Source organism: Anomaloglossus baeobatrachus, chromosome 4 (genome assembly GCF_048569485.1).
Source record: "Anomaloglossus baeobatrachus isolate aAnoBae1 chromosome 4, aAnoBae1.hap1, whole genome shotgun sequence".
Classification (NCBI taxonomy): domain Eukaryota; kingdom Metazoa; phylum Chordata; class Amphibia; order Anura; family Aromobatidae; genus Anomaloglossus; species Anomaloglossus baeobatrachus.
The window spans coordinates 414866304-415154661 of NC_134356.1; the positions used below are offsets into that span (position 1 = coordinate 414866304).

The 288358-nt window shown below is 48.4% G+C and overlaps 2 protein-coding genes across 2 annotated transcripts in view; one reads left to right on the forward strand and one right to left on the reverse strand.

Annotated features, from left to right (window-relative positions):
• Nucleotides 1-59675: 59675 nt before the first annotated feature.
• Nucleotides 59676-227845, forward strand: COPG2 (coat protein complex I subunit gamma 2). The gene is made up of 24 exons (XM_075342611.1): nucleotides 59676-59795; nucleotides 64134-64186; nucleotides 65913-65993; nucleotides 71063-71134; nucleotides 72191-72270; nucleotides 73664-73739; nucleotides 80027-80119; nucleotides 80627-80713; nucleotides 108066-108223; nucleotides 108403-108536; nucleotides 110279-110346; nucleotides 117950-118138; nucleotides 118489-118584; nucleotides 157537-157780; nucleotides 165790-165865; nucleotides 166647-166750; nucleotides 178851-178976; nucleotides 179121-179186; nucleotides 179549-179688; nucleotides 186904-187075; nucleotides 204868-204965; nucleotides 211496-211634; nucleotides 212007-212105; nucleotides 227400-227845. The coding sequence occupies exons 1-24, from the start codon at nucleotides 59759-59761 to the stop codon at nucleotides 227528-227530; spliced, it is 2619 nt and encodes an 872-aa protein (XP_075198726.1). The 5' UTR covers nucleotides 59676-59758; the 3' UTR covers nucleotides 227531-227845.
• A 21988-nt stretch (nucleotides 227846-249833) lies between these two features.
• Nucleotides 249834-288358, reverse strand: part of MEST (mesoderm specific transcript) — a 39364-nt gene continuing 839 nt past the window's right edge. Inside the window, 10 exon segments of the mRNA XM_075343518.1 lie at nucleotides 249834-254783; nucleotides 268998-269061; nucleotides 277821-277897; nucleotides 279852-279953; nucleotides 281564-281634; nucleotides 282039-282079; nucleotides 285227-285285; nucleotides 285687-285804; nucleotides 285807-285822; nucleotides 287556-287633. Coding sequence (XP_075199633.1) covers nucleotides 254666-254783; nucleotides 268998-269061; nucleotides 277821-277897; nucleotides 279852-279953; nucleotides 281564-281634; nucleotides 282039-282079; nucleotides 285227-285285; nucleotides 285687-285804; nucleotides 285807-285822; nucleotides 287556-287633 — 744 coding nt within the window. The 3' untranslated portion in view covers nucleotides 249834-254665.

A 288358-nucleotide genomic window follows, 5' to 3' on the forward strand; every position in this document is an offset into this window, starting at 1 on the left:
TTATTATTCATTGTAAAAGGTAACTTTCCTGTTGAATTTTCATCTCTCCCCCTTTTGGACCCAGCAGGAGTTTGCCTTCCACTCAGCTGCTGATCATCGATATTCTCTTGGGGCTTAAATACTCCCTTCTTCCCTAGACTGGTGCTGGTGATATTATTCAGTTCATTTTTGCTTTGGTTGCAAGCAGGTGGCTTGCTCTCATCTGTAGTTGTCTTGCTAAATTCTCCTAAAAAGGGGCTGAAAGCCCGTACTTATGAAGCGCTCGCTGATATCCTAATCAGGAACGAATACTAAGATTTTTTATAGCAAGATATTATTTATTTTAATAGCACATGAATAATCAATGGTACATAGGCATTAGCACTACTTTATAGTCATAGAATCTTATAAAATAACAGAAATATGCATCAACATTAGTGAGAAGGACAACAACCCGGCCTCTGCATCACAGGCGCAGTGCGTCCACTTTGAGCGTCCTGGAAATATCCCTGTCTCACTAAGCGAGCCCTGTATTTTTATACCAAACGTTGTACATTGTGGTGTCGTGTGCAATGAGTATTGCAATTGGTGACCAGCATGTGATTGCTGAGTCATGGTCATGTAACCTGACCACATGTTGCTGTGGGCACCAGTAGCTTCCTGCACATGTTGCTGGCTTGACCACAGGTTTCCTGCATATGTTGCAAACTAACCACTGGTTTCCTGCATATGTTGAACTGTAAGCATTCCTTCCTCATAATAGTGGTTTGTTCAAGACCTACTTAACACGTACTCTTCATCTGGTGAAATCGGGTAAACCAGAGGACACCTCTCTGATACTAAGTTTGGATGGATCAAATAAGACATGTGATCACTATCTTTTGATTAGGATTCCTATCTAATCACACTCATTCTTCAGTCATATCACATTGGTATCACAATCGGTCCTTGATCCCAGGGCTTATTTTCCATCATCAGTATTCCACTAGAAGAAGATCACTCGGAAAACACCATACCATGACCAAGAGGCATCGCTTTTAATAGGACACTATCATTGACTTTGCCACAAATTTTGATTTCTTGGTTTGTTTGGATAAACGTTGAATCACAAATATAATCACTTTCACTACTATGTATATTAAAACTAAAAGCAATATTATCTGAAAAGCTCTCTTGAATATCATGTGTTTTGGCAAAACCTGAGCATCTAATTGATCATAAGGTAATATAAAGGTGGCTGGGGTCAAACGAGCTAAAGTACAGCTTCCCTTGACTCCTACTGGGAGCCATTTATAGGCATCATACCCACATACACAATACATTCCTCTAAGCCAGGGATGGGCAATTCATTTTCCCATGGGGCCGCATGAGAAATTGGGATTGGTTTAGAGGGCCGAACTAATATAATTAACTCAGTTCTACCCAATATACTACATCACTACACCCCCTCCCTATACTATACCTGTAATATACTACATCACTACACCCCCCATATACTACACCTGCAATATACTACATCCCTGCACCCCTATATACTACACCTGTAATAAACTACATCACTACAACCCCCATATACTACACCTGTAATATACTACATCACTACACCCCTATATACTACACCTGTAATATACTACATCACTACACCCCTATATACTACACCTGTAATATATTACATAACTACACCCCTATATACACCTGTATTATACTACACCACTATATACTACACCTGTAATATACTACATCACTACACCCCTATATACTACACCTGTAATATATTACATAACTACACCCCTATATACACCTGTATTATACTACACCACTAAATACTACACCTGTAATATACTACATCACTACACCCCTATATACTACACCTGTAATTTACTACATCATTACACCCCTATATACTACACCTGTAATATACTACATCACTACACCCCCTATATACTACACCTGTAATATACTACATTCCTACACCCCTATTTAGTACACCTGTAATATACTACATCACTACACCCCTATATACTATACCTGTAATATACTGCATCACTACACCCCTATATACTACACCTGTAATATACTACATCACTACACCCCTATATACACCTGTAATATACTACATCCCCATATACTACACCTGTAATATACTACACTCCCAAATAATACACCTGTAATATACTACACCCCCATATAATACACCTGTAATATACTACACCCCCATATAATACACCTGTAATATACTACACCCCCATATAATACACCTGTAATATACTACACCCCCATATAATACACCTATAATATACTACACCCCCATATAATACACTTGTAATATACTACACCCCCATATAATACACCTGTAATATACTACACCCCCATATAATACACCTGTAATATACTATACCCACATATAATACACCTGTAATATACTACACCCCCATATAATACACCTGTAATATACTACACCTCCATATAATACACCTGTAATATACAACACCCCCATATCATACACCTGTAATATACTACACCCCCATATAATACACCTGTAATATTCTACACCCCCATATAATACACCTGTAATATACTACACCCCCATATAATACACCTGTAATCTACTACACCCCCATATAATACACCTGTAATATACTACACCCCCATATAATACACCTGTTACATACTACACCTCCATATAATACACCTGTAATATACTACACCCCCATATAATACACCTGTAATATACTACACCCCTCATGTACTACACTTGTAATATACTACATCACTATACCCCTATTTACTATACCACTATATACAACACCCCCATATACTACACCACTTTATACTACACCTGTAATAAAACTACATCACTACACCCTATGTACTACACCACTATATACTACACCACTATATACACAACACCATATACTACACCTGTAAAACTACACCACTACACTCCCAATATTAGTCACCAGTCCCCCCCTCCCAAATTGTCCCCTCCTTAGCTTATTAGTCACTACTTACCTCTCCCTTCTTATTGTCCCTGTCCTCAGGCACCTCTGTACAGGCCCCCCGCTGAGCTGCTCCTTCTCTTGTACGGGCTCTGGCTGCGCTGATGCTGTTCTCCGAGTGGCCCCCGCCGCTGCTTCTCTCCGTGAAGGTCCCAGCTGTGCCGCTTCTTCTGCCCGGCGGGAACGTTTGAAATGACACACGCAGCGCAGTACTGACAACATCAGAGCACACGCGTGTGTCACAGAGAAAGTGTCGGCAGGGATCAGAGGAGAGATTCCTGCGTTCCGCTGCCTGCACTGTGCACAGCTGCAGCCCAGCACGCAGCAGCCCGGCACACAGCAGCCTGGCTCCACTGCACCTGCTGAACACGGGCTGGCCAGTCACAGATGGTAGGCAGGCCGGATGTGGCCCATGGGCCACCCCTTGTCCAGGTCTGCTCTAGGTAAATCCCATATAGCCAAGTGTTGCAAAACTAAACGATGAACCAAGTCAACGAAAATACTAACATTCGATAACAAACACCACCCGGGCTGTTGTTCAACTGGGCTACAGTATCCTGAATCAGGGTTATTACAGGTCGGATCATTTGCTCAATATTCAGAGGAATCATTACACATTAGATTTCCCAATATGTTACTAAAAGTTTCACTAGTCCCATTTATGAACATATTGGCATAAGGCCATAACATATCATGAATTGTCCTTTCCACTAAGCTGGGTTTAAAAGCATCTACAGTATTTATAGCTGTCCCAAAACTTATTTTTATATTCTCCATAGGGATGAATCCCAGGTTAGTCAGTCCAGTCTTATTTCTTGGTACCCAAATTCCTCCCTTAAAAACCAGATATTGTAAATTGGTGACTGTTCCACTCAAATTGCCTTGCCACCATGGAAGATTGATCCATCCCACTACGGGAATGGGTACTGTAATATTCCATAGGCGAAAATTTCGAGTGACTTTATCAGCAAGATGATCAGAACAACTTTTCCACTTTAAGATTTCCTCCATTGATACCAGGGTATCCAGATAAGGGATTCTGGTGGCTGTAACCAAAGAATGTATACAGATCCAACTATCTGTGTGTTGGCTACTGTTCAGTGCATCAGTTAAATTGTGATGGTGCATCAGAAAATTATTCGCCATAGGTTCCTCCTGATGTAGACTTGTCCATCCAACAACCAAAGAGGCAAACATCAAACACAGGAATTTCTCCATCTCATCACTATCGAGCTCTTCCCAGTAACCAATACCATGGATTCCGCTTATTTACAACACCATCTGCAAATAAAGATACACTATTATTCTCGTAAATAACATTTTTCTTGTGGAAGATATTCCCACTTCTCCACTCCTGGTCTCATTATCAGGAGAGTACGATCTTTTCCGACCACTATTACTTCTGCCTCTGAGGGGGGTCCTTGGAGGTTTTGAATCCATATTTTTGCTCCTACATTTGTAATATTAGAGGATCCAAAACCTTTAGTACCCCATATTGTTAATTCTGCCGGGGCAGTTCCTTCTCTTATCTCAGACAAGTTTATTGGAATTATCAACATCTGAGCCACCCTCTGGTGTTTCACCAAGATCAAAGGTTCATTTCCCAAATTTAGCATCAGTACCTTGATTTCTAAAGTTCTCTCAATACTCCACTGGGTTGCTGCCTTACAGGGAAAACCCACCATCAAACCTGAGTATGTGTCTACTGCAGTGCAGACATATTTACACCCTCTACTTTCTGTGTATGCGATCAACGTTTTTGCGCACAATCAGGGTCGCACATAGGTGTCACATGCAATGACGTCACTAACGATGCCGGATGTGCGTCACTTACGACGTGACCCCACTGACATCTCGTAAGATATATTGTAGCATGTAAAGCCCGCTTTAATGACATTGGCTGACATGATTGGGGTAATTGTCCTGCTGCCAAATAAATGTGGAACCAAATAGATGCCTCTCTGATAGCACTGCATGATGGATAAGTTTCTATCTCTATTTCTTAGCATTGATCATATCATTAATCTTGATCAAATCTACAACTCCACTGGAAGAAATGGCACCTCAAACTTGTAAAAAAAGCTCCACCATGCTTCATTGTTGCCTGTAAAAAGTCATTATTGTACCACTCTCTAGACCCTGAACAAACTAACATCTGTTACAGGCCAAATATTTCATATCTTGAAAGAAAAGTCCAGAGTACATGTTGCCATTTTTCTGTTCCTATGTTTTCATATATGGTTGAGACACTTGGCATTGTTTCCACATCAAAGGTATTTTTTTAGGCCGCAATTCTTCCAGATGACCATTTTTGACAAGACTTCTGTGAAAAGTAGATTGATGTAGCTGAGTCTCTCCCCAGTTGCTGCCAGTTCTGAGTTGATAGCACTGCTTGACATCTTCCGATTTAGAATGGAAGAATGTTTTGCATTTCCATATTTCATGCTGCCCTAAGTTTCCTTGGCTGACCCCTATATCTATGTTCCTCAATCTTGCTATTTCCTTGCATCCTCAATACTGGGAAATACAGGCAGATAATTCCATCAATGGTCTTCACGGCAAAATTGCAGCCAAAAACCATACCTTCAACATGGAAACAAGGCCAAGGGACTTAACTATGCACAAAAACAGGAACTGATGTGCAGAAAAATAGCAGGAGGTGCTTTGGGATAATGAGTCAAAATTTAAAATATTTGGCTGCAATAAAAGACAGTTTGTTCTCCAAAGGGTTGGAGAGTGGTACAATAATGAGTGTCCACAGGCAACAGTGAAGCACAGTGGAGGTTCTTTGCAAGTTTGGGGCTACATTTCAGAAAATCGAGTTGGAGATTTGGTCTGTCATAATAGTATCCTCAATGCTGAGAAATACCAGCAGATACTTATCCATCATGCAATATTATTAGGAAAGCATCTCATTGGCTTCAAATTTATTCTGTAGAAGAACATTGACCCTAAAACATACTGTCAATGTCATTAAGGATATGGTCCCCAGAAAGCCATGATCTCAACATTATTGAGTCTGTATGGTATTACATGAAGACACAGTGGGATTTGTGCAATCCAGAAACGTTCTGTGGTTAGTTCTCTAAGATATTTGGAACAACTTGGCTGTGTTTTCAAAAACTGCGTACAAGTGTGCCTAGAAAAAATGATGATTTGATGCTGTTTTGATGGGTAAGGTCACACCAAATATAAATTTGATTCAGATTTCTACTTTGTTCATTCACTTTGTATTTTGTTAATTGATAAAAAAATACTATACTTAACACTTTGAAATCAATCTCCTGTTGCAGCATATTTTTCCTACATCTACGTAAAACGTTTGCACAGTACAGTATACAGTGGGGAAAATATTTTGCAATTTTTTTCACCAACAAAGAATGGCGAGGTCTGTAATTTTATCATAGGTACACTTCAACTGTGACAGACAGAATAAAATAAATCCAGAAAATCATGTTGTGTGATGTTAATTAATTAATTTACATTTTATTGCAAGAAATAAGTATTTCCTCACCTACCAACCAGTAAGACTTCTGACTCTCACAGACCTTTTATTTTTTTCTGCATAATGCACCCCTTCTCTGCACTCATTATCTGTATTAATTGCACCTGTTTGAACTCAAATCCTGTATAAAAAAAACCCCACCTGTCTACACTCTCAATCACACTTCAACCTCTCCACCGTGGCTAAGACTAAAGAGTTGTCTAAGAACACCAGGGGCAAAATTATAGAACTGCACAAGGCTGGAATGCGCAACAGGACAATAGGCAAGCAGCTTGGTGAGAAGGCAACAACTGTTGGTGCAATTATTAGAAAATGGAAGACACAAGATCACTGTCAATCTTACTCATTCTGGATATCCATGCCAGATCTCACCTCGTGAAGTAAGTATGAATCCAACAAAAGTCAGGAACTAGCCCAGAACTGCACAGGAAGATCTGGTCAAAGACCTAAAAAGAGCTGGGACCACAGTCTCAAAGCTTTCTATTAGTAACATACTATGCTGTCATGGATTAAAACTCTGCAGGGTACACAAGGTCACACGTCTCCCGTCAGCACATGTCCTATTTGAAGGTGACCAGATCCAGAGAAGGTCATGTGGTCAGATGAATATTCACTGCCTTTCGACATCCTAATAGAAGACGTCCTAATAGAAAGTGTAGAAAATGTTCTTTTAGTACATGAAAAGGTAGAACAGTGAAAGCATATGGATAATATTCAGAAGACCAAAACTTTACGCATAATAATATAAATAAAAAATATTTTGAGAGAATCAAGTTTATAAGGGGACAGCCAAATAACCCTCCATACTACCATTGTATACTAAAAAAAACCTTTAAAAATGACTGGCATCTCCAAATAGAACAATACAAGTGTGAACAGGTGCGAGCTGCTATGACTACACAAAATACGACCAAAGAATACAGTAGCACTTTCTAAGAACTAAGATACAGTTGTAACCAGACGTTTACATACACTATCTAAAAAGACACTATCTGACATGAAATCAGACTAAACCTTTCCTGTTTTAGGTCAATAAGGATTACGAAAATTATTTATATTTGCAAAATGCCAGAATAATGAGAGAGAGAGAATGTGTTAGGCTATGTGCCCATGAGACTTTGTACCTGCGGGTTTCTCCGCAGGTACATCCGCAGGTTTCCCGTAGATGCTCCCCGGAATCCGTAGCTATTTATAGCTGCGGTATTCCAGCGAAATAGCTGTGGTAAACCTGCGGGCATTCATGCGACTTACCTGCGGAAGTCGTCAGCCTCTATCTCCATTGTGGAGGGCCGGGATTTCCGCAGGTATTTCCGCAGGAATAATTGACATGCAATTACGTGTGGCTGTGGGAAATCCGCAGCATGTTCCGCAGCTGTACATATCTGCAGCATGGACACCACACTCCCCATATCCCATAAGATAATATGGGGAGTGTCTGTACTTGCATAAACCTGCAGATTTATCTGGAAAACCCAGAAAATCCGCGGATTTTACGCAGATAAATCCGCAGGTATTTTCTCCCGTGGGCACATAGCCATTAGGTATTTTTATTACTTTCTGCAAAGTCGAAAATGTACATACACTAAGAATACAATGCCTTTAAACAATACGGTACAGCCATGTGATGATGTTATGGCTTTTGAAGATTTTCTATAGGTTTATTGGCAATATCTGAGTTTATTAGAAATACATGTGTGGATGTATTTTAATGCACACTTGAAACACACTGTTTCTTTGTGTAGCATCATGGGAAAGTCAAAAGAAATCAGACAAGATCTTAGGAAGAGATTTGTGGACTTGCACAAGTCTGGTTCATCCTTGGGTGCCATTTCCAGATACCTGAAGGTACCTCGTTTATCTGTACAAACAATTATATCCAAGTACAAATAAGATGGGAATGTTCAACCATCATATCGTTGAGGAAGGACATGGTATTCTGTGTATCAGAGATTAACGTGCTTTGGCCAGACATGTGCATATCAACCTAAGAACAAAAGCAAAAGACCTTGTAAAGATGTTGGCGGAAGCTGGAAAGATTGTGTCATTATCCACAGTGAAACGAGTACTTTCTCAACATGAGCTGAAAGGCCACTGTCAGGAAGAAGCCTTACTCCAAAAGAAACATAAAAAGCCAGATTAATGTTTGTAAATGCACACAGGAACAAAGACCTTAATATTTCGAGACATCTTGTGGTTTGACGAAACCATGCTTGAACTGTTTGGTCATAATGACCAGCATTACTTTTGGAAGAAAAAAAGGCTGCTTTACATGTATCAGTTTATCGTGCGTTCGTATGTGCGATCGCACCCGCCCCCATCGTTTGTGCGATACGCGCAATGTGTTGCCCGTGTCGCACAAACTCGGTAACCCCCGTCACACGTACTTACCTCCCGAACGACCTCGCTGTGGGCGGCGAACATCCTCTTCCTGAAGGGGGAGGGACGTTCGGCGTCACAGCGACGTCACACAGCGGCCAGCCACTAGAAGCGGAGGGGCGGAGATGAGCGGGACGAAAACATCCTGCCCACTTCCTTCCTTCCGTATTGCCAGCGGCCACAGGTAAGCTGCAGTTCATCGTTCCCGGGGTGTCACACGGAGCGACGTGTGCTGCCTCGGGAACAATGAACAACCGGAGCACAGAAGGACGTTCGATTATTTGAAAATGAGCGACGTGTCAATGAGCAACAATAAGGTGAGTATTTTTGCTCGTTCACAGTCATCATTTGTGTTACATGCTACGATATGTCAAATGAGGCCGGATGTGCGTCACTAATGACGTGACCCCGACGACATATCGTTAGATATATCGTAGCGTGTAAAGCGGCCTAAAGGAAGAAGATTTAATGCCTAAGAACACCATCCCAACTGTGAAACATGGGGGTAGCAGCATCATGTTGTGGGGTTTTGCTCTAGGAGGGACTGGTGCTCTTCACAAAATAGATGGCATCATGAGGAAAGAAGATTATGTGGCAATACTGAAACAACATCTCAAGACATCAGCCAGGAACTTAAAGCTTGGGCGGAAATGGGTCTTCCAAAAGGACAATGACCCGAAGAAACTGCCAATCTGGTTACAAAGTGGCTTGAGGAAAACAAAGTCAATGTTTTGTAGTGGCCATCACAAAGCCCTGATCTCAATCCTTTTGAAAAGTTACAGGCAAAGCTGAAAAGGCAAGTGCGAGCAAGGTGACCTACACACAAGGATCACAACAGTTCTGTCATGAGGAATGGGCCCAAATTCCTACCAAGTATTGTGAGAAGCTTGTGCAATGATATCCAAAACATTTGACCCAGGTCATACAGTTTAAGGGCAATGGTACAAAATATTAATTAAATGTATGTAAACGTTTTACTTTACAGAAAGTAATAAAAATGCCTTAAAACATTCTCTCTCTCTCATTATTCTGGCATTTGGCAAATATAAATAATTTTGGTTCCTACAGTCATGGCCAAAAGTTTTGAGAATGCTACAAATATTAATTTTTTACAAAGTCTACTGCTTAAGTTTTTCTAATGGCAATTTGCATATACTCCAGAATGTCATAAAGAGTGATCAGCTTAGCAGCAATTACTTGCAAAGTCAATACTGGCTAAGAAAATAAACTTTAACCCCCAAAACACATTTCAACATCATTGCTTTCCTGCCTTAAAAGGAGCAGCTAATATTGTTTTAGTGATTGTTCCATTAACACAGGTGTGGGTGTTGATGAGGACAGGGCTGGCGATCAATCAGTCATGATTAAGTAAGAATGACACCACTGGACACTTTAAAAGGAGGCTGGTGCTTGGTATCATTGTTTCTCTTCAGTTAACCATGGTTATCTCTAAAGAAACACGTGCAGCCATCATTGCTCTGCACAAAAATGGCCTAACAGGGAAGAGTATCGCAGCTACAAAGATTGCACCTCAGTCAACAATCTATCACATCATCAAGAACTTCAAGGAGAGAGCTTCCATTGTTGCCAAAAAGGCTCCAGGGCGCCCAAGAAGGACCAGCAAACGCCAGGACCGTATCTTAAAACTGTTTCAGCTGCGGGATCGGACTACCAGCAGTGCCGAGCTAGCTCAGCCACGGCAGCAGGCTTCTGCATGCACTGTGAGGCGGAGACTCTTTGAGCAAGGCCTGGTTTCAAGGAGGGCAGCAAAGAAGCCACTTCTCTCCAGAAAAAACATCAGGGACCGACTGATATTCTGCAAAAGGTACAGGGAGTGGACTGCTGAGGACTGGGGTAAAGTCATTTTCTCAGATGAATCCCCTTTTCAATTGTTTGTGACATCTGGAAAACAGCTTATTAGGAGAAGAAGAGGTGAGCGCTACCACCAGTCTTGTCTCATGCCAACTGTTAAGCATCCTGAAACGATTCATGTGTGGGGTTGCTTCTCAGCCACAGGAATCGTCTCACTTACAGACTTGCCTAAAAACACAGCCATGAATAAAGAATGGTACCAGAATGTCCTCCAAGAGCAACTTCTCCCAACTGTCCAAGAGCAGTTTGGTGCCCAACAATGCCTTTTCCAGCATGATGGAGCACCTTGCCATAAAGCAAAGGTGATCACTAAATGGCTCATGGAACAAAACATAGAGATTTTGGGTCCATGGCCTGGAAACTCCCCAGATCTTAATCCCAGTGAGAACTTGTGGGCAATCATCAAGAGATGGGTGGACAAACAAAAACCAACAAATTCTGGCAAAATGCAAGCTTTGTGTATGCAAGAATGGACAGCTATCAGTCAGGATTTGGTCCAGAAGTTGATTGAGAGCATGCCAGGGAGAATTGCAGAGGTCCTGAAGAAGAAGGGTCAAAACTGCAAATATTGACTTGCTGCATTAACTCATTCTAACTGTCACTATAACCTTTTGGTACTCATAATATGATTGCAATTATATTTCTGTATGTGATGTAAACATCAGACAAACACAATTAAAAACCAGAGGGCAACAGATCATGTGAAAATATAATTTTGGTGTCATTCTCAAAACTTTTGGCCATGACTGTATTTGACCTAAAACGGGAAAGTTTTATTCTGATTTCATAACAGATAGTGAGAAAAACATGCATATGTGACTTTTTAGATAGTGTATTTCTGGTTTCAACTGTATATGCAAACATAGAATACATGAAATTTATACTGCATTAATGCTATATGGAATATACTGAAGGTACTTAGCGCATAAATTGAACAATTCATGTGAACCCATCAACCGTGACAAGCTGACATTTCTTTTATGGGACCTTAACTTATTTCATGCGTCTCTTGGTCTTAAAGTCTAAACATTTATGGGCTGATAGGATCCAGTAATTATAATTACTATTAGCAGACAAATTTGTAGACTTTAACACTAGTAGATGCATCCATATAGCATTAATACTGTTTCAATGTCATAATCTATGATTGCATATATCTTGGTGCTTACAGAGTGGTGCTGTATTCTTTTGTTCAACACCATTGTATACTGCCAGGATATATTGATAGAACAAACATGTAACATCTCTAGCAAGTTCTGTAGGTTTTAAAACAGCACTGTGGTACGAGGGGCTGCTGATAAGTCTTCGGCTTTGTGATGTTTTTTTGTTTCTATGGTAACAAATGTTGCATCACATGAAAGCCTTATCTGTCTAATATATATTTTCAAAATGTTGTGTTTGTTGCTTATGGCAACAGTGTTCTACGCACGCGGAAAAACAAAATGGCACTGTCTAATGCGATATTCACAGCAAATGAGAGCAGAGGAGTGAAAAAATTCTTGTTTCTGCAAAGAAAGTCTGCGAAGGATATTCATGGTGATATGTCACAGACATTGGGGGACCAATGTCCTTCATATTCCACAGTTAAGAACTGGGTTGCCAAATTTAAAACAGGCCACGTCAGCACCAATGATGAGGAACGTCCTGGATCACCAAGAGTGGTTGTTGTTCCAGAGATCGTCGATGCTGTGCACAACCTCATACTGGAGAATTGACGAATTTCAGCTAAAGCAATAGCAGACATCATGGGGATTTCCCGTGAACGTGTTTGTGTCATTATCCATGAACATTTGTACATGAGGAAGCTATCTGCACATTGGATCCCCAAATGTTTGACAACAGATCAGAGAAACATGCGAGTGAAAACTTCCCGGTCCATTTGTCAGCGTTTCCGGTCGGATAAGAACTTCCTGGATCAACTGGACACTATGGATGAGACCTGGATTTATTTGTATGACCCTGAAAACAAGGAGCAGTCAAAAGAGTGGAGGCACAGTGGTTCTCCTCGTCCAAAGAAGTTCAGGTAGAAAAAAAATCAGCCATTAAGGTGATGGCATCTGTGTTCTAGGAAAAGGAGGGCGTGCTGCTAATGGACTACCTTCAAAAGGGTTCCACCATCAATGTAAGGTATTGCTTTGAACTTTTGGATCAATTGAAGGCAGCTCTGAAGGCCAAATGGCGCGGAAAGCTGTCCAAAGGAATCTTGTTCCTGCAAGACAATGCCTTCGCTCAAACTGCATAAGCAACTACGGCAAAAATGGCAGAGCTGGGCTTCCAGCTGGTTGACCATCTACCTTATTCACCAGATCTAGCTCCCTCTGACTATCATCTGTTTCCAAACCTGCAGAAACACCTCAAGGGTACCAAATTTCACACCATTTCTGATGCCATGGCTGCTACGGATGCCTGGTTTGAGGCACAACTGAAATCCTTCTTTTGCTACTCTTACAGAACTTGGAATTCTGATGTAAGAAGTGTGTTGACATCAGCAGAGAGTATGCAGAATAAATGTAAAGTTTCATCATCATCATATCTTGTTTCTTTCTGGGTAAAGCCAAAAGCATATCAGCAGCCCCTCGTAACTTGTAAATTATCTGGCCTAAGAAGAAGGCGGAGCCTGGACCAGGATGTGAGCACATGCAGGGAGACACTCTCCTGCTGACTCACCGTGATACTGTGACACCCTGGACTAGTCAGGTCGTCCCAGGTAGTTCCATGCACACACACACCCCCTCCCCTTAGAAAGGTGACAGCAGCCAAACTACAAACCTTTGTCACCACCTTCCGAGTTTGATGTCCACACCAGGGGGGTGGAGTCAGGCAGTTGGCACCGCCCACCGAGGAGTTCACAGGCCCGGAGGCGGGAAAACAGTGGAGTTGAAAGTTGAGTCTTGACAGAGAGTGAGGAGAGTCAAGTTCAAGGGCAGACCTGTGCTCAGGCCTGCCAAAGACTACACTAGGTGTCTGGGTTGGAGCCCAGGCACCTTTGGCAAAGAGACAGATGGTGGTGGCCGCCTGCAGGAACTGGGCTTTCAGCCGGTGGAACCGTAGGGACCGGGGTCGGGCGGTGGCCCGTCGGTACCAAACTGGGGAACCGATTGGAAACCAGAGCACCAGGAGGGGTACTCAGACCCAGTACGAGGCCCAGAAAGAACTAGGCTAAGTCGAATCAACTGATTGAGGACTGGACTTTAGGACCTTTCCCACACAAGACCCGACTGAAGACAACAGCCCAACCATTAGGGTAAAGCCACCGCCAAGGCATAGAAACCCAAGGGGCCAGCATCTGCGGGCAAACAGGGCTGTCCCGACACACAGCAAGCCGGGGAGCGGACTACCGTTGCTTAGGCATAGGAGTCATAACGTCTACACTAAAGAGGTGCAGGAGAAAGGCGGAAACCACCAACCTGTTAAGGGGAAGCTGCAGCTGGCTGCGGGCACCATTCATCATCCCGTTTGGTTTACCAGAGACTCCAGTGTGTTGTATCATAGTGAGTACACCAGTGCCTTCGGGCCGCGCCCCGCGCCGCACCACACTAGCACCCAGCATGCATCCATCCCCTCGCCTCAGCACCTTCCTCGGGCCCCCGGGACCATCACCCCCCTACCCACGGAGGGGGTCAACACCAAGCTGCGCAACACCGTCCCCGGGAGTCTAGTCATTGGCAGCGGTGGTGTCCATCCATTCACCACAACCCGTGGGTGGCGTCACAAACTTAAATCCCCCTGCAAACCACTGCGGCTCTGGCCGTGGATCTCCCCACAGAAGTCCCTATGTGTAGCGCCAACCCCCCTTTCAGAGCAACGTGACCCCCCGGGTCTGTGGAAGAGCTCGAGCCACCCACGGACAAGCACGGATCCGAGTGGCTCGGCAGCTGGCCGAGCTCTGGGGCAGTACAATACCGCTGTAGCTGCCGCACGGCTGACGATCATAGTGAAACCGGAGGGCAGGGGAAGGTACCGGTATCCAGCAGGAGAAGTCTCAGCTCCTGAACCGGCAGCATGTCCAGGCGGCGACAGAGGGAAGTGGGAGCAGGGAGAGGGCCTGGATCACAAGATGGCACCGAGGTCAGAGAGGAGGCGGAGAAAGCAAACACAGCCTGCCGACGTCGCATGGAAGCGGCTGCAAAGCTGGCACAGTTTGCAAGACAATCAGAGGAACCTCTGGAGGAGCCGGTAAGATGGTGGAGGAGAATGGGGAGGAGGGGAATATGGAAGAGGCTGAAGGAATAGAGGGAGAACCAGGAGAAAACAATCAGTTTCACCATATTTTTGTATGCTAGCCAGGTACAGCAGGCAGGTACGGCTGCCCCCAACCCCCAGCTGCCTATTTGTACCCGGCTGGGAACTAAAAACTCTTCCGGCTGCCCTGATGCCGGGTGGCTTGCTGGGTAATTATGAGTTAATACTAGCTTTGTTTTACTAGCTAGTATTAAGTCAGAGATTCTTAATGTCAAGCAAGTTTGACCCAGCCATTAAGAATCTCCAATAAAGGGTTAAAAAATACACACCACACAGAGAAAAAATACTTTAATAGAAATAAATACACAGACACATTAGAGACTCCATGTTTATTACTCCCTGTCAGCCCTCCACGATCCTGCTCTTCTGTCTTCTTTCTCCTTCAACCCATGCGCAGCTCTGCTACATAAGCAGCGCTGCATGGGGGAAGACGCTGCTTCCCGTGCAGTCTATATCACTCAGTGAGTGAGCAGCAGCTGCGTGCTGTAAGCGGTGATGTCACCGCTGACAGGCGTGTTGCTATAGCAACGGTGATCTCCGTTATTGACCGGCTGTGGCAGCCGGTGTATAACGGAACGGGGAAGCAGAACGGGGAGCCGACCATGTGCCAGAGCATCTCGCCGATACACGGGGATGCACAAACGAGCACCGCGTACCGGACAGATGCACTGACAGAACCTAGCAATGACGTCTAGCCATGTGACCATTCTGTAGCCAATGAGATAATAGACGCGTGACTGGTCACATGCTTTTTTGACAATACGGAAGGTCCTATCATCAGTGCTGGTTACCGGGAGGATGCAGCGATTATCGGAAGGAAAAGCGGCGGGAGACAGAGTGCAGGACGCGTCGCGGGGACAGGTAAGTGTTATGGCAATGTTTATTAACTGTATGTGTACATTTATAATGTGTTTTTATGTGTTTGTGTTTGCCAGCCATTGGATTCAATGGGGTTCTAGAGGTTCATCGAGCCATTCACCGAACCGAACTTGAACGCGGCCTCCGTTCGACGAACCGAACTCGAGCCTTTAGAGGCTCGCTCATCTCTACTCATGACCTCTGAGGAAGACCCAGCTTTCTCACACTGGGCCCTACATTATGCTGCAAAATTTGTTGGTAGTCTTCAGACTTCATAATGCCATGCACACGGTCAAGCAGTCCAGTGCCAGAGGCAGCAAAGCAACCCCAAAACATCAGGGAACCTCTGCCATGTTTGACTGTAGGGACCGTGTTCTTTTCTTTGAATGCCTCTTTTTTTTTCCTGTAAACTCTATGTTGATAGCTTTTCCCAAAAAGCTCTACTTTTGTCTTATCTGACCAGAGCGCATTCTTCCAAAACATTTTAGGCGGGCTTTGCACACTACAACATCGCAGGTGCGATGTCGGTGGGGTCAAATTGAAAGTGACGCACGTCTACTATCGCATGCGACATCGCAGTGTGTAAAGCCTAGATGATACGATTAACGAGCGCAAAAGCGTCGTAATCGTATCATCGGTGCAGCGTCGGCGTAATCCATAATTACGCTGACGCGACGGTCCGATGTTGTTCCTCGCTCCTGCGGCAGCACACATCGCTGTGTGTGAAGTCGCAGGAGCGAGGAACATCTCCTACCGGCGTCACTGCGGCTTCCGTAGGTTATGCGGAAGGAAGGAGGTGGGCGGGATGTTTACATCCTGCTCATCTCCACCCTTCCGCTCCTATTGGCCGCCTGCCGTGTGACGTCGCAATGACGCCGCACGACCCGCCCCCTTAATAAGGAGGCGGGTCGCTGGCCAGAGCGACGGTCGCAGGTCAGGTGAGTGCATGTGAAGCCGGCGTAGCGATAATTTTCGCTACGCCAGCTTTTACAAGATATTGTACCTGCGACGGGGCGGGGACTATCGCGTGCGACATCGCAGCATCGGCTTGCGATGTCGCAAAGTGCAAAGCCCGCCTTAGGCTTTCTCAGGTAAGTTTTGGCAAACTCTAACCTGGCTTTTTTATGTCTCGGGGTAAGAAGTGGGGTCTTCCTGGGTATCCTACCATACAGTCCCTTTTCATTCAGATGCCGACGGATACTATGGGTTGACACTGTTGTACCCTCGGACTGCAGGGCAGCTTGAACTTGTTTGGATGTTAGTCAAGGTTCTTTATCCACCATCCGCACAATCTTGCATTGAAATCTCTCGTCAATTTTTCTTTTCCTTCCACATCTAGGGAGGTTAGCCACAGTGCCATGGGCTTTAAACTTCTTTATGACACTGCGCACCGTAGACACAGTAACTTTCAATTCTTTGGAGATTGACTTGTAGCATTGAGATTGCTCATGCTTCCTCACAATTTGGATTCTCAAGTCCTCAGACAGTTCTTTGGTCTTCTTTCTTTTCTCCATGCTCAATGTGGTACACACAAGGACACATGTCACGCTACCCGGGTCCCCTGTCACGCTCTCCGGCTCCCCTGCCTCGCTCCCCGGCTCCCCTGCCACGCTCCCCGGCTTCCCTGCCTCACTCCCCGGCTCCTCTGTCAGGCGTCCCCCGCTCCACAGCCTCCAGGCCCCATCACCTGCGGTCCCCAGGCGGCCCGGTCCCCGCTCCCGGCGCCCGTCGGCAGCTTTGCTCCAGCCCGGCTCTCCTGCCTCCTGTTCACCGCTCCCTGCCCTGGCTTCTGGCACCCGGGCCTCGCGCATGCGCATTAGGGCGCGCGCGCGGTCATTGACCCTTTCTTAAAGGGCCAGTGTCCTCCAACAGGATATTGAAGGATCAGGTACTGGGTATATAGGGGGATCCTTTCCAAGTGGGCGGGGCCTGTTCTTCGTGTTTGCTAAGCTAGGAGTCAGGTCTCCTTGTGTCTTCTGGTATACTTACCTATCTCTCTCCTAGAGCCGCTCCTGCCTCGCCATCCGGTCCTGACGATTCCCGAACCCCGAACGGTGACTGTCCGCCATCCCGTCAGTACATACCAACTCTGATCCCTGTGGTGACCCGTCTTCTCGCTCCGTCGGTTCGGAACTCTGCCTGACAACATCTCGGCCTCCGAACCTGAGCTCCGTCACCCGGACTACCTTCAGTGACTCCGTGGTCCCAGGGACTTCTACACTCCACCCCTTTGAATGGACTGTCCTGCTACCTGTAGTGCTCCGGCTACCGGACACCTTGCCTTCGGTGAGGTGTTCAGCCCAGTGGATCCACCTCCTGGGTCTACCCGTCCACCTGGCCCTAACAACACAGAACAGAGGTTGAGTCAACTTTAATCCATGTCAACTGGCTGCAAGTGTGATTTAGTTATTGCCAACACCTGTTAGGTGCCACAGGTAAGTTACAGGTGCTGTTAATTACACAAATTAGAGAAGCATCACATGATTTTTCAAACAGTGCCAATACTTTTGCCCACCCCCTTTTTATGTTTGGTGTGGAATTATATCCAATTTGGCTTTATGACAATTTTTTTAATTTTTTTTTCATTGAAGACAAATTAAATGAAGATAATAATACCAAAGAATTTGTGATTGCAATCATTTTCAAGAAGAAATTGAGTATTATCTGACAATTGCAGGCGTGCCAATACTTTTGGCCAGCACTGTATATCACATGCGCATAAGACGAAAACACCCTCTTGTATTTTATCAGTCGATGCAGAAAAGGCCTTTGATAGAGTCAGCTGGCCTTTCCTCAAAAGTGCCCTTCACCAAATTAACTTGAACCCTGACCTAATAAGCAAAATCCTAGCATTCTATCAAAACCCCTCAGCTAAAGTGCGTTGCAACAGAAATTATTCAGACCCATTTAACATAAAGAACGGCACTAGACAGGGATGTCCGCTCTCCCTTCTACTATACGCCATCGTGATGGAACACCTTGCCATAGCGTTAAGGCAAAACCCCAATATTCATGGTATTCAGGTCGGAAATAGCATGCATAAGCTTGCACTTTATGACAACGACTTACTAATATATATCACAGATCCTGAGTCTTCTCTTCCATCCATACTTAAAGAATTTGATATGTATAGCATAGTCAGTAACTTCAAGGTAAACCTTGCAAAATATGAAATTTTGCATATCAATATTCCTGAGGAAAGGCGGCGACATGTACAAAGCTCCTTCCCGTTCAAATGGTGCCTTTCGTCACTAAAGTACTTAAGGATTAATCTTTCGGTGGATTTGACCCAGATATACTCACAAAACCATAAACCATTTTTAAATCGTATCATAGCAGATCTCAGGGTCTTCGACAGGGTCAGATTATCATGGTTCGGATGAATCAACGTCATGAAAATGGACATTTTACTAAAGCTACTTTATCTATTTCAAGCGGTGTCAGTCGTCCTTCCTAGCACATTTTTCAAACTTCTAAACAAAGCTTGTAATCGTTTTATTTGGAGAACGAGCAAACCGCGATTGGCGAACAGATTTCTTGCCAGACCCAAAAGTAGAGGAGGAACGGGGTTACCAAACTTCCACCTGTTCTATATCGCCACCGTTTTGGCTAGGGTGGTAGATTGGTTCCACAGATCAGACCAGAAGGGATGGGTGGCTGTAGAGTCCTCTTTGTCCGATCTGAGCCTATCATCTTTGCCATGGATCCCAAGAAACACGCGCCCAGCCAGAGATTCTATCTCCTTTTTGACGAGGGATCTCTTTCGGGTATGGGATAAAGCAGTAGCTAAATATAAGCTCGCGGACAAACTTGGACCGATGACACCTTTATTTGATAACCCTGCCTTTCCTCCAGCAGTGGGAGTTGATAAAATTCTCATCTGGTCCCGTACCTCCAAAACGAGACTTCAGCAGATCCTTGATGGCTCTATAGCTGTCCCCTCTTTCCAAGAGTTGAGAACGTTATGTCCGGATTGCCCTGTTCCATGGTTCTCCTACCTACAATTTAGATCCTTTCTTTTATCTTTCCTGTCGATTGCCAGAATCAGAGTTCCGCATTCTGCCTTTGAGAAACTACTGATCCAAACCTCGACTCCTAAACACACGATTTCCCAAATTTACAATTTCCTCATCCTCATAGCTATACCTGATCTTAAAGATTTGTGGTTTGTCAGGGAATGGGAAAAAGAGTTGAATGTTTCCTTTCCAGAGCACGAATGGGAGAAGGCCTTCTTATGTGCACATAAACTCACGATGGCTTGTAAACTTCAGGAAAGGAACTACAAAATTCTCACTAGGTAGTATAGGTGCCCCGCTGATCTACGGAAGTTCTATCCCACCACATCAGACAATTGTTGGAGATGTGAGACAGCCAAGGGTACTATGTTGCACATATGGTGGGTATGCCCTTCGATCCACCAACTATGGGGTAAGGTCTTCGAGATCTTTAGTCATAGCTCAGGTGAGCGACCTCCTATTTCTCCTCAAACTGCTCTTTTGTCGATGCTCCCAGGGTCCTTTAAGATTATCAAAAGGGGTCTACTTAAACATTGTCTTTCTGCCACCAAGTCTATTATCCCCAGGCGTTGGAGATTTAGGGAAGCCCCAACTATAGCGGACTGGTCTCTGGAGATAGATTATATCTGTAGTATGGAAAGATTATCAGCTCACAGTGAGTCTGAATCTGAACAGGCTTTCCACACGTGGCAGGGTTGGATTATGTTTAGAGAGTCCTCTGATTTCTCAATGGTCCTGAAGTGACATTCCATTCATGGTCAAATAATACATGGCACCATCCTCGCCCCTTCTCCCCCCCCTTTTTTTTTTGTTTTGTTTTTTTTCTCTCTTTTTTTCTTTGTCCTTCCATCTCATTTCTCTCTCCTTTCTCTATAATTCTTACTACACTATTCTGTGATTTTAGATTTACAATAAAAAACATTTCTGCATACGGTAGCAAATACTGGGATTGTTATGTTTACATTATATGAGACACTTATGTTCCTATGTTCGCTCATGAGTTTAGTTCTGCAGGATACTTAAAGACACGTGTTTTCGAACTTGGGTGGTCTATTTTGAGTGATTTACTGTCTATATTGTAATGGCGCAATTGCACTTACTTTGTATGTATCCTGTCTCGTTGAAACACTTTAATAAAAGATTAAAAATAAAGTAAGATCTTTGATATTGATATGGGTATTATGTACGCTGAGGTGGGAGAGGGAGGGGTTGTTGGGGAGGGAAAGTTTGCAGTTCTGCTCATTATTGCTAAAAATATAACACTTGGTGAAAAATAATAATTTATCTGATTAAAAAAAAAAAGAAGGTAGATCTATCTCCTCACTGTGTCAAGTCAAATTGATCTTCATGTTGTAAAGTTCTCAGCAGTCATGATAATGATGTTACACTGCAGTTGATGTGGGGTTACTAGCTTGGACCCTGTTGGATTAGGTTAAAGGGGTATTCTCAAGTTTGATAGCTATACCATATCCATGAGATAGGGGATAATTTCACGATCACTGGTGATCCGACTGCTGCAACCCCCCACTCATCACAAGAACTAGGTCTTTTTGTGGAAAGAGCAGGAGTCGATTGTGCATATTAAAACTCCATTCATTGTTTGGGAGTGCTGAAGACCAGTTATGTTGTGGTACCATTAATATGATCAGCAGTGCACGTGATTCACTACCATTCCATTTACACAGGACTCTTCTCAGAATTGCTGAGGGTCCCAGCGGTTAGACTCTTAGTCATTGGGAAGTTATCGCCTACTTCTTTGCCACATAACTTGTATACTTGAGAATATCCCTATACTCTTGATCTAAAATTGCATCTTCTTAAAGGTTCACTAAATGTGTAATCCATCGTTAGCCATATACTCTAGATATGATAAAACAGTAATAGTTACCACTTCTATAATTCGAAAAGTCAATGTTCACCTCATTCAGCAGCTTTACATTAATGTCATTGACAAATTTCAGACTAGATTTAAAAATATCTCAAGTTTCTGCCATACCTCTGACCATTAATAAGGTAGGCTTGTTGATTCATCCCTTGAGTCACTAAGGGGGGCTAAAAAGGAAAATACATGTAAATGCCATACTGTGACTATATGTACGGTACAAAGATTAAAATTAATGTGTTACGTGTCTTCAGAGTGGGAAGACAGATTCCACAGGTGAAAAAAGGAGATGACTTACCTATTTTTGCCACATATGTTTCCATGACATCAATATGTTCATAATCATGAATCTAAGACGTGATTGCAGAAGTACTATATACTACTCCAAGTAGAGCTCCAATATTTTCTAACAGGCTGGTATTACAAACAATACAATTCAGACACTCAAGAATGCACCAAACTAATATATTGCAATAATGTTATAAAAATGTGCATCAGGTTTTCCGATGCTTCAAATTTTGGAAGATTAAAGGGACGGTAATAAAATAAAGAAACAAGTGTTACCATTGAAATCCCTCTACTCCAAGACTGCAAGTGAACATGATCTATCCATCGGCCACCTTACCACTGAGCTTACTGACTGGCTGTCACCAGATTTTTTTGCCACCTAATCCATGGGGGTATAATTTGCCTGATGTTGATGACTTATTGTCAAATTAGATCACCACTATCACAAGCCTTGACAACCCCTTTAAACTGTGCAAGGGAAGCTTTACAAAAGGTAATATGTTCTGTCATAAAAGAACATTTTTTGCAGCACTTTTCTATGGTGTGTGAAAAAAACTCACAATGATTTTCAAACATTTTTGTGTCTTTTTTACTTTCATTTTGTTAAAGGGAATCGTCTTCTGAACTTCCGGTTACGTGCACACCTAATGAGGTTGGGAAATGTACACCCTGCGTCTGAGGCGCACTGTCGCAGTTGAAATAAGATGCGGATGCGCAAGATTTACAGGAGCTGGCGTTGACGATGGCTCGTGGAAATCATGATATCATGCCCACAAGGGTGTAATGACATGGAAAGAGGGCCATCTAGTCTGGGGAACTAACGCCTCTGCAACTAGTCAAGACTCTAATTAGCATAGCGACAGTGAGGTTTTAAGTCTTATTTTAAAAACATATTAGTGAATAGTATTATACAGGGCTGGTTAGGGAGGGAATTTGACTATAAAAGTTAAGGGTAATTTACACGCTGCAATCTCGCTAGCGAGACCGCTAGCAAGCGTACCCGCCCCTGTCGGTTGTGCGTCACGGGCACATCGCTGCCCGTGGCGCACAACATCGCTAGGAACAGTCATACATACTTACCTGCCTATCGACGTCGCTGTGACCGGCAAACCGCCTGCTTTCTAAGGGGGCGGTTCGTTCGGCGTCATAGCGACGTCACTAAGCGGCCGCCCAATAGAAGCGGAGGGGCGGAGATGAGCGGGACATAACACCCCGCCCACCTCCTTCCTTCCTCATTGCTGGCAGCCGCAGGTAAGGAGATGTTCCTGCGGTGTCACACATAGCGATGTGTGCTGCCGTAGGAACGAGGAACAACTTCGTTACTGCACATACAACGATTTTTGGTAAATAAATGACCTCTTCAAAACCAACAATTTTTACCTCTTTTGCGATCATTGAAGGTCGCTCGCACGTGTCACACGCTGCAATGTCGCTAATGACGCCGGATGTGCGTCACAAACACTGTGACCCCGATGATATATTTTTAGCGATGTCGCAGCGTGTAAATGGCCCTTTACACTGCTGCCAGGTTGGAGGGCACAGGTGACCTTGACAGGTTTCCTTTAAGAGAAGCCTATGAAAAGATGCATGAGAGGGCATATGAAATACTTTCTGCATTTTAGTTTATCAAATGGGTGATGTCAATAATGAAATAATAAACCAAAAACTGTTATGTGTTATGTTTCATTGTCCTGATTATTTCATTTGTTTTAAGGTGTATCCCAGCCTTTAAATATTTAAGGGAGTTTGTCACCCACAAAATGCCAATTAAAATTCATAAACATTTTTATAGCCCCTATAAATATCATACCAGGCATATACAGTGTAACATAATATTGCTGAAAATTCTACTTTTAATTAACATGCAAATGATGGTCACTTTGGAGCCCTTTGATGTATCCTATGCCTTGTGCATTGTTACGCCCTCATGTTTGTATAGTAACACCAGTCCCTTATTTTTATTGACAATGTTCCGCTGTAAAGGCCCGTTTACACACAAAGATATCGCTAACGATATGTCGTCGGGGTCACGGAATTCGTGATGCACATCCGGCGTCGTTAGCGACGTCGTTGAGTGTAACAGCTAGGAGCGAGTGTTAACGATCAAAAAAACTCACCTAATCGTTGATCGTTGACACGTCGTTCATTTTCACAATCTCATTGGTCGTTGTGGACATAGGTTGTTCGTCGTTCCTGAGGCAGCACACATCGCTACGTGTGACACCCCGGGAACGACGAACAACAGCTTACCTGCGTCCTCCAGCAACGAGGTGGGCGTGACTTTCCTGCGGCTGCTCTCCGTCCCTCCGCTTCAATTGGACGCCTGCCGTGTGACGTCGCTGTGATGCCGCACGAACCTCCCCCTTAGAAAAGAGGCTGTTCGCCGGCCATAGCGACGTCGCTTGGAAGGTAAGTCCGTATGACGGGTATTAGCAATATTGTGCACCACAGGCAGCGATTTGTCTATAACGCACAAACGACGGGGGCGGGTACGCTCACTAGCGATATCGCTAGCGATATCGTAGCATGTAAATCCCCCTTAAGGATCTGTTCACACTAGAAAAAGTATTTTTCTCAAGAAATTTCTTGAGAGCCTGGAAGATTAGCGCAATTGCGGTCAAAAAATGCACCGAAAACCGCATGCGTTTTTACCACGTTTTTGTGTGTTTTTGATGCGTTTTTGGTGCATTTTTCCACAGATTGGTCCCTGCGTTTTTTTACCATTATCTATGGCAAAAAACACAGGTACCTGCAGAAAAGAAGTGACATGCTCATTCTTTTTCTCAAGAAATTCTGCAGAAAGAATGTTCTTGAAAAAAAACCGCAGTGTGCGCACAGCTATTTATTTTTCCATAGGTCTTGCTGGAATGTCTGCAGAAAGGATACAACCAATTTCTCAAGAAATTTCTGCAACAAAAATGCAAAAAAAAAGCGGGTAAAAATGCAGTGTGTGAGCAAGGCCTAAAGGGGGCTTTACACGCTACGACATCGCTAATGCGAACTCGTTGGGGTCACGGAATTGGTGACGCACATCCGGCCGCATTAGCGATGCCGTTGCGTGTGACACCGATGAGCGATTTTGCATCGTTGCAAAAACGTGCAAAATCGCTCATCGGTGACATGGGGGTCCATTCTCAAAAATCGTTACTGCAGCAGTAACGAGGTTGTTCCTCGTTCCTGCGGCAGCACACATCGCTCCGTGTGACACCGCAGGAACGAGGAAGCTCTCCTTACCTGCCTCCCGGCCGCTATGCGGAAGGAAGGAGGTGGGCGGGATGTTACGTCCCGCTCAGCTCCGCCCCTCCGCTCCTATTGGGTGGCCGCTCAGTGACGTCGCTGTGACGCCGCACGGACAACCCCTTTAGAAAGGAGGCGGTTCGCCGGTCACAGCGACGTCGCCGGGCAGGTAAGTATGTGTGACGGGTCTGGGCGATGTTGTGCGGCACGGGCAGCGATTTGCCCGTGTCACGCAACAGATGGGGGCGGGTATCCACACTAGCGATATCGGGACCGATATCGCAGTGTGTAAAGCCCGTTTAAGTGTGAATGCTGTCTAAAATTAGTCTGCATGTCTGCTTGCACACTGACACTGGAAGAGCTCAGCAGCGTGCTTTTAATTGTCAGTGCGGGAATGTATACAATGTGGCTGCGGGCACCCGGAAATGTAGCAAACGTGTTGCAAGCGAACATCTTCAATAAGAAGTAGAGGGCGATGAAATGAGCAGACAGCATGCACACATCACAACGCCTTCTACTCCTCACTGTAACTGCTCCCTTCCTGGTGCATTAAGTGGCTGTTATAGACAGGCAGGAGCCAGGTTCGAGTGTGCACAGTCCCGCACTGACACTTGAAGCGCACCGCTGGCCTCCTCAAAAGCACAGACACGCAAACTGATTTTAGATAGTAGAGTCAATTAAAGTATGGGCTTAGAAATGTCAATAGGAGGTCATAATGGTGCACGAAGGCATAGGCCGGCCAAAGGTAGCGCTATAATTATACTTTGCAAATTCAAAGTAGATTATTCATGAAACATTAAGTTAAATTGTATAGTATACAGTATGCTAGGTATAGTTTTTATAGGTGATATCTCTGATATAAATAATTATGCAGTTTATTTGCCATTTTGGGGTTAACAAATTCACTAAATGACTAAATGAACATCAAATAGTACAGTAAATAACTTTTTATTAGCTCTAATGCACTGTCCACTGGTAACCGTCCCCGATCTTCTGTTTCTTGTTCTGTCTGGTGGGAAAAGCACTGAAATAACTGAAATAATGGCTGCTCACTGTTAATTTTCAAAAAAACAGGCAAGCCTCTATCTCTGAGGTATAAACAGAGTATGGTACCAGCTTACCGTTTAAAATACACTTTGTCATTTCCCCACAGGAGTCCACTCATGCGATTTCTGCTCCGATCACCAGGCGACGCCGTGGAAAGTGCTGGGGATGGGAGAGGAGTCGGTGGCTCTGGTGGGCGCAGGCTCCGCTCCCACTAAGCTGGGTTTCACTGGGACCTGCAGTACCACTGGCTGACTGTAGGTGGCATGTGTCTTCTAGCTGAAGTTACCATCATTAAGCTAAAGCCAATGGGCACTACACCACACCCTTCTTATTGTCCCTCCTGTCTGTTGACCACTGCCAGACATAGTTATGTATTCCTGGTTCCTGTCCCACCCTGTTCTCTTTAGTGATTCTGGTGTTCTGACTTCTGCTTGTTTCCTGACTACTCTCCTGCCTGCCATTTATATACCTCACTGCCACCTCCGGTTTTGACCTCTGCCTGATTTCCTGACTACATTCCTGCCTTCCAAGTTTGTCTCTTTTTGTGCCTCCTGGTTTAGACCCTGTCTGACGACCACTCTTTCCTGGATTGCAGCCTTCCATAGGCAGTGATCTCCTGGACCTTGTGTAATTCCAAATCACTGTATAGGGGTTAAAGGGTTTCAGGGTTCTTGAGGTCCTGCTGACTTGGTGGCTAGCCCTTGTCTGTCCCTGACAGTCATCTTAGTCTGTGGTCAAGGGCAGATGTTACACACTGTTAGACAGTCCTTTTTATTTACTCTTCCGAGAGGTGCTGTCATAGGAAGTACTTTCCGGTGTCTAACAGGGAACAAGACCAATGCATCAGGATACCTGAGATAATACGGTAGGAATAAATTAATAAGTTACTAGTAAACATTCATTTAAACATCATTTTTATATTGTTGTCGTTCAGTATGACGTTGGCAATGACGCCCTGTCAACGGAGCAGAGTCAAAGAGAAAAAGCTTCTCTATTGACGAGAGGTCAAAGGAAGCAAAACAATCACCATCTGAGCTGGGAGAGATCTTCAAAGGACAGAACAGGTAGGGAGTTAGTAGTTACCTTCCGGTAAGTTCTTAGATTCATACATCCAAATAACCAAAGTCTAAGCTAATTCCTTAAAAGACAACAAACTCAAAAAATGATGACAATAAATGAGACCTAAGGACCATCTATAACCGCCTTGTATTTGAAAAGTTTTCTACAATGTAATATTATTTAGCTGTTCAGGGTGTATAAAGCTGACTTACTGCTTTACCTAGTCAAAATGCAATAATGAAGATAATTGTTAGCTATAATTGGGTTACATTATTACCGTCTGTTATTACCTATTTATAAGCATTTTCTGATGAAAACCGATCTCAAAATCCACTTTGTCTAACACTTTATGGTTTAAAATATTCAAAGATTAAAATAAAAATGGAAACAGAAGGATTACATTAAGGAATCAGAGTGCCATCTGGTGGATAGGTCCATTCAGTAGCGTGAATTATGAATTCTACATACAGAACGTCTGCAGACTTTCCTCTAAAACCTGGACAACCCCTTTGATATGTAGGTTACTCATTGTGTGTGCATTAGGTGTTTTGTATAGTCTGTAAACCAGGAGGATGAGGCTTCCTATGATAAGGTCTTAAAAACTGAATATAAAGGTCAAAAATATTGCTATAATTATTGGAAATAAAGGAAAATGGACCGGTAGAGGTTAATTAAATAAATGTAATTAATAAAAAAACAAAACAAAAACATAGTTGTGTTATGTCCATAATCATATCGACTCAGGCAATGACAGTGACAAGTGAATGATGGAAAATAATACTGAAGGATTTACATTTATTTTCCTTGCTTTGTTTTTAAAGTAAACTATATTATGTGCGCCCCAAGAAACACAACTCAAAACATCCTATACTTTTGACACTGTTCACATCATATTTTTACTTCATTGAAAGTAGATGACATGAAAACCTCAAGACATATACATTACCAGGAGGCTGTGAGGAATGACGAACAATGACATCTGTCAACTTAGAAGGCTATAATAGCATTCGTTTATTGGATACTTCATGAGATTTTCAATAGTTTTTCATAATAAATCCATTAACACATGCCATTTTAGCTTATTTTTATTGCTAACTTAATTCCAGGGAACTGTACTACGAGAAAGATGCAAACAAGCTTTCAGTACATAAGAATAACATAATAAATAACATTAGTACAAAACCAACACAAGATAAAGAACATGCTCCAATAAACAACCCTAAGTACAGTTAGGTCCAGAAATATTTGGACCTTTAACTAGAGATGGGCGAACCCACACGTGTTTGGAATCGGTGAGTCCTGCCAGATTTAAAAAATAAATAAAGTCCGGTTCGGGACCAGACTAAGGGGTACATTGCACACTACGACATCGCAAGCCGATGCTGCGATGCCGAGTGCGATAGTCCCCGCCCCCGTCGCAGCAGCAATATCATTGTGATATCTGCCGTAGAGAACATTATCGCTACGGCAGCTTCACATGTACTCACCTGGCGTGCAATGTCGCTCTGGCCGACGAACCGCCTCGTTAAGGGGGCGGGTCGTGTGGCGCCACTGCGACGTCACGCGGCAGGCGGCGATTAGGAGCGGAGGGGCGGAGATGAGCGGGATGTAAACATCCCGCCCACCTCCTTCATTCCGCATATCTTATAGGAGCCGCGGTGACGCAGGTAGGAGATGTTCCTCGCTCCTGTGACTTCACACACAGCGATGTGTGCTGCTGCAGGAGCGAGGAACAACATCGGACAGTCGTGTCAGCGTAATTATGGAATTCGCCGACGCTACACCGATGATACGATTACGACGCTTTTGCGCTCGTTAATCGTATCATCTAGGATTTACACACTACGATATCGCCTGCGATGCTTTCAATTTGACCCCACCGACATCGCACCTGCGATGTCGTAGTGTGCAAAGTGCCCCTAAGTCTAAGGGACCAAAATTTAAATGTTATAAAATGGTGTTAGTAAGGTCTAGGGGGCTGCAAAAGCAAGCAAAATTGGAATTAAAGCAGGACAATTATACTTACCGAGTCTCCCGGGCGGCTGTCACACTGCTTCCCTCTCATTAAACCCTATGAATATACACTGCTTCACTCACCAACCCTCTCTGACAGCATCTTTGATTGGTTGTCCTCATACTAGCTGTCTGGATTCTGGAAGAAGAGTTAAAAAAATAAATAAATAATTGTAAAAAATGGCATGTTTTGTTACACAGTGTAGCTAAATCAGACAGATGGAGGCTGCATCCCCCAGCTGTGTGTGTTATCTTGGCTGTGTATCAAAATACAAGGGTCCCCATGCAGAGTTTTAATTATTTATATTATTTTTAAAATACCACGTGCGGTTGCTCCAAATTTTAATACCCAGTCAGGATGAAGCAAACAGCTGGTGGCTGGTATTCTCAGGCGGGCGAGGCACACAGCCACCCCAGCAGTGGCACATCCATTAGATGCGCCAATCCTGGCGCTTACCTGGCTCATTCCGATTGCCCTGATACGGTGGCACTTGTATTCTGTCTCTTCCTTGTAGCAATGAATCCAACCGCTCTAATTATCAGTCCCTTAGATAACTGTATGGTTTACTCACTCTACCGGCTTCCACAGATAGCTCAACTCAGCACAACGATGACTTGTAGGAAGACAAGGAGAAACGCTGTAGTTTTCTTCTAGAATCTTGTATTAAGTATAGAGTTGAGCGAGGTTCGAGGTTCGAGGTTCTCCAGTTCTAGGCTCGAGTGATTTTGGGGGCTGTTCGAGATCGAACTAGAACTCGAGCTTTTTGCAAAAGCTCGATAGTTCTACATACGTTCGAGAACGGTTCTAGCAGCAAAAAGCAGGGCTTTTTACAGCTACAGTGTGCAGGAGCCATCGCTGGCAGCCTGCCAGAAGCTGGTAACCAAGATAAACATCGGGTATCCAACCAAAGCGCTTTGGTTAGTAACCCGATGTTTATCCTAGTTACGTGCAGGAAGCCCACACTTCCCCGCTCAGCTCACTCCGCCCCCTCCTGCCCGCGGCATGTACACACGTACACACACACACACACACACACACACACACACACACATGGTCCCGCTCGGCTTACCTGCGGTCGGCCCGGGGGCAGCAGTCCTTGGCACTGGAAACTGTGGCTGCCGGCCCTTTAAGGCTCACTGTGTTCTCCTGCATTGAGCATCATCTGTGGGCGGAGCTACAGCCCGGCGTCCTGCTCGGTCGCACAGATGAAGGAGTCACAGTGCCAGCCAGCGACCCCCAGCACATCGCTTCCCTCCGGCGCTGTGTGGGCCCCATCTGCACCGTGACCTGATCAGTATGTGGGACATCACTCCCTCCCCGCCCCTCCCTGTCCCCCCGTGCGTGTGTGACCCCCGGAGCCGCGTGTGTGGGCCCCGCAGAGCAAGGTGTGTGTTTGTATGTATGCATGCAGCAGAGCAGTATGCGTGTCTGTATGTATGTATATATGTAGCAGAGCAGTATGCGTGTCTATATGTATGTATATATGCAGCAGAGCAGTATGCGTGTCTATATGTATGTATATATGTAGCAGAGTAGTATCCGTGTCTGTATGTATGTATATATGTAGCAGAGTAGTATGCGTGTCTATATGTATGTATATATGTAGCAGAGTAGTATGCGTGTCTGTATGTATGTATATATGTAGCAGAGTAGTATGCGTGTCTGTATGTATGTATGTATATATGCAGCAGAGCAGTATGCGTGTCTGTCTGTATGTATGTATGCATGCAGAGCAGTATGCGTGTCTGTCTGTATGTATGTATGCATGCAGAGCAGTATGCGTGTCTGTCTGTATGCATGTATGCAGCAGAGCAGTATGCATGTCTGTATGTATGTATGCATGCAGAGCAGTATGCGTGTCTGTATGTATGTATGCATGCAGAGCAGTATGCGTGTCTGTCTGTATGTATATATGCATGCAGAGCAGTATGCGTGTCTGTATGTATGCATGCAGAGCAGTATGCGTGTCTGTCTGTATGTATGTATGCATGCAGAGCAGTATGCGTGTCTGTCTGTATGCATGTATGCAGCAGAGCAGTATGCGTGTCTGTATGTATGTATGCATGCAGAGCAGTATGCGTGTCTGTCTGTATGTATATATGCATGCAGAGCAGTATGCGTGTCTGTCTGTATGTATGTATGCATGCAGAGCAGTATGTGTGTCTGTCTGTCTGTATGTATGTATGTATGTATGCATGCAGAGCAGTATGCTTGTCTGTCTGTATGTATATATGCAGCAGAGCAATATGCGTGTCTGTCTGTATGCATGTATATATGCAGCAGAGCAGTATGCGTGTCTGTATGTATGTATGTATGTATGCAGCAGAGCAGTATGCGTGTCTGTATGTATGTATGTATGTATGCAGCAGAGCAGTATGCGTGTCTGTATGTATGTATGTATATATGCAGCAGAGCAGTATGCGTGTCTGTATGTATGTATGTATGTATGCAGCAGAGCAGTATGCGTGTCTGTATGTATGTATGTATATATGCAGCAGAGCAGTATGCGTGTCTATATGTATGTATATATGTAGCAGAGTAGTATGCGTGTCTGTATGTATGTATGTATATATGCAGCAGAGCAGTATGCGTGTCTATATGTATGTATATATGTAGCAGAGTAGTATGCGTGTCTGTATGTATGTATGTATATATGCAGCAGAGCAGTATGCGTGTCTGTATGTATGTATATATGCAGCAGAGCAGTATGCGTGTCTGTCTGTATGTATATATGCAGCAGAGCAGTATGCGTGTCTGTATGTATGTATATATGTAGCAGAGTAGTATGCGTGTCTGTATGTATGTATATATGCAGCAGAGCAGTATGCGTGTCTGTATGTATGTATATATGTAGCAGAGTAGTATGCGTGTCTGTATGTATGTATGTATATATGCAGCAGAGCAGTATGCGTGTCTATATGTATGTATATATGTAGCAGAGTAGTATGCGTGTCTGTATGTATGTATGTATATATGCAGCAGAGCAGTATGCGTGTCTATATGTATGTATATATGCAGCAGAGCAGTATGCGTGTCTGTATGTATGTATATATGCAGCAGAGCAGTATGCGTGTCTGTATGTATGTATATATGCAGCAGAGCAGTATGCGTGTCTGTCTGTATGTATATATGCAGCAGAGCAGTATGTGTGTCTGTATGTATGTATATATGTAGCAGAGCAGTATGCGTGTCTGTATGTATGTATATATGCAGCAGAGCAGTATGCGTGTCTGTATGTATGTATATATGCAGCAGAGCAGTATGCGTGTCTGTATGTATGTATATATGTAGCAGAGTAGTATGCGTGTCTGTATGTATGTATGTATATATGCAGCAGAGCAGTATGCGTGTCTGTATGTATGTATATATGTAGCAGAGTAGTATGCGTGTCTGTATGTATGTATGTATATATGCAGCAGAGCAGTATGCGTGTCTGTATGTATGTATATATGTAGCAGAGTAGTATGCGTGTCTGTATGTATTTATGTATATATGCAGCAGAGCAGTATGCGTGTCTGTATGTATGTATATATGCAGCAGAGCAGTATGCGTGTCTGTATGTATGTATGTATATATGCAGCAGAGCAGTATGCGTGTCTGTATGTATGTATGTATATATGCAGCAGAGCAGTATGCGTGTCTGTATGTATGTATGTATGTATGCAGCAGAGCAGTATGCGTGTCTATATGTATGTATGTATGCAGCAGAGCAGTATGCGTGTCTGTATGTATGTATGAAGCAGAGCAGTATGCGTGTCTGTATGTATGCATATATGTAGCAGAGTAGTATGCGTGTCTGTATGTATGTATGTATATATGCAGCAGAGCAGTATGCGTGTCTATATGTATGTATATATGCAGCAGAGCAGTATGCGTGTCTGTATGTATGTATATATGCAGCAGAGCAGTATGCGTGTCTGTATGTATGTATATATGTAGCAGAGTAGTATGCGTGTCTGTATGTATGTATGTATGTATATATGCAGCAGAGCAGTATGCGTGTCTGTATGTATGTATGTATATATGCAGCAGAGCAGTATGCGTGTCTGTATGTATCTATATATGCAGCAGAGCAGTATGCGTGTCTGTATGTATGTATATATGCAGCAGAGCAGTATGCGTGTCTGTATGTATGTATATATGCAGCAGAGCAGTATGCGTGTCTGTCTGTATGTATGCATGTATGTATGCAGCAGAGCAGTATACGTGTCTGTATGTATGTATATATGTAGCAGAGTAGTATGTGTGTCTGTATGTATATATATATATGCAGCAGAGCAATATGCGTGTCTGTATGTATGCATGTATGTATGCAGCAGAGCAGTATGCGTGTCTGTATGTATGCATGTATGTATGCAGCAGAGCAGTATACATGTCTGTATGTATGTATATATGCAGCAGAGCAGTATGCGTGTCTGTATGTATGCATGTATGTATGCAGCAGAGCAGTATACGTGTCTGTATGTATGTATGTATATATGCAGCAGAGCAGTATGCGTGTCTGTATGTATGTATATATGCAGCAGAGCAGTATGCGTGTCTGTATGTATGTATATATGCAGCAGAGCAATATGCGTGTCTGTCTGTATGTATGCATGTATGTATGCAGCAGAGCAGTATGCGTGTCTATGTATGTATATATGTAGCAGAGTAGTATGTGTGTCTGTATGTATGTATGTATATATGCAGCAGAGCAATATGCGTGTCTGTCTGTATGTATGCATGTATGTATGCAGCAGAGCAGTATGCGTGTCTGTATGTATGCATGTATGTATGCAGCAGAGCAGTATGCGTGTCTGTATGTATGCATGTATGTATGCAGCAGAGCAGTATGCGTGTCTGTATGTATGCATGTATGTATGCAGCAGAGCAGTATGCGTGTCTGTATGTATGTATGTATATATGCAGCAGAGCAGTATGCGTGTCTGTATGTATGTATGCATGTATGTATGCAGCAGAGCAGTATGCGTGTCTGTATGTATGTATGTATATATGCAGCAGAGTAGTATGCGTGTCTGTATGTATGTATGTATATATGCAGCAGAGCAGTATGCGTGTCTGTATGTATGTATGCATGTATGTATGCAGCAGAGCAGTATGTGTGTCTGTATGTATGCATGTATGTATGCAGCAGAGCAGTATGCGTGTCTGTATGTATGTATGTATGTATATATGTAGCAGAGTAGTATGCGTGTCTGTATGTATGTATGTATATATGCAGCAGAGCAGTATGCGTGTCTGTATGTATGTATGCATGTATGTATGCAGCAGAGCAGTATGCGTGTCTGTATGTATGCATGTATGTATGCAGCAGAGCAGTATGCGTGTCTGTATGTATGCATGTATGTATGCAGCAGAGCAGTATGCGTGTCTGTATGTATGCATGTATGTATGCAGCAGAGCAGTATGCGTGTCTGTATGTATGCATGCAGAGCAGTATGCGTGTCTGTCTGTCTGTATGTATGTATGTATGTATGCAGAAGAGCAGTATGCGTGTCTGTCTGTCTGTATGTATGCATGTATGTATGCAGCAGAGCAGTATGCGTGTCTGTCTGTATGTATGTATGCAGCAGAGCAGTGTGTGTGTGTGTCTGTATGTATGCATGTATGTATGCAGCAGAGCAGTATGCGTGTCTGTCTGTATGTATGTATGCATGCAGAGCAGTATGCGTGTCTGTCTGTCTGTATGTATGCATGTATGTATGCAGCAGAGCAGTATGCGTGTCTGTCTGTATGTATGTATGCAGCAGAGCAGTGTGTGTGTGTGTCTGTATGTATGCATGTATGTATGCAGCAGAGCAGTATGCGTGTCTGTCTGTATGTATGTATGCAGCAGAGCAGTATGTGTGTCTGTATGTATGTATGCAGCAGAGCAGTATGCGTGTCTGTCTGTATGTATGTATGCAGCAGAGCAGTATGCGTGTCTGTCTGTATGTATGTATGCAGCAGAGCAGTGTGTGTGTGTGTCTGTATGTATGCATGTATGTATGCAGCAGAGCAGTATGCGTGTCTGTCTGTATGTATGTATGCATGCAGAGCAGTATGCGTGTCTGTCTGTATGTATGTATGTATGCAGAAGAGCAGTATGCGTGTCTGTCTGTATGTATGTATGCATGTATGTATGCAGCAGAGCAGTATGCGTGTCTGTCTGTATGTATGTATGCAGGAGAGCAGTATGTGTGTGTCTGTCTATATGTATGTATGTAGCAGAGCAGTGTGTGTGTGTCTGTCTATATGTATGTATGTAGCAGAGCAGTGTGTGTGTGTGTGTGTATCTGTATGTATGTATGTAGCAGAGCAGTATGTGTGTGTCTGTCTATATGTATGTATGTAGCAGAGCAGTGTGTGTGTGTCTGTCTATATGTATGTATGCATGCAGAGCAGTATGTGTGTGTCTGTATGTATGTATGTATGTATGCAGCATAGCAGTGTGTGTCTCTGTATGTATGCATGTATGATGTGTATCTATGTATGTCAGTGTATATGACTGTATAGATTTGTCTGTTTATATGTATTTTTGTGAGTTTGTCTTTAAATATGTATATGTACGTGTATGTATCTGTGTATGTGTGTGTGTCTGCGTGTTTATGGGGCCCACTGAGACTCTTCCGCCCGGGGCCCACAAAAACCTGGAGCCGGCCCTGCCTGCGGTGATGAAGTCCCGCCATCCTGACCTCAGCGCTGTCACTGTCCTCCATGGCCGCCGCTTGTCACATCACCTTCTCTCGCTTCCGACCCGAGACTGACTAGCGGTGACGTCACGGGCCTCTCGCGATACTTGGTGTGAAGGCGCCGGTCATTGAACTCAGTGACAGGGGCTGTCAGTGTGCTGGAGATCAGCGCAGGTAATGTACCTCGCTGACAGCAGCACTTGTCATGCCCTGCAGTGACCTGGGCTGACCCATTGATGTTAGCTCAGGTCACTGCACTGCTCTCCCAGCCAATGGGGAACATCCTGCTCTTCATTGACTGGGACAGTGTGGATCGTCATGGCAACCCCTTGGATTACACCAGACCTGGATTTGTTTTTCATTCTAATAAATTGGTTAAAGAGGGAATGTTTTGGGGAGTGTTTTTTCAAATAAAAATGTGTTTGTCGTCTACTTTTTTTTATTACTGACTGGGTTGGTGATGTCGGGTATCTGATAGACGCCTGACCTCACCAACCCCAGGGCTTGATGCCAGGTGACATTACACATCTGGTATTAACCCCATATATTACCCCGTTTGCCACCGCACCAGGGCGCGGGATGAGCTGGGGCGAAGCACCAGGATTGGCGCATCTAATGGATGCGCCACTTCTGGGGCGGCTGCGGCCTGCTATTTTTAGGCTGGAGAGAGTCCAATAACCATGGACCTCCCTAGTCTGAGAATATCAGGCCCCAGCTGTCTGCTTTACCTTGGCTGGTGATCCAATTTTGGGGGACCCCTACGTGTTTTTTTTTTTTAATTATTTATTTAATTTAAAATAACAGCGTGGGGTGCCCTCAGTTTTGGATTACCAGTCAAGGTGAGGTTGCCAGCTGTGGTCTGCAGGCTGCAGCCGTCTGCTTTACCCTAGCTGGCTACAAAACTAGGGGGAACCCTACGTCATTTTTTTTTTCATTTTTTTGGCTAAATACAAAGCTAAGCACCACTTAGTGCCACATGAAAGGCACCAAAGGGTGCTCCACTTTTTCTCCATTTTTTTCTCCACTTTTTCTCCACTTTTTCTCCATTTTTTTCTCCACTTTTTCTCCACTTTTTCTCCACTTATTCTCCACTTTTTCTCCACTTTTTCTCCACTTTTTCTCCACTTATTTTCCACTTTTTCTCCACTTATTCTCCACTTTTTCTCCACTTTTTCTCCACTTTTTCTCCACTTTTTCTCCACTTTTTCTCCACTTTTTCTCCACTTATTCTCCACTTATTCTCCACTTATTCTCCACTTTTTCTCCACTTTTTCTCCACTTTTTCTCCACTTTTTCTCCGTTCTTTTTCTATGGTCGGTCTACCCATTAGCTCTGCCATGCATACTGTAGCTCTACACGTACTGCACATGTTACTTTATGATTGACATCTCTTTCGTACCAGAGCTGTCTAAGCCTACTCTGACCCCATATTTGTCATTACTATATTGTCCTTGTTCTGTATTATGACATTTGTATCATGTGTTTCATTTCTTGCTGTGTTGCAATTTTTTTGCTGCATCCCAATTGTACCTCTACATTGTTCGAGTTTATGTTATTGTTCTCTCACTCTTATGTGATACTGATTATTGTCATTTTTCATGATTACATGCAGATAAGTCCAATCTGACGAAGGCTCAGGCTGAAACGTCATTTGTAACTTGTTTTGGACAAAAACATATATGCTTATGAAAATTATTTTTTTCTTAATACGGACCAATAAAGAGTGATTTTGCATTACTATCCGTTGTGACTTACTGACTTAGTCTGGGAGATTTAGAGTGCCGAGGTTACTCACTAATTTTATCTATTATTACCTCTGAGCACCTATATACCAGTGAGCAGAGCTTCCTCTACAGTAGTTCTCCTGATTAGGCATGCCCTTACCTCATGAGCAGGGCATTGCAGCTTTGGTAGCAACCATTACGACATGGACTCTGCTGCTGTGGACCCGGGGAGAGTGAGTGCAGATTCATTGCACCCACACTCCTCACATGAAGGGTCCGCACTCCTAGAAAATGGGGGATACGTTCCCTGAGTGTCTCCCCCCCATATTCTAGACGGTCCAGAGTCGTCGTGGGACCCCTTTATTTTTTTTCTTACAATAAATTGGTGAAAGAGGAAATGTTTTGGGGACTGTTTTTTCAAATAAATTTCTTTTGTCGATTTTTTGTTTTTTGTTAGTACTGACAGTTTATGATGTTGGGTATCTAATAGACGCCATGACATCACAAACTGCTGGGCTTGATCTCAGGTGACTTTACAGCTAGTATCAACCCGATTTATTACCCCGTTTGCCACTGCACCAGGGCACGGGATGAGCTGGGGTGAAGCGCCAGGATTGGCGCATCTAGTGGATGCGCCACGTTTGGGGTGCCTGCGGCCTGCCATTTTTAGGCTGTGAAGGCCCAATAACTATGGACCTTCCCACCCTGAGAATACCAGACCACAGCTGTCCGCTTTACCTTGGCTGGTGATCCAATTTGGGGGGGACCCTACTTTTATTGTGTAATTATTAATATTTATAAAATAATTATAAAAAAGAGCCTGAGGGGACCTCCACATTGGATCCCCAACCACGGTAAAGCTGCCAGCTGTGGTTTTCAGGCTACAGCCGTCTGCTTTACCCTAGCTGGCTATCAAAAATGGGGGGACCCAACGTCATTTTTTTTTTTAACCATTTTTTAAATAGAAAAAATTAATGGGCTTCCCTGTATTTTGATTGCCAACCAAGGTAACGGCAGGCAGATGGGGGTGGCAACCCATAGCTGTCTGCTTTATCTGCGCTGAGAATCAAAAATACCGCGGAGCGCTACGTCATTTTTTTAAAGATTTATTTTTACAGCACTGTGATGTCCAGCAATCAAAATACAGGGAAGCCCATTTTATTTTTAGTTATTTAAATAAATAATTAAAAAAAATATATATGGGCTCCCGCTGCATTTTTTCTATTGCTAGCTAAGGGTAATCCAAGCAGCTACTGGCTGCTAACCCCCACTGCTTGGTGTTACCTTCACTGGCAATGGAAAATCCAGGGAAGCATTTTTTATTTTTTTTGCCAAAAAACTACAAAAAAAAGAACGTGAGCTTCGCCATATTTTTATATGCTAGCCAGGTACAGCAGGCAGCCACGGGCTGCCTCCAACCCCCAGTTGCCTATTTGTACCCGGCTGGGAACCAAAAATATAGGGAAGCCCGTTTTTTTTTAATTATTTCACTTATTTCATGAAATAATTAAAAAACAAATGACGTGGGCTTCGTCCCATTTTTGTGTCCAGCCGGGTACAACTAGGCAGCTGGGGATTGGAATCCGCAGCACAGGTTAGCACGAGGTTTGTGGGCGCCTCTACTGCGGATTTCAGTCCGCAGCCGCCCCAGAAAATGGCGCTCTCATAGAAGCGCCATCATCTGGCGCTGTATCCAACTCTTCCAACAGCCCTGGAGCCGGGTGGCTTGTTGGGTAATCATGAGTTAATACTGGCTTTGTTTTACTAGCCAGTATTAAGCCAGAGATTCTTAATGTCAGGCACGTTTGACCCGGCCATTAAGAATCTCCAATAAAGGGTTAAAAAAAACACCACACAGAGAAAAAATACTTTAATAGAAATAAATACACAGACACATTAGAGACTCCATCTTTATTCCCCCCTGTCAGCCCTCCACGATCCTGCTCTTCTGTCTTCTTTCTTTCTAGTGTAGTAGTAGTGACGATTGTAGTGAGGATGAGTTTACCCAGCTCATCATTTGGGGCTGAGGAACCTCATCCTCACTACAATCCTCACTAGTGTAGTAGTAGTGACGATTGTAGTGAGGATGAGTTTACCCAGCTCATCACTTGGGGCTGGGGAACCTCCATCCTCACTACAATCCTCACTACAATCGGGAAGCAGCGTGCAGCCTTCACTCCATGAGTGATCAGTGCTGCTAGTGGTAACGCTGATAGACGCGTTACCATAGCAACGGTGCTCTCGGAGCTGCGGTTAGCGGTGACATCACCGCTAACTGCGTTGCTATGGCAACGGTGATCTCCGTTAATGACCGGCTGTGTCAGCCGGTCCCTAACGGAACGGGGAGTCGACCGTGTGCTAGAGCATGTCGCCGGTACACGGCGATACACATATGTGCACCGTGTTCCGGAGAGATGCACTCGCAGGTCCTACATGACGTGTCATAGTCATGTGACCAGTCTGTAGCCAATGAGATAATAGCCACGTGACTGGTCACATGGCTATTTTGACGTCACGATAGGTCCTGCATCTCTGCTGGCAGTGCCGGTCGCCGGGAGGATTCAGCGATCATCGGATAGAATAGCGGCAGGAGACAGAGTGCAGAAGGGATCGCGAGGACCGGTAAGTGTTATGGCAATGTTTATTAACTGTTTGTGTACATTTATCATGCATTTTTATGTGTTTGTGATTGCTTCCCATTCTAGCCTATACGTTCGAGTTCGGTTCGTCGAACCGAACTCGAACGGGACACCCGTTCGGCGAGCCGACCTCGAGCCGAACCGGGACCGGTTCGCTCATCTCTAATTAAGTACAAAGTAAATGCAGGTGAAAAGGAATAATCTGTACAGGGTTGCAGACATGTCTCTTCAGCAATGATTTCTCTAGACTAAACTGAAGGAGAAGGGAGGAGCATTCTATACAGAAGCCAACTAAGGGAGGTACATAGGGACAAACTTCATACAGTCTAATCTACCTAGTAACAATAAAGGAATTTCCTGATAGGAGGAAAAATATGCAATGCAAGAATTACATACAACAGGTTGTTCCCATTCATGGGACACAACACTCCCCGTCTGAAATCATATGATTTCACAAGTCCTTTTACGACGTAAGGAGTCGATCCTGTCCCTCTGTCAGGTTTCCGGGATTTCCAGTTCTCTTTTGAAAGAGCTTGCCCTCGGTTAACATGGAGTTTACTGTTCTGTTGCCCTACTTCCTGTCTAGCTGCTTAAAAGGCCGCCTCTAAGCCTAGTCCAGTGCCTGAGTATACTGCTTGCTGTGTGCTCCTGCTTTTCTGCTCCTATTTCCTGATTGACATTTGGATCCTCCTGAAAGACCACCGACGCCGATTCTGGACCTTACCCGGTTTCATCAAGCTGTGCCCGGACTCCGTCTGCCGTCTTTGGTCAGCACTTTTGCCCGGTTCCTTCTGGTTCGTAACCACTCTGGACTATCATCCCGTACGGACACTCCTGGACTTTATCTTTTGCCCCTTGTGTCCCGGCTGCTGCGCATTTAGGCCTTCCGGGGTGATTGCCAGACAGTCCCTGTATAGGGGTTCGCTCTTGGTGGTCTCCCTGGGGGAGTCCGGTGCGTGGCCCCGGGAATTCCCTGCGCTCCGATCCGGGAAGGTATTTCGTGTGTTATTGTTCTACTGTGTTTGTTCCGTTTGTGTACCTATCGTGGTTACATATTATAAACATCTCCGTACCAAGAACTCGTCTCTGGTTGTCATTGCCCTAACGCTATCGAGATCCTCAGAACATACAAAAGTATTACACCCTCGATGTCACGAAACCTGTAACGAGATAAGAGGCAACACAAAAAATGCAACGTAATGCACTGAATTCAAGTCCATGCTTTGTTGATGACACATTATCCTTGCGTAAAAAATGAAAAAGTAAAAAATGTTAAACATGAATTCAAGTTCAACAAACCCATCTTCAGATTGGGGAAGCCGCAAACATGCCAACTCTTCCTCCAACCCAATAATTCAACGGTAAAGTTTTAATCCAAAGGAAAAGTTCAAGGTTCAATTGGACACGGACAGTTGTGACTCCGTACAGCAGGGGTAAGGAAAGATACGCTCCCCGCCGTGGCAGTGCCCAACGACAAAGTTAGTTCATGTAACGTCCTCCTTTGGTAAAAGTAGCATGAGTTTGGTGACTGGACGAATCACACACATGTGCCAGCCGTGGCACGTTGAAGACTTGTAGTTGGTGAAACAGTGAGCGATGAGAATAAGACGAGCTACGGCTTGTACCTCAGATGACCAACTTGAGAAGCACTCGAAGCGATGAGGTCTCAACTTCTGTTCTGATGTCACTGAAGTGTAGTGAGCGGAGACGACCGGTCTAATTTCCTTGACGGATTCTGGTTCCACCAGCTCGTACATGTTGCCGGCGTAGTTATCGCAGGTCTCCTCGTATAAGATACTTGAAGGTGTCAGCCACATGTTGTCGCCGAGTTTGGATGTAGCAGTGAGTCTCGTTCCTCGGTCGGCTGGGTTTCGTTCGGTGGGAATGTGGTGCCACTGTTCAGCATGATCTTTGTTGAAGATATTTTGCGTAATCTCGACAAAGCATTTCTCCATCTCTGGTTGTCTTTCCAAAGTGCGTTTTAGAGAGGAGAACCTTGCGGTTGCTTGCTGGGAGTTGTTTGGCAAACTTGGCCTTGGAGACCGAAAGGGTAATGGGGCTACCCAACTGTTAGAGTCATTTTGAGAGAACTCTTTATCCATAATCTTTATGAATTCCTTGTCTTCTCTCGTCGGTGCCAACTTGTTGTCTTCATTTGTAGACTCAAACACTGTTGACCCGAAGTCGTCATCCCAGAGATAGTATGCGTCCGCGCAGTCGGGCGGCTGCTGTTGCCACCTGGTGTCGCTCAGCCTCTCTTTCACCCCGTAGTGATGCGGACATGGTTGAAAGTGAGTGCCGCGACCGTTTGGGAGGATGTGCGTCTTGTAGGAGGAGATCGCGTCGGGACTCTTCACTTTGCCTACGCAGACGTTTCCTATGATCACCCAGCCTAGGTCGTAGCGCTGAGCTAATGGCGCATCGTGTGGCCCGTTGATGCGTTGGCGTACTTTGTGTAGCCGGAGGATGTCCCTTCCAATCAGAATCAGGATTTTTGCACTATGATCAAGAGGTGGGATCTTGCTGGCGATAGTTCTCAGGTGAGGGTGGTGAAGAGCTGCCTCTGGTGTTGGAATCTCTTCCCGGTTAGCCGGTATCTGGTTGCACTCGACGAGTGTTGGTAGAGGTATCTCTACGGTATTTTCAAGAGATGTTACCACGAGACCACTGGCTCTTCTTCCGCAAGCTTCTGAGATGCCGCTGCAAGTACCTAGTGTATAAGGGTAGGCATTTCCTTTTAAGCCGAACAAGTCGAAGAGTTCAGACCTGGCAAGTGACCTGTTACTCTGGTCGTCCAGGATGCTGTACACCTTCACGGCCCTTTCTGGGTGACCTTTGGGATATACCCTTACTAGGCATATTTTCGCGCAAGACTTGTCCCAGAGATCTTCTCCGCAGACTGCGGTGCACGAGGAGGATACTGTGAGGTGGTTTGCAGCTTGGCCTGTACTCTCCCCGCCATGACTTGTGGTAGGAGAAGTTGTAGGTGTAGGATCAGGCTGAGATGGGTGCAGCGCTTGTACGTGATCTGTGCTGTCACACTCCATACACTTAATTGTAACATTACAGTCCTTGGCAAGGTGTTCTGTAGAGGCACAACACCTGAAACATACCCCAAACCTTTTCAAGAGTTCCTTTCGTTCTTGAAGGGGTTTTTTCCTGAAGCCAATGCACTTCTTCAGGGGGTGTGGCAGATTGTGAATTGGACACTGGCGGTTTGGATTTTCCGCCTTCCCGCCTTCATTGTCCTTGTCTGGTGCTGACGTTGGTGTAGGTGGTAGAACATCGGTCTTTTTGATTGAGACTGGGCCCCTACATTTTCTGTCATTTTGATGAGTGCTCTCATACCTGGGAGCTGGTGAAGTGGAGTCGGTGGGTTCTCCACAGGTGAAGCTGGGGTCTGCCTTACGTTCCGTGATGCCATTGATGAACTCACAGAAGTAGGAGAATGGAGGGAAGGAGACTTGGCGCTCTTTTTTATAGTTTGTTCCTACCGTAGTCAACCTTTCCTGCACGTTGTAAGGTAACTTGGCGACTATGGGTTTCACCCCACGAGCGGTGTCCAGGTAGCTGAGGCCAGGTAGGTGTGTGTCTGTTTTGGCCAGCTGGAGCTCGGACAGCAGGTCGCTGAGTTCCTGGTACTTTGAAGCATCCTTGCTAGATATTTTGGGAAGGTCGTATAGTTGTTTCAGCAATGCATCTTCAATTGCTTCAGGATTGCCGAAGCCTTTCTCTAGCCTGTCCCATGCGGTTGCGAGACCAGTTGTTGGGTCGCTGATGTAGACGGATCTGAGTCTCTTGATTCTCTCAGTAGACCGTGGCCCTAGCCACCTGATTAGCAAGTCCAGCTCTTCAGCAGCTGTAATGCCGAGGTCACGCGTTGCGGTTTTGAAGGCACACTTCCACCCTCTGTAGTTTTCAGGCTGGTCGTAATACTTTATGAGACCGGTGTTGGTGAGTTCTCGGCGGATCATGTACCTCGCAAAGTCGGACATGTCTGATCTTTCCGATAGTTGGGGCACATTTGCTGACTGCGTGATGCTGGTTGCGTGGTTCGTAGCTTCGTGGTTCGGGAACATGGGAAAGTACGGAGTGGCGTAGGCGTTTAGACCAGTGACCGCCGGTTTGGTGTGTACAGTCTCTGTTGTATGCGGGTCTGGAACTACACAGTTGTTGGGAGTGTAGCGCCTTGCCGGCATGTTAGGTTGCATGTAGATATGGGCATACGGAGGTTGCTGATGCGCAGGGTGTGGCTGTGCATTGGAATATGAAGCTGGTTCAGGCTTAAAAGTCTGAGGTGCATTGGACTGACCTGGAAGGCTGGAAGCTGTAGGTGGATCAGTGTCTTGAGGCTCTGGAGAAGTGTTAGCACTGACGGGAATGTTGATGGTAGTTGGCGGTTCGTCGGCTTGGCTCAGCACGTAATCTCTTGTACGCTTAAGTGAGTCTTCTGTGTCGAGATCACACAAACTGGCGCTGCCTTCCTGGCTCCCACCCAGAGCTTGCTCGAAGACTTTTAGCCTTGCCATGGCCGCCACATGTTCACATTCCTTCTGAAGGGCTTCAATTTCTGCTTCCTTGCGTGCAGATTCTGTTTTCATCTCTGCTTCTCTCTGGGCGAAGATGGCGTGTACTTTTGTTGTTTCTGCTTCAGCGCGCGCCTTTATGAGCTGCTCGCTGAGGGTTGAGTACCTTGGTGAGCCTGATTTGAGTGAGTGCCTTGAGCTCTTAATGGACCTGGATTTGTAAGATGCCGCTCCTGACATTTGCGCAATTTTTGCTTCAGTCTCGCTCACAATGTCGCGCACGGTGCGGTCTCGTTCAGCATTAAGCTGTTGGAAGTCCTGTAGTTCTTTTTCAGACTCAGACGTATTTGCTCTCAGCAGGGTAGAGGAATATTTTTTACAAATCTCTTTGTAGGACTGGTATGCTGAGTACAGTTGTTCCAGGGCTCCCTCTGATGGTAGCTCATGAGCACCGGGCGCAGATAAAACAGTCACTTGTTTTTGCACTCTTTGCCACAATAATGCTGTGTGGGTAAACAGTTCACTTCTGGCTGTTTCTAGGTTCTCTTTAACCTTCCATGTTGGTTTGGTCAACCGCTTAGATCTTTCACTGTAATTTAAGTGTGAGTCCCTGTCTTCCTCTTGTTGCTTTAAGGCTATGTGCGCACTTACCGGATTTTGCCGCGGATTTTTCGCGGATTTGCTGCATGTTTCGCTGCAGAAAATGTTCATAACATCTCTGCAGTGAATCACTGTAAAAACCTTAAAATTAATACATCTAGTTATCAAATATGTTATAGTAAGACATATAAGTTCACAGTCCTGTTTATGTTGGAGGGCATAGTTTATTAATTAAGTTTTTATAAGGAATAAGTATTAAAATATCCATATTGAATATATATATATTGAGCATGGAAGGATATATATAAATCCTTCCAGAAGCTTCCCGAGGCTTCCAGAAGGTTACGTAATATGGAACTATATTCAACTATGTTCCACTAGAACACCCTATATGGACTGAGCAGCTGGTATATAATACACGATGGAGGGGGCTATTGGGCTCCTCCACATTGCCTGCTGTGAGAAGACTCGAGGCTGCAGAGATGAAGACACGCTGTCCGGCCTAAGAGATGACATCCCATGCCTTGCCATTCAGGAGCCAAAGAGAGATGGGTAAAGACTTCCCATTGTTCAGTATGGACTAAATGAACTCTTTTTACATAAGCTATCAAAGTATATTATTTTTCCCTTCTGTAACTGAACCCTGGCAACCATTTTTAAATAGATAAAATACATTTATTTTTTACATCTTTGGAAGTTCTTTCTTTCATGCGGCTTTACGTATTTGAAGAAAAATATATTTAAGAGTATATTTTTTAACATTTTGGTGAGCCACCCATTCGTAATTTTTTTACGTTTTTGTTGTTCCTTCACTTTGCATAAGGGGGGTCGAAGTCCAGCATCTCCTGCAAAGGATCAGGAATCGACAATTTATAAAAAATCACGCAGAACCTAGGAAATACGTATAAGTCAAGATTGCATGAATGTTTTTTTAATGAACTTTAAAGTCTTTACAAAGTTACAGAAGTTAACTTTTGAGCAAGAAAGATAAAGTCAGTCCATAAGAAGTATTGGACGTGCTGAACAAGGTGAATCAAGTCTTACAGGATCATCCATCAGATCATCTGATCATTTCAGGTAAGAAAATGGATTTTATCTCTTCATATGTTAAGCAAAGTAAACTTCAGTTCACTTATCCAGATATTTCTAATGTAGAAGAGATTTGGTTACGCTTTTATGAGGAGTGTGAACTTGAGAATTCACGTATAGAATGTGTAAGGTCTTTTAATAGAGAGAAACAGAAAATCAGAAATGTCTGTCATTTAGTCTATGATTTTCACAGGTTAATCGTAGAAAAGTGTAAAAATGGTGGAAATAGACAACCTGAATTGTCAGGAGAGTTAGTGACAGAGAAATCCAAAGACTGCTTAGAACTTGGAATGTCAGTCAGTGATATTGTGAATTCTGACTGTAATGTTGTAAATGATCAGTCAGATGATTTAGACTGTAATTTTGTAAATCAGAATTTTGATAATGGCGACAGACACGTGTTACCTAATCAAGGTGCCTTTCAAGATACTGAGAAAGAAGCAGGAAATGACGTAGTGAAGCCAGAAGGGGGAGGAGCCAGAATGGGACACAGGCAGAAAGCTGTCAGAGAAGGACACGTGGAGAGAGAAAATGGCGACGATCAGTTTCTAAAAATAGAACAGGCTAAGTTAGGGATTACACTTAGGAAAAATTTATTGGACATATGCAAATTAATTCCCGCATATAATCCTAAAATACATGTTTGCAGAAATTCAGAGATATTTGAAAGTTCCATCGATAAGTTAAATTTAACCAATAGTGAGACGAATCAGTTATTCCGTATGTGGTTACCCCAGCATTTCTTTAGACAATTGGCATTAAAAAAGTCTTCTGACAATGAGACATTTGATTGTTCAAATGATAACGATATCATAAGGCTGAAATATCTCATCTTCTGTGCAAGGAATGAATCTGATCCAAACTATGAGATGTTGAAGGAATTACAAATTGAACAGAATGAGAGTACGTTCTCATTTATGTCCGTTTTTGAACGTTTGTATAGGGCGGTCATTCCAAATGTCAGATTGGATGGAATGATACGTTTATTCATCAAGAAATTTAATTTCCTTGATAATGCAGTCTGTGCAGTGGCATTAAATAAAAAGTCCCTATTCGAATGTACGACATTTATCAATTTTGTTAGAGGTCGCCAAAGTCAATCAAGACAGAAATTAATTAATTCTGAAAAACCAACACGGAAAAGGGAGAGTTTCCGTGAAAAACCAACAGTGTCTCCCAGATCCAGATATTTCTGTGACAGGGTATATGCAATTCGGAGGAAGATGCATACGTGTTATAAACCATACAATGCACCCCAATTTTTATCATCTAAAAGTCTTTTTTCACAGGAAAAACCCCTGTCACCAGTGAAGGGATTGGTCACTGGGATTGAAAATCCCAGACAAATGATGAGTAATAGCTTTGAAAGACAGAAACAGGTGTCTTGTGCAGACTCTTTCCTTGGGTTAGGGTTTGATAGCCCGCGACAGCTGGGTGGTTTTTCAGAGAGAGACATTCTCTCTCAAATAAGAGAAAACCTTGAATTACATAAGTTCAGGGATTCCTATAAGTTCAAAGGGAATCTAATAAATCGAATCTTTGAAGAAAAAATTAGGTATGGTCTTCAGTTAAATAAAGTGGATTTCTGGGTAAATTAATTTTATTGTTTGATAAATATGTTTATTCATATACAGTGAATCTATGCACATATATATATATATATATATATATATATATATATATATATATATATATATATTTAAGGTAGTGATAGTAAATCAAGGTCATATTTTCATTTAGTCAAATGATAGTTTAATGTTATAAATTAATAATTTGATCTCTGTATATGAATAATAATATTTAAAATAAAACAATAAGAGAAAGTAACAGATTCAAAGTGTTTCATTTTTATCATAAATATGATAATAATTTTATTCTTTTATTTCCCTCAGAATTTATCAGTAAAGCAGATTGATGAAGTATTAACTTTTTATTTATACATATGTTCTTGTCCTCAATCAGGTAACATATATTTTATTGGGTAAGATTAATCGCGAAAGCACGATTAATATTATTATTTCCTCAGGTACCAATTGCCAGAGAACTATTACTTTAATGTTTCTTTAATGAATATATATCTTCTTTAGAGTTATTAGAAATGTAATCTGAGCTTTGGAGTGGTATAAAACTGCTTGCTGTCTTGGAATGGTGTTCCTTGCACGTGACCAAAGCATGTGACTTGGTACTAAAGCTAAAATAAATGTTTGTTCCATGGTCATATGTACAGTCTGTAATTCATTGGAATTTGTTTTTTTCGAGAAGTACTTCAAATTAGTAACATAATCTTTGAAATGCGCATAGAATAATTGGGAATACAGGGATTTGTGTCCGTCAATGTTTTTATGTGAAAGTATATGTTACAGTCTTGTGTGCATAGATGTGTCTATGAATGATTGATTGTTTGAGCAGCTGCAAATGCTAAAGTCAGAGTACTTGGATCCAGGAAAAAAAAAAAAAAAAAAAAAAAAGGGAATTTTTGTTTTAACTTCGAGGTTATATTATATTATATTATATGTATGTATACTTTTAGATAATAAGTTATAGTACATAAGTATAAATGAAGGAATTTATACCGAATATATATATATATATTATTCTTAGACATATTTCTTTAGTATAGAGATATTAGGATTTTTTTATTAAGGGTTTATTCTGAAGAGTTACATTCTAGAATAAGGTTATAACGTTTTGATTTTTTTTTATGTCTTTTGTGTTAGTCACTTTTTTATTGGTACATAGATTGGAAATCATTTTTCTTTTCAAATATGGAAGTGATATTTATAAATGGTCTTGAAGATTTACAACACAAATTTGAATTTAATTTAATCTAAACATATTAATTTTTATAATATCATATTTCATGATATTGAAAGGGAGAGGTTTGGTCTCAATCACACACATTTATATTTGATAAATATATGTGTTTACAGGATACTTTAATAATTAATATTTTAAGTACAAAGGAAGAATTGGGAATAAAAAAATATATTTGAAGTATATCATAATGCATTTATATAAAGTATATCATAATGCATTTATATACTAAGAGAAGTGTATTATTTGCAAGGTTACATGACTTAATTATTTTTATTGGTTATTGATAGGTTTGGTAATTTTATTAAGGTTATCTGGTAACATTAAGGTTATGTATTATTAAAGACATAGGTGTTATATACATAGAAGGCCTTATTTTTATTTCAAGTTTTATTTTTATTCCGATTTTCATTTTTCTTTTTATTCCTATTTTTTATATTAATTATTATTTAATATTCACATTTTTAATCAAAATCTAAATTCTACAATTTTTATTTTTTCTTCAGATTTTAAATATCTCAATTGAGAAAACACTTCAATATTTAGTTCAGTAATATCTAATATAAGAATATTACTTTATTAAATATGAATCATATTAAAAGGGAAAAGTTCCACTTTTTTTTGGAAGAAAAGATACTTCCTTCATCATATATACAATTGTTTACTTTCTGGTAATACATTATTTTTATATTAGTATGTTAACACAATAAGGATGAAGTATTACTTATAGTTACACATTTCCTTATAGTAGGTTATTTAATAATAATAGACAAATCAAATAAATTAAATTAGAGTAATAAAGATGGAAGATTAAGGTACATCTAGGTTTACCTTCCTATATTTACAAATAATATATATTATATTTTTAATCAATAATAATTTGTGTTTTGATGGTATCATCCAGTCTTTTCTAAAAGGTTATTTGCTTTGGTTTATAATTTACAAATGATCTAACTAATAAGCCACATTGTTGCCTTTCATATTTATAATATGATACATGTTATAGGTACACATTATATTGTTTCATATTTTATATTATATTTTGGTTACATTCAACACATTGCCACCTATGGGTTTGGAAGGGTAATGCACCAATGACAAAAAAGGTCATTACAAGAAAATACTATTGTCTATACCATTATGCAGTATTTTATCATTCTGAGTATCAATTATATTAATACTTTTACGATAATAATAATGACATGGTATTATAGTATTAGAGTTATGATACGCTGTGACATTTATTAGTGATAGTTATTGCCATATTTGGTATTTAGGTAGGGAATGAAGTCTTCAATCAAGATTATAGAAGATAAAATGACTTTACATTTTTCCTAAAGTTAAAAGGGATTCTGCAAAAAGGTCCAAAAGGTAACGTCTCAAATAAGACTGTGTAACATGCAAAATACACTTACCGTGCTTGCATCTCAAACATAGTGCTCCTATGGTTCCAAGATGGACAATGACACATGGTCCGTGCATTAAGACCTCCCTAAAGTTACTAAGAAGAGCAATGACGTGTTAAAGTTAACCCCTGTCGTGCTGACCAAGAACGTCTTAACATCTGTTCCTGGGTTATTTGACAACAGGCAGCATGAAAGGTGACTAGTGTAAATCACACTGCACAGACATCAAAGACTTTTGGCTATTCTTCTACATTCATGAACTGTGGTTTATCAACATTGGCTATGGACTTTGCAATAAAAAAATAAAGTTTATGGACTTTGATCTAACAATGATAAACGCAATATGGGACTGTATAAATTGGTAACCATTCATTTTTATCAAAGGATTTATTTCTAAGAGACTGTGTTTATGCCGGATTACATCGGAGATAAGAAGACATCAACTCAGAGGACATCATATGGTGACCGGATTTGGTTTTTGCATTTCTTTTTAGGTCTAGCGAAGTATAGTTATATACATTTTTATATGATTGAACAGTCACAGCCTGTCATAACAGGAATCAACATTATTATATTATTGAACTTACAACATGAATAATGCAAATTAATTATTATTCATCATTATTATTGATATTAATCCATTATCGCCAAATAAGGAAAGAAGATTTGTTGTTTTAATGATGTATTAATTAATTTCGGGGTTATTCTACCCGCTTCAAGGGGGAATTGTAAAAACCTTAAAATTAATACATCTAGTTATCAAATATGTTATAGTAAGACATATAAGTTCACAGTCCTGTTTATGTTGGAGGGCATAGTTTATTAATTAAGTTTTTATAAGGAATAAGTATTAAAATATCCATATTGAATATATATATATTGAGCATGGAAGGATATATATAAATAATTCCAGAAGCTTCCCGAGGCTTCCAGAAGGTTACGTAATATGGAACTATATTCAACTATGTTCCACTAGAACACCCTATATGGACTGAGCAGCTGGTATATAATACACGATGGAGGGGGCTATTGGGCTCCTCCACATTGCCTGCTGTGAGAAGACTCGAGGCTGCAGAGATGAAGACACGCTGTCCGGCCTAAGAGATGACATCCCATGCCTTGCCATTCAGGAGCCAAAGAGAGATGGGTAAAGACTTCCCATTGTTCAGTATGGACTAAATGAACTCTTTTTACATAAGCTATCAAAGTATATTATTTTTCCCTTCTGTAACTGAACCCTGGCAACCATTTTTAAATAGATAAAATACATTTATTTTTTACATCTTTGGAAGTTCTTTCTTTCATGCGGCTTTACGTATTTGAAGAAAAATATATTTAAGAGTATATTTTTTAACAATCACCAGCAAATCCTATGGAGAAAAAAAATCCTGTGCGCACTGGGCGGAATTTGACAGCTGCATGTTTTGCTGCGGGAATCCCGCAGCAAAAACAAGTGCATGTCACTTCTTTTCCGCACATCGCTGCGGGATTTCACTCCATAGACTCCAATGTTAATCATGAAATCCCGCAGGGAATAACGCAGGTAGCAAATTCTGTGCGGTTCACTGCGTTTTCCTGCGTTATTCCCTGCGGTATTTCGCGGTTTACCTCCGGTAATGTACATCGCCTGCCTGCGGTTTTGCAGGAAAGTGATGTCATTACAGGAAGAGGAAGCCGTGCAGAGAGTAAACACACACAGATCACACACACACACATCACAGACATAGAACACAGACACAGACACATAGAACACACATAGAAAGAAAACGGAAATATAGAAAACAAAGAACGTGGGCTCCGCTGCATATTTACCTTCCAGCCGAGGTAAGCACACAGCGGCGGCCCGGTATTCTCAGGCTGGGGAGGGAGAGGGTCAGGGTTAATGTCCCCCGCCTCACTCCCCCTCCGGCAGCCGAGAATATCAGCCGCAGCTGCCCCGGGACTGTCGCATCCATTATGCGGCAGCACCGGGAGTGTCCTCGGCTCTTCCTGCCGCCGTGTAGCAGTGGCGGCAGGGTAATACAAGGGGTTAATGGTGGGGGATCACCGCCATTAACCCCAGGCTTGATCATGGCAGCGTCTATGTGACAGCTGACATGATCAACCCGTAAGTAAAGTGAAAAAAACACAGACACCGAAAAATCCTTTATTTTAAATAAAACCAACAAGCCTCGTTAACCCTTTTATGAACCCCTCCCGCACCAAAGCTCCGGCGTAATCCACAGGTCCTGCGCTGCTGATATCCAGCCACGATGTGTCACAGACACAGGCTGAATGCAGCAGACAGCAGAGGTAATTACCGGTCATTTCCCACGGCCGGTAATGTGAACTCACTGCCGACCTTGGGAAATGCAGCGATCTGTCCTCTATCTATCCCTCTATCTGTCTGTCTATCTATCTATCTATCTATCTATCTATCTATCTATTCTTCTGTCTATCTATCTACTATCTCAGAATTAAATGACTTTTTTTTTTTTCAATGTGCTTTATTGCATTGAATGCAATAAAGCACATCCCAACCCGCACGCGGCAAAACCGCGGCAATACCGCGAATAATACCGCAGCAAACCGCAGCAAACCGCGGCAAACCGCATGCGGTTTTCGGGTGCGGTTTCCCGCGGTTTTTTACCGCGGGTGCGGTAATCTTTGAGAGCATGCGGAATTTTCTCAAGAAAATTCCATTTCCCAGTGCGCACATGGCCTAAAGCAGGTAGTGAGAGAGCTCTCTTTGACTCCATCAGGAAGGGTGAATACTGCTCTGCACTGGTTGTCATGGAGATCAATACAATGTTGCAATCTCTGCAGTATGTGTTTTGCAGGAAGTATTTGCCAAGTCTCTGGCTGCAATTTACAATTAGCTTATGGGTGATTCTAGGTTTATAGCTGCACACAGTTCTGATAACAGGTTAATACTTTACAGGGCACTTTCTCTGAAGCTGCTATAAAGTTTTATGCTGTGGCTTGTTATCAGCCCCTTGGGGTAATCCTTTCTCTGGATTGTATGCAGTATAGCACTCCTGGAAACAGGTTCTTAACTGATATATGTATACTAATCCCGGTCACAGCTAATCCTTTTCACTATTCTGTCTCTTCCTTGTAGCAATGAATCCAACCGCTCTAATTATCAGTCCCTTAGATAACTGTATGGTTTACTCACTCTACCGGCTTCCACAGATAGCTCAACTCAGCACAACGATGACTTGTAGGAAGACAAGGAGAAACGCTGTAGTTTTCTTCTAGAATCTTGTATTAAGTACAAAGTAAATGCAGGTGAAAAGGAATAATCTGTACAGGGTTGCAGACATGTCTCTTCAGCAATGATTTCTCTAGACTAAACTGAAGGAGAAGGGAGGAGCATTCTATACAGAAGCCAACTAAGGGAGGTACATAGGGACAAACTTCATACAGTCTAATCTACCTAGTAACAATAAAGGAATTTCCTGATAGGAGGAAAAATATGCAATGCAAGAATTACATACAACAGGTTGTTCCCATTCATGGGACACAACAACTTGGGTAATATAAGGGGTTAATGACAGCTGCGATTTCTCAAAAAATCACAGCTGTCATCAAGCCCAAGTTAAGTAATGGCAAGGGGTCTGTGAGAGCCCCTTTACTAATCATGTTAGTAAAACACAACACACAGAGAAAAATCCTTTATTTATAAAAAAAAACAAAACACCCTCTTCCTTCAGGCTGAGCGGATCCGAATTGTAAAAATCCGGATCCACGCAGTTTCAAAGATTTTCAGGTGCTGGATCCGGATCCGTAATTCCGGGAGCACATTCCGGATCCAGCACTTGGGAAAATAATTGAAAAATAAAGAAAACCAGAAATAAAACAGCGTTCCATATTTACCAAGACTTGGTGTCATGGCGGCACACTGCTTCCGGGTCGCGTATTCACGTCCTGTACTGTGCATTGCATACACACAGCTTTCCATGTATTCCCCGCCCACCGTTCGTCCTCTCATCTGTGATTGGTTGCAGGCAGACGCACCCCCAGCCTGTGACAGTATCTGCCTGCCGTGCAGTCATCGCAGCTGACATTGTCTGCACAGCCAGCGGTCGTGCTCTATGGCCGCTGGCTATGTAGCAGAGCTGAAGTGGCGTGGGACCTTGTGTGGATTACCCCGGAGCTGCAGGGTGTTGAGGGTTAATAAATAGGTGAAGGAGGGTGAGTGTTTTGTACTTTACTCCAAATAAAGGATTTTTCTCTGTGTCTATGTTTATTTACATTCATGTACAGGTTAGTGTGATGCAGGTATCTCATAGACACCTGTGCCATTACTAACCTAGGGTTTAGTAGCATCTGTGCGCTGCTATTAACCCCTTATTACCCCCAATTACCACCGCTCCAGGGCAATCGAGAAGAGCCGGTATTGAACCGGGATTGTCACATCTAATAGATGCGGCAATACCGGGCGGCTGCAGACTAAGAATACCATCCCCCAGCCGGCATTATCATGGCTGGGGATGAAAATTAGGAGGGATGGCACATCGTTTTTTTAAAAAAATTATTTATTTAAATAATAATAATTTAAAAAAAAGCCGCATCACCGACACAGCCGCACACACTTCTGACAGGAGCGTGCATGTGTTTCTGTGTACATGCACGCTCATGCTCAGAGCGCGGCAGACCATGCCGGCCGATGTAATTTCAGACTTGTATGAGTCTGATAGCTCATCACCGCCACAGCCGCGCACTCTGACAGCAGCGTGCATGTGTTTCTAGGTACATGCACGCTCATGCTCAGAGAGCGCAGGCTGTGCCACCTGATGTTATGTTAGACTTGTACGAGTCTGACAGCTCATCACCGGCACAGCCGCACACTCTGACAGGAGCATGCATTGCACTGCTTTCCCCGCGAACCAGCTATCCTGCCGCCTGTGTGACGCTGACACTCAGGGTGGGGGCGCATCTAGCTGCAACCAATTACACGCACCGGTGGGCGGGCAAAGCAATGAATATTGAATTGTCGGCTCCGGAAGGGAAAAGCGTGACCCGGAAGGAGTTTGCTGCCATGACACAGCCTCGGGTGAGTACACCGTGCACGCTCCTACCCCCACTGTCCCCTCCACAAACGTTTTTAGTCTTCGGATTCTGGTCCCTATAGACTTATATGGGCACCGGAATCCGAAGCAGATGCAAATTTTTTGTTCAATCTGGCAGGGATCTGGCTATTTTCCGTGTCGAGACTCCTAACAGAGGCTCCACGGACCCTTTTGATTTGCATACTTCCCAGGGGACAATGCACCTAGGATTTCACTGTGTTGAGCGCCCTCGCTGGCTGCCGGCAGTGTTTTCTCTGGCTGGTCTCCCCGAGATCAGTGATTGTTTTGTCTTGCTGGTTTACTAGGCATTGCTCCCACCTAGCCAGAATCCTACTCCACACTGATGAGGGGCAATACATCTGTCTGTTGATGGATACCTGGCCTTGGTATTTCCCTTGTCATATCATTAAACTCGTCAATAGCTGGATATTGATTAAAAGGGACACTTCATATGGTGGTTATGGTGGTCTCCTAAAAAGAGCCACTCCTTGGCTACCGTATTTTTCAGACTATAAGACGCACTTTTTCCCCCCAAAATGTTGGGGGAAAGTGGGGGTGTGTCTTATAGTCTGAATGTGGCTGCGGGGAATGAGGGTGCTGCGGTGGAGCGGGTCATCGGTGGCATGAGCAGGCTGTAGCAGTGCCTGCCGTGACCATGTGCGCCCGCTCATTTCATATGCATGCCCATCCTCCCGCCCATCATCCCTTAGCGCTGAAGCCGGCGCTGACAGGTGGGCGGGAGGTTCGCACATAATTAACAGCAGGCCCGCGTGATAACCCCAGGCAACTACAGCCTGGAGTGATCATGTGCGGCTGTATTCACTTCTCCCCGAGCATCAAAATCAGCGTGGGGTGCAGTGAATCAGTATACTCACCCGTTACCGTTCCCCTGCAGCATTGCGATCTCCTCCTGTCTGCCGGCTGCAGCTGTGTGTGGAGACTAGCGGTGCGCACAGCGATGACGTCATCGCTGAGCGCACGTGTCCACACACAGCCGCGGCCGGCAGACAGGAGGATGAGCGATGCTGCAGAAAACGGTGACGGCTCCATACTCTAGCGGTGCTGCTGCCGGCACTGACAGGAGGAGGAGCGATGTTGCATGGAGCAAGGAAAGGTGAGTATAAACGTTTATTTTTTTTTTTGTGTGCCACAAGATAAAGGCCATTTAGCAGGATGGAGGTATATATCAGGGTGGATGGGGGTATATAGCAGGATGGATGTGGGTATATAGCAGGCTGGATGGGGGTATATAGCAGGATAAGGGCATATACCAGGATGGCGCTATGTAGTAGGATGGGGGCTATACCATGATGGCACAATGTAGCAGGATGGGAATATATACCACGATGGCACTATGTAGCAGGATGGGAATATATCCCATGATCGCGGTATATAGCAGGATGGGAATATATACCAGAATGGGGTGCATATATACAAGGATGGGGATAATATACAAGGCAGAAGGATCATTACCAGGATGGGGTACCTTAGTTAGAGAATTTGGGAACATTACTCCCATAACAGTGTTAGCAGCAGATCCTCACTCCATAATAGTGTGTCATGACCACATTTTTTGCTTAAAATTTTATTTTCCTATTTTCCTCCTTTAAAACCAGGGTGCGTCTTATGGTCCGGTGCGTCTTATAGTCCGAAAAATACGGTAGTTCCTTCCCGGAGGGATATCTGGCTATTTTCCGTGTCGAGACTCCTAACAACGACTCCACGGACCCTTTTGATTGACATTGGACGTACTGATACGTCCTCTATTGTGGTACTAGTACATTCTGATAATTGTTCAGGAACAGAAGCTGTGCTCGAGCAATCACCGCTGGTAACTCGGCTTACATGACAGCTGAGACCCAATTCTCACAGCCTCGGTTGGTTACCACATCGTCCCTGGCTTTTCAACCCCCTAAATATTGTGATCAATAGCAATTGCAGCATATATACAAGGGTGGAAGAGGGAGTGCACTGCTCTCCCACCTAATCGTGACCCCTGCGACCTGATTATGGGAACCCGATCATTGCCATGGCAACCCAAGGACAATTGATGATCTCCAGAGTACCTGGCTTTAGTGGGCTGTTAGACCATGTCAGAAGCATGGCCTAAAAGGCAATCTGTCAGTATCAGGGGGGACTCAAGATTACAAAGTGCTTATCACAGTGCATAATGTGCAAATGCATAACCAAAAATTATTCATTATAGTGTGAGAGCACTTTCAAAAAGTTGCAGTTTAATCAATTTATCTTAATACAAAGCACCTAGATGCCAAAGGTAGCCTTGCAACTATATGGACAAAGAGGACCCTGGGTATCAGGTGTTAATGCACAAGGACACACCATGCACATTACCAGCAGTCAGAATCAATGCCCACAAAGGGAAATAGGGTGCTCGTAGAGAAATTCACCTGATCATGTACAATGTATGAATTGCACAATATACACAAAATCAAATCACCAAGGTGATCAAAAAAGCCATATTATCAAGGTATCATAATACTTACAAGATCAAACATCAAGAATCAAGGTCTGCCCACCCCCAACACTCCAACGTGCGTTTCGTAGAAACTTCCTCAGGGCTCTCACACTATAATGACTAATTTTTGGTTATGCATTTGCACTTTATGCACTGTGATGAGCACTTTATAATCTTGAGTTCCCCCTGCTGGATGTTGGGTGTTACTGCACAGGAATCACACCTTGTATATGAATAGGAATGTAATGCACTCTGTACTTTGTTTAATTGTGCAATTCATGTTCAATAGTTCTATTATGCACTGTGCACTTTTATAACTATATTCTATTCATTGCCTTCCTAACTAGCGTTATTTATTTATTTATATTCTATTTGTCAATAATTAAGCCAATATCATTGTGATTATTATGTATTGAATCATCTCCTGCCCTCCCCCTGTATCTGGTGGTACCTCTTATACTGTAAAAAAATAAAATAAAAATATTTTATTATCAATAAAATATGTTTTAGGCCTTATACTGTTGTATTTGTTGTTTATATTCTGTTCAGTTAATGGCCCTATATACTTTCAAAAGGTGTGCTGTGTTTGCCAATTTATTTCTGTATTTTTTATGTATTTTTATACCATGATAGGAACCCGCAGACAGGGTCTGTGAGCGGAAGCAGTCAGACGCTGTCACACAGGCTGGGGGCGCGTCTGCTGTAGCCAATCACAGATGCCTGGACTGTCGGTGGGCGGGGAAAGCAGTGAATATGGATGAAGGCTAATGAGCGGCCCTGGAAGAAGAGTGAGCGGCAGCGGGAGCAGTTAGAGCAGCGCCAGAAACTCGCTAAGTATAGCGCACTTGCTCTAATTCTCCTATCCCTTCTACCATTTTTAATTGTTGGATTGTGGTCCCCATAGACTTATATGAGGAGCGGCGTCCAGCCAGATATCTGGGATCAATTCTGGGCCTACACTGATTTTTTATTATTTAAATCTAGTTAGTTTGGCTGGTCCCAGATATCTGCGAGTCCGTCCATCCTATTTTTGTAGTGCTCAGCCTATATGAAGGCAATGTTCCTGCACTTACCACACCAGACCCTCTAACAGACATAATGTGTGAGTAACTCATGCCATATTTTTGTATATTCTTTTCACATATTATAACCCCTGCCCTGCAATATCAGGACAGATGCCACTGACTGCACAGGCGCCAACAGACTCCTTTCCCAGTCACAGTCGTCGCGCAGCCGCATTCGCACCGTACTGGAGAAGTCACATGACCGCTGTGCGGTCACGTGAGGATGGGGCGTGAGTTCCGCTTGAGGTTTAGGCGCATGCTCAGTACGGTTACCCGTGTTGCGTTTTCTCACCGGTACCGGGAACTAAGACAGCACCGGAAATGATTAAGAAATTTGACAAGAAGGACGAGGAGGCGGGTGAGGCTTGTCTATGTGTATGATTCTTGGAGATATTGTGTCCACTCCGTGCAGGCCGCAACGCCGCGGTCTTTCCTGAAGCCGGAAGTCTTATGGTCTCCGTCACAGGGAATCTAATGGCTGCGTGTTATAATGTTGGAAAGTGGTAATTCCCGGAGCGGGTGGTCGCTGATGTGCAGGGGCAGAGCTGACATCCCCATTCTCCGCAGCCTCCATACTAGCACATAGGACACAGTGCACACAGCTGAGCAGGGCTGGGATGTAAGGAGCCTTCAGCCGAGACTGTCACACATGGTAATAGAGCCTGGCCTCTACATGGTAATCTGGCTGCAGAGCGGGGTAAGACATAGGGCCCAGCCATCAGGAGCGCTCCTGTATGCAGGGATCATGGTGCTGGAGTCATCAGGAGCAGAGAACACCTGTGTCTGTTAATATGGAGCGGGGTACATCTGTGTGCGCCTCTATGAATGAGGAGGAGCTGGGTACATCTGCGTGCGCCTCTATGAATGAGGAGGAGCTGGGTACAAATGTGGGCGCCTCTATGAATGAGGAGGAGCCGGGTACATCTGTGGGCGCCTCTATGAATGAGGAGGAGCTGGGTACATCTGTGTGCGCCTCTATGAATGAGGAGGAGCTGGGTACATCTGTGTGCGCCTCTATGAATGAGGAGGAGCTGGGTACATCTGTGGGCGCCTCTATGAATGAGGAGGAGCCGGGTACATCTGTGGGCGCCTCTTTATGAATGAGGAGGAGCTGGGTACATCTGTGGGCGCCTCTATGAATGTGGAGGAGCTGGGTACATCTGTGTGCGCCTCTATGAATGAGGAGGAGCTGGGTACATCTGTGGGCGCCTCTATGAATGTGGAGGAGCTGGGTACATCTGTGTGCGCCTCTATGAATGTGGAGGAGCTGGGTACATCTGTGTGCGCCTCTATGAATGAGGAGGAGCTGGGTACATCTGTGGGCGCCTCTTTATGAATGAGGAGGAGCTGGGTACATCTGTGTGCGCCTCTATGAATGAGGAGGAGCTGGGTACATCTGTGTGCGCCTCTATGAATGAGGAGGAGCTGGGTACATCTGTGTGCGCCTCTATGAATGAGGAGGAGCTGGGTACAAATGTGGGCGCCTCTATGAATGAGGAGGAGCCGGGTACATCTGTGGGCGCCTCTATGAATGAGGAGGAGCTGGGTACATCTGTGGGCGCCTCTTTATGAATGAGGAGGAGCTGGGTACATCTGTGGGCGCCTCTATGAATGTGGAGGAGCTGGGTACATCTGTGTGCGCCTCTATGAATGAGGAGGAGCTGGGTACATCTGTGGGCGCCTCTATGAATGTGGAGGAGCTGGGTACATCTGTGTGCGCCTCTATGAATGTGGAGGAGCTGGGTACATCTGTGTGCGCCTCTATGAATGAGGAGGAGCTGGGTACATCTGTGGGCGCCTCTTTATGAATGAGGAGGAGCTGGGTACATCTGTGTGCGCCTCTATGAATGAGGAGGAGCTGGGTACATCTGTGTGCGCCTCTATGAATGAGGAGGAGCTGGGTACATCTGTGTGCGCCTCTATGAATGAGGAGGAGCTGGGTACATCTGTGTGCGCCTCTATGAATGAGGAGGAGCTGGGTACATCTGTGTGCGCCTCTATGAATGAGGAGGAGCTGGGTACATCTGTGGGCGCCTCTTTATGAATGAGGAGGAGCTGGGTACATCTGTGGGCGCCTCTTTATGAATGAGGAGGAGCTGGGTACATCTGTGGGCGCCTCTTTATAAATGAGGAGGAGCTGGGTACATCTGTGTGCGCCTCTATGAATGAGGAGGAGCTGGGTACATCTGTGTGCGCCTCTATGAATGAGGAGGAGCTGGGTACATCTGCGTGCGCCTCTATGAATGAGGAGGAGCTGGGTACATCTGTGGGCGCCTCTTTATGAATGAGGAGGAGCTGGGTACATCTGTGGGCGCCTCTTTATGAATGAGGAGGAGCTGGGTACATCTGTGGGTGCCTCTTTATGAATGAGGAGGAGCTGGGTACATCTGTGGGTGCCTCTTTATGAATGAGGAGGAGCTGGGTACATCTGTGGGTGCCTCTTTATGAATGAGGAGCTGGGTACATCTGTGGGCGCCTCTATGAATGAGGAGGAGCCGGGTACATCTGTGGGCGCCTCCTATGAATGTGGAGGAGCTGGGTACATCTGTGGGCGCCTCTTTATGAATGAGGAGGAGCTGGGTACATCTGTGGGCGCCTCTTTATGACTGAGGAGGAGCCGGGTACATCTGTGGGCGCCTCTTTATGAATGAGGAGGAGCCGGGTACATCTGTGGGCGCCTCTTTATGAATGAGGAGGAGCTGGGTACATCTGTGGGCGCCTCTTTATGAATGAGGAGGAGCCGGGTACATCTGTGGGCGCCTCTTTATGAATGAGGAGGAGCCGGGTACATCTGTGGGCGCCTCTTTATGAATGAGGAGGAGCCGGGTACATCTGTGGGCGCCTCTTTATGAATGAGGAGGAGCCGGGTACATCTGTGGGCGCCTCTTTATGAATGAGGAGGAGCCGGGTACATCTGTGGGCGCCTCTTTATGAATGAGGAGGAGCCGGGTACATCTGTGGGCGCCTCTTTATGAATGCGGAGGAGCCGGGTACATCTGTGGGCGCCTCTTTATGAATGAGGAGGAGCCGGGTACATCTGTGGGCGCCTCTTTATGAATGAGGAGGAGCCGGGTACATCTGTGGGCGCCTCTTTATGAATGAGGAGGAGCCGGGTACATCTGTGGGCGCCTCTTTATGAATGAGGAGGAGCCGGGTACATCTGTGGGCGCCTCTTTATGAATGAGGAGGAGCCGGGTACATCTGTGGGCGCCTCTTTATGAATGCGGAGGAGCCGGGTACATCTGTGGGCGCCTCTTTATGAATGAGGAGGAGCCGGGTACATCTGTGGGCGCCTCTTTATGAATGAGGAGGAGCCGGGTACATCTGTGGGCGCCTCTTTATGAATGAGGAGGAGCCGGGTACATCTGTGGGCGCCTCTTTTTGAATGAGGAGGAGTTGGGTACATCTGTGGGCGCCTCTATGAATAGGGAGCATCGGAGGAGTGGGGTAAAAATCTGTGTGCTCTTCTTCACTTACTGGCATAAAAGCTTTAATGAATCAGGTCCAAAGAGTTTAGTTTTTGTTTGTTTTTTTTTGTCATTTTCGTTGCAGATATATTAGCTTGTAAAGTTGTTTTTTTTATGCTAATTTTCTAATGGATAATAGAGAAAATATTTGTATCTCTGCAGCCCCCATTCCATGATGTGGATAGTGTGACATGCTCGGACGGGTGCTCCTTTTTAAATGGGTTATTCCTATATACTGGAATGTGCAGTCACTTTCTATTTAGAAGGCTCCGACTAAAGCACATAAAGCCGTTTTCACACCAGCGCTAATACGTGCACATATTCGCATCACCGTCAAAGCTAGGGACTTGAGCTAACGTGTCTGTGTTACATTGTGAGGGCTCACGTTGCCATAGTGTTTTTTCAATAGTTGATCCAGATTATATCCCCAAGTGACGGCTCCATGGACATCTTATGACTCAAACTAAAGGCCCAGTCACACACAATGACTTACCAGCGATCCCGACAACGATACGACCTGATAAGGATCGCTGGTAAGTCACTGGGAGGTCGCTGGTGAGATGTCAGACCTTACCAACGACCCAGTAACGGTCAGTGACCTGTATAACTGTCTCGGCGGGCATTGGGACCCTGTTAGGAGGACGTTGGTAGGCGTCAAACACAGCGATGCGTTCTGCTCTGCCTTTTAAAGAAAATGGTCCGAACCATTCAGCAATGACTAGCGATCTCACAGCAGGGGTCTGATCGCTGGTAGGTGTCATACATGACAAGATCGCTGGCGAGATCATTGCTACGTCATAGAAACTGTGACTCGACAACGATCTCATTAGCGATCTCGTTGTGTGTGACAGGGCCTTAAGACCATCAGATCAGCTTGTGGTCGGCCCGATTCATCTGCTTATCATCCTTACAGGGGTTGTCTCCTGCAGACTATCTCTGCTCGTGTCCTTACAGGGGTTGTCTCCTACAGACTATCTCTGCTCGTGTCCTTACAGGGGTTGTCTCCTGCAGACTATCTCTGCTCGTGTCCTTACAGGGGTTGTCTCCTGCAGACTATCTCTGCTCGTGTCCTTACAGGGGTTGTTTTCTTCAGATGGTCTCCGATCGTGCCCTTTACTAGGCCCTATGGATAGACACTACAGTTGCTTATGTTCCTGCTTGAATATGACGGTATGAATGTCGATGTCAATCCCTGAGTCAATTATTCTTTGTGTTTTGTCTTACATTAGGAAGTGGCTCCAATCCCTTCCAGCATTTAGAGAAAAGCGCTGTTCTTCAAGAGGTGAGGCCTTCAGAATTCTCTTCTGGTATTTTACGTATGGTCACTGCCAGCTCACCCCGCTTGACACTGGTAGAGCAGAAATTCTGTATATTTCTCGTCTGCTGACTAATAAGTTACTATGCAGGACAGTCTCCTCCTGCTTTTATTCCCTATGATGTCCTGACTCCATCACTAATAGGTTTCTCCACCATTAGATAGAGAAGCTGGCCTCTGCCAGTGACAGCATGGAATTGGCATAAACATGAATATATACCTTCCATTGAAATCCATTGGCACCTCCTAATGCTATATTACCCCTGTGATGAAATGTGCACACTTGTGCAGTTATCACTAGTGTTGGCAGCTGAGTACTGGCAGTTTTAATGACGTTGTCCACTATTAGGCTATGTTCACAGTAGAAAAATGATTTTTCTTAAGAAATTTCTTAAGAGTGAAGGATTAGTGTACCTGCGTTAAAAAACGCACCAAAAACGCACCTGCGTTTTTGCCACGTTTTCGGTGCGTTTTTGGTGCGTTTTCGGTGCGTTTTTACTGCTGGTTGCTCCCTGCGTTATTGTTCCAATTATCTATGGCAAATAACGCAGTTAGCTGCAGAAAAGAAGGGACATGCTCATTCTTTTTCTTAAGAAAATCTACTGAAAGAATTTTCTTAAGAAAAAAACGCAGTGTGCGCACAGCTAATTTTTTTTGCCATAGGTTTTGCTGGGGAATGTCTGCAGAAAGGTTACAAGAATTTCTCAAGAAATTTCTGCAGCAAAAACGGACCAAAAACGCAGGTCAAAAACGCAGTGTGTGAACATAACCTTAAGGGCTTTTAACAGCAGGAGATTAATCACTAGAAGACTAGAAAACCTGCTGCCATTTAGTTGTCTATATTCATGAGCTCAACCCCACCACTGTCAACTTTCTGCCTATGCACAGTGTGTACAGGAAGCTGCCAATCAGACAGAGCTTGGCATTCAGGCAATGGGTATTATTATTTTACAATGATAGCACTTTACAGACATGATCAACACTGTCCCCATTGGGGCTCACAATCTGAATTCCCTATCAGGATGTCTGTGGAGTGTGAGAGAAACCCACGCAAACACAAATGGAACCTATAAACTTGCAGATGGTGTCCTTGGTGGGATTTGAACCTAGGACCCCAGCGCTGCAAAACTGCAGTGCTAACTGAGTCTCAAACCTGCTCATCCGCTCTCTGCGCTATTTCTCTTGCTGATCATGTGACACAACCTATGTCACATAACCACTGCAGCCAGTGAGCCGCTGCTGATCAGCTGCAGCATTCTCTATTCCGTTGGAGTGGAAGTGCGCTCTGACAGAATGATGAAGGCTGCAGCCAATAGGTCACCTTGTTTGTAACATGACTGCCAAAAGACAAAGCGCAGAGAGCGGATGAGCAATGCCTGCCCATGAGATAAGTATCCTGGGTTTTAATTTATGCAGCAGAGGGGAGCTGTTCATACGGAAATATCCAGTAGTAGACCCTTTCATTAATGGCCAAATCCCTGGTATAATTTCACTGGTGAAGCATTTTATACAATTCAATCTCACAAGGGGTCACGCTTCTGTATATTGATGTGAAGGCTCACTCATCTCTATCTTCTACAGTCCCCGAAATGTCAGCTCAGACCTGATTTCTGATAATATCCGCACAATCTAAATATTACACTGTTTTCTTCTAAACTATTGATGATTTGTATTAACCCGATTGTGACCGCAGGCTCGTTTATTCAATGAGACTCCAATAAATCCAAGACGATGCCTCCACATTCTGACCAAGATTTTGTACCTATTGAACCAGGTAAGCTAAATTGGTTTAATAGATTACGAAGAAGCACAATAATTGTATACCAATACAATGTAGTAATCAATCACCTAAGTGTATTGGGTAAGGTGCTATATACAGAAGACAGTGGGTAGCAAAAGACTAAGCTTCCCTCAAAGAAACATAAGGAAACATAGTATTTTAAGCTATTTAAAAATACAATTTTTATTGAAAAATTGAGATAAAATATAATCTGGTGACTCAGCAACAGAATTAATAAGTGGTAAAGCACACATGTAATGCAAAAAAGCTAATATACGAAACAATATCACAAAAAATTGTGCTATACCTTATTGATTATGCCTTAAAATGATCAATGGTACGCACAAAATGTATAACACAGGACATATATGATAGAAATACTGCAGATCAAATCAAGATAGGCTATTTATCTACGACAAGTAGTTGGTTAATACCTATGCAAAGGGAAGAAGTAGCATTTGAATTGTGCAGAATGCAGATTATAAAGTGCAACCATGATCGCAGATTAAAGAAGGTGCATTACCTAGTTGTGATGACTGTGAGGACACGTATGTGGCATACTCCTCTAAGAAAGGCTTGCCAAAACGCACATCGGGGAGCTGGCTGCCAATCGTCACAATGTCAGCTGTCCTGCCCGTCAGCAGAGCGTAAAAGAAGTCTCCGATCTATTGACTAACCTACTGTGTGCCAGCAAAGAACGGTGCTGGGCACAACAGGCAGGTAGATATCAACTACCCACCTGTTAGTGCTTAGGCACTTTTTTATTTTTTTTAAAGTCCCTAATATATCTTTTAACTAGTTTTATACTTGATAAATCAGATGTTTGCTGTCATAGGTATCAAATATGCTTTTTTTGTTTTATTTTATTTTAATGAGGGAAATAAAATTTATGACTCTTGGAAGCAGAGGAGAAATCAAAAGTGCTTAGTCTTTTTAAAGGGAAGCAGTCATCAGGATTTTCGTATATAAGCTAAAGCCAGTGCTATACTGGCACTATCAGGCTGATTCTCTACATACCGTGTTTTTCCAAAAATAAGACCTCCCCCAAAAATAAACCCTAGCAAGGATTTTCAGCATTTTCGGAGAAAGGCTTAAATATAAGCCCTCCCCCGAAAATAAGCCCTAGTCCCGCATCAATAATGAAGTGTCCGTGCAGCTAAAAAAGTTACAGATACTGCAGGACACTTCATTATACACAGCGGCACCCGGCAATCACACTCACCCGACACTGAGCGGCAGGACCTGCAGTGATCACACACCCTCACACAGCACACACACAGCACACACACATCTCACACACATCTCACACACATCTCACACACATCTCACACACATCTCACACACATCTCACACACATCTCACACACATCTCACACACATCTCACACACATCTCACACACATCTCACACACATCACACACACACCACACACACACCACACACACACCCACACAATCAGATCTCACACACAAACATCGGATCGCACACACAGTCAGATCGCACACACAAACATCGGATCACACGCAAACATCAAATCACACACAAACATCGGATCGCACACACATCGGATCGCATACACACTCACCTCATCCAGCGACACCGATCTCTTCTCACCGGGAGAATCCTGAGAGGCAGTGCAGCGCGACGAACAGGACCTGCGGCCGGACACGTGACTTGCTTTCATTCCCTGCTGCCATAAGTGCTGGATGTGATGTGATGTGATGTGTGTGTGTGCGCGCGTGCGTGTGCGCGCGTGCGTGCGTGTGCGCGCGTGCGTGTGTGTGTCTGTGTGTGATCGGCTGTGTGTGTCTGTGTGTGTCTGTGTGTGATCGGCTGTGTGTGTCTGCAATCGGCTGTGTGTGTCTGCAATCGGCTGTGTGTGTCTGCAATCGGCTGTGTGTGTCTGCAATCGGCTGTGTGTGTCTGCAATCGGCTGTGTGTGTCTGCAATCGGCTGTGTGTGTCTGCAATCGGCTGTGTGTGTCTGCAATCGGCTGTGTGTGTCTGCAATCGGCTGTGTGTGTCTGCAATCGGCTGTGTGTGTCTGCGATCGGCTGTGTGTGTCTGCGATCGGCTGTGTGTGTCTGCGATCGGCTGTGTGTGTCTGCGATCGGCTGTGTGTGTCTGCGATCGGCTGTGTGTGTCTGCGATCGGCTGTGTGTGATCTGCTGTGTATATCTGCGATCTGCTGTGTGTGTGTATATGTGATCGGCTGTGTGTATCTGATCAGCTGTTTGTGCCTGTGATAGGATGTGTCATGTGTATCTGTGATCTGCTGTGTATATCTGCGATCTGCTGTGTGTGTGTGCCTGTGATCGGCTGTGTGTGCCTGTGATCGGCTGTGTGTGCCTGTGATCGGCTGTGTGTGCCTGTGATCGGCTGTTTGTATCTGTGATCGGCTGTGTGTATCTGTGATCGGCTGTGTGTGATCTGCTGTGTATATGTGATCGGCTGTGTGTGCCTGTGATCGGCTGTGTGTGCCTGTGATCGGCTGTGTGTGCCTGTGATCGGCTGTGTGTGCCTGTGATCGGCTGTGTGTGCCTGTGATCGGCTGTGTGTGCCTGTGATCGGCTGTGTGTGCCTGTGATCGGCTGTGTGTGCCTGTGATCGGCTGTGTGTGCCTGTGATCGGCTGTGTGTGCCTGTGATCGGCTGTGTGTGCCTGTGATCGGCTGTGTGTGCCTGTGATCGGCTGTGTCATGTGTATCTGTGATCGGCTGTGTGTGCCTGTGATCGGCTGTGTGTGCCTGTGATCGGCTGTGTGTGCCTGTGATCGGCTGTGTGTGCCTGTGATCGGCTGTGTGTGCCTGTGATCGGCTGTGTCATGTGTATCTGTGATCGGCTGTGTGTGCCTGTGATCGGCTGTGTGTGCCTGCGATCGGCTGTGTGTGCCTGCGATCGGCTGTGTGTGCCTGCGATCGGCTGTGTGTGCCTGCGATCGGCTGTGTGTGCCTGCGATCGGCTGTGTGTGCCTGCGATCGGCTGTGTGTGCCTGCGATCGGCTGTGTGTGCCTGCGATCGGCTGTGTGTGCCTGCGATCGGCTATGTGTGATCTGCTGTGTATATCTGTGATCTGGTGTGTGTGTGTGTGTGTGTGTGTGTGTGTGTGTGTGAGACTGTGTGTGTGATCTGCTGTGTGTGTCTGGGATCTGCTGTGTGTGTCAGCTAGCAGCAGGGTAGGACGGCGTGCAGCACCGACCGGATATCACAGGAGGCCCTGGGAGCCACGCAGACGTCCTGGTCTGGTGAGTATGAGTCTCCTGGGAAGTGGGGGTGGTCTGTTTTTTTGGGGGGTAAACTTACCCCAACCGTGTTTCTCCAAAAATAAGCCCTAGTGCTTTTTTGGGGGGCAAAAAAAATATAAGACAGTGTCTTATTTTTGGAAAAACACGGTACCTGCAGTGGTCAGCTCTGATGTATAGGTTTTGAAATCCAAGAAAGTAAAGTTTATAAAATAATCAGCTTCTTGAGCGACAGCAGCTGAGGACCAGATAATATCTGGGGGGTATTCATAGTTATCGCCTCCCCCTGTTAGAATTAGCATCAGTATTATACCATCAATTTAACTTTTCACTAGCAGGACCTGTGTGAGGTCATATACATGTGACCAGAAGGTGCGGGGCCTCATCCAACAAAGCTGATACCAAGAAGCAACATTTCTGTTGGCTGAGGCCCCGCCTTTTCTGGTCACATGAGTATGACCTCACCACAGGTCCTGGAAGTGAAAAATTAAATCGATTGTATAATACTGATGCTAATTCTAACAGGGGGAGGCGATCATTATGAATACCCTGCAGAGATTATCTGCTCCTCAGCTGCTGTCACTCAAGAAGCTGGTGATTTTATAAACACTTGGATTTCAAAACCTAAACATCCGAGCTGACCACTACAGGTATGTATAGAATCAGCCTGATAACCTAAAGCCAGTGCTATACTGGCATTATCTGCGAAAATACTGGTGATTGACAACTTGTCAGCAGGATTTAGCACTATAAAGTAAAGTAAATCCATGGCCATAATAGTGTGATGCTGATTAAATGGTTCCCAATAGTAAAGAAATCCAATCTTTGCTTGTTGAATAATCTTCCTCTAAAGTTTTCATGATCATGTCATCTGTGCATTGCTTGTGCATTGGAGCAGGACTTGGGAGTAGGGTCTACTTCTCTGCTTGCCTCCTCTGTTTCTTCAAGTCACTGATTATTCAATGACCTGACTCTTTTGTAAAATTCTGCGCCGCCATGATTGCGGTGGGCAGTGCATACGCAGTATGATTCTACAGATAGTCTGCAGGTCTATAAGAAAATTGTGGCGCATGCGCAGACTGAGATTTCAGCTCATTGACTTCCTCATTAAGCTGAAATAACAATCTGTGCATGCGCAGCATTCGGTGCCATTTTTTTGAAGACTGTCTGTAGAATTGCCTTGCGTACATTCTTCAATAAAATAACACCGCTAGCAGCGCATGCGCAGATTGAGATCTCAGCTTAATGAAGAGGTCATTGAGATGAAATCTCAGTCTGCGCATGCACCGCACCTGGCATCCTTTTCTTGAAGACCTGTAGATTGAAGTAGAATTACACTGCGTACGCGCTGCATTATAAACTGCATTTTGTGTTTACTTCTGTTGTCTTTGTCTAATATTTACATTTCTTTGGGGATCTGAAACATTTAATTGTGACAAACATGCAAAAGAATAAGAAATCATGTCACGAAGGGCCACATTTCAGTTGCTAACAATAGTGATCGGAGCTCAGCACTAGCTGATCATGTTAAATGTAATCTAGCGTGCATCTGCCATGGGTAGAGGGAGCGCAGTCCCCTCCAAACACGGTAACTCCAGTGCAGACATAAGGGGTTAATACGTACGAGTGTAACCTAGAAGAGTTCATTGCTGTAATCTGATTTGATCCCATAAATATTTGAGATTAAACATGGCACAGGCTATTCTATGACTCTGCCGGAGAAAGATCCATTGTGTATAAGGATACAGGATTATGGAGGACAGAATTTCTATATAATAATCTTACAATTTTAAGATCCGTACAAATCATTGATTTTGTGTCTTAGGGTGAACATTTTGGAACAATGGAAGCCACAGAAGCTTTTTTCGCTATGACCAGGTTGTTCCAATCTAATGATGTAAGTAAAACGCTCTCCATACACGTCAGAATAATGTCATCCGCCCCTGCGGACATCAATGGTCGACAATATTAAGTGTGCGGCGCTGCAGGCAACTGTTTGTCTGGAATGATGGTGGACTGTCAATGGCCTTGTTCTTTTAGAAACGCATATAGAGGTGGTTGTCCGCTGAAGCGTCGTTCTACCAAAAGCCTTCTAATTTGTCTATTTTTTTTATTTTTGTTTTGTTCTTAAGAAATGTAAAGCCCGCTTTACACGCTGCAATGTATCTTACAATGTGTCGGCGAGGTCACGTCGTAAGTGACGCACATCCGGCATCGTAAGGTACATTGCAGTGTGTGACAAGTACGTCCGATTGAACGGTAAAACGTTCATCACATGCACGTCGTTCATTTCTCATGAATTGAACGTCCGATTGTTCATCGTACCCGGGGTAGTGCACATCGCAGTGTGTGACACCCCGAGAACGATGAACAGATCTTACCTGCGTCCTGCGGCTCCCAGCCCACAATGCGGAAGGAAGGAGGTGGGCGGGATGTTTACGTCCCGCTCAGCTCCGCCCCTCTGCATCTATTGGCCACCTGCTGCGTGACGTCGCTGTGACGCCGAACGTCCCTCCCACACCAGGAAGTGGACGTTTGCCGCCCACATCGAGGTCGTATGGACGGGTAAGTATGTGTGACGGGGGTTAATCGTTTGTGCGGCACGTTCAACAAGTTGAATGTGCCACACATACGATGGGGGCAGTTACGATCGAATACGATATTGTATGCGAAATTGCAACGTGTAAAGTAGGCTTAACGCTTTATAATTGTGTCCAAATTGCGGCTCAGTGTAAGTGTCGTATTGTAGTTGGGTTAAACTTTTCTGGATGCAACACTCTCCTCACAGCACGAGAGGTAGGACACGGCGTGTAGTGTTATTGGGCAGCTGAAAACACCATTGATTTAGAAATTAATTATTTTACTTCTTTATATAACTGCTGTTTCTGTTAATGTGAAATGATTTGTGTTTTTTTTTTTTTTTGGTTTTTTTTTTTTTTACCCCTTCCCTTAGCAAACACTGAGGAGAATGTGTTACCTCACTATTAAGGAAATGGCAAATATTTCTGAAGATGTCATTATTGTCACAAGCAGGTAAACAGTAAAGAATTGCTGGTGTATTGTTTTTTTTTTTCTATAAATGTAAGGCTTTTGGATTACTATAGAATATAAAACTATTTGTTTGAGCATTTACCTTAACCCCTTCCTGACCTATGACATAAATTTACATCATATGCCAGTTTCCTGACTTTGATGTGGACTCTGCTTGAAAGCGCACTTCTTTCCTGACAGATGATGGCTGTGGTATTCAGCCATCATCTGCCTCTAATAGCCACATGTGGAGGCTAGCTCTGCCCAAAGCTGTTAACCTGTTAAATGCTACTGTCAATCTTTTAACAGCTGTATTCAGGTCTTTTATGCGATCACAAGGCGCTGTTGGCTTGTCCTGACAGCAGGGGTCTGCTGAAACCCCCCCGTGCTTGCCATGACAGTAATCTTGTGAAAGCCAGCCCATAGCTGGCATTCATACAAGACAATGATTTTCACTGTGTATAGTACAAGTGAAACCCAATTGGTAAGTGATGTAGTTAGGAATAAAACCAAAATGCCTAAATTATTTTTTTTGGGGGGGTGTGGGGGGGCATCACAACAATGTAATAAAATGCAATAGGAGATGCAAACAAAAATCTACCCCAACATGGTATCAATAAAAACGTCAGCCCAGGGAGCAAAAAAATATCCCTCACACAGCCCCTTTGACCAAAAATTGACAACATTACGTGTCTTGAAAAAACAGTCACACAAGCAAATTATTTGCCTGTGGTTCCAAAATTGGTGGACTACTTTACAAGACAACAATTTGTTAATTGATTTGGCAATTAGGTGCTCAGTTCATTGAGGATGGTCTGGACCATTATCTCTAAATCTGGCTGCCCAGGTCCTCCCCCACCCTCATTGATGGACAGCACTTGTCCTAGGCTGAGTTTCTTGTCAGTGGAAGCTGACCTACATGGTGATGTGCTTACGTCTTAATTTAGTTTGTCTGTGCCTGCCTTTTTTAAAGTAGTGAGTAGTAAGGTTCACTTGGACTACTGGGCAATGACCAGCATGCGCAAATCAATTACATGGTATATTTCAGTAAAGCAGGCACAGATTTACAGGGCTGTGTCCCCAACATGGTGCTGTGCTTGGTTTGAGCAGTCATTTTGTGATGACAGATTCTCTTTTAAAGGATTTGCTGGTCTCAGTCAGGAGAGTTTTGTCTATTCTTTTTAAATTAAATGCCTTCCCTTGGGTCGGTTTAGCAGATATTTTCATACTGACATTTCGGTTAATCTTAATATTCTATTTTTATGTCCTCCTTTCCTAATAGATAAGAAACCTGCCGCGAGTGTTTGACATATCTAGGAATAGGATAGACCACAATGATATATATATATAGAGTCAAAGTTATTGGATTAACCTTTTATATAATTACATTTTATAGTCTGACCAAGGATATGACTGGGAAAGAAGATGTTTACCGAGGCCCTGCTATCCGAGCCCTCTGCCGGATTACTGACGTAAGTAGCCAGTAGGGCTAAGGTTACCTCCGTGGCCTTCTGATGATTGTGTTCGATCGTGTTGTCTGTAATGTTTGCAGTGCAAGGACCCGAATGTCGGTGGGTGCGATTGTGTTATTGTCAGTCCTTGTCTGAAATCCTGATGAACTCACACTTTATGTGCAGAGATCCAGACTCCTGAACATGCCAATGAGCAGTAGTGTGGGTGGAGGTTTTCGCCTGATGTCCCCATATCAGCAAGGCCATGATTTTGATGCTGGCTAGCACAACCACTTATGTGTATGAAAGAGAAACAAAAACACCAAATAATCAGTTTCCACAGACATAATTTTCTTTATCGTTCCTTTGGGAGACCCAGACCTTGGGTGTTTAGCTTCTGCCTCCGGAGGACACACAAAGTACTACACTTAAAAGTGTAGCTCCTCCCTCTGAGCTTATACACCCCCTGGTGAGCCAGTCCCAGCCAGTTTGTCGCTTTGTGTTCAGGAGGCATACATCCACACATGCATTCTCATGATTTTTTTCTTTGGAAGAGATTGAAGAAGTGCGGGTCCACGTCTGGACCCCCGGCATGTCCCTTCTCACCCCACTGTATCGGCGGTGTTGTAAGGTTGATTTCCAAGGCTGGAGCCTTACATGCCGTGCTCCTTCACCATCCCTCCTGGGCTCTGGCTTGAAGTGGGAGCCAGCACGGTCTCCATGCCTGGCAGGAGACCGGTCTCCATCCACAGTCCCTTGAGGATTCTGCTGGACCGTAGCACTCATCCCCAGGGACCTGGCCCTGCGTCTCAGCAGCTAAGTACCTGAGACGTTTATATGTTGGGGGTCCCTGTTCTTTATTGTATGGGGAGAGTATGCTGAATGTATTTATTTTGGCATTTCCGGCGGGTTCTCTAGCTTTCGCCCGAGAACCGCGCCGATGGTGCCTGCGCGTCGGCCTCGCCGCTTAACTTTAGGCCCCGGCTTTGCCGGAGGCCTAGTTTCTGTTACCGGCCCTCGCATGTCACTCATGCAGAGGGACAGGCACGGCTCCTCACGGCGGCCGTCCTGCACAGGGGAGGGACACTCCCCACTGCTGAGGCGTGTCTCCTCCCCTGCAGGTCTCTATGGCCCTCCAATTCCCGCTCTCCTACAGGAACGCCCCCAAGTCCCGCCCCCTCTCTTCGCTCCGGCGGCCATTTTCTTAGGCAGAGTTCACTCTGCGCTGGGCCTTTCTGCACTCTGCATCCCTGCTGAGGTGCTGTGCATTGGGGGTCCGGGCTTCGGGATCTGGAGGGCACACAACACCGCTTCTAGCGGTCTGGTAAGCCACAGCTGGTCTCTGGTTGTGGACATCTGTATATTCTCCCTGGGGTTCATTCTCTTGCAGAGCCCCCACTCCAGCAGCATGTCTCACACGAGGAGCAAGGCTCCAAAGCTTTATACTGTATCCGCTGCATGTAAGTTCCTGCTGCCTGAGCCGAGCACCTATCCACATTGTGATGTCTGCTCTAACTTGGCGGTGCCACAGCCTGGAGTCTCACCCCAGTGGTCTTTCCGGCTGCCTCTGCACCTGTGGCTGAACCCCCGGCCTGGGTAGAGTCCTTCTCTAGGTCTATATCCCAGTCATTTGCTGAGTCCATGGGACTTTTGTCCAGGACTTTGATGAATATGCATCAGCCCTCCTCACAGGGTGCCTCTAATGCTCTTGCTAAGGGTCCTTTAGGATCCCTATTCTCTGACCTCCGTCCATCGGAGCTCACAGAGGATTCATCATCAGGTCCCAGACCCCGTCCTCCTAAGAGAAGGCGCAGGGTTTCCTCCCCCTCCTCATCCCGCGGCTCTGATTCAAGAGCTGACTCGCAGGATGAGAAGGATGCCTTTACAGGGGGCTCGGAGGCTAACTCCATGTACCCCATCGATCTTTCCGAGGGTGACTCAGATCTTAGTGACTTAATTGCTTCTATTAATTCTGTACTGGATCTCAATCCGCCAGTATCAGAGGAGCAACCCTCTCTGGCAGAAAGGCACCAGTTTACCTCGCCTAAGAGAGTAAAGAGTGTGTTCTTTAACCACTCCAGTTTTCAGACCGCTGTGACCAAACCCAGGGCCTGTCCTGACAAGCGCTTCCCAAAGCGTGGTTCTGATGACCGTTTTCCCTTTCCACCTGAGGTGGTCAAGGAGTGGTCTCACTCCCCAAAGGTAGACCCCCCGGTGTCTAGGCTCTCAGCCCGGACTGTTGTGTCGGTGGCTGACGGCACCTCACTTAAGGATTCCATTGACCGTCAGATTGACCTTCTGGCTAAATCTGTGTATGAGGCGGCGGGGGCCGCGTTTTCCCCGACTTTTGCAGCAGTGTGGGCTCTCAAAGCCATCTCTGCTTCTCTAGAGGAGATGCATTCCCTCACCAAGGAATCTATGCCTGAGATGGTTGCCTTAACTTCTCAAGCTTCAGCTTTTTCTTCTTATGCCATGTCTGCCATGCTAGAGGCTTCTCACCGCACTGCGGTGGCTTCGGCTAATTCCCTCGTTATCCGCAGGATTTTGTGGCTTCGAGAGTGGAAGGCAGATGCTTCTTCAAAGAAGTACCTTGCTGTGCTCCCTTTTGCTGGTTCCCGGCTGTTCGGTGAACAGCTGGATGAAATTATTAAGGAAGCTACTGGCGGGAAGAGTACTTCCATGCCACAAACCAAGACCAGGAAACCCGCCCAGGGTAGGAATCCGTCGAGGTTTCGCTCCTTTCGTTCCTCCAACTGGTCGTCCTCTAAGCCCTCCGCCTCGTCCGCTAACTCAGCTAAGGACCAGAAATCCAACTGGCGCCCAAAAGCGCGTCCGCAGAAGACCGCAGGAGGTTCTGCCACTAAGGCAGCCTCCTCGTGACTCTCTGCCCGCTCCAGCAACGTCCTTAGTCGGTGGCAGGCTCTCCCACTTTGGCGACGCTTGGTTAAAACAAGTCTCCGATTAGTGGGTGAGAAATATCATATCTCACGGCTACAGGATAGAATTCTCTTCCAGCTTGCCAAACTGATTTTTTCTCTCTACTCCCCCCCTGTTCCAAGGCCGCCGCCTTCTCACAGGCCATGGCATCCTTGCAGGCAAACGGAGTAATTGTACCAGTTCCCGCTCGGGAACGGTTCAGGGGTTTTTACTCAAACCTCTTCCTAGTTCCCAAAAAGGACGGTACCTTCCGGCCCATCCTGGATCTCAAGCTTCTCAACAAGCATGTTCGAGTGCGGCATTTTCGCATGGAGTCTCTGCGATCAGTCATTGCCTCAATGACCCAAGGGGATTTCCTGGCGTCCATCGACATCAGAGATGCCTATCTGCATGTGCCAATTGCAGTTTCACACCAGCGTTGGTTACGTTTTGCAATAGGAGAGGATCATTTCCAATTCGTGGCTCTCCCCTTCGGGTTAGCCACGGCCCCTCGGGTATTCACCAAGGTCATGGCAGCAGTGATTGCGGTTCTGCACCTCCAGGGGTTGGCAGTGATTCCTTACCTGGACGACCTTCTAGCCAAGGCTCCATCCAGCGCAGACTGTCAGCGGAGTGTCTCGCTCACTCTCACCACTCTAGCCCAATTCGGGTGGCTTGTCAATCTTCCCAAATCCATTCTGACTCCGACCCAGAGTCTCACGTACCTAGGGATGCAGTTCGAGACTTTGCCGGCACTTGTGAAGTTGCCCTTAATCAAACAGCAGTCACTCCAGCTAGCGGTGCGCTCTCTGCTGAGGCCCCGCCGTTATACCCTCAGGCGTCTGATGCAGGTGCTGGGTCAAATGGTGGCATCAATGGAAGCTGTCCCCTTTGCCCAGTTCCATCTGCGCCCCCTGCAGCTGGACATTCTCCGCTGTTGGGACAAGCGGCCTTCCTCCTTACACAGGCTAGTGGCTCTGTTGCCACAGACCAGGAGCTCTCTTCAGTGGTGGCTTCGGCCCCTCTCTCTGTCCCAGGGGCGCTCCTTCCTGGCCCCGTCCTGGGTGATCCTCACCACGGATGCCAGTCTATCCGGCTGGGGAGCGATATGTCTCCACCACAGAGCGCAGGGCACTTGGACTCCGTCCGAGTCAGCCCTTTCAATCAATGTGCTGGAAACCAGAGCCGTGCTTCTAGCTCTCCTAGCATTTCACCACCTGTTGGCGGGCAGGCACATTAGAGTCCAGTCAGACAACGCGACAGCGGTTGCCTACATCAATCACCAAGGCGGGACACGCAGCCGCCTGGCAATGATGGAGGTACAACGCATCCTTCAATGGGTGGAGGACTCCAAGTCCACCATATCCGCAGTCCACATCCCAGGCGTGGAAAACTGGGAGGCAGATTATCTCAGCCGTCAATCCGTGGACGGTGGCGAGTGGTCCCTGCACCCGGCAGTGTTTCAGTCAATCTGCCGCAAATGGGGCACTCCGGTCGTGGACCTAATGGCATCCCGTCACAACAACAAAGTTCCTGTTTACGTGGCTCGCTCCCACGATCCTCAGGCCTTCGCCGCGGACGCTCTGGTTCAAGACTGGTCCCAGTTTCGTCTGTCCTACGTGTTTCCCCCTCTAGCTCTCTTGCCCAGAGTCCTGCGCAAGATCAGAATGGAGGGCCGTCGAGTCATCCTCATTGCACCGGACTGGCCCAGGCGAGCCTGGTATCCGGACCTGCTCCATCTGTCCGTAGAGATGCCGTGGCATCTCCCGGACCGTCCAGACCTACTCTCGCAAGGTCCGTTTTTCCGCCCGAATTCTGCGGCTCTCAAATTGACGGCGTGGCTCTTGAGTCCTGGATTTTTACGGCTTCTGGTATTCCTCCTGAAGTCATCTCCACTATGACTCGGGCCCGTAAGTCTTCCTCCGCTAAGATCTATCACAGAACTTGGAAAATTTTCCTGTCCTGGTGTCGCTCTACCGGCCATCCTCCTTGGCCATTCTCTTTGCCGACCCTTCTGTCTTTTCTACAGTCCGGTCTGCAGCTAGGACTGTCCCTCAACTCTCTCAAGGGACAAGTCTCAGCTCTGTCAGTTCTGTTCCAGCGGCGTCTCGCTCGGCTGGCTCAGGTCCGCACCTTCATGCAAGGCACGTCTCACATCATTCCGCCTTATCGGCGGCCCTTGGATCCCTGGGACCTTAACTTGGTCGTCACGGTATTGCAGAAACCCCCTTTTGAGCCTCTTAGGGAGGTTTCTTTGTATCGTCTTTCTCAGAAAGTGGCCTTTCTGGTTGCCATAACTTCTCTCAGGAGAGTCTCTGATTTGGCTGCGCTCTCCTCGGAGTCACCTTTTTTAGTTTTTCATCAAGACAAGGTGTTTCTCCGTCCGACTCCGGACTTTCTTCCTAAGGTGGTCTCTCCCTTCCACCTTAACCAGGACATTACCTTACCTTCCTTCTGTCCGGCCCCTGTTCATCGCTTTGAAAAAGCGCTGCATACTCTAGATCTGGTGCGTGCTCTCCGGATCTATGTGTCTCGCACCGCTGCGCTCAGGAGGTGCACCTCTCTTTTTGTGCTAACCACAGGTCGGCGCAAGGGCCTCCCTGCTTCTAAGCCGACCTTAGCCCGTTGGATTAGGTCGACCATTTCGGACGCCTACCAGAGTACTCAGGTGCCTCCCCCGCCGGAGATCAAGGCACACTCGACCAGAGCTGTCGGTGCCTCTTGGGCTTTTAGGCACCAGGCTACGGCTCAACAAGTTTGTCAGGCTGCCACTTGGACTAGCCTACATACCTTCTCGAAGCACTACCAAGTGCATGCTCATGCTTCGGCAGATGCGAGCTTGGGCAGACGCATCCTTCAGGCGGCTGTCGCCCATTTGTGGAGTTAGGTTCTGCCTACTTCTTAGTTTTTCTGTTTATTTCCCACCCAGGGACTGCTTTGGAACGTCCCAAGGTCTGGGTCTCCCAAAGGAACGATAAAGAAAAAGAGAATTTTGTTTACTTACCGTAAATTCTTTTTCTTATAGTTCCGTATTGGGAGACCCAGCACCCTCCCTGTTGCCTGTTGGCAATTTCTTGTTCCGTGTGTTACCACCGGCTGTTGTCGTGGACAGAGTCTCCGGTTGTTCCGGCTCTTGCTCTGTTCTACTTGTGGGTGGCTATTCTCCTTCAGCTTTTGCACTAAACTGGCTGGGACTGGCTCACCAGGGGGTGTATAAGCTCAGAGGGAGGAGCTACACTTTTAAGTGTAGTACTTTGTGTGTCCTCCGGAGGCAGAAGCTAAACACCCAAGGTCTGGGTCTCCCAATACGGAACTATAAGAAAAAGAATTTACGATAAGTAAACAAAATTCTCTTTATCCCTAACGAGAGATGTGGTTGCTTCTTTTCACAGGCCACCATGTTACAAGCAATTGAAAGATACATGAAGCAAGCAATTGTGGATAAGGTTCCCAGTGTCTCCAGTTCTGCATTGGTCTCTTCCTTGGTGTGTAATTTTTATCACTTTTTCAATATGGAAAGATAAAACATACAGATATGTTCTAGAGAAATGGACATACGTGTATGCTATAGTGAGTGTAATATGACAACATATGCTTCCTAAGTTTACAATTAGCAACCTACTGTATCTTTTACAGACAAGGAAGATGCACATGCATTCTTCTCATTCAGTTTGGCTATGCCCTGCACTTATTATTATATATAGAAGCATGCCAGGCATAAACCCAACAATACTATGTAAGAAACGTTCCTCTGGCTCTTATAACAGCCAAGAGAGTCAACATTGGGTAGACCTGATCTGCAGATGTCACTGTTGGTGAATACATTGACATATTTGACAGATTCCTACGCAGAAAATATGAGGGTGAACGGTCATAAGGTTTGAATACAATAAAATCTTCTTGGTTCCACACATTAGTGTCAGTGTCTAGTGGTTTTAAGTCCAAACCATGGTATATGATCATTACTGACGTACATCTTTTCTTTTTACCAGCATATGATGAAAATAAGTTATGATGTAGTGAAACGCTGGATCAATGAGGCTCAGGAGGCTGCGTCTAGTGACAACATCATGGTCCAGGTATATTTTTTTTTCCCTTAACATTTACTACATGAACTGTGGTGTTTTCATTTCTCAGATTTTCAGATTTTGCCTCCTGTCATTTTCTGATTCTGCATTTGGAGATCCAGCTAGTTGGAATCTCCTCCTCTGGCTCAATAGATCTGCCTGTCAGGAATCTGGAAAAGCTGGGTAACTTGATCATAAGTGACATTTTCAGATGCAAAAATAAGACATTTTTTAAAAAAAAAAAAAAAAAAAAAAAAAAGATATCCACACTTGACTGAACAAACTCATCAAAAGTAAATGAATGCAAGAGCTAGTACCCGCGGCTGGTCAGGACACATGGTACATCCTGGGACCAAGAATGTCAAAGGTGTGCTTCGGGTTTTTTGCTGAGCTTACAATGTTGAGTATAATCAATGGGCACCGAGCACATCTACATTTCTAAAATTTCCAGTTTCTGCTTCCTCTGTCTGAAATATTTTAGCAAGATGAGTCATCTATAGAGGATCTTTCTACTTGTGCATTTTAAAAAAAAAAAAATATATATAATCTGCCACTAGGAGGCTGACACTAGTCAAAAAAAAAGTTAGCTCCTTCTCAGTAAGATACACCCACCAACTAGAGCCAAGCTAATCAATTTTAGCTTAGTGTCCGTAACAGGCAGGCACTTAGGCATTCAGGTGACCAAGCAGACGGTCCTTGCCTTGCCTCTCCAGTCCGTTCATCCATCACAGTGAGACGGTGCCTAGAGAAAAGACGGGCCACAATCCCAGGAAGTCTCTTCCAGAGATTTTCAATGGCCGTCTACAGTGCCTGTGAAGAGGAGATGGACTTGGCACCAGGGAATAATATCTCATCTCGGCCATGGCTATCCTGATGGAAACATTCCTGGAATTGGAAGCTCTGTACCCCCAAAAAAAACATTTTCTTCGGCGCTCCATTGGGAGACCCAGACGATTGGGTGTATAGCTACTGCCTCCGGAGGCCACACAAAGCATTACACTAAAAAGTGTAAGGCCCCTCCCCTTCTGGCTATACACCCCCCGTGGGAACACGGGATGCTCAGTTTTCAAGCTTTGTGCGAAGGAGGTCAGACATCCACGCATAGCTCCACTGTTTAGTCAGCAGTAGCTGCTGACTATATCGGATGGAAGAAAAGAGGGCCCATATAGGGCCCCCAGCATGCTCCCTTCTCACCCCACTTGTGGTTTGTAAGGTTGAGGTACCCATTGCGGGTACGGAGGCTGGAGCCCACATGCTGTTTTCCTTCCCCATCCCCCTGAAGGGCTCTGTGGAAGTGGGATCTTACCGGCCCCCAAACCCTGAGGCCGGGCTCCATCCACAGACCCAGAGAACCTGCTGGAGGAGCTGAGTACCGTCAGGGACAAGGCCCTGCAACATTCAGGTACTCTGTGTCCCCGCACAGACAGGCCACGCACACTCCAGACTTGCTGGGTGTGCTAGTGCGCCGGGGACAGTAGCGCTGCGCGCTGGGGTTACAGTCACTGCAGCTTAGCTGAGTGATTTTATTGTTGGGAACTACCGCACCGGCCGCTCCGGGAGCGGCGGCGCGGCTGGGACTTGTAGTGCGCCGGGGACTCGCGCTGACCGCGCTTTTACGGCGGCAGCGCTCATAAATCTAGTCCCCGGCTTTTGCGGCCTAGCTCCGCTTCGTTCCCGCCCCCACCCTGTCAATCAGGGGAAGGGAGAGACGCTGTTCCATAGTCAGCGCTGAGGGCTGGAGTCTTATTTACATACTCCAGCCCTCTCACTGGGCACAGTGGGGCGCAGGTTTCCCGCTCTTGGTCTCAACACGCCCAGGGCCCGCCCCTCTCCACAGGACGCCGGCAGCCATTCCTGCATGCAGTCTGGCTGGAGAAAGGACACAGGCTCTGGGGGACCCAGACAAGGGACTCTGCTGACCACACACCCGCGTTTCTGCGGGCGGTAAGCTGCACATAAGTGCTGGCCCCACTAGTGCCACAGTGTTTTTTGGTGCATTTTTTCCCTGTACCATATATATTGATATTGCACTGTACGGTCGCTTCTTGGCTTATACCCTATATTGCTCTGAGGAGACAACAACATGTCATCCGCAAAACGCAAGGGTGCCAAGGCACGGGCGGTATGCACTGCTTGTGTCGCATGTGGGGCTAATCTACCGGCAGGCTCCAATGACCCCCATTGTGTGCAATGTTCAATCCCTGTGCCACTTCGGCAGCCAGAGCCTATGGTAGTAGTGGCCCAGGCAGAGACGCCTGTGAACCCTGCCCCGGTGACGGGGACAGAATTTGCAATTTTTGCTGATAAGATGTCTGTGACTATGACAAAAATCCTGGAGACCTTGCAGTCCAGGCCAGTTTCTCAGACCATGGACACTGCTGTGTCTATGCTCCCCGGTCCCCCTCAGTTGGAACTAATCCGTACTTCAAGGGGGTCCCAGGCATCACAGGCTGAAGACTCTGACTCGGATGACAGTCCCAGGCAGCCTAAGCGGGCTCGCTGGGAAAGACCCTCGACGTCATCACACTGGTCAGGGTCTCAACGAGAAGAGTCCCTGTGTGAGGAGACAGAGGTGGGTGATCAGGAGTCTAATCCTGACACCGCTCTCAATCTAGATACCCCTGATGGTGACGCAATGGTAAATGACCTTATAGCGGCCATCAATAGACTGTTGGATATTTCTCCCCCAGCCCCTTCAGCAGAGGAGGCAGCTGCACAGCAGGAGAAGTTCCATTTTCGGTATCCCAAGCGTAAATTGAGTACTTTTCTGGACCACTCTGACTTCAGAGAATCAGTCCAGAAACATCATGCTTATCCAGACAAGCGTTTTTCCAAACGTCTTAAAGATACACGTTATCCCTTTCCCCCTGACGTGGTCAAACGCTGGACCCAGTGTCCAAAGGTGGATCCCCCAATATCCAGGCTTGCGGCTAGATCCATAGTTGCAGTGGAGGATGGGGCTTCACTTAAAGATGCCAATGACAGACAGATGGACCTGTGGTTGAAATCTGTCTATGAAGCTATCGGCGCGTCGTTTGCTCCAGCATTCGCGGCCGTGTGGGCACTCCAAGCTATTTCCGCTGGTCTGGCACAGGTGGACTCTTTCATACGTCCAGCAGTGCCGCAAGTGGCGTCCTTAACTACGCAAATGTCTGCGTTTGCGACATACGCTATCAATGCGGTACTGGACTCTACGAGCCGTACCTCAATGGCGTCTGCCAACTCTGTGGTTTTGCGCAGAGCCTTGTGGTTAAAGGAATGGAGAGCAGATTCTGCTTCCAAGAAATGTTTAACCAGCTTGCCGCTATCTGGAGACAGACTGTTTGGTGAGCAATTGGCTGAAATCATTAAACAGTCCAAGGGTAAGGACTCCTCCTTACCCCAGCCCAGATCAAGCAAACCTCAGCAGAGGAAGTGGCAGTCGAGGTTTCGGTCCTTTCGAGGCTCGGGCAAGCCCCAATTCTCCTCGTCCAAAGGGACTCAGAAGGAGCAAAGGAGCTCAGATGCCTGGCGGGCTCACTCACGCCCCAAGAAAGCAACCGGAGGAGCCGCTTCCAAGCCGGCTACCTCATGACTTTCGGCCTCCTCTCTCCGCATCCTCGGTCGGTGGCAGGCTCTCCCGCTTTTGCGACATTTGGCTGCCACAGGTCAAAGACCGTTGGGTGAGAGACATTCTGTCTCACGGGTACAGGATAGAGTTCAGTTCTCGTCCTCCGCCTCGGTTCTTCAGAACTTCCCCACATCCCGACCGAGCAGATGCCCTTCTGCAGGCGGTGGGCTCTCTAAGAGCAGAAGGAGTGGTGATCCCTGTTCCTCTTCAGGAACAAGGGCAAGGTTTTTACTCCAATCTCTTTGTGGTGCCAAAAAAGGACGGCTCATTCCGTCCTGTTCTGGACCTAAAACTGCTCAACAAGCATGTGAACGCAAGGCGGTTCCGGATGGAATCCCTCCGCTCCGTCATTGCCTCAATGTCTCAAGGAGATTTCCTTGCATCAATAGACATCAAAGATGCTTATCTCCACGTGCCGATTGCTACAGAGCACCAACGCTTTCTACGTTTCGTGATAGGAGACGACCATCTACAATTCGTAGCTCTGCCATTTGGTCTGGCGACAGCCCCACGGGTTTTCACCAAGGTCATGGCGGCAGTGGTAGCAATCTTGCACTCTCAGGGACACTCGGTGATCCCTTACTTAGACGATCTGCTTGTCAAAGCACCCTCTCAAGGGGCATGCCAACTCAGCCTGAATGTTGCGCTGGAGACTCTCCAGACTTTCGGGTGGATCATCAACTTTTCAAAGTCCAATCTGTCACCGACCCAATCACTAACGTATCTTGGCATGGAGTTTCATACTCTCTCAGCGATAGTGAAGCTTCCGCTGGACAAGCAGCGGTCGCTACAGACAAGGGTGCAGTCTCTCCTTCAAGGTCAGTCGCACCCCTTGAGGCGCCTCATGCACTTCCTAGGGAAGATGGTGGCAGCAATGGAGGCAGTCCCGTTTGCGCAGTTTCATCTGCGCCCACTTCAGTGGGACATTCTCCGCCAATGGGACGGGAAGTCAACATCCCTGGACAGGGAAGTCTCCCTGTCCCAGACGACCAAGGACTCTTTGCAGTGGTGGCTTCTTCCCACCTCTTTATCACAGGGAAGATCCTTCCTACCCCCATCCTGGGCAGTAGTCACGACGGACGCGAGTCTGTCAGGGTGGGGAGCAGTTTTTCTCCACCACAGGGCTCAGGGTACGTGGACTCAGCAGGAGTCCACCCTTCAGATCAATGTTCTGGAAATCAGGGCAGTGTATCTGGCCCTACTAGCCTTCCAGCAGTGGCTGGAAGGAAAGCAGATCCGAATTCAGTCGGACAACTCCACAGCGGTGGCATACATCAACCACCAAGGAGGGACACGCAGTCGGCAAGCCTTCCAGGAAGTCCGGCGGATTCTGATGTGGGTGGAGGACAGAGCATCCACCATATCCGCGGTTCACATCCCGGGCGTGGAAAACTGGGAAGCAGACTTCCTCAGTCGCCAGGGTATGGACGCAGGGGAGTGGTCCCTTCACCCAGACGTGTTTCAGGAAATCTGTCACCGCTGGGGGGTGCCGGTTGTCGACCTAATGGCGTCTCGGCACAACAACAAGGTTCCGACCTTCATGGCGCGGTCTCGCGATCAAAGAGCTCTGGCGGTAGACGCCTTGGTGCAAGATTGGTCGCAGTTCCGGCTCCCTTATGTGTTTCCACCTCTGGCACTCTTGCCCAGAGTGCTACGCAAGATCAGATCCGATTGCAGCCGCGTCATACTCGTCGCCCCAGACTGGCCGAGGAGGTCGTGGTACCCGGATCTGTGGCATCTCACGGTCGGCCAACCGTGGGCACTACCAGACCGACCAGACTTACTGTCCCAAGGGCCGTTTTTCCATCGGAATTCTGCGGCCCTGAACCTGACTGTGTGGCCATTGAGTCCTGGATCCTAGCGTCTTCAGGATTATCCCAAGGGGTCGTTGCCACCATGAGACAGGCTAGGAAGCCCACGTCTGCTAAGATCTACCACAGAACGTGGAAGATATTCTTATCCTGGTGCTCTGCTCAGGGAGTGTCTCCCTGGCCATTTGCATTGCCTACTTTTCTTTCTTTCCTGCAATCTGGGTTAGAAAAAGGTTTGTCGCTCGGCTCCCTTAAAGGGCAAGTCTCAGCGCTATCCGTCTTTTTTCAGAAGCGTCTAGCACGACTTTCTAAGGTGCGCACGTTCCTGCAGGGGGTTTGTCATATCGTACCCCCGTACAAGCGGCCGTTAGATCCATGGGATCTGAACAGGGTACTTGTTGCCCTCCAGAAGCCGCCCTTCGAGCCTCTGAGGGATGTTTCACTTTCTCGACTATCGCAGAAAGTAGCTTTTCTGGTAGCGATCACATCTCTTCGGAGAGTGTCTGAGCTAGCAGCGCTGTCTTCCAAGGCTCCTTTCCTGGTCTTCCACCAGGACAAGGTAGTGCTGCGCCCCATTCAGGAGTTTCTCCCTAAGGTGGTATCCTCTTTTCATCTAAATCAGGATATCTCATTGCCTTCCTTTTGTCCTCATGCAGTTCATCGGTATGAGAAGGATTTACATTTGTTAGATCTGGTGAGAGCACTCAGAATCTACATTTCCCGCACGGCGCCCCTGCGCCGCTCCGATGCACTCTTTGTCCTTGTCGCTGGTAAGCGCAAAGGGTCGCAGGCTTCAAAAGCCACCCTGGCTCGATGGATCAAAGAACCAATTCTTGAAGCCTACCGTTCTGCTGGGCTTCCGGTTCCTTCAGGGCTAAAGGCCCACTCAACCAGAGCCGTGGGTGCGTCCTGGGCATTACGACACCAGGCTACGGCTCGACAGGTGTGCCAGGCAGCCACCTGGTCGAGTCTGCACACTTTCACCAAACATTATCAGGTGCATACCTATGCTTCGGCGGACGCCAGCCTAGGTAGAAGAGTCCTGCAGGCGGCGGTTGCCTCCTCGTAGGGAAGGGCTGTTTTTGCAGCTCTAACATGAGGTATTTCTTTACCCACCCAGGGACTGCTTTTGGACGTCCCAATCGTCTGGGTCTCCCAATGGAGCGCCGAAGAAGAAGGGAATTTTGTTACTTACCGTAAATTCCTTTTCTTCTAGCTCCAATTGGGAGACCCAGCACCCGCCCTGTTTCCTTCGGGATTTTTGGTTTTTTCGGGTACACATGTTGTTCATGTTGAACGGTTTTCAGTTCTCCGATGTTCTTCGGATTGAATTTGTTTAAACCAGTTATTGGCTTTCCTCCTTCTTGCTTTGGCACTAAAACTGAGCATCCCGTGTTCCCACGGGGGGTGTATAGCCAGAAGGGGAGGGGCCTTACACTTTTTAGTGTAATGCTTTGTGTGGCCTCCGGAGGCAGTAGCTATACACCCAATCGTCTGGGTCTCCCAATTGGAGCTAGAAGAAAAGGAATTTACGGTAAGTAACAAAATTCCCTTCTTCTGTGGTTCCTTTCTGGTCACCGCAACTCCCAGGCCCAGTGGCGGACACCTTTTCTTTTAAATTTAGCCCCCAGCTTCCTTGAGGACTACTTGTCAGTCAAGACCATGCCCTCAGGCACATCCTGGCTTATCAGACACGCTGGCTTATCGCCTGCCTTTTTCTCTGACGCCTCTTTGGGGGACACAGGACCATGGTGTTATGCTGCCTATCCATAGGAGGACACTTAGTAGATGCAAAAGCATAGCTCCTCCTCTGCAGTATACAACCCCTTGGCCAGGCAACCTCAGTTTTAGCTTAGTGTCTGTAGGAGGCACTTCCTTTCAAGGTTTGTTATTTTTTGAGGGCGACGGTTTCCTTTTGGGACCGATCTCCCACTACCATCAACGGGCGGGAACGTGGAGTGTCGCCTCCACGTACCCCCTCCTGCGACGCTGGATCCTGGGCTGGACGACGGGTTCCACAGACACCGATTTTTCCAAAGCCCAGGCTGGAGGCCTGTGCCCCTGTAGCCCAATTCCTCAGCCCCTCTTTGCAGGCTCTGAGTTGAATATGGCACCGGTGTGACCGGACACAGCTAGCTGACTCTGCTATTTTCACTGCCTGGACGGAAGCAGTGTTTTAAGGTGAGATCCCCCCTGACTGGTTTCCCAGACAAAGGGAGAAAAGACGCTGCAGGGAAGGCTCCCAGGACATTTACAAAAGATCCTGCACACACAGTGTTAACTTTTCTCTAGCTTGCTGGCTGGAAGAGGGGGGAAGTCACTCCTGTTTGCAGAAAGTCCTGCAGATAATTTCCCGGTGGCAGGGGGAGGGCTCAGGGTCTCATGCTGTTGATTTGCTCTAGCAGAAAAGCCGGCTGATAACCACCAGTGACAAGCTGTGTCCTGACTGGAGGGAGAGGGAGGAAAACTATCAGAAGCTCCCTTCCAGCCGTTTTTTACTACCCACTGCAGGGGGGGGCACAGTGACTTCATCTTCGCGCTCTTTTAGCGCTAAGCCCCGCCCCCCGCGGCCGCGATAAGCCCCGCCCCCCATGAAAGCGTGCGAAGATCTTCATACAGCTTAATCCGTCCTGAGGACAGGGCCATCGGCTGATTCTGGTGAGGTGCTTGCTTCACTTGTAGCTCTGCTGAGCATTGCTCCCCCTCCTGGCATACTCCTATTAGGAACATGCAGAATTCTAAGGGCACTAAGAGTGATAAGGCCCACATAGTCTATTATTCAGCCTGCACTGCCTGCTACGCTGAGCTACCACGTAAACACACCTCTTCTCTCTGTGGTTCCTGTGCCCCTATAGCCCCCCAAGACCCCCCTGCTACCACCGCCGCAACCGTCAGCCCAGAGCCTAGGGCTCCCAGCCCACCGGAATGGGTACAGTTTCTGTCCCAATCCATGGAAAAACTGTCACAGAACCTGGTGCTGGCTATGCAATGCCGTCCTCCACACCCTTCTGGGTCCCTGGACTTAACGCAGCCTGAGGATACCCCTATGGAGGATCCTTCTGAGGTAATCCGGGCATATGTTTCACCGGATGCAGGGATCAGGAAAAGAGCACACGGCCGGGTGTCTCCAGCGGGCTCTCTCTTGGGAGCACACAGGGCAGGCTCTGCCACACGCTCCACGGCTTCTGAAGAGCTGGAGGAGGGAGAATGCTGTTTATACCAAGAGGATTCCTTGTTTTCACCCTCCCCAGATGATCAAACTGCAATAGACTCCCTTATAGCAGCAATCAACCAAACTCTGCATGTGGAGGATCCCCCATCCACTACCACTGACCATGCGGTCTCCTTCAAGAGGGCAAGGAAACCCCAAAAGGTTTTCGCTGATCACCCAGAGTTTCAGGATATCCTCACAAAGCAAAGGGAGAAGCCTGACAGGCGCTTCGGTAACCGAAAACTCATGGAGTCCCGGTACCCTCTTGCCTCACCTGCCCCTAAGGGCTGGGCCGATCCGCCCTCGGTCGACTCCCCCCACCCCCCCCGGTCTCTCGCCTCACCACAAAGACGCTCCTGTCTTTACCCGATGGTTCCTCCATCAAGGACCCGACACAGACAGGTCGAGCACCTCGCCCGCTCTGCTTTTGAGGCTGCAGGTTCCTCCCTCTCGCCCTCCTTTGCCGCTGTGTGGGTCACAAAGGCGATCTCTGTCTGGGCTGAATCCCTTAACACTTCGCTTGAGGAATCCCAGTTCACTCATACCTTCACAGAGGTAACAGCTCATATTGCCGCTGCGGCGGAGTACCTCATGCAGGCCTCCATGGACGCTGCTACCTGTGCAGCGTTTGCTGCCTCAAATACCATAGCCATCCATAGAGCTCTCTGGCTCCGACAATGGCGAGCGGACTCTGCCTCCAAGAAGTCTCTCACGGGCCTTCCCTTTTTTTCCAGACCGATTGTTTGTCGAACGTCTGGACAAGCTCATTTCTGACGCCACTGGAGGAAAGAGTACCTCCCTCCCCCAGCTGAAGTCCAGGACGTCCTTCACCAGACGTCCACAGTCCTCGTTCCGCTCCTTTCGGAACTCATTTGGTTGGTCGACATCCCGTGCTGTCCACGCCACCAGCCGCGGACTACGCAGGGACCGACCTTCTCAGCTCTCCCCGAAACCCACTTCGTCATGGCAGCCTAGACCGAAACAGTCCAGGACTAGGGAGACTCGGCCACAACGTTTTCCCCCCTCATATGACTCCTTCGGCGCTCCGGAAGACACACTCATTGTAGGAGATCGACTGCGGCTCTTTCATCACATCTGGGCTGCCGCCTCAGACGACAAATGGGTGCGAGACCTTGTGTCTTCTGGTTACCACATAGAATTTCGGACCCGACCTCCGAGTCGGTTCTTTCTCTGAAATCCCCCAAAGAGTCGAAAACGACGCAAAGCTTTTTTCTCAGCAATCCACTCGCTCCAAACAGCAGAAGTGATAATACCTGTCCCAGACGACGAGAAGTTCGGGGGTTTTTATTCCAACCTCATTGTGGTACCCAAAAAGGATGGGTCAGTTCGACCCATCCTGGACCTCAAACACCTAAACAAACGTGCACGTACGGAGTTTCAGAATGGAGTCCCTAAGGTCCATTATTACATCCATGGTCGAAGGGGAATTCCTCGCCTTCATAGACATCAAGGACGCGTACCTGCACATACCCATCGCCCCAGATCACCAAAGTTCCTCCGCTTTGCAATTCAGAACTCCCACTTTCAATTCGTAGCTCTACCCTTCGGCCTTGCCACCACACCAAGGGTCTTCACCAAAGTCATGGTGGCCGCCATGAGCGTCCTTCACGCCAGGGGAGTAGTGATGAGCGAGTACTAAAAAGCTCGGGTGCTCGAGGCTCGGGCCGAGCATCCCAAGATACTCGTGTACTCGGCCCGAGCACCGAGCCCAATGTTATCCTATGGGAGACCCGAGTATTTTTATGAAATGACCCCCCGGCAGCATGTAGAAACCCTAAAAATGTCACAAAAGTCTCAGAAGAGTGCTCAAATGACATGGCAACAGCATGGGGAAGACCCCTTGAAGCATTTATCACTCAAAAGTCACAGCTGTGAACAATTTTGTCCGCGTTTTACGCTATTTTTACGGACTCAACAGAAAACCTTCAAAAATGACACCAAAATGAATTTTCATGGCGGAAATGTTAAGGGCACATACCCAATAGTGAGATAGAGCTGGTGTATGTTACTTTTGGAGATTACATGAAAGATTTTACGTGAAAACATTGTGTGGCACTCCGATGTCCCTGAGAAGAGACGTACATGAAGGCCTCTTGAGTCTAATGTGCCCATTTTGAGGAAGTGAGTCTTTGTAGTATTTTCCTTTGCCAGGGCAGTCCAAAATTGTGAGGTTCACCAATGCCCCTGCATACAGACGTGCATGAGGGCCTGTAAACCTGAAGTGCCCATTGTAAGAAGTGGGTCTATTGTAGTATAGCCCTTAGGCAGGGCAGCCAAAAATTGGGAGGCTCCACATTGTCCCTGGATAGAGACGTGCATGAGGGCCTGTAAACCTGAAGTGCCCATTGTAAGGAAGTGGGTCTATTGTAGTATAGTCCTTAGGCAGGGCAGCCAAAAATTGGGAGGCTCCACATTGTCCCTGGATAGAGACGTGCACGATGGCCTGTAAACCAGAAGTGCCCATTGTAAGGAAGTGGGTCTTTCTTTGGCGCTCCATTGGGAGACCCAGACAATTGGGTGTATAGCTACTGCCTCCGGAGGCCACACAAAGCATTACACTTAAAAGTGTAAGGCCCCTCCCCTTCTGCCTATACACCCCCCGTGGGATCACGGTTCCTCAGTTTTCAAGCTTTGTGCGAAGGAGGTCAGACATCCACGCATAGCTCCACTGTTTAGTCAGCAGCAGCTGCTGACTATGTCGGATGGAAGAAAAGAGGGCCCATACTTGGGCCCCCAGCATGCTCCCTTCTCACCCCACTTTGTGTCGGCGGTGTTTGTTAAGGTTGAGGTACCCATTGCGGGTACAGAGGCTGGAGCCCACATGCTGTATCCTTCCCCATCCCCCTTCGGGCTCTGGGTGAAGTGGGATTTTCCGGTCTCCAGGCACAGAGACCGTGCTCCGTCCACAGCCCCTGGGGAATCTGCTGGATATGGAGCGGAGTATCGTCAGGGACAGGGCCCTGCTACACCAAGGTACTCTGTGTCCCCGTACAGACCGCGCACACACTGCAGCATTGCTGGGTGTGTTAGTGCGCCGGGGACAATAGCGCTGCTGCGCTTGTGCCACACTTCCACAGCTTGCTAAGGGAGTTTATGTGTGGGGAACTGCCGTGCCGGCCCCTGCTGGCAGTTTTTACTGCGACTCGGCTGGGACTTGTGGTGCGCCGGGGACTTCCGCGCTGGCAGTGCATATTTGTCGGCCGCGCTTTTTACTAGAGTCCCCGGCTTTTGCGGCCTAGTTCCGTTTCGTTCCCGCCCCCAGGCCTGCCAGTCAGGGGAAGGGCGGGACGCTATGCAGAACGTCAGCGCTGAGGGCTGGAATCTGCTTTACATACTCCAGCCCTCACATTGAGCACAGTGGGAAGCCAGTTTCCCACACTTTGTCTGAGGCACGCCCACGGTCCGCCCCTCTTCACAGAACGCCGGCAGCCATTCCTGAGGTGCAGGCTGAGCTGGAAAGGGGAGACAAGTTCTGGGAGACCCAGGCACGGGATTCTGGCGACTACAACCCGCTTTTAGCGGGCGGTAAGCGGCACCTCCGGTGCTGACCCCACTAGTGACGAAGTGTTCAACTGTATTTTTATGCTTGCATGTTATACATTGCACTAAACGGTCGCTGGTGATTCTTGGCTATATACCCTCCTGGATTACTCTGTGGAGAATACAGCATGTCGTCCGCAAAAAACAAGGGTGCCAAGGCACAGGCTTTTTATGCTGCTTGCACCGCTTGTGAGGCTGTTCTACCGGCAGGTTCCACTGACCCCCATTGTGTGCAGTGTTCGGTCCCTGTGCTCCCTGCTCGGCCGGGGCCTCTGCTGGAGGTGTCCCAGAGAGATCCACCTGTGAATACTGTCCAGGTGACGGGGACAGAGTTTGCAATTTTTGCGGATAGATTATCTGTGACTATGTCTCAGATTCTAGAGACTTTGCAGTCTAGACCAGTAACTCAGACCATGGGCACTGTTGATTCATTGCTCCCTGGCCCCCCTCAGTTGGAACAGCTCCGGGCTCCGGGGGTGTTCCACGCATCCCAGGGTGATGGCTCTGACACGGACGACAGTCCCAGACAGCCTAAGCGAGCTCGCTATGAGCGGCCCTCTACTTCATCACACTGGTCAGGGTCCCAGCAGGAGGACTCTCTGTGTGATGAGGCGGAGGTAGCTGATCAGGATTCTGATCCTGAGACCGCTCTCAATCTGGATACTCCTGATGGTGACGCCATAGTGAATGATCTTATCGCGTCCATCAATAAAATGTTGGATATTTCTCCCCCAGCTCCTCAAGTGGAGGAGTCAGCTTCACAGCAGGAGAAATTCCATTTCAGGTATCCCAAGCGTAAATTAAGTACTTTTCTGGACCATTCTGACTTTAGAGAGTCAGTCCAGAAACACCACGCTTATCCAGATAAGCGTTTCTCCAAACGGCTTAAGGATACACATTATCCCTTTCCTCCTGACGTGGTCAAGAGCTGGACCCAGTGTCCCAAGGTGGATCCCCCTATCTCCAGACTTGCGGCTAGATCCATAGTTGCAGTGGAGGATGGGGCTGCACTTAAAGATGCCACTGACAGACAGATGGAGCTCTGGTTGAAATCCATCTATGAAGCTATCGGCGCGTCGTTTGCTCCTGCATTCGCAGCCGTATGGGCACTCCAAGCTATTTCAGCTGGTCTTGCACAGATTGACACGGTCACATGTACATCTGTTCCGCAGGTGGCATCCTTAACCTCTCAAATGTCTGCATTTGCGTCTTACGCGATTAATGCTGTCCTGGACTCTACGAGCCGTACGGCAGTGGCATCTGCCAACTCCGTGGTTTTACGCAGAGCCTTGTGGTTAAGGGAATGGAAAGCAGATTCTGCTTCCAAGAAATGTTTAACCAGTTTGCCATTTTCTGGTGACCGGCTGTTTGGTGAGCGCTTGGATGAAATCATTAAACAGTCCAAGGGTAAGGATTCATCCTTACCTCAGCCCAGACAAAACAAACCCCAACAGAGGAGGGGACAGTCGGGGTTTCGGTCCTTTCGAGGCTCGGGCAGGTCCCAATTCTCCTCGTCCAAAAGGACTCAAAAAGATCAGAGGAGTTCAGATTCTTGGCGGGCTCAGTCACGCCCAAAAAAGACAGCCGGAAGACCCGCTACCAAGGCGGCTTCCTCATGACTTCCGGCCTCCTCCCTCCGCATCCTCGGTCGGTGGCAGGCTCTCCCGCTTTGGCGACATTTGGCTGCCACAGGTCCAAGACCGTTGGGTGCGAGACATTCTGTCTCACGGGTACAGGATAGAGTTCAGTTCTTGTCCTCCAACTCGATTCTTCAGAACGTCTCCGCCTCCCGACCGAGCCGATGCTCTCCTGCAGGCGGTGTGCTCTCTAAAGGCGGAAGGAGTGGTGATCCCTGTTCCTCTTCAAGAGCAAGGTCACGGTTTTTACTCCAATTTGTTTGTGGTTCCGAAAAAGGACGGATCCTTCCGTCCCGTTCTGGACCTAAAACTTCTCAACAACCACGTGAGAACCAGACGGTTCCGGATGGAATCCCTCCGATCCGTCATCGCCGCAATGTCTCAAGGAGATTTCCTAGCATCAATAGACATCAAGGATGCTTATCTCCATGTACCGATTGCACCAGAGCATCAGCGTTTTCTACGCTTCGTTATAGGAGACGAACACCTTCAGTTCGTAGCCCTGCCCTTTGGTCTGGCGACAGCCCCACGGGTCTTCACCAAAGTCATGGCAGCTGTAGTTGCAGTCCTACACTCTCAGGGACACTCTGTGATCCCTTACTTAGACGATCTGCTGGTCAAGGCGCCTTCTCAAGAGGCATGCCAACACAGCCTGAACGTGGCGCTGGAGACCCTCCAGGGTTTCGGGTGGATCATCAACTTTTCCAAGTCAAATCTAACCCCGACCCAGTCGATAACATATCTTGGCATGGAGTTTCATACTCTCTCAGCGATAGTGAAGCTTCCGCTGGACAAACAGCGTTCACTGCAGACAGGGGGGCAATCTCTCCTTCAGGGTCAGTCGCACCCCTTGAGACGCCTCATGCACTTCCTAGGGAAGATGGTGGCAGCAATAGAGGCGGTCCCTTTCGCGCAGTTTCATCTGCGTCCACTACAATGGGACATTCTCCGCCAATGGGACGGGAGGTCGAAGTCCCTCGACAGCAACGTCTCTCTCTCTCAGGCGGCCAAGGATTCTCTTCGATGGTGGCTACTTCCCACCTCATTGTCGAAAGGGAAATCCTTCCTACCCCCATCTTGGGCGGTAGTGACGACAGATGCGAGTCTGTCAGGGTGGGGAGCAGTCTTTCTCCACCACAGGGCTCAAGGTACGTGGACTCAGCAAGAGTCCACTCTTCAGATCAACGTTCTGGAGATCAGAGCAGTGTATCTTGCCCTACAAGCCTTTCAGCAGTGGCTGGAAGGCAAACAGATCCGTATTCAGTCGGACAACTCCACAGCGGTGGCATACATCAACCACCAAGGAGGAACTCGCAGTCGGCAAGCCTTCCAGGAAGTCCGGCGGATTCTGACGTGGGTGGAAGACACGGCTTCCACCATATCCGCAGTTCACATCCCAGGCGTGGACAACTGGGAAGCAGACTTCCTCAGTCGCCAGGGTATGGACGCAGGGGAATGGTCTCTTCACCCGGACGTGTTTCAGGAGATCTGTCGCCGCTGGGGGATGCCGGACGTCGACCTAATGGCGTCTCGGCACAACAACAAGGTCCCAGTTTTCATGGCACGGTCTCACGATCACCGAGCTCTGGCGGCAGACGCCTTAGTTCAAGATTGGTCGCAGTTCCAGCTTCCTTATGTGTTTCCACCTCTGGCTCTGTTGCCCAGAGTGCTGCGCAAGATCAGGTCCGACTGCCGCCGCGCCATCCTCGTCGCTCCAGACTGGCCAAGGAGGTCGTGGTACCCGGATCTGTGGCACCTCGCGGTAGGCCAACCGTGGGCACTACCAGACCGATCAGACTTGCTGTCTCAAGGGCCGTTTTTCTATCAGAATTCTGCGGCCCTGAACCTGACTGTGTGGCCATTGAGTCCTGGATCCTAGCGGGTTCAGGATTGTCTCAAGAGGTCATTGCCACCATGAGACAGGCCAGAAAACCTACTTCCGCCAAGATATACCACAGGACGTGGAAAATATTCTTGTCTTGGTGCTCTGCTCAGGGAGTCTCTCCCTGGCCATTTAGATTGCCTACCTTTCTTTCCTTCCTGCAATCCGGGTTGGAAAAAGGTTTGGCGCTCAGCTCCCTCAAGGGGCAAGTCTCAGCGCTATCGGTATTTTTTCAGAAGCGCCTAGCACGACTTCCTCAGGTACGCACGTTCCTGCAAGGGGTCTGTCATATCGTCCCTCCTTACAAGCGGCCGTTAGAGCCCTGGGATCTGAACAGGGTTCTAATTGCTCTCCAGAAGCCGCCTTTCGAGCCTATGAGGGATGTTTCCCTTTCTCGCCTTTCACAGAAAGTGGCCTTTCTAGTAGCGGTCACGTCTCTTCGACGAGTGTCCGAGCTAGCAGCGCTGTCATGCAAATCTCCCTTCCTGGTGATTCACCAGGACAAGGTGGTTTTGCGCCCTATTCCGGAGTTTCTCCCTAAGGTGGTATCCCCGTTTCATCTCAATCAGGATATCTCCTTGCCTTCCTTGTGCCCTCGTCCAGTTCATCAATGTGAAAAGGATTTGCATTTGTTGGATCTCGTGAGAGCGCTCAGGATCTACATTTCCCGCACGGCGCCCCTGCGCCGCTCGGATGCACTCTTTGTCCTTGTCGCTGGCCAGCGTAAAGGGTCGCAGGCTTCCAAGTCAACCTTGGCTCGGTGGATCAAGGAACCAATTCTTGAAGCCTACCGTTCTGCTGGGCTTCCGGTTCCCTCAGGGCTGAAGGCCCATTCTACCAGAGCCGTGGGTGCGTCCTGGGCATTATGACACCAGGCTACGGCTCAGCAGGTGTGCCAGGCGGCTACATGGTCGAGTCTGCACACTTTTACCAAACACTATCAAGTGCATACCTACGCTTCGGCGGACGCCAGCCTAGGTAGACAAGTCCTTCAGGCGGCGACTGCCCACCTGTAGGGTAGGGCTGTTTTTACGGTCCTATCACGAGGGGTTATTATACCCACCCAGGGACTGCTTTTGGACGTCCCAATTGTCTGGGTCTCCCAATGGAGCGCCAAAGAAGAAGGGAATTTTGTTTACTTACCGTAAATTCCTTTTCTTCTAGCTACAATTGGGAGACCCAGCACCCGCCCTGTTTGCTTAGGGATTTTTGTTTTTTCGGGTACACATGTTGTTCATGTTGAATGGTTTCGGTTCTCCGATGTTCCTTCGGATTGAATTTGTTCTTAAACCAGTTATTGGCTTTCCTCCTTCTTGCTTTGGCACTAAAACTGAGGAACCGTGATCCCACGGGGGGTGTATAGGCAGAAGGGGAGGGGCCTTACACTTTTAAGTGTAATGCTTTGCGTGGCCTCCGGAGGCAGTAGCTATACACCCAATTGTCTGGGTCTCCCAATTGGAGCTAGAAGAAAAGGAATTTACGGTAAGTAAACAAAATTCCCTTCATTGTAGTATAGCCCTTTGGTAGGGCAGCCAAAAATTGGGAGGCTCCACATTGTCCCTGAATAGAGATGTGCATGAGGGCCTCAAAACATTGTTCCCATTGCAAAGGGCCGGGTCTCCTGTAGTTGTAATGTCCATTCTGAAAGAATGGGCGAAAAAATTTACCACTGGGGGTATACCTGAAACAACGGCCTAACTATTGTAACGGTCATCATGGTGGCGCATGAGGAGAAGGAGGAGCAGTCCAGCGATTATCCAAAGTCCAGAAGTGTGTACCCATGGGTGAGTGGAGGTACATGGCAAATTCCCGTTACAAACTTTAAATTCCGCTCTCATTTGCTGGTGGTGTGGTGAAGTCTGGCCCAATCCAACCCTTGTTCATCTTGATCAGAGTCAGCCTGTCAGCATTTTCAGTTGACAGGCGGGTGCGTTTATCTGTAATGATTCCACCTGCGGCACTAAAAACACGCTCTGACAAAACGCTAGCGGCAGGGCAGGCCAGGACTTCCAAGGCGTAGAGAGCCAATTCATGCCACGTGTCCAGCTTGGATACCCAATAATTGTAAGGCACAGAGGAATGTCGGAGTACAGTTGTTCGATCTGCAAGGTACTCCTTGAGCATCTGGGCAAACTTAGGATTTCTTGTGGCACTACCCCACACCTCAGGGGCTGTGGTACGAGAGGGGCTGAGAAAACTGTCCCACATCTTAAAGACTGTTCCCCTACCTCTGGCGGATTGGACTTGTGCCCCTCTCGGCTGTACGCCTTGGTTGTCCACTGATTCCTGACCTATGCCGCTAGCGTTTTGTGAGGGGAATGCTTTGCCTACTTCCGTGACTGGCCTTCCGGAACTGCTGCATTTTGGCTGACCTCTCAGCCTCAGGAATAAGAGACATGAAGTTCTCCTTGTAGCGTGGGTCTAACAGTGTTACCAACCAGTAATGATTGTCGGCCAAGATGTTCTTAACGCGAGGGTCACGAGACAGGCAGCTTACCATGAAGTCAGCTATGTGCGCCAGACTCTTAACAGCCAGTACTTCAGTATCCTGACCAACACGATGACTGAACATGCTGTCCTCCTCCTCCTCCTCATCTACCCTGTCCTCTGGCCAGCCACGCTGAACCGAGGATATGACTGGTGTGCATGTCATATCCTCAATTTGGCCGGAGAGTTGCTCCATGTCTTCATCCTCCTCCTTGTCATAGTCCTCCACTGCACGTTGTGATGAGACGAGGCTGGGCTGTGTGTTATCACCCACACCCACTACTGTTTCTTGCTCCAACTCATCGCGCTCCGCCTGCAATGCATCATGTTTGTTTTTGAGCAGAGACCGTTTTAGAAGGCAGAGAAGCGGTATGGTGACGCTAATAATGGCGTCATCCCCACTCACCATCTTGGTGGAGTCCTCAAAGTTTTGGCGGATGGTACATAGGTCGGACATCCATCTCCACTCCTCAGGTGTTATGTGTGGAGTTTGACCCATTTCCCGACGGCTTAGGTGATGCAGGTACTCAACAACTGCCCTCTTCTGCTCACATATCCTCACCAACATGTGCAGAGTTGAATTCCAATGCGTGGGGACATCACACACCAGTCTGTGAGCCGGAAGATGCAAACGGCGCTGAAAGCCGGCAAGGCCGGCTGAAGCAGTAGGTGACTTTCGAAAATGTGCAGACAGGCGGCGAACTTTTACCAGCAGATCAGACAGCTCTGGGTATGACTTTAGAAACCGCTCAACCACGAGGTTGAGCACATGGGCCACGCATGGAACATGTGTCAGCTGGCCTCGCCTCAAAGCCGCCACCAGGTTCCGGCCATTGTCACACACGACCTTTCCTGGCTTTAGGTTCAGAGGTGTGAGACAGTGATCTGCCTGCTGTTTCAGAGCTGTCCACACCTCTTCTGCATTGTGGGGTTTGTCACCTATGCAGATTAGCTTCAGCACAGCCTGTTGCCGCTTCGCCGAGGCAGTGCTGCAGTGCTTCCAGCTTGGGACTGGTGTGGAGGGCACAGTGGATGAGGATGCGCAGGAGGAGGAGGAGGCTGAAGAGCATGACATTCCGGAGCTGTAGAGTGTGGGTGAAACACTGACTGAGGTAGGGCCTGCAAAACTTGGTGTGGGAAGGACGTGTTCCGTCCCTCGCTCAGACTGGGTCCCAGCTTCCACAATATTAACCCAGTGTGCCGTCAACGAGATGTAGCGGCCTTGCCCACAAGCACTTGTCCACGTGTCTGTGGTTAGGTGGACTTTGGCTGAAACAGCGTTGTTCAGGGCACGTGTGATGTTTTGTGACACGTGGTTATGCAATGCGGGGACGGCACACCGGGAGAAATGGGGGCGGCTGGGGACCGAGCAACGTGGGACAGCTGCCGCCATTAGGTCGCGGAATGCTTCTGTCTCCACCAGCCTAAAAGGCAACATTTCCAGCGCAAGCAGTCGCGAAATGTTAGCATTTAGAACTGTGGCATGTGGGGCGTTAGCAGTGTATTTGCGCCTGCGTTCAAATGTTTGCTGAATGGATAACTGAACGCTACGCTGGGACAAGGACGTGCTTGATGATGGTTTTATTTCTGCGTAGGCAACTGCAGGTGCAGGGCCGGAGGAGGCTTGTTCGCAGGCAGCATGGACAGGGGATTGGCTCGCATGCACAACAAGCGAAGACGTAGCAGTGACATCAGCAAGCACTGCTCCTCGACTCTGTTGTACCTCCCACAAAGTCGGGTGCTTGGCTGACATGTGCCTGATCATGCTGGTGGTGGTCAGGCTGCTAGTTTTGGTTCCCCTGCTGATGCTGGCACGGCAGGTGTTGCAAATGGCCTTTTTAGAATCATCTGGAGCCAACTTAAAAAACTGCCAGACTCGGGAAGACCTAACATTTGTACAGGCACCTTGTGTCGTGTTGTTGTTCCGGGGAACGGTTCCCTGACTTCTGCCTGGGGCCACCACCCTGCTTCTTACTGCCTGTTGGGATGCTACGCCTCCCTCCCCCTGTACACTGCTGTCCTCGCTCTGCATATCCTCCTGCCAGGTTGGGTCAGTTACTGAATCATCCACCACGTCGTCTTCCTCTTCTGCACCCTGCTCCTCCTCCTGACTTCCTGACAATTGTGTCTCATCATCGTCCACCCCTTGTTGAGACACATTACCAACTTCGTGAGAACGTGGCTGCTCAAATATTTGGGCATCTGTACATACGATCTCCTCATGACCCACTTCAGCAGGAGCTGGCGAGAGGCCAGAATGTGCGAATAGAAACGTGAACAGCTCTTCCGAGTGTCCAAGTGTGGGATCAGTAATGTCCGTGGACGTGTACTCAGCCTTGTGGTAGGAAGGAGGATCAGGTTCTGAAATGTGCGGTGCAGTATCACGGCTACTGACACTTGACCGTGTGGAAGACAGAGTGTTTGTGGTGGTGCCAATCTGACTGGAAGCATTATCCGCTATCCAACTAACAACCTGTTGACACTGGTCTTGGTTCAAGAGCGGTGTACTGCTGTGGTCCCCAAGAATTTGGGACAGGACGTGCGAGCGAGTAGATGTGGCCCTTTGTTGTGGCGAAATTAGAGCTTGCCCACGACCTCGGCCTCTGCCTGCACCACAATCATGTCCACTTCCTTGTTCGTTGCCAACGCCCTTGCGCATTTTGCAATGCTGTGCTGACGTGTATTCACTAGACTTGTGCGTTATATCCAAGTTTGTGCAAAACGCACACAAGTGCACCTCTACGCTGCCACTGACAGGCACACACGTGCGGTTTTTAAATGCAAGCACGGACGCACTAAGAACCTAACAGGTTTTTAGGAGCGACAATTACTGAGAAGTCTGACACTATCAGGACTGTTTTAGACTTTGTACACCAGCCCCAGATATGGTGATGAAGGCTGGTATACGGTCACCACTAGGAATGGCTATATACCCTGCCTGCCTGTATACAGCTACAATAGTCCTGAGAAGGACTCTTCTGGTCACTAGCCTGTATTCCGACCTGGCTATACCCTGCCTGCCCTGCCTGTATACAGCAACAATAGTCCTGAGAAGGACTCTGCTCCTGTACTCCGACCTGGCTATACCCTGCCTGCCTGTATACAACTACAATAGTCCTGAGAAGGACTTCTGGTCACACTGTTTGCAGCCCTGCTACGGAAATAACTATAAAGGGCCGCAAACCTTTCCCTGAAGCAGCAACACTCTCCCTGCACTGACTGTCTGGATGGCTGTGTGCAGAGCACAGCGCGCCCGCCGGTATAAAGGCTCGGTCACGCTGTGCAGGCCGGCCAATCACTGCAATTCCACAACTAACAGGGCTGTGGCATTGCAGTGGTCTGCCAGCCAATCCCTGCATGAGGGCTGGCTCTCAAAAGAGCGCCAACATGCTGGGTTGAAGACCACGAGTACAGCACGAGTATCGCGAGATTACTCTGTCCCCGCCGAGTAGCCCAAGTACAGTGATACTCGTGCGAGTACCGAGTAGTGACAAGCATACTCGCTCAACACTACAGGGTAGTCGTTCTCCCTTACTTGGACGATTTCCTCATCAAGGCCCCCTCCTTCCGCGACTGCTCAACCAGCGTACAGATCACTGTGGACACCCTATCCCGCTTAGGGTGGCTAGTGAATCTGGACAAATCATCCCCGATCCCATCACGATCCATCACCTTCCTGGGCATGTCCCTGGACACCCGTCGGGGCTTGATCTTTCTCCCTCAGGACAAGGCGATCGCTCTTCAACGAGCGGTACGCTGCCTTCTACGTCCTCCGTCTCGCTCAATTCGTTTCAGCATGAAAGTGCTCGGCAGGGTGGTGGCAGCTATGGAAGCAGTACCCTTTGCTCAACTGCACCTCCGCCCACTGCAGCTAGCCCTTCTAGCGGCCTGAGACAAGAGCCCCTTCTCCCTGGACAGACATCTTCACCTGACACCTTCAGTCAGGTACGCACTCCGCTGGTGGCTTCGGCCCTCATCCCTATCGAAGGGGAGATCTTTTCTCCCAGTGAACTGGCTGGTCCTGACCACGGGCGCCAGCCTCCTAGGCTGGGGAGCAGTGTACCGGCACCACACTGCTCAAGGACGTTGGATGCCCCAGGAGTCTTTTCTACCCATAAACATCCTGGAACTCCGCATGATCTTCCTCGCGCTCAGAGCATTCTGTCCTCTGCTAGCGGGTCGTCAGATTCGAGTCCAATCGGACAGTGCGACAGCTGTAGCCTATATCAATCAGCAGGGGGGCACCCACAGCAAAGCGGCTTATCTCGAGGCCCACAAGATCCTCAGCTGGGCCGAATCGTCGGGATCAGTGATATCAGTGGTACACATACCGGGGGGTAGAGAACTGGGCAGCAGACTTTCTAAGTCGCCAAGGGCTGGCCGCCAGAGAATGGTCTGTCCACCCAGATGCGTTTCTACACATCTGCACTCGCTGTGGCACACCAGACGTGGACCTAATGGCCTCAAGGTTGAATGCAAAGGTACCCGCGGTCATAGGCAGGTCACGCGACCCGTAGTCCATCGGCGCGGATGCTCTAGTCTGCTCCTGGCACCAATTCCGCCTGCTTTACATATTTCCACCTGTACCCCTGCTGCCGCGGGTAATCAGGAAGATCAAGGCAGAGGGAGTCCCGGTGATACTGATAGCACTGGACTGGCCCAGGCGCGCCTGGTACGCCGAATTAGTACAAATGCTCACAGACGCACCGTGGCGCCTTCCAGACATCCCAGACTTGCTGACCCAAGGGCCCATTTCCCATCAGAACTCCAGAGCCCTGAAGCTGACGGCATGGCCATTGAACCTGGGTATTAACAAGAGCGGGATTCTCCCCCGTGGTTATTTCCACCATGATCAGCGCCCGAAAGCCTGCTTCATCCCGCATTTACCACCGTACGTGGAAAATCTTCTTTTCATGGTACAGGGAAACTTACGTCCAGCCTATGCCTCTGGCCATCCCCAGAATTCTCGACTTTCTACAGTATGGCTTGCAAGCGGGGTTGGCTCTCAGTTCCCTTAAAGGGCAGGTCTCAGCGCTCTCAATCTTCTACCAATACCGCCTGGCTCAAAAACCGCAAGTCAAGAACTTCCTCCAGGGCGTTTCCCATCTAGTTCCCCCGTTCAAATGGCCTCTGGAACCATGGGACCTCAACCTCGTTCTGGACGGTCTCCAGAGGTCTCCCTTTGAACCCCTCAAGGAATCCTCCCTTGCTCTTCTGTCCTGGAAGGTAACATTCCTGGTGGCAATTACGTCCATCAGACTGGATTCGGAGCTAGCAGCACTCTCTTGCCGCGAGCCTTTTCAGATCTTTCACCAGGACAAGGTGGTTCTGCGCCCCCTTCCGGATTTCCTTCCAAAGGTTCTTACCCCGTTTCATTTGAACGAGGACATTGTTCTGCCTTCCTTTTGTCCACACCCGGTTCATAGGGTGGAAAGGTCTCTGCATTCGTTAGACCTCGTCAGAGCGCTCAGATATTACATATCTGTAATATCCCTTTAGGAAAACGGACTCTTTGTTTGTCATTCCTGAGGGGCCTAAGAAGGGACAGGCAGCTTCAAAGGTGACTCTGGCTCGCTGGATTCGCTCTGCGATGCAGGAAGTCTACCGCTTGCAACTCAAGCCTGTTCCTAGTGGGCTGTGGGCTCATTCCACGCGAGCAGTTGGCGCTTCGTGGGCCATTCGGCATCAGGCTTCAGTGGAACAGGTGTGTAAGGCTGCGACCTGGTCTAGCCTACATACGTTTTCAAAGCATTACAGAGTCCATACCCAGGTTTCAGCTGAGGCAAATCTGGATAGGAAAATTCTGCAAACGGCAGTAGAGCACCTCTCTCAGTAGGCACTCCAGGCTGTCTGGGACTGGTTCCTAGTCCTTGGGTTGTGTTGTCTTCTTTTATTTTTCCCACCTATGGACTGCTTTAGCACGTCCCATGGTCCTGTGTCCCCCAATGAGGCGTCAGAGAAAAACAGATTTTTGTGTACTCACCGTAAAGTCGTTTTCTCTTAGCCATCATTGGGGGACACAGCACCCACCCTGTTGCCCTGTTGGGCCTTGGTTCTCTCAGTACCTTATTTGGTTATGACTCTTCTTTTCTCATGTTCCTCTGTTGAGAAGTTTTTACTGTTTTTTTTTTTTTTTTTCTCCTACTGCTTGTGTACTAAAACTGAGGTTGCCTGGCCCGGCCAGGGGATGTATACTGCAGAGGAGGAGCTATGCTTTTGCATCTACTTAGTGTCCTCCTATGGATAGGCAGCATCACACCATGGTCCTGTGTCCCCCAATGATGGCTAAGAGAAAACGATTTTACGGTGAGTACACAAAAATCCGTTTTTCCCTGTCTCCAGCCTCCGCTCAGCCACCACTCCTCAACCTATCAAGTTAGCTGTTACTCTCAGCTGCGCAGGCACTCTGCGTGTGGTTTCTTGATCCCTTCCCTCTTCCTCTTTGGTGCAATTACTGTTCAGAGCCCTGGACCTGCAACTCCCTATTCTGCGCAGCTCAGGGCTTCCAAATTTGTATCTCACAGTACCTGTGGGATTATCATCCTCGACAGCAGAGACTTTTGGACTGGGGTAGATTCCATCTCTTAGCATCATTGTGGCTCTCCTCAGCAGTACCCCTGTTTTCATTAGCAAAATCTCCTCTCCTAGAGCCCATAAATGTCTTGATTTTTCTAGTTTGTCAGTGTTTACAGGGGCCGCACATCTGTGTTACTATAAATACGTTTTTTTTCACCCACATCCCTGTATAGAACTGTCTGGTACCCTAATTCATCAGTCATATCATTGGTATCATATCCTGGGAGAGTTTCTACAGGTGACTGTGCATAGGAGTATTGGTAATGGTTTGCTCCTCCCCCCTCTTGGAATCCAGTAGTGCCCCTAACTCACTCCGTGACTATAGGAAATAGCGTTGCTTTGACTCATGCAGTGTTCCCAGACATCAGTCTTGTCTATTTGGCCCGAAGGTTTCTCCGCTCTCTATTTCCCCTATGTCAGTTAGTCGAGCGCAGATTTCTTGTTACTGCCTTTACTCTACGCATAGGCTATCCCTTGGCCATCCTATATAACCTTCGTCCCTGCACTGTCCAACTAACTGGAGGTCATTTGATCGGTCACTAAAGTATATCCCTTCCCTCAGGACCGCTACTCTTGTTCAGATTTGTCTGATCCAACCACGGTATTCACACCTTGACGGCTGCAATGGAAGCATTTACCTATGTCGAGAACCACCTGGTATTCTGTTCACTATCCACAAAGTCAGATGCACTATCTACCATGAACCACATGGCTAATTGCAGCAGCGGTCCAAGTACTCTGTCTATTATCCAGTGAGTAAAGCACCACTATCTACCATGAGCCAACATGGCTGATCGCAGCGCAGTCTAATTGACCTTGAGCGATTTTGTTGCCTCAGCCCCAATGTCTGCTAGTTCGTCTTTTGCCTCTTCTTTCTTGCAAAATTGGATCACCTCAACCCTCAAGTCTTTCCAAAAGGCACAAAGGTATTAAAGTATGTCCACCGCAGGAACCGGTTTCTAAATATCATCATGTAAATGGCTCTCCATTCTCCTGCAAGATTTTCTAGCTTTTCAGTCGTCCTCATAGTGTTCTGGTCTTCTCCTCTTGGTCCCTAAATCATGACTCATGCTCAGTGTGGTCTCACTTGTACAGCCCATTACCTCTAACTAAGTTTGCCCCTGCAGGTCGCAGGGTCGAACCTCATGCCCAGTTTTCTCTGCTATTGTTGGCAGGACTACATGTTTCTATTTGTCTATGCCATTCCCTTTAACAGACCCCTCCACAGTCACTTAGCCTTAGGTTTGCTGGCAGCTTCCTATTCTCATTGTTCACAAGAGATTTTTCAAAATCGCTTGTACATTGTGATTATGAATGCCAATGTCCTTTTTTTTTTTTCCCCAGGTTCCCAGGACCGTCTTTTTCCCACCAAAATTTTGTTTTATTCAGGTTTATGACATGGCTCGTGAGCCACAGTGCTATGAACGTCTGGTTTCTCTGGTCAGGTCATTGATCTTGACCAAGCAGGAAAGCCCTCTTCTTTTGTACCTATATTTGTTCTCCCCTCCTGGCCTTCTTGCTGTGGGATTTTGAGTCCGGTTTGTTCCTCCGTTTTTCTCTAGAGTCAGGTCTCTGCCTTTTAATCCTTTCCTAGGAATCTGGCTTCCCGTTCATGGATCCAGATTTTCCTTAAGGTAGGACATGTTTGGTTCTTCCCTAGCAGCTCCTCGTGGATCCATGGAACCTCATCTGCTATTAGACGTGTTACAGCTCTCTCCTTTTGCACCCATTCTGGTTATTTAATCTCCCTGTTCCCTATAAAGTTTCCTTCCAGTGATGATCACTGCCATGGTCAATACTAGCGGCTTTACCTTGTCGTCGTCCTTCCTTTCCCATCCTTCACCCAAACAAGGAGGTTCTATATCTTGTTCCCTTCCTCCTCCTAAGTTGACTTCCACTCTTCTCCCTTTAGGGAAGATAGTCTTCTCTAACGCTCTCCTTCCAACTTACTTCCTTCTGACCAATCTCTAAAATATATTTTACCCAGTCAGTGCGTCTGATCGACGCTTTCTGTCTAGGGCAACTTCCTTCAAACCTTTGGATCCGTTGGTCCGGATCCTGAGAGTCATCGTAGTATTCTTCCTGCCTTTAAGGCTATTATTGCTGTTGTATCCACTCTACCATTTTTGAAGCATATTGGGCAAGGGACCTGCACTCGGGATTCTAGCTGTGTTCACCTGTGACTGAGGCTGACTGGGCCGTTCGTCATCAGGCCTCTGTTTGGCAGCTCTCTAAGCTAGATCACAAATGATAGGATTAGATACCCTGCTCAGCAATATGTCACATAACAGTATTAGATACACGGACTGTATCACACAAGATAAAATTAGATACAAGGTTCAACAGACTGTTTCCCACAGTGTGGGATTAGATACATGGCTCAGCGGACTGTATAACATGATAGGATTAGATAGTTTAGCAGATTGTTGCACATGCTAGCATTGTGTATATTTTTCAGGGTTTTTTTATGGTAGGATTAATGATCCTTTTTATGTTTTTGTTTTTTAATGTATATTTATATAAATGTAGTCTAGTAAATTTGACTTTGCAATTTTAATTACAATATTAGTTAATCTTTTGTATTGACAGTACCATGCACTGGGACTTCTCTACTATCTGAGAAAAAATGACCGTCTTGCTGTTGCTAAAATGATTAACAAGTTTACAAAGTCTGGCCTAAAATCTCCTTTTGCATACTGCATGTTAATTCGCATTGCAAGTCGTTTGCTGGAAGAGTCTGATGAAGGGTGAGAATAATAAAATGTCCTTTTATATAGTGCAGTTTTTAGAAGACTAAATTTCTTACATTAATCCCTGCCTCACAGAGGGGCAAATAGTCCTAGATCTAAGGCCTGCCCTTATATAAACTCATTAATGACATTTAGGTAGCTCTTTAAAAGGCAGACATTTTCTTTGTTTACCATAGACATACCAGCCCGTTGTTTGACTTCATTGAGAGCTGCCTTAGAAACAAGCATGAAATGGTCATTTATGAAGCAGCTTCAGCGATTATTCACCTGCCCAACTGCACGGCGAGGGAGCTGGCCCCAGCAGTCTCCGGTATGTGCTCCATTCCTTACCTCGCAATTGTTTTCTCATTTATCAGGCATCTTCCAATCCTTTATAAAGCAACAATAGTTTTACAATTTTTACACCACACACTAGCCTCTCTACATGTGTTTCTTGATTTGTTTTCAGTGGCATGCATATATAAGAACACACATGAAATTTTCAGCTCACCATGAGCCCTTGCAGTTCTCGGTCCCAATTCAGCACAGAAAGGCCTTGGTCCGGGCTGCTCGTCGAGATATAAAAGACAAAGTCCAGCAAAGGGAATTAGAGCAAATGTCAGTATGTTAAATACTTGTTTTTAATGAAACCATGATAAAAAAAAATACAGACAGAACACCCTGCAAACCTCACCCCTAATAAAAAAACAAAACAAAAACAAAAAGCACGTTTCCGTAAAATCAAGCTCCTAACGGACTGGCATTGGCTCCAATCCCCTTCTGGATTTTATCCTATTGTATCTCATCTGTTTACAAGACCTGTTCCTTGAAACCTACAGGCCAGGATTTACCATACACTTGGTTCACAAGGTAAAGGGGCGTTCTGATTTCCTGCTTAAGGTTATGTGCGCACTAGAAAGTGACTATTTCTTAGAATAAAAAATGGACCCTCTTAAAGAATCCTGCACCCACGGTAAAAAAACGCACCAGAACCGCAGTGAAATCCGCATGTGGTTTAACTGCGGTTTGCCGCGGATTTTCCGCAGGGTGGTTCCTGCGAATTTTTACCTTCTGTGGCAAAAAACGCAGGTACCTGCAGAAAAAAAGTGACATGCTCATTAATTCCGCAGCGGAAAAAAGAAAAACCGCAGTGTGCGCACAGCAATTTTTAAAACCCATAGGATTTGCTGGGGAATGACTGCAGCAATGTTAGACACATTTTCTGCAGCAAATCCGTGGCAAAATCTGCTGTAAATCCGCAGCGTGCGCACAGGGCCTAAAAGTTTGCGCTATATAAAAAAAAAAAAAGTAATAGTTACCCTGGGTAATTTCAGCGCTGCCCCTCATCTGTGCCGCACTGGTCTTTGTCATTATTAGCTGCTGCTATGTCTACAGCATGTGACTGTTGCAGGCCATCACTGGCCTCATCAATCTGCATCATGACAGTAGCACTGAGGCTGCAGCACTTGCGAGCTGTTAAAGGGGTTCTGACCTCACAGAATAACTGTTCTAAATCCAAGCCCTCAGTGCTTCATGGCTGGGCCAATCCTTAAAATCCACCTTACCACCTGTTTGTTTTCCATCTATCTTTGACCTTCTTTCACTTTATGAAGCCAGAGCTGCAAATCCAAGAAGAAGGGGGTGGAGATGGAGGGATGACAAGCAGGTGAGAAAGTGCACATAAATATTTAGCCACACCATGATGCCCCGAGCACCCATACTCCGTTTGAACTGTCATTTTTTTTTTATGACCGTGTCCCTTTAAGATACTGCAGTCATAGCGATGTAAGGAAACAGTACAGGGCAAGAAATGAATTTATTTTCATACAGATTAAGCATGTGATCATGGTAAGATTGGGACCTGAAAATTAAAAACAAAATACATAATTGTTTCTGAAGAAATCAGGAAAGAAGATTTGATTGAGTTCCGTTTCAGTCAAGCGTTATGCCAACGTATTTGTGTCCCCATACTACAGCCTTCCAACCTAAACTCTTGGATATAAACAAAATATATTCATAGATGATATTTGCTGTAATAACGTGTGAAGATCTTGATCCAATCCTTTATTTCAGTTCTGCAGCTGTTCTGCAGCTCTCCCAAACCTGCTCTGAGATATGCTGCAGTAAGGACCCTTAACAAGGTATGCTTTCAATGTAATTATATTTATAGAATGAAACAATGGTCACCTAAAAGCATATGTCCTACTTAGCTGCTGCCAATAAGTTACCTGGGAGAATGTTTTTAAAGGGAACCTGTCACAAGGGGTTAATTTGCTGGGTAATAGCATTTGAAACCTGCCGAATGCCTGCCTGAATATTAAATCCTGCTGCCACGAGGAAATTATCTTTTCCTTTTCGGCATAATTCGGGTTTAAGTCACAGGGACAGCACCAGTGTAGGTTCAGTCGCTGATCTGTGTGGAGAGTGGCGGCTGTAACCATGCCCCTGCACTGACTGATAGCCTCCTCTAATGCGGAGCAACTGTCAGTCAGTGTGGACGGCGCGGTTACAGCCACCACTATCAACACACAGTGGCGACTGAACCAGCGCCGGCCCCATGCCGCTGCGATAATCGGTATTGCAGAATATAGTATAACTGACCTTCCAATCGTATACGTTGAATTCCAATCTATTGCAATATTAAATTAAGTAACCTAATCGGTAAAGGCTGTGAAGGGAAAAAAATAAAATGGCCAGTACTGCATTTTATTGGTCGCCTCCCTAAATAATGTAATAAATAATATAAGCAGCATTTGTTCATGAAATTATCAATAAAAACATCAACTCACTGCACACAAAAATTGCCCTCACTCGGCCCGCACAATAAATACTGTAATAACATAACCCCAAAAAACAATGGCAGAGTTGCAGTATTTTTTTTTTTTTTTCTTTTAACCATTTCATCATACAGTGGAACCTTGGATTACGAGCCTAATTGGTTCCGGGAGTGAGGTCTTAAACCAAGTTACTCTTATATCAAAGCGAATTTCTTTATCGTTCCTATGGGAGACCCAAACCATGGGTGTATAGCTTCTGCCTCCGGAGGACACACAAAGTACTACACTCAAACGTGTAGCTCCTCCCTCCTAGCATATACACCCCCTGCTAGCCAGTCCTAGCCAGTTCAATGCTTTGTGTTTCAGGAGGTCACACACACATGCATTCTCTGATTTTTGATTTTTGATTTTTTTCTTTGGATCAAAGATTTGGAAGAAAAGCGGGTCCAGTCTGGACTCCCGGCATGTCCCTTCTCACCCCACTGTGTCGGCGGTGCTGTTAAGGTTGATTTTCCAAGGCTGGAGCCTTCACATGCCGCGCTCCTTCAACACCCTCTGAGAGGCTCTGGTTTGAAGTGGGAGCCAACACGGTTCTCACTGCTTTGCAGGAGACCGGTCTCCATCCACAGCCCTGTTCAGGATCCTGTCGGACGGAGCGCTCATCCCCCAGGGACCTGGCACCTGCGTCTCACAAGCTAAGTACATGAGACGTTATTACCACAGAAAGTGGTCTTTCCAGGGGTCCTTTATACTTTATTTTGTGGGGAGAGTGTGTTTTATGTTTGTGTTAACATTTCCGGCCGGTTCTCCAGTTTTCACTGGAGAACCGCGCCGATGGTGCCTGCACGCCGGCCGCATGTTTAAATCTAGGCCCCGGCTTCGCCTGAGGCCTAGTTTCGGTTTCCACTGCCTCTGCTTGTCAGTCACGCAGAGAGACAGGATGGCTCCGCCCAGCGGCTGTGCAGCACAGGGAAGGGACACTCCTCACTGAGGAAGGATTCCCTCCCCTGTCTACCTCTTGCCGCTCTCATAGTAGGCCCCGCCCCCTCTCCTCGCTCCGGTCGCCATTTTCTCAGCGTTCTCTGTGCCTGCATAGGCACAGAGATTCCACATTGTGACAAGTGGGGGCCTGGGCTGAGGGACTGGGGGCACAAAAATGTCTATTAAACGGCCTAGCAGCCACAACCTCCGGTTTGTGCAGCTGCTTATTTTATCTGTTATATACTCTGCTGGGGGCCACTCTGGTCAGAGCCCCCACCTCTGCAGCATGTCTCACATCAGAGCAAGGCTGCAGGGCTGTTTTTAATTTGCACTGTATGAGGACTCGTACGGCCGGTACCGAGCACATAAACACAGGAGACGCAGAGTCAGCCTGGAGGCTCATCAGTGGTCCCTCCAGCTGCTCCGGCTTCGGTGGCTGAACCCCCGGTTTGGGCAGAATCCGCTCTTTCCAGGGGATGACCGTCCCGGACTCTGCGGAGCATGCATTAGCCCCCTTCTCAGGATGTTTCTGCTGCTACTCGCTCAGCAAAGCTCACGGAGGACTCTCCTTCTGGTCTCAGACCCCGTCCTCCTAAAATGGAGACGCAGGGTCCCCTGTCCTTCCCCGTCCCGCAGCTCTGATTCACGAGCTGACTCACTGGACGAGGAGGATGTCCCTACCAGGGGCTCGGACGCTACTTTATGTACCATTGATCTGTCCGAAGGTGACGCAGATGCTAATGATGGGATTGCGTCCATTATACTTGTACTGGACCTCCATCCGCCTGTATCAGGGGAGCACTCCCCGCTGGCAGAAAGGCATCAGTATACCTTAAACAGAACAAGGAGTGTGTTCCTTACCACTCTAGTTTTCAGCCCACTGTGTCCAGGCCCACAGCCTGTCCTGTCAGACCCCAAAGCGGAGTTCTGATGACTGTTTCTCCCTCCCACCAGTGGTGGTCAAGGAGTGAGCTAATTTGCCAATGGTGGTCCCTCCGGTGTCTAGACTTTCAGCCCGGATAGTTGTATCAGTGGCTGACGGCACCTCTATAGGGATCCCACTGTACATTACTTTTGTACTGGACCTTAATCCGCCGGAGTTACCTTGCCTAAGAGAACAAGGAGTGTGTTCCTTAACCACTCCAGTTTTTCAGGCCTCTGTGACCAAGCCCAGAGTCTGCTCTGACAGACGCTTCCCATGAAGCGTGGTTCTGATGACTGTTTCCCTTTCCACCAGTGGGGTTAAGGAGTGGGCTCATTCACCAAGAGTGGCTCAGCCCGGGCCGTTATATCGGTGGCTGATGGCTCCTCATTTATAGTTTTGCTGTCCACCAGGTTGTCCTTCTGGCCAAATCTGTTTAGGGGCGGCAGGAGCTTCGTTCTCCTCAGCTTTATAGCAGTGCGGGCTTTCGTAGCCTCCTCTGCTTCTCTAGAGGAGATGCGTTCCCTCACAGGGACTCTATGCCCGAAATGGTTGCCTGAACTTCCAGATTCAGCCTTTTCATCCTATGCCATGTCTGCCATGCTGGAGACTCTCACCGCACTGCGGTGGCCTCGGCTACTTTCCTCGCTATCCGCAGGCTCCTGTGGCTTCGGAAGTGGAAGGCAGATGCTTCTATAGAAGTTCCTCGCTGGGCTCCCTTTTGTTGGGACCAGTCTTTCGAAAACAACTGGATGAAATTGTTAAGGAAGCTTTTGGCGGGAAGAGTTCTTCCATTCCACAATCCCAAATCAGGAAACCTGTCCAGGGCAGGAATCAGCGGAGGTTTTCGTTCTTGCGTTCCTCCATCTGAGCGTTTTCTAAGCCCTCGGCCTCGTCCACTAGTTCGGCCAAGGATCGTAAAACCCAAATGGCGCTCGAAGCCGCGTCTTCAGAAACCGCAGGAGATGCTGCCACTAAGTCAGCTTCCTCCGGGCTATCTGGCCACGCCAGCAACGTCCTTGGTCGGTGGCAGGCTCTTCCACTTTGGCGACGTATGATTTTAACACGTCTCCGATCAGTGGGGGCGGGATTACTTCTCCATGGCTACAGGATAGATTTCTATCCACCCGCCAAACAGATTTTTTCTGTCAACTCCCCCCTGTTCCAAGGCCGCCGCCTTGTCACAGGCCGTGGCATTCTTGCAGGCCAATGGAGTAATTGTACCGGTTCCCAATTGGGAACGGTTCTGAGATTCTGCTTAAATCTATTCCTAGTCCCCGTAGAGGGCAGGTACTTCCGACCTGGATCTCAAGCTTTTCAAGCATGTTCAGGTGCGGCGTTTTCACATGGAGTCTCGGTCTTGTTCCGGGTATTTTCACCGGATCAATTGATAACCCAAGGACATTCCCTAGCATCCATCGACATCAGAGATGTCTATCTGCATGTGCCAATCGCAGCTTCTCACCAGCGTTGGCTACGTTTTGCAATCGGAGTGGTCCAATTCGTGGCTCTTCCCTTGGAGTTAGCCACGGCCCCTCGAGTACTCTCAAGGTTGGGGCAGCTGTGATTAGGGTCCTGCACCCCTAGAGGTTGGCAGTGATCTTTTGCCCTGAACGGCCTTCTTGTCGGGGCTTCATCCAGTGCAGACTCTTAGCAGAGTGCCTCGCTCACTCTCGCCACGCTAACCAATTCGGGTGGCTTGTCATTCTGTCCAAGACCACTCTGACTTCGAACCAGAAGTTCACGTACCCAGGGACGCAATTCGAGACTCTGTCGGCACTTGTGAAGCTGCCCTTAGTCAAACAGTAGTCCCTCTGCTGGCGGTCGACGTCATTCCATCAGGCACCAAATACAGGTACTGGATCATATGGTGGCGTCAATGGAAGCGATTCCCTTGCCCAGTTTCTCCTCCTCGGAGGCTGGACATTTTCAGCTGTTGGAACAAGCGAACTTCCTCCTTCCACGGGGTGGTGGCTTCGCCACAGACCAGGGGCTCGTTTCAGTGGTGGCTTCGGCCACTCTGTCTCAGGGACGCTCCTTCCTGGCCCCGTCCCGGGTGATCCTCACCAGGATACTAGTCCATCCGACTGGGGAGCAGTGTTTCTCCACCACGGAGCGCAGGGCGCTTGGACTCTGTCCGAATCAGCCCTCTGGATCAATGTGCTGGAAATCAGAGCTGTGTTTCTAGCTCTCTAAGCCTTTCACCATCTGTTGGCGGCTGGGCACATTCGAGTCCAGTCAGACGACGTAACAGCGTTTACCTACATCAACCTCCAGGGCGGCACACTCAGCCGCCTGGTAATGTTGGAGGCTCAACGCATTCTTTAGTGGACGAAGGACTCCTAGTCCACCATATCCGCAGCCCATATCCCAGACGTGAAGACTGCGAGGCAGATTATCTCAGCTGTCCATCCGCGGTCCACGATCCTCAGGTTTCTGCGGCAGACGCACTGGTGCATGTTTGGTCCCAGCTTCGTCTGTCTTACGTGTTTCACCCTCTAGCTCTTGCCCAGAATCCTGCGCAAGATCAGTAAGGAGGGCCGTCGGGTCATTCTCATACTCCAGACTGGCCCAGGCAAGCTTAGTACCCTGACCTGCTCCATCTGTCCGTAGTGTTGCCATGGCATCTTCCGGACCGTCCAGACCTTCTCTCAAAGGGTCCGTTTTTTTCCGCCAGAATTCTGGATTCTCAGATTGACGGCGTGGCTCTTGAGTCCTGGATTTTGACGACTTCTGGTATCCCTCCTGAAGTCATCTCCACTATGACTCGAGCTCCGAAGTGTCCTTGGCTTTTTGGCCTTGCCGACCCTCCTGTCCCTTCTACAGTCCGGTCTACAGCTCAGGACTATCCCTCTTTAAGGGACAGCTCTTGGCTCTGTCAGTGTGTGCCAGCGGCGTATCATCCGGCTGGCTCAGGTGCGCTCCTTCAAGGGCGCATCTCACATTATTCCGCCTTACCGGCGGCCTATGGAGCCCTGGGACCTTAATCCGGTCCTCACGGTTTCCGGAAACCCCCCTTTGAGCCTCTCAGGGAGGTTTCTTTGTTTCGTTTTTCACAGAAAGTGGTCTTTCTAGTGGCCATAATTTCCCTCAAGAGAGTCTCTGTTTTGGCTGCACTCTCTTCTGAGTCACCCCCTTTTTTGGTTTTTCATCAAGACAAGGTGGTCTCCGTCCGACTCCGGACTTTCTCCCTAAGGTGGTTGCTGCTTCCACCTTAACCGGGGCATTTTCCCTGCCTTCCTTTTGTCCGGCTCCTGTTCATCGCTTTGAAAAAGCGTTGCATATCCTGGATCTGGTGCGGGCGCTCCGGATCTTTGTGTCTCGCACCGCTGTTATTAGGCGGTGCACCTCTCTCTGGTGCTGACCACTAGTCAGCGTAGCGGTCTCTCGGCATCTACGCCGACCCTGGTTCGTCTTAGGTCGGCCATTTCTGATGCCTACCAGTGTACTCAAGTGCCTTCCCCGCCTGGGATCAGGGCACACTTGACCAGAGCTGTCGGTGCCTCTTGGGCTTTCAAGCACCAGGCTACGGCTCACCAGGTCTGTCAGACTGCCACTTGGATTAGTCTGCATACCTTTTCGAAGCACTACCCAATGCAGGCTCATGCTTCGGCAGACGCGGGCTTGGGCAGACGCTTTTTTCAGGCGGCTGTTGCCCATTTGTGAAGTTAGGTTTCGCCTACTTCTCAGTTTGTCTGTTTATTCCCACCCATGGACTGCTTTAGAACGTCCCATGGTTTGGGTCTCCCATAGGAACGATAAAGAAAAAGAGAATTTTGTTACTTACCGTAAATTCTTTTTCTTATAGTTCCGTCATGGGAGACCCAGCACCCTCCCTATTGCCTTTTGGCAGGTTTCTTGTTCCGTGTGTCTTCACCGGCTGTTGTTGTTGCAGACAGAGGTTCCGGTTGTTCCGGGTTTTACTCTGTCTCTACTTGTGGGTGGATGTCCTCCTTCAGCTTTTGCACTAAACTGGCTAGGACTGGCTAGCAGGGGGTGTATATGCTAGGAGGGAGGAGCTACACGTTTGAGTGTAGTACTTTGTGTGTCCTCCGGAGGCAGAAGCTATACACCCATGGTTTGGGTCTCCCATGACGGAACTATAAGAAAAAGAATTTACGGTAAGTAACAAAATTCTCTTTTTTCCCATAGGAAATAATTGAAACAAACTTATTATATTATACAAACTTATTACAGTAATACAAAATAATGTACTGTATTTATATAAAATTATTACAGTACGCGAATACAAAATACTGTACAGTAAAAATCATATAAAGCAAATTAAACTGGATATTAGCTTACAATAGAATTGTGTGTGCGCGGGAGGTGCAGTATAAGCAATGGGCTGTACTGGTTATCAATAAGAAAGTACAATACTGTATCCACAAATGCAAATTGATAGACAATGCTGTATAGTATATACTGTACTGTACAATGCTATACTGTATATACTACAGATGTACAGAAAGTTACCTCCAGAGCCGGTCAGAACACAGTGAAAGGACAGAACCAGAAGTGAGTATTTGCTCTTAAACAAAGTTACAAATTTGTAAATAGCTTTGCTTGTCTTGCAAAATGCTCTCAAACCAAGTTACTCATAATCCAAGGTTCCACTGTACTTGGACTTTGTTTCAGTACATTATTTGGTAAAATGAATGGGGTCATTCAAAACGACACTTCATCCTGCAAAAAAAATCAATCCCTAACACGTCGACAGAAAAATAGAGTTGTGGCTCTTGAAAGAAGGCAAGGGAAAGCAGGAAAGTGAAAAATTCCCCGGTAATCCTTTTGCGGTTAAGGGCTTCTGGACATTATGTACATATGATAGCATGACCATTTTCGTACTTTTGACATGAATGTGAAATTGTCATTCTGGCCTGAGAAGTCCATTGGGCGGCACTGATCAGTCATTGACAGTGGTCTCTGCTTGCTCTTCTACAGGGAGGACGCAGATTGCACGGCTTTTGACCTTCCCATGAATAGGAATAATACCGTAGAAAAATATTTCTTTTCCTGAGATCTTCAGAAATGCACAAATTTTGTATCCATTTATCTTTTTAGGTGGCCATGAAGCACCCTTCTGCAGTCACGGCATGTAACCTGGACCTGGAAAACCTCATTACTGATTCCAACCGTAGTATTGCGACCCTTGCCATTACCACCCTGCTGAAGACTGGGAGCGAGAGCAGTGTAGACCGGCTCATGAAGCAGATATCTACCTTTGTATCCGAGATCTCCGATGAATTTAAAGTAAACAATTAATGATAGTCTCGTATGCCAAAAGGTCATTGTATTTTTTATAGATTTGAGCCATAAAATGCTCAGCTATACAGCGTCTAGACTCTAGGGCAATGCGGGTGCTGCAACACAGCCTGATTCATTAGTGTGTGCAATTGTCGCATGGATGTAAGAAATGTCTTGAAAAAATCAATGCGCTGAGTGCCAAATAGTGCTATACAGTGCGATCACAAGAATACTCTTTACCAGTATGATAAATGGTATTTCTGTCCCTTAATTAAGTGATCATAGAGAATGGTTTATATGGTTAGTGCTGAACAAGCTTTAATGCTGAATATACTGTCTTTTCTACTTTTGTACAGGTTGTGGTCGTTCAAGCAATTAGTGCCTTATGCCAGAAATATCCACGTAAACACACAGTAATGATGACATTCCTGTCAAACATGCTTAGAGACGATGTGAGTATCTGCATGATTTTACATAAATAACATGCATCACCTTTCCTATGCAACTGTATAGCCACTGCATGGTAGCCATATGTGCTAATCATTTCCCATGAGAGTCTACAGGTTCCTACTTTTATGTTTTCTACAATACACTGTAAACTACACTGTCCCAAGAACGTGACTCAAATGCCCTTTCGGATTTCAGCACTGCATGTGTGTAAACGCTCCGAACATTGCAATGGGACTGGCAGAGATTGTACTTCTTCTATAATGGGAATCTCAGAATGCATGTTAGTCAGCAGTACAGGAAATAACTTTTAGACTACATTATCATGACCATGGTAGATTTGCCTTCAGAGGCATACATAGAGCTCTTCATTGCGCATGCCATTTCTTTATCGTTCCTTTGGGAGACCGAGACCATGGGTGTTTAGCTTCTGCCTCCGGAGGACACACAAAGTACTACACTAAAAAGTGTAGCTCCTCCCACTGAGCTTATACACCCCCTGGTGAGCAGACCCAGCCAGTTTATCGCTTTGTGTTCAGGAGGCATACATGCATTCTCATATGATTTTTCCCTTTTGGAATGAGTTTGAAGAACTGTGGGTCCACGTCTGGACCCCCGGCATGTCCCTTCTCACCCCACTGTGTCGGCGGTGTTGTAAGGTTGATTTCCTAGGCTGGAGCCTTACATGCCGTGCTCCTTCACCATCCCTCCTGGGCTCTGGCTTGAAGTGGGAGCCAGCACGGTCTCCATGCCTGGCAGGAGACCGGTCTCCATTCGCAGCCCTTCAGGACCCTGCTGGACCGGAGCACTCATCCCCAGGGACATGGCCCTGCGTCTCAGCAGCTAAGTACCTGAGACGTTTATATTTGGGGGTCCCTGTGCTTTATTGTTGGGGGAGAGTGTGCTTATTGTATTTTCTGACATTTCCGGCGGGTTCTCTAGCTGTCGCCCGAGAACCGCGCCGATGGTGCCTGCGCGTCGGCCTCGCCGCTCAAATTTAGGCCCCGGCTTCGCCGGAGGCCTAGTTTCGTTTCACTGCCCTAGCATGTCACTCATGCCGGCGGCCGTTCTGCACAGGGGAGGGACACTCCCCACTGTTGTGCGTGTCTCCTCCCCTGTAGGTCTCTATGGCTCTCCAGATCCCGCTCTTCATGCAAGTCCCGCCCCCTCTCTTCGCTCCGGCGGCCATTTTCTCAGAGTTCTCTCAGCGTTGGTCTGCGTTCTGCATCCCTGCTGAGGTGCTGTGTTTGGGGGTCCGGGCTTCGGGATCTGGAGGGCACACAACACCGCTCTGCACAGCACAGCGGTCTGGTAAGCCACAACCGGCTCTGGTTGTGGACCTCTGATATACTCTCTGGGGTTCATTCTCTGGCAGAGCCCCCACTCCAGCAGCATGTCTCACACGAGGAGCAAGGCTCCAAAGCTTTACTCTGTATGCGCTGCATGTAAGCTCCTGCTGCCTGAACCGAGCACCTATCCACATTGTGATGCCTGCTCTACCTTGGCGGTGCCACAGCCTGGAGTCTCTCCCCCAGTGGTCTCTCAGGCTGCTCCTGCTCCTGTGGCTGAGCCCCCGGCCTGGGTAGAATCCTTTTCTAGGTCTATCCCAGTCTTTTGCTGAGTCCATGGGACTTCTGTCCAGGACTTTGCTGAATATGCATCAGCCACCCTCATAGGGTGCCTCTGCTGCTAGGGCCCTCTCAGGACCGGAGCTCACAGAGGATTCATCATCAGGTCCCAGACCCCGTCCTCCTAAGAAGAGACGTAGGGTTCCCTCTCCCTCCTCCTCCCGTGGCTCTGATTCAAGAGCGGACTCGCAGGATGAGGAGGATGCCTTTACAGGGGGCTTGGAGGCTAACTCCATGTACCCCATTGATCTGTCCGAAAGTGACTCAGATCTTAGTGACTTGATTGCTTCCATTAATTCTGTTCTAGATCTTAATCCGCCAGTATCAGAGGAGCAACCCTCTCTAGCAGAAAAGCACCAGTTTACCTCGCCTAAGAGGGCAAAGAGTGTGTTCTTTAACCACTCCAGTTTTCAGGCCGCTGTGTCCAAGCCCAGGGCCTGTCCTGACAAACGCTTCCCGAAGCGTGGTTCTGATGACCGTTTTCCCTTTCCACCTGAGGTGGTCAAGGAGTGGGCTCAGTCCCCAAAGGTAGACCCCCCGGTGTCTAGGCTCTCAGCCCGGACTGTTGTGTCAGTGGCTGATGGCACCTCCCTTAAGGATTCCGCTGACCGCCAGATTGACCTTCTGGCCAAATCCGTATATGAAGCGGCGGGGGCCTCGTTTTCCCCGACTTTTGCAGCAGTGTGGGCTCTCAAAGCCATATCTGCTTCTCTAGAGGAGATGCATTCCCTTTCCAGGGGATCTATGCCCGAAATGGTTGCCTTGACTTCCCAAGCTTCAGCTTTTTCATCCTATGCCATGTCTGCCATGCTGGAGGCTTCTCACTGCACTGCGGTGGCTTCGGCTAATTCCCTCGCTATCCGCAGGATCTTGTGGCTTCGAGAGGGGAAGGCAGATGCTTCTTCTAAGAAGTACCTTGCTGGGCTCCCTTTTGCTGGGTCCCGGCTGTCCGGAGAACAGCTGGATGAAATTATTAAGGAAGCTACTGGCGGGAAGAGTACTTCCATGCCACAAACCAAAGCCAGGAAGCCTGCCCAGGGTAGGAATCCGTCGAGGTTTCGCTCCTTTCGTTCCTCCAACTGGTCGTCCTCTAAGCCTTCGGCCTCGTCCACTAACTCAGCCAAGGACCAGAAATCCAACTGGCGCCCAAAAGCGCGTCCACAGAAGACGCCAGGAGGTGCTGCCACTAAGGCAGCCTCCTCGTGACTATCTGCCCGCTCCAGCAACGTCCTTGGTCGGTGGCAGGCTCTCCCACTTTGGCGACGCTTGGTTTCAACACGTCTCCGATCAGTGGGTGAGAGATATCATCTCCCACGGCTACAGGATAGAATTTTCTTCCAGTCCGCCAAACAGATTTTTTCTCTCAACCCCCCCTGCTCCAAGGCCGCCGCCTTCTCACAGGCAGTGGCATCCTTGCAGGCCAACGGAGTAATTGTACCGGTGCCCACCCGGGAACGGTTCAGAGGTTTCTACTCAAATCTCTTCCTAGTCCCCAAAAAGGACGGTACTTTCCGGCCCATCCTGGATCTCAAGCTTCTCAACAAGCATGTTCAGGTGCGGCACGTTCGCATGGAGTCTCTGCGATCAGTCATTGCCTCAATGACCCAAGGGGATTTCCTGGCGTCCATCGACATCAGAGATGCCTATCTGCATGTGCCAATTGCAGTCTCACACCAGCATTGGTTACGTTTTGCAATCGGAGAAGATCATTTCCAATTTGTGGCTCTCCCCTTCGGGTTGGCCACAGCCCCTCGGGTATTCACCAAGGTCATGGCTGCAGTGATTGCGGTTCTGCACCTACAGGGGTTGGCAGTGATCCCTTACCTGGACGACCTTCTAGTCAAGGCTTCATCCAGCGCAGACTGTCAGCGGAGTGTCTCGCTCACTCTCGCCACTCTAGCCCAATTCGGGTGGCTTGTCAATCTTCCCAAATCCTCTCTGACTCCGACCCAGAGTCTCACGTACCTAGGGATGCAGTTCGAGACCTTGACGGCACTTGTGAAGTTGCCCTTAGTCAAACAGCAGTCCCTCCAACTGGCAGTGCGCTCTCTGCTGAGGCCCCGCCGTTATACCCTCAGGCGTCTGATGCAGGTGCTGGGTCAAATGGTGGCGTCAATGGAAGCTGTCCCCTTTGCCCAGTTCCATCTGCGCCCCCTGCAGCTGGACATTCTCCGCTGTTGGGACAAGCGGCCTTCCTCCTTACACAGGCTAGTGGCTCTGTCGCCACAGACCAGGAGCTCTCTTCAGTGGTGGCTGCGGCCCCTCTCTCTGTCCCAGGGGCGCTCCTTCCTGGCCCCGTCCTGGGTGATCCTCACCACGGATGCCAGTCTATCCGGCTGGGGAGCGGTATGTTTCCACCACAGAGCGCAGGGCACTTGGACTCCGTCCGAGTCAGCCCTTTCAATCAATGTGCTGGAAACCAGAGCCGTGCTTCTAGCTCTCCTAGCTTTTCACCACCTGTTGGCGGGCAAGCACATTCGAGTCCAGTCAGACAACGCGACAGCGGTTGTCTACATCAATCACCAAGGCGGGACACGCAGCCGCCTGGCAATGTTGGAGGTACAACGCATCCTTCAATGGGTGGAGGACTCCAAGTCCACCATATCCGCAGTCCACATCCCAGGCGTGGAAAACTGGGAGGCAGATTATCTCAGCCGTCAAACCGTGGACGGTGGCGAGTGGTCCCTGCACCCGGCAGTGTTTCAGTCAATCTGCCGCAAATGGGGCACTCCGGACATGGACCTAATGGCATCCCGTCACAACAACAAAGTTCCTGTTTACGTGGCTCGCTCCCACGATCCTCAGGCATTCGCCGCGGACGCTCTGGTTCAAGACTGGTCCCAGTTTCGTCTGTCCTACGTGTTTCCCCCTCTAGCTCTCTTGCCCAGAGTCCTGCGCAAGATCAGAATGGAGGGCCGTCGAGTCATCCTCATTGCACCGGACTGGCCCAGGCGAGCTTGGTATCCAGACCTGCTCCATCTGTCCGTAGAGATGCCGTGGCATCTCCCGGACCGTCCAGACCTTCTCTCGCAAGGTCCGTTTTTCCGCCTGAATTCTGCGGCTCTCAAATTGATGGCGTGGCTCTTGAGTCCTGGATTTTGACGGCTTCTGGTATTCCTCCTGAAGTCATCTCCACTATGACTCGGGCCCGTAAGTCTTCCTCCGCTAAGATCTATCACAGGACTTGTAGAATTTTCCTAACCTGGTGTCGCTCTACCGACCTTCCTCCTTGGCCTTTCTCCTTGCCGACCCTTCTGTCTTTTCTACAGTCCGGTCTGCAGCTAGGTCTGTCCCTCAACTCTCTCAAGGGACAAGTCTCAGCTCTGTCTGTTCTGTTCCAGCGGCGTCTCGCTCGGCTGGCTCAGGTCCGCACCTTCATGCAGGGCCCGTCTCACATCATTCCGCCTTACCGGCGGCCCTTGGATCCCTGGGACCTTTAATTTGGTTCTCACGGTTTTGCAGAAACCCCCCTTTGAGCCTCTTAGGGAAGTTTCCTTGTATCGTCTTTCACAGAAAGTGGCCTTTTCTGGTGGCCATTACTTCCCTCAGGAGAGTCTCTGATTTGTCTGCGCTCTCTTCGGAGTCACCTTTTTTGGTTTTTCATCAAGACAAGGTGGTTCTCCGTCCGACTCCGGACTTTCTTCCTAAGGTGGTCTCTCCTTTCCACCTTAACCAGGACATTACCCTACCTTCCTTTTGTCCGGCTCCTGTTCATCACTTTGAAAAAGCGCTGCATACTCTGGATCTGGTGCGTGCTCTCCGGATCTGTGTCTCGCACCGCTGCACTTAGGCGGTGCACTTCTCTTTTTGTGCTAACCACAGGTCGGCGCAAGGGTCTCTCTGCTTCTAAGCCGACCTTAGCCCGTTGGATTAGATCGACCATTTCGGACGCCTACCAGAGTACTCAGGTGCCTCCCCCGCCGGGGATCAAGGCACATTCGACCAGAGCTGTAGGTGCCTCTTGGGCTTTTAGGCACCAGGCTACGGCTCAACAAGTCTGTCAGGCTGCCACTTGGACTAGCCTGCATACCTTTTCGAAGCACTACCAAGTGCATGCTCATGCTTCGGCAGATGTGAGCTTGGGCAGACGCATCCTTCAGGCGGCTGTCGCCCATTTGTGAAGTTAGGTTCTGCCTAATTCTTGCCTTTTTTCGGTTTATTTCCCACCCAGGGACTGCTTTGGAACGTCCCATGGTCTGGGTCTCCCAAAGGAATGATAAAGAAAAAGAGAATTTTATTTACTTACCGTAAATTCTTTTTCTTATAGTTCCATATTGGGAGACCCAGCACCCTCCCTGTTGCCTGTTGGCAATTTTTTCTTGTTCCGTGTGTTACCACCGGCTGTTGTCGTGGACAGAGTCTCCGGTTGTTCCGGCTCTTGCTCTGTTCTACTTGTGGGTGGCTATTCTCCTTCAGCTTTTGCACTAAACTGGCTGGGTCTGCTCACCAGGGGGTGTATAAGCTCAGAGGGAGGAGCTACACTTTTTAGTGTAGTACTTTGTGTGTCCTCCGGAGGCAGAAGCTAAACACCCATGGTCTGGGTCTCCCAATACGGAACTATAAGAAAAAGAATTTACGGTAAGTAAATAAAATTCTCTTTTTTTTCCTCCAATTGACATGAAAGTCCAAGTCTGTCCCATAAAAACGAACCAGATTGTACCATGCACTACAAAAATAAGCAATGTGTGAATAGCTCCATTGAATGACGCCTATCAGTGTTTTAACCCCTTAACGACCGCAGGCTGTAACGGTATGTCTTAACCCACCATAGTGTAATCATGGCTACTGCGGGCAGCTGCCGGTGATCTGCGCATGTCAGCTGATTTGAACAGCTGACGTGTGCCTCGCAGGCACGAGTGGATCCGCGATCCATCTGTGCCTGTTAACCCCTTAAACTGCGATGTCAAAATGTGACATCGCGATTTAAATCCATGCTGCGGTAAATCTTCACTTACCCGGCCCCATTGGCGGCACCGTGTCGTGAACACTGTAAGCCGATAGTTGTCATGGTAGCACAGGGTCATGTGATGACGCCTGTAGCTCATGTGACTCACTTCCTGGTTCACCATGCCGAGTGCTGCCAGTAACAAGAGGGGAGTAATTCTGGTGATCAGAGCTGTGTAGCTATGATCGCCAGAAATGAATGAGCGATCAGACTGCTGATCCTTATAGTCCCCTAGGGGACAAGTAAAATAAAAAAAAAAAAAGTTTTCTTTGTCGCTCCATTGGGAGACCCAGACAATTGGGTGTATAGCTTCTGCCTCCGGAGGCCACACAAAGTATTACACTTTAAAAAGTGTAACCCCTCCCCTCTGCCTATACACCCTCCCGTGCATCACGGGCTCCTCAGTTTTATGCTTTGTGTTGAAGGAGGCACACATTCACTCAAGCTCCCATTTTAGTCAGCAGCAGCTGCTGATTGTATCGGATGGAAGAAAAGAGGGCCCTAACAGGGCCCCCGGCATGCTCCCTTCTCACCCCACTAAGTCGGCGGTGCTGTTAAGGTTGAGGTACCCATTGCGGGTACAAAGGCTGGAGCCACATGCCGTTTTTCCTTCCCCATCCCTTAGAGGCTCTGGGAGAAGTGGGATCCTAACTGGTCACCATTCACTGGGACCGGGCTCCCTCCACAGCCCCTGGGGGAATCTGACGGACAGGAGACTGAGTATCATCAGGGACAGGCCCTGCATCTATAAGGTACTCTGTGTCCCCTTGGGGACGGTGCATGGAGCGCCTGTGTTACAGACGCTGCAGCGGCTGCTGTTTTTTTGTGACGACCGGGACTACCGCCGGCCGCGTTATTAAATTTAGTCCCCGGCTTCTGCGGCCTAGTACCATAACTCCCGCCCCCGGGCCTGCCAGTCAGGGGTAAGGGCGGGACGGTCGACCGGACGTCGGCAGTGAGGGCTGGAGCATACTTAGGTGTTCTCCTCCCCCCTCTCTGAGCACTGTGGAGCACCAGATTCCCGCACTTTATTAGTCACGCCCACGGCTCCCTCCTCCCCTGAGAACTCTGGCAGCCATATTTACAATCACTTCTGCCGGTGGAGGATTTCAGAACGAGCTCTACAGCTCTGGGAGGCCCAGGCAGGGAATCTGGTGGACACACAACCGCTTTGGGCGGTCGGTAAGCCACACCGGTTACCCGGTGCTGGCACCCCTTGGGTGCATATATATATATATTTGTATACATTTTCTCTGTTCGGCCGCATTGTTTTGCTTTTGGCTATATACCCTCAGTGATCACTCTCAGAGGAGACTACAGCATGTCGTCCGCAAAGAGCAAGGGTGCCAAGGCACAGGCTTATTTTGCAACCTGTACCTCTTGTGCGGCTATGTTACCTGCAGGTTCCACCTACCCTCACTGTGTGCAATGCTCGGCCCCTGTGGCACTCACTCAGCCGGAGCCTCGGGCACTGGTGGGACCCTCGGCTCAGGTAGAACCGCCGGCTTCCACTGTCCAGGTGGCAGGGACAGAGTTTGCAGTTTTGGCTGAGAAACTCTCTGAGTCGCTTTCACAATCCATGGCTCAGTCTATGGACAGATGGTCTGCTAAGATACTAGAAGCCTTGCAGTCCAGATCGGTCACACAGGCCCCGGGCACTGTGAGTTCATCGCCCCCAGGCCCCTCTCGGTCGGTGCAGCAGAGTGCTCCTGGGGTGACACCTAGGTCCCACGGGGAGGACTCCGACACGGACCGCAGTCCCAGACCGGCTAAGCGGGCTCGCTGGGAACCTTCCCCGGCTTCATCACGCTGTTCGGGGTCGCAGCATGAGGACTATCTGGAGGATGAGGCGGAGGTCGCAGCTCAGGGCTCTGATCCTGACGTTGCTCTCAATCTTGATACACCTGAAGGGGACGCCATAGTAAATGACCTTATAGCGTCCATCAACCAGGTGCTAGATCTTTCTCCCCCAACTCCACCTATAGAGGAGTCGGCTTCACAGCAGGAGAAACACCAGTTTAGGTTTCCCAAACGTACACGGAGTGCGTTTTTCGATCACTCTAACTTCAGAGATGCTGTCCAGAAGCACAGAGCATTTCCGGACAAGCGCTTTACTAAGCGCCTTAATGACACACGTTACCCCTTCCCCCCTGACGTAGTTAAGGGTTGGGCTCAGTATCCCAAGGTGGATCCTCCAGTCTCTAGACTGGCGGCTAGATCCGTAGTATCAGTGGCAGATGGTTCATCGCTGAAGGATGCCACTGACAGGCAAATAGAGCTCCTGATGAAATCCATCTATGAAGCCATAGGCGCGTCTTTTGCTCCGGCCTTTGCAGCCGTGTGGGCACTCCAAGCTATCTCAGCTTGTCTGTCTGAGATTAATGCAGTCACACGTACCTCTGCTCCGCAAGTTGTGTCTTTGACTTCTCAGGCTTCGGCCTTTTCGTCCTACGCCATGAACGCCGTCCTGGACTCAGCGAGCCGTACAGCGGTAGCGTCCGCCAATTCGGTGGCAGTCCGCAGGGCCATGTGGCTACGCGAATGGAAGGCAGACTCTGCTTCCAAGAAGTTCTTAACCGGTTTGCCATTTTCTGGCGACCGTTTGTTTGGCGAGCAATTGGATGAAATTATTAAACAATCCAAGGGTAAGGACTCGTCCTTACCCCAGTCCAAACCAAACAAACCTCAGCAACGAAAAATTCAATCGAGGTTTCGGTCCTTTCGGCCCTCAGCCAGGTCCCAATCCTCCACGTCCAACAGGTCAGAGAAGGGCCAGAGGAACTCTTCTGCATGGCGGTCTAAGTCACGTCCTCCAAAGTCCGCCGGAGGAACCGCCTCCAAGGCGGCCTCCTCATGACTTTCGGCCTCCCCAAACCGCATCCTCGGTCGGTGGCAGGCTCTCCCGCTTTTGCGACGCCTGGTGGCCACATGTCCAAGACCGATGGGTGAGAGACATTCTGTCGCACGGTTACAGGATAGAGCTCAGCTCTCGTCCTCCGACTCGTTTCTTCAGAACATCTCCGCCCCCCGAGCGAGCCGATGCACTTTTTCAGTTTTTGGCACTGCCTTTCGGCCTGGCGACAGCCCCACGGGTCTTCACCAAGATCATGGCATCCGTGGTGGCGGTCCTACACTCTCAGGGCCACTCGGTGATCCCTTACTTAGACGATCTCCTAGTCAAGGCACCCTCCCGGGTGGCATGTCAACACAGCCTGACCATTGCTCTGGAGACTCTCCAGAGGTTCGGGTGGATCATCAATTTCCCAAAGTCAAAATTGACACCGACCCAATCACTGACTTACCTCGGGATGGAGTTTCATACTCTCTCGGCGATAGTGACGCTTCCGCTGGACAAACAGCGTTCGCTGCAGACAGGGGTGCACTCTCTCCTTCGGACCCAGTCACACCCCTTGAGGCGCCTCATGCACTTCCTAGGGAAGATGGTGGCAGCAATGGAGGCAGTTCCCTTTGCGCACTTTCATCTGCGTCCACTTCAATGGGACATTCTCCGCAAATGGGACAGGAGGTCGACGTCCCTAGACAGGAACGTCTCTTTCACTGGCAGCCAAAACCTCTCTTCAGTGGTGGCTTCTTCCTACTTCCTTGTCGAAGGGAAAATCATTCCTGCCCCCATCCTGGGCTGTGGTCACGACGGACGCGAGTCTGTCAGGGTGGGGAGCGGTCTTCCTCCACCACAGGGCTCAGGGAACCTGGACTCCGACAGAGTCCTCCCTTCAGATCAATGTACTGGAGATAAGGGCAGTGTATCTAGCCCTAAAGGCGTTCCATCGGTGGCTGGAGGGCAGACAGATCCGCATACAGTCGGACAACGCCACGGCGGCCGCGTACATCAACCACCAGGGCGGCACACGCAGTCGTCAGGCCTTCCAAGAAGTTCGGCGGATTCTGCTGTGGGCGGAAGCCACAGCCTCCACCATCTCCGCAGTTCACATCCCGGGCGTAGAAAACTGGGAAGCAGACTTTCTCAGTTGCCAGGGCATGGACGCAGGGGAATGGTCTCTTCACCCGGACGTGTTTCAAGAGATCTGTTGCCGCTGGGGAACGCCGGACGTCGACCTCATGGCGTCTCGGCACAACAACAAAGTCCCGGCATTCATGGCACGGTCTCAAGATCACAGAGCTCTGGCGGCGGATGCATTAGTTCAGGATTGGTCGCAGTTTCAACTGCCTTATGTATTTCCTCCTCTGGCACTGCTGCCCAGAGTGTTGCGCAAGATCAGGTCCGACTGCCGCTACGCCATCCTCGTCGCTCCAGACTGGCCGAGGAGGTCGTGGTACCCGGATCTGTGGCACCTCACGGTGGGTCAACCGTGGGCACTCCCAGACCGACCAGACTTGCTGTCTCAAGGGCCATTTTTCCATCTGAATTCTGTGGCCCTCAACCTGACTGTGTGGCCATTGAGTCCTGGCTCCTAGCGTCCTCAGGGTTATCTCAAGATGTCATTGCCACTATGAGACAAGCCAGGAAACCAACGTCCGCCAAGATCTATCACAGGGCTTGGAGGATCTTCTTATCCTGGTGCTCTGATCGGGGTTTTACCCCCTGGCCGTTTGCCTTACCCACTTTTCTTTCTTTCCTTCAATCCGGAATGGATAAGGGTTTGTCTCTTGGCTCTCTCAAGGGACAAGTATCGGCGCTTTCCGTGTTTTTTCAAAAGCGTCTAGCCAGGCTTCCGCAGGTCCGCACGTTCCTGCAGGGAGTTTGCCACATAGTCCCACCTTACAAGCGTCCGCTGGAACCCTGGGATCTTAACAGGGTGCTAACGGCTCTTCAGAAACCACCTTTCGAGCCGATGCGGGATGTCTCTCTATCACGCCTTTCGCACAAGGTGGCCTTCCTAGTGGCAGTCACATCACTTCGGAGAGTGTCTGAGCTAGCAGCGCTGTCATGCAAAGCCCCCTTCCTGGTGTTTCACCAGGATAAGGTGGTTCTGCGTCCGGTCCCGGAATTTCTCCCTAAGGTGGTATCCCCTTTTCATCTCAATCAGGATATCTCCTTACCTTCCTTTTGCCCTCATCCAGTTCACCAATGTGAAAAGGATTTGCACTTGTTAGATCTCGTGAGAGCACTCCGGCTCTACATTTCTCGCACGGCGCCCCTGCGCCGTTCGGATGCGCTCTTTGTCCTTGTCGCTGGCCAGCGTAAGGGGTCGCAGGCTTCCAAGTCAACCTTGGCTCGGTGGATCAAGGAACCGATTCTTGAAGCCTACCGTTCTTCTGGGCTTCCGATTCCTTCAGGGCTGAAGGCCCATTCTACCAGAGCCGTGGGTGCATCCTGGGCATTGCGGCACCAGGCTACGGCTCAGCAGGTTTGTCAGGCGGCTACCTGGTCGAGTCTGCACACTTTCACGAAACACTATCAGGTGCATGCCTATGCTTCGGCAGATGCCAGCCTAGGTAGGCGAGTCCTTCAGGCGGCGGTCGCCCACCTGTAAGAGGGGGCCGTTTTTCGGCTCTTTTTATCGAGGTATTCTTTTACCCACCCAGGGACTGCTTTTGGACGTCCCAATTGTCTGGGTCTCCCAATGGAGCGACAAAGAAGAAGGGAATTTTGTTTACTTACCGTAAATTCCTTTTCTTCTAGCTCCTATTGGGAGACCCAGCACCCGCCCCTGTTCCCTTCGGGCTGTTGTTCTTTTGTGTACACATGTTGTTCATGTTGAATTGTTCTTTTGGTTCATGGTTTCAGTTCTCCGAACATCCTTCGGATTGAATTTACCTTAGACCAATTTATAAGTTTTCTCCTTCCTGCTTTTGCACCAAAACTGAGGAGCCCGTGATGCACGGGAGGGTGTATAGGCAGAGGGGAGGGGTTACACTTTTTAAAGTGTAATACTTTGTGTGGCCTCCGGAGGCAGAAGCTATACACCCAATTGTCTGGGTCTCCCAATAGGAGCTAGAAGAAAAGGAATTTACGGTAAGTAAACAAAACTCCCTTCTTTCTAAAAAAAAAAAAAAAAAAATAATAAACAAACAACTAAAAGTTCAAATCATTCCCCATTTGACCCATTAAAAATTAAAGGATTAAAAAAAATTAAAAATAAACATACATTTGGTATTGCCGCGTTCAGAAATGCCTGATCTATCAAAATATAAAATCAATTAATCTGATCGGAAACGGCGTAATGGCAAAAAAGTTCCAAACGCCAAAACTACATTTTTTGATTGCCGCAAATTTTGAGCAAAATGCAATAACAGGATATCAAAACGTAGCATCTGCGCAAAAATACCATTCAATACATCATCTTGAGACGCAAAAATAAGCCGTCACTGAGCCCCATATCCCAAAAAATGAGAATGCATAGGGTCGGAAAATGGAGCAAAAAGTGTGCCAGTTTTTTTGGGACAAACTTCTGAATTATTTTTTTTCTTTGTCGCTCCATTGGGAGACCCAGACAATTGGGTGTATAGCTTCTGCCTCCGGAGGCCACACAAAGTATTACACTTTAAAAAGTGTAACCCCTCCCCTCTGCCTATACACCCTCCCGTGCATCACGGGCTCCTCCGTTTTATGCTTTGTGTGGAAGGAGGCACACATCCACTCATGCATTCTCATTTTAGTTAATCGGTTGGAAGAAAAGTGGGCCCCCACGGGGCCCCCGGCATGTTCCCTTCTCACCCCACTACGTCGGCGGTGTTGTTAAGGTTGAGGTACCCATTGCGGGTACAAAGGCCGGAGCCTCATGCCGTCTCCTTCACCATCCCTTAGCGGCTCTGGGAGAAGTGGGATCCTGAGCGGTCACCATTTACTGGGACCGTGCTCCCTCCGCAGCCCCTGTGGGAATCTGCCGGACCGGAGTCTATTCATCCTCAGGGACCGGGCCCTGCAACTCTAAGGTACTCTGTGTCCCCATGGGGACTGTGCAGGGAGCGCCTTCTTCCCGGACGCTGCGGCAGCTGCTGAATTGAGAAGGCCGGCGGACTTCCGCGCCGACCGTGCCTGCTTGTCGGGCGCGGTCTCAAATTTAGTCCCCGGCTTCATCGCGGCCTAGTAGCAAAAATCCCGCCCCCGGGCCTGCCTGTCAGGGGTAAGGGCGGGACTGCCGACCTGACGTCGGATGTGAGAGCCGGAGCATCCTGTATGTTTCCTCCCCCCTCACTGATCACTGTGGGGACCCCAGATTCCCGCACTTTCCTGGCGCCGCCCACGGCTCCACTCCTCCCCTGAGAGCTCCGGCAGCCATTTTTTTGGCATTCTGCCGGTGGAGGATTCTCAGTGAACAGCTCTACAGCTCCGGGGGACCTAAGGCAGGGAATCTGGAGGACACACACTCCGCTTTTTAGCGGTCGGTAAGCCACAGCGGTCACCCGGTGCTGGTCCCCCTAGGGTGCCGGAATAGATACGTATTTATATATATATATTTCTGTTCGGTTGGGCTGTGTACCCTTTTTTGCCCATATACCCTCAGTGATCATTCTCCTAGGAGACAACAGCATGTCGTCCACAAGGAGCAAATCTGTTAAGGCACAGGGTTTTTCTTTGTCGCTCCATTGGGAGACCCAGACAATTGGGTGTATAGCTTCTGCCTCCGGAGGCCACACAAAGTATTACACTTTAAAAAGTGTAACCCCTCCCCTCTGCCTATACACCCTCCCGTGCATCACTGGCTCCTCAGTTTTATGCTTTGTGTGGAAGGAGGCACACATCCACTCATGCATTCTCATTTTAGTTAATCGGTTGGAAGAAAAGTGGGCCCCCACGGGGCCCCCGGCATGTTCCCTTCTCATCCCACTACGTCGGCGGTGCTGTTAAGGTTGAGGTACCCATTGCGGGTACAAAGGCTGGAGCCTCATGCCGTCTCCTTCACCATCCCTTAGCGGCTCTGGGAGAAGTGGGATCCTGAGCGGTCATCCATTCACTGGGACCGTGCTCCCTCCGCAGCCCCTGTGGGAATCTGTCGGACAGGAGTCTATTTATCCTCAGGGACCGGGCCCTGCATCACTAAGGTACTCTGTGTCCCCATGGGGGATGTGCATGGAGCGCCTTCATCCCGGACGCTGCAGCAGCTGCTTATTTGTGACGGCCGGCGGACTTCCGCGCCGACCGCGCCTGCTTGTCGGCCGCGGTCTTAAATTTAGTCCCCGGCTTCAATTGCGGCCTAGTAGCAAAACTCCCGCCCCCGGGCCTGTCTATCAGGGGTAAGGGCGGGACTGCCGACCTGACGTCGGATGTGAGGGCCGGAGCATCCTGTATGTTTCCTCCCCCCTCACTGATCACTGTGGGGACTCCAGATTCCCGCACTTTTCTAGCGCCGCCCACGGCCCCACTCCTCCCCAGAGAGCTCCGGCAGCCATTTTTTTGGCATTCTGCCGGTGGAGGATTTCCAGGAAAGAGCTCTGCAACACTGGGAGACCTAAGGCAGGGAATCTGGAGGACACACGCTCCGCTTTTTAGCGGTCGGTAAGCCACACCGGTCACCCGGTGCTGGTCCCCTTAGGGTGCCGGAATAGATACTATATATTTATATATTTCTGTTCGGTCGGGCTGTATACCCTTTCCCATATACCCTCAGTGATCACTCTCCTAGGAGACAACAGCATGTCGTCCACAAGGAGCAAGGGTGCCAAGGCACAGGGTTATTTTGCGACCTGTACCTCTTGTGCGGCTAAGTTACCTGCGGGTTCCACCTACCCTCACTGTGAGCAATGCTCAACCCCTGTTTTGCTTGCTCAGCCGGAGCCTCGGTCACTAGTGGGCCCCTCGGCTCAGGCAGACCCCCCTGCTCTCCCTGTCCAGGCGGCAGGGACAGAGTTTGCCTTTTTTGCTGAAAAACTCTCTGAGTCACTCTCACAATCCATGGCTCAGTCTATGGACAAATGGTCTGCCAAGCTGCTTGAACCTTTGCAGTCCAGACCGGTCCTTACACAGGCCCCGGGCCCTGTTGGATCGTCGCCTCCAGGCCCCTCTCTGTCCGCGCCGCAGCGCGTTCCCAGGGGGGGCCCTAGGTCTCACTTGGAGGACTCCTGCCCGGACCACAGTCCCAAACAGAGTGCGTTTTTCGATCACTCTAACTTCAGGGATGCTGTCCAGAAGCCCAGAGCGGTTCCGGACAAGCTCTTTACTAAGCGCCTTACTGACACACGTTACCCCTTCCCCTCTGACGTAGTTAAGGGTTGGGCTCAATGTCCCAAGGTGGATCCCCCAGTCTCTAGATTGGCGGCTAGATCTGTGGTATCGGTTGCAGATGGCTCATCGCTAAAGGATGCCACTGACAGGCAGATAGAGCTCCTGGTGAAATCCATCTATGAAGCCACGGGCGCGTCTTTTGCAGCCGTGTGGGCACTCCAAGCTATCTCAGCTTGTCTGGCTGAGATTAATGCGGTCACACGTAATTCTGCTCCGCAGGTTGCGTCTTTGACTTCTCAGGCGTCAGCTTTTTCTTCCTACGCCATGAACGCAGTTCTAGACTCTGCTAGCCGTACAGCGGTGGCATCCGCTAACTCTGTGGCAGTCCGCAGGGCCATGTGGCTGCGCGAATGGAAAGCAGACTCTGCTTCCAAGAGGTTCTTAACCGGTTTGCCGTTTTCTGGCGACCGCTTGTTTGGCGAACGATTGGATGAGATTATTAAGGAATCCAAGGGAAAGGACTCCTCCTTACCCCAATCCAAACCGAAGAGACCTCAGCAATGGAAAATACAATCGAGGTTTCGGTCCTTTCGTCCCTCCGCCAAGCCTCAATCCTCTTCGTCCAGCAGGCCGGAGAAAGGCCAGAGGAACTCCTATGTGTGGCGGGCGAAGTCACGCCCCCAAAAACCCGCCGGAGGCAATGCCTCCAAGGCGGCCTCTTCATGACTCTCGGCATCCCCCAACCGCATCCTCGGTTGGTGGCAGGCTCTCCCGCTTTTGCGACGCCTGGTGGCCACATGTTCAAGACCGATGGGTGAGAGACATTCTGTCTCACGGTTACAGGATAGAGTTCAGCTCTCGTCCCCCGACTCGTTTCTTCAGAACCTCTCCGCCCCCCGAGCGAGCTGATGCACTTTTTCAGGCGGTGAACGCTCTGAAGACAGAAGGAGTTGTGATCCCTGTTCCCCCCCCCAGGAACATGGTCGCGGCTTTTACTCCAACTTGTTTGTGGTGCCAAAGAAGGACGGCTCGTTCCGTCCCGTTCTGGACCTCAAACTGCTCAACAGACATGTGAGCACCAGACGGTTTCGGATGGAATCTCTCCGCTCGGTCATCGCTTCGATGTCACAAGGAGACTTCCTAGCATCGATCGACATCAAGGATGCTTATCTCCATATGCCGATCGCATCCGAACATCAACGCTTTTTGCATTTCGCCATCGGGGACGAACACCTTCAGTTCGGGGCATTGCCTTTCGGCCTGGCGACAGCCCCACGGGTGTTCACCAAGGTCATGGCATCTGTTGTGGCGTTCCTACACTCTCAGGGCCACTCGGTGATTCCCTACTTAGACGATCTTCTGGTCAGGGCACCCTCTCAGATGGCGTGTCAAAACAGTCTTTCCGTCGCTCTGGCGACTCTCCAGCAGTTCGGGTGGATCATCAACTTCCCAAAATCCAAGTTGACACCGACCCAATCACTGACGTACCTTGGGATGGAGTTTCATACTCAGTCAGCGGTAGTCATGCTACCGCTGGACAAACAGCTTTCGCTGCAGGCAGGGGTGCAATCTCTTCTTCGGGGTCAGTCACACCCCTTGAGGCGCCTCATGCACTTCCTGGGGAAGATGGTGGCAGCGATGGAGGCAGTGCCCTTCGCGCAATTCCATCTGCGGCCGCTCCAGTGGGACATTCTCCGCAAATGGGACAGGAGGTCGACTTCCCTCGACAGGAACGTCTCTCTTTCCCTTGCAACCAAGACGTCACTTCAGTGGTGGCTCCTTCCCAACTCTCTGTCGCAGGGAAAATCCTTCCTACCCCCAACCTGGGCTGTGGTCACCACGGACGCGAGCCTGTCAGGGTGGGGGGCGGTTTTTCTCCACCACAGGGCTCAGGGAACCTGGACTCCGATAGAGTCTTCCCTTCAGATCAATATTCTGGAGATAAGGGCAGTGTATCTAGCCCTATTGGCCTTTCATCGGTGGCTGGAGGGCAGGCAGATCCGGATCCAGTCGGACAATGCCACTGCCGTCGCATACATCAACCACCAGGGCGGCACTCGCAGTCGTCAAGCCTTCCAGGAAGTCCGACGGATTCTGCAGTGGGTGGAAGCCACAGCTTCCACCATCTCCGCAGTTCACATCCCGGGCGTAGAAAACTGGGAAGCAGATTTTCTCAGTCGTCAGGGCATGGACGCGGGGGAATGGTCTCTTCACCCAGACGTGTTTCGAGAGATCTGTCGCCGCTGGGGAATGCCGGACGTCGATCTCATGGCGTCACGGCACAACAACAAAGTCCCGGCATTCATGGCCCGGTCTCAAGATCACAGAGCTCTGGCGGCGGACGCATTAGTTCAGGATTGGTCGCAGTTTCGACTGCCTTATGTATTTCCTCCTCTGGCGATGCTGCCCAGAGTGTTGCGCAAAATCAGGTCCGACTGTCGTCGCGCCATTCTCGTCGCCCCAGATTGGCCGCGGCGGTCATGGTACCCGGATCTGTGGCATCTCACGGTGGGTCAACCGTGGGCGCTCCCAGACCGCCCAGACTTGCTGTCACAAGGGCCGTTTTTCCATCTGAATTCTGTGGCCCTCAACCTGACTGTGTGGCCATTGAGTCCTGGCTCCTAGCGTCTTCAGGGTTATCTCAGGATGTCATTGCCACCATGAGACAGGCCAGGAAACCAACGTCCGCCAAGATCTATCACAGGTCTTGGAGGATCTTCTTATCCTGGTGCTCTGATAAGGGTTTTACTCCCTGGCCTTTTGCCTTACCCACTTTTCTTTCATTCCTTCAATCCGGAATGGACAAGGGATTGTCTCTCGGCTCTCTCAAGGGACAAGTATCGGCGCTATCCGTATTTTTTCAAAAGCGTCTAGCCAGGCTTCCGCAGGTCCGCACGTTCCTGCAGGGAGTTTGCCACATAGTCCCACCTTACAAGCGTCCGCTGGAACCCTGAGACCTTAACAGGGTGCTAACGGCTCTTCAGAAACCACCTTTCGAGCCGCTGCGGGATGTCTCTTTATCACGTCTTTCGCAGAAGGTGGCATTTCTAGTGGCAGTTACATCGCTCCGTAGAGTGTCGGAGCTGGCAGCGCTGTCATGCAAAGCCCCCTTCCTGGTTTTTCACCAGGATAAGGTGGTTCTGCGTCCTGTTCCGGAATTTCTCCCTAAGGTGGTATCTCCTTTTCATCTCAATCAGGATATCTCCTTACCTTCATTTTGCCCTAATCCAATTCACCAATGTGAAAAGGATTTGCACTCCTTAGATCTAGTGAGAGCACTCCGACACTACGTGTCTCGCACGGCGCCCCTGCGTCGTTCAGATGCGCTCTTTGTCCTTGTCGCTGGCCAGCGTAAGGGTTCGCAGGCTTCCAAGTCAACCTTGGCTCGGTGGATCAAGGAACCGATTCTTGAAGCCTACCGTTCTTCTGGGCTTCCGCTTCCTTTGGGGCTGAAAGCCTATTCTACCAGAGCCGTGGGTGCGTCCTGGGCATTGCGGCACCGGGCTACGGCTCAGCAGGTGTGTCAGGCAGCTACGTGGTCTAGTCTGCACACTTTCACGAAACACTATCAGGTGCATACCTATGCTTCGGCAGATGCCAGTCTAGGTAGGCGAGTCCTTCAGGCGGCGGTTGCCCACCTGTAAGAGGGGGTCGTTTTCGGCTCTTTTTATCGAGGTATTCTTTTACCCACCCAGGGACTGCTTTTGGACGTCCCAATTGTCTGGGTCTCCCAATGGAGCGACAAAGAAGGGAATTTTGTTTACTTACCGTAAATTCCTTTTCTTCTAGCTCCTATTGGGAGACCCAGCACCCGCCCCTGTTCCCTTCGGGCTGTTTGTTCTTTTGTGTACACATGTTGTTCATGTTGAATGGTTCTTTTGGTTCATGGTTTTCAGTTCTCCGAACATCCTTCGGATTGAATTTACCTTAGACCAATTTATAAGTTTCCTCCTTCCTGCTTTTCCACCAAAACTGAGGAGCCCGTGATGCACGGGAGGGTGTATAGGCAGAGGGGAGGGGTTACACTTTTTAAAGTGTAATACTTTGTGTGGCCTCCGGAGGCAGAAGCTATACACCCAATTGTCTGGGTCTCCCAATAGGAGCTAGAAGAAAAGGAATTTACGGTAAGTAAACAAAATTCCCTTCTTTTGCGGCCTGTACCTCTTGTGGGGCTATGTTACCTGCGGGTTCCACCTACCCTCACTGTGAGCAATGCTCGACCCCTGTTTCGCTTGCTCAGCCGGAGCCTCGGACACTAGTGGACCCCTCGGCTCATGTAGACCCCCCTGCTCCCCCTGTCCAGGCGGCAGGGACAGAGTTCGCCTCTTTTGCTGAGAAACTCTGAGTCACTTTCACAATCCATGGCTCAGTCTATGGACAAATGGTCTGCCAAGCTGCTAGAAGCTTTGCAGTCCAGACCGGTCCTTACACAGGCCCCGGCCCCTGTTGGATTGTCGCCTCCAGGCCCCTCTCGGTCCGCGCCGCAGCGCGCTCCCAGGTTGGGCCCTAGGTCTCACGTGGAGGACTCCTGCCCGGACCACAGTCCTAGACAGGCTAAGCAGGCTCGCTGGGAATCTTCCCCGACTTCTTCACGCTGCTCGGGTTCCCAGCTTGAGGACTCGCTGGAGGACGAGGCGGACGTCGCAGCTCAGGGCTCTGACCCTGACGTCGCCCTCAACCTTGATACACCTGAAGGGGACGCCTTAAGCTGGTGTCACACATAACGACGACGACAACGACGTCGCTGCAACGTCACCATATTCTGTGACGTTGCAGCGACCTCAACAGCGACGTCGCTATGTGTGACACATAACAACGATCAGACCCCTGCTGCGAAATCGCTGCTCGCTCCTAAATGCTCCAGGTCATTTTTTGAACGCTGCTATCCCGCTGCGCCATGCTGATAAGCTGATAATCCTTTTGTTTGACACCGCAGCAGGGACGCTACGCTACGTCTGAAACCACACAACGACCGTCGACGTCGCTATGATCGCTGCTCCGTCGCTGCTTTTTATACCATGTTTGACAGCTTACTAACGATCATCTATGGTCGCTGCTACGTCACAGAATATGGTGACGTTGCAGCGACGTCGTTGTCGTCGTCGTTATGTGTGACCCCAGCTTTAGTGAATGATCTTATCTCGTCCATCAACCAGGTGTTGGATTTCTCTCCCCCGCCTCCTACTGTAGAGGAGTCGGCGTCTCAGCAGGAGAAACACCAGTTTCGGTTCCCCAAACGTACACGTAGTGCGTTTTTTGATCACTCTAACTTCAGAGATGCTGTCCAGAAGCCCAGAGCGGTTCCGGACAAGCGCTTTACTAAGCGCCTCACTGACACGCGTTATCCCTTCCCCTCTGACGTAGTTAAGGGTTGGGCTCAATGTCCCAAGGTGTATCCTCCAGTCTCTAGATTGGCGGCTAGATCTGTGGTATCGGTTGCAGATGGCTCATCGCTAAAGGATGCCACTGACAGGCAGATAGAGCTCCTGGTGAAGTCCATCTATGAAGCCACGGGCGCGTCTTTTGCCCCGGCCTTTGCAGCCGTGTGGGCACTCCAAGCTATCTCAGCTTGTCTGGCTGAGATTAATGCTATCACACGTAATTCTGCTCCGCAAGTTGCGTCTTTGACTTCTCAAGCGTCAGCTTTTTCTTCCTACGCCATGAGCGCAGTCCTAGATTGGCGGCTAGATCTGTGGTATCGGTTGCAGATGGCTCATCGCTAAAGGATGCCACTGACAGGCAGATAGAGCTCCTGGTGAAGTCCATCTATGAAGCCACGGGCGCGTCTTTTGCCCCGGCCTTTGCAGCCGTGTGGGCACTCCAAGCTATCTCAGCTTGTCTGGCTGAGATTAATGCTATCACACGTAATTCTGCTCCGCAAGTTGCGTCTTTGACTTCTCAAGCGTCAGCTTTTTCTTCCTACGCCATGAACGCAGTCCTAGACTCTGCTGGCCGTACAGCGGTGGCATCCGCTAACTCTGTGGCAGTCCGCAGGGCCATGTGGCTGCGCGAATGGAAGGCAGACTCTGCCTCCAAGAGGTTCTTAACCGGTTTGCCGTTTTCTGGCGACCGCTTGTTTGGCGAACGATTGGATGAGATTATTAAGGAATCCAAGGGAAAGGACTCCTCCTTACCCCAGTCCAAACCTAAGAGACCTCAGCAACGGAAAATACAATCGAGGTTTCGGTCCTTTCGTCCCTCCGCCAAGCCCCAATCCTCTTCGTCCAGCAGGCCGGAGAAAGGCCAGAGGAACTCCTATGCGTGGCGGTCCAAGTCACGCCCCCAAAAGGCCGCAGGAGGCACTGCCTCCAAGGCGGCCTCCTCATGACTCTCGGCATCCCCGAGCCGCATCCTCGGTCAGTGGCAGGCTCTCCCGCTTTGGCGACGCCTGGTGGCCACATGTTCAAGACCGATGGGTGAGAGACATTCTATCTCACGGTTACAGGATAGAGTTCAGCTCTCGTCCTCCGGCTCGTTTCTTCAGAACCTCTCCGCCCCCCGCTCGGGCCGACGCACTTTTTCAGGCAGTGGACGCTCTGAAGACAGAAGGAGTTGTGATCCCCGTTCCCCCTCAGGAACGTGGTCGCGGTTTTTACTCCAACTTGTTCGTGGTGCCAAAAAAGGACGGATCATTCCGTCCCGTTCTGGACCTCAAACTACTCAACAGACATGTGAGAACCAGACGCTTTCGGATGGAATCTCTCCGCTCGGTCATCGCCTCGATGTCACAAGGAGACTTCCTAGCATCGATCGACATCAAGGATGCTTATCTCCACGTGCCGATCGCACCCGAACATCAACGCTTCTTGCGTTTCGCCATCGGGGACGAACACCTTCAGTTCGTGGCATTGCCTTTCGGCCTGGCGACAGCCCCACGGGTTTTCACCAAAGTCATGGCATCCGTTGTGGCGGTCCTACACTCTCAGGGCCACTCGGTGATTCCCTACTTAGACGATCTCCTAGTCAGGGCACCTTCTCGGGTGGCGTGTCAACACAGCCTTACCGTCGCTCTGGCGACTCTCCAGCAGTTCGGGTGGATCATCAACTTCCCGAAATCCAAGTTGACACCGACCCAATCACTGACTTACCTCGGGATGGAGTTTCATACTCAGTCAGCGGTAGTCAAGCTACCACGGGACAAACAGCTTCTCTGCAGGCAGGGGTGCAATCTCTTCTTCGGGGTCAGTCACACCCCTTGAGGCGCCTCATGCACTTCCTGGGGAAGATGGTGGCAGCGATGGAGGCAGTGCCGTTCGCGCAATTCCATCTGCGGCCACTCCAATGGGACATTCTCCGCAAATGGGACAGGAGGTCTGCTTCCCTCGACAGGAACGTCTCTCTTTCCCTTGCAAAAAAAACGTCTCTTCAGTGGTGGCTCCTTCCCAATTCTCTATCGCAGGGAAAATCCTTCCTACCCCCAACCTGGGCTGTGGTCACCACGGACGCGAGCCTGTCAGGGTGGGGAGCGGTTTTTCTCCACCACAGGGCTCAGGGAACCTGGACTCCGATAGAGTCTTCCCTTCAGATCAATGTTCTGGAGATAAGGGCAGTGTATCTAGCCCTATTGGCTTTCCATCGGTGGCTGGAGGGCAGGCAGATCCGTATCCAGTCGGACAACGCCACTGCCGTCGCATACATCAACCACCAAGGCGGCACTCGCAGTCGTCATGCCTTCCAGGAAGTCCGGCGGATTCTGCAGTGGGTGGAAGCCACAGCCTCCACCATCTCCGCAGTTCACATCCCGGGCGTAGAAAACTGGGAAGCAGATTTTCTCAGTCGTCAGGGCATGGATGCGGGGGAATGGTCTCTACACCCAGAAGTGTTTCGAGAGATCTGTCGCCGCTGGGGAATGCCGGACGTCGATCTCATGGCGTCACGGCACAACAACAAGGTCCCGGCATTCATGGCTCGGTCTCAAGATCACAGAGCTCTGGCAGCGGACGCGTTAGTTCAGGATTGGTCGCAGTTTCGACTACCTTATGTGTTTCCTCCTCTGGCGATGCTGCCCAGAGTGTTACGCAAAATCAGGTCCGACTGCCGTAGCGCCATTCTCGTCGCTCCAGACTGGCCGAGGCGGTCGTGGTACCCGGATCTGTGGCATCTCACGGTGGGTCAACCGTGGGCGCTTCCAGACCGCCCAGACTTGCTGTCACAAGGCCCGTTTTTCCATCTGAATTCTGTGGCCCTCAACCTGACTGTGTGGCTATTGAGTCCTGGCTCCTAGCGTCTTCAGGGTTATCTCAGGATGTCATTGCCACCATGAGACAGGCCAGGAAACCAACGTCTGCCAAGATCTATTACAGGTCTTGACAAATCTTCTTTTCTTCAGCGCTCTATTGGGAGACCCAGACGATTGGGGTATAGCTACTGCCCTCCGGAGGCCACACAAAGCACTACACTAAAAAGTGCAAGGCCCCTCCCCCTCTGGCTATACCCCCCCGTGGTATCACGGGTTCTCCAGTTTTAGCTTTGTGTGCGAAGGAGGTCAGACATCCACGCATAGCTCCACAGATTTTAGTCAGCAGTAGCTGCTGACTATTTCGGATGGAAGAAAAGAGGACACATATAGTGTCCCCAGCATGCTCCCTTCTCACCCCTGGATGGTGTTGTAAGGTTGAGGTACCTATTGCTGGTACGGAGGCTGGAGCCCACATGCTGCTTTCCTTCCACATCCCCCTGAGGGGCTCTGAGGAAGTGGGATCCTGCCGGCCTCAAAGCTCTGACGCCGGGCTCCATCCACAGACCCATTTGAACCTGCTGGATGTGGAGCTGGAGTACCGTTCAGGGACATGGCCCTGCACCATTACAGGTACTCTGTGTCCCCGTACACACAGGCACAGCACACTCCAGACTTGCTGGGTGTGCTAGTGCGCCGGGGACAGTAAAGGGTTACAGTCACTGCAGCTTTGCTGAGTGACTTTGTGTTTTGGGAACTACCGCGCCGGACGCTCCGGGAGCGGCGGCGCGGCTGGGACTTGTAGTTCGCCGGGGACTGGGCGCCGACCGCGCTTTTACGGCGGCGGCGCTTATAACTCCAGTCCCCGGCTTCTGCGGCCTAGTGCCGCTTCGTTCCCGCCCCCTCCCTGTCACTCAGGGAAGGGGACAGGCGCTGAGCAATCAGCAGCGCCGAGGGCTGGAGCCTTTTTACATGCTCCAGCCCTCTCACTGCACTCTGTCGGATGCCGGATTCCCGCTCTGCCTTGGGGGCACGCCCACGGCCCGCCCCTACTCACACGAGCTGGGGAAGAAGCCGGCAGCCATTACTGCAGAGCTCGGGGCACCAAGGCAGGACAGTGGCGATCATACACCCGCTTATAGGCGGGCGGTAAGAGGCACACATAGTGCTGACCACGATATAACTGCAGTGTATACATGTGTTGTTTTTAACTACATAGGTCGCTATATGCCCGCTTGGGGAGCGACACATCAGCAGCAGGAAAGCAGGTGTGCTAAGGCACAGGCTTTCTAGGCTGCTTGTATTGCACGTACTGAAGTGTTCATTTGTGTTTATGCTGATATGCTATACATTGCACTGTACAGTCGCTAGTCTTAGCTATATTCTCCTGGAATGGCTAGACTACAGCAGCAGAAAACCAAGGGTGCTGGGGCACAGGTTTTTTTCTATGCTGCTTGTATTGCATGGGCTGCAGTGTGCATTTGTACTTGTGCTTGTATGCTATACATTGCACTGTATGGTCACTCTTCTGGGCTATATTCCCCTAGATGACCAGTCTACAGCAGCAGAAGAGCAGAGGTGCCAGGGCACAGGCTTCTATGCTGCTTGGATTGCATGTGCTGCAGTGTTCATTTGTACTTGTGCTTGTATGCTATACATTGCACTGTAGGGTCACTCTTCTGGGCTATATTCCCCTAGATGACTAGTATACAGCAGCAGAAGAGCAGGGGTGCCAGGGCACAGGCTTCTATGCTGCTTGTATTGCTTGTGCTGCAGTGGTCATTTGTACTTTATGCCTGTATGCTATACATTGCAATGTACGGTCACCAATCTTGGCTATATACTTCTAGATAGCTAGTCGGCAGCGGCAAAAAAAAAAAAAAAAAAAAAAAGCAACACAGTTTTCAGTGCTGTTTTTACTACATGGGATGCTGTTCATGACACCGTCCCATTGTGTGCATGCTCCCCTGTAGCACGTCGTCTGCCGGGGTCTCTAGCACGTCGTCTGCCGGGGCTCTACTAGTTGTGGCCAAAGAAACCTCCTGTCAACCCTGTCCATGGACAGGGACGGAGTAGTCATAATATAGAGACTTGCACCCATGGGCAATCTACTTGAACAAAAGGCAGCTCTTCAGGGCTTTGATACTGACATCGCTCTCAATCCGGATACACCGGGTGGTAACGCCATACGGAATGATCCTATACCGTCCACCAATGGAAGGTTGGATCTTTCTCCCTCAGCTCCCCCAGTGGAGATAGGAGACGAACAGGAGAAGTTCCTTTTCAGTGTCTCACGCAGATATTGAGTATTTTTCTGGCCACGCTGACTTCAGAGAAGCAGTCCAGGAACACCACGCTTACCAGATAAGCGTCTTCTCCAAACGTTTTTAGGATACACGTTATCCCTTTTTTCCCCTGACGTGGTCAGCGCTGGACCCAGGGTCCAAAGGTGGATTCTCCAATCTCCAGGCTTGCATATAGAGCCATAGTTGCACTGGAGATGGGGCTTCACTTCAAGATGCCATTCACAGACAGATGGACTCTGGTTGAAATCTGTCTAGGAGGCTATCGGCGTGTCGGTTGCTCCGGCATCCACAGCCGTATTGGCAACCTAACCTTTTCTGCTGTTCTTGCGCAGCTGACCTTGAGCAGGGACATCTGTACCGCAGAGGCGTCCGTAACCCCGCAATGTCTGCACTGCGACTTACCCTGTTAATGCTGTCCTAAAAGTACAGTCGAGGTTTCGGTCCTTCCCAAGCTCCGGCAGGTCCCAATTGTCCTCGTGCAAAAGGGCTACAAAACCTCAGACGGCCTCAGATTCCGGCCGGGCTCAATCTCGCCCAAGGAAGGCGGTCGGAGGAACCGCTACCAAGGCGGTCTCCTCAGGACTCTCAGCTCTCTCTCTCTCTCTCCGCATCCGCGGCTGATGGCAGACTCCCCCGCCTTTGGCGACATTTAGCTGCCACAGGTCACAGACCGGTGGGTGACGGACATTGTGCTCACGTGCACAGGACAGTGTTCTGTTCTCGTCCTCCGACTCCATTCTTCAGAACGGCCCCACCTCTCCACCGAGCAGATGCCCTGCTGCAGGCGGTGGACGCTCTAAGAGCAGAAGGAGTGGTGATCCCTGTCCCCCCTCAGGAACGAGGGCGAGGGTTTGTACTCCAATCTCTTTGTGGCTCCAAAAATGGACGGTTCCTTCCGTCCTGTTCTGGTTCTGAAACTGCTCAACGAGCATGCGAACGCCAGGCGGTTCCGGATGGGATCCCTCCGATCCGTCATTGCCTCAATGTCTCGAGGAGACTTCCTTGCCTCAACAGACATCAAAGATGCCTATCTCCACGTGCCAATTGCTACGGAGCACCAACGTTTTCTACGTTTTGTGATAGGAGACGAACATCTTCTGTTCGTAGCTCTGCCATTCAGTCTGGCGACAGCCCCACGGGTGGGCACCAAGGTCATGGCAGCAGTGGTAGCAGTCTTGCACTCTCACGGACACCCGGTGATTCCGTACTTGGACGATCTACTCGTCAAAGCAACCTCCCTCGAGGCATGCCAACGTAGCCTGAAGGTTACGCTGGAGACTCTCCAGACTTTCGGGTGGATCATCAATTTGGCAAGGTCAAATCTGTCTCCGACTCAATCACTAACGTATCTCGGCATGGAGTTTCATACTCTATCAGCCATAGTGAAGCTTCCGCTGAACCAGCAGCGTTCACTGCGGACAGAGGTGCAGTCTCTCCTTCAAGGCCAGTCGCACCCCTTAAGGCGCCTCATGCACTTCCTAAGGAAGATGGTGGCAGCCATCGAGGCAGTTCTCTTTGCGCAGTTTCATCTGCGCCAACGGCAATGGGACATTCTCCGCCAATGGGATGGGCAGTCAACCTCCCTGGACGGGAAGTCTCCCTTTCCCTGACGGCCGAGGACTCTCTGCAATAGTGGCTTATTCCCACCTCATTGCCATAGCCCCCATCCTGGGCAGTGGTCACGACAGATACGAGTCTGTCAGGGTGGGGAGCAGTTTGTCTCCGCCACATGGCTCAGGGGACGTGGACTCAGCAGGAGTCCACCCTTCAGTTCGATGTGCTGGAAATCGAGGCAGGGTATCTTACCCTATTAGCTTTCCAAAAGTGGCTAGAAGGGAGCAGATCCGAATCCAGTCGGACATCTCCACAGCGGTGGCATACATCAACCACCAAGGAGGGACACGCAGTCAGCAGCCTTCCAGGAAGTCCGGCGAATCCTCATGTGGGTGGAGGACACAGCATCCACCATATCCGCAGTTCACATCCCGGGCGTAGAAAACTGGGAAGCAGGCTTCCTCAGTCGCCAGGGCATGGACGCGGGGGAATGGTCCCTTCACCCGGACGTGTTTCAGGAAATCTGTTGCCGCTGGGGGGGGGGCCGGACGTCGACCTAATGGCGTCTCGGCACACCAACAAGGTCCCGGCATTTATGGCACGATCGCGCGATCACAGAGCTCTGGCGGCAGACGCCTTAGTGCAAGATTGGTCGCAGTTCCGGCTCACATATGTGTTTCCACCTCTGGCACTCTTGCCCAGAGTACTGCGCAAAAATCAGATCCGATTGCAGCCGCGTCATACTCGTCGCACCAGACTGGCCGAGGAGATCGTGGTACCCGGATCTGTGGCATCTCACGGTCGGCCGACCGGGGTCACTACCAGACCGACCAGACTTACTGTCTCAAGGGCCGTTTTCTCCATCGGAATTCTGCGGCCCTGAACCTGACTGTGTGGCTTGTGTGTCCTGGATACTAGCGTCTTCAGGATTATCCCAAGGGGTCGTTGCCACCATGAGACAGGCTAGGAAGCCCACGTCTGCTAAGATCTACCACAGAACGTGGAAGGTTTTCTTAATCTGGTGCTCTACTCAGGGAGTGTCTCCCTGGCCATTTGCATTGCCTATCTTTCTTTCCTTCCTACAATAGGAGTTAGAAAAGGGCTTGTCGCTAGACTCCCTCAAAGGGCAAGTCTCAGCACTATCCGTGTTTTTTCAGAAGCGTCTAGCACGTCTTTCTAAGGTGCGCACGTTCCCGCAGGGGGTTTGTCATATCGTACCCCCGTACAAGCGGCCGTTGGATCCATGGGATCTGAACAGGGTTCTAGTTGCTCTCCAGAAGCCGCCTTTCGAGCCTCTGAAGGAAGTTTCCTTTTCTCGCCTGTCACAGAAGGTGGCGTTTCTCGTTGCGATCACATCGCTTCGGCGAGTGTCTGAGCTGGCAGCTCTGTCATCCAAGGCTCCCTTCCTGGTGTTTCACCAGGACAAGGTAGTGCTGCGCATCATTCCGGAGTTTCTCCCTAAGGTAGTATCCTCGTTTCATCTTAATCAGGATATCTCCTTACCGTCCTTTTGCACTCATCCGGTTCACCGGTATGAGAATGATTTACGTTTGCTAGATCTGGTGAGAGCACTCAGAATCTACATTTCACGCACGGCGCCCGTACGCCGTTCCGATGCTCTTGTTGCTGGTACGCGCAAGAGGTTGCAGGCTTCTAAAGCCACCCTGGCTCGATGGATCAAAGAACCAATTCTGGAAGCCTACCGTTTTGCAGGGCTTCCGGTTCTTTCAGGGCTGAAAGCCCATTCAACCAGAGCCGTGAGTGCGTCCTGGGCGCTACGACACCAGGCTTCGGCTCAACAGGTGTGCCAGGCAGCTACCTGGTCGAGTCTGCACACTTTCACCAAACATTATCAGGTGCATACCTATGCTTCGGCGGATGCCAGCTTAGGTAGAAGAGTCCTGCAGGCGGCAGTGACATCCCCGTAGGGGAGGGCTGTTTTGCAGCTCTAACATGAGGTATCTCTTTACCCACCCAGGGACAGCTTTTGGACGTCCCAATCGTCTGGGTCTCCCAATAGAGCGCTGAAGAAGAAGGGAATTTTGTTACTTACCGTAAATTCCTTTTCTTCTAGCTCTTATTGGGAGACCCAGCACCCGCCCTGTTGTCCTTCGGGATTTCTTGGTTGTTTGCGGGTACACATGTTGTTCATGTTGAACGGTTTTTCAGTTCTCCGACGTTATTCGGAGTTAATTTGTTTAAACCAGTTATTGGCTTCCTCCTTCTTGCTTTGGCACTAAAACTGGAGAACCCGTGATACCACGGGGGGGTATAGCCAGAGGGGGAGGGGCCTTGCACTTTTTAGTGTAGTGCTTTGTGTGGCCTCCGGAGGGCAGTAGCTATACCCCAATCGTCTGGGTCTCCCAATAAGAGCTAGAAGAAAAGGAATTTACGGTAAGTAACAAAATTCCCTTCATCCTGGTGCTCTGATAACGGTTTTCCTCCATGGCCGTTTGCCTTACCCACTTTTCTTTCATTCCTTCAATCCGGAATGGACAAGGGTTTGTCACTCGGCTCTCTCAAGGGCCAAGTATCGGCGCTCTCTGTATTTTTTCAAAAGCGCCTAGCCAGGCTTCCGCAGGTCCGCACTTTCCTGCAGGGAGTTTGCCACATAGTCCCACCTTACAGGCGTCCGCTGGAACCCTGGGATCTTAACAGGGTGCTAACGGCTCTTCAGAAACCACCTTTCGAGCCGCTGCAGGATGTCTCTTTATCACGTCTTTCGCAGAAGGTGGCCTTTCTAGTGGCAGTTACATCACTCCGGAGAGTGTCTGAGCTTGCAGCGCTGTCATGCAAAGCCCCCTTCCTGGAGTTTCACCAGGATAAGGTGGTTCTGCGTCCTGTCCCGGAATTTCTCCCTAAGGTGGTATCTCCTTTTCTTTGTCGCTCCATTGGGAGACCCAGACAATTGGGGTGTATAGCTATTGCCTCTGGAGGCCACACAAAGTATTACACTTAAAAGTGTAAGGCCCCTCCCCTTCTGGCTATACACCCCCAGTGGGATCACTGGCTCACCAGTTTTGTGCTTTGTGCGAAGGAGGCAACACATCCACGCATAGCTCCACTTTTTAGTCAGCAGCAGCTGCTGACTATGTCGGATGGAAGAAAAGAGGACACATATAGTGTCCCCAGCATGCTCCCTTCTCACCCCACTGTATGTCGGAGGTGTTTGTAAGGTTGAGGTACCCATTGCGGGTACGGCGGCAGGAGCCCACATGCTGATTCCTTCCCCATCCCTTTTTACAGGGCTCTGGGTGAAGTGGGATTTACCGGTCTCCAGGCACTGAGACCGTGCTCCATCTACAGCCCCTGGAGAAGATGCTGGATGGAGCGGAGTACATCAGGGACATGGCCCTGCTTCCTCAAGGTACTCTGTGTCCCCGTGCATTTGGCGCTCACACCGCAGCATGCTGGGTGTTGTAGTGCGCCGGGGGACATCAGCGCTGCGGCGCCTGTGCCATGGCCTCATTCAGCTTTGCTGAAGCAGGCTCACTTATGGGAATTGGTCGCGCCGGCCGCTGGGACTGCGGCGCGGCTGGCACTTGTAGTGCGCCGGGGACTTCAGCGCGGCCTGCGCTTTTACGGCGGCCGCGCTGATAACTAGAGTCCCCGGCTTTTGCGGCCTGCTTCCGTTCGTTCCCGCCCCCAGACCTGCCAGTCAGGAGAGGGGCGGGACGCTGGCCACTTCCAGGAATCGGTCGCGCCGGCCGCTGGCAGCGGCGCGGCTGGCACTTGTGGTGCGCCGGGGACTTCAGCGCGGCCCGCGTTTTTACGGCGGCCGCGCTGATAACTAGAGTCCCCGGCTTTTGCGGCCTGCTTCCGTTCGTTCCCGCCCCCAGACCTGCCAGTCAGGAGAGGGGCGGGACGCTGGCCACTTCTATGAATCGGTCGCGCCGGCCGCTGGAACTGCGGCGCGGCTGGCACTTGTGGTGCGCCGGGGACTTCAGCGCGGCCCGCGCTTTTACGGCGGCCGCGCTGTTAACTCGAGTCCCCGGCTTCTGGGCCTAGTCTCCCTTCGTTACCGCCCACAGCCCTGACAGTCAGGGTAGGGGCGTGACGCTGCATAGAGCAGAGCTGAGAGCTGGAGTATGTTTTGCATACTCCACCCCTCTCACTGTGTGCACTGTGAATCCGGATTCCCGCACTTTCTCAGGCACGCCCACGGCTTCCTTCTCTACAAGGACACCGGCAGCCATTAGTGTCAGTTTCTGTACGATACAGAGACAAGTGTGGAAGACCCTGGCATTCTGATAGTCACACAATCGCTGTAACAGGCGTTAAGCAGCACCTGTGGTGCTAACCCCACTAGTGCAGAAGTGCACTTATAGATATGCTTGTAGGTCGCACGTTGTATATACCCTCCTGGATTATGCGGAGGAGTTATCAGCATATTCTCTGTGTAAAACAAAGGTGCAGAACCACATGTTTTTCTATACAGCTGGTACAGCATGTACGGCTATACGGCCGGCAGGTACATAGACTCCCATTGTATGCACTAATGGCCAGGGGATGAGGACGGTGTCTGCAGTATTTACTGACAGTTTTTCTGAGACTATGGCTATGATACTAGAAGCCTAGCAGTCCGGACATGTCTCTCACAATATGGGCACTGTTGAATCATTGATCCATGGCCCCCCTCAGTGTGAATAACTAACAGCTCCGGGAATGTCACACGCATCCCAGAGTCACGGCTCTGCACGGACGTCAGTCCCAGACAGCCTAAGTGGGCTCGCTATGAGCGGCCTCGGTTTCATCAGGGTCCTAACAGAAGGACTCGCTGTGTAATGAGGCGGAAGTAGCGGCTCAGGATTCTGATCCTGAGACCGCTCTCAATCTGGATACACCTGATTGTGACGCCATAGTAAATAATCTTATAGCGTCCATCTATAGAATGTGGGTTATTTCTCACAGCTCCTCCAGTGGAGGAGTCAGCTTCACGTATTTTTCTGGACCACTCTGCCTTCAGAGAGGCAGTCCAGGAACACCACGCTTATCCAGATATGCGCTTCTCCAAACGGCTTAGGATACACGTTATCCCTGTCCCCTGACTTGGTCAAGGACTGGACCCAATGTCCCGAGCGGCATCCTCCAATCTCCAGGCTTGTAGCTAGATCCATAGTTGCAGTGGGAGATGGAACTGCAAACTCAAAGATGCCACTGACAGACAGATGGATCTCTGGTCGAAAGCCATCTATGAGGCTGTCGGCGCACCGTTGGCTCCGGCATTCTCTCCCTTGGGGCACTCCAAGCTATTTCAGCTTGTCTTACACAGATTGACACGGTTACACGTACATCTGTGCCGCAGGTGGCATCCTTAACCTCTCAAATGTCTGCATTTGTTTCTTACGCGATTCAGGTTGTCCTGGACTCTGCGAACCGTGCGGCGGTAGCCTCCGCTACTCCGTGTTTTTAAGCAGAGCCTGGTCTGCTCGTTAAGTGAATGGAAGGCAGATTCTGCTTCCAAAAAAGGTTGCCTAACCAGTTGCCTTTTTCTGCTGACCGACTGTTTGGTGAGCGTTGGATGTAACCATCAAACAGTCCAGGGGTAAGGATTCATCCTTTCCTCAGCCCGGACACAACAAACCCCAACAGAGCAAGAGGCAGTCGGGGTTTTCGGCCTTTTCGAGGCTCGGGCAGGTCCCATTTTTCCTCGTCCAATGTGGACTCAAAAGGATCAGAGGAGCTAAGATTCTTAGCGGGCTCAGTCTCGCCCAAAAAAGCGACAGTCTGAAAACCCGCTTCCAAGGCGGCTTCCTCATGACTTGCGGCCTCGGTCGGTAGCAGGCTCTCCCGCCTTGGCGATATTTAGCTGCCATAGGTCAATGACCATTGAGTGTGAGACATTCTGTCTCACGGGTACAGGATAGAGCTCACTTCTCGTCCTCCAACTCGATTCTTCAGAATTTCTCCACCTCCCGGCCGGGCCGCTGCTCTTCTGCAAACAGGGTGCACTCTATAGGCAGAAAGAGTGATGACCCCCGTTCCTTTTCAGGAACAAGGTCACGGTTTTTACCCCAAATTCTTTGCGGTACCTATAACAACGGGCCGTTCCGTCCCGTTCTGGATCTAAAAATGCTCAGCAAGCTCGTGGACACCAGGCGGTTCCGGATGGAATCCCTCCGCCATGTCATCGCCTCAAGGTCCCAAGGGTATTTCCTAGCATCATTAGGCATCAAGGATGCTTATCCACACGTGCCGATTGATCCAGAGCACTAGCGTTTCTACGCTTCGTTATAGGAGACGAACACCCTCTGTTCGTAGCTCTACCTTCCGGCTAGCGACAGTCCAACTGGTCTTCGCCAAGGTCAGGGCAGCAGTAGTCACAGTCCTGCACTCTCAGGGTCACTCCGTGGTCCCGTATTTAGACGATCTACTTGTCAAGGCACTCTCTTAGGAAACATGCCAACACTGCCCGAACGTTGCGCTGGAGACTCTCTAGAGTTTTGGGTGGATCATCAACTTTTTAAAGTCAGATCCGACCCCGACCCTATCGATAACATATCTAGGCATAGAGTTTCTTACTCTCTCAGCGATAGTGAAGCTGCCGCTAGACAAACAGCATTCACTACGGGCTGCAAGCTCTTCTTTAAGAACCAGTCGCACACATTGAGACGCCTCATGCACTTCCTACGTAAGATGGTAGCAATGGAGGCAGTTCCTTTCGCGCAGTTTTACTGCGTCCACTACAATGGGACATTCTCCGCCAATGGGACGAGGAGTCGACGTCCCTCAACAGAGTCGTCGTTCTTTCTCAGGCGGCCAAGGAATCTCTACGGTGGTGGCTTCTTCTCACCTCTTGGTCAAAAAGAAGGTCCTTCCTATCCCCGTCCTGGGCGATAGTTACGACAGACGCGAGTCTATCAGGGTGGGGAGCAGTTTTTCTCCACTACAGCGCTCAGGGTACGTGGACTCAGCAAGAGTCCACTCTTCAGATCAATGTTCTTGAACACAGAGCAGTGTATCTTGCCCTACAATCCTTCCAACAGCGGCTGGAAAGCACGCATATCCGACTTCAGTCGGACAGCTCCACAGCGGTGGCATACATCAACCACCAAGGAAGAACGCGCAACAGGCAAGCCTTCCAGGAAGTCCGGCAGGTTCTGATGTGGGTGGAAGACACGGCATCCACCATATCCACAATTCACATCCCAAGTGTGGAAACTAGGAAGCTGACTTCCTAAGTCGCTGAGGTGTGGCCGAAAGAGTATGGTCTCCTCACCCGGACGGGTTTCAGGAGATCTGGCGCCGCTGACAGAGGCCGGACGTCGATCTAATGGCGTCACGGCACAACAACAATGTGCCAGCTTCATGGCACGGTTTCACAATCATCGAGCTCTGGCGGCAAACGCCTTAGTTCAGCATTGGTCGCAGTTCCAGCTACCTTAGGTGCCACCTCTGGCATTGTTGCCCAGAGTACTGCGCTAGATCAAGACCGACTGCGGCCGCGCCATCCTCGTCGCTACAAATTGGCCGAGGATGTTGTGGTACTCGGTTCTGTGGTGCCTCACGGTAGGCTAACCGGGGGCACTACCAGACCAATCAGACTGGCTGTCTCAAGGGCCATTCTTCCATTTGAATTCTACGGCCCTCAACCGGATGGTGTGGCATTGAGTCCTGGAACCTAGTGTCGTCAGGATTACCTCAGGACGTGGTTGCCACCATGAGACAGGCTAGCATACCAACGTCCGCCAAGATTGACCACAGGACGTGGAAGATGTTCTTATCTCGGTGCTCGGCGCAGGGTGTTTCTCCCTGGCCGGTTGCATCGTCTATGTTTCCTTCCTTCCTGCAATCTAGGTAGGAAAATGGGTTGTCGCTCAGTTCCCTTTAGGGACAAGTCTCAGCGCTATCTGTATTTTTTCAGAAACGACGACTTCCTCAGGTACGCACGTTCCTACGGGGAGTTTGTCTTCTCAGCACTCCGTACAAGCGGCCGTTAGAGCCCTGAGATCTGAACAAGGTTCTAATTGCTCTCCAGATGCCGCCTTTCGAGCCTTTGAAGGATGTCTCCCTTCCCGTTTTTCACGGGAAGTGGCCTTCTAGTAACGGTCTCGTCTCTTAGGAGAGTTTCCGAGCTAGCAACGCTCTCATACAAACTCCCTTCCTGGTCCTTCACCAGAACAGGGTAGTTCTGCGTCCGGTTCCGGAATTTCTCCCTAAGGTGGTATCCCATTTTCATATCAATCAGGATATCACCTCACCTTCTTTGTGTCCTCGTCCAGTCCATCAATTTCAGAAAGATTTGCATCTGTTGGTTCTGGTGAGAGCACTCAGGTTCTACTTCCCGCATGGCGCTCCTGCGCCACCCGGATGCACTCTTTGTCCTTGTCGCTGGTCGGCGTAAACAGTCGCAAGCTTCCAGATCCACCCTTGCTCGGGGGCTCGAGGAACCAATTCTTGAAACCTACAGTTCTACTGGGCTTCTGGTTCTCTCAAGGCCGAAGGCCCATTCTACCAGAGCCGTGGGTGCATCCTGGGCATTACGGCACCAGGCTACGGCTCAGCAGGTGTGTCAGGCACCCACCTGGTCGAGTCTACTTACTTTTACCAAGCATTATCAGATGCATACCTACGCTTCGGCAGACGCCAGCCTAGGTAGATAAGTCATTCAGGCGGCGGTTGGCCACCTGTAGGAGAGGGCCGTTTGACGGCCCTATCATGAGGTATTCTTTTACCCACCCAGGGATTGCTTTTGGACATCCCAATTGTCTGGGTCTCCCAATGGAGCGACAAAGAAGAAGGGAATTTTGTTTACTTACCGTAAATTCCTTTTCTTCTAGCTCCAATTGGGAGACCCAGCACCCGCCCTGTTTTCTCGGGGTTTTTCTGTTTTTTCGGGTACACATGTTGTTCATGTGGTATGGTTCAGTTCTCCGATGTTTCCTCGGATTGAATTGGTCTTTAAACCAGTTATTGGCTTTCCTCCTTCTTGCTTTGGCACTAAAACTGGTGAGCCAGTGATCCCACTGGGGGTGTATAGCCAGAAGGGGAGGGGCCTTACACTTTTAAGTGTAATACTTTGTGTGGCCTCCAGAGGCAATAGCTATACACCCCAATTGTCTGGGTCTCCCAATTGGAGCTAGAAGAAAAGGAATTTACGGTAAGTAAACAAAATTCCCTTCTTCATCTCAATCAGGATATCTCCTTGCCTTCATTTTGCCCTAATCCAATTCACCAATGTGAAAAGGATTTGCACTCCTTGGATCTGGTGAGAGCACTCCTACTCTACGTGTCTCGCACGGCGCCCCTGCGTCGTTCAGATGCGCTCTTTGTCCTTGTCGCTGGCCAGCGTAAGGGTTCGCAGGCTTCCAAGTCAACCTTGGCTCGGTGGATCAAGGAACCGATTCTCGAAGCCTACCGTTCTTCTGGGCTTCCGCTTCCTTCAGGGCTGAAAGCCCATTCTACCAGAGCCGTGGGTGCGTCCTGGGCATTGTGGCACCGGGCTACGGCTCAGCAGGTGTGTCAGGCAGCTACGTGGTCTAGTCTGCACACTTTCACGAAACACTATCAAGTGCATACCTATGCTTCGGCAGACGCCAGTCTAGGTAGGCGAGTCCTTCAGGCGGCGGTTGCCCACCTGTAAGAGGAGGGCGTTTCGGCTCTTTTTATTGAGGTATTCTTTTACCCACCCAGGGACTGCTTTTGGACGTCCCAATTGTCTGGGTCTCCCAATGGAGCGACAAAGAAGAAGGGAATTTTGTTTACTTACCGTAAATTCCTTTTCTTCTAGCTCCTATTGGGAGACCCAGCACCCGCCCCTGTGCCCTTCGGGCTGGTTGTTCTTTTGTGTACACATGTTGTTCATGTTGAATTGTTCTTTTGGTTCATGGTTTTCAGTTCTCCGAACATCCTTCGGATTGAATTTACCCTAGACCAATTTATAAGTTTTCTCCTTCCTGCTTTTGCACCAAAACTGAGGAGCCCGTGATCCAAGGGAGGGTGTATAGGCAGAGGGGAGGGGTTACACTTTTAAAGTGTAATACTTTGTGTGGCCTCCGGAGGCAGAAGCTATACACCCAATTGTCTGGGTCTTCCAATAGGAGCTAGAAGAAAAGGAATTTACGGTAAGTAAACAAAATTCCCTTCTTTTAACCCCTTAGATAAAAGTAAACCTACATGTTTGGCATTTACGAACTCGTAGCGACCTAAGGCTATGTGCCCACGGGGACATTGTCCTGCGGATATATCCGCAAGACATTCCGCAGGTGCTCCCAGAAATCCGCAACAGAACTTTCTCTGTTTCAATGCTGCGGATATACAGCGGAATGTCGTGCGGATATGGTGCGGGCATTCTGCATTGAGGATACAGTACCATGGCTTCGGCACCATGCAGCACCTCCATGCAGAACAAGTGCTGCAGTGATCGGGGTGCTCATACTTACCTCCATCAGGCAGCACCTCGCTTTCCGGCGGCTGGGTCACTGTCAGGCAGCGTCTGGTTCACTGTGCTGGAGGTGGGCGGGCCTGAACTAGCTCCGGCTGTCACATGACCGGAGCTAGAGTAGGCCCCGCCCACCTCTTCCTTCCTGTACCTGGCTGGATCCACCGCGCTGCTGCCGCTGCCGATACACCGGACGGAGAAAGTGACTCTGGTCTCTATCAAGGCAGGTAAGTATATGGGACCCTGCGGAGAAATCCGCAGCAATAATTGACATGCTGCAGATTTTTCCGCACGAAAATCCGCACGATTTCCGCTGCAGAAAAATCCGCAGCGTGGGCACAGCATTTCCCAAATGCCATAGAAATGGCTGGGGAGTAGCTGTGCTGCAGATTTCTGGAAAATCCGCGGCTTTTCCGCGAGAAATCCGCGGCAAAATCCGTGCATTTTCCGCAGCGTGGGCACATAGCCTTAGGAATCATACTGACATATCAACTTTTCCATATAGTAACCACTGTGAATAAAATATCCCAAAAACAATCATGCAATATCACTTTTTGCAATTTTTCCGCACTTTCAATTTTTTTTCAGTTTTTCAGTACACTATATGGTAAAACTTATGGCAAGATTGACAGAAAAATAAAAAAGGGAGCAAAAAAGAAAACCGGCCAGAGGTGAAGGGGGTTAAATCTGAAAGCACACAGAAGAGAAAAATGGCCTTGTGACTAAGCGCTTAGTAGAGGTCTAGCTAGGTCTACCTAGAAATTGATATGATCTTTGCAGCTATAAGTATATGTTGCTGTATCGTATGGGTACTAGCCTAATTCTTAATTTATTTATTTGAGGGACTGTTTGATCTCTGAAGCCTTCATCTTTTTGCAGGGTGGATTTGAATACAAGCGGGCTATTGTGGACTGCATCATCAGCATTATAGAAGAGAACCCGGATAGTAAAGAATCTGGGCTGGCTCATCTATGCGAGTTTATTGAGGACTGTGAACATACTGTGCTTGCCACAAAGATACTACACTTATTGGGCAGAGAAGGTCCTCGGACGCTGAACCCTTCCAAATATATCCGCTTTGTTTTTAACAGGGTGGTCCTGGAAAATGAGGCTGTAAGAGCAGGTAAGGAGATTGTGCTGTAGATTACTAGCATACTTTTTCCTTAGTCATTCTGATCTGTACAAATTTTAACGTCAACTTATAAAGTCTATGTAATAATTCACTATGAAGCCTAAAAGAATCTGTTTCCAATCTATATTCCTTACTGTCTTGGTAACCAGAATGCAACTTACTATAGTTTTTGGTCTGCCATCCTCCGATGCAGTTTAAGGTGTCTTAACAATGGTCTACACTTAGAAATTAGTTTTTGATTTTTTTTTCTTTGCAATTTAAATAGTCTGTCTGATATTCTGTACGTAAGGTTCACTTTGCCCAGACATTTTGCTCCTGAAGCATAGACCTAAAATCAGGCGTGCTTGAGATAATTAGAGCAACAGCTCATAAAAATGGCATATTACTTTGTTGTTAGCTTTAAATACACTGAATCAGAAGTTTTGGATCTAGAGTTATAAGACCTACAGATGTTAAGAACATGTTACGAATTTTCTAAGTAAATACATTTCTAAAGGTGCTTTATACATGAAATTCTCACCAGATGTCAGTAACAACCCATCCAATCCACACAGAATAATAAATCAAACCATAGATGTCCATAAATTCAGTTTGGTGTATTAATGAGAAATCGCATGGAAAACGTATTGCAGAAAGAAAGGTGCAAAAAGCCATTGAAGGTCATGACACCAGTAATTACAAAGCAATATGTGCTGGTTCAACTGATGGCCTACAAAAACATGTCTCATTACCACACAAGAAACATTTCATGATTGGTAAAACCAGTGAGTGGTCTTAAGACCATTGCAATCTTATTTTCTTTATCGTTCCTTTGGGAGACCCAGACCATGGGTGTTTAGCTTCTACCTCCGGAGGACACACAAAGTACTACACTTAAAAGTGTAGCTCCTCCACCTGAGCTTATACACCCCTTGGTGAGCAGACCCAGCCAGTTTATCGCTTTGTGTTCAGGAGGCATACATCCACACATGCATTCTCATATGATTTTTTTCCTTTTGGAACGAGATTGAAGAGTGGGGTCCACGTCTGGACCCCCGGCATGTCCCTTCTCACTCCACTGTGTCGGTGGTGTTGTAAGGTTGATTCCTAGGCTGGAGCCTTTACATGCCGTGCTCCTTCACCATCCCTCCTGGGCTCTGGCTTGAAGTGGGAGCCAGCACGGTCTCCATGCTTGGCTGGACACCGGTCTCCATCCGCAGCCCTTCAGGACCCTGCTGGACCGGAGCACTCATCCCCAGGGACTTGGCCCTGCGTCTCAGCAGCTAAGTACCTGAGACGTTTAGATTTAGGGGTCCCTGTACTTTATTGTTGGGGGAGAGTGTGCTTATTGTGTTTACTGACATTTCCGGCGGGTTCTCTAGCTGTCGCCTGAGAACCGCGCCGATGGTGCCTGCGCGTCGGCCGCGCCGCTCAAATTTAGGCCCCGGCTTCGCCGGAGGCCTAGTTTCTGTTTCACTGCCCTCGCATGTCACTCATGCAGAGGGACAGGCTCGGCTCCTCCCGGCGGCCGTTCTGTACAGGGGAGAGACACTCCCCACTGCAGTGTGTGTCCCCTCCCCTGTAGGTCTCTATGGCCCTTCAGATCCCGCTCCTCAAGCAAGTCCCGCCCCCTCTCTTCGCTCCGGCGGCCATTTTCTCAGCGTTCTCTCTGCGATCAGTCATTGCAGCGCTGGTCTGCAGCATCTCTGCTGAGGTGCTGTGCTTGGGGGTCCGGGCTTTGGGATCTGGAGGGCACACAACACCGCTCCAGCGGTCTGGTAAGCCACAACCGGTCTCCGGTTGTGGACCTCTGTATATACTCTCTGGGGTTCATTCTCTGGCAGAGCCCCCACTCCAGCAGCATGTCTCACACGAGGAGCAAGGCCCCAAAGCTTTATGCTGTATGCGCTGCATGTAAGCTCCTGCTGTCTGCACCGAGCACCTTCCCACATTGTGATGCCTGCTCTAACTTGGCGGTGCCACAGCCTGGAGTCTCACCCCCAGTGGTCTCTCAGGCTGCTCCTGCTCCTGTGGCTGAAACCCCGGCTTGGGTAGAATCCTTTTCTAGGTCTATCTCCCAGTCTTTTGCTGAGTCCATGGGACTTCTGTCCAGGACTTTGCTGAATATGCATCAGCCCCCCTCACAGGGTGCCTCTGCTGCTAGGGCTCTCTCAGGACCGGAGCTCACAGAGGATTCATCATCAGGGCCCAGACCCCGTCCTCCTAAGAAGAGACGCAGGGTTCCCTCTCCCTCCTCCCGTGGCTCTGATTCCAGAGCTGACTCGCTGGATGAGGAGGATGCCTTTACAGGGGGCTCGGAGGCTAACTCCATGTGCCCCATTGATCTGTCCGAAGGTGACTCAGATCTTAGTGACTTGATTGCTTCTATTAATTCTGTACTGGATCTCAATCCGCCAGTATCAGAGGAGCAGCCCTCTCTGGCAGAAAAGCACCAGTTTACCTTGCCTAAGAGAGCAAAAAGTGTGTTCTTTAACCACTCCAGTTTTCAGGCCGCTGTGACCAAACCCAGGGCCTGTCCTGACAAGCGCTTCCCAAAGCGTGGTTCTGATGACCGTTTTCCCTTTCCACCTGAGGTGGTCAAGGAGTGGGCTCAGTCCCCAAAGGTAGACCCTCCGGTGTCTAGGCTCGCAGCCCGGACCGTTGTGTCGGTGGCTGATGGCACTTCCCTTAAGGATTCCACTGACCGCCAGATTGACCTTCTGGCCAAATCCGTGTATGAAGCGGCGGGGGCCGCGTTTTCTCCGACTTTTGCAGCAGTGTGGGCTCTCAAGGCCATCTCTGCTTCTCTAGAGGAGATACATTCCCTCACCAGGGAATCTATGCCCGAAATGGATGCCTTAACTTCCCAAGCTTCGGCCTTTTCATCCTATGCCATGTCTGCCATGCTGGAGGCTTCTCACCGCACTGCGGTGGCTTCGGCTAATTCCCTCGCTATCCGCAGAATCTTGTGGCTTCGAGAGTGGAAGGCAGATGCTTCTTCAAAAAAGTACCTTGCTGGGCTCCCTTTTGCTGGGTCCCGGCTGTTCAGAGAACAGCTGGATGAAATTATTAAGGAAGCTACTGGCGGGAAGAGTACTTCCATGCCTCAAACAAAAGCCAGGAAACCTGTCCAGGGCAGGAACCAGTCGAGGTTTCGCTCCTTTCGTTCCTCCAACTGGTCGTCCTCTAAGCCCTCGGCCTCGTTCGCTAACTCAGCCAAGGACCAGAAATCCAACTGGCGCACAAAAGCGCGTCCACAGAAGACCGCAGGAGCTGCTGCCACTAAGGCAGCCTCCTCATGACTCTCTGCCCGCTCCGGCGACATCCTTAGTCGGTGGCAGGCTCTCCCACTTTGGCGACGCTTGGTTTCAACACGTCTCCGATCAGTGGGTGAGAGATATCATCTCCCACGGCTACAGGATAGAATTCTCTTCCAGTCCGCCAAACAGATTTTCTCTCTCAACTCCCCCCTGCTCCAAGGCCGCCGCCTTCTCACAGGCCGTGGCATCCTTGCAGGCAAACGGAGTAATTGTACCAGTTCTCGCCCGGGAACGGTTCAGAGGTTTCTACTCAAATCTTTTCCTAGTTCCCAAAAAGGACGGTACCGTCCGGCCCATCCTGGATCTGAAGCTTCTCAACAAGCATGTTCAGGTGCGGCGCTTTCGCATGGAGTCTCTGCGATCGGTCATTGCCTCTATGTCCCAAGGGGATTTCCTGGCATCCATCGACATCAGAGATGCCTATCTGCATGTGCCAATTGCAGTGTCACACCAGCGTTGGCTACGTTTTGCAGTAGGAGAAGATCACTTCCAATTCGTGGCTCTCCCCTTCGGGTTGGCCACGGCCCCTCGGGTATTCACAAAGGTCATGGCAGCAGTGATTGCAGTTCTGCACCTCCAGGGGTTGGCAGTGATTCCTTACCTGGACGACCTTCTAGTCAAGGCTTCATCCAGCGCAGACTGTCAGCGGAGTGTCTCGCTCACTCTCTCCACTCTAGCTCAATTCGGGTGGCTGGTCAATCTGCCCAAATCCAATCTGACTCCGACCCAGAGTCTCACGTACCTAGGGATGCAGTTCGAGACCTTGACGGCACTTGTGAAGTCGCCCTTAGTCAAACAGCAGTCCCTCCAGCTAGCGGTGCGCTCTCTGCTGAGGCCCCACCGTTATACCCTCAGGCGTCTGATGCAGGTGCTGGGTCAAATGGTGGCGTCCATGGAGGCTGTTCCCTTTGCCCAGTTCCATCTGCGCCCCCTGCAGCTGGACATTCTCAGCTGTTGGGACAAGCGGCCTTCCTCCTTACACAGGTTAGTGGCTCTGTCGCCACAAACCAGGAGCTTTCTTCAGTGGTGGCTTCGGCCCCTCTCCCTGTCCCAGGGGCGCTCCTTCCTGGCCCCGTCCTGGGTGATTCTCACCACGGATGCCAGTCTATCCGGCTGGGGAGCGGTATATCTCCACCACAGAGCGCAGGGCACTTGGACTCCGTCCGAGTCAGCCCTTTCAATCAATGTGCTGGAAACCAGAGCCGTGCTTCTAGCTCTCCTAGCTTTTCACCACCTGTTGGCGGGCAGGCACTTTCGAGTCCAATCAGACAACGCGACAGCTGTTGCCTACATCAATCACCAAGGCGGGACATGCAGCCGCCTGGCGATGTTGGAAGTACAACGCATCCTTCAATGGGTGGAGGACTCCAAGTCCACCATATCCGCAGTCCACATCCCAGGCGTGGAAAACTGGGAGGCAGATTATCTCAGCCGTCAAACCGTGGACGGTGGCGAGTGGTCCCTGCACCCGGCAGTGTTTCAGTCAATCTGCCGCAAAAGGGGCACTCCGGACGTGGACCTAATGGCATCCCGTCACAACAACAAGGTTCCCGTTTTACGTGGCTCGCTCCCACAACCCTCAGGCATTCGCCGCGGACGCACTGGTTCAAGACTGGTCCCAGTTTCGTCTGTCCTACGTGTTTCCCCCTCTCTTGCCCAGAGTTCTGCGCAAGATCAAAATGGAGGGCTGTCGAGTCGTCCTCATTGCACCGGACTGGCCCAGGCGAGCTTGGTATCCAGACCTGCTCCGTCTGTCCGTAGAGATGCCATGGCATCTCCCGGACCGTCCAGACCTACTCTCACAAGGTCCGTTTTTCCACCTGAATTCTGCGGCTCTCAAATTGACGGCGTGGCTCTTGAGTCCTGGATTTTGACGACTTCTGGTATCCCTCCTGAAGTCATCTCCACTATGACTCGGGCCCATAAGTCTTCTCCGCTAAGATCTATCACAGGACTTGGAAAATTTTCCTGTCCTGGTGTCGCTCTACTGACCATCCTCCTTGGCCATTCTCCTTGCCGACTCTTCTGTCTTTTCTACAGTCCGGTCTGCAGCTAGGACTGTTCCTCAGCTCTCTCAAGGGACAAGTCTCAGCTCTGTCAGTTCTGTTCCAGCGGCGTCTCGCTCGGCTGGCTCAGGTCCGCACCTTCATGCAAGGTGCGTCTCACATCATTCCACCTTACCGGCGGCCCTTGGATCCCTGGGACCTTAATTTAGTTCTCACGGTTTTACAGAAACCCCCCTTTGAGCCTCTTAGGGAGGTCTCTTTGCATCGTCTTTCACAGAAAGTGGTTTTCCTGGTGGCCATAACGTCCTCAGGAGAGTCTCTGATTTGGCCGCGCTCTCTTCGGAGTCACCTTTTTTTAGTTTTTCATCAAGACAAGGTGGTTCTCCGTCCGACTCCGGATTTTCTTCCTAAGGTGGTCTCTCCTTTCCACCTTAACCAGGACATTACCCTACCTTCCTTTTGTCCGGCTCCTGTTCATCGCTTTGAAAAAGCGCTGCATACTCTGGATCTGGTGCGTGCGCTCCGGATCTATGTGTCTCGCACCGCTGCTCTTAGGCGGTGCACTTCTCTTTTTGTGCTAACCACAGGTCGGCGCAAGGGCCTCTCTGCTTCTAAGCCGACCTTGGCCCGTTGGATTAGATCGACCATTTCGGACGCCTACCAGAGTTCTCGGGTGCCTCCCCCGCCGGGGATCAAGGCACATTCGACCAGAGCTGTTGGTGCCTCTTGGGCTTTCAGGCACCAGGCTACGGCTCAACAAGTCTGTCAGGCTGCCACTTGGACTAGCCTGCATACCTTTTCGAAGCACTACCAAGTGCATGCTCTTGCTTCGGCAGATGCGAGCTTGGGCAGACGCATCCTTCAGGCGGCTGTCGCCCATTTGTGAAGTTAGGTTCTGCCTACTTCTAGCCTTTTTTCGGTTTATTTCCCACCCAGGGACTGCTTTGGAACGTCCCATGGTCTGGGTCTCCCAAAGGAACGATAAAGAAAAAGAGAATTTTGTTTACTTACCGTAAATTCTTTTTCTTATAGTTCCGTATTGGGAGACCCAGCACCCTCCCTGTTGCCTGTTGGCAATTTTCTTGTTCCGCGTGTTATCACCGGCTGTTGTTGTGGACAGAGTCTCCGGTTGTTCCGGCTTTTGCTCTGTTCTACTTGTGGGTGGCTATTCTCCTTCAGCTTTTGCACTAAACTGGCTGGGTCTGCTCACCAGGGGGTGTATAAGCTCAGGGGGAGGAGCTACACTTTTAAGTGTAGTACTTTGTGTGTCCTCCGGAGGTAGAAGCTAAACACCCATGGTCTGGGTCTCCCAATACGGAACTATAAGAAAAAGAATTTACGGTAAGTAAACAAAATTCTCTTTGTTGTGAAATATACTGATGGCATTAGTTACACAATTTCTTAACTACTGAAGGCTCCTGTGAGAACTTTTGGGGCCATATTCTGGAACTGGAAAGAACTTCATTTCATTATAAACTAGCCATGGCCAGATGCTCCCTGCAAGATTTCAGCCACAGGAGTACAAAGAGTTATCTAAGAACCCCCTGTGGAGAGCTATAGATAGACCTGTAATCAAGAGGTACAATTGTTTCAAAGAAAACCATAAGTAATGCACTCTACCTTCATGGTCAATATGCACATTCACTGTGCAACACTCCATTGCTGAACTAAAACAATGTTCAAGTGCTTTTTAAAGTTTGCTAAACAACATTTAGACAAGCCTGTGAAATTCTGGGAGAATATAGTCTGGCCAGATGAGACCAAAATTGAACTCTTCAGATGCCATAATACACATGGTTGGAGGCCAAAAGGTACTGCAAATCACCCCAAAACACCACACCAACAGTGAAGTACGAAGGTGGGAACATCATGGTGTGGGGCTTGTTCTTAGCATACGGCACTGACAAAATTCATGTAATTGAAGGAAGGATGAATGGACAAATGTACCGAGACATGATTTCAGTGGCTGTGGTTTCAGTGGCTGTGGTTTCAGTGGCGGTGGTTTCTGTGCCGGTGGTTTCAGTGGTTGTGGTGGTTTCAGTGGCGGTGGTTTCAATGGCGGTGGTTTCAATGGCGGTGGTTTCAATGGCGGTGGTTTCAGTGGCGGTGGTTTCAGTGGCGGTGGTTTCAGTGGCGGTGGTTTCAGGGGTTTCAGTGGCGGTGGTTTCAGTGGCGGTGGTTTCAGTGGTTGTGGTGGTTTCAGTGGTTGTGGTGGTTTCAGGGGTTTCAGTGGCTGTGGTTTGGTGGTTGCGGTGGTGGTTTCAGTGGCTGTGGTGGTGGTGGTTTCAGTGGCTGTGGTGGTGGTGGTTTCAGTGGCTGTGGTGGTGGTGGTTTCAGTGGCTGTGGTGGTGGTGGTTTCAGTGGCTGTGGTGGTGGTGGTTTGAGTAAAACAATGGTCTCAAACACACAGCCAAGGAAACGCCATTAGTTTCAGAGAGAGAAAATTAAAGCTCATAGAATGGCCCAGCCAGTAGCCTGACCTAAATCCAATAGGAAATGTATGGAAAGAATTAAAGCTCACAGTTCTTCGAAGAGTCTTGTAATTAATTTGCTAATATCTAGCAGTGTGTGCAGTCTTGTGTGCACCTTCATAGACTGACAGGAAATGGTACATGACATCGTTGGCAAACTGTAAGCCAAAGCTTAGAATCATATCTTTTAGAAATATTATTAAATTTTTTTTTTTTTTCTGCAGCTGCTGTTAGTGCATTAGCAAAGTTTGGCGCTCAGAACGAATGTCTTCTTCCTAGTGTGCTGGTTCTCTTACAGAGGTATGGAACATATGTAACAATGAATTTGATTATTTCCATCTCTGTTATTTAAGCAGCAGCACCATTATTATACTTGTATCCTACAAAAAAATCATTCTCTTAAAAAGATCCTGTCGTCAAATTCATGGTGCCCAACCACGGCAGCACGAATCAAAACCTAACTGCGCTATTGCAGCCTGGTATGTTTCACTCTGAAATGATGCAGTGTTTGAGCACACACATTTTGGAAAGCCATCCGGAATGTGTGTGCCTCGGCTGGCTGATGCCGTCCCTTGCTGGCCTTTTTCCTGCCCTGCTCCAGATAACTTACAACTCACTTATGCTTCTAAATAGTGAGAGACCGGTCAGTCATGTAGCACAAGATGAGAAGAAGCTAGCACGAGACCACATTGGACTAGTAAGGTAAGGCACGCAACCCCCGGACGACTTATCAAACTATGTTCACTCTGAAGCGCTGCTGCATTTCAGAGTAAAATATACCAGGCTGCAAAAGCAAGACTCGTTCTGATACATGCTGCAGCATGAATCTAATGACAAGATGACTTTTTATTTCATTTAAAAAGTATTTTGTATATTTCTTGCCTATTTCTTAGAAGCTAAGATTGGACTGCAACCAATGACCATATACCACAGAGTATGGCCAACAATTCCAAGTGTTATAATGGAATATATGAACACAGTAGACCAATTAATGTAGGACAGAGCTTTATTTTCATCCAATGAAGTATTGTTATTAGCAGCTTGTGAAGCCTGTAACGTCCTGTTCTCATATACTTCACAGGTGCATGATGGACAGCGACGATGAAGTCCGGGACAGAGCAACCTTTTACTGCAATGTTCTAAAGCAGAAACAATTAGCCCTCAATGCAGCCTATATTTTGAATGGTTTGTATTTCTCCTTGTTATTGCTATTTGTAAGATTTAAAGGGGTTGTCCACTAGTTGGACAAAACGTTTTCAACCAGCATGTTTGCCACTGTTAAAATAACACTAAGGGGTACTTTGCACGCTGCGACATCGCTAGCCGATGGTAGCGATGCCGAGCGCGATAGTCCCCGCCTCTGTCGCAGATGCGATCTCTTGTGATAGCTGCCGTAGCGAACGTTATCGCTACGGCAGCTTCATATGCACTTACCTGCCCTGCGACGTCGCTCTGGCCGGCGACCCGCCTGCTTCCTAAGGGGGCGGGTTGTGCGGCGTCATAGCGACGTCACACGACAGGCGGCCAATAGAAGCGGAGGGGCGGAGATGAGCGGGACGTAAACATCCCGCCCACCTCATTCCTTCCTCATTGCAGGCGGGACGCAGGTAAGGAGATGTTCCTCGCTCCTGCGGCTTCATACACAGCGATGTGTGCTGCCGCAGGAACGAGGAACAACATCGTACCTGTTGCTGCAGTGAAATTATGGAAATGACCAACACTACACAGATCACCGATTTTCGACGCTTTTGCGATCGTTTATCGGTGCATCTAGACTTTACACATTGCGACGTCGTTACTGGCGCCGGTGACGCCGATGTGCGTCACTTGCGATTTGACCCCGACAATATCGCAGTAGCGATATCGCAACATGCAAAGTACCCCTTATACTCCTCTCTGGTGTCAGCGCTGTTTCAGCAGTGTTGGCACTCGCTCTCCCAGGGCTCACATGACGCTGTTATGTTATGCGAGCCATGTGCCCAATCAGTACTGGTTTCACTCTTCCTGCCTTCAGACAAATCGGACATCAAGAGGAAGTGAGTGGCCAGCCGCAGATCTGAATTTCTCATGATGTTCGATTTGCCTGAACGAAGTGTGAAGCCAGCACTGTTAGGGTTTGTGCGCATGGTGCGTTCTGTCGTGACAAACATTCTGCAGCATTTTGTCACTGCATATGCGTTTCAAAACGCTGCATTTTGGATGCATTGTGAATGCAGAATGGATGCGTTCTGAATGCTTGCTCTCCCATAGACAGAGAGGGAAAAGCATTCAAAACGCACAAAATCAGTGATGTTGCTTTTTAGAACGCATCGATTTTGTAAAAAATTTAGCACCCAAAACGCTGCGTTTTAAAACGCAACATGCGCATGGAATTTGCTTAATTGTTATAGACTTTGCTGGGAACGCAGAACGCATGCGTTTACACTGCAGTTTAAAACGCTGCGTAAACTCATGAAAAAAAGCAACGTGCGCACACAGCTTTACAGCGTCACATGAGCCCTTGAGAGAGAGAGAGAGAGTGTGCTACATTTAAGGCAGTATAAGCATTATATTAACAAAGGCAAACATGGTCATTGAGAAGGGGTTGTCTAGGTAATGGACAACCCTTTTAATACAGTTTGCAGCGCAGTTTTAGGCAGGTGAGAGATTTAGCTGTGGGATAGATTCTCATTTACAACTTGACGCCCTTGCATTGACATTTCTTTTTCTGTAGGATCTTAAGATGTTTTTTTTTTTTTATTTACCATGAAACCTTTCTCAGGTCCTGTGCGCACACTGCGATTTTACCACGCGTTTTTGCTGCAGAAATTTCTTGAGAAGATGGTTGTAACCTTTCTGCAGACAATTCCCTAGCAAAACCTATGGAAGAAAAAATTAGGTGTGCACACACTGCGTTTTTTTCTCAAGAAAATTCTTTCAGTCGATTTTCTTGAGAAAAAGAATGATCATGTCACTTCTTTCTTGCAGCTAACTGCGTTACTCACTCCATTGACTGTAATGTAATCCTGAAATAGCGCAGGGAATAACACAGGTAGCAAATTGTGTTTCATTGCGTTTTCCTGCGTTATTCTTGCGTTATTTCGTGTTTTTCGGGACATAATGTTCATCACTGCCCTGTGTTTTGCATGGAAGTGATGTCATTATGACAGGAAGAGGAAGCTGAGCAGAGAGTAAACACACACAGATCACACTCACACACAGACATATATAATACACACACCCATATCACACACAGACATATAGAATACACATAGAAATCAAACGTACATATTAAAAATAAAAAAAAAAACAAAACGTGTGCTCCTCCGTATTTTTACCGTCCAGCTGAGGTAAACACACAGCGGTGGCCCGGTATTCTCAGGCTGGGGAGGGCGAGGGACAGGGTTAATGCCCCTCCACCCCCCCCCCCTCCCCGCAGCCAAGAATATCAGCCCGCAGATGCCCCGAGAATGTCGCATCCATTATGCGACAGTCCCGGCGTGTCCCCGACTCTTCCCGATTGCCGTGATGCTTTGGCAATCCGGGGTAATAGCTATGCGCTGCCACTAAGTCCAAGCTTAATCATGGCAGCGTCTATAAGACAGCTTTCATGATTAACCAGTAAGTAAAGTGAATAAACACACACCGAAAAATCCTTTATTTTAAATAAAACACAAAAAGCCCCCTCTTTCACCACTTTATTAACACCCCCCCCCCCCCCCCCAACACACAACTCCGGCGTAATCCACGCAGGTCCAACGACGCTTGCATCCAGCCACGTCTGACATATACTCAATGCAGCCTCATTCAGTGAGCGATGCTGCAGGGGTAACTACAGGTCATTTCTCACGGTCGGTAATGTGAACACATTACCGCTCACGAGAACTGCAGTGTGTCCTCACAGGGACTCTATCTATCGATTATCTATTTAGCTGTCTATCCATCTGTCTATTCATCTGTCTATCCATTATCTATCTATTTATCGATCTGTCTATCTATCCATCATCTATTTATCTATCTATTCATCTATCCATCTTTCTGTCTATCTATCCATTATCTGTCTATCCATCTATCGAATATTTATTTATTGCTGTTAAAGCATTAAAAAACGCAGGGCCCAACCTGCAAAAAAACGCACCCAAAACGCGGTAAAAACGCATGCGTTTTTCGGTGCATTATTGGTGCGTTTTTTTTAACGCAGGTGTGCTAATTCTTCACTCAAGAAATTTCTTGAGAAAAATTATTTTTCTAGTGCGCATATAGCATCATAGCGTTTATTAGGGGACACAAGAAACCATGTGCATCTGCTGCTGCCACCAGGAGGCTGACACTAAGAAACATCACCTCCATCAGGCCTACTAACAGGCAAGCTAGTAAGTTAGTGTGTAAAAAAAAAAAAAAAAAAAAAAAAAAACAGTAGGAGAAAAAAATTTTTATTACTCCTCACACACAAACCCATCTAGGCAACATGAACAAAAGACGATGCTGTGTCCCCTAATAAAAGCTCTGAGAGAGGAATTTTACCGTAAGTCCAAAATCCTCTTTTCTTTTTCGCTCCATTGGGAGACCCAGACAATTGGGTGTATAGCTATTGCCTCCGGAGGCCACACAAAGTATTACACTTAAAAGTGTAAGGCCCCTCCCCTTCTGGCTATACACCCCCAGTGGGATCACTGGCTCACCAGTTTTGTGCTTTGTGCGAAGGAGGCAACACATCCACGCATAGCTCCACTGTTTAGTCAGCAGCAGCTGCTGACTATGTCGGATGGAAGAAAAGAGGGCCCATACAGGGCTCCCAGCATGCTCCCTTCTCACCCCACTTCATGTCGGAGGTGTTTGTTAAGGTTGAGGTACCCATTGCGGGTACGGAGGCTGGAGCCCACATGCTGCTTCCTTCCCCATCCCTTTTTACAGGGCTCTGGGTGAAGTGGGATTCTATCGGTCTCCAGGCACAGAGACCGTGCTCCATCCACAGCCCCTGGTATCTGCTGGACTTGGAGCGGAGTATCTTCAGGGACATGGCCCTGCTACATGGAGGTACTCGGTGTCCCTGTGGGGACCGCGCAGACACACGGCAGCACTGCTGGGTGTGTTAGTGCGCCAGGGACAGCGGCGCTGTCCGCACTAGTGCCATCGCACACCACAGCGTTGCTGGGTGTGTTAGTGTATTGGGTGACTACCGCGCTATCCGCCGCTGCCGTTTTTATTTAAGGCGCCGCTGGGATTTGTGGTGCGCCGGGGACTTCCGCGCCGGCCAGCACTGATATGCCGGCCGCGCTTATTAACTCGAGTCCCCGGCTTCTGGGCCTAGTCTCCCTTCGTTACCGCCCACAGGCCTGACAGTCAGGATAGGGGCGTGACGCTGCATAGCACAGCAGCGCTGAGAGCTGGAGTATGTTTTGCATACTCCACCCCTCTCACTGTGTGCACTGTGAAACCGGATTCCCGCACTTTCTCAGGCACGCCCACGGCTTCCTTCTCTACAAGGACGCCGGCAGCCTTTAGTGTCAGTTTCTGTACGATACAGAGACAAGTGTGGAAGACCCTGGCATTCTGATAGTCACACAATCGCTGCAACAGGCGTTAAGCAGCACCTGTGGTGCTAACCCCACTAGTGCAGAAGTGCACTTATAGATATGCTTGTACTATATACATTGCACTGTTTGGTCGCACGTTGTATATACCCTCCTGGATTGTGCGGAGGAGTTATCAGCATATTCTCTGTGTAAAACAAAGGTGCAGAACCACGTTTTTCTATGCAGCCGGTACAGCATGTACGGCTATACGGCCGGCAGGTTACATAGACCCCCATTATATCCAACTCAGCCGGAGTCTCTGCTAATGGCCAGAGGATGAGGACGGTGTCTGCAGTATTTACTGACAGATTTTCTGAGACTATGGCTATGATACTAGAAGCCTAGCAGTCCGGACATGTCTCTCACAACATGGGCACTGTTGAATCATTGATCCATGGCCCCCCTCAGTGTGAACAACTAACAGCTCCGGGAATGTCACATGCATCCCAGAGTCACGGCTCTGCACAGCCGTCAGTCCCAGACAGCCTAAGCGGGCTCACTATGAGCGGCCCTCGGTTTCATCAGGGTCCTAGCAGAAGGACTCTGTGTAATGAGGCGGAAGTAGCGGCTCAGGATTCTGATCCTGAGACCGCTCTCAATCTGGATACACCTAATGGTGACGCCATAGTGAATAATCTTATAGCGTCCTTCAATAGAATGTTGGTTATTTCTCTCCCAGCTCCTCCAGTGGAGGAGTCAGCTTCAGGCAGTCCAGGAACACCACACTTATCCAGATATGCGCTTCTCCAAACGGCTTAGGATACACGTTATCCCTGCCCCCTGACGTGGTCAAGGACTGGACCCAGTGTCCCAAGCGGCATCCTCCAATCTCCAGGCTTGTAGCTAGATCCATAGTTGCAGTGGGAGATGGAGCTGCACTTAAAGATGCCACTAACAGACAGATGGATCTCTGGTCTAAATCCATCTATGTGGCTGTCGGCGCACCGTTGGCTCCAGCATTCTCGCCCTTGGGGCACTCCAAGCTATTTCAGCTTGTCTTACACAGATTGACACGGTTACACGTACATCTGTGCCGCAGGTGGCATCCTTAACCTCTCAAATGTCTGCATTTGTTTCTTACGCGATTCAGGTTGCCCTAGACTCTGCGAACCGTGCGGCAGTAGCCTCCGCTACTCCGTGTTTTTAAGCAGAGCCTGGTCTGCTCGTTAAGTGAATGGAAGGCAGATTCTGCTTCCAAAAAAAAAAAAGGGTGCTTAACCAGTTGCCTTTTTCTGCTGACCGACTGTTTGGTGAGCGTTTGGATGTAACCGTTAAACAGTCCAGGGGTAAGGATTCATCCTTTCCTCAGCCCGGGCACAACAAACCCCAACAGAGCAGGAGGCAGTCGGGGTTTCGGTCTTTTCGAGGCTCGGGCAGGTCCCATTTTTCCTCGTCCAATGTGGACTCAAAAGGATCAGAGGAGCTCAGATTCTTGGCGGGCTCAGTCACGCCCAAAAAAGGAGACAGTCTGAAAACCCGCTTCCAAGGCGGCTTCCTCATGACTTGCGGCCTCCTCTCTCCGCATCCTCGGTCGGTAGCAGGCTCTCCCGCCTTGGCGATACTTAGCTGCCATAGGTCAATGACCGTTGGGTGTGAGACATTCTGTCTCACGGGTACAGGATAGAGCTCACTTCTCGTCCTCCAACTCGATTCTTCAGAACTTCTCCACCTCCCGGCCGAGCCGCTGCTCTTCTGCAAACAGGGTGCACTCTATAGGCAGAAAGAGTGATGACCCCCGTTCCTCTTCAGGAACAAGGTCACGGTTTTTACCCCAAATTATTTGCGGTGCCTATAAGAACGGGCCGTTCCGTCCCGTTCTGGATCTAAAACTGCTCAGCAAGCTCGTGGACACCAGGCGGTTCCGGATGGAATCCCTCCGCCATGTCATCGCCTCAATGTCCCAAGGAGATTTCCTAGCATCATTAGGCATCAAGGATGCTTATCCACACGTGCCGATTGATCCAGAGCACTAGCGTTTCTACGCTTCGTTATAGGAGACGAACACCTTCTGTTCGTAGCTCTACCTTCCGGCTAGCGACAGTCCCACTGGTCTTCGCCAAGGTCAGGGCAGCAGTAGTCACAGTCCTGCACTCTCAGGGTCACTCTGTGATCCCATATTTAGGCGATCTACTTGTCAAGGCACTCTCTTAGGAAACATGCCGACACTGCCCGAACGTTGCGCTGGAGACTCTCTAGAGTTTTGGGTGGATCATCAACTTTTTAAAGTCAGATCCGACCCCGACCCTATCGCTAACATATCTAGGCATGGAGTTTCATACTCTCTCAGCGATAGTGAAGCTTCCGCTAGACAAACAGCATTCACTACGGGCTGCAATCTCTTCTTTAAGAACCAGTCGCACACATTAAGACGCCTCATGCACTTCCTACGTAAGATGGTAGCAATGGAGGCAGTTCTTTTCGCGCAGTTTCATCTGCGTCCACTACAATGTGACATTCTCCGCCAATGGGACGGGGAGTCGACCTCCCTCAACAGAGTCGTCTTTCTTTCTCAGGCGGCCAAGGAATCTCTACGGTGGTGGCTTCTTCCCACCTCATGGTCAAAAAGAAGGTCCTTCCTATCCCCATCCTGGGCGATAGTTACGACAGACGCGAGTCTATCAGGGTGGGGAGCAGTTTTTCTCCACCACAGCGCTCAGGGTACGTGGACTCAGCAAGAGTCCACCCTTCAGATCAATGTTCTTGAACACAGAGCAGTGTATCTTGCCCTACAAACCTTCCAACAGCAGCTGGAAAGCAAGCAAATCCGACTTCAGTCGGACAACTCCACAGCGGTGGCATACATCAACCACCAAGGAAGAACGCGCAACCGGCAAGCCTTCCAGGAAGTCCGGCAGGTTCTGATGTGGGTGGAAGACACGGCATCCACCATATCTACAGTTCACATCCCAGGCGTGGAAAACTAGGAAGCTGACTTCCTAAGTCGCCGGGGTGTGGCCGAAAGGGTATGGTCTCTTCACCCGGACGGGTTTCAGGAGATCTGGCGCCGCTGACAGAGGCCGGACGTCGATCTAATGGCGTCACGGCACAACAACAACAATGTGCCAGCTTCATGGCACGGTTTCACAATCATCGAGCTCTGGCGGCAGACGCCTTAGTTCAGCATTGGTCGCAGTTCCAGCTACCTTATGTGCCACCTCTGGCATTGTTGCCCAGAGTGCTGCGTTAGATCAGGACCGACTGCGGCCGCGCCATCCTCGTCGCTACAGATTGGCCGAGGATGTTGTGGTTCCCGGTTCTGTGGTGCCTCACGGTAGGCTAACCGGGGGCACTACCAGACCAATCAGACTGGCTGTCTCAAGGGCCATTCTTCCATTTGAATTCTACGGCCCTCAACCTGATGGTGTGGCTTTGAGTCCTGGAACCTAGTGTCGTCAGGATTACCTCAGGACGTGGTTGCCACCATGAGACAGGCTAGCATACCAACGTCCGCCAAGATTGACCACAGGACGTGGAAGATATTCTTATCTCGGTGCTCGGCGCAGGGTGTTTCTCCCTGGCCGGTTGCATCGTCTATGTTTCCTTCCTTCCTACAATCTAGGTTGGAAAAAGGGTTGTCGCTCAGTTCCCTTAAGGGACAAGTCTCAGCGCTATCTGTATTTTTTCAGAGACGACTTCCTCAGGTACGCACGTTCCTACGGGGAGTTTGTCTTCTCAGCACTCCGTACAGGCGGCCGTTAGAGCCCTGGGATCTGAACAAGGTTCTAATTGCTCTCCAGATGCCGCCTTTCGAGCCTTTGAAAGAGGTCTCCCTTCCCGCTTTCTCGGGAAGTGGCCTTCTAGTAACGGTCTCGTCTCTTAGGAAAGTTTCCGAGCTAGCAACGCTCTCATACAAATCTCCCTTCCTGGTCCTTCACCAGGACAGGGTAGTTCTGCGTCCGATTCCGGAATTTCTCCCTAAGGTGGTATCCCACTTTCATATCAATCAGGATATCACCTCACCTTCTTTGTGTCCTCGTCCAGTCCATCAATTTCAGAAGGATTTGCATCTGTTGGTTCTGGTGAGAGCACTCAGGTTCTACTTCCCGCATGGCGCTCCTGCGCCACCCGGATGCACTCTTTGTCCTTGTCGCTGGTCGGCGTAAACAGTCGCAAGCTTCTGAATCCACCCTGGCTCGGGGGATCGAGGAACCAATTCTTGAAACCTACAGTTCTACTGGGCTTCTGGTTCTCTCAAGGCTGAAGGCCCATTCTACCAGAGCCGTGGGGGCATCCTGGGCATTACGGCACCAGGCTACGGCTCAGCAGGTGTGTCAGGCACCTACCTGATTGAGTCTGCATACTTTTACCAAGCATTTTCAGGTGCATACCTACGCTTCGGCAGACGCCAGCCTAGGTAGATAAGTCCTTCAGGCGGCGATTGCCCACCTGTAGGAAAGGGCTGTTTGACGGCCCTATCACGAGGTATTCTTTTACCCACCCAGGGACTGCTTTTGGACGTCCCAATTGTCTGGGTCTCCCAATGGAGCGAAAAAGAAGAAGGGAATTTTGTTTACTTACCGTAAATTCCTTTTCTTCTAGCTCCAATTGGGAGACCCAGCACCCGCCCTGTTTTCTCGGGATTTTTCTGTTTTTTCGGGTACACATGTTGTTCATGTGGTATGGTTCAGTTCTCCGATGTTTCCTCGGATTGAATTGGTCTTTAAACCAGTTATTGGCTTTCCTCCTTCTTGCTTTGGCACTAAAACTGGTGAGCCAGTGATCCCACTGGGGGTGTATAGCCAGAAGGGGAGGGGCCTTACACTTTTAAGTGTAATACTTTGTGTGGCCTCCGGAGGCAATAGCTATACACCCAATTGTCTGGGTCTCCCAATTGGAGCTAGAAGAAAAGGAATTTACGGTAAGTAAACAAAATTCCCTTCTTCTTGAGTGCTTCATTGTAGGCTAAGAAAATCATGGGATGTGCCAAAGCAGTCTCTAGGGTGGGAAACGTTTGAATATGTTGGGCAAAACCCTCAAGTAGTAAACCAAGCAACTGCCACTTGCAGAACTTTTCTGCTCAGACTCGCATCACTCAGGCGATAGTGTGAACCCTGTAGAATTTAGAGAAAGTGTGAACGGAGGACCAAGTATCAGCCTTACAAAACTGCAAGGTACCTGATGGCAGAGATCCCAGAAAACATAATAAGCTTAATGAGCTTTGATCCCTAGTGGGGATGCTTTATTCTTAGAATTTAAAGCTTACAGAATGGCAATGGTCACCTTAGAGGTAGATGGACCTGAGCGAGGTCATTCTGGGAAGACAGACAGGGAATTGGAAGGTGTCTCCTTCAGGTAGTGATGCAACGCTCAGATTAGATCCAAACATTGTAAGGATTTTTATGCAGGATTAGAATAGAAGGAAAAACAATCTCTTTCAGGATGAAGGAAGAAACCACATTGGAATGGAAGCAAGGCTCCGGACACAAAACCACTATGTTCAGGTGATGCACAACAAAGCGATAACAGCAGGACACAGCCTCCAGTTCTGATGCTCTTTTTAACCTATATAAAGACCAGCCACCAGAATAATAAATATTATCTCCAAAAGTAACTATAATCCTATAAATAAACAACACTTTTAAACATTTCATAATGTTATTCGAAACAAATCACAGGACAGCGACAGGAGCTATGATGGGATCCCGTAGGACTGATGGCATGGCTGTGGGACGCTGCAGTGAAAAAAATAACAGTGCCTGTGAAGGGCAGGGACACTGCAGAGCGGGAGAATTACACAAGCGACTAATTGGTTGAGGAGGGAAGGGGCATGGCCCTTCTGATGGATTAGGCTGCAACCCAAGCCGAGACTAAATTTGAGCCCTATCTCTTTCCAAGGCGCCAGGGGGATGCAGGAGGGGACAAGAAAAATGATAGAGCATAGAGGAACTCCAGAAGCAAGAAAAAATATAAAGGATAAAATAAGGAGACCGAACATCACGGGGAAGGGCTTGAAGTTGGCACAACACAGATGGATGTGGGGAGAAGATCCACTTGCCTGTCCTGAAGATTGATCCATCCATGATCTGTATCTGCAGGAGATGATCTTTAGCTCAGTCGTCACTCCATGCACGCTCCTGGCTTTGAGGGGCAAGGTGGGCAGCAGAAAAGGGGCCAGGACCACCCGTACCACTGCCTTAAAGGGAACCTGTCATGAGAAATGTCCCCTAAAACCTCACAGATTCCCCCTCTGCAGCTCCTGGGCTGCATTCTATAAAGGTCCCTGTTATGATTGTGGCCACTTTCTGACCTAAAAAAAGTGTTTATAAAGTTGTACCTTTTTTGCTTCTGATTCTGTAAATCCGTCACGGGGGCGGGCTGCCTGATGGCCGTTATTCTGCCCCCTGGTCCTGTATGCCGCCCCCATCGCTGATTACAATACTTCTGGACGCCGCCCCCTGCTCCATCCATCGCCGCGCATGCCCAGTGCCCATCTCTCGGGGATGAGCACTGTGCCTAGCGTCACCGCTGGTGACGTGCACGCAGGGTTAAGATTATGGGCGGTGCTGTGATGTTTATTCCTAAGCAACCGCCCATAATCGCGGGGCCGCGCTTTCCCCCTCGGCCTGCTTCGTTCTGCGCAAGCGCGCTGCTGCTGACCCCCACGTCACCTCCTTCCCATCTTGCCCCGAGGCAGGAAATAGATGGGAGGAGCGCGGAGCAGTGACTACACCGATCAGGAGGAGACGCGGAGATCAGATTACCAGCAGCGCGCTTGCGCAGAACGAAGCAGGCCAAGGGGGAAAGCGCGGCCCCGCGATTATGGGCGGTTGCTTAGGAATAAACATCACAGCACCGCCCATAATCTTAACCCTGCGTGCACGTCACCAGCGGTGACGCTAGGCACAGTGCTCATCCCCGAGAGATGGGCACTGGGCATGCGCGGCGATGGATGGAGCAGGGGGCGGCGTCCAGAAGTATTGTAATCAGCGATGGGGGCGGCATACAGGACCAGGGGGCAGAATAACGGCCATCAGGCAGCCCGCCCCCGTGACGGATTTACAGAATCAGAAGCAAAAAAGGTACAACTTTATAAACACTTTTTTTAGGTCAGAAAGTGGCCACAATCATAACAGGGACCTTTATAGAATGCAGCCCAGGAGCTGCAGAGGGGGAATCTGTGAGGTTTTAGGGGACATTTCTCATGACAGGTTCCCTTTAATGACAACTGAGTTAGGTGAAAACAAAGTCTTGTTGTCCAGGCCAGAGAATACAGACTGACCCGTGGCAGATCTACACTCTCTTTTGGGTTGAATAAACAGAGCAGCCCATACCCTCGGTTTCCCTATTTGTTGCAACAAGGGATGAATGAAAAAAAACACCATTGGCAGAAACCAGTCTGGAGTGCCTGACCCATATCTGCCCATTAAGTGACACTAGGCTAAACTGAACAGCTTGGTTGCCAGTAGGCAGGTGTAGTCTGCTGAGGACATGATGACTTTTTTTTTATTGGGTTGTAATTCTTGATGTCAGCCTCCTGATGACCGCATCATACAGCCACATTTTCCTGTGTCCCCCCCCCCCCCCCAATGAAGCACCCAAGAATTATTTTTTTTTTTAAGGAAGTTGCATAGTCTTTTTGGTTGGTGCTTTTTGCTTCGAACATCTTGACTCTTGATCTGGTGCCCTTCCGTTTTTCATCCCAGTCATTACCCCATGTTATCCCTTTTCTTCTTTGTGTTCTCCCCATGCTTTCCTAAAGTTCAGCTTTTTAAATGTTGACATATTTTCAGGTCTGACAGTGTCTGTTCTTGGAATGGAGAAAGCTTTACATCAGTACACTCTCGAGCCATCGGAAAAACCATTTGATTTGAAGTCCGTTCCTTTATCCACGGTTCCTCTTGTCGAACAGAAAGCAGGTAAATGTCACAAAGCGTCTGAAAGCCAAAAAAACAGTGGTCCTCTATTAAATACTAGCTCTTATCTCAATGATTCCTTGTTTTTTTTTTTTTGTTTTTTTTCCAAGTTGCATTGAATTTCTGTCTAACTTCTTTTCCCTTTAGATCTTGCCCCAGTGGCCGGTAAGCAACTTGGCAAAACAGTCCCTGCGCGTCAAGACATATTTCAAGGTAAGTGATTTTTAAAAATGTGTATACAATCTTTATACTAAATGTTAGGGATTTTTCAGTGTGAAAAGTGTGTGGGGGGGTTAGATCTTTGACTACACCATAGTCTAACATTATAAGAGGATTTCCAGCCTCTAGGACCCTCGCAAATACAAAGAACTAAGGAAATTTAATAGTGAAAAAATCCTTAAGATGATTTAGAAGTGATCACCACAGATTTGTAGGGTTAATTGTATAAGTAGGAGGAATAGGTTTTGCGCGTAATGGCCTATGGGATAATGAGAGTAATAAGGTGTAAAGAGTTTGAATGATGGAACTTGGTTTTCTCAGACTGGTTAATTGATCTGATGCTTTCCTGCTTGCAGAACAACTGGCAGCCATTCCAGAATTCAGAAACTTGGGACCTCTCTTTAAGTCTTCTGACCCCGTACAACTCACAGAAGCAGAAACCGAGTACTTTGTACGCTGTGTTAAGCATGTTTTCACGGATCACATTGTATTTCAGGTATGTATGCTTTTCTTTCTTGTATATTTTGTTTTCAAAGCTATGTACAACTTTTCACGGATTTTATTGTTTATCTGATTCTTAAATGCAAAGCTAATGGTAAATATTACACGTTTTCTACCATTTTGCTGCTTCAGAGTATCTGCAAGTCCTTTATCTAGCTCCGCAAAGATACAAAATCATCAGGCTCTCTCTACACCCCCCCTCTTGAGTTGGGTATTTGTAGACTTTTAGTCCAGGAAAGCCATAACTCTAAAAAGAAAAAAAAAAAGAAAAAGAAAATCACCTTGTTGCGGTTGATGGACACACATGAATTGGCCCATTTTTGTGTGAAGAACAATTTTCCTAAGTATATTCTTTATAATATTGCTGCAATTTAAATGTCATATATTCTATGTTTGCATATGTCCTGGCGCCTACAAAGTGCTGCTGTATTCTTTTGTTTGTGATTCGAGTAGTTAGAACAGCTGCCACCTGTTCACACTTGCTAGCTTTTATTTTGAGATGCAGTGTTTTGGCTTCTGTGTTGGCCATGGTAGTAAGAAGTGAGACCTTGTACAAAGATCACTACAGTTTAGAGAGGGAGGAAACTGTCTACAGTCTCTGGGATGGCAGAGCATCCAGATTAATGACAATGAGGAAAGCATATGAAGAGGAAAGAAGTGCAGTATTGGAGCTGTAATGACAAGCACCCTGGATACACACCGCTTGTATCCAGCCTATATTACTTGGAGCAACGCTCATAGAGGAGTAAATCTGAAACTTGGATTAGGCTACAAACTGCTTATCAGCGGGTCTGAAAATGAATGATGGAATGAATGGTGAGGACAGAAACTTATTACTATTTTATTAACTTGGATAGTCCATAACATAAGTTATTTTTTACATGTCAGAGAAGTAAATTGCCTTTCTTTTTCGCTCCTAATTGGGAGACCCAGACAGTGGGTGTATAGCTACTGCCTCTGGAGGCCGCACAAAGAACTACACTTAAAAGTGTAAGGCTCCTCCCCTTCTGGCTATACACCCTCCCGTAGGAGTACAGATTCCTCAGTTTTAGCTTTGTGCGCAAGGAGGTCAGACACGCACGCATAGCTCCATTGTTTTTAGTCAGCAGCAGCTGCTGACTATGTCGGATGGAAGAAAAGAGGGCCCATACAGGGCTCCCAGCATGCTCCCTTCTCACCCCACTGTATGTCGGAGGTGTTTGTAAGGTTGAGGTACCCATTGCGGGTACGGCGGCAGGAGCCCACATGCTGATTCCTTCCCCATCCCTTTTTACAGGGCTCTGGGTGAAGTGGGATTTACTGGTCTCCAGGCACTGAGACCGTGCTCCATCTACAGCCCCTGGAGAAGATGCTGGATGGAGCGGAGTACATCAGGGACATGGCCCTGCTTCCTCAAGGTACTCTGTGTCCCCGTGCATTTGGCGCTCACACCGCAGCATGCTGGGTGTTGTAGTGCGCCGGGGGACATCAGCGCTACGGCGCTTGTGCCATGGCCTCATTCAGCTTCGCTGAAGCAGGCACACTTCTGGGAATCGGTCGCGCCGGCCGCTGGGACTGCGGCGCGGCTGGCACTTGTGGTGCGCCGGGGACTTCAGCGCGGCCCGCGCTTTTACGGCGGCCGCGCTGATAACTCGAGTCCCCGGCTTTTGCGGCCTGCTTCCGTTCGTTCCCGCCCCCGGACCTGCCAGTCAGGAGAGGGGCGGGACGCTGGCCACGTCTGGGAATCGGTCACGCCGGCCGCTGGGACTGCGGCGCGGCTGGCACTTGTGGTGCGCCGGGGACTTCAGCGCGGCCCGCGCTTTTACGGCGGCCGCGCTGATAACTCGAGTCCCCGGCTTTTGCGGCCTGCTTCCGTTCGTTCCCGCCCCCAGACCTGCCAGTCAGGAGAGGGGCGGGACGCTGGCCAGTGCATCAGCGCTGAGGGCTGGAGTCGTTTTTACATACTCCAGCCCTCACAATCGGCACAGAGGGGACACTGTTTCCCGCACTTTTGTTTGGGAACTCCCACGGACCGCCCCTCTCCACAGACGCCGGCAGCCATTCCTGCTGACACGCTGAGCTGCAGAGGGGAGCCGGGGAGACCCAGACAAGGAATTCTGCAGCCTCTTACCCGCTATTCAGCGGGCGGTAAGCAGCCCTCAGGGCTCACCCCCTCTTGTGCCAGTAGTATTCTTAGTATTTTGTTTCTACAAATACTTGGTATTACATAGCGCTGGTCGCCCTTTGGCTATAGACTCTCTCACATTGCAGAGAGCCAGCAGCATGTCGTCCGTAAAACGCAAGGGTGCCAAGGCACAGACATTATATGCTTCCTGCACCGCATGTGGGACTTTTCTACCGGCAGGCTCCACGGACCCCCATTGTGTGCAGTGCTCGGCCCCTGCGGCGCTTGCACAGTCGGGACCTCTGCTGGACGTGACCCAGGGTGTACCACCTGTGAATGCTGTCCAGGTGACAGGAACTGAGTTTGCAGCTTTTGCTGACAGAATGTCTCTCACTATGTCACAAATTCTTGACACATTGCGAGCTAGGCCTGTACTTCAGGCCACGGACACTGTGCAATCTTTGCCCCCTGGTCCCCCTCAGCTCCAAGCTCCGGGACGGGCATATACACCTCAGGGTGAAGACTCTGACTCGGACGATGGCCCCGGGCAGCCTAAGCGGGCTCGCTATGACGGGCCTTCACATTCATCTCAATGGTCAGGATCCCAGCGAGATGACTCTATGGGTGATGAGGCGCACGTAACTGATCAGGATTCTGATCCTGGGACCGCTCTCAATCTAGATACACCAGAGGGTGACGCCATAGTTAATGATCTTATATTTAACATCAATAAGATGTTAAATATTTCCCCACCAGCTCCTCTTGTGGAGGAGTCAGCTTCGCAGCACGAGAGAATCCATTTCAGATACCCTAAGCGTACTTTAAGCACTTTTCTGGACCACGCTGACTTTAGAGACGCAATCCAGAAACCCCACGCTTATCCTGAAAAGCGTTTTCCTAAACGGCTTAAAGATACACGCTATCCTTTTCCCCCTGAGGTGGTCAAGGGTTGGACCCAGTGTCCAAAAGTGGATCCTCCAATTTCCAGGCTTGCAGCTAGATCCTTGGTTGCAGTTGAAGATGGAGCGGCACTTAAAGATGCCACTGACAGGCAGATGGAGCTCTGGCTGAAATCCATCTATGAAGCGATTGGAGCGTCATTAGCGCCTTCTTTTGCAGCCGTATGGGCACTCCAAGCTATCTCAGCCGGGCTTGCGCGAGTTGACTCCGTCACACGTGCATTTGCCCCGCAGGTAGCACCATTGACCTCGCAAATGGCGGCATTCGCGTCGTACGCGATTAATGCTGTTCTTGACGCTACAAGCCGCACGGCAGTGGCGTCAGCCAACTCCGTTGTTTTGCGTAGGGCCCTGTGGTTGAGACATTGGAAAGCAGATTCTCATTCCAAGAAGTGCTTAACCAATTTGCCTTTTTCTCGTGACCGATTGTTTGGAGAGCGTTTGGATGAAATCATCAAACACTCCAAGGGTAAGGACTCATCCTTACCGCAACACAGACAAAACAGACCCCAACAGAGGAGGGGTCAGTCTGGTTATCGGTCCTTTCGAGGACCGGGCAGGTCCCAATTCGCCTCGTCAAAAAAGACTCAAAAAGACCAGAGACGCTCAGATTCTTGGAGGTCTCAGTCACGCCCAAAAAGGACAGCCGGAGGAACCGTTGCCAAGGCGGCGTCCTCCTGACTTGCGGTCTCCGATTCCCACATCCGCGGTCGGTGGGAGGCTTTCCCACTTTGGCGACATCTGGCTGTCACACGTCAAAGACCGTTGGGTGAGGGATATTCTGTCTCACGGGTACAGGATAGAGTTCAGTTCTCGTCCGCCAACTCGTTTCTTCAGAACTTCTCCACCACCAGACCGAGCCGATGCTCTGTTGCAGGCGGTGGCCGCTCTAAAGGCGGAAGGAGTGGTGACCTCCGTCCCTCTTCAGGAACAAGGTCACGGTTTTTACTCCAATCTGTTTGTGGTCCCAAAAAAGGACGGATCGTATCGGCCCGTCCTGGATCTAAAGTTGCTCAACAGACACGTAAAAGTCAGGAGGTTCCGGATGGAATCCCTACGCTCCGTCATAGCCTCAATGTCTCAAGGAGATTTTCTAGCATCAATAGATATCAAAGATGCGTATCTCCACGTGCCGATCGCACCAGAGCATCAGCGTTTCCTACGCTTCGTCATACACGACGAACACCTGCAGTTCGTAGCGTTACCTTTCGGTCTGGCAACAGCCCCCCGGGTCTTCACCAAAGTCATGGCAGCAGTAGTAGCTGTTCTGCACTCGCAGGGTCACTCGGTCATCCCGTATCTAGACGACCTGCTTATAAAGGCACCCTCTCAAGAGGCATGCCAACACAGTCTGAAGGTGGCACTAGACACTCTCCAGAGTTTCGGGTGGATTATCAACTTTCCAAAGTCTCATCTAACCCCGACCCAATCTCTGACTTATCTTGGCATGGAGTTTCATACTCTCTCAGCGATAGTGAAGCTTCCACTGGACAAGCAGTGCTCGCTACGGACTGGAGTGCAATCTCTCCTTCAGAGCCAGTCGCACTCACTGAGGCGCCTCATGCATTTCCTAGGAAAGATGGTAGCAGCAATGGAGGCAGTCCCGTTCGCGCAGTTTCATCTGCGCCCTCTACAATGGGACATTCTACGCCAATGGGACGGGAAATCGACGTCCCTCGACAGGACTGTCTCCCTCTCTCAGACTGCCAAGGACTCTCTGCGTTGGTGGCTTCTCCCCACCTCATTGTCACAGGGAAAGTCGTTCCTTCCCCCGTCCTGGGCAGTGGTCACGACGGATGCGAGCCTATCAGGGTGGGGAGCGGTGTATCTCCACCACAGGGCTCAGGGGATGTGGACTCTGGAAGAGTCCACCTTGCAGATCAATGTTCTGGAAATCAGAGCAATCTATCTTGCCCTGCGAGCCTTCCAACAATGGCTGGAAGGCAAGCAGATTCGGATTCAGTCGGACAATTCCACGGCGGTGGCGTACATCAACCACCAAGGGGGAACACGCAGTCGCCAAGCTTTTCAAGAAGTCCAACGGATTTTGACGTGGGTGGAAAGCAGAGCGTCCACCATATCCGCAGTTCACATCCCAGGCGTGGAAAACTGGGAAGCAGACTTTCTCAGTCGCCAGGGCATGGACGCAGGAGAATGGTCCCTTCACCCGGACGTGTTTCAGCAGATCTGTTGCCGCTGGGGGACGCCGGACGTCGATCTGATGGCGTCACGGCACAACAACAAGGTCCCAGTTTTCATGGCACGGTCTCACGATCACCGAGCACTGGCGGCAGACGCCTTGGTTCAGGATTGGTCGCAATTCCGACTCCCCTATGTGTTCCCACCTCTAGCATTGTTACCCAGAGTTCTCCGGAAAATCAGGTCCGACTGCCATCGAGCCATACTCGTCGCTCCAGATTGGCCAAGAAGGTCGTGGTACCCGGATCTGTGGCATCTCACGGTAGGCCAACCGTGGACACTACCAGACCGTCCAGATTTGCTGTCTCAAGGGCCGTTTTTCCATCTGAATTCTGCGGCCCTGAACCTGACTGTGTGGCCATTGAGTCCTGGGTCCTAGCGGCCTCAGGTTTATCTCATGAAGTTGTTGCCACAATGAGACAGGCTAGAAAACCATCCTCAGCTAAGATCTATCACAGAACGTGGAAGATATTCTTAGCGTGGTGCTTGGCTCAAGGGTTTTCTCCCTGGCCATTTGCATTGCCAATTTTTCTTTCCTTCCTGCAGTCTGGGTTGGAAAAAGGTTTGTCGCTTAGCTCTCTTAAGGGTCAAGTCTCCGCGCTATCCGTATTCTTTCAGAAGCGCTTGGCACGGCTTTCTAAAGTACGCACGTTTCTCCAAGGAGTTTGTCATATCGTTCCTCCTTACAGACGGCCATTGGAACCCTGGGATCTGAACAAGGTTCTCATTGCTCTCCAGAAGCCGCCTTTCGAGCCTTTGAAAGAGGTTCCCCTTTCTCGGCTTTCACAAAAGGTAGTTTTTCTTGTGGCGGTCACGTCTCTTCGAAGAGTGTCCGAGCTAGCGGCGTTATCTTGCAAATCTCCCTTCCTGGTGTTTCACCAAGACAAGGTAGTACTGCGTCCAATTCCAGAGTTTTCTCCCAAGGTGGTTTCTTCCTTTCATCTCAATCAGGATATCACTTTGCCATCTTTGTGTCCGCATCCAGTTCACCAATTTGAAAAGGGTTTACATCTGTTGGACCTGGTGAGAGCACTCAGGATTTACATTTCTCGCACGGCGGCTCTACGCTGTTCTGATGCGCTCTTTGTCCTAGTCGCTGGTCAGCATAAGGGATCGCAAGCTTCCAAATCCACCCTGGCGCGGTGGATCAAGGAACCAATTCTTCACACATACCGTTCTGCTGGGCTTCCGATTCCATCTGGACTGAAGGCCCATTCTACCAGAGCCGTGGGTGCGTCCTGGGCATTGCGGCATCAGGCTACGGCTCAGCAAGTGTGCCAGGCGGCTACCTGGTCGAGTCTGCACACGTTTACCAAACACTATCAAGTGCATACCTACGCTTCGGCAGATGCCAGCCTAGGTAGACAGGTCCTTCAGGCGGCGGTGGCCCACCTGTAGGAAGAGGCTGTCTGACAGCCCGTTCATGTGGTATCTTTTTACCCACCCAGGGACTGCTTTTGGACGTCCCACTGTCTGGGTCTCCCAATTAGGAGCGAAAAAGAAGAAGGGAATTTTGTTTACTTACCGTAAATTCCTTTTCTTCTAGCTCCAATTGGGAGACCCAGCACCCGCCCTATTTGTTCTTAGGGTTTCGTTTTTCGGGTGCACATGTTGTTCATGTTGTTTCTTAAGTTCTCCGATCTTGTTATCGGATTGAATTTGTTTTTGAAACTGTTATTGGCTTTCCTCCTTCTTGCTTTGGTACTAAAACTGAGGAATCTGTACTCCTACGGGAGGGTGTATAGCCAGAAGGGGAGGAGCCTTACACTTTTAAGTGTAGTTCTTTGTGCGGCCTCCAGAGGCAGTAGCTATACACCCACTGTCTGGGTCTCCCAATTGGAGCTAGAAGAAAAGGAATTTACGGTAAGTAAACAAAATTCCCTTCTTTCACATATTAAATCCCCCTGTAAAATACTCTTCTTCATTTTTTTTTTCTTTCTGTGTATAGTTTGACTGTACTAACACCCTAAACGATCAGCTCTTAGAAAAAGTCATTGTTCAGGTGGAGCCCTCAGAAGGGTATGAAGTGGTCTATTATGTGCAAGCTCCGAGTCTCTCATACAACCAACCTGGCATATGCTATACTCTGGTCAGACTCCCTGAAGATGAGTCCACAGCAGGTAAGTAAATGCCATCAGAATGTGGGTGTGCATATGGATGTACATAGTGTAATTCTAGTTGCTGGAAAAGACAAAAAGGTGCAAATAGAGTTTTATCCTGGTGGTACCAGAATAAACTAATTTCAGGTAATCGCTCACCTGGGGTAGTTGTTTAAAGTGAACCTGTCAGGTGCAATATGCACCCAGGACCATGAGCAGTTCTGGGTGCATATTGCTAATTCCTGCCAAACTGTCCCTGTATACGCTAGCATAGATAAAGAGATCTTTAGAAAAAGTATTTCTAAAGATCTTATATCATATGCTAATAAGCGAGGGCAGTAGCCCCAAGGGCGTTGCTTCCCTTGATAGTCACCCCCTTTAGCATGTTAGTACGCCCCTGTGGGAGTGCTAACATGCTAATGAATAAACAGCGTCAGAGGATGATCTCGCTCACCTCTCCGCCGCCATTGCTGTTTGATGCTGGATTTCAGCTCAGTGCGCAGGATCACGGAGGTTCGGTCATGCGCACTACTTCAGTTTGAAGCCAGGATGCGTACACTTGACTTCATAGTGCACATGACTGAAACTCCGGGGTCATGTGCACTGAGCTGAAATCCAGCGTCGGACAGTGATGGCGGCGGAGAGGTGAGCGAGATCATCCTCTGAAGCTGCGTATTCATTAGCATGTTAGCACACCCTCTGGGACGTACTAACATGCTAATAGAGGCGACTAGCAAGGGAAGCAACGCCCTTGGGGCTACTGCCCTCACTCATTAGCATACGATAAAAGAACTTTAGATATACTTTTCTTTCTTCATCGTTCCTTATGGGAGACCCAGACCATGGGTTTATAGCTTCTGCCTCCGGAGGACACACAAAGTACTACACTAAAAGTGTAGCTCATCCCTCCGAGCATATACACTCCCCGGATGACAAATCCAACCAGTTCAATGCTTTGTGTTCAGGAGGTCACACAATCAGGGGTGCATTCCACTCTGGCAGAAAGGCATCAGTATACCTTAAGAGAACAAGGAGTGTGTTCCTTAACCACTCCAGTTTGTCAGCCCACTGTGACCAAGCCCAGAGCCTGTCCTGACAGACGATTCCCAAAGCGTGGTTCTGATGACTGTTTCCCCCTTCCACCAGTGGTGGTCAAGGAGTGGGCTCATTCACCAAGGGTGGACCCTCCGGTGTCTAGGCTTTCAGCCCGGACAGTTGTATCAGTGGCTGACGGCTCCTCTCTAAGGATCCCACTGTCCGCCAGGTTGTCCTTCTGGCCAAATCTATATATGAGGCTGCAGGGGCCTCGTTCTCCCCATCTTTTGCAGCAGTGCGGGCTCTCAAAGCCATCTCTGCTTCTCTGGAGGAGATGCATCCCCTCACCTAGGGACTTTATGCCCGAAATGGTTGCCTTAACTTCCAGGCTTCAGTCTTTTCATCCTATGCCATGTCTGCCATGCTGGAGACTGTCACCGCACTGCGGTGGCCTCGGCTACTTCCCTCGCTATCCGCAGGCTCCTGTGGCTTCGAGAGTGGAAGGCAGATGCTTCTTAAGAAGTTCCTTGCTGGGTTCCCTTTGCTGGGACCAGTCTATTCGGTGAACAACTGGATGAAATTATTACGGAAGTTTTTTGGCAGGAAGAGTACTTCCATGCCACAAACCCAGGAAACCTGTCCAGGGCAGGAACCAGTCGAGGTTTCGTTCCTTTCGTTCCTCTATCTGGTCGTCCTCTAAGCCCTCGGCCTCGTCCACTAACTCAGCCAAGGTCCGTAAACCAACTGGCGCATGAAGCCGCGTCCTCAGAAGTCCGCAGGAGCTGCGGCCACCAAGGCAGCCTCCTCTCGTCCTTGGTCGGTGGCAGGCTCTCCCTCTTGGGCGACGTGTGGTTTCAACACGTCTTCGATCAGTGGGTGTGGGTTACCATCTCCCACGGCTACAGAATAGAATTCTATCCAGCCCGCCAAACAGATTTTTTCTGTCAACTCCCCCCTGCTCCAAGGCCGCCGCCTTCTCACAGGCCGTGGCATTCTTGCAGGCCAATGGAGTAATTGTACCAGTTCCCGACTGGGAACGGTTCTGAGATTTCTACTCAAATCTCTTCCTAGTCCCCGAAAAGGACGGTGCTTTCCGACCTGGATCTCAAGCTTCTCAACAAGCATGTCAGGTGCGGAATTTTTGCATGGAATCTCTGCGATCAGTCAATGACCCAAGGAGATTTCTTAGCATCCATCGACATCAGAGATGTCTTTCTGCTTGTGCCAACCGCAGTTTCACACCAGCGTTGGCTACGTTTTGTAATCGGAGAGGAACATTTCCAATTCGTGGCTCTCCCCTTCGGGTTAGCCACGGCCCCTCGTGTATTCACAAGGTCATAGCAGCAGTGGTTGCGGTTCTGCACCTCCAGGGGTTGGTAGTGATTCCTTTCCTGGACGACCTTCTAGCAAGGCTTCATCCAGTGCAGACTCTCAGCGGAGTGTCTCGCTCACTCTCAGCGGAGTGTCTCGCTCACTCTCGCCACGCTTGCAAGTCCACTCTGACTCCGACCCAGGACCTTGCGTCCCTAGGGATGCAATTCGAGACTCTGCTGGCACTTGTGAAGCTGCCCTTAGTCAAACAGCAGTCCCTTCATCTGGCGGTTCGCTCTCTGCTGAGGCTCCGCCGTCATTCCATCAGGTGCTGGGTCAGATGGTGGCGTCAATGGAAGCGGTTCCCTTTGCCAGTTCCATCTGCGTCCCCTGCAGCTGGACATTCTCCGCTGTTGGGACAAGCGGACCTCTTCCTTGCACAGGCTAGTGGCTCTGTCGCCACAGACCAGGAGCTCTCTTCAGTGGTGGCTTCGGCCCCTCTCTCTGTCCCAGGGACGCTCCTTTCTGGCCCCGTCCTGGGTGATTCTCACCACGGATGCCAGTCTATCCGGCTGGGGAGCAGTGTTTCTCCACCACCGAGCACAGGGCACTTGGACTCCGTCCGAATCAGCCCTCTCGATCAATGTGCTGGAAATCAGGGCTGTACTCCTAGCTCTCGTAGTTTTTCACCACCTGTCGGTGGTCAAGCACATTCGAGTCCAGTCAGACAACGCGACAGCAGTTGCCTACATCAATCACCAAGGCGGGACTCGCAGCCGCCTAGCAATGTTGGAAGTTCAACGTATCCTTCAGTGGACGGAGGACTCCAAGTCCACCATATCCGCAGTCCACATCCCAGGCGTTGAAAACTGGGAGGCAGATTATCTCAGCCGTCAAACCGTGGACAGCGGCGAGTGGGCCCTGCATCCGGCAGTGTTCCAGTCAATCTGCCGCAGGCGGGGCACTCCGGAAGTGGATCTAATGGCATCCCGGCACAACAACAAGGTCCCGGTTTACGTGGCTCGCTCCCACGATCCTCAGGCCTTGGCAGCGGACGCGCTGGTTCAAGATTGGTCCCAGTTCCGTCTGGCCTACGTGTTTACCCCTAGCTCTCTTGCCCAGAGTCCTGCGCATGATCAGAATGGAGGGCCGTCGGGTCGTACTCATCGCCCCAGACTGGCCCAGGCGAGCTTGGTTCCCAGACCTGCTCCGTCTGTCCGTAGAGGTGCCGTGGCATCTCCCGGACCGGCCAGACCTTCTCTCACAGGGTCCGTTTTTCCGCCAGAATTCTGCGGCTCTCAGATTGACGGCGTGGCTCTTGAGCCCTGAATCCTTACGGCTTCAGGCATTCCTTCCGAGGTCATCTTCACTATGACTCAGGCTCGGAAGTCTTCCTCGGCCAGGATTTACCACAGGACTTGGAGAATTTTCCTGTCCTGGTGTCGCTCTTCCGGCCATGCCCCTTGGCCGTTTTTCCTTGCCGACCATCCTGTCCTTTCTACAGTCCGGTCTGCAGCTAGACTGTCCCTCAATTCCCTCAAGGGACAGGTCTCGGCTCTGTCAGCGTTGCTCCAGCGGCGTATCGCCCGGCTGGCCCAGGTGCGCACCTTCATGCAGGGTGCATCTCACATCATTCCGCCTTACCGGCGGCCTCTGGATCCCTGAGACCTTAATCTGGTCCTCACGGCCTTACAGAAACCCCCCTTTTGAGCCTCTTAGGGAGGTTTCGTTGTTTCGTCTTTCACAGAAAAGTGGTTTTTCTGGTGGCCATAATTTCTCTCAGGAGAGTCTCTGATCTGACTGTGCTCTCTTCGGAGTCACCCTTTTTGGTTTTTTTCACCAAGACAAGGTGGTTCTCCGTCCGACTCCGGGCCTTCTCCCTAAGGTGGTGTCTCCTTTCCACCTTAACCAGGACATTTCATTGTCTTCCCTTTGTCCGGCCCCTGTACATCGCTTTGAGAAAGCGTTGCATGCTTTAGATTTGGTGCGGACGTTCCGGATCTATGTGTCACGCTCCGCTGTTCTTAGGCGGTGCACCTCTCTTTTTGTGCTGACCACAGGTCAGCGCAAGGGTCTCTCGGCTTATAAACCGACCCTACCTCGTTGGATTAGGTCGGCCATATCCGATGCCTACCAATGTTCTCAGGTGCCTCCCCCGCCGGGGATTAAGGCGCACTCGACCAGAGCTGTCGGTGCCTCTTGGGCTACGGCTCAGCAGGTCTGTCAGGCTGCCACTTGGTCTAGTCTGCACACCCTTTCGAAGCACTACCAAGTGCATGCTCATGCTTCGGCAGATGCGAGCTTGGGCAGACACATCCTTCGGACGGCTGTCGCCCATTTGTGAAGTTAGGTTTGCCTACTTCTCAGTTTCTGTTTATTTCCCACCCATGGACTGCTTTGAGACGTCCCATGGTCTGGGTCTCCCATAAGGAACGATGAAGAAAAGGAGAATTTTGTTTACTTACCGTAAATTCTTTTTCTTATAGTTCCGACATGGGAGACCCAGCACCCTCCCTGTTGCCTGTTGGCAGCTTTCTTGTTCCGTGTGTTTTCACCGGCTGTTGTTGTAGACAGAGGTTCCGGTTATTCCGGGTTTTACTCTATATCTACTTGTGGGTGGATGTCCTCCTTCAGCTTTTGCACTAAACTGGTTGGATTTGTCATCCGGGGAGTGTATATGCTCGGAGGGAGGAGCTACACTTTTAGTGTAGTACTTTGTGTGTCCTCCGGAGGCAGAAGCTATACACCCATGGTCTGGGTCTCCCATGTCGGAACTATAAGAAAAAGAATTTACGGTAAGTAAACAAAATTCTCTTTTTATCGTTCCTATGGGAGACCCAGACATTGGGTGTATAGCTTCTGCCTCCGGAGGACACACAAAGTACTACACTAAAAAGTGTAGCTCCTCCCTCTGAGCATATACACCCCCTGGATAACCAAATCTAGCCAGTTCAATGCTTTGTGTTCAGGAGGCATACATCCACACATGCATTCTCATCTGATTTTTGATTTTTGAAAAGATTTTGAAGAAAAGCGGGTCCAAGCCTGGACTCCCGGCATGTCCCTTCTCACCCCACTGTGTCGGCGGTGCTGTTAAGGTTGATTTACAAGGCTGGAGCCTTACATGCCGCGCTCCTTCACCATCCCTCGGGCTCTGGCTTGAAGTGGGAGCCAGCACGGTTCTCCCTGCCTTGCAGGAGACCGGTCTCCATCCGCAGCCCTTCAGAATCCTGCCGGACGGAGCACTCATCCCCAGGGACCTGAAACCCTGCGTCTCACAAGCTAAGTATCTGAGACGTTATTTTCAGGGGTCCCTTGTACTTTATTGTTGGGGAGAGTGGGCTGTGTATCTGTTCTGACATTTCCGGCCGGTTCTCTGGTTTTCACCTGAGAACCGCGCCGATGGTGCCTGCGCGCCGGCCGCATCGTTTAAATTTAGGCCCCGGCTTCGCCTGAGGCCTAGTTTCGATTTCACTTCCCCTGCATGTCAATCATGCAGAGGGACAGTGCGGCTTCGCCCAGCGGCCGTTCGGCACAGGGAGGGACACTCCTCTCTGAGTAAATGTACCCTCCCCTGTAAATCTCCTTGGCCCTCCAGATCCCGCTCTCAGAGTAGGCCCCGCCCCCTCTCCTCGCTCCGGCGCCATTTTATCAGCGTTCTCACAGCGATCGGCGCTGGCTGCAGCATCTCTGCTAATCTGTCTGGGGGTCCGGGCTGTGGGATCTGGAGGGCACACAAACGGTCTGGTAAGCCACAACCTCCGGTTGTGGACCTGCTTATATACTCTCTGGGGGTCATTCTGGCTCAGAGCCCCCACTTCAGCAGCATGTCTCACACGAGGAGCAAGGCTGCAAGGCTGTACGCAATATGCACTGCATGTAAGCTCGTGCTGCCTGAACCGAGCACATATCCACATTGTGATGCCTGCTCTAACGTGGCAATGCCTCAGTCTGGAATCGCACCCACAGTGGTCCCTCCGGCTGCTCCGGCTCCGGTGGCTGAACCCTCGGCTTGGGTAGAATCCTTCTCTAGGTCAATCTCCCAGTCTTTTGCCGACTCCATGGGACAGCTGTCCCGGACTTTGCTGACCATGCATCAGCCCCCTTCTCAGGGCGCCGCTGCTGCTAGGGCTCTCCCAGACCCCGTCCTCCTAAAAGGAGACGCAGGGCTCCCTCTCCTTCCTCGTCCCGTGGCTCTGATTCACGAGCTGACTCGCAGGATGAGGAGGATGCCTTTACTGGGGCCTCGGACGCTACCTCTATGTGCCCCATTGATCTGTCCGAAAGTGACGCAGATGTTAGTGGTTTGATTGCGTCCATTAATTCTGTACTGGACCTCAATCCGCCAGTATCAGAGGAGCAACCCTCTCTGGCAGAAAAGCACCAGTTTACCTTGCCTAAGAGGACAAGGAGTGTGTTCTTTAACCACTCCAGTTTTCAGGCCACTGTGACCAAGCCTAGGGCCTGTCCTGACAAACGCTTCCCAAAGCGCGGTTCTGATGACCGTTTTCCCTTTCCACCTGAGGTGGTCAAGGAGTGGGCTCATTCACCTAAGGTAGACCCTCCGGTGTCTAGATTCTCAGCCCGGACCGTTGTATCAGTGGCACCTCTCTTAAGGATGCCACTGACCGCCAGGATGACCTTCTGGCCAAATCTGTATATGAGGCGGCAGGGGCCTCGTTCTCCCCATCTTTTGCAGCAGTGTGGGCTCTCAAAGCCATATCTGCTTCTCTAGAGGAGATGCATTCCCTCACCAGGGACTCTATGCCCGAAATGGTTGCCTTAACTTCCCAGGCTTCAGCCTTTTCATCCTATGCCATGTCTGCCATGCTGGAGGCTTCTCACCGCACTGCGGTGGCTTCGGCTAAATCCCTCGCTATCCGCAGGATCTTGTGGCTTCGAGAGTGGAAGGCAGACGCTTCTTCAAAGAAGTACCTTGCTGGGCTCCCTTTTGCTGGGTCCAGGCTGTTCGGTGAACAACTGGATGAAATTATTAAGGAAGCTACTGGCGGGAAGAGTACTTCCATGCCACAAACTAAAACCAGGAAACCTGTCCAGGGCAGGAACCAGTCGAGGTTTCGCTCCTTTCGTTCCTCCAACTGGTCGTCCTCTAAGCCCTCTGCCTCGTCCACTAACTCAGCCAAGGACCGAAAACCCAACTGGCGCACGAAGCCGTGTCCTCAGAAGACCGCAGGAGCTGCTGCCACTAAGGCAGCCTCCTCTTGACTATCTGGCCGCGCCAGCAACGTCCTTGGTCGGTGGCAGGCTCTCCCACTTTGGCGACGTGTGGTTTCAACACGTCTCCGATCAGTGGGTGCGGGATATCATCTACAGGATAGAATTCTCTTCCAGCCCGCCAAACAGATTTTTTCTGTCAACTCCCCCCTGCTCCAAGGCCGCCGCCTTCTCTCAGGCCGTGGCATCCTTGCAGGCCAACGGAGTAATTGTACCGGTTCCCGCCCGGGAACGGTTCAGAGGTTTCTACTCAAATCTCTTCCTAGTCCCCAAAAAGGACGGTTCCTTCCGGCCCATCCTGATCTCAAGCTTCTCAACAAGCATGTTCAGGTGCGGCATTTTCGCATGGAGTCTCTGCGATCAGTCATTTCCTCAATGACCCAAGGAGATTTCCTGGCATCCATCGACATCAGAGATGCCTATCTGCATGTGCCAATTGCAGTTTCACACCAGCGTTGGCTACGTTTTGCAATCTGAGAGGAACATTTCCAATTCGTGGCTCTCCCCTTCGGGTTAGCCACGGCCCCTCGAGTATTCACCAAGGTCATGGCAGCAGTGGTTGCGGTTCTGCACCTCCAGGGGTTGGCAGTGATTCCTTACCTGGACGACCTTCTAGTCAAGGCCTCATCCAGTGCAGACTGTCAGCGGAGTGTCTCGCTCACTCTCGCCACTCTAGTCCAATTCGGGTGGCTTGTCAATCTGCCCAAATCCACTCTGACTCCGACCCAGAAGCTCACGTACCTAGGGATGCAATTCGAGACTCTGCCGGCACTTGTAAAGCTGCCCTTAGTCAAACAGCAGTCCCTCCATCTGGCGGTGCGCTCTTTGCTGAGGCCCCGCCGTCATTCCATCAGGCACCTAATGCAGGTGCTGGGTCAGATGGTGGCGTCAATGGAAGCGGTTCCCTTTGCCCAGTTCCATCTGCGTCCTCTGCAGCTGGACATTCTCCGCTGTTGGGACAAGCGGACTTCATCCTTGCACAGGTTAGTGGCTCTGCCGCCACAGACCAGGGGCTCCTTTCAGTGGTGGCTTCGGCCCCTCTCTCTGTCTCAGGGACGCTCCTTCCTGACCCCGTCCTGGGTGATTCTCACCACGGATGCCAGTCTATCCGGCTGGGGAGCAGTATATCTCCACCACAGAGCGCAGGGCACTTGGACTCCGTCCGAATCAGCCCTCTCGATCAATGTGCTGGAAATCAGAGCTGTGCTTCTGGCTCTCTTAGCCTTTCACCACCTGTTGGCGGGCAAGCACATTCGAGTCCAGGCAGACAACACGACAGCGGTTGCCTACATCAATCACTAAGGCGGGACACGCAGCCGCCTGGCAATGTTGGAGGTTCAACGCATCCTTCAGTGGACGGAGGACTCCAAGTCCACCATATCCGCAGTCCACATCCCAGGCGTGGAAAACTGGGAGGCAGATTATCTCAGCCGTCAAACCGTGGACAGCGGCGAGTGGTCTCTGCATCCGGCAGTGTTTCGGTCAATCTGCCGCAAGTGGGGCACTCCGGAAGTGGATCTAATGGCATCCCGGCACAACAACAAGGTTCCGGTTTACGTGGCTCGCTCCCACGATCCTCAGGCCTTTGCAGCGGACGCGCTGGTTCAAGATTGGTCCCAGTTTCGTCTGTCCTACGTGTTTCCCCCTCTAGCTCTCTTGCCCAGAGTCCTGCGCAAGATCAGAATGGAGGGCCGTCGGGTCATCCTCATTGCTCCGGACTGGCCCAGGCGAGCTTGGTACCCAGACCTGCTCCATCTGTCCGTAGAGGTGCCGTGGCATCTTCCGGACCGTCCAGACCTTCTCTCACAAGGTCCGTTTTTCCGCCAGAATTCTGCGGCTCTCAGATTGACGGCGTGGCTCTTGAGTCCTGGATCTTGACGACTTCTGGTATCCCTCCTGAAGTCATCTCCACTATGACTCGGGCTCGGAAGTCTTCCTCGGCCAAAATCTATCACAGGACCTGGAGAATTTTCCTGTCCTGGTGTCGTTCTTCCGGCCATGCTCCTTGGCCTTTTTCCTTGCCGACCATCCTGTCCTTTCTACAGTCCGGTCTGCAGCTAGGACTATCCCTCAATTCCCTCAAGGGACAGGTCTCGGCTCTGTCAGTGTTGTTCCAGCGGTGTATCGCCCGGCTGGCTCAGGTGCGCACCTTCATGCAGGGCGCGTCTCACATCATTCCGCCTTACCGGCGGCCCTTGGATCCCTGGGACCTCAATCTGGTCCTCACGGCCTTGCAGAAACCCCCCTTTGAGCCTCTTAGGGAGGTTTCTTTGTCTCGTCTTTCACAGAAGGTGGTCTTTCTAGTGGCCATAACTTCCCTCAGGAGAGTCTCTGATTTGGCTGCGCTCTCTTTGGAGTCACCTTTTTTGGTTTTTCATCAAGACAAGGTGGTTCTCCGTCCGACTCCGGACTTTCTCCCTAAGGTGGTTTCTCCTTTCCACCTTAACCAGGACATTTCCCTGCCTTCCTTTTGTCCGGCTCCTGTTCATCGCTTTGAAAAAGCGTTGCATACTCTCGATCTGGTGCGGGCGCTCCGAATCTATGTGTCTCGCACCGCTGTTCTTAGGCGGTGCACCTCTCTTTTTGTGCTAACCACAGGTCGGCGTAAGGGCCTCTCGGCTTCTAAGCCGACCTTGGCTCGTTGGATTAGGTCGGCCATTTCTGATGCCTACCAGTGTACTCGGGTGCCTCCCCCGCCGGGGATCAAGGCACACTCGACCAGAGCTGTCGGTGCCTCTTGGGCTTTCAGGCACCAGGCTACGGCTCAGCAGGTTTGTCAGGCTGCCACTTGGACTAGTCTGCATACCTTTTCAAAGCACTACCAAGTGCATGCTCATGCTTCGGCAGATGCGAGCTTGGGCAGACGCATCCTTCAGGCGGCTGTCGCCCATTTGTGAAGTTAGGTTCCGCCTACTTCCCAGTTTTCTGTTTATTCCCACCCATGGACTGCTTTGAGACGTCCCAAAGTCTGGGTCTCCCATAGGAACGATAAAGAAAAAGAGAATTTTGTTTACTTACCGTAAATTCTTTTTCTTATAGTTCCGTATTGGGAGACCCAGCATTCTCCATGTTGCCTGTTGGCAGTTTCTTGTTCCGCGTGTTATCACCGGCTGTTGTTGTAGACAGAGGCTCCGGTTGTTCCGGTTCTTGCTCTATCTCTACTTGTGGGTGGCTATTCTCCTTCAGCTTTTGCACTAAATTGGCTATATTTGGTTATCCAGGGGGTGTATATGCTCAGAGGGAGGAGCTACACTTTTTAGTGTAGTACTTTGTGTGTCCTCCGGAGGCAGAAGCTATACACCCAATGTCTGGGTCTCCCAATACGGAACTATAAGAAAAAGAATTTACGGTAAGTAAACAAAATTATCTTTCTTCAGCGCTCTATTGGGAGACCCAGACGATTGGGGTATAGCTACTGCCCTCTGGAGGCCACACAAAGCACTACATTAAAAGTGCAAGGCCCCTCCCCCTCTGGCTATACCCCCCCCGTGGTATCACGGGTTCTCCAGTTTTAGCTTTGTGTGCGAAGGAGGTCAGACATTCCATGCATAGCTCCACAGATTTTAGTCAGCAGTAGCTGCTGACTATTTCGGATGGAAGAAAAGAGGACACATATAGTGTCCCCAGCATGCTCCCTTCTCACCCCTGGATGGTGTTGTAAGGTTGAGGTACCTATTGCTGGTACAGGGCTGGAGCCTGACATGCTGTTTTCCTTCCACATCCCCTGGTAGGGCTCTGTGGAAGTGGGATCCTGCCGGCCCCTCAGCTCTGACGCCGGGCTCCATCCACAGACCCATTAGAACCTGATGGATTCGGAGCAGGAGTACGATCAGGGACAGGCCCTGCATCAGACAGGTACTCTGTGTCCCCGGCAGGCACAGAACACTCCGGGCTGGCTGGGTGTTGTAGTGCGCCGGGGACCGCAACGTGGAGTTGGTGTCCCTACAGATTACTGGGGGACTTTTTTGTGTATGGGAACGCAGCGCCGACCCCCTCTGGACCGGGCGGCGCTGCTGTGACTTGTGGTGCGCCGGGGATCCGCCGTCCGCGCTTTTACGGCGGCGGCGGTTATAAATTTAGTCCCCGGCTTTTTGGGCCTAGGACGCCGGCAGCTCCGTTTCGTTCCCGCCCCCACCCTGTCATTCAGGGTAGGGGAGAGACGCTGTTCGCTAGCAGCGACGAGGGCTGGAGCCTGATTTACATGCTCCAGCCCTCTCACTTGGCACAGAGGGAAGCAGGCTTCCCGCTCTTGGCCAGGAACGCCCAGGGCCCGCCCCCCTTCCTCTCTCGAGACGCCGGCAGCCATTACATGCATGCCTGGCTGGAGGAAGGACGCAAGGCTCTGGGAGACCTGGACTAGGGGCTATCTGGCGACCACACACCCGCTTTTTAAGCGGGCGGTAAGCGATTTTTCTGTGCTGGTCCCTCTAGTGCCTCACGGTGTATCGGTGTATTGGGTACAGATATATAGATATTGTATTTCTTGCACTGTGAGGTCGCTTCTGGCTGCATATCCCAGATCGCTCTGTGGAAGCAGCAACATGTCATCCTCAAAACGCAAGGCGGCCAAGGCAAAAAGGGCTGTGTATACTGCGTGTGCTGCATGTGGGGCTAATCTACCAGCAGGCTCCGATGACCCCCATTGTGTGCAATGCTCCGACCCGGTGCTGCTTCGCCAGCCGGAGTCAGGAGAGGTAGCGACCCAGGCTGAGACGCTTGTAAGTTCTGCCCCGGTGACAGGGACAGACTTTGCATTTTTTGCAGATAATATGTCTGTGTCTATGGCAAAAATCCTTGAAACCTTGCAATCTATGCATGGGGCTCAGTCTCTGGGCACGGCGAGGCCTCTGTCCTCAGGTCCCCCTTACTTGGAATGTATCCAGCCCACAGGGGGGTCCCCGGCTTCACAGGCCGAGGATTATGACTCAGATGATGGCCCCAGCCACCCTAAGCGAGCTCGCTGGGAAAGACCCTCGACGTCTTCACACTGCTCAGGGTCTCAGCGCAATCAGTCTCCCTGTGATGTGTCTGATGAGAGTGATCAGGAATCCACTCCTGGAACCCCTCTCAACCTGGATACCCCGGATGGGGATGCCATGGTAAACGACCTTATCTCAGCCATCAATAGGCTGTTGGATATTTCTCCCCCAGCCCCTTCAGCAGAAGAGGCGGCTGCGGAGCAGGAGAAGTTTCGTTTCCTTTATCCCAAGCGTAAATTGAGTGCTTTCTTGGATCACTCTGACTTCAGAGAATCAATCCAGAAGCACGACGCTCACCCAGAAAGGCGTTTCTCTAAACGATCTAAAGATACGCGTTTCCCTTTCCCCCCTGAGGTGGTCAAGCGCTGGACACAGTGTCCAAAGGTAGACCCCCCGATTTCCAAACTTGCAGCTAGATCCATAGTTGCAGTGGAGGATGGCGCTTCACTTAAAGATGCCAATGACAGACAGATGGACCTTTGGTTAAAATCTGTCTATGAAGCTATCGGCGCGTCGTTTGCTCCGGCATTCGCAGCCGTATGGGCACTCCAGGCTATTTCAGCGGGCTTAGCAAAAGTGGATGCTATCATGCATCCGGCAGTGCCGCAAGTGGCGCACCTTACCACGCAGATGTCGGCGTTTGCGTCTTACGCTATCAATGCGGTCCTAGAATCTACCAGTCGCACCTCAATGGCGTCCGCCAATTCGGTAGTTTTGCGCAGAGCCTTGTGGTTAAAGGACTGGAAAGCAGATGCTGGTTCCAAAAAATGTTTAACCAGTTTGCCTTTGTCTAGAGATAGACTGTTTGGCGAGCCATTGGCTGACATCATTAAGCAGTCCAAGGGTAAAGACTCCTCTTTACCACAACCCAGAACATCCAAACCTCAGCAGAAAAGGTGGCAGCAGAGGTTTCAGTCCTTTCGAGGTTCGGGCAAGACACCATTTACCTCGTCCAAAGGGACTCAGAGGACGCAAAGAAACTCAGATTCGTGGCGGACTCACACACGCCCCAAGAAAGCAAATGGAGGTACCGCTTCCAAAGCGGCTACCTCATGACTTCCAGCCCCCCCCCTCCGCATCGCCGGTCGGGGGCAGGCTCTCCCGCTTTTCCGGCATTTGGATGTCACAGGTCAAAGACCGGTGGGTGACGGACATTTTGTCTCGCGGGTACAGAATCGAGTTCAATTCTCGTCCTCCAGCTCGGTTCTTCAGAACCTCCCCACATCCAGACCGAGCAGATGCTCTGCTGCAGGCGGTGGGTTCCCTAAAAGCGGAAGGAGTGGTGATCCCAGTCCCTCCTCAGGAACAAGGGCAAGGGTTTTACTCCAATCTCTTTGTGGTTCCAAAAAAGGACGGCTCGTTCCGTCCTGTTCTGGACCTAAAACGGCTCAACAAACATGTGCACGCCAGGAGGTTCCGGATGGAAACCCTCCGCTCTGTCATTGCCTCAATGTCCAGAGGAGACTTCCTTGCCTCAATAGACATCAAAGATGCTTATCTCCACGTGCCAATTGCTACAGAACATCAACGTTTTCTACGTTTTGTGATAGGAGACGACCATTTTCAGTTCGTAGCTCTTCCATTTGGTCTGGCGACAGCCCCACGGGTCTTCACCAAGGTCATGGCGGCGGTGGTAGCAGTCTTGCACTCTCAGGGACACTCGGTGATCCCTTACCTAGACGACTTATTGGTCAAAGCTCCCTCTCAGGAGGCATGTCAGCTCAGTCTGAATGCTACGCTGGAGACTCTACAGTCTTTCGGATGGATCATCAACTTTCCAAAGTCGATCCTATCACCGACTCAGTCACTAACGTATCTTGGCATGGAGTTTCATACTCTAGCAGCGATAGTGAAGCTGCCGCTGAACAAGCAGCGGTCACTACAGACAGGGGTGCAATCTCTCCTGCAGGGCCAGTTGCATCCCTTGCGGCGTCTCATGCATTTCCTAGGGAAGATGGTGGCAGCCATGGAAGCAGTTCCCTTTGCGCAGTTTCATCTGCGCCCACTTCAATGGGACATTCTCCGCCAATGGGACGGGAAGTCAACGTCCCTGGACAGGAAAGTCTCGCTTTCCCAGACGGCCAAGGACTCTCTACAATGGTGGCTCCTTCCCACCTCATTATCTCAGGGAAGATCCTTCCTGCCCCCATCCTGGGCAGTAGTCACGACAGATGCGAGTCTGTCGGGGTGGGGAGCAGTGTTTCTCCACCACAGGGCTCAGGGGACGTGGACTCCGCAGGAGTCCACCCTTCAGATCAATGTTCTGGAAATCAGAGCAGTGTATCTTGCCCTACTAGCCTTCCAGCAGTGGCTGGAAGGAAAGCAGATCCGAATCCAATCGGACAACTCCACAGCGGTGGCATACATCAACCACCAAGGAGGGACGCGCAGTCGGCAAGCCTTCCAAGAAGTCCGGCGCATTCTAATGTGGGTGGAGGACAGAGCATCCACCATATCCGCGGTTCACATCCCAGGCGTAGAAAACTGGGAAGCAGACTTCCTCAGTCGCCAGGGCATGGACGCAGGGGAATGGTCCCTTCACCCGGACGTGTTTCAGGAAATCTGTCGCCGCTGGGGAGTGCCGGACGTCGACCTAATGGCATCCCGGCACAACAACAAGGTCCCGGCATTCATGGCGAGGTCGCGCGATCAAAGAGCCCTGGCGGCAGACGCCTTGGTTCAAGATTGGTCGCAGTTTCAGCTCCCTTACGTGTTTCCGCCTCTGGCGCTCTTGCCCAGAGTGCTACGCAAGATCAGATCCGAGTGCAGCCGCATCATACTCGTCGCTCCAAACTGGCCGAGGAGGTCGTGGTATCCGGATCTGTGGCATCTCACGATCGGTCGACCGTGGTCACTACCAGACCGACCAGACTTACTGTCCCAAGGGCCGTTTTTCCATCAGAATTCTGCGGCCCTGAACCTGACTGTGTGGCCTTTGAGTCCTGGATCCTAGCATCTGCAGGATTATCTCAAGGAGTGGTTGCCACAATGAGACAAGCTAGAAAGTCGAATTCTGCTAAGATCTACCACAGAACGTGGAAGATTTTCTTATCCTGGTGCTCGGCCCAGGGAGTGTCTCCCTGGCCATTTGCATTACCCAAGTTTCTTTCCTTCCTGCAATCGGGGTTGGAAAAGGGCTTGTCGCTCAGCTCCCTTAAAGGGCAAGTTTCGGCACTGTCCGTGTTTTTTCAGAAGCGTCTAGCACGTCTTCCTAAGGTGCGCACGTTCCTGCAGGGGGTCTGTCATATTGTGCCCCCGTACAAGCGACCGTTAGATCCATGGGATCTGAACAGGGTACTAGTTGCTCTCCAGAAGCCGCCCTTCGAGCCTCTGAAGGAAGTTTCCTTTTCTCGGCTGTCGCAGAAAGTGGCGTTTCTTGTTGCGATCACATCGCTTCGGCGAGTGTCTGAGCTGGCAGCTCTGTCATCCAAGGCTCCTTTCCTGGTGTTCCACCAGGACAAGGTTGTGCTGCGCCCCATTCCGGAGTTTCTTCCTAAGGTCGTATCCTCTTTTCATCTTAATCAGGATATTTCCTTGCCTTCTTTTTGCCCTCATCCGGTTCACCGGTATGAAAAGGACTTACGTTTGCTAGATCTGGTGAGAGCACTCAGAATCTACATTTCCCGCACGGCGCCCATACGCCGTGCCGATGCACTTTTCGTCCTTGTCGCTGGTCCGCGCAAGGGGTTGCAGGCTTCTAAAGCCACCCTGGCTCGATGGATCAAAGAACCAATTCTAGAGGCCTACCGTTCTGCGGGGCTTCCGGTTCCTTCAGGGCTAAAAGCCCACTCAACCAGAGCCGTGGGTGCGTCCTGGGCATTACGTCACCAGGCTTCGGCTCAACAGGTGTGCCAGGCAGCTACCTGGTCCAGTCTGCACACTTTCACCAAGCATTATCAGGTGCATACCTATGCTTCGGCGGATGCCAGCTTAGGTAGAAGAGTCCTGCAGGCGGCAGTGACACCCCCGTAGGGGAGGGCTGTTTTGCAGCTCTAACATGAGGTATTTATTTACCCACCCAGGGACAGCTTTTGGACGTCCCAATCGTCTGGGTCTCCCAATAGAGCGCTGAAGAAGAAGGGAATTTTGTTACTTACCGTAAATTCCTTTTCTTCTAGCTCTTATTGGGAGACCCAGCACCCGCCCTGTTGTCCTTCGGGATGTTTTTTTGTTGTTTGCGGGTACACATGTTGTTCATGTTGAACGGTTTTTCAGTTCTCCGATGTTATTCGGAGTTAATTTGTTTAAACCAGTTATTGGCTTCCTCCTTCTTGCTTTGGCACTAAAACTGGAGAACCCGTGATACCACGGGGGGGGTATAGCCAGAGGGGGAGGGGCCTTGCACTTTTAATGTAGTGCTTTGTGTGGCCTCCAGAGGGCAGTAGCTATACCCCAATCGTCTGGGTCTCCCAATAAGAGCTAGAAGAAAAGGAATTTACGGTAAGTAACAAAATTCCCTTCTTTTTCTAAAGATCTCTTTATCTATCTATAACAGGGACAGTTAGGCAGGAATTGGCAATATGCACCCAGAACTGCTCGTGGCTCTGGGTGCATATTGCACCTGACAGGTTCCCTTTTAAGTCACAACTGCTGTAAGGGCATAGATCAAACCACAATAGTTTCTTCAGACCCCGTTGACAGATCAATGTGTGGAAGGAAAGGGGTTAACCCGCGCTGCCATGTGGGACAAGAAGACGATCAATTGAAGGTAAAAATCACATTTTTATCTTGAATCGATCTTGTCTCACATGGCAGCGCGTTTGCCTAGTGTAAGCACATCTCTATAACATTGTATGTTGGCATAATTTATATGGCCAAACCCAGCTAACATTTCAGAATTATCTTTTTGCACATGCAATTTTTAAAGTATATTAAAAAGAAAACATGCTAAAACTAAGCATTAAAACGTCACAAACTAATAAACTGTATGTTCCGATAGACCAATGGTCACAATCTGCAGCTATCCCAGCATGCCTGACATTTATATAGTAAACTTCTATAGTGCGGACAAACATCCGGCCGCAGGGTTTAGGATCTACAGAAATCTTTAAAACTTGTTTGTGAATCTGTTTTAAACGTTTCCAACAACTACCCTCAAGGAGTCAAAGAGTCAAAGATATAGCTGAATGGTGGACTAGTATTCTTTCTACCAGGTGCAGTAATTTTTGCTATGGTTTTTTCATAGTACAGCTACTTTTAATTTTTGATGAACTGACACCTATTAATATCTGATGGATTAATTTTGTTTTCCAGTGTCTTGCACGTTTAACTGTACAATGAAGTTTGTGGTCAGAGACTGTGATCCTCACACAGGAGTCCCTGATGACGAAGGTTACAGCGATGAATATGTGGTATGTTAATTTGTTAAGGGCTTTGCATTGCAGTAGTACCCACTATATGCTGCATTGAACCTTAAATATTGCATGCATTTTAACCCCTTCATGACCTTAAGTCCTTTTCCTGCCTTTGATGCGGGCTCACACGTCGGCTGATCTGATCAGTGTATATGTGCCTCGAACAGCCACAGGTGGATCAGAGATGCACCTGATGGTGTTAAGCAGTTAAATCCTGCTGTCAATGTAACACACATTGGCGGGGAGCGCGTAATTCCTTGCACCCAATGGTGGTCCCGTTATGTGATTGCAGGGCGCCGATGAGTTGTCATGTCAGCCAGGGGTCAGCTGATTACCCGTGCCCGTTATGACAAACTTCCTGTGAACGCCGGCTGTGAGCCGAAATCCCTAGATGCTGATATTTGATCTATAGTGCTGATGCCCTGCACTGTATAGCAGAAGCAATAAAATGATCGTAGCCTCAAGTACAAGTAAATACAATAAAAAGTGTGGGGATATATAATTCGTGTGTGTTCAAATCACCCCTCTCTTGCCCCTTTTGAAAATAAAACAATATTGATATGTGGCTGGAAAAATAAATGGCTCTTGGAAGAAGGTGAGGAAAAATGGAAAACTGCCGAGTGGTGAAGGGGTTAAGCAGATTTAAGCAGATTTTTTTGTGGGGAGTATAGTATGGCCCCTAAATTCCCATAATAAAGCCTAAGGGATAGACTGGAATATTTTATAGTGTTGACCATAATATAAAATGTGAAACACAGTAATTTCTTCATCGTTCCTTATGGGAGACCCAGACCATGGGTGTATAGCTTCTGCCTCCGGAGGACACACAAAGTACTACACTAAAATTGTAGCTCCTCCCTCCGAGCATATACACCCCCTGGATGACAAATCCAACCAGTTCAATGCTTTGTGTTCAGGAGGTCACACACACACACATGCATTCTCTGAATTTTGATTTTTGATTTCAAAGATTTGGAAGAAAAGCGGGTCCAATCTGGACTCCCGGCATGTCCCTTCTCACCCCACTGTGTCGGCGGTGCTGTTAAGGTTGATTTTACAAGGCTGGAGCCTTCACATGCCGCGCTCCTTCACCATCCCCTGAGGCTCTGGCTTGAAGTGGGAGCCATCACGGTTCTCACTGCTTTGCAGGAGACCGGTCTCCATCCGCAGCCCTTTCAGGACCCTGACGGACGGAGCGCTCACCCCCCAAGGACCTGGCACCTGCGTCTCACAAGCTAAGTACTGAGACGTTATTACCACAGAAAGTGGTCTTTCCAGGGGTCCCTTGTACTTTATATATTGGGGAGAGTGTGTTATATGACTGTGTTAACATTTCCGGCCGGTTCTCCAGTTTTCACTGGAGAACCGCGCCGATGGTGCCTGCATGCTGGCCGCATGTTTAAATCTAGGCCCCGGCTTCGCCTGAGGCCTAGTTTCGATTTCACTGCCCCTGCATGTCAGTCATGCAGAGGGACAGTGCGGCTCCGCCCAGCGGCTGTTCAGCACAGGGAACGGACACTCCTCACTGAGGAAAGATTCCCTCCCCTGTATACCTCATTTGCCCTCCGGATCCCGCTCTCAGAGTAGGCCCCGCCCCCTCTCCTCGCTCCGGCCATTTTATCAGCGTTCTCAATGTCTGCATAACCACATTGTGACAAATGGGGGCCTGGGCTGGGGGATCTGGAGGGCACAGAGATGTCTCTCTGTTAAACGGTCTGGCAAGCCACAACCTCCGGTTGTGCAGCTGCTTATATACTCTGTTTATATACTCTGCTGGGGGCATTCTGGACAGAGCCCCCACTTCTGCAGCATGTCTCACATCAGAGCAGGGCTGCAAGGCTGTTCTTAATATGCACTGCATGTAGACTCGTACTGCCTGTACCGAGCACATAACCACATTGTGATGCTTGCTCTAACATAGTGGTCCCTCAGCCTGGAAGCTCATCTGTGGTCCCTCCGGCTGCTTCGGCTCCGGTGGCTGAACCCCCGGTTTGGGTAGAATCCCTCTCTCCAGGGGACAGCTGTCCCGGACACTGCTGAGCATGCATCAGCCCCCTTCTCAGGGCGCTTCTGCTGCTACGGCTCGCTCAGCAAAGCTCACAGAGGATTCTTCATCTGGTCTCAGTCCCCGTCCTCCTAAAATGGAGACGCAGGGTCCCCTTTCCTTCCTCGTCCCGCGGCTCTGACTCACGAGCTGACTCGCAGGACGAGGAGGATGCCTTTACTAGGGGCTCGGACGCTACTTCATGTACCCATTGATCTGTCCGAAGGTGACGCAGATGCTAATGATTTGATTGCGTCCATTATATTTGTACTGGACCTCAATCCGCCTGTATCAGGGGAGCATCCCCCTCTGGCAGAAAGGCATCAGTATACCTTAAGAGAACAAGGAGTGTGTTCCTTAACCACTCCAGTTTTTCAGCCCACTGTGACCAAGCCCAGAGCCTGTCCTGACAGACGCTTCCCAAAGCGGGGTTCTGATGACTGTTTTCCCCTTCCACCAGAGGTGGTCAAGGAGTGGGCTCATTCACCAAGGGTGGACCCTCCGGTGTCTAGACTTTCAGCCCGGACAGTTGTATCAGTGGCTGACGGCACCTCTCTAAGGATTCCACTGTCCGCCAGGTTGACCTTCTGGCCAAATCTATATATGAGGCGGCAGGGGCCTCGTTCTCCCCATCTTTTGCAGCAGTGCGGGCTCTCAAAGCCATCTCTGCTTCTCTGGAGGAGATGCATTCCCTCACCAGGGACTCTTTACCCGAAATGGTTGCCTTAACTTCCAGGCTTCAGTCTTTTCATCCTATGCCATGTCTGCCATGCTGGAGACTGTCACCACACTGCGGTGGCCTCGGCTACTTCCCTCGCTATCCGCAGGCTCCTGTGGCTTCGAGAGTGGAAGGCAGATGCTTCTTAAGAGGTTCCTTGCTGGGCTCCCTTTTGCTGGGACCAGTCTATTCGGTGAACAACTGGATGAAATTAAGGAAGTTTTTGGCAGGAAGAGTACTTCCATGCCACAAACCCAGGAAACCTGTCCAGGGCAGGAACCAGTCGAGGTTTCGTTCCTTTCGTTCCTCTAACTGGTCGTCCTCTAAGCCCTCGGCCTCGTCCACTAACTCAGCGAAGGTCCGTAAACCAACTGGCGCATGAAGCCGCGTCCTCAGAAGTCCGCAGGAGCTGCTGCCACCAAGGCAGCCTCCTCTTGATTATCTGGCCGCGCCAGCAACGTCCTTTGGTCGGTGGCAGGCTCTCCCACTTGGGTGACGTGTGGTTTCAACACGTCTTCGATCAGTGGGTGTGGGATACCATCTCCCACGGCTACAGAATAGAATTCTATCCAGCCCGCCAAACAGATTTTTTCTGTCAACTCCCCCCTGCTCCAAGGCCGCCGCCTTCTCACAGGCCGTGGCATTCTTGCAGGCCAATGGAGTAATTGTACCAGTTCCCGACTGGGAACGGTTCTGAGATTTCTACTCAAATCTCTTCCTAGTCCCCGAAAAGGACGGTGCTTTCCAACCTGGATCTCAAGCTTCTCAACAAGCATGTTCAGGTGCGGCATTTTTGCATGGAGTCTCTGCGATCAGTCAATGACCCAAGGAGATTTCTTAGCATCCATCGACATCAGAGATGTCTATCGGCATGTGCCAATCGCAGTTTCACACCAGCGTTGGCTACGTTTTGTAATCGGAGAGGAACATTTCCAATTCGTGGCTTTCCCCTTCGGGTTAGCCACGGCCCCTCGTGTATTCACCAAGGTCATGGCAGCAGTGGTTGCGGTTCTGCACCTCCAGGGGTTGGCAGTGATTCCTTACCTGGCGACCTTCTAGTCAAGGCTTCATCCAGTGCGGACTCTCAGCGGAGTGTCTCGCTCACTCTCGCCACGCTTGTTCAATTCTGGTGGCTTGTCAATCTGCCCAAGTCCACTCTGACCCCGACCCAGGAACTTACGTACCTAGGGATGCAATTCGAGACTCTGCTGGCACTTGAGAAGCTGCCCTTAGTCAAACAGCAGTCCCTTCATCTGGCGGTTCGCTCTCTGCTGAGGTTCCGCCGTCATTCCATCAGGCACCTCATGCAGGTGCTGGGTCAGATGGTGGCATCAATGGAAGCGGTTCCCTTTGCCAGTTCCATCTGCGTCCCCTGCAGCTGGACATTCTCCGCTGTTGGGACAAGCGGACCTCTTCCTTGCACAGGCTGGTGGCTCTGTCGCCACAGACCAGGAGCTCTCTTCAGTGGTGGCTTCGGCCCCTCTCTCTGTCCCAGGGACGCTCCTTTCTGGCCCCGTCCTGGGTGATTCTCACCACGGATGCCAGTCTATCCGGCTAGGGAGCAGTGTTTTCTCCACCACCGAGCACAGGGCACTTGGACTCCGTCCGAATCAGCCCTCTCGATCAATGTGCTGGAAATCAGAGCTGTGCTCCTAGCTCTCGTAGCTTTTCACCACCTGTCGGCGGGCAAGCACATTCGAGTCCAGTCAGACAACGCGACAGCAGTTGCCTACATCAATCACCAGGGTGGGACTCGCAGCCGCCTAGCCCTGTTGGAAATTCAACGCATCCTTCAGTGGACGGAGGACTCCAAGTCCACCATATCCGCAGTCCACATCCCAGGCGTAGAAAACTGGGAGGCAGATTATCTCAGCCGTCAAACCGTGGACAGCGGCGAGTGGGCCCTGCATCCGGCAGTGTTCCGGTTTACGTGGCTCGCTCCCACGATCCTCAGGCCTTGGCGGCGGACGCGCTGGTTCAGGATTGGTCCCAGTTCCGTCTGGCCTACGTGTTCCCCCTCTAGCTCTCTTGCCCAGAGTCCTGCGCAAGATCAGAATGGAGGGCCGTCGGGTCATACTCAGCGCCCCAAACTGGCCCAGGCGAGCTTGGTCCCCAGACCTGCTCCGTCTGTCCGTAGAGGTGCCGTGGCATCTCCCGGACCGCCCAGACCTTCTCTCACAAGGTCCGTTTTTCCGCCAGAATTCTGCGGCTCTCAAATTGACGGCGTGGCTCTTGAGCCCTGAATCCTTACGGCTTCAGGCATTCCTTCCGAGGTCATCTCCACTATGACTCTGGCTCGGAAGTCTTCCTCGGCCAGGATTTACCACAGGACTTGGAGATTTTTCCTGTCCTGGTGTCGCTCTTCCGGCCATGCTCTTTGGCCGTTTTCCTTGCCGACCATCCTGTCCTTTCTACAGTCCGGTCTGCAGCTAGGACTATCCCTCAATTCCCTCAAGGGACAGGTCTCGGCTCTGTCAGTGTTGTTCCAGCGGCGTATCGCCCGACTGGCCCAGATGCGCACCTTCATGCAGGGCGCATCTCACATCATTCCGCCTTACCAGCGGCCTCTGGATCCCTGGGACCTTAATCTGGTCCTCACGGCCTTACAGAAACCCCCCTTTGAGCCTCTTAGGGAGGTTTCATTGTTTCGTCTTTCACAGAAAGTGGTCTTTCTGGTGGCCATAACTTCTCTCAGGAGAGTCTCTGATTTGACTGTGCTCTCTTCGGAGTCACCCTTTTTTGTTTTTTTCACCAAGACAAGGTGGTTCTCCGTCCGACTCCGGGCATTCTCCCTAAGGTGGTGTCTCCTTTCCACCTTAACCAGGACATTTCATTGTCTTCCCTTTGTTCGGCCCCTGTGCATCGCTTTGAGAAAGCGTTGCATGCTTTAGATTTGGCGCGGACGCTCCGGATCTATATGTCACGCACCGCTGTTCTTAGGCGGTGCACCTCTCTTTTTGCGCTGACCGCAGGTCAGCGCAAGGGTCTCTCGGCTTCTAAATCGACCCTAGCTCGTGGACTAGGTCAGCCATATCCGATGCCTACCAACGTTCTCAGGTGCCTCCCCCGCCGGGGATTAAGGCGCACTCGACCAGAGCTGTCGGTGCCTCTTGGGCTTTCAGGCACCAGGCTACGGCTCAGCAAGTCTGTCAGGCTGCCACTTGGTCTAGTCTGCACACCTTTTCGAAGCACTACCAAGTGCATGCTCATGCTTCGGCAGATGCGAGCTTGGGCAGACGCATCCTTCAGGCGGCTGTCGCCCATTTGTGAAGTTAGGCTCCGCCTACTTCTCAGTTTCTGTTTATTTCCCACCCATGGACTGCTTTGAGACGTCCCATGGTCTGGGTCTCCCATAAGGAACGATGAAGAAAAAGAGAATTTTGTTTACTTACCGTAAATTCTTTTTCTTATAGTTTCGACATGGGAGACCCAGCACCCTCCCTGTTGCCTGTTGGCAGTTCTTGTTCCGTGTGTTTTCACCAGCTGTTGTTGTAGACAGAGGTTCCGGTTATTCCGGGTTTTACTCTATCTCTACTTATGGGTGGATGTCCTCCTTCAGCTTTTGCACTAAACTGGTTGGATTTGTCATCCAGGGGGTGTATATGCTCGGAGGGAGGAGCTACACTTTTAGTGTAGTACTTTGTGTGTCCTCCGGAGGCAGAAGCTATACACCCCATGGTCTGGGTCTCCCATGTCGGAACTATAAGAAAAAGAATTTACGGTAAGTAAACAAAATTCTCTATTTCTATTCTTTGTATTTTATAGCTGGAAGACTTGGAGGTTACTATTGAAGATCATATTCAGAAAGTGTTGAAGCCCAGTTTTGGTGCAGCATGGGATGAGGTTGGAGACGCCTGTGAGAAAGAGGAAACCTTTGCGCTCAGTACTACTAAAACCCTTGAAGGTGAGTAAATCTCTCCACTAGACAAACAGATTGTACATTTCTTTTGCTGTGTATAGATTTAACAAATTAATAGGTAAAGTGTTATTCCTAAAAGAAAAAAAGTTACCCCCTTAGCCATGGGATAGAGGATAAGTAGTGGATCATGAAGCAGGTGCACATGTGAAGCGTCTGCTCCATTGTCTTTGGCACTAGAAGGCAGCACCCTACTCTGTTTCACTGGGGGGCTCTGCTCTTGGACTCCCAGTGATTTGTAAGTTCTAACCTATGTGGTGAATATAGCATAACTTTTTTTTTTCGGTGGAGGGGGGGATAACCTTTTTAATATTAAACATTCTTGATAACAATGTTTGTTCTTACTTTTCTGCCCCATAGATGCTGTTACAAACATTATTAAGTTTCTGGGAATGCAACCATGCGAGCGATCTGACAAGGTGCCAGAGAACAAGAACTCTCATGTGCTTTATCTCTCAGGTGAGCAGAAAGTGAGCACGTTTATAGATAGTTACCGCAGTGTGGATTGTGGATAAATAGATAAATAAATAAAATAAAGAGATAAAGATAAATACATTTTGTGTCCTAAAATGATGGCGGCAGGTTAGGCGATTGCTGCCAAGCTAATCCCAAATTGCTCAAATTATTATACGAGTGCCTGTGTGGTGGAGCAAGGGGTAATGGTTAGAACATAATGTAGGTTTATGTGTATACTGTAGTTGATGCCCCTTTTTCATAGGTTGTCTAGCATTCAAGAATGGTAAGGTTTCGCTAATTAAGATTGTATTTACCATGCTGCATCTGGCATTTTTTGAGGAGGCAGTCATTACTACCTGACCCTAATATTAGCCTGATGCAAAACAGTCCTTGCTGCCTATAACAACCAATCACAATACAGATTACATATTTCGGAGCAGAATAGAAAATTAAAAATGTGGTGTGATTGCTTGCTTGTTATGGGCAACCAAAATATTTTGATCTTCTAGATGTATTCCACAATCTGCCCAATTTCTTCAGCTGCATGGGGTAGGGTAGGCATTGAGACAAGCAGGGCAGAGCTGGGTGTAGAGCCATGTGATATCATCCTGTAGTTCACATGGAATCAGTGACTGACAGCCTACAGTTAAGGGCTTATTCACATGTCAGGTTTTTTTTTTTCTTTTCACATATGCAAAAAGTAGATTTTGGGTACTCACCGTAAAATCTCTTTCTTTGACCCAGACAATTGGGTGTATAGCTTCTGCCTCCGGAGGCCACACAAAGTATTACACTTTAAAAAGTGTAACCCCTCCCCTCTGCCTATACACCCTCCCGTGGATCACGGGCTCCTCAGTTTTATGCTGTGGTCACCACGGACGCGAGCCTGTCAGGGTGGGGAGCGGTATAGGTCTTGGCAAATCTTCCTATCCTGGTGCGCTAATAACTGTTTTACTCCATGGCCGTTTGCCTTACCCACTTTTCTTTCATTCCTTCAATCCGGAATGGACAAGGGTTTGTCACTTGGCTCTCTCAAGGGCCAAGTATCGGCGCTCTCCGTGTTTTTTCAAAAGCGCCTAGCCAGGCTTCCGCAGGTCCGCACGTTCCTGCAGGGAGTTTGCCACATAGTCCCACCTTACAAGCGTCCGCTGGAACCCTGGGATCTTAACAGGGTGCTAACGGCTCTTCAGAAACCACCTTTCGAGCCGCTGCGGGATGTCTCTCTATCACGTCTTTCGCACAAGGTGGCCTTCCTAGTGGCAGTCACATCACTTCGGAGAGTGTCTGAGCTAGCAGCGCTGTCATGCAAAGCTCCCTTCCTGGTGTTTCACCAGGATAAGGTGTTTCTGCGTCCGGTCCCGGAATTTCTCCCTAAGGTGGTATCCCCTTTTCATCTCAATCAGGATATCTCCTTGCCTTCATTTTGCCCTAATCCAATTCACCAGTGTGAAAAGGATTTGCACTCTTTGGATCTTGTGAGAGCACTCCGGCTCTACGTGTCTCGTACGGCGCCCCTCCGTCGTTCAGATGCGCTCTTTGTCCTTGTCGCTGGCCAGCGTAAGGGCTCGCAGGCTTCCAAGTCAACCTTGGCTCGGTGGATCAAGGAACCGATTCTCGAAGCCTACCGTTCTTCTGGGCTTCCGCTTCCTTCAAGGCTGAAAGCCCATTCTACCAGAGCCGTGGGTGCGTCCTGGGCATTGTGGCACCGGGCTACGGCTCAGCAGGTGTGTCAGGCAGCTACGTGGTCTAGTCTGCACACTTTCACGAAACACTATCAAGTGCATACCTATGCTTCGGCAGACGCCAGTCTAGGTAGGCGAGTCCTTCAGGCGGCGGTTGCCCACCTGTAAGAGGGGGACGTTTTTTCGGCTCTTTTTATTGAGGTATTCTTTTACCCACCCAGGGACTGCTCTTGGACGTCCCAATTGTCTGGGTCTCCCAATGGAGCGACAAAGAAAAAGGGAATTTTGTTTACTTACCGTAAATTCCTTTTCTTCTAGCTCCTATTGGGAGACCCAGCACCCGCCCCTGTACCCTTCGGGCTGGTTGTTTTTTTGTGTACACATGTTGTTCATGTTGAATTGTTCTTTTGGTTCATGGTTTGCAGTTCTCCGAACGTCCTTCGGATTGCATTTACCCTAGACCAATTTATAAGTTTTCTCCTTCCTGCTTTTGCACCAAAACTGAGGAGCCCGTGATCCACGGGAGGGTGTATAGGCAGAGGGCAGGGGTTACACTTTTTAAAGTGTAATACTTTGTGTGGCCTCCGGAGGCAGAAGCTATACACCCAATTGTCTGGGTCTCCCAATAGGAGCTAGAAGAAAAGGAATTTACGGTAAATAAACAAAATTCCCTTTTTCTCGGAGCCTTCATTGGGGGACACAGGAAACCATGGGTGTATGCTGCTGGGACTAGGAGGTGACACTATGCAAATAAGAAAAGTTGGCTCCTCCCACGCAGTATACACCCACTGACCGGAGCTGAGGAGATCAGTTTGTGTAAAAGCAGTACGAGAAGCTTGAAAACTATAACATTCCGGATCCTTTGAAGACGTAGAAAAGGGCGGGTGCTGTGTCCCCCAATGAAGGCTCCGAGAAAGAGATTTTACGGTGAGTACCCAAAATCTACTTTTCTCTATCGCTTCATTGGTGGACACAGGAAACCATGGGACGTCCTAAAGCAGTCCCCAAGGGTGGGAAGAGAAAAACCCGAAGACAGGGTTAGCAGAGACGGGATTCTGTGACCGGCACCTGGCACTAGACACCGTAAGGAATACCTACCCGGCAGGAGCCGAGGTAGAGGGGGAAGAGTTAAGAGTACTAGGGATTACTTAGATCTAGTATAAACCGAATGTGCGGGGAATAGAATGATCTGGGGAAAAGTTGCATCCTCTGAAATCTGCACCTAGGAATCTAAGACGATTGATAGCAACAGGTCAAGACAGGAGAAAAAACCCGTGACCTGACCCTTGTGCTACATTTGAGAATGGAAGAAAAAGAGGGGGAGCTAAGGCACCTGGTAGAGATAGGTGTCAGGTAAGCAGAGGCTCACCGAGCCTTAGACTTTTACTGCCGTAAAATGAAGAAAGAGGAACACCAACTGCCTGAAAGTGTGCAGGGGAGTTGGGCTGAGAGTTAGAGAGACGAGTTACTCGAGGAGAGAGTAAGGGAACTCCGCCGTAGGGGGACCTGACCTGTTGATTCTACAGAACCGAGAGAGTAAGGGAACTCCGCCGTAGGGGGACCTGACCTGTTGATTCTACAGAACCGAGCGAAGTGAGCTGACCCTAGAGGACGGAACCGCCTGCAGGCGAGGAAAAAAATACATGAGATAATTCCCCTGTGTAAAGGAGTCCAGAAAGAACCTGCAAGGACCTGAGACAAAAAGAGAAGGTGAAGGAGCCAAGGGAAATCCAATAACCAACTACCACTTTCGTATGACAGACAGGAGAAGAGAATCCGGGCGTCTACGATGGTGTGACTGGGGGAACTCTAACTCCGGATTCGGGTACTAGATGACTACTGAAGAGAAATACAGGAAGGAGGACCCCCTATGAGGGGGTGCTCCTGCAACTGAAAATAGGCACAGACCTGGGATGTACAACCTGGGATGGGGAAAAGAAAAACCCGTTCCAAGAGGTTCGTAAGGAAAGGCTTGGACTATGACACTGGCCTAAGCACTAGCCGACCAGAGGGGAGACGTCTATCCTGGGAAGGAGACAAGGAAAATGGAAGAGTGACGTGAAAAACGCGTTATCACATCGCGACCAGAAGAGACCACGAAGGAGATGAAATGGCCGAAAATAGGTGAGGATAAATGGTCTGGCACAGACTTCGAAGAGACCTAGCACATCTCCGCGAGCCATCTAGGATGGCAACAAGAGAGGAAAGGGGAGGCAAACCCCTCTTGGCCTGAAAATGAAGCAGGTCCTGTCTAAGTGTTGGCGAAAAACTGGCAGAACAGATGGGGACAACTCGCCGTAGCGTTGAGTGCTCAGGTAGAAACTGAAGAATTCTGTCGCGGAAAATGGCCAGAAGACTATGCTTAAAACCTACAGCTGGTCCGGAAATGCTAGCCCAATGACTGGGCTGTCAGGATACCAGAAGTCCGTTGGTGAAACTGGTCCTCTGTGAAATCGATACTTGCTAGACGATCCTGTGTCTGGTTTTAACTTCATCTGCTATCTGTGAAGGGACTGAGAACGTGTGAACTCCATCTGGAAGAGAGAGAATGTAAGCAACGACCTATGGATTTAAACATATGTAGTACCTGGCCGGAACCCGAGTAAAGGGCGCGGCTAAAGCTGGTCTAGGCCAAACAATGGTCGGATACTAGAAGTACTATGAACCACCCGAGGAGGGTGGCAGGAAGTAAAGCAGACAACATACCGGTTGGCGGACAGAGCCGTATCCTGCTTACCTCGTCTGAGAAACAAAAGGACTGCTGCCTCAAGAACGGCGTAGTCAACATACTGTCAGAGAAAAAAACCTTACCTCGTGGCTACCATAGATGAATGGTGTGAGGTAGGAGGAGGTCCCGAGTCACCGGGGAGCGACTAAATGAGAGTTGCCGCTGTGCGGAGTCATGGGGTCCGTGGCTGCTGCGGGGAGTGAATCACACGACCCTCCAGTCGGATGGTCGCGTGCTACCTTACCTCAAGATCTTGTCACACGTATTGTGTGAGGTAGGAGATGGCTGCCGATCGCTCCTGTTAACCTGGATGAGTGGTTGGAAGTAGGGGAATACCTCGGGTCACTGGGAAGCAACCTAATGACAGTTGCTGTCGTACCGCGCTAGGGGTCCATGGAGACCACAGTCCTCGCTTCAGTCGAAGAGGAAGGAGATACCTGACCCGTCAGGTGAGGTAGTACATTTGACTCGCTGGGTCGCGAGCAGGGCAACACATACCTGTTACGGTAGCCAGCTTCTGGTCTGGAGAACGCTAGCCCCTTGGATAGCGGGCAGGATCATCGATCTTGAATACTGGCACAGAATGTGACAGTTGCTGCCTTACCAGGAGACCACAGTCCTCGCCTCAGTCGAAGATGAAGGAGATACCTGACCCGTCAGGTGAGGTAGTACGTTTGACTCGCTGGGCCGTGAGGAGGGCAACACATACCTGTTACGGTAGCCAGCTTCTGGTCTGGAGAAACGCTAGCTCCTTGGATAGCGGGCAGGATCGTCGACCCTGAATCCTGGCACTGCCTGCGACAACTGCTGGCGGGCCACCTCATGGGGCAGTGTTGGATGGAGCTCTCGCCTAGGACAAAGATGAGCGGAAAGGCTGAACAAGGCACTCAAGCCTGTTGCTGTATCCAGCTTCTGGTTCTGATAAGTGCTGACCCATATGTAAGTGGGTAGGCTCCTCAAACCACTCTCACACTGTAGTAGACAGGGGCATATAGAAACGCTGCACACAATATAGAGGGTACGTTTTGGAAACACTAGCACACCGGATGGTAGGTAGGTGGATAGAGAAAACACTGGATAGTGGCTACTGGCACTCTAGGAGATGGGCCGACATATAGAGACACTGGCACACAAGCAAGTGGACAGGTCTATGGAACCTTCAATCTGGATGGTGGACGGGTTGATAGAAAAACCTTTAGCACACTGAAACTGGCAGGTGCAAGTAGAGACCTGACACCCTAAACAGTGGGAAGGTTCACACAACGCTGTTACAGTGGTGTGGACAGGTGCGTATAGAAACCCTGTTACACTGAGTAGTATCAGGGCTTGTGATAACCCTGGTACACCAAAGTAAACAAATGTATTGTAGAAAACGCTGGCCCACGGAATAGCGGGCAGGATCCCCAAAGCACCTGTGTATTGGAGCACACAGGCTTGACGCAGACATTGGCACACTGGATAGTGGACAGGTACAGGGGAATGCTGGCACACAGGAGTAGGTCAGTGCCTAGAGAAACGCTGGCCCACTGGATAGAGGACAAGTACGAGGAAACACTAGCACACCAAAGAAGACTAGTACATAAAGAAACACTGGCACACTTGTGTCACTTGCACACAGGTAAAGACTAGTGTAGAGACAAAGCACCTGCGCACTGTAACAGACAGGTAGCACGCAGGGACACTGACACGTAGGATAGAGGACAGGTACCTGGAAACACAGGGCGTAAACATGGAACACACTGGAAAAACTGAACGGTTCACGGAGACACTGGAACGATCACGGAAAGGGCCATGTTATGGACCGCCGGGTAAACAACGTGTGTAGCGAGATATGAGCTTCTGACTTCTGGGTAGAGCGCCATGATCTATCCGTAACCTGACGGATAACTGGGCATAAGGACAATACTATGGGGAAGATCTAGAAAGCTGAAGTGACGTCCGTAATTGGTGCCACAGGCGCATAATACCGCTGGACACATAGGATTAGTAATTATTGCTACAGGCGTATAATACCTGGGAGACAGAATGGCAAACTGACAATGAACACCCAGAAATCAGGAGCACATCTGTGCTAGGTAGGAAGTGAGGAGAGTGTCTGTGAGTGTACATCACAAAGATGGGAGACAATAAAATTGTGCGACATACAGCTTCTTTACAAAGCAGTACCCTAGTGAATGGGCCTGCCCCCTCACAAACAGCACCATGGTGAACAGGCCAGCCTCCCCACGAACAGTACCACCGTGAATGGGCCTGCCCCTTCACGAACAGTACCATAGGAAATGGGCCTGCTTCCGTACAACCAGTACCACAGTGAAAGGGCCTGCTTCTTCACAAAAAGTATCACAGTGAATGAGACTGCATGTTCGGGCAGAACAGTACCCTGGAGAATGAGCCCTGAGGGAGAGTTTGATGCCTGGTGAGCTCAGAGATGGCGTGCTGAATGCTGCAGGGAAGCGCTGGCTGACACCGAGGTTAGGGAGCAGTGGACTAATCACTGCCAGTGGGGTGCGCTGGGTCCAGCACTGCCTGCGGGTGAGCGCAGTGCTGGAAATCTGCGGCGGTGGTGGCACAGATCGCCAGGGAAGAGGGGGTCGCGGTGGCGCTAGGAGCGCTTAACCGGTCGGAGGAGCGGGCCTGGTGGCGGCGTAAGCAGCGCTCACCCGGGACGGAGGCACAGGCGTGGCGGCGGCGGCGCTATGCTGCAGAGTCTATCTACCCGGGAGAGGAACGGACCTCGCGGCGGCGGCAGCGCCGCTTACCCGGTGGGAAGGGCCGGTGGAGGCGCAGGGATGACGCGCGCCGGAAATTGGCGCCAGGAAATGACGTCAGACGCCGGAGGGTGACTGAGGCCGCGCGAGGGAAAAAGGGGCGGGAGATTTGAAAAGCCCCCGCGCGCGCGGACAGAATACCGGCTGGGGGCGGGCCTGGAGGGCGCGCAGACACTGAGGGGGCCGCAAAGCCGGGGGCTAAATTTTAAAGGTAGGCCGCCGGAGGGGACGCCGGGCCGCAATGGAGCCGGGGGCTAAATTTTAACGGTAGGCCGTCGGGAGGGACGCCGAGTAGGGGACGCCACGGCAGGAGGGGGGGCGATTGGGGGAGCTCGGGGAGGCCGCGCTACAGGGAAGGAAGGCTTCAGGGGGCCTGTGGTGGGGACTCTAAGGGAGAGATGGGACCCCCAGACCGAAATGGAGAAGGGGCTGAGACGGGATCCCTCCCCCCCCCTAACCCGGGACGGGGGAGTGCAGAGTACTGACCTTTAGGTCCCGGCTTGTCCTGAGGAGATCCTGGATATCCTGGAAGGCGAGTGAAGACATATCGACGGTCGTCCCGGGGATAGTCGAGGGGAGACCGGAAGGGTACCTCTCCATCCTAGGTACGGTCTTCGTCTTCCTACCCCACAATCAGGCTGGGGAGCGAGAGAGTTTGGGGAGGGGGGGCAAGGACCATCCGCCTGTCCCTCTGTGCGGATGCCCCCCAAACAGTCTAGAGAGTGTTAGGAGGGTAGGGTCCTGCCAGACAGACACGGAGGACAACGTAAGTGGCGGACGGACCCCACTTCTGTGCGACCGGTCTCTATGTGGGAGAGCAGGGTGAGCGATTACACCCTGTCGCCCGACGAGCTGTGTCTGAAAAACAAAGGGAAAAGATTAATAAAACACAAAATACAAACCTGAGGGGCTGAGAGCAGCCCCTGCGTGTCCAACCTCCTCGGACACTAAGCAAAAACTGATCTCCTCAGCTCCGGTCAGTTGGTGTATACTGTGTGGGAGGAGCCAACTTTTCTTATTTGCATAGTGTCCCCTCCTAGTTCCAGCAGCATACACCCATGGTTTCCTGTGTCCCCCAATGAAGCGATGGAGAAAAAAAAAAACACATTTCATCAGATTGTTCTCGTACATGACAAAAAAAAGTTTTTCCACTTTCTTCACTATAACAGTCCAATTCAGTGCTGTCCAATTTTTCATGGACCCCTAAACTTGCATTGACAATTTTGATCAGATAATCAAAACAATATCGTCTGCAATTTTGCACTGCCTTCTCGGTCCATGAAAAATCACAGGCTTGTGAACAGCCCCATTCATTATTATAGGTAAACACAGAGCACCCGTACACAAAAAGCTAACGTGAATGAGCCCTAAGAGCAGGTACTGGACTGGTTATCAGACTGGACCCATAATGAATGAGGGATAAATATATGGGTCAACTGATCTGCAGCAATGTAAAGAAGTGCAGGTGTACTAACCTAACTGCAAATCGGACTTTTCATTTATAAAGCAATGTATATTATGGGTCTGACTCATCAAATCTTTTATGCCATGCTGGAATAAAGAGCCTTTAAAGGCTGCATAATTTTGGTGCAACGGAAGGCTGCTCTAATATTATGCGAGTTTTGGTGTTCTCACTACATTTTCATCCAGCTTTGACAACGTGGGCAGGATGGGGCTGTGACGACTGCTTGTCGTCTTGACTTTGACTACGTCAGAAATCTTACTCCAGCAGGGACTGGAGTAGGATATGTGCCGAGGCACATACAGAGGTGTACCCTATTCATCTGACTGCAGCCCATCTCCTCATCAAGACCTGCCTGAACGCCTTCCTTGTTGTATCGAGCGCTACATCTATATAACTGGTGCTTTATTTAGACTCCATTTCCAAAGCAGTATTTCACAGAGAATCTCCCCTTTCCCCAGGTAATTAGGAATAAATGGACACTAAAATATTTAAATTAATTATTTTTACTATGAATAAGTTGTAATGATTATTTCTTTGTCGCTCCATTGGGAGACCCAGACAATTGGGGTGTATAGGCTATGCCTCCGGAGGCCGCACAAAGTATTACACTAAAAGTGTAAAGCCCCTCCCCTTCTGCCTATACACCCCCCGTGGTCACACGGGCTGCTCAGTTTTTTGCTTTGTGCGAAGGAGGCAGACATGCACGCACAGCTCCACAGATTAGTCAGCAGCAGCTGCTGACTATGTCGGATGGAAGAAAAGTGGGCTCATATAGAGCCCCCAGCATGCTCCCTTCTCACCCCACTTTTGTCGGCGGTGTTGTTAAGGTTGAGGTATCCATTGCGGGTACGGAGGCTGGAGCCCACATGCTGTTTTCCTTCCCCATCCCCCTCAGGGCTCTGGGTGAAGTGGGATCCTATCGGTCTCCAGGCACAGGAGACCGTGCTTCATCCACATCTCCTGTGGAGCCTGCTGGATAGGAGCCGGGTACCGTTCAGGGACATGGCCCTGCTACTGTAAGGTACTCTGTATCCCTGTAAGGTCCGCGCACAGCAACACTACAGCTTTGCTGGGTGTGCTAGTACGCCGGGGACCGCGGCGCTGACAGGGTTTAATGTGCCATTACACACTCAGCGTTGCTGAGTGTGTTTTATGTATAGGGACCGCCGCGCTATCCGCCGCCGCCACAGAACACTGTAGCGCGGCTGCGACTTGTAGTGCGCCGGGGACTTCCGCGCTGGCCGCGCTTATACGGCGGCAGCGCTTATTACTACAGTCCCCGGCTTGACTTGCGGCCTGGTCTCCTTTTCCTCCCGCCCTCACCCCTGACAGGCAGGGGAAGGGCGGGACGCTGCACAGAACGAGCAGCACGGAGGGCTGGAGCATGCTTTGCATACTCCACCCCTCTCACTGTGCACTGGGCAGGCACCAGTTCCCGCACTTTCTAGGCCACGCCCACGACTCCCCTCTCTCCTCAGGACGCCGGCAGCCATTCCTGTCAGCTCCTTGGACGCAGCAGACGGGGACAAAGTCTGAGGGACCCAGGCAGGGACTTCGGTGGCCTCACAACCGCTTTTAAGCGGATGGTAAACAGCACCTGTGGTGCTAGCCCCTTTTGTGCAGTAGTGTAACTATACAATTTACACTGTATGGTGCACAGTTGATTCTGGCTATATACCCTATTGTGTTGCTTAGGGAAGATAATAGCATGGCGCCCACAAAAGGCAGGGGTGCCAAAACACAGGCTTATTATGCTGCCTGCGCCGCATGTACGACCCCGCTACCGGCTGGTTCCACTGACCCTCATTGTGTACAGTGCTCGAGCCCTGTGTCACTTGCTCAGCCAGAGCCTCTGCTAAGAGGGGCCCAGAACGAGCCACCTGCTGACAATGTCCAGGTGACAGGGACAGAGTTTGCAAAACTCTCTGACACTATGGCTAAGATACTAGAAGCCTTGCAGTCCAGGCCGATATCTCAGCACAGGGACTCTGTTGAATCTGTGTTCCCTGGCCCCCCTCAGTTGGACCAACAATGTCCTCCCGGGGTATCTCATAGATCCCAGGCTGAGGGTTCTGACACAGACCCCAGCCCCAGACCGACTAAGCGAGCTCGCTTAGATTTTCCCTCAACATCATCATATTGTTCAGGGTCTCAGCAAGGGGAATCTCGGATTGATGAAGCGGAAACAGTTGATCAGGATTCTGATCCTGGGAGCGCTCTCAATCTTAATACTCCAGACGGGGACGCCATAGTGAACGATCTTATTGCGTCCATCAATCAAATGCTGGATATTTCTCCCTCAGCTCCTCCGGCAGAGGAGGCGGCTTCTCAACAGGAGAAATTCCGTTTCAGGTTCCCCAAGCGTACACAGAGTATGTTTCTGGACCACTCTGATTTCAGAGAGGCAGTCCAGAATCACCATGCTTGTCCGGATAAGCGTTTTTCTAAGCGTCTTAAGGATACACGTTATCCTTTTCCCCCTGACGTGGTTAAAAGTTGGACTCAGTGTCCCAAAGTGGATCCTCCAATCTCCAGACTGGCGGCTAGATCCATACTTGCAGTGGAAGATGGGGCTTCACTCAAAGATGCCACTGACAGACAGATGGAGCTCTGGTTGAAATCCATCTATGAAGCTATAGGCGCTTCTTTTGCCCCAGCATTCGCAGCTGTATGGGCGCTGCAAGCTATCTCAGCAGGTCAAGCGCAAATTGAAGCAGCCACACGCACGTCCGCACCACAAGTGGCGCCCATTACCACTCAGACCTCGGCTTTGGCGTCTTACGCTATTAATGCTGTCCTGGACTCTGCGAGCCGGACGGCGGTTGCAGCCGACAATTCGGTGGTACTCCGCAGGGCCTTGTGGCTACGGGAATGGAAGGCAGATTCTGCTTCCAAAAAGCGATTAACCAGTTTGCCAATTTCTGGCGACAGATTGTTTGGCGAGCGTTTGGATGAAATCATCAAACAATCCAAGGGAAAGGATACATCCTTACCCCAACCCAAACCGAACAGACCCCCACCGAGGAAAGGGCAGTCGAGGTTTCGGTCCTTTCGGGGCGCGGGCAAGTCTCAATTCTCCTCGTCCAAAAGGCCTCAGAAAAATCAGAGGGACTCCGACTCATGGCGGTCTAACTCACGTCCTAAAAAGACCGCCGGAGGTGCCGCTACCAAGACGGCTTCCTCATGACTTGCAGCCACTTCACACCGCATCCTCGGTCGGTGGCAGGCTCTCCCGCTTTTGCGACATCTGGCTGCCACAGGTACAAGACCGGTGGGTGAGAGACATTCTGTCTCACGGTTACAGGATAGAGTTCAGCTCTCGTCCTCCGGCTCGATTCTTCAAAACTTCTCCGCCTCCCGAGCGAGCCGATGCTCTTTTGCAGGCGGTAGGCACTCTAAAGGCGGAAGGAGTGGTGGTCCCTGTGCCGATTCAGCAACAGGGTCACGGTTTTTACTCCAACCTGTTTGTGGTTCCAAAGAAGGACGGGTCTTTCCGTCCTGTCCTGGACCTGAAACTACTCAACAAACACGTGAAGACCAGGCGGTTCCGGATGGAATCCCTCCGCTCCGTCATCGCCTCAATGTCCCAAGGAGATTTCCTCGCATCGATCGATATCAAAGATGCTTATCTCCACGTACTGATTGCTGCAGAGCATCAGCGCTTCCTGCGCTTTGCAGTAGGACACGAGCACCTGCAGTTCGTGGCACTGCCGTTCGGCCTGGCGACAGCCCCACGGGTCTTCACCAAGGTCATGGCTTCAGTAGTAGCGGTACTCCACTCTCGGGGTCACTCAGTGATTCCTTACTTGGACGATCTGCTGGTCAAGGCACCCTCTCAAGAGGCATGCCAACACAGCCTCAACGCTACTCTAGAAACTCTCCAGACTTTCGGGTGGATTATCAACTTTCCAAAGTCAAATCTGACACCGGCTCAATCGCTAACATATCTTGGCATGGAGTTTCATACTCTAGCAGCGATAGTGAAGCTCCCGCTGACCAAACAGCGTTCACTACAGACAGGAGTGCAATCTCTCCTGCAGGGCCAGTCGCACTCCCTGAGGCGCTTCATGCACTTCCTAGGGAAGATGGTAGCGGCAATGGAGGCAGTTCCTTTTGCGCAGTTTCATCTGCGTCCTCTTCAATGGGACATCCTACGCAAATGGGACAGGAATCCGACGTCTCTCGACAGAAACGTCTCTCTTTCTCAAGCAACCAAAGCTTCTCTTCGGTGGTGGCTTCTTCCCACTTCACTATCGAAGGGGAAATCCTTTCTACCTCCATCCTGGGCAGTGGTCACGACGGACGCGAGTCTGTCAGGTTGGGGAGCAGTTTTTCTCCACCACAGGGCCCAGGGTACGTGGACTCAGCAAGAGTCCTCACTCCAGATCAATGTCCTGGAAATCAGAGCAGTGTATCTTGCCCTGAAGGCTTTCCAGCAGTGGCTGGAAGGCAAGCAGATCCGAATTCAATCGGACAACTCCACAGCGGTGGCTTACATCAACCACCAAGGCGGGACACGCAGTCGGCAAGCCTTCCAGGAAGTCCGACGGATTTTGATGTGGGTGGAAGCCACGGCCTCCACCATCTCCGCAGTTCACATCCCAGGCGTGGAAAACTGGGAAGCAGACTTTCTCAGTCGCCAGGGCATGGACGCAGGCGAATGGTCTCTTCACCCGGACGTGTTTCAGGAGATCTGTTGCCGCTGGGGGATGCCGGACGTCGACCTAATGGCATCCCGGCACAACAACAAGGTCACGGCATTCATGGCGCGATCTCACGATCACAGAGCTCTGGCGGCAGACGCCTTAGTTCAGGATTGGTCGCAGTTTCAACTCCCTTATGTGTTTCCTCCTCTGGCTCTGTTGCCCAGAGTGTTACGCAAGATCAGGGCCGACTGCCGCCGCGCCATCCTCGTCGCTCCAGACTGGCCGAGGAGGTCGTGGTACCCGGATCTGTGGCATCTCACGGTCGGCCAACCGTGGGCACTACCAGACGGTCCAGACTTACTGTCTCAAGGGCCGTTTTTCCATCAGAATTCTGCGGCCCTGAACCTGACTGTGTGGCCATTGAGTCCTGGATCTTAGCGTCCAAAGGATTGTCTCAGGAAGTCATTGCCACTATGAGACAGGCTAGGAAACCAACGTCCGCCAGGATCTACCACAGGACGTGGAAAATATTCCTGTCATGGTGCTCTGCTGGGAGTTTTTCTCCCTGGCCATTTGCCTTGCCCACTTTCCTGTCTTTTCTTCAGTCCGGATTAGAAAAGGGTTTGTCACTCGGCTCCCTTAAGGGACAAGTCTCTGCGCTCTCTGTGTTTTTTCAGAAGCGCCTAGCCAAGCTTCCACAAGTACGGACGTTCCTGCAGGGGGTTTGTCACATCGTGCCTCCTTACAAACGTCCGTTGGAACCCTGGGATCTGAACAGGGTACTGCTGGTTCTTCAGAAACCACCGTTTGAGCCAATGAAAGATATTTCTCTCGCACGCCTTTCACAGAAAGTGGTTTTCCTAGTAGCAATCACTTCACTTCGGAGAGTGTCGGAGCTCGCAGCTCTGTCATGCAAAGCCCCCTTCCTGGTGTTTCACCAGGACAAGGTGGTTCTGCGTCCGGTTCCGGAATTTCTCCCTAAAGTGGTATCCCCCTTTCATCTGAATCAGGATATCTCTTTACCCTCTTTTTGTCCTCATCCAGTTCACCAATGTGAAAAGGATTTGCACTTGTTAGATCTGGTGAGAGCACTCAGGTACTACATTTCTCGTACGGCGCCCCTGCGCCGCTCGGATGCACTCTTTGTCCTTGTCGCTGGCCAGCGTAAAGGGTCACAGGCTTCCAAATCAACCCTGGCTCGGTGGATCAAGGAACCAATTCTCGAAGCTTACCGTTCTGCGGGGCTTCCGGTTCCCTCACGGCTGAAAGCCCATTCTACCAGAGCCGTGGGTGCGTCCTGGGCTTTGAGGCACCAGGCTACGGCTCAGCAGGTGTGTCAGGCGGCTACCTGGTCGAGCCTGCACACTTTCACGAAACACTATCAGGTGCATACCTATGCTTCGGCAGATGCCAGCCTAGGTAGGCGAGTCCTTCAGGCGGCGGTTAGCCACCTGTAGGCCAGAGCCGTTACGGCTTTATTATGAGGTATTATTTACCCACCCAGGGACTGCTTTTGGACGTCCCAATTGTCTGGGTCTCCCAATGGAGCGACAAAGAAGAAGGGAATTTTGTTTACTTACCGTAAATTCCTTTTCTTCTAGCTCCAATTGGGAGACCCAGCTCCCGCCCCTGTTTTTTTGTGTACACATGTTGTTCATGTTGATTGGTTTCAGTTCTCCGATTTTCCTTCGGATTGAGCTTACTTTAACCAGTTTATAATTGTTTTTTCCTCCTTCTTGCTTTTGCACCAAAACTGAGCAGCCCGTGTGACCACGGGGGGTGTATAGGCAGAAGGGGAGGGGCTTTACACTTTTAGTGTAATACTTTGTGCGGCCTCCGGAGGCATAGCCTATACACCCCAATTGTCTGGGTCTCCCAATTGGAGCTAGAAGAAAAGGAATTTACGGTAAGTAAACAAAATTCCCTTCTTCCTTTTTTTGCCTTGTCTTTCTCCTATAAAAATGTACACAAAAGCAATTATTGCCTTTTTTTTTCCATCCATCTTTAGGGGTATATAGAGGAGGCCATGATGTTTTGGTTCGGTCTAGACTGGCACTGGCTGATGGAGTTACCATGCAGGTAACAGTTCGAAGCACAGACGAGACCCCAGCCGATGTTATCTTGGCCTCTGTTGGCTAAATCTTCCCGGAGGGCATACATTTTGTCTGCTGCCACCCATGGCGGTTAACATTTCCAGCATCCCTTCTACACTATGAACATCTATTTTATTATTAAAGTCTTACATTGGAAGCAGAATGGCAGGCAGTCCTGCTTGTCACCTTGCCCGGCTCTGTCTGGGAAACCATTTCAAGACTTTTCTTTCCATTACCAGTCCTCTTTTATACTTGAAGAATTTGTTTCTCTTATCCTGCTAAATGCCCATCATGTGGGCTCATTGGCACAACAATGTAAGTGGTCGACATATTTACAATAAAATATACAGTACAAATTTTATTTTGTTTCTACTATATTATTTTAGCAAATTATCATCATTATAGTATCATCATAGTTTTTAAGGTTGAAGGGAGACTCTAAGTCCATCTAGTTCAACCCGTAGCCTAACATGTTGATCCAGAGGAAGGCAAAAAAAAAACAATGTGGCAAACAATTTCCAATAGGGAAAAAAATTCCTTCCTGACTCCACATACGGCAATCAGACTAGTTCCCTGGATCAACACCCTGTCATAAAATCTAATATACATAACTGGTAATATTACATTTTTCAAGAAAGGCGTCCAGGCTCTGCTTAAATGTTAGTAGTGAATCACTCATTACAACATGATGCGGCAGAGAGTTCCATAGTCTCACTGCTCGTACAGTAAAGAATCCTCGTCTGTGATTATGATTGAACCTTCTTTCCTCAAGACGTAGCGGATGCCCCCGTGTTCCAGTCGCAGGCCTAGGTGTAAAGAGATCTTTGGAAAGGTCTCTGTACTGTCCCCTCATATATTTATACATTGTGATTAGATCCCCCCTAAGCTTTAGTTTTTCCAAACTAAATAACCCCAAGTTTAATAACCTGTCTTGGTATTGCAGCCCACCCATTCCTTTAATAATCTTGGATGCTCTTCTCTGCACCCTCTCCAGTTCAGCTATGTCCTTCTTATATATCGGTGACTAGAATTGTACATAGTATTCTAAGTGCGGTTGCACTAGTGACTTGTACAGAGGTAGAACTATATTTCTAAATGTCTTATATTTAGAAGCAATACTGGAGAACTTTGATACTTCTCTGGCTACAACGAACGTGGTAAAATAACACTATTAAAGAAGTTGTCCAGTTACCAAAACTGATTTTTTTTTTCTGATAAATCTTGCTATTATGTGCCTCTCCACACATCTATCACGTTATTTTACCAATATTACCTTTTATCGTGCTCTAGCATAACAGCTTCATTTCTGGCTCCAGCTCTGATGGAGTTAATCGCTCTCTTGACTTCCTGGGTTCAGTTACTACAACTTCCATAATCCTTTGCAGTAACTAGCAATCTATCTCACACCCACTCTGAGCTCCACCCAAACTGTTCCCTCCCCTCAGATCTCCACCACAACAGTTCCCTCCCCTCCTTCTTGTGTGCACTGCCTAATCATGGTAATCATGGTGTCTACAGTTGGTACTATGCAGCAGAAGTCACAGAGTGGAGCAAGTTAGTGACATGTATCATCCGGTCACCTGCACAATAAGTCCCAGAGTAGAGACAGTTAGTGACATATAGCACACTATCTGTCAGAGCAGAGCATGTCACTGTCTCCACTCTGGGACTTGTTGTGCAGGTGACCGGATGCTATATGTCACTTACTGTCTCCACTCTGGGACTTGTTGTGCAGGTGACAGAGTGGAGCAGATTGGTCCCATGCAGCGTCTGGTCACTTGTGCTGCTGGTAGGATTATATGATCACACTGCCGACACCGCCCGCACTCCTGACAGCTGAGCACAGCGGGCGGGTGGACAGTGTGATCACATACTTGCGTGACAGGGGGGATTTCAGCGGAGGAAACCCCCCTGTACTCCACACTGGAGCCCGTACCTCCCACAGCTGACCGATGGTAAGCGGCGCGCTCTGCCTTCACCGCTCCACACTGGCATCCTCCGGATCCTCCCCTCGATGCTGGGCTGTGACGTGCGGTAGTCACCGCCCACAGCCCAGTCAATCAGTGTGAGTGGCGCCGGCATCCTCTGACGTAAGCGTGAAGTTTGAGAGCCCGGAAATGCCGGGACGTCAGAGGATGCTGGCGACCACAGCTCCAGGGGGTCATGTGACAGGCACTGAGCATGCAGGATAGAGCCGCTCAGTGCCAGAACTGGAAATACAAGCCAATGGAGAAGATGCATATAATGGTAAGTGACACTCATTGGGAAAATAAAAAAAATGGGTGAACCACCCCTTTAAGATTCAGCATTCTCCTTTTATTCCACCTTGAAAGGTTTGCTTTGCTTACAAATTTTCACCATTCCCATGGAGAATGAAAGAATGGAGCAGAGATATTCAAGATTTGTTCCAATTAGATAGGGCACTGCAGAGCCTTATTCTCTGGAGCTGTGAGAGTCCCAGTTGTTGGACCGCAATAATAATAAGATATCCCTTATTCTATAGATAAAAAAATAGAGCGCCTTTTAATAACGAAGTTCCATAAATATAATTTAATATATTCCAATACTTCAATGTCAGATGGCATCAGGTTTGATATTTTAAAGGGAATTTGTCAGTAGGTTTTTGCTATGTAATCTGACATATGAGAGACACACTTTTCTCTGTACAGTTCAGTTTTTGAGCTGTGTATAACCAGGCCACACCACAGCTTTCTGTGTGCATTGTATAGTGACAGAGTTGCTAATCGTCGCATAGTTAGACTAGGAGGCACAAGCCCAGTTGTCCTGTAATGATCTGCTGATTAAAACACTGCTCGGTTACTGTAGTCAGGGTCTCTGCTGCTATACTATTGTGTTGTCAGACTACATAGCAAAAACCTGCTGACATTCCCTTTAAGGAATTATTTATGCACAACCCTGTATCATGGCTCCAAGTCAAAACTATATAATTTAGTTGAAAAGACAGGATTCAATCCAATCCTTGGGATTGTAATGCAGGTGTGTGTGTGTGTGTGTGTGTGTGTATATTAAAGGGAATGTGTGATCACAATATTACCTATAGTTTAAATAACACAAAAACTTGATTTAAATTGTTTTCCCCCAATATGTGCGTAGTAATAAAAAAAAAAACCTGCCATTTTCACTCTTTTCTGTTTTGTACAGATGACTTTTCAGCAATCTCATTATGATCACAGACAGGTTTCTAATGCCAGGTAATGACTCTAGAGTAGATTACACAGGATTCACCATTCACAGTAGGTAATAGTTACAGCTCACCTCCTACACCTTGCTGTACAAAAAGCTTCTGTACAATACAATAAAGTCTGAGCCAGCTTACTGCTCCCTATGTCAATATGGCAGCTAAAGGGGATATATGATCATATATTATGCCTAGTGGACATTGTGAAAATTGCATTTTATTTATAGCATTATGCTAAATTGAAAAAACTAATTTTTCAAAGGATAGCAAATCACCAACACAAGCAATGGCTCAGGACAATGAAACAATAGTTCAGTCCAATGTATACAGCAGGTAAAAATACACCGATTTAAGTAAATATATTTCTTTGTCGCTCCATTGGGAGACCCAGACAATTGGGTGTATAGCTTCTGCCTCTGGAGGCCACACAAAGTATTACACTTTTAAAAAAGTGTAACCCCTCCCCTCTGCCTGTACACCCTCCCGTGGACCACGGGCTCCTCAGTTTTATGCTTTGTGTGGAAGGAGGAAGGCGCCTCATGCACTTCCTGGGGAAGATGGTTGCAGCTATGGAGGCAGTGCCGTTCGCGCAATTCCATCTACGGCCTCTCCAATGGGACATTCTTCGCAAATGGGACAAGAGTTCGGCTTCCCTCGACAAGAACATCTCTCTTTCCCTTGCAACCAAAACATCACTTCAGTCGTGGCTCCTACCCACATCTCTGTCTCGGGGAAAATCCTTCCTACCCCCAACCTGGGCCGTGGTCACCACGGACGCGAGCCTGTCAGGTTGGGGAGCGGTTTTTCTCCACCACAGGGCTCAAGGAACCTGGACTCCAATAGAATCGTCCCTTCAGATCAATATCCTGGAGATAAGGGCAATATATCTAGCCCTATTGGCTTTCCATCGGTGGCTGGAGGGCAGGCAGATCCGAATCCAGTCGGACAACGCCACTGCCGTCGCCCACATCAACCACCAAGGCGGCACTCGCAGTCGTCAAGCCTTCCAGGAAGTCCGGCGGATTCTGCTGTGGGTGGAAGTCACAGGCTCCACCATCTCCGCAGTTCACATCCCGGGCGTAGAAAACTGGGAAGCAGATTTTCTCAGTCGTCAGGGCATGGACGCGGGGGAATGGTCTCTTCACCCAGACGTGTTTCGAGAGATCTGTCGCCGCTGGGGAACGCCGGACGTCGATCTCATGGCGTCACGGCACAACAAGGTCCCGGCCTTCATGGCACGGTCTCAGGATCACAGAGCTCTGGCAGCGGACGCTTTGGTCCAGGATTGGTCGCAGTTTCGACTGCCTTATGTGTTTCCCCCTCTGGCGATGCTGCCCAGGGTACTACGCAAGATCCGGTCCGACTGCCGTCGCGCCATTCTCGTCGCTCCAGACTGGCCGAGGCGGTCGTGGTATCCGTATCTGTGGCATCTCACGGTGCGTCAACCGTGGGCACTTCCAGACCGCCCAGACTTGCTGTTACAAGGCCCGTTTTTCCATCTGAATTCTGTGGCCCTCAACCTGACTGTGTGGCCATTGAGTCCTGGCTCCTAGCGTCTTCAGGGTTATCTCAGGATGTCATTGCCACCATGAGACAAGCCAGGAAGCCAACGTCCGCCAAGATCTATTACAGGTCTTGGCAAATCTTCTTATCCTGGTGCTCTAACGGTTTTCCTCCATGGCCGTTTGCCTTACCCACATTTCTTTCATTCCTACAATCTGGAATGGACAAGGGTTTGTCCCTCGGCTCTCTCAAGGGCCAAGTGTCGGCGCTCTCCGTGTTTTTTCAAAAGCGTCTAGCCAGGCTTCCGCAGGTCCGCACGTTCCTGAAGGGGGTTTGCCACATGGTCCCACCTTACAAACGTCCGTTGGAACCTTGGGATCGTAACAGGGTCCTGACGGCTCTTCAAAAGCCGCCTTTTTAGCCGCTGCGGGATGTCTCTCTCTCCCGTCTTTCTCAGAAGGTGCCTTCCTGGTGGCAGTCACATCACTTCGGAGAGTGTCTGAGCTTGCAGCGCTGTCATGCAAAGCTCCCTTCCTGGTTTTCCACCAGGATAAGGTGGTTCTGTGTCCTGTCCCGGAATTTCTCCCTAAGGTGGTATCCCCTTTTCATCTAAATCAGGATATCTCCTTGCCTTCCTTTTGCCCTAATCCAATTCACCAGTGTGAAAAGGATTTGCACTCTTTGGATCTAGTGAGAGCACTCCGTTTCTACGTGTCTCGCACGGCGCCCCTGCGCCGTTCAGACGCACTCTTTGTCCTTGTCGCTGGCCAGCGTAAGGGCTCTCAGGCCTCCAAGTCAACCTTGGCTCGGTGGATGAAGGAACCGATTCTCGAGGCCTACCGTAGTTCTGGGCTTCCACTTCCTTCAGGGCTGAAAGCCCATTCTACCAGAGCCGTGGGTGCGTCCTGGGCATTGCGGCACCGGGCGACGGCTCAGCAGGTGTGTCAGGCAGCTACGTGGTCTAAGCAACAGCAAAGTGGAGGGGAAGGATCCAGCACAAATTCCTTATTGATAAAAAGTTTTTCTTATTCTTTATTGAAGTATTAAAAGCAAAAACAAAAGGAGACCGAAGATGGGAAACATACATTAAAGCATGGGTGCTCTTAACGCGTTTCGGACTTTAAATAAAAACAAACTAAGTCCTTAGTCATAAGTGACCCATACTGTGCAGAGTACTGCTCTTATAGACTGACTAACAAGCTCTAAGTTAGGGGTAGAACGAAGATGCAGTAATTAATTAACAAAAGGGTGTAATTAAGTTAAGCTAATTGAAAGGCAGTGAGTGAACCATGGGGAATGCAAGGTATATACCGTGGCGATGTTGAAATATTTCAGACATATACAAAAAGTCCACATAACGAGCGAGATCCATAAATGCCTACATATAAACCTATACACGTATAAAAACATATTTTTTATAAAGACTATATGAAAAAATATATAAAGAAAGGAGGATATATGTATCAGTAAATATATATACATGTATATGCATTTAAACGAACCCAACCATGTGTCAAATAACCCAAATATATGACAATATGACATAAATAAATAAATAAATCACACAGCAATACTACAAATGTATAAATAAATAAATATGATAGAGATGATGCATGCTGTAACACCCAGTTCATTGTAAATTAGGTCCATGTGTATTTCATTATAACATTTATACATTTGCAAAATTGACTAAGATCTTTGGATATAAAGAATATAACAAATATCATAAAATGGATAAATAAATATATGATAGGTGTATGCCTGCATGATCTCTATCATAAATAAAAAATGTGGAATATATGAAAAATATATGAAAAATATATACATATCCTATAATATAAAATATACAATTCGATCAACCACTGAAATGTAAGCACGGATATTCCTATAAATAAATTGAACCTACTGCAAAGACATACAAGTCTACACATACATAGTATAAATATGTGTATATATATATGTGTATATAGCTATGTGAACACTAGCCGCCAAAATGGAGGTATGGGTCTAATAAGGATTCATAATGAATATGGAAAAATATGTACATATAAAGGAACAAGTGACTACTACCAGAGGGAAGGGGTGGGGGGGGGGAGGTGGGGGGAGGGGAAGGGGGGTATGGGGAAGGGGTAGACGGGACGGGTTCTATTCACTCACGTGGCGGTAATTAAAAAATATAACGGAGGTCTGAACGATAATTGAGACCCTCAGGGTACCTAGTATTAAGTCTGAGGATCCAACCTGCTTCTGCATATAATAGTGCCTGGAACCAATCTCCTCCCCGAAGAGGCCTGGGGACGTACTCGATACCTGTAACTACGAGAGAAGAAAAATCAGCAGCATGATGGTCTACAAAATGTTTGGTGAGACCAGACAAAGAGCGTTTCTGTGATGGAAGCGTACAGGAGAAGGCTGTATCCTGAGACTGGGGACCCCGTGTATGTTCTGACATTCTAACTCTCAGGGGTCTGGAGGTACACCCAATATAACTCTTTTTACAGGTAGTACACGTGGCTTTATATATAATGTGTGTCGAGGAACAATTTATGAAGGTCTTGATCTTGTATTCCCTATTGTTGGTACCAGTAACAATTTTGGTCGTATGCATAAACTTACATAGGCCACAACGACTCGAACCACATTTGAACGAGCCTGAAATACTAAGCCAGTTCTTATGTGAATCTGACTTCTGGGTTGTGTACATACTTGGTGCAACCATATTACCTACAGTACAGGCTCTTTTAGCTACTATATTAACACCTTGCGAGAGAATGGAATTCAATATCCTGTCCTGTTGGAGAAGGGGGAGGAAGCGAAGAATAACCTCTTTAATCCGGAAAAAATCTACACTATAAGGAGTGGAGAAAGTGATTCTCTCCATACGTCCGGCTGATTTATCAGTGTCAAGAAGTAAACTGGCACGGGTTTTATTATCCACAATGGAGGATGCTCTACTTATGGTGTGCTTTGAATAGCCCCTCCTCCCTAACATATTTTTAATACGGACAGCTTCACTGGAATAGGATGATTCAGAGGAACAAAGTCTCTTCGCACGCAAAAGTTCTCCCACAGGTAAGTTCTGTAATGTGTGGGGCATATGACAACTATTCGTGTGGAGGGATGCGTTGCCACTAATAGGTTTCCTATACAGGACAGATTCGATGGCACCAGTGATGGGATTACCGGATAATGAAATATCCAAAAAAGGAGCTTGTTGCATATAAACGTTCACTGTAAACCTCAAATTTAGGTTGTTATTATTGAGGTAAGCACTTAATGAGTTAGAAAATTCTTGTACAGTACCCTGATCATGAATATTACATATTAATAATTGGTCGTCTATATATCTGGCGTACCAGGAAATTTGATCCAAAAAGGGGTTACTGTCAATGTGAATGTATTGCTCCTCCCAATATGCCATATAGATGTTAGCTAAGGCACATGAAAAACTGGCCCCCATGGGGCATCCCGAAATTTGAAGGTAATAGGTGCCATTGAATTGAAAATAGTTGTGCCTTAAGAGAAAACCAGTTACCATAAGAATAAATTCCTTAAAACCATCCTCCAGTGAACTGTATTTTTCTAGATGAAAAAATAGAGCCTGCAAGGCTTCATCATGGGGAATACTTGGGTATAATGATATCACATCACTAGTGATCCAAAAAGAATTATTGGTCCAGCTCATTTTCTCCAGGTTTTGTAACAGACTCTTAGTGTCTCTTATGTAACCTGTTGTACGCTTCATCAATGGTTGAAGAATGTTATCTAACCAATCGCTAAGGTTGCCTGTCAGGGACCCTGTACTCGCCACTATAGGCCTTAGGGGGGGAGGGAATACATCTTTATGGATTTTGGGAAGTCCCTGAAATATCGGACATACTGGTTTATTCACCAAAAGGTATTCATACGTTTTTTTACTGATAAAACCCCACTCAAGTCCTTGTGACAATATTTTCTGAAGTTTAATTAGGAAAATGGAAGTAGGGTCATTAGACAAACATCTATAGGTGGTGGTGTCACTTAATATCAGATTAATTTCCCTCTCATATAGTGTGTTGTCCAATATGACCACCGATCCCCCTTTGTCTGCTTTTCGGATGACAATGTGCTTATTATTCTTAAGTGTCTTAAGCGCATTCCTCTCATGAGGGGATAAATTGTCCTGAATGTCCGATGTGGACTCTAGGATTTGTTTGACCTCTGTCTCTATGAGATCTTGATAGGTGTCCATGACAGGCACCCTAGAGGCCACAGGATAAAAGACTGGGTTTTTTATACTGAAAGGAGGTTGCTTGGATAAAATGGTATGGGATTCACTAAGTTCCTGGAGATTAGAGATGGAAATCTGTTCCTTGAGATTAAGATGCAAAGGGATTGAAATAGTATCATCCGTCTCTGATGTTGGTGGATAACTGCCATCCGTGTTGTCCTGGTCGATGTTAAAGAAATGTTTTTTAATCGTGAGATTCCGAATAAATCTGTTCACGTCCTTTACTGTCTGGAACAAATTAGCTCTTTTATTCGGAGCAAAATTAAGACCCTTTTGCAAAACATCAATTTGGGCGGAGCTTAGAGAGCATGCGGAAAGATTTACGATAGCAATCTCGTCAGGTTCTGTTGTTTTTAATTCCTCCAGTAATGGCGTTTCTTGGGGCGCAGGGAATATCTCTTTTCTGCAGTGCTTATGTTTCCTCCCCCCTCTCCGCGATTTCCGTTTTTTGCAAGCGGTAAGTCCTTTGTATGGTGGGGGGTATGGATCTCTCTGGTAGATTCGTAAGAACTCAGGCTACCATCTGTTGAATCCATCTCAGTTGAGGAAAAATTCACAGATCTATCCCCCTGAGGGTAATGCTGGCGTTTCTTTAGAATGGATTTGTGTCTCCTAATGCCCTGCCAAGTATACACTTGCTTGGATTCGTAATCTTTAACATCTCTGTGATATTTACCTTGTTTAAGTTCCATTATATCAGCTTCAATGTTGTCAATGGTATTTCTGAATCTAGAATTCAGCTTATCGAAGTCTGATTTGTCGTAGGTTTTCACAAGGTAATCATGAACGCCTTTGATTTTACTGTCTAGATCTGAGATCCGTAATAGCTCTTCTCTGACAATAAGGTCCATTAACTTAAGCGAACAGGATGATAGGATGGAATTCCATTCTTCCAGGAATTTGTCCGAAAAAACATATGTGGGATTCTTTTTAATTCTAAGGCCCCTGGGGACCATATTTTTCTCAATGTATTTTTTGAGGGTCATTGAGTCCCACCAAGTTTTTAGTCTTTGTACAGACAATTTCTCCAGGTCCCAGAAAGTGTGTATACCATCATTATGTAAATGAGTATCTTGAGCTGAATATGCATCAGTGGGCTCAGAAAAAATAGTATCCACCCTCTTTCTTCGTTCTTCATTCTCCAAGAAAGCAGAAGTGTCCATACTAACTGATGTGCAATATGCTGCAGTCTTTCAAACAAATAATGTATGTGCCCAAAAATATTCTAGACTTCGGTCTCCTTAAATATCAAGGTTGTTTTGTGCATGAAAGTGGCAATATCGCCAAAAATATATGAACAAAAAGAAATATATTTTCTCTTTCAATGCTTGTATATACATATAGGCATATAAATGTTCGTATTTATATGTATGCAGTTTACCAAGGGTGGCAGGGAGCACGAACAAGGACCAACAAGCAATGCATGGAAGGGAGAAAAAGATTCAGCTCACCTGCTAGCCAAACTGCTCAAATCCTTAGGGTGCAAGGGTCCGCTGGTAGGTCCACGCCAGCATGGGATAAGCAACAGCAAAGTGGAGGGGAAGGATCCAGCACAAATTCCTTATTGATAAAAAGTTTTTCTTATTCTTTATTGAAGTATTAAAAGCAAAAACAAAAGGAGACCGAAGATGGGAAACATACATTAAAGCATGGGTGCTCTTAACGCGTTTCGGACTTTAAATAAAAACAAACTAAGTCCTTAGTCATAAGTGACCCATACTGTGCAGAGTACTGCTCTTATAGACTGACTAACAAGCTCTAAGTTAGGGGTAGAACGAAGATGCAGCAATTAATTAACAAAAGGGTGTAATTAAGTTAAGCTAATTGAAAGGCAGTGAGTGAACCATGGGGAATGCAAGGTATATACCGTGGCGATGTTGAAATATTTCAGACATATACAAAAAGTCCACATAACGAGCGAGATCCATAAATGCCTACATATAAACCTATACACGTATAAAAACATATTTTTATAAAGACTATATGAAAAAATATATAAAGAAAGGAGGATATATGTATCAGTAAATATATATACATGTATATGCATTTAAACGAACCCAACCATGTGTCAAATAACCCAAATATATGACAATATGACATAAATAAATAAATAAATCACACAGCAATCCTACAAATGTATAAATAAATAAATATGATAGAGATGATGCATGCTGTAACACCCAGTTCATTGTAAATTAGGTCCATGTGTATTTCATTATAACATTTATACATTTGCAAAATTGACTAAGATCTTTGGATATAAAGAATATAACAAATATCATAAAATGGATAAATAAATATATGATAGGTGTATGCCTGCATGATCTCTATCATAAATAAAAAATGTGGAATATATGAAAAATATATGAAAAATATACACATATCCTATAATATAAAATATACAATTCGATCAACCACTGAAATGTAAGCACGGATATTCCTATAAATAAATTGAACCTACTGCAAAGACATACAAGTCTACACATACATAGTATAAATATGTGTATATATATATGTGTATATAGCTATGTGAACACTAGCCGCCAAAATGGAGGTATGGGTCTAATAAGGATTCATAATGAATATGGAAAAATATGTACATATAAAGGAACAAGTGACTACTACCAGAGGGAAGGGGTGGGGGGGGGGAGGGGGAGGGAGGTGGAGGGGGAGGGAGGTGGGGGGGGGAAGGGGGGTATGGGGAAGGGGTAGACGGGACGGGTTCTATTCACTCACGTGGCGGTAATTAAAAAATATAACGGAGGTCTGAACGATAATCGGGATGCCCCATGGGGGCCAGTTTTTCATGTGCCTTAGCTAACATCTATATGGCATATTGGGAGGAGCAATACATTCACATTGACAGTAACCCCTTTTTGGATCAAATTTCCTGGTACGCCAGATATATAGACGACCAGTTATTAATATGTAATATTCATGATCAGGGTACTGTACAAGAATTTTCTAACTCATTAAGTGCTTACCTCAATAATAACAACCTAAATTTGAGGTTTACAGTGAACGTTTATATGCAACAAGCTCCTTTTTTGGATATTTCATTATCCGGTAATCCCATCACTGGTGCCATCGAATCTGTCCTGTATAGGAAACCTATTAGTGGCAACGCATCCCTCCACGCGAATAGTTGTCATATGCCCCACACATTACAGAACTTACCTGTGGGAGAACTTTTGCGTGCGAAGAGACTTTGTTCCTCTGAATCATCCTATTCCAGTGAAGCTGTCCGTATTAAAAATATGTTAGGGAGGAGGGGCTATTCAAAGCACACCATAAGTAGAGCATCCTCCATTGTGGATAATAAAACCCGTGCCAGTTTACTTCTTGACACTGATAAATCAGCCGGACGTATGGAGAGAATCACTTTCTCCACTCCTTATAGTGTAGATTTTTTCCGGATTAAAGAGGTTATTCTTCGCTTCCTCCCCCTTCTCCAACAGGACAGGATATTGAATTCCATTCTCTCGCAAGGTGTTAATATAGTAGCTAAAAGAGCCTGTACTGTAGGTAATATGGTTGCACCAAGTATGTACACAACCCAGAAGTCAGATTCACATAAGAACTGGCTTAGTATTTCAGGCTCGTTCAAATGTGGTTCGAGTCGTTGTGGCCTATGTAAGTTTATGCATACGACCAAAATTGTTACTGGTACCAACAATAGGGAATACAAGATCAAGACCTTCATAAATTGTTCCTCGACACACATTATATATAAAGCCACGTGTACTACCTGTAAAAAGAGTTATATTGGGTGTACCTCCAGACCCCTGAGAGTTAGAATGTCAGAACATACACGGGTTCCCCAGTCTCAGGATACAGCCTTCTCCTGTACGCTTCCATCACAGAAATGCTCTTTGTCTGGTCTCACCAAACATTTTGTAGACCATCATGCTGCTGATTTTTCTTCTCTCGTAGTTACAGGTATCGAGTACGTCCCCAGGCCTCTTCGGGGAGGAGATTGGTTCCAGGCACTATTATATGCAGAAGCAGGTTGGATCCTCAGACTTAATACTAGGTACCCTGAGGGTCTCAATTATCGTTCAGACCTCCGTTATATTTTTTAATTACCGCCACGTGAGTGAATAGAACCCGTCCCGTCTACCCCTTCCCCATACCCCCCTTCCCCTCCCCCCACCTCCCCCCCCCCACCCCTTCCCTCTGGTAGTAGTCACTTGTTCCTTTATATGTACATATTTTTCCATATTCATTATGAATCCTTATTAGACCCATACCTCCATTTTGGCGGCTAGTGTTCACATAGCTATATACACATATATATATACACATATTTATACTATGTATGTGTAGACTTGTATGTCTTTGCAGTAGGTTCAATTTATTTATAGGAATATCCGTGCTTACATTTCAGTGGTTGATCGAATTGTATATTTTATATTATAGGATATGTATATATTTTTCATATATTTTTCACATATTCCACATTTTTTATTTATGATAGAGATCATGCAGGCATACACCTATCATATATTTATTTATCCATTTTATGATATTTGTTATATTCTTTATATCCAAAGATCTTAGTCAATTTTGCAAATGTATAAATGTTATAATGAAATACACATGGACCTAATTTACAATGAACTGGGTGTTACAGCATGCATCATCTCTATCATATTTATTTATTTATACATTTGTAGTATTGCTGTGTGATTTATTTATTTATGTCATATTGTCATATATTTGGGTTATTTGACACATGGTTGGGTTCGTTTAAATGCATATACATGTATATATATTTACTGATACATATATCCTCCTTTCTTTATATATTTTTTCATATAGTCTTTATAAAAATATGTTTTTATACGTGTATAGGTTTATATGTAGGCATTTATGGATCTCGCTCGTTATGTGGACTTTTTGTATATGTCTGAAATATTTCAACATCGCCACGGTATATACCTTGCATTCCCCATGGTTCACTCACTGCCTTTCAATTAGCTTAACTTAATTACACCCTTTTGTTAATTAATTACTGCATCTTCGTTCTACCCCTAACTTAGAGCTTGTTAGTCAGTCTATAAGAGCAGTACTCTGCACAGTATGGGTCACTTATGACTAAGGACTTAGTTTGTTTTTATTTAAAGTCCGAAACGCGTTAAGAGCACCCATGCTTTAATGTATGTTTCCCATCTTCGGTCTCCTTTTGTTTTTGCTTTTAATACTTCAATAAAGAATAAGAAAAACTTTTTATCAATAAGGAATTTGTGCTGGATCCTTCCCCTCCACTTTGCTGTTGCTTATCCCATGCTGGCGTGGACCTACCAGCGGACCCTTGCACCCTAAGGATTTGAGCAGTTTGGCTAGCAGGTGAGCTGAATCTTTTTCTCCCTTCCATGCATAGCTACGTGGTCTAGTCTGCACACTTTCACGAAGCACTATCAAGTGCATACCTATGCTTCGGCAGACGCCAGTCTAGGTAGGCGAGTCCTCCAGGCGGCGGTTGCCCACCTGTAAGAGGGGGCCGTTTTCGGCTCTTTTTATTGAGGTATTCTTTTTCCCACCCAGGGACTGCTCTTGGACGTCCCAATTGTCTGGGTCTCACAATGGAGCGACAAAGAAAAAGGGAATTTTGTTTACTTACCGTAAATTCCTTTTCTTCTAGCTCCTATTGGGAGACCCAGCACCCGCCCCTGTGCCCTTCGGGCTGGTTGTTCTTTTGTGTACACATGTTGTTGATGTTAATTTTTTCTTTTGGTTATAGTTTGTTCTCCGAACATCCTTCGGATTGAATTTACCCTAGACCAATTTATAAGTTTTCTCCTTCCTGCTTTTGCACCAAAACTGAGGAGCCCGTGATCCACGGGAGGGTGTATAGGCAGAGGGGAGGGGTTACACTTTTTTAAAAGTGTAATACTTTGTGTGGCCTCCAGAGGCAGAAGCTATACACCCAATTGTCTGGGTCTCCCAATAGGAGCTAGAAGAAAAGGAATTTACGGTAAGTAAACAAAATTCCCTTTTTCTAAGAGCTATTGACACACATTTCTTCCCAAATGTCGGTAACCCATCTAGTCTACATAGGCAAAGATATCAAACCATAGATGTCTAAAAAATAAGTTGTGTAGTGATGAGAACTGACACAGGGAAAAAGTATTGAACACACTTACTGAAATTTATTTACTATTCGTACAAAAGCCTTTGTTGGTGACATGTATGCAGTAAATATATTTCATTGGAGGACACAGGACCTTGGGTGTATGCTGCTGTCACTAGGAGGCTGACACTAAGTAGACAAAAAGATGTCAGCTCCTCCCTAGCAGTGTACATCCCGAGCCGGAGGCAGATCTCTGCCAGTTTTTTGCTTAGTGTCGTAGGAGGCTGATGTGGGCTCACAGCCCCCCCAGGCCACTTTTATTTTTTTCATCGGCGAGCTCATCGCTTTCACTATTGTATTTATTTAAGGTAACCCTGATGCCCAGGTCCCCCAGGGATTCCCTGGGTGTGGAGCGGGCACATCTCCAAGAGCACCCTGCTCCATCTCCTACGGAAGCACAGGGCCGAGTTGACATGGGCCCCCTCTTTCCCCTGATCCATAACCTAGGGATGCACAGGGTCGAGCTGACATGGTCCCCCTCCCCTGATCCACCTCCTAGGGTGCCGTCCAAGGGATGCATAAGATTGAGGCAGCAAGGGCTCCCCCGACGCCCCCTCTGCAGCGTGTCTGTGGATCTTCGGTCAGGCCTCCCCGTGTACCCTCAGGACACGGGCTCTCAGAGTGCATCAGGCTGGATGCATAGGCAGCTCCGTGACCCCCCCCCCGATGATTCCCCAGAGGCGTCCAGAGCTTACCAGCAGGAGGGAGGAGAGGCGATTCTAATGTGCAGTCAGCAGGAGACGCAGCAATTCGGATGTCCAGTGGCACAACAGGTAGGACTTCCTTGTTTGTCTGTACCGCGCCGCCAGTGGAGGACTCCCCCCTAGCTTATTTAGGCCCCAGTATGGGCCTACTCCGGCAGCCCAGCACGCTAAGCCTTCTCCCTGCGTTCGAGCGTCCGATTCGCCCTGGCTGTTTGTCTCCGCCTCCCCTCCTTACATTACATCCTGGCCGCACTCCTCGCAGGGACTGTACCCAAGACCCACAGCTCACCCAGGAGCCCCCCCCCAACGCAGCCGTCGTCGACGCTCCCAGCCCCAGTGTGCTGCCTCCCCCGGAATGGTTGGCTTTGCTGTCCCAGTTTGTAGAGTCTCTCTCCAGGTCATCACAGACCATAGCGCAAGCATTGCAGCTTCTTCCTGCGCGCGGCCATGACTCCCGGGAGCGGGCAGATCAGCCATCTCAGGGCTGATAATCACTCGGATCCAGGGACCTTTACAAGAGAGCAGAAACGCGCCCGCCAGGCCTCCTTCTTCAAGCTCATCCCAACGGTCCCTCTCCCTCCCGGGACCCGACCACCGCTCGTCCCCGAACCCATTTGATGTCTCAGGTGAGAACTCCGACGAGGGGCTTCAGCTCGATCTGGATCGGACGGCAGACATACGGCGCATGGTGGACAGCCTGGTCAAGGCGGTAAGTCAAACGCTGAAGATTCAGGACAATCCGGTCTCCATCCAAGGCATGCACATCTTTCAGAGGACGAAACGCACCCATAGGTTCTTCAGCAGTTATCCAGAATTCGCTGAGATACTGCGTAAGCACAGACAGCAGCCAGACAAGAACTTCAACAATCGTAAGTACATAGACTTACATTTTCCCTTCTCTGAGGAACTCCGGAAGGAATGGGCAGACTCACCGATAGTCGATCCACCAGTATCCCGCCTGTCTTCTCATACAGTCATGTCTCGTCCTAACGGTGCGTCTCTCCGAGACGCCACGGATCGCAGCATTAATCGGTTCTCCCGATCGGCCTTCGAGGCAGCTGGCTCTGTTCTTTCACCAGCATTTGCCTCCAAGGCTCTAATAGCCTGGGCAGACTCACTTCGAAGAGGCCTTTGCTCCAGCGCTGGTCCTCAGGAACGCCTCAACATCTTAGTACAGATCGCACTCGCGGGTGAGTACCTCATCAACGCCGCCCTGATCTCAGCAAACTGTGCAGCCCACGCGACTAGCAACACCGTGGCCATCCGCCATGCCCTTTGGCTCAGAGTCTGGAATGCGGACGTGGCCTCTAAAAAGTCTCTCACCAATCTCCCCTTTTTAGGTGGACGTCTATTTGGCGACAGACTGGACCAGATGATTTCTGAGGCGACGGGTGGGAAAAGCACCTCCCTTTCACAACGCAGACCCAGGCGCCCTCCTTGCAGGCATCAACCTGCCTGCTTCCAGTCCTGTCGTAACTTCAACTCTACAGTCCAACCCAGAAGGAACCGTTCCCCTCCAAGAAACAGAAGGGCTCAGTCATTTAAAACCAACCCCTCCTAGCTCTTGAGACCACGCCAGTCGAGAAAGGCTTCTTCAGGATCCCAGCATTATTCGTCCAAATGCCTTTCGGCCTCCGCACAGAAGTGCCAGACTTGTGGTGGGACGGCTGTCCCTGTTCCAACAGGTCTGGCTTCCGTTGACCACAGACGCCTGGATCAGAGAAATCAGTCTCAGGCTACAAAATAGAATTTTCTCCCCCCGCCCCCTCCCACTGAGACGTTTCTTCCAATCTCACCATCCCAACGCACCTGCCTTCTTTCACTCAATCGACTCTCTTCTCCAGTCGAGAGTCTTAATCCCAGTCCCGACCTCCAACCGCTTCAGAGGTTTCTATTCAAATCTCTTTGTGGGCCCCAAGAAGGATGGCACGGTTCGTCCCCTACTGTACTAGAAACTCCTCAACAAGTCCGTCAGAGTTCGGAAGTTTCTAATGGAGTCCCTACTTTCTGTGCTTTCCTTCATGGAGGTCAGCAAGTTCCTAGCTTCCCTGGACATTCAGGACGCGTATCTTCATGTGCCAATAGCCCAGCCACACCAACAATTTCTCCGCTTCGCAGTAGCAGAGGAACATTTCCAGCTCACGGTGCTCCCATTCGGTCTTGCCTTGGCACCCAGAGTGTTCACGAAGGTCATGGCGGCCGCCATGTCTATCCTTCACTCCAGAGGGATCCTGGTCATTCCCTACTTGGACGACCTCCTTGAGAAGAGTTCTTCTTTCGATGACTGACTGTCACGCTTTCTCGCCTGGGATGGCTAATCAATTGGCAGAAATCCTCTCTGACCCCGGCCCGTCGGATTACCTTCTTAAGCATGGTTTTCGATACCAACCAGGGACGAATCTTCCTACCACAAGAAAAGATTTGCTCTCTGCAACGTGGACTACAGGTTCATCGTCACTCGAGTTCCTTCTCCATCCGATTTGGCAGAGTTCTTGGTCAAATGGTAGCGTCTATGGAGGCAGTTCCATAAGCCCAGTTCCATCTTCGCCCCCTTCAGCTGACCATACTACGGAAGTTGGGACAAGTCACCTTTTTCACTGGATCGCAGGATTCATCTATCTCCAGGAACACATCGGTTCCTTCAGTGGTGGACCAGTCGACACAATCGCTCCCGAGGAAGGTCATTTCTACCGCCCCGCTGGCAGATAGTCACCACCGACGCCAGCCTCTTGGGGTGGGGTGCCGTCTTTCGCCATCACACGGCCCACGGACGGTGGTCCCTCCAGGAGAGTCTGCTTCCAATCAACATCCTGGAGATCAGGGCCATTCTAGCACCTCCTTGGGGGCTCCCCTGTCGGGATACAGTCAGACAATGCTACGACGGTAGCTTACATCAACCACCAGGGAGGAACAAGGAGCGTCAGGGCTATGAGAGAGGTCAAGAGGATCATTCAGTGGGTCGAGTCACATCAATCCATGATTTCTGCTGTGCACATCCCCGGTGTGGAAAATTAAGCGTCCGACTTCCTCAGCAGGGAAGGTCTCGCCTCCGGCGAATGGTCTCTCAATAGGGAAGTCTTCAATTAAAACTGCCGCCAATGGGGGACCCTGGATGTGGATCTGATGGCCTCCCGGTTCAACCATCAGGTTCCTCAGTTCATCTCCCACTATCGCGACCAGCGGGCAATAGGAGTCGACGCACTGATCCTTTCTCGGAGTCAGTTCAGACTCAAGAAAATCGAGGGATGGGGTCCCAGTCATCCTCGTGGTTCGCAGAGCTCGTCAGCTCATCGCAGATACACCCTGGCACCTCCCAGACCTTCTGTCTCGGGGAGGGCCATCAGAACTCAGGGGTCCTAAATTTGACGGCCTGGCTATTGAATCCTGGGTGCTAGCCCAGGCGGGCTTCTCTCCCAGGGTGATTCAGACCATGATCAGGGCCCAAAACCTGTCTTCGTCAAGGATCTAATACCGTACGTGGAAATCCTTCTTCCGATGGTGTGAAGACAACAACAACCCATCTCCTCTCTCCTGGTCCATGCCAACAATCCTGTCCTTTTTGCAGTCAGGGTTGGACGCAGGTCTCTATGCTTTTCCAAAAGCCTCTTGCTACTTGCCCACATATCAAGACCTTTATTCAGGAGGTTGTGCACTTGACGCCTCCATACCGGGATCCCTTTGAACCATGGGATCTTAATCTGGTGTTAGGTTCACTTCAGGAGTCTCCCTTAGAGCCCTTGAAAGAAGCCTCTCTTTCACATCTTTCCTGGAAGGTGGTCTTTCTAGTGGCCATCGCCTCCAGCAGGAGAGTGTCAGAGCTTGCTGCGCTCTCCTTTCGGTCACCATTTTTGGTTTTCAACCAGGACAAGGTGGTGTTACGTCCGGCTTCCAACTTTTTGCCTAAGGTGGAGTCGCCCTTCCTTCTGCCCAGGCGCCTTGCACAGCCTGGAGCAGTCATTACACACTCTGAACCTGGTTCATGCTCTCAGAACATACGTGTGAAGAACTGCGTCTTTTCGCAAATTGATGCGCTGTTCGTTCTTCCTCTAGGTCCCAAAAGAGGATTGCCTGCTTCCAAGGCTACGATTGCAAGATGGATTTAATCGACCATATCTGAGGCCTTCAGGAGCAGGTCACCTCCGCGGGGAGTAAAGGCACATTCCACCCGCGTGGTGGGAGCGTCTTGGGCGATCCGGCATCGGCCGCACAGGTCTGCAGGGCCGCCACGTGGTCTAGCCTGCATACTTTTGCAAGATTTTACCAATTACATACCCAGGCTTTGGCGGATGCCAGCCTAGGGAGAGAGGTTTTGCAGGCGGCAGTCGCACACCTCTAGGGGTGGTGCAGATTTTCATGAGTTAGACACTCTCGCAAAGGGAGCTGTCTATTCGTACAACGTTAGTAATTCCCACCCAGGGACTGCTTTTGGACGTCCCACAGTCCTGTGTCCCCCAATGAACAATGAAACGAGACAGAAGGATTTTTGTGTACTCACCGTAAAATCTCTTTGAATCTTCATTGGGGGACACAGCTCCCATCCTGATTGTTTGGTTTCTACATTTTGCCTACTTGTTACTGTGGGCTTTGTTCCGGGCCACATATGGCCGGAGTACATGTTATTGGTTTGTACATGTTATTGGTTATTACCTTGACTTAGGTATGGTTGTTCGGTTTCTTTTCCTACTGCTTGTACACTAACTGGTATAGATCCGCCTCCGGCTCGGGGTGTACACTGCTAGGGAGGAGCTAACATCTTTTTGTCTACTTCGTGTCAGCCTCCTAGTTACAGCAGCATACACCCACGGTCCTGTGTCCCCCAATGAAGACTCAAAGAGATTTTACGGTGAGTACACAAAAATCCTTCTTTACTTAGAAAATTGGTGACCTGTTCAGTACTTATTTCACCTGCTGTATGTGGTAGATGTATGTACACTAATGCATTGTGCATTTATTATTTATTACATTGACTAATACAGTATATGTATGAACTATCCTTCTGTTGGTCATTTACAATTATGTTGAATGGTTTAGCCTGGACAACCACTTTCCATTCTCTATACTACAGATAGAAGTCTCCTCTATCACTAAAGAGTGAACAACCATGTTACTTGTTCTTAGATGTCTATTTACTGATCTGTGGATTTTTATGTAAATTAAGCTTTATAGATTTTCAGCAAATGTGCGACGTTAATGTGTATGTTTCCTGAGAAAAATGCATACAGTGTCAGTCAAAAGTTAGGAGCCATGTTCATGCCATGGTTTTACTTTTTCTTATGGGAATGTACACCTTGTAGATTCAAACTAAAGATCTCAAAGGTATACATATATGGAAAACTGTGACCAAAATATGTGTTGAACCTTTGATTCTACAAATCAACTGTTGATGTGCCACATCTGCTCTTTAGAAGCCTTTCCAAGCTGTAATCGGAGTAAAAAGGGTGAACTTTGTGGATTCTAAGGCTTTGTGCCCACGATCGGGGTTCACAGCATTTTGGACACAGCGTGTTTTCGCTGCTTCCAAAATCCTGCACAGTACAAGCACAGTGAATGGGATTTCTAGAAATTCCATGCCCACTGTGCTTGTTTTTCCCGCAACATAAACTGACCTGCGGTGCGGCTTGCAGAGCCTCAGCATGTCTTCCTTTCTACAGGGCCGCCAGTGTTCTCTGTAGGGATAACAGAGATTACAATGCCCCAAATCCTGCACGGGCAGCTGCGGTCTCCTGCGGAAAGCACTTGCAGCCCCGCAGGAGAGGACATGCTGCCTACAGGAAGCAGCATGTCTAGATCGTGGGTACATACCCTAAGGTTTAATTCATCCTTGTTTGCTTCTCAATTGTGTTTTTTAATTCCTTTGTGCTTTTGCTACTTTTAAATTTGAGTCTACATATTCTTATTGGAATGTGCACTAAGAAAAACCATTGTATGAACAGGTGTGTCCAAACCTTTGACTAGTACTGAATAGATATATGTTTACACTATAAAACATGCAGATTGTGTAAATGCTTTGTGACCACCTAACAGTGTGGAGACCTGGAGAAAATGAACTTATTTCCTAGTTGGAGATGCCAACTTTGTTATGGAGTGATTACAGTCATCACTAGCTATACTGTGAGCGGTGTCTGTAAGCACACCCTGGCACTTTGATTGACAGCCGTCTCTGTAACACATGTGTGCAGAGCAAGCTGTCAGTGTTGGTGCGTGCTTACAGTCGCCAATGACAGTATAATGAGCATGGGATGTCATCTGTTCTTGCACGCTCCCATGACAGAAAGTTGGCGGTTGCAAGGAGAAAATACATTTTGCAGATTAACCCTGTATGTTCAGTTATTTTCATTTTATTTTTTTTTAGCGGTCAAACCATTTAATACTTTAAGTATTTGCTCCTGTCACCTATACTATATTGCTCCAGTAACATTCTTTTGTGTTTATTTGAGAAAAAAAAATACATGGGACATACAGAATACATTAACGTAATATGGAAAAGGCCGTAGGTTGAAATGAGTCACTCGGCAGGCTGGTAAAATAGGTTTTTAGAAATGTTTTATTTTTTTAAAAAGTTAATTTGTAATATTAATGTCACTCCATAAACAATTCATTTCATACCTTCCAGACCTTGGTTTGCCCTGTATAGATTGAGGATTTATTGTCAAAATAAAAATCAATGTTACTGTGTGTCCTGTAAATGCTTGGAACATATTCTATCCCATGTCCTAATATTGGCTAAATGAATCCCATAGTTTGACTTTACGCCATTCTTAGGCTTTTCATCCTTAAAGGGAACAAGTCAAGGAACGCTATTCACTTGCAGATATAAAGATTAATCTGGGGTTAAATTGTGTTTAAAATCATACCTGCCTCATTGGAGCAGCAGATATAGTAAGAAAATGGATTCCTATCATCCCTTTCACAGCTCAGGTAAAGTCATTGTGGTGCTTGAGGGAGCGGTTACAGGCACCTTTAACTATGCTGTGAGAGCAACTGTCAGTTAAAGTGTCAGGGTGATTATAGCATAGTGAGTGGTTAGTTATAGCTCCCTGCAATACCTCAATGACTGGAGGTGAGCAGCTGCAGGGAAAATATTAGTCCATTTTCTCCCTGAAGATGCTGCTGCAGTTAGGTATGATTTTATACCTGCAGATTAAACTTATGCCTGCAGGTAAAGTGTTTCTGACCTTACAGGTTCCCTTTAAATTAGTCTGAATTTCACAAAACAATAGAAATTAGTGTGGGACATTGTCATGATGGAGGGAGCACTCTCTCAAGGTTTTTGGTAACATGCATCAAATAATCAGAAGTACATTTCAAAGGATTGAGAAATGTAAAAGAACAGGATCATATTCTGGCTTGGATTCACAATATTGCATGTGTTTCCAGTCTTAGACTTTAGGAAATCTGACCATGATCACTTTATAAGGTTACAACTCTGGAACGCTTCAATGGATCCCAGTGATTCTGACATTGTACTTCATGATAGTGCTAATTTTAGGACAATATTTTTTGCGTTGGTGAAACTTTAGCAATGTTCAAACTTTGAATTTGTATGCCCCTAAGGCTGGAGATCTACTTGATTGGCATTACCCGGCATGGCCTGACGCTTTCCAGACACAAATGCCCTCAGCTGCATGGAAATACATGCAGCCGACCGGCTCCTGTCAGAGTGTGCGGCTGTACCGGGTGATACCGATGCGAGACTCGCACGAGTCATACGCAAGTGGAACTCCAGCCTAAGCCAGACAGTTATGTCACGTACTTAATAAATAACATTTCCCACTTGTTTACTTTACATCAGTGCCATTTTGAAACTATTTTTTGGATAGGATGTTAGAAGAGTTAAAAGTTAAGCAAAAATATTTAAATTTTTAACATTTACTAAATCTGTTTCTTTTAGAGATCTATTCAGACTGTGAGGGGCCTATATATTGGAACCCCAAAAGTGATTTTTCTAAAAAAAAAAAGCACCCCTCAAATGCTTAAACTGATGTTAGGAATTTTTTTTTAACCATTCAGATGCTACATAGAGGTGTTAATGCAAAGTGAAATGGGGAAAAAAAACACATTTACATTTTACCTATAAAATGCTGCTTTAGTCCCAATTTATTCATTTACAAGGGCTGGACCCTAAAATGTGTTACCCAGTTTCTTCTGAGCGCGCTGATGCCCCACATCTGGTCAAACGTCTGTTTGGATAAATGGGAGCGCCATTTGAATTTGAGCACAAATTTAGCTGAAATAGATTGCGGCACCATGTTGAATCTGCAGGGTTTCTAAACAGCAGAAACCCCCACAAGTTACCCCCCCATTTTGGAAACTAGACGCCTCAAAGGTAGTGGAAAAATGAGGAATAAATAAATTCCAAAGTGCAATGAAATGGTAAAATAAGTGTAAATCTGCATTTTTTAATTTTTTTTGTGGCTTTTTTTAACTGAGTTTGTGGTGCTGTAAAAATCACCTAAAACATGATTTTTTTTAGATTAGGGCGTTTAGTGGCAAGTTGACTTTTATTTGTATAATTTTGAGGTATATATAACATTTTGATCGTTTTTTACATTTTTTTTTGTGGATGAAATGCTGACTGAAAAAACAAAGTTTTTTCTCTTTATAGCTTTTAACATACTGGTTATTATAGCTTGATAGATGAACTTTTACAGAGGTGGAGGTATAAAAAAAAAATAAAAATTAAATCTCCTGTTGAAAAAAGTTTATTTTTTTTATTTACAGGAACCTTTGTCATTTGTTGGTTTGCATGCTCCCTACATCATGCAGCTCATAGATTACATAGCTAAAACCTGCTGACAAATTTTTTTCAAAATATTATTATTTTTTTTTTTTACTTTAACGTTTTAGTCTCCTTGAGGTGTTTGAACCTGAAATAGTCTGATCTCTCGTTCTCTATACTGCAAGTCCACGGTATTGTAGTATGACTAAAAATCATAGTCTCCTCTGAAGCCTAGCCTGTGACGGAGCTTCATAGGAGTACCACTCCATGGCAACCCATTGGGACCATGTAGGGGGGTGTATGGGCCAATGGAACATACCACACATTTTAAATGCCGCTGTTGGACAACAGCAATCGGCGCTCAGCTCCACTCTAAGGCTATGTGTGCAGTGCGTTTTTGCGCGTTTTTCGGGTGCGTTTTTGGCCTCAAAACTGCAGGACTTTGCTTCCCCAGCAAAGTCTATGAGTTTTCATTTTTGCTGTCCGCACACATCTGGTTTTTTTACCTGCGTTTTTGAGTTAAAAAAAAAAATGGACATGTCAGTTCTTTCCTGCGTTTTTCTGCGTTTTCCCCCCATGCAATGCATTGGAAAAACGCAGAGATCCAAAACGCAGCCAAAAACGCACCAAATCGCGGCAAAAACGCATGCGTTTGTTGATGCGTTTTTTCGACGCAGGTGCGTTTTGTGCGTTTTTAGCGGCCAAAAACGCAGGGTCAAAAAGACGCAGTGTGCGAACCTAGCCTAATGTCTGTTCCAGGCAGATATTGCCTCAGCTCCATCCAGTGTTGGTAAAGGGTTTCCCCCTCCCCCATGGTTTGGTAGTTTTGTTTTTAGCTAATGTTTTTCCCACATTTAGTCTACCATTATATTTGTAATGGAAGGCTACAATGTATCACTGTATAGGTTACAGGAAAAAAAAAAAATGAAAATCTGACAGGCGCAAAACCATTTTTGCTACATGAGAACCTACTGCTTCACTATAGAGTAATAAGAAATTCCTGTCTCACACAAACAATGGAAAATATTTACATCTTTGGTTAAATGAATTAAACTTTAAAAAAAAAAAAAGAAAAACGAAACACACCCTAAAAAACAAATATTGTTCTCTGAGCACCAATGCTCCAGCATATTGTTGCGCTTGTTGGAAGACATCTTTGTCAACTTGTTTGCATTTGTGATAAGGAATACTGTAAATGTAATTCTGGATATATACAGACTGCAGCTCAAGATAAGAGCAATGTATCTAAAAATGTATCTTAGGTTATCGTGTAGACCCATAAAAATAGACTATATATTTTCATCAGCTCTTAAAATACTTGTATAAATGTAGAAAGAAAGAAAAAAAAAAAAAGAAGAAAATGTTGCCTTCCTTAAGGTCAAAATACTGCTGTTTTTTTAGTACTTTGTTTATGGCTCAGGCTAGTTTCACACATCTGGCATGTCACCGGATCCAGCACACTCCAGTGCAGTATTAACACTGTCCTGGAGTGTGACGGATCCGGTGAAATGCCGGATGTGTGAAACTAGTTTTAAAGGGGTTAGCTGGGACTTTTGTATTTTTTTTTTTTTATTAAAATGTAGATAAGGACTTACAGGTAGGCAACTTCCCGGTCTGTTCTGTTGACGAGGCGTCACTGGAAACTTCATAATGATTAACTATAGAGAGCTGGCTGTCAATCAAAATGACTGACTGTAACGCCCACTGACAGCAGAATGGAAGAGAAGCTGCTGCTCTGTCTACATATCATCGCAAGCTACAGGAACAGTCCGTGACACATCTAAGCTGGCCGTTGTCGGCACTGGGCAGAACAAGCAAGTAGTTAGCAACTTTTAAAGGGGGTTATCCGGAAGTATTGTATTTTTTCTGATGGGTCTAATAACTTAAATAACTAGCAACTTACCTGCCTGTAAGTTCTGAGCCCCATCAGACAAAAAAAAAAGAAAAAAAGACAAAAATCCTGTATCACCCCCTTTAAAATAAATCTTACAATATACCAAGGCCCAATTCAATAAAGCAATTTTACCATTTATCGGGTGTAAGATGTTTTAAAAAGTTGTGCAGCTTTTGCTTTCATTTTATATACCAGTTTCACCCAGCACCACCAATATGGGCAGAGCTGGGGTGTGATACTACACCTCGTCTAATTCATGAAGAGTTGTGGTGTTTTATATTTCAGATATCTTACTCCAGTCCTGGATTGCAGTAAGAGATGTGATGTGTCAGACTCTTCTGAATCATTATGAGGCGTCCACCTCTTCATGAATGAGGAGCATCTCCATTCAACATGCCCCATGAGAATATTGCTGGTCTTGATGAATCGGGGCTCAACGGTCTAGAGTTCTTACGGTGCTGGCAAGGCTGTCAGTTATATACTGTCTAATCATCTCATAAATCACAATGGCTTTAAATACAGATTGGATTAGAAACATGCAATGGGGGGGGGGGGGGAATGAAATCCTCATTTGTAAAACAGAAAAAAAAAAAAAAAAAGTGTTAAAAAGACATGCCATCCCTGAGATATTGTGGAGGTCACTGTTGGGAGTCTAGTGCTGAGAAATTCAAAAGCCCATTACATGAAAATAAAAACATGTTATTGCTTTACAGAGCTTCATGATCGCTCAGGATGAGATCACAGGTTGTCTTTCATGGCTCAAAATGAATTGATAAAGTTTAGGTAACCATTCAGAAATCCGGTGGGATCCTCCAGCTGCGGGTAGTGACTGATGTGGTCATCTAGCACAGTAAAGGTTGACTTGGGAATAAGTTTCCTAAATAAAAAAAAGACAAAAAAAAAGCTCTTTTTCACTAATATTTTATAAGTGTATGTTCACACACATTTTAGGGCCAAGTGTAGTAGACGTTAAACATGAAGGGCACATGGCTAATGTTAGGCTGTGTGCTAGTACACACTGGCTACTTTTCACACAAACCTTGCAGCATGCATTTAGTACACGTACTTAGCACACAGCACCTGCATTTGTGCTTTGCTATGCAGACCAAGTTTTTATATTTTTTTTTTTTTTTTAGTAATGGAGAGCTCAACATTACATCCACAGAGCTGTTATGACAGCTTAGTTCTTCCACTAGAATATGTGTGCAGACTAAAAACAGTCCAGTTTACTTCACTAGGGTTTTTTATGGTTTGCACAGAAACCTGATCACCAACCGGTTGGTCTTCGGCACACACCTTGTCAAACTCACAATTGAATTGGATGTTTCTGATGCCAAGATGGGTTACAGAGCTAAAATCCTGCCTTTGTTATTATGAAATAGTTGGCTAAACGCATAGTGCATCATTCTTATAAAATGTCTTTATTCTTATTTAACACGGGATGTAATAGTTGCTTTAAAGAGGAATAAAACAATTTGTTTGCCACAAAGACAAAATAAAATATTTTTTTAGGAAAAAAAAACCAAAATGTTCGCAATTAACTCATTAGGTGCCAAGTACTTGAATGTTTTTAAAGTCCAAGTGGGAGTTAGTTTTTGCTGGGGGCGTGTACTTTTCCCTGTATGATACTGACCAATCATAAGCAGGTAGTAACACTCAAAAGACAGACAAGCCCAATAAAAGCATAGAGCAGTTGTCCCTAACCTTTCTTACAATGAGTCACATTTAACTACGGTATGAGACAGTTACAAGCCGTATCCAGCGCCCTCCACCCATTAGTGACACGTTGATACCCTATTTTGTGCACAATGATATGTAATGCTTATCCACAGAAGCACACCAAGGCTCCCCCCTCCCCATCTCTTATAGGCGGTATGCTTATATCCATAGGTTTGCACTTTAACACCTCTCTTACTGGCAGTATCATCCTATCTACAACTTACCATATAGATATTCACCCCCCCATGTATATGCATATCTGCAGGCTACTCACAAAAGTCACCATCTGGAGACCTTCTAGTTTGCTAGACCTAATGATCATGCACTAAGCTCGCAGACAGCCACAAGCCATACATCAAGGGCACATGAGCCACAGGTTGGTGATCCACAGATTAGAGCAAGGTTCTCAGTGTGTGACACGTAATGATACAGCCCTGATCCCTTGGTCTAACCTCCTGCATGATTGAGTGTGGGGAGAGGGTCAGTGCAGCTGAGTTTTGCGGTGTCACATTACAAACCTTACACTGCATGTCCAGATATTAGCTAAAAGTGTAAGTATCACATTTATAGAAGGCAGAAAAATACAAGTGCACAGAGGGTGATACAGTATAGGGTAGAGAATGTTGGGGGAAGGTGAGAGGGTGCTCAACTGACCAGATTTACAAAAAATTTATCACATAATGTAGTTTGTTTTTTTTAAAGTTTGGTACGAACTGAAAAAAGAGTAATAAAGCTACTATTAACACTAGAACTACTGAGGTAGTCATTTTGACTACTTTGCACCATGTATTTCTATATAGGTGTCATGAGTCCAGTAGTTCTAGTGCTAAATACTACCACAGCGGGGAATAACTTTCTCCAGCAGCAGTGTGGTTAGCCAGGAACATCCATCTGCTTTTACTCCTCGATATATTTGCAGATGAAAATTTTCTTCTATCTGGAAAGTGACTGCAGCAGCTGTATTCTCTATGGGAATATAATGGGGTTGTGACATGCACAACCTAGTCATGTAAGAACCCCCATCAGTCCTCACGGTTATGTTCCCAGCAGCAGCACGGTCACCAGAAACGTCCATCTCCTTTTACTCCTCAGTATCACATTTAAATTATTTGTGTTCAAATTGTAATCATTCTGGAGTAAGATCAAAGCAGGATGTCAATATATCTCACACACGAGTAACCCTGTACAGGCAGGTTACTTGTGTATGAGATGTATTGACGGTCTGATCTCACTGCAGAGCAATTATAAGTTGCTTGAGCACAGCAAACATAAGTGTGATTACTGACACATTCAGTAATCAGGAGAGCTGATAGAAAGGTTTGTAATATGACAAAGCTAAACTCAGCTGCACTGCCCCTTTACCCACACTGATTCATGAAGGAGGTTAGACCAGGACATCAGGACTGTATCATTACATCTAACACACTGAGAAAGCAATTCTTAGCTATGGTGGGGGTATGTTCTCTCTTTATGAGTGTTGCCGCCTGCTTATGATTGGTTAGTGTCCTACGGAAAACAATACACATCACTAGTGAAAACTCTGATAAAACACACTTTGATTAAAAAAAAATAACCATAACTCTTTGGGTGCCAAATACTTTGATTGCCATCTCCAAAAGACAAAATAAAAAAACAATTATATTCTGCTCTTCAGCCACTATTACATCAAGTAACCAATTCAACATGAAGAATCTGGTGAAAGATCCTCTTCATCCACATACAGGTGCATCTCAATAAATTTGAATATCAAAAAGTTAATTTATTTCAGTACTTCAATACAAAAAGGGAAAACCATATATTATAGAGTCATTATACACAGAGTGATCTATTTCAAGTGCTTATTTCTGTTAATGTTGATGATTATGGCTTACAGCCAATGAAAACCCAAAAGTCAATATCTCAGAAAATTAGATTAAAAAACGGATTTTTGTGTACTCACCATAAAATCGTTTTCTCTTAGCCATCATTGGGGGACACAGGACCATGGGTGTTATGCTGCCTATCCATAGGAGGACACTAAGATGCAAAAGCATAGCTCCTCCTCTGCAGTATACACCCCCTGGCCAGGCCAGGCAGCCTCAGTTTTAGTACTCAAGCAGTAGGAGAGAAAAAAAAAAAAAAAAACAGTAAAAACTTCTCAACAGAGGAACAAGAGAAAAAAAAAGAGTCATAACCAAATAAGGTACTGAGAGAACCAAGGCCCAACAGGGTGGGTGCTGTGTCCCCCAATGATGGCTAAGAGAAAACGATTTTACGGTGAGTACACAAAAATCCATTTTTCTCTGACGCCTCATTGGGGGACACAGGACCATGGGACGTCCTAAAGCAGTCCATCGGTGGAAAAGGTAAAAAAAACAAGATAACGCAACCCAAGGACTAGGAACCAGTCCCAGACAGCCTGGAGCACCTACTGAGAGAGGTGCTCTACTGCCGTTTGCAGAATTTTCCTACCCAGATTTGCCTCAGCTGAAAACTGGGTATGGACTCTGTAATGCTTTGAAAAAGTATGTAGGCTAGACCAGGTCGCAGCCTTACACACCTGTTCCACTGAAGCCTGATGCCGAATGGCCCACGAAGCGCCAACTGCTCGCGTGGAATGAGCCCGCAGTCCACTAGGAATGGGCTTGAGTTGCAAGCGGTAGACTTCCTGGCTCGCAGAGCGAATCCAGCGAGCCAGAGTGACCTTTGAAGCTGCCTGTCCCTTCTTAGGATCCTCAGGAATGACGAACAAAGAGTCCGTTTTCCTAAAGGGGGCTGTCCTGGATATGTAATATCTGAGAGCTCTGACGAGGTCTAACGAATGATAACAGAAAGCACAAGAGAGAGGTGTTCAATGCCGCGCCAATAGATCACTTCAGCAGATGTTCAGATCAGTGTCACTTTATTGTTATTCAGGTAGACGCGTTTCTGGAGCATCTGCCCCCTTCATCAGGACCACCAGGAATAGAAATAACATCCAATCTGTCCAGGTCAGACAGCACATACAATATATAGACATAATGACGTCATGGGGACATCCCTCAAAAAGAAAAAAATGAGCGGGAAAGGATGCCACGTTGCAAGTTGTGACGTCCTATATACCCTTCCCACAAAAGTACAAAAAACACCTTTACAAATCATATATCGGTAGATCATTAGGATGTATCCCTTTATAAAGAGAAAAAAAATGGGAAAAATTTTTTTTTATAATATTGACAAATAGAAAAAGAGAAAAAAATCTAGATCGGGTATACCATCAATGTATAAAACCATTGCTTCTGTGTATAATCACGAAATCACTAAATATAGCAACGTGGCATCCTTTCCCGCTCATTTTTTTCTTTTTGAGGGATGTCCCCATGACGTCATTATGTCTATATATTGTATGTGCTGTCTGACCTGGACAGATTGGATGTTATTTCTATTCCTGGTGGTCCTGATGAAGGGGGCAGATGCTCCAGAAACGCGTCGACCTGAATAACAATAAAGTGACACTGATCTGAACATCTGCTGAAGTGATCTATTGCCACGGCATTGAACACCTCTCTCTTGTGCTTTCTGTTATCTACCGGTTTTGGTGGCTGCAGCCCTGGATCTATGATATATGCGGTTATAGTAGTTGTGGCTTCTCACAACTGCAATTGGTGAGTAATTTTACTCCCCCCTCCCTACCCCTCACATATTGGGGTAAGACCCTATTGCGCTTGTTTTTCCACAGCCTTTTCTCCGAGGTCTAACGAATGCAGAGACCTTTCCACCCTATGAACTGGGTGTGGACAAAAGAAAGGCAGAACAATGTCCTCGTTCAAATTAAACGGGGTAGGAACCTTTGGAAGAAAATCCGGAAGGGGGCGTAGAACCACCTTGTCCTGCTGAAAGATCAGAAAAGGCTCGCGGCAAGAGAGTGCTGCCAGCTAAGAAACTCGTCTGATGGACGTAATTGCCACCAGGAATGTTACCTTCCAGGACAGAAGAGCAAGGAAGGATTCCTTGAGAGGTTCAAAGGGAGACCTCTGGAAACCGTCCAGAACGAGATTGAGGTCCCATGGGTCCAGCGGCCGTTTGTACGGGGGAACTAGATGGGAAACGCCCTGGAGGAAGGTCTTGACTTGCGGTTTTTGAGCCAGGCGGCATTGATATAGAAGATTGAGAGCGCTGAGAACTGCCCTTTAAGGGAACTGAGAGCCAACCCCGCTTGCAAACCAGACTGTAGAAAGTCGAGAATTCTAGGGATGGCCAGAGGAATAGGCTGGACGTTAGTTTCTCTGCACCATGAAAAGAAGATTTTCCACATACGGTGGTAAATGCGGGATGAAGCAGGCTTTCGGGCGCTGATCATGGTGGAAATAACCGCGGGGGAGAATCCCGCTCTTGTTAATACCCAGGTCTCAATGGCCATGCAGTCAGCTTCAGGGCTCTGGAGTTCTGATGGGAAATGGGCCCTTGGGTCAGCAAGACTGGGATGCCTGGAAGGCGCCGCGGTAGGTTTGCGAGCATTTGTACTAATTCGGCGTACCAGGCGCGCCTGGGCCAGTCCGGTGCTATCAGTATCACCGGGACTCCCTCTGCCTTGATCTTCCTGATTACCCGCGGCAGCAGGGGTAGAGGTGGAAATATGTAAGGCAGGCGGGAGTGGTGCCAGGAGTAGACTAGAGCATCCGCGCCGATGGACTGCGGGTCGCGTGACCTGGCTATGAACGCGAGTACCTTTGCGTTCAACCTTGAGGCCATTAGATCCACGTTTGGTGTGCCCCAGCGAGTGCAGATGTGTAGAAACACTTCTGGGTGGAGAGACCTTTCTCCGGCGGCCAGGCCTTGGCGACTTAGAAAGTCTGCTGCCCAGTTCTCTACCCCCGGTATACCGCTGATATCACTGACCCCGTCGACTCGGCCCAGCTGAGGATCTTGTGAGCCTCGAGATAAGCTGCTTTGCTGCGGATGCCCCCCTGCTGATTAATATAGGCTACAGCTGTCGCATTGTCCTATTGGACTCGAATCTGACGACCCGCTAGCAGAGGGCAGAACGCCCTGAGCGCTAGGAAGATCACACGGATTTCCAGGATGTTTATGGGTAGGGAAGACTCCTGGGGCGTCCAACGTCCTTGAGCAGTGTGGTGCCGGTACACTGCTCCCCAGCCTAGGAGGCTGGCGTCCGTGGTCAGGACCAGGCAGTTCACTGGGAGAAAATATCTCCCCTTCGATAGGGATGAGGACCGAAGCCGCCAGCGGAGTGCATACCTGACTGAAGGCGTCAGGTGAAGATGTTTGTCCAGGGAGAAGGGGCTCTTGTCCCAGGCAGCTAGAAGGACTAGCTGCAGTGGGCGGAGATGCAGATGAGCAAAAAGGTACTGCCTCCATAGCCGCCACCATCCTGCCGAGCACCTTCATGCTGAATCGAATGGAGCGAGACAGAGGACATAGAAGGCAGCGTACCGCTTGTCGAAGAGCGATCGCCTTGTCCAGGGGGAGATAGATCAAGCCCCGACGGGTGTCCAGGGACATGCCCAGGAAGGTGATGGATCATGCTGGGACCGGGGATGATTTGTCTAGATTCAGTAGCCACCCTAAGCGGGATAGGGTGTCCAAGGTGATCTGTACGCTGGTTGAGCAGTCGCGTAAGGAGGGGCCTTGATGAGGAAGTCGTCCAAGTAAGGGAGAACGACCACTCCCCTGGCGTGAAGGACGCTCATGGCAGCCGCCATGACTTTGGTGAAAACCCTTGGTGCGGTGGCAAGGCCGAAGGGTAGGGCTACAAATTGAAAATGGGAGTCCTGAACTGAGAAGCGGAGGAACTTTTGGTGATCTGGAGCAATGGGTATGTGAAGGTACGCGTCCTTGATATCTATGGAGGCGAGGAATTCCCCTTCGACCATGGATGCAATAATGGACCTTAGGGACTCCATTCTGAATCTCCATACGTGCACATGTTTGTTCAGGTGTTTGAGGTCCAGGATGGGTCGAACTGACCCAATCCTTTTTGGGCACCACAAAAGAGGTTGGAATAAAAACCCCTGAACGTCTCGACGTCCGGGACAGGTATTATCACTCCTGCTGTTTGGAGCGAGTGGATTGCTGAGAAAAAGGCCCCGCGTCGTTTTCGAGTCTTTGGTGGTTTGAGAGAAGGAACCGACTCGGGGGTCTGGTCCGAAATTCTATGTGGTAACCGGAAGACACAAGGTCTCGCACCCATTTGTCGTCTGAGGCGGCAGCCCAGATGTGTTGAAAAGAGCCGCAGTCGACCCTCCTACAATGAGTGTGTCTTCCGGGGCGCCAAAGGAGTCATGAGGGGGGAAAACGTCGTAGCCGAGTCTCCCTAGTCCTGGACTGTTTCGGTCTAGGCTGCCATGACGAAGTGGGTTTCAGGGAGAGCCAAGGTCGGTCGGTCCCTGCGTAGTCCGCAGCTAGTGGCGGGGCAGAGCGGGATGTCAACCAACCAAATGAGTTCCGAAAGGAGCGGAACGAGGACGTCTGGTGAAGGTCTTCCTGAGCTTCAGCTGGGGAAGGGAGGTACTTTTTCCTCCCGTGGCGTCAGAAATGAGCTTGTCCAGACGTTCGCCAAACAAATCGGTCTGGAAAAAAGGGAAGGCCCGTGAGAGACTTCTTGGAAGCAGAGTCCGCTCGCCATTGTCTGAGCCAGAGAGCTCTACGGATGGCTATGCTATTTGAGGCGGCAAAAGCTGCGCAGGTAGCAGCATCAATGGAGGCCTGCATGAGGTACTCCGCCGCAGCGGCAATTTGAGCTGTTACCTCTGTGACAGAATGAGGGAACTGGGATTCCTCAAGCGAAGTGTTAAGGGATTCTGCCCAGACCGAGATCGCCTTTGCGACCCACACAGAGGCAAAGGAGGGCGAGAGGGAGGAACCCGCAGCCTCAAAGGCAGAGCGGGCGAGGTGCTCCACCTGTCTGTCGGGTTCTTGATGGAGGAACCATCGGGTAACGACAGGAGCGTTTTTGTGGCAAGGCGGGAGACCGGGGGGTTGACCAAGGACGGATCGGCCCAGCCCTTAGGGGCAGGTGGGGCAAAAGGGTACCGGGACTCCATGAGTTTACGGTTACCGAAGCGCCTGTCAGGCTTCTCCCTTTGCTTTGTGAGGATATCCTGAAACTCTGGGTGATCAGCGAAAACCTTTTGGGGTTTCCTTGCCCTCTTAAAGGAGACCACATGGTCAGTGGTAGTGGATGGGGGATCCTCCACATGCAGAGCTTGATTGATGCTATAAGGGAGTCTATTGCAGTTTGATCATCTGGGGAGGGTGAAACCAAGGAATCATCCTGGTACAAACAGCATTCTCCCTCCATCTCTTCAGAAGCCATGGAGCGTGTGGTAGAGCCTGCCCTGTGTGCTCCCGAGGGAGAGCCCGCTGAAGACACCCGGCCGTGTGCTCTTTTCCTGATCCCTGCAACCGGTGAAGCATGTGCCCGGATTACCTCAGAAGGATCCTCCATAGGTCCATAGGGGTATCATTAGGCTGCGTTCCGTCCAGGGACCCAGAAGGGTGTGGAGGACGACATTGCATAGGCAGCACCAGGTTCTGTGACAGTTTTTCCATGAATTGGGACAGAAACTGTGCCCATTCCGGTGGGCTGGGAACCCTAGGCTCTGGGCTGACGGTTGCGGCGGTGGTGGCAGGGGGGTCTTGGGGAGCTATAGGGACACAGGACTCACAGAGAGAAGAGGTGTGTTTACGTGGTAACTCAGCATGGCAGGCAGTGCAGGCTGAATAATAGACTATGTGGGCTTTAGCACTCTTAGTGCCCTTAGAATTCTGTATGTTCCTAATAGGACTATGCCAGGAGGGGGAGCAATGCTCAGCAGAGCTGCAAGTGAAGCAAGCACCTTATCCGAATCAGCCTATGGCCCTGTCCTCAGGAAGGATGAAGCTCTATGGAGAGCTTCGCACGCATTCCTGAGGGGGGCGGGGCTTAGCGCTAAAAGAGCGCAAAGATGAAGTCAGTGTACCCCCCCCCCGCTGTGGGTAGTAAAAACCGGCGGGAAGGGAGCTTCTGATAGTTTTCCTCCCTCTCCCTCCAGTCAGCACACAGCTTGTCACTGGTGGTTATCAGCCGGCTTTTCTGCTAAAGCAAATAAACAGCGTGAGTCCCTGAGCTCTGTGCACTCCCCCTGCCACCGGGAAATTATCTGTGCACATTCTCTGCAAACAGGAGTGACTTCCCCCTCCTCCAGCCAGCAAGCTAGAGAAAAGTTAACCCTGTGTGTTCAGGATCCTTCTCTCCTCCTTGCACCCAGCAAGGGACTTTCTCATAATAAATACTGTAGATGTCCTGGGGCCTTCCCTGCAGCGTCTTTTCTCCCTTTGTCTGGGAAACCAGTCAGGGGGGGATCTCACCTTAAAACACTGCTTCCGTCCAGGCAGTGAAAATAGCAGATTCAGCTTGCTGTGTCCAGTCACGCCGGTGCCATATTCAACTCAGAGCCTGCAAAGAGGGGCTGAGGAATTGGTGCCATATTCAACTCAGAGCCTGCAAAGAGGGGCTGAGGAATTGTGCTATAGGGGCATAGGCCTCTACCCTGGGCTTTGGAAAATCGGTGTCTGTGGAACCCGTCGTCCAGCCCAGGATCCAGCGTCGCAGGAGGGGGTACGTGGAGGCGACACTCCACGTTCCCGCCCGTTGATGGTAGTGGGAGATCGGTCCCAAAAGGAAACAGTCGCCCTCAAAAATTAACAAACCTTGAAAGGAAGTGCCTCCTACAGACACTAAGCTAAAACTGAGGCTGCCTGGCCTGGCCAGGGGGTGTATACTGCAGAGGAGGAGCTATGCTTTTGCATCTACTTATGCTGCCTATCCATAGGAGGACACTAACACCCATGGTCCTGTGTCCCCCAATGAGGCATCAGAGAAATATTTTTTTCAGTTGGTCTTACATAAATTCAGAAAAGTCTGTACAGTAAATGCACTCAATACTTTGTCAGGGCTCCTTTTGCATGAATTAATGCATCAATGCGGTGTGGCATGGAGGCATTCAGCCTGTGGCACTGTTGAGGTGTTATGGAAGCCCAGGTTGCTTTGATAGCAGCCATCAGCATTGTGGGATCTGCTGTCTCATCTTCCTCTTGACAATACCACATAGATTCTCAATGGGGTTTAGGTCAGGCGAGTTTGATGGCCAATCAAGCACAGTGATACTGTGATTATTACACCAGGTATTGGTATTTTGGCAGTGTGGACAGGTGCCAAGTCCTGCTGAAAAATGACACTTCCATCTCCAAAAAAAATTGTCAGCAGAAGGAAGCATGAAGTCTCTAAAATTTCCTGGTAGACGGTTGCGCTGACCTTGGTCTTGATAAAATACAGTAGATCTACACCAGCAGATGACATGGCACCCAAAACCATCACAGTTTGTGGAAACTTCACACTAGACCTCAAGGAGTTTGGATTGTGGCATCTCCACTCTTCCTCCAGACTCTGGGACCTTAATTTCCAAATGAAATGCATAATTTACTTTCATCTGAAACCAACACCTTGGACCACTGAGCAAACAGTCCAGTTATTTTTCTCCTTACCTAGGTAAGATGCTTCTAGCATTGTCAATTGGTCATGAATGGCTTAACACAAGAAATATGACAGTTGTAGCCCATGTCCTGGATACATCTGTGTGTGGTGGTTCTTGAAGCACTGACTCCAGCAGCAGTCCACTCCTTGTGAATCTCCCCCAAATTTTTGAATGGCCTTTTCTTAACAATCCTATCAAGGCTGCGGTCATCCTGGTTGCTTGAGCACTTTTTAACTTCCACTCAACTTTCCATTAATGTGCTTGAATACAGCACTCTCTGAACTACCAGCTTCTTTAGCAATGACCTTTTGTGGCTTACCCTCCTTGTGGAGTGTGTCAATGACTGCCTTCTGGACATTGTCAACTCAGCAGTCTTACGCATGATTGTGTAGCCTACAGAAACAGACTAAGGCCAAGTTCACACACGGCATCTTTTGCTGCGTTTTTGAGGTCACAAAGATGCACCAAAATGCATGCATTTCCTTCTCCCAGCAAAGTCTGAGATTTCTATTTTGCTGTCTACACTGGGCATCCTTTGTTGGATGCATCTTGGCTGCATTTTTCAAAATGCAGCATGTCAATTCTTTTTGCGTTTTTACCGCGTTTTTGAGCCCTCCAATCAGTAGATTTGACTTAAACGCATGGGGCAAAACGCGGGAAAAACGCATTGCGGTTTTGGTGCATTTTAAGATGCACTCAAGATGCACTGACAAAAAAGATGCCGCGTGTGAACATAGCTTAAGGGACCATTTTAAACGCTTAGGAAGCCTTTGCAGGTGTTTTGTGGTAATTCTAATTTTTTGAGATAATGACTTTTGGATTTTCATTGGCTGTAAGCCATAATCATCAACATTAACAGAAATAAATACTTGAAATAGATCCCTCTGTGTGTAATTACTCTATATAATATACCGTATTTTTCGCTTTATAAGACGCACTTTTGTTCCCCCAAATATTGGGGGAAAGTAGGGGGTGCATCTTATAATTCGAATATACGGGGGGGGTTGTATAATATTATACACACATATATACACACACACACACACACACACACACACACACACTGTGTTCCAAATTATGCAAAAAATATTTTTTCATAGTCCTAAATTAACTTTATGAATTGCAGTCATTGTTATTTTCCAGTCATCTACTATTCGAGTATAATTGAAATGTTCTTGATCAAACTGCCTATGAAAACAGTATATTTTTAAAACTAAAAAACACTCAAAATGCATGTTCCAAATTATGCACAGCAGTGTTTTCAATCTTTTTATTTTTACATAGTTACATAGTTACTTAGGTTGAAAAAAGACCTAGGTCCATCTAGTTCAACCTTCCTCCAGAAAAACAAAATGGTCAATTGTGAAATTATAAGCATTATCAGCTTATTACAACATGAAATCAAACAGTTTTCAAGTCAAAACTTAATTCTAGGTGATGTTACATTTGCACATAGGACCCCTTGTTTGAAAGAAGCTTCTGAACTCTCTCGTCCATTGAATGTCAGTTTTTGGATGGTTTGTGCTTCAATTGTTTTGCATGTGGACAGAATACCCTCCCAGAGCTGGTGCTTAGATGTGAACTGCCTCCCGCCATCATAGACACTCCTTTTGATGATGCTCCAGAGGTTCTCAATGGGGTTGAGGTCAGGGGAAGATGGTGGCCACACCATAAGTTTGTCCTCTTTTATGCCCATAGCAGCCAGAGATGCAGATGTGTTATTTGCAGCATGAGACGGTGCATTATCATGCATGAAAATGATCTTGCTGCGGAATGCACGGTTCTTCCTCCTGAACCATGGCAGAAAGTGCTGTTTTAGAAACTCCACATAGATTATGGAGTTCATCTTTACCCGTTCAGGGATCCTAAAGGGGCCGACAATCTCTCTCCCCATGATTTCAGCCCAAAACATTACTCCACCTCCTCCTTGTTGGCGCTTTAGTCGTGTTTTCATGGGGTGTCCATCAACCAGCCATCCTCCACTCCATCCATCTGGACCATCGAGCGTTGCACGGCACTCATCGGTGAACAAAACAGTTTGGAAGTCAGTCTTCATGTATCGTTTGGCCCACTGGAGCCGTTTCTGCTTGTGTGCAGTGAATATAGGTGGTCGACAGGATGGCTTACGCACAGCTGCAAACCTCTGAAGGACCCTGCATCTTGTAGTTCTGGGGACGTTGGAGGCACCAGCAGCTTCAATAACTTGTCTGCTGCTATGACAAAGCATTTTAGCTGCTGCTCTTTTAACCTGACGCAATTGCTGGTTGGAAAGAGTCCTCAATTTTTCCTTATCAGCACGCATACGTGTGCGCTGTGAATCAGCTACATATTTCTTGATTGTGCGATGATCACGATGAAGTGTCTTGGCAATGTTGATTGTAGTTATGCCTTGACCTAAATACTCCACAATTTGTTGCTTCTCAGCAGCCGACACATCCTTTTTCTTTCCCATTTTGGCAAAAAATGTAGCCTGCTTAATAATGTGGAACAGCCTTCTTAAGTAGTCTTGCCTTTATTTGGACAAACCTTCCAAACTAATGTGCACAGGTATCTGCAATTGCTTTCAGTGATCTAAAGAGCCCTGACACACATCACCATCAAGGAGTTTAAATGACAAACAAAAAATTTCTAACCTTATCACTCCTAAACTCTTTTTGCATAATAATTTGGAACACAGTGGAACATACACATACATACATACATACATACACACACACACACACACACACACACACACACACACACACACGAGTCCAGGGGAGGTGGGGGCAGGTGAAGGCTGCAGAAAGGCAGCGTTAGATCCCCTGCTTCCGCTCATATAATATGCAATTCTGCTGACCATCACTGGGGTGCTGAAACCGCACCACAGTGATGGGCTGGGGCAGCGGCGCATATTATATCTGCCTGCGCCCCCCTTTGATGGCACATGCCCCCCTGTGTTAGATATAGCCCCCATACTGCTGCCCATAGTAAAATAAAAAACTCTTTATTTACCTCCTCCAGCGCTGATCTCCCGGTCTCTCTGCTGCCGCTGTCATCAGGCACGCAGAGATGATATCACTCTGCTGTGCCGATCACATGACCGGCACCGAGAACCAGAAAAAGTAGGAGCTCAGCAGCACGGAGGGAGACACAAGGGAGGACAGCACTGGAGAAGGTAAAGTAAAAAGTGTTTATTTTACTATGGGCAGCAGCATGGCAGCGATATCCAACACAGGGGGAGGTGTGCCATCCATAGGGGGCCATATCCAACACAGGGGGAGGTGTGCCATCCATAGGGGGCCGTGTGCCATCTATAGGAGACCTGTGCCATCTATAGGAGACCTGTGCCAGCAGTAGAGGATATGTGCCAGCAATAGGGGACGTGTTACAGCACAGGGGGACGTGTGGCATAAATAGGGGACGTGTTCCATCAATAGGAGACATGTGCCAGCAATGGGGGACGTGTACTAGCACAAGGGGGCTATATTCAATATAAGGGGGCCATATCCAGATTAAGGGGGCTAATTTTAGGATGGGGGGCTATGAGGGACATATACCCTTTATGATTTGTTAGATGGACACTGGCATTATAAGACGGACCCCATTTAACATTAAAAAAAAAAATTCTCTTTTCCTTCACCAAATTTGGGGGTGCGTCTTATAAAGCGAAAAATACAGTATGTGTTTCCCTTTTTGTATTGAATTACTGAAATAAATTAACTTTTTGAGGATATTTAATTTGTTGAGATGCACTTGTATGTATATTCTCTAATACCGTAGCACTTTGATTTTTTTCTTTCCATTGCAACTCTTAGAGCTTTAGCCTGTGTTGTGTTGTACACCAATGTTACAGATTTCAACTTTATTTATCAGCTAAAAAAGTACATTAGACTTACTTGTACTTATCCAGGAATTCAGGATGGGGATTGACTGGGTCCAGGGGTCCATAAATGAAATGCACTATTGGTACAAAATGAAAATTGTAACGTAAGCAGTTTTTTAGGATTTTGTAAGTAACTGATCCCCTTCCATCACAGTGACAATATGTTAATATGTTTCTAAAATCTAACATCAGAGGACAGCAGGTGATGACCCGAACAGTTTCCTCTGGGTAAACTACATTTTGGAAGCTGGAGATTTCAATAGGGTGAATGTTTAGTTTTTTAATGGCGTTTAGTAGTATCGCGGAGGGGGGCAGGCACGACAGTAAAAACACACCCATATTATGCTTGGCTGATGAGGGACAAATGAACAGTAATTCGCAACTAAAGGATGCCAACATGCTGACCCAGTGCATGAGAATGGAGTTCTACTTTGTAATTCAAACCCATTTATCAATCAATTAGCCTATTTTCAGTCTTAAGAAAAGAAAAGCAGCAATGCTACATTTATCAAAACTCCCAAAAAGTTGCACCAACAACATAGCCCGCTCTGCCATGCTGTTGTCGTAACTCCCATGTACCGGTTTTCATAGACACGCCTCTAGTGAATAGGACCTCGAAGCAGATATTTTCATCTCGGCAGAGGTGATAACCCTTAATAGATAATTACTACATGTAAAGAAGGGAATTTTGTTTACTTACCGTAAATTCCTTTTCTTCTAGCTCTAATTGGGAGACCCAGACAATTGGGTGTATAGCTACTGCCTCCGGAGGCCACACAAAGTATTACACTTAAAAGTGTAAGGCCCCTCCCCTTCTGCCTATACACCCCCCGTGGGATCACGGGCTCCTCAGTTTTAGTGCAAAAGCAAGAAGGAGGAAAGCCAATAAACTGGTTTAAGCAAATTCAATCCGAAGGAATATCGGAGAACTGAAACCATTCAACATGAACAACATGTGTATACAAAAAAACAGGGGCGGGTGCTGGGTCTCCCAATTAGAGCTAGAAGAAAAGGAATTTACGGTAAGTAAACAAAATTCCCTTCTTCTTTGTCGCTCTATTGGGAGACCCAGACAATTGGGATGTCCAAAAGCAATCCCTGGGTGGGTAAAATAATACCTCGTGATAGGGCCGTAAAACGGCCCTTTTCTACAGGTGGGCAATCGCCGCCTGAAGGACTTGTCTACCTAGGCTGGCGTCCGCCGAAGCATAGGTATGCACCTGATAATGCTTGGTAAAAGTGTGCAGACTCGACCAGGTAGCCGCCTGGCACACCTGCTGAGCCGTAGCCTGGTGCCGTAATGCCCAGGACGCACCCACGGCTCTGGTAGAATAGGCCTTCAGCCCTGAGGGAACCGGAAGCCCCGCAGAACGGTAGGCTTCAAGAATTGGTTCCTTGATCCACTGAGCCAGGGTGGATCTGGAAGCTTGCGACCCTTTACGCTGACCAGCGACAAGGACAAAGAGTGCATCCGAGCGGCGCAGAGGCGCCGTGCGGGAAATGTAGATTCTGAGTGCTCTCACCAGATCCAACAAATGCAAATCCTTTTCACATTGATGAATTGGATGAGGACACAAAGAAGGTAAGGAGATATCCTGATTGAGATGAAAGGGGGATACCACCTTAGGGAGAAACTCCGGAATCGGGCGCAGAACCACCTTGTCCTGGTGAAACACCAGGAAGGGAGATTTGCATGACAGCGCTGCTAGCTCGGACACTCTCCGAAGAGACGTGACCGCTACTAGAAAGGCCACTTTCTGTGAAAGGCGAGACAGGGAAACATCCCTCATAGGCTCGAAAGGCGGCTTCTGGAGAGCAATTAGAACCCTGTTCAGATCCCAGGGCTCTAACGGCCGCTTGTATGGAGGGACGATATGACAAACCCCTTGCAGGAACGTGCGTACGTGAGGAAGTCGTGCTAGGCGCTTCTGAAAAAATACAGATAGCGCAGAGACTTGTCCCTTAAGGGAGCCGAGCGACAAACCTTTTTCCAACCCGGATTGCAGGAAGGAAAGAAAAGTAGGCAATGCAAATGGCCAGGGAGAAACTTCCTGAGCAGAGCACCAAGCTAAGAATATCTTCCACGTCCTGTGGTAGATCTTGGCAGAGGTTAGTTTCCTAGCCTGTCTCATGGTGGCAATGACCTCTTGAGATAATCCTGAAGACGCTAGGATCCAGGACTCAATGGCCACACAGTCAGGCTCAGGGCCGCAGAATTCTGATGGAAAAACGGCCCTTGAGACAGCAAGTCTGGCCGGTCTGGTAGTGCCCACGGTTGTCCTACCGTGAGATGCCACAGATCCGGGTACCACGACCTCCTTGGCCAGTCTGGAGCGACGAGGATGGCGCGGCGGCAGTCGGACCTGATCTTGCGTAGCACTCTGGGCAACAGCGCCAGAGGTGGGAACACATAAGGCAGTCGGAACTGCGACCAATCTTGAACTAAGGCGTCCGCCGCCAGAGCTCTGAGATCGTGAGACCGTGCCATGAAGGCCGAGACCTTGTTGTTGTGCCGGGACGCCATTAGGTCGACGTCCGGCATCCCCCAGCGGCGACAAATTTCCTGAAACACGTCCGGGTGAAGAGACCATTCCCCTGCGTCCATACCCTGGCGACTGAGGAAGTCTGCTTCCCAGTTTTCTACGCCCGGGATGTGAACTGCGGATATGGTGGATGCTGTGTCTTCCACCCACGTCAGAATCCGCCGGACTTCCTGGAAGGCTTGCCGACTGCGTGTCCCTCCTTGGTGGTTGATGTATGCCACCGCTGTGGAGTTGTCCGACTGAATTCGGATCTGCTTGCCTTCCAGCCACTGCTGGAAGGCTTGTAGGGCCAGAAACACTGCTCTGATTTCCAGAACGTTGATCTGAAGGGTGGACTCTTGCTGAGTCCACGTACCTTGAGCCCTGTGGTGGAGAAAAACTGCTCCCCACCCTGATAGACTCGCGTCCGTTGTGACCACCGCCCAGGATGGGGGTAGGAAAGACTTTCCTATTGACAATGAGGTGGGAAGAAGCCACCACTGAAGAGAATCCTTGGCCGTCTGAGAAAGGGAGACGTTCCTGTCTAGGGACGTCGACTTCCCGTCCCATTGGCGGAGAATGTCCCATTGTAGTGGACGCAGATGAAACTGCGCGAAAGGGACTGCCTCCATTGCTGCTACCATCTTCCCCAAGAAGTGCATGAGGCGTCTCAAGGGGTGCGACTGGCCCTGAAGGAGAGATTGCACCCCTGTCTGTAGTGAACGCTGTTTGTCCAGCGGAAGCATCACTATCGCTGAGAGAGTATGAAACTCCATGCCAAGGTATGTTATCGATTGGGTCGGGGTCAGATTTGACTTTGAAAAGTTGATGATCCACCCGAAACTCTGGAGAGTCTCCAGCGCAACGTTCAGGCTGTGTTGGCATGCCTCTTGAGAGGGTGCCTTGACAAGTAGATCGTCCAAGTAAGGGATCACAGAGTGACCCTGAGAGTGCAGGACTGCTACTACTGCTGCCATGACCTTGGTGAAGACCCTTGGGGCTGTCGCCAGACCGAAAGGCAGGGCTACGAACTGAAGGTGTTCGTCTCCTATAACGAAGCGTAGAAAACGCTGGTGCTCTGGAGCAATCGGCACGTGGAGATAAGCATCTTTGATGTCTATTGATGCTAGGAAATCTCCTTGAGACATTGAGGCGATGACGGAGCGGAGGGATTCCATCCGGAACCGCCTGGTTTTCACATGCTTGTTGAGCAGTTTTAGGTCCAGAACAGGACGGAAAGACCCGTCCTTTTTTGGCACCACAAACAAATTGGAGTAAAAACCGTGACCTTGCTCCTGAAGAGGAACAGGGATCACCACTCCTTCTGCCTTTAGAGTGCACACCGCCTGCAGAAGAGCATCGGCTCGGTCGGGAGGCGGAGACGTTCTGAAGAATCGAGTCGGAGGACGAGAACTGAACTCTATCCTGTACCCGTGAGACAGAATGTCTCTCACCCATCGGTCTTTGACCTGTGGCAGCCAAATGTCGCCAAAGCGGGAGAGCCTGCCACCGACCGAGGATGCGGAGAGAGGAGGCCGAAAGTCATGAGGAAGCCGCCTTGGTAGCGGTTCCTCAGGCTGCTTTCTTTGGGCGTGACTGAGCCCGCCAAGAATCTGAGCTCCTCTGATCCTTTTGAGTCCTTTTGGACGAGGAGAATTGGGACCTGCCCGAGCCTCGAAAGGACCGAAACCTCGACTGTCCCCTCCTCTGTTGGGGTTTGTTTGGTCTTGGCTGAGGTAAGGATGAATCCTTACCCTTGGACTGTTTAATGATTTCATCCAATCTCTCACCAAACAGTCTGTCACCAGAAAATGGCAAACTGGTTAAGCACTTCTTGGAAGCAGAATCTGCCTTCCATTCCCTTAACCACAAGGCTCTGCGTAAAACAACGGAGTTGGCGGACGCCACTGCCGTACGGCTCGTAGAGTCCAGGACAGCATTAATAGCGTAAGACGCAAATGCAGACATTTGAGAGGTTAAGGACGCTACTTGCGGAACCGATGTACGTGTGACAGTGTCAATCTGCGCAAGACCAGCTGAAATAGCTTGGAGTGCCCATACAGCTGCGAATGCTGGAGCAAACGACGCGCCGATAGCTTCATAGATGGATTTCAACCAGAGCTCCATCTGTCTGTCAGTGGCATCTTTAAGTGAAGCCCCATCTTCCACTGCAACTATGGATCTAGCCGCAAGCCTGGAGATTGGGGGATCCACCTTTGGACACTGGGTCCAGCTCTTGACCACGTCAGGGGGAAAGGGATAACGTGTATCCTTAAGACGTTTGGAGAAACGCTTATCTGGATAAGCGTGGTGTTTCTGGACTGCCTCTCTAAAGTCAGAGTGGTCCAGAAAAGTACTCAATTTACGCTTGGGATACCTGAAATGGAATTTCTCCTGCTGTGAGGCTGACTCCTCCACTGGAGGAGCTGGGGGAGAAATATCCAACATTTTATTGATGGACGCTATGAGATCATTCACCATTGCGTCCCCATCAGGTGTATCCAGATTGAGAGCGGTCTCAGGATCAGAATCCTGATCCGCTACCTCTGCCTCATCATACAGAGAGTCCTCCTGCTGGGACCCTGACCAGTGTGATGAAGTCGAGGGTCGCTCCCAGCGAGCTCGCTTAGGCTGTCTGGGACTGTCGTCCGTGTCAGAGCCTTCACCCCGGGATGCATGGGACCCCCCCGGAGCACGGATTTGTTCCAAATGAGGGGGGCCAGGGAGCATTGAATCAACAGTGCCCATGGTCTGAGTTACCGGTCTGGACTGCAAAGTCTCTAGGATTTTAGTCATAGTCACAGACAATCTATCAGCAAAAACTGCAAACTCCGTCCCTGTCACCTGGACAGTGTTCACAGGTGATTCTCCTTGGGCCACCTCTAGCAGAGACCCCGGCTGAGCAAGTGCTACAGGGGCCGAACATTGCACACAATGGGGGTCAGTGGCACCTGCCGGTAGAACAGCCTCACATGCGGTACAAGTAGCATAGAAAGCCTGTGCCTTGGCCCCCTTGCTTTTTGCGGACGACATGCTGTTGTCTAATAATCTAGGAGGGTATATAGCCAAGAATAGCGACCGTACAGTGCAATGTATAGCATACAAGCATAAAGTACAAATGAACACTTCGGCACTAGTGGGGTCAGCACCTCAGGTGCTGCTTACCGCCCGCTCAAAAGCGGTTGTGTGGTCGCCAGAATCCCGTGTCTGGTTCTCCCAGAGCTTGTCTCCCTTCTCCACTCAGACTGCAAACAGGAATGGCTGCCGGCGTCCTGTGAAGAGGGGCGGGCCGTGGGCGTGCCCCAGACAAAGTGCGGGAAACTGGCGTCCCACTGTGCCCAGTGAGGGGGGTTGGAGTATGCTAAGCAGACTCCAGCCCTCGGCGCTGACGTTCTGAACAGCGTCCCGCCCTTCCCCTGACTGGCAGGCCTGGGGGCGGGAACGAAACGAAACTAGGCCGCAAAAGCCGGGGACTCGATTTATAAGCGCGGCCGTCGTATAAGCACGGCCAGCGCGGAAGTCCCCGGCGCACCACAAGTCCCAGCCGCGCCGCAGTGTAAAAACCGCCAGCAGCGGCCGGCGCGGCAGTTCCTAATACATAAACTCACTCAGCAAAGCTGCAGTGAGTAATAGCACAAGCGCGCCGCGCTGCTGCCCCCGGCGCACTAACACACCCAGCAATGCTGGTGTGTGTGTGCGCGATTTGTACAGGGACACAGAGTACCTTAATGTAGCAGGGCCCTGTCCCTGACGATACTCAGCTCCATGTCCAGCAGATTCCCAGGGGCTGTGGACGGAGCGCGGCCTCATGTGCCTGGAGACCGATAGGATCCCACTTCACCCAGAGCCCTAAGGGGATGGGGAAGGAAAGCAGCATGTGGGCTCCAGCCTCCGTACCCGCAATGGGTACCTCAACCTTAACAAACACCGCCGACAAAAGTGGGGTGAGAAGGGAGCATGCTGGGGGCCCTAGTATGGGCCCTCTTTTCTTCCATCCGACAAAGTCAGCAGCTGCTGCTGACTAAACAGTGGAGCTATGCGTGGATGTCTGACCTCCTTCGCACAAAGCATGAAAACTGAGGAGCCCGTGATCCCACGGGGGGTGTATAGGCAGAAGGGGAGGGGCCTTACACTTTTAAGTGTAATACTTTGTGTGGCCTCCGGAGGCAGTAGCTATACACCCAATTGTCTGGGTCTCCCAATAGAGCGACAAAGAAAGAAATTTTAGAGCAAGTACTGAAAGTCAGCCGGCGCAAACAATCGAAGACGCCACGGACTGCAAGTACAAAAATACAACCACCGATGCTCTTGCAAAGCTACCTTATTTTTCGGACTATAAGACGCAACCGACCATAAGACACACTCTGGTTTTAGAGGCAGAAAATAGGAAAATAAAATTTTAAACAAAAAATGTGGTCATGACACACTATTATGGGTCGAGGATCTACTGCTGACACTGTTATGGTGGTAATGTCCCCAAATTCTCTACTAAGATACCCCATCCTGGTAATGATCCTCCTGCCTTGTATATGATCCCCATCCTTGTATATATGTCCCCCATCCTGGTATATATTCCCATCCTGCTATATACCGCCATCATGGTATAAATTCCCATCCTGCTATATACTGCCATCATGGTATAGCCCCCATCCTGCTACATAGCGCCATCCTGGTATATGCCCTTATCCTGCTATATACCCCTATCCTGCTATATACCCTCATCCATCCTGATATATACCTCCATCCATCCTGCTATATACCCCATCCATCCTGCTATATACCCCCATCCATCCTGCTATATACCCCCATCCATCCTGGTATATGGCCGCATCCTGCTATATACCCCCATCCTGTTATATGGCCAGTATCCTATGGCACACAAAAAAAATAAACGTTTATACTCACCTTTCCACGCTCAATGCAGCATCGCTCCTCCTCCTGTAAGTGTCGGCAGCAGTGCCACAGGAGTGTGGAGCCGTCACTGTTGTCTGCAGCATCGCTCGTCCTCCTGTCTGCCTGTCAGCTGACCTGTGTGCAGACTAGCGCTGCGCACAGTGATGATGTCATCGCTGTGCTCACCGCTCTCTACACAGATCAGCTGGCTGGCAGACAGGAGGAAATTGCGATACTGCAGACAACGGTGACGGGTGAGTATACTTATTCACTCTGCCTCCCTGCGCTGATGATGATGCGCGGGGGGCAGTGAATATAGCCGCATATGATCACTCCAGGCTGTAGTTGCCAGGGGTGATCATGCGGGCCGGCTGTCAATTATGCGCGCACCCCCCACCCATCATCCCGTTCACCTGTCAGTGCCGGCTTCAGCGCTGAGAGATGATAGGCGGGAGGATGGGCGTGCATATGAAATGAGAGGGCCCACGTGGTCACGGCAGGCGCTGCTGCAGCCTGCTCATGCCACAAATGACCCGCTGCACTGCAGCACCCTCATTCCACGCAGCCACATTCAGACTATAAGACGCACCCCCCACTTTCCCCCAACATTTGGGGGGAAAAACGTGCGTCCTATAGTCCGGAAAATACGGTAATTTGCATAGCAATTAAACATGAATTTTGAAGCAAGGGAGGTCCGGGTAATGGCAAAACAGAGATTCCTGGAAATATTTTACATTGACCTATTCTGCAGCAACCCTGCTTGCTTATGGCAAGTGTTACTGATAAATTCCTTTTAAAGGGAACAGGTCAGGTTCCCTCCAACCCAGCAGCATTGATACCTGTATGTCCAAAGTCCTTGCCTAACACTATTCACCAATATCAATGTTTAAAAAAAGACTTACAAACCTCGCTTTCCCTATGTTAATTAGGGCCTTGACTAGTCGAAGGGGCATTAGTTTCCCAGAATAGTCGGGCCTTTTTCCATGATATCACACCCCTGTGGAGGTGATAACATTATTACCAAGCCAAAATCACAGCTAGCTAATGGAAATCTTGAGCGTGCGCGGCTCATTTCAGCCACATCAGTGCGCTTCAGATGCAGGGTGGACACTTCCCAGCTTCATTACGCACACTGCTCATGAAGTTCAGAAAACTACCCACATACACTAAATCTACTGCTACGGTATGACTGCTTTTATAAGTAGAAATAACAGATGGATTAACACAAAACCTAAGAACAGTGTTCTCTAACGTACAATATAGACTATTAGACATTTATTAGATTTCTGAATATCTTTAACCATCTTTCTATCTTCTACAATAATTATTGCATTTACAGTTCATTGAGACATGTATCCTTTTTTGCTTTTGGAAAAGAAAAGAAAAAAAAAAAAAAAAAAAAAATCGCGACTAAAACTCACATGGAACCGATGTATTGGTCAAAGCTCCCACCCAGCGTTCTCTGTGCTTTGTGCGCTGGTTTATATACTGTAAAATACTAATAACCAATATTAAGGTTATAACATTTTATTGTATGTTTGGGACATGTCCTAAATAAAACTAATTCTGAAAATATTTAGAAGTTTAATTTTAGCTATGACTAAGGGTGGTGTCACACATAGCGACGCAGCAGCGATCACGACCAGCGATCTGACCTTATCAGGATCGCTGCTGCGTCGTTACATGGTCGCTGGTGAGCTGTCAAACAGGCAGATCTCACCAGCGACCAGCCCCCAGCCAGCAGCGACGCGTGGAAGCGTAACTAAGGTAAATATCGGGTAACCAAGGAAAGCACTTCTCTTGGTTACCCGATATTTACCTTAGTTACTAGCGTCCGCCGCGCTCACGCTGCCAGTGCCAGCTCCCTGTTCCCTGCACGCCTAGCCAGAGTACACATCGGGTTAATTACCCGATGTGTACTCCAGCTACGTGTGCAGGGAGTGTGAGAGCACACCGCTTAGCGCTGGCTCCCTGCACTCCTAGCCAGAGTACACATCGGATAATTACTCGATGTGAAGTCCGGCTACCTATGCAGGGAGCCAGCACTGGCACCGTGAGAGCGGCGGACGCTAGTAACTAAGGTAAATATCGGGTAACCAAGGAAAGGGCTTCTTGGTTATCCGATGTTTACCGTGGTTACAGCTTACCGCAGGCTGCCAGACGCCTGCTCCCTGCAGTTCGTCGCTCTCTCGCTGTCACACACAGTGATGTGAGCTTCACAGCGGGAGAGCAACGTCCAAAAAATGAAGCAGGACATTCAGCAACGACCGGCGACCTCACAGCAGGGGCCAGGTTGTTGCTGGATGTCACACACAGCGACGGGACGTCGCTGCTACGTCACAGAAAATGGTGACTTAGCAGCGACGTCATTGTCGTCGTCGCTATGTGTGACACCACCTTTAAATTGATCTTTGGTAGGTGTAAGCAGGGCTGTGGAGTCGGTAAGCCAAACCTTCGACTCCGACTCCTCAAATTCTCTTGCACCGACTCAGACTCCGGCTCCGACTCCGACTCCGGCTCCGACTCCGACTCCTACATATATTGCTTATAGTTAGGTGAAAAATTTATTGTAGTACATGAATATGTGTATGTCAACATCAGACATTTAATAATTTTTATGATACAATAATCAAGATATTTGGATAGAACATAAAATATATTTATTGGAATACAACTTTAGAACACAAAAAACTGTAATAAATTGTAAATATGTAATACACTATGTAATATACAGTAGATTACATATATATCTTGTGTGTGTATATACACTGTATATATATATATATATATATATATATATATATATATATATATATATATATATATATATATATATATATTACATATTTACAATTTATTAGTTTTTTGTGTTCTAAAGTTGTATTCCAATAAATATTTTATGTTCTATCCAAATATCTTGATTATTGTATCATAAAACAATTAAATGTCTGATGTTCACGTTGTACTACAATAAATTTTTCACTTAAATATAAGCATTATACTAAATGTTATTATTTAGTAAAATATTCAGCACATTCTGCATTGCACTCCTGTCCCCAATTTATTATATATTTTAGGAGTCGGAGTCGGTGCATTTTATACCGACTCCGACTCCGACTCCACCAAAATGAGCTCCGACTCCGACTCCGACTCCACGACTCCGACTCCGACTCCACAGCCCTGGGTGTAAGTCCTAAGATACCAGACAATGGAACATCAGACACCCGGGTTTGTGAGTAGCACAAGCTTTAACTTGGCCTTATGGGATTTGTGGTAGGGACTTGCAGAAAAGTAGCCTACTCTTCAGGGTGGTCTATTTTAAAGTATGAATAGAAGATACATATGTACAATAAGTTGTAATTATTTTATGTTGGGTGACTAGCTTTGGTACAGTGGTGATAAGACATCTATTATCTTATGAAAACCAAAGTAGATTTTTTTTTACGCTTTACCTGTCTACTACTAGGTTGCCATCATTATTCCTGAGAGCAGTCCACATATCCCAATATTCAGACTCTGAAGGCTGAGTATAAGGACCAAAAACCTCACCGATGCTGCCAATACAAAAGCAATAAATCTTGATTACACAAGTATCACATAGCATATCCTTCTGCAATCACTACTACAGTACTATAAATTGTTATATTCCGATTTTCATTCTAAGAGAAGATACCAACCAAAGTGATATTCCAAGGAGAAGCCAGGAACTGTCAAGAGGGACTTTGGGGATAGCGGGAAACCTGGGCCCCTAAGCTGACCCTCAGACTAGGGGTACCTGTGCTATCTTTAGTCTCAGAGATACCCTTAATGGTAAGGATGTCTGGTAAGGAACAGAGCCAGGAAGGAGACTCAGTCCTGATCTTCTACCTCCTCCCCAGGGAAGGGAGGCAGAGGTGTCTGGGCAGGGGTTGTGATTTAACCCACAGAAATAGACAAACAGGGAAACCAAAACCCTGTCACACAGCATTCACACACAGAGGTACAAGACAACAAGAGATTAGGAGGAAAACAAGAGCAGGATGGAACTAGCAAGACCGCAGGTAACCACAACAATACCAAGCATAAATTACATTACAAATGTGTAGATTTATAATGTGTAATGTTTATATCCATCTTCATGCAAATCTCCCTATAAAGCTCATATCTCATAACTGTAGATATTTTAAATCTTACACTAATATATATATATATATATATATATATATATATATATATATCTCACACACACACACACACACACACACACACACACAGTACAGACCAAAAGTTTGGACACGCCTTCTCATCTCTAGAACAACTGTTAAGAGGAGACTTTGTGCAGCAGGCCTTCATAGTAAAATAGCTGCTAAGAAACCACTGCTAAGGACAGGCAACAAGCAGAAGAGACTTGTTTGGGCTAAAGAACACAAGGAATGGACACTAGACCAGTGGAAATCTGTGCTTTGGTCGGATGAGTCCAAATTTGAGGGATTTATTCAAAATTGAAGGCATACTGAACCAGCATGCCAACCACAGCATCTTTCAATGGCGTGCTATTCCATCCGGTTTGCGTTTAGTTGGACCATCATTTATTTTTCAACAGGACAATGACCCCAAACACAGCTCCAGGCCGTGTAAGGGCTATTTGACTAAGAAGGAGAGTGATGGGGTGCTACGCCAGATGACCTGGTCTCCACAGACACCAGACCTGAACCCAATCAAGATGGTTTGGGGTGAGCTGGACCGCAGAGTGAAGGCAAAAGGGCCAGCAAGTGCTAAGCATCTCTGGGAACTCCTTCAAGGCTGTTGGAAGACCATTTCCGGTGACTACCTCTTGAAGCTCATCAAGAGAATGTCAAGCGTGTGCAAAGCAGTAATCAAAGCAAAAAGGTGGCTACTTTGAAGAACCTAGAATATAAGACATATTTTCAGTTGTTTCACACTTTAAGTATTCCACTCCACACGTTTTAATTCATAGTTTTGATGCCTTCAATGTGAATCTACAATTTTCAGAGTCCTGAAAATAAAGAAAACTCTTTGACTGAGAAGGTGTGTCCAAACTTTTAGTCTGTACTGTGTAATATTATATATATATATATAATTAGAGATATATATATATATATATATATATATATATATATATCGCCTTATTTTTCCAGTTCTAAATAAATACTATAATACTCACCCTTTGCTAAAGAAGTAAAAGTTCATAAGCCTGCTTAGTACAACTGAAAGAATCCCACCATCTTTCATCAGCTGTTGATAAAAAAATAACACGGAATGAAAACGTAATGTTACTTCAAACAAGTTAGCTTCTTTCTCTTTTAAATCCTTCTCCTACTAAAAGTAAAGCTTGAAATGAACCATAATCAAAATGTTGACCTATATTCACATTGAGTTGTTTTTTAAATTTTATTAACATTAACATGTCCTGAAAATCAAGGAGACAAGTTTGATTTTGATTTGACAGTCAGATCAAAATCAGCAATGCAAGACTATGGGTCCATGAAAGGAATCGTACCACAGTTGGATGACATATGAGGTACAATTTGTTCATATGGAAACAGAATTTCCATCCAAAATAATGGCTTTTTTCTGTATCTTTACAAATTCTAGAAACCCTACACAATCTTTCTGATATTAATTATAAATGCACTAACCCTCTGAATTAATCTGGGATAGTAAGCCTCTGGGAAGATTCCTACAACGAAAAAGAAAGCATATATCATGCATGGAATAAGCACAAATTTATACATGGAAAGACAATGTTATGTCTTGGTTATAGAAGATTCACTGAAATTCCACCAAAACTAAAAGTTCTGAGGTTATGTTACAGAACAACATTGTGACAAACAAGAGAAAATGCAGCACTGACCAATTCTCAGCTATGCAAGGGAAGCTAGATGCCCAAAAAAGAAAATATATATATAAATATATATATATATAATTTTTTTTTATAAACCTCTTCAATTTTAATACTGATTATTTTTGTTGTGGGTGGAGTGTGGTCATTCTCAGTACAGATGAGTGAACCTGATGTTTGGTTTTTGGGCAGAACACCGATTTTACAAAAAAAACCCAAAAAAAACAAAAGAGTTTGGGTTCGGAGTTCGACTGCTTTACATATGTAAGCCACTTTAGCAAGCATCGCTGTGTTCGGGTACGCTCTGTGCTCTACCCAGTGCGAGCCACTTGCAGTGTTTGAAGGGCTCAGTAAAAGGTGAACCAGTGAAGAGAGGAAAAAAGCCGCACCCGCCGTAAAATAACATCCAGACTTTATTGAAAATGGGGAATAAATATCATGGGGGTCCGGGGCCAGGTGCTGGAACCCAAATGGACGACGGCCGTTTTGCGCAAATGAGCTTGTGTGGGTCCTTGCGAAACATCCGTCATCCTTTTGGGTTCCAGCGCCTGGCCCCGGACCTCCATGATTTTAATTCACCGTTTTCAATAAAGTCTGAATGTTATTTTACAGGGGGTGCGGCTTTTTTCCCTCTCTTCACTGGCTCACCTTTGGATCTGTCTGTTCACACCAGCGAGCACCACTGAAACCCCAGCAACAGTTAGGAGTTCGCATTTGTTCCCCAACATCTGAAGCACCGGACCAGGTAATCAAGTGGTGCGTGTCCGCATCTGTTCTTTTGTTGTTCACACTGGAGGTAACAGCAGCATGATCGGATGTAGTGTGCACCAAACAAAAAAGATGGAAAAACCCCACCCTTGGAAGTGTTATTTCTATGGCTGGCTATATGTGGGCCGAGACCTGAACTGCCAATCAGTGACTTACAATGGGGTTCGGGTCAAATCCGAACCCGTGAAGGTTCGATTCCGCTGCATCCACAGAACTGAACTTCCACGGGTTTGCTCATTTCTAATCCTCAACTCATGAATTTTACTATAATCTGCACCAGAAATACGTGTGAATTATAGAAGAAATCTACTCCAGTTTGCGGAACCTGACATCAGCCAATCGGTTATTAATCTGACACCATGCTTCCCCTGGCAATTGAATGATAATAAAATTATGTTCGTGGCGAAGCTGAAAAATTTGTTTTTTTGCAATAGCTATAAATCGAAACTTCACCTACTTGTGACTAAAACCATTACCCCGAGTCATGAGGGCAGTACACCATCCTGGCCAAGTCACAGAGTCAACCTTAAAAACAAGCCCATTCGCTTTTTACTGATCGCTCAATAGTCTAATATCATCCAAGCACATGTTTTTCATATCCTAGATATGCAATGTCACGTCCGCGGGCAAGAATAGTTAGCTCTAGACTAGTGTGCAGGAGACATTATGCTCAGTAAGCTTGCTGGTTTCTCAGGAACGGACTGGCCATGTAAGGCCACACGTCATATTTCTCATATGAGTATAATCCAGGTTTTCCACAGAGAGCACTCATACCTATAGTGAATATGGCTGTTCATATATCTGATTTTTTTCAAACTCGCAGAAAAATGTCCAATCTGGATCTGAGTGTTGGATCGAAATTTGCTACGTAAGTCTATGAAAAAAAAATTGGATAGCACATGCATATCTTCCAAGTGCAGTCTGACTTCCACTGACTAAAGGCCACTTTACAGACAGCGACATCGCTAGCGATGTCGCTGGTGAAAGCACCCGCCCCCATCGGTTGTGAGTCACGGGCAAATCGCTGCCTGTGGCGCACAACATCGCTAAGACCCGTCACACGTACTTACCTGCCTCGCAACGTCGCTGTGGCCGGCGAACCGCCTCCTTTCTAAAGTAGAGGTTCGTTTGGCGTCACAGTGGCATCACTAAGCGGCCACCCAATAGAAGCGGAGGGGCGGAGATGAGCAGCCGGAATATCCCGCCAACCTCTTTCCTTCCTCAGTGCCGGCGGCCGCAGGTACGATGTTGTTCCTCGTTCCTGCGGTGTTATACATAGCAATGTGTGCTGCCGCAGGAACGACGAACAACCTGCGTCCTGCAGCAGCAACGATATTTGAGATTAGAACAACGTGTCAACAATCAACGATATACTGAGTATTTTTGATCGTTAGCGGTCGTTCGTACGTTTCACATGCAACAACGTCACTAACGGGGCCGAATGTGCGTCACGAATTCCATGACCCCAACGACATCTCGTTAGCGATGTCATTGCGTGTAAAGCCCCCTTAAGTGTTACATACGATTAAAAATATTACACCAAACTCTGATGAAACTTGGACCATTTCTCTCATATTTGAAAAAACTGATGTGTGAATAAGACCTAAAAGGTACCACTGGACTTATCTTTGAAAGAGTTGTATGCACATATACAGTAGATAATGAGGGTTGGGTAATATGACTACACGATGTCTATTGCAATGAGAATAATTATCCCAGAGTTATTTCTCCCACTCTTGGCTTTTAGTAATTTCAATTGCCAAGAATTTCTAGTTCAGTGTATATACTATAAGGCCATGTGTACAACGAGTATTTGGTGAGTTTTTTACCTCAGTATTTGGAGTCAAAACCAGGAGTGTGTAAAAAATGCAGAGGTGGTGACGTGTTTCTACTATACTTTTCTTCTGATTGTTCCACTCCTGGATTTGGTTACAAATACTGAGGTAAAAAACTCACTAAGTACTCAAAATTTCTAAAAACCTATAGTGAAGACTTCATATTGAAAAAGAGCCACCCCAATAAAAAATCTGAACTCATCGTGCACTGCTATGCGCACACTCTTCATTAGTCCAAAGAGAAATATGCACCATCTGCACCAGAGTCACTGAGGACTCAGCACCACACAGCCACCATGTCTCAGTGTAAAAAAAGGCCTAAAAATATTCCCCAATGTCCTAGCACGTATGGCTTGAGTGCATCATATAAACATTTCCTTACCTCCATTAGAGAGACACAAGCTCCCAATGTTGATGTGTCCTTGTTGTCTGTGTTCATACCTAGAGAAAAGCACCATATGCAAGATGTAATCTCTATACACAAAGGAAGAAGGGTCTGTAGACACTAATTCCCCACTGCATGCCCTGTACTCCAATATTAATATACTGCACAATTTAAGAAAATCTAACATTTTTTTTGTACCACACGGAGAATGTGAAAATGCAATTTTTCACCATAGTTTTGGAGCCGAACAAGCTAATTATTGAACAAGTGCTGCACTAACAGCTTTGTTCATACACATGACCAGCACTTCCAAATAATCATCCCTTTTATGGTCTATATCACTGCTGGAACAGTTGAGCAGCACTTGGGTACTGTCCTACTGAGGAGTCTCATGTAGGGCTCCTAAGGATACACCTTTACAGCAAAACATACATGCAAACACGGATATGGTGCTGACCTATAAATCAATTCCTGGGCAACAGTGTCTCCATAGTCGTGAGAAAGTAGGTTCACTTTTTGATCTCCCAAGCCGAGGTGATTGACGAGAGCTTCTACAATACTGGCTTGCTCAAAATGGTATAGCGGTGGTATCTCTGCAAAATGAATGTCATTACTGAAACATGACTCCAAGCATTGTATCTCATACAGTGTTATATTGTAACTAGACATGAGTCAAACCTGAACAGTAAGATGTACTGAACACGGAGTGTACAAAATAAATCAGTGTTCGAGCTCCGAGGTCAGGTACTTTACGTATGCTGACCACTTCAGAGCATTGGTGCGATCGGATACACACTGTGCTCAGCCCAGTGCGAGCCAAATGCAGTATTTAAATGGCTCTCACTGGGAGGTAGAAATCAGCATTAGTAGGCCCGGGCCACTGCGATCCTCACATTACTCACGCTGGCAGCACAGTGGTAGCAGAGTGTCATGCGAGTGTCACTGTGACTGAGGTCCGATCGGACCACAGCTGCAAGGGGCGGGCCAGCACTTAGGAGGGGTGGGCCGGCGCTGAGGAGGGGAGCGAGGGATTTATCTCCCTCTCTGCTCCGTAGCCGGCTATTGCCATTCTCGCTTTGCAGTCGCAGTACACCAGTTTACTGCGAGTGCAGTGCAATTTTTCTCTCGCCCCATAGATTTGAAAGGGTGCGAGAGAATCTAGGATCGTATTACAGTAGCAGCATGCTGCAATTGCTTTCTCGGTCCGATTAGAGCTGAGAAAATAAATAAAAATCGCTCATGGGTGCTGGCACAGGCTAATACTTGACCGAGTGGAATGCAATGTTTTATTGCATTCCTGTCACTCATGTTTTTAATGCCGTGTGTCTTAGGCCTTAGATGTAGTGTCTACACAAAAAAAAAAACAACAACAACATGGAAAACCCCACCCTTCCTCGGAAATGCTCTGTTTATGGCTGGCTACATGTGGGTGGAGAGCCAAACTGCCCAATCACTGAACCCACCAAAACCGAACTCATCTCGAATTGTAACTAATGTTGTACTTGTAGAATTCAGAAAAATTCTATTGACAAAAAGTCTTTTTAAACAAGATGGGTAACATTTTTAGATTTGTGCCACAATTGTTCTGTAACAGAATTCATTAGTATCTGGCATTTACTTTATGTAAAGACAGAAATCCTAATTTACAATACATGTACGTTTTGATCAACTACTGCACTCTCTAATTGATGAAATATACTAGCTAAAAAAGGGGGTGTTCTTAACATTTATACTTCTGGTCACATGGGTATGACATCAGCACAGGTCCTTCTAGTCACAAAGTAAAACGATTCAATAACAGAATTAGCATAAATAACAGGGGGATGATGGATAGGCGGGGGGGGGGGGTATCACTATGAATACCCACCCCAGCTATCAGCTGATCGGCAGCTGCTGTCACTCAAAAAGCTGCTCATTTTACAAACTTTACTTGCTTGTGTTTCAAAACCTAGACATCCGAACTGACAACTAAAGGTATGTGTAGAATCAGCCTGATAGTGCCAGTATAGCAATGGCTTTAGGTTATATAGGAAAATCCTGGTGATTGGTGCGCTGTAATATAATGTAAGGATAGGAGAAGCAAAAGTTTAAAACAAATAAATAAAAGAACCAAACAATATTGTCAAATAGAGAGACCAAGCAAAAGTAAGCTAGGGACATACTATACATATATGAGAAAAAAAGACAATGCAAAATGTAAAAATAGAGAGATGAATAATGGTTTATTATTGAATACTGGAAGGAGAGGATAAGTCAATAACCCCTACTTCTCATCAGTGGTCAGATACGTTAGCAATACTACGCGCACACAACGTCACATACTTACTGGTTTGTCACTAAAACCAAAGCCTATAAAGTCCAGAGCAATTACTCTTTGGAATCTCTGCGTTAGCCCTTCCCAGACCTGGAAGGAAAATACAAAACTGTGATCAACATGACAACATAAAATGATTTATGAAGTTGTAAGGGTCCGGTTTAATGGCAAATATAGCAGAAACATAGGGGGGGGGGGACAACGTAAACTTGTGCATTGTGTTATTGAGCATGTGTTACAAATTCCAAGTGGTAGATCACTGAATAAACTGTTCAAATTCATAGACTGCAATCCTTGAAAGATGATTGTGCTCCATGTTTGTACCCCACTAGATAATCCTTTTGAGACATTTTATAATTCTTATTTATTTATAAACAACAGTATGACAAATGCAGCACATGTACATTACATGTAGTTGCTATCAAAGTTATTCTGTTTCTATTTCAAAGTAGACCCATTAGTATCATTTACAAGCTTTCTGCTATTTGCAATAAACAAAAAAAAAAAATTTTACAGGGAATCTGTCAGTAGGATTAACCTGCTCAAGCAGTCTATATGAGCATGTACGTCATAGAAAGTTGAATAAAAAGATACCTTGATATTTGTGATTCGATGTCTTATTCAAGAGAAATCCACATTTTTACTCATCTGTAAATGAGCTGTTAAGATATATGGGCTGGACACTGATCTATATGACATTCTGCCTCATAAGCTTATTTTATAAGGAAAAGTGTGTTGCCAGTGTGAGACATGTAATGACTGATAGTCTGCTGTCCTGATCTACTTCTCTCACACTGGTAACTCCCACAGAATCT

Bases quoted from the DNA above. Each gene is read 5' to 3' on its own strand.
- COPG2 (XM_075342611.1), top strand. From the start codon at position 59,759: ATGATTAAGAAATTTGACAAGAAGGACGAGGAGGCGG. The intron at 80,714-108,065 runs GTATATTTTTTT...TTGTATTGACAG, and splicing joins GTGACAACATCATGGTCCAG to TACCATGCACTGGGACTTCT. The intron at 179,689-186,903 runs GTATGTATGCTT...TTCTGTGTATAG, and splicing joins CGGATCACATTGTATTTCAG to TTTGACTGTACTAACACCCT.